This window comes from Rana temporaria, chromosome 8, assembly GCF_905171775.1.
Source record: "Rana temporaria chromosome 8, aRanTem1.1, whole genome shotgun sequence".
Lineage (NCBI taxonomy): Eukaryota > Metazoa > Chordata > Amphibia > Anura > Ranidae > Rana > Rana temporaria.
The window spans coordinates 83,409,240-83,697,597 of NC_053496.1; the positions used below are offsets into that span (position 1 = coordinate 83,409,240).

At 42.2% G+C, this 288,358-nt stretch overlaps 2 protein-coding genes across 2 annotated transcripts; one reads left to right on the forward strand and one right to left on the reverse strand.

Annotated features, from left to right (window-relative positions):
- The first annotated feature begins 785 nt into the window (after positions 1 to 785).
- On the forward strand, positions 786 to 161,023 carry KIF20B (kinesin family member 20B). The gene is made up of 34 exons (XM_040362115.1): positions 786 to 974; positions 9,551 to 9,721; positions 16,031 to 16,120; positions 17,554 to 17,673; positions 19,245 to 19,383; positions 23,000 to 23,184; positions 25,433 to 25,508; positions 26,674 to 26,907; positions 27,176 to 27,287; positions 27,870 to 27,941; positions 30,620 to 30,766; positions 42,520 to 42,682; positions 45,559 to 45,858; positions 49,021 to 49,160; positions 49,397 to 49,559; positions 50,692 to 50,899; positions 54,101 to 54,162; positions 55,226 to 55,345; positions 57,298 to 57,427; positions 71,815 to 72,937; positions 74,918 to 75,056; positions 80,782 to 80,904; positions 82,787 to 82,847; positions 87,265 to 87,390; positions 89,936 to 90,075; positions 91,716 to 91,871; positions 94,655 to 94,831; positions 105,093 to 105,218; positions 106,308 to 106,421; positions 107,968 to 108,171; positions 133,168 to 133,263; positions 149,917 to 150,037; positions 150,160 to 150,305; positions 160,618 to 161,023. Exons 2-34 carry the CDS (start codon positions 9,551 to 9,553, stop codon positions 160,693 to 160,695), a joined length of 5,562 nt encoding a protein of 1,853 aa, XP_040218049.1. The 5' UTR covers positions 786 to 974; the 3' UTR covers positions 160,696 to 161,023.
- An 86,942-nt stretch (positions 161,024 to 247,965) lies between these two features.
- Positions 247,966 to 250,652, reverse strand: LOC120910690 (protein ANTAGONIST OF LIKE HETEROCHROMATIN PROTEIN 1-like). Its single transcript, XM_040322442.1, has 2 exons — positions 250,293 to 250,652; positions 247,966 to 248,847 (listed from the first exon to the last, which is right to left on the reverse strand). The coding sequence occupies exons 1-2, from the start codon at positions 250,586 to 250,588 to the stop codon at positions 248,451 to 248,453; spliced, it is 693 nt and encodes a 230-aa protein (XP_040178376.1). The 5' UTR covers positions 250,589 to 250,652; the 3' UTR covers positions 247,966 to 248,450.
- Positions 250,653 to 288,358: the final 37,706 nt, after the last annotated feature.

Genomic DNA, 288,358 nt, shown 5'->3' on the forward strand with positions numbered 1-288,358 from the left:
CATTTTTTGACATTACACAAAGTCGCGCCATCCTACCGACACAATGCCGGTGTGTTTTTTTTTTTGTCAGCACATACCTCTTAATCCCGATTTTCACCTCACGGCGATCCCGCGGGAGTGGGCGTTCCCAAGCACTGCCTGTGATTGACAGGCTTCTGAACGGCGCATACTGCGCGTCACAGGTTGCCGACAGAACCCGAACGTCGGTGCGCAGGCGCCGTATAGAGCCGCACCGACGTTTGGGTTTTTCCGGCAACCTGTGACGCGCAGTATACGCCGTTCGGAAGCCTGTCAATCGGCATTGTTTCGGTAGGATGGCGCGACTTTGTGTAATGTCAAAAAATGTTTTAAAGGGTGAATCTCCACTTTAATGGATCCTCATTTAGTGTAGTGACAGGGTCTCTTTTTATATCTGACTTCCTGCACGTGTACAGAGCCCTGTAGCGGCAATGTAAGGGAATGACAGGCCAGCACAGCCTCTGGGATATGGAAGGGGTTGTGGCTCCCTTCCCCCTCAGGCGGAACATAGAGGCGCTCTACATCCCACCGTACGGGGAGAATATCTGACACACTGGAAAAGAAGCGGCTGACGGTGTTTATAACAGAGCGGAACAGCGCTTATTGGCGGACATCAATCCCAAAGTAGGCGGTGTTTTAGAGAAGTAGGCGGGATATAGAGAGCAGGAAAAGACGTCTGGCTAGGTAGAATGCTGGGAGGTGCCTAGGCGTGTCAGGAGAGATGAATGACAATTGTGGGGAGGACCTTTCCGATTGCCTTCGATGCCGTTTGAGTTGCTGCGCGTGCGCAATAACTCAAGCAACATTTCTGCTGAAAGCTGGGACGCCTCTTCCCATAATACAGTTCGGCCGGCGGCGACTCTGGATTGGAGGAATTTAAAAAGAGACGGTGGCGGCAACGGGCGAATGGTGGCCGCGGTCCCGGGGATTTATTGAAGAGAGCGCCTTTTAGTACGGTGAGCTGAGCTCCGTGTCTGGCGAGGGGGAGGGGGGCTAACAGGTCCCAGGAAGTCTGGCCTTCTAGTTTCCTTTCGGGGTGTATTCCGGGTGTTGTGTATGGAGGGTGTCCCCTGTGTGCAGTGCTCCGTACATCCATCCCCGGGGACACTCAGTACCGGTAGCAGTCTCTATACGAACTGAAGACACAACTCTGCTTTCCAGTTTGGATAGAACCCCTGACAGTTCTTATTGCTTTTTCTGCCCCCAATAGGGAGACTCCCCTTCTATGTGTCCTGTTTACTATTAAAATAAAATGAATTTCCAAATTTTGGGTTGACACCAGAACAGAAATAGAGGGGAAATCTTCCAATGGGGACACTCATTCTGGTGACACCCAGGGATTTCCTCTCACTTCCTGTTTTGTCTAGAAGACAGGAAGTAAAGGGAAAGCTAAATGATGTAAACAAACAAGCCTTACTAGGGTACTAATGCTCCCTTAGTGTATATGGAGGAAACATCCTGGTAAATATTTATGATGAAAGAATATCTGAGGTTCCTTTGACTGCTACACAGTATTCTGTGAGGCTGCATTCACACCTGAGCGTTTTGTCGCCTGAAGCGTGATGCTCAAAGACGCTAGAGGGGAAAAATAACATTATTCTCTATGGAGATGGTTCACATCTCCAACGCAAAACGCATGAATTTCAAACAAGTCCCGGACCCTTTTTTGACGTGCGAATCGGGCGGCTTGGGCGTTTTACATTGATGCCAATGACCTGTAAAAAACCGCGGGGAAAAACGCCGCAATTTGTCGCGGCAAATCTCTGTACAAAACGCCGCAAATCGCCTACGCCTAGGTGTGAATGCAGCCTAAATGGCAAGAGTTCTGCCTTTTCAAGTGCAACAGCCTGTCTGGCTCATTCACATGACACGGCATGCTGGGAGGGTGAGGACTGGTGTATGCTGGTGAGGGTGGTGTGATGCATTCTTAAAGGGGTTGTAAAGGCAGAAGGTTTTTTATCCTAATGCTTTCTTTGCATTAAAGGGGTTGGAAAGGTTCAATTAAAAAAATAAATAAATACCAAACATCCACTGTGCAGCTTGTTTTACACAGAGTGGCCCCGATTCTCTTCTTCTGAGGTCCCAAGGCAGCTGTCTCAGCTCCTCCTCACTTCTGATAACCCCCCTGGGAAGCGCTCTCCCAAGGGGGTTACCTTGCGAGCACGCTCCTGAGTCCTGTAGTTGGCGTCCATAGCCGCCCACTACAGGATTTGGCCCCGCCCCCTCGCGTCATTGGAGTTGATGGACAGCAACACGAGACAATGGCTGCGCTGCTATCAATCTATCCAATGATGAGCCGTGAAGACCGGGCCGAGATCAAGCACGTTCTCGAAGTGGGACTTTCGAGGACTCGGGTAAGTAAACAGGGGGGCGCTAATCGTCGGATGTTTTTTCACCTTAAAGTGGATGTAAACCCACTCTCATCCTTTCTAAACTACAGCCATAGTGCTGATCTATAAGGATATAGATGCCTCCTGCATGTATCCTTACCTGTCACATGTCTCCCCTCTGTCTGTCATAAGAACTGAAAAACTGCAGATTCTGTGGGTGGGTCTGTTGTCTGGAGCTCTGTGGGTGGAGTCATGATGTCAGTAGACTCTCCGCCCACCTATACACTCCCCTTGTCAACATGCATTTTCTCTTGTGTATGCCTTACACTAAATTCTGCTATGATCACTAACATCCAGTCAAAATCCAGAAAAGTAACCACATGACTTCAGAAAAGAGTGGGGTGCATGAGATATGTAAATAACCTGTCATTCACAGCAAGGGGGCGGAACAGACTTTTTTTTTTCTGTAAGTCTGTTTTATTTCACTGAACAATAAAAGAGGATTCCTCAGAGCTGGATTAACTCTGTGTGGCAAGACTGGGCACAGATGATAGGAAATCTTATACTGTACATTGTGACAAGAAAAAAATAAATACAAATTTTCGGGTTTACATCCACTTTAATGCATAGGATGAACCTTTACAACCCCTTTAAGATTAAAAACCTTCTGTGAGCAGCCCCCCTATTACTTGAGCATCCTTTCTGTCCAGCAATGCCCACGGGCCCCTCGGGCATCCAGGACTGTCCTGATTGGCTGAGACACAGCAGCAGCACCATTGGCTCCCGAGGCTGTCAATCAAAGTCATTTAGCAAGTCAGGGGGGAGAGGCCAAGAGGCAGTTCCATGTCTGAGTGGACACACAGAGCTGCAGCTTGGCTCGGGTGCCCCCACAGCAAGCTACTTGCTGTGGAGGGCACTCAACAGGAGGGGGGGGGGGGAGGCAGGAGCAGCGAAGAGGGACCCAAAAAGAGGAGGATTAGGGATGCTTTGTGCAATATCAACTTCACAGAACAGATAAGTATAACATGTTTATTTTTAAACAAGACTTTACATTCGCTTTAAGATTAAAAAAAAGCATTCTGTGTGTAGCAGCCCCCCCCCAATACTTGCCTGAGCCCCATTTCTATCCAATGATCTCCACGAGCCCCTCAGCTGTCTGGGACTCTCCCTCCTGATTGGCTGAGACACAGCAGTGATGTCATTGGCTCCAGCGGCTGTGAAAGTCACTTAGCCAATCATGAAAGAGTACGCAGGGTCAAATGACAGCTCCGTGTCTGAATGGACAAATGGAGCTGCAACTTGGCCCGGGTGCCATCATAGCAAGCTTCTTACTGGGGGGGGTGCCCAACAGGAGGGAGGGACCAGGAGCAGCGAAAAGGGACCCGAGTAGAGGAGGATCGGGGCTGCTCTGTGCAAAACCAACTGCACAGAGCAGATAAGTATAACATGTTTGTTATTAAAAAAACAAACGTGCAGCATCTGCATAGACACTGCTCCTAATCTGATATCCATGGGGTAGATTCAGGTACTGCTGCGCACTTCTTACGGAGGCGCAGCGTACCGGTTTTAGCCTGCGCCTACGCAAATTATCTGCGCTGCGCTTCATTCATGAAGCAGTAGCTACGCAATTTGCGCGGGCGCTCCTTAAAACTGCCCGGCGTAAGGGCGCCTAATTTAAATGATCCCGTAGGGGGCGTGGATCATTTAAATTGGGCGTGTTCCCATGTCGAACGTAGTGCGCATGCTCCGTCGGGAAACTTTCGTGAACGTAAATGGCGTCCAGCGCCATTCACGATTCACTTACGCAAACGACGTTAAATTTTAATTTTGCGACGCGGGAACGACGGGTATACGTAGCATTGGCTGCCCCTGCTAATAGCAGGAGCAGCCTTACGCGGAACCCCTGACGAACGGAAACAACGTAAACTGCGTACGCAGGGCTCGCGTAGGGTTGTGAATCGGCGTTGGTATGCAATTTGCATACTATACGCTGACCACTAAGGGGACGCCACCTAGCGGCCTGCGTAAGAATGCAGCCTACGATACGACGGCATAAGGAGCCTTATGCCAGTCATATCTTAGGCTGCAGTCGGCGTATCGAGGTTCCTGAATCAGGAGCATTCGAAACGCCGGCGCAAGTAAGCAATTGCGCTGCATAACTATGGACCCGTGCATCTCCCAGAAGAAAGCTGGGGGCGGATTAAGCGCCAGATGTGGTGTAGGTCACAACAGTCACTGCAGTGATCTATGCCCGGAAGAGGGAGAAAATACCTGGGATTCGGAAAAGCAGAAGTTCCATTATTGCTCTGCTAAGTAATACAGAAAATGTCTTGCGTTTAAACACAACAAGCCTATATGGTTTTTTTTTTTGGGTCAATATACTTCAATGGAGAAGCTGCAGAAAAGCATGTAATGTGTTTTTGCTGCATTTGTTTTTTGTAATCTGCCCAACAACAAATTGGCCCAAATTTTTTTTTTTTAAATGCTAATTTTTTTTTTTTAAGGCTATTATCCGATTAATCAAAACAATAATCGGCCAACTAATGGATTTATGAAAATAATCATTAGTTGCAGCCCTACTAATCTGTGTACAAACATTGGGCTAAATGGCCTCGCACAAAACAAATTGGAGTTGAGCAGCACTGCACTGGATACCCATATCAGCTTAAAGTGGATGTAAACCCAATTCATGAAATTTGAGCTGGGCACATATATCTGCAGTATTTTGTTATCTCTCTTCAAAGAGCCAAGTCCCATAGCTCTCTCCTGGACCATTATCAGCCTCCTGGCAAATTATTGGACACATCAGATAAAAGCAGCCTGAAATTTCTGTCTGGGGAGGTTGCTATTAATAGATTAGCAGGCAGCTGGCCCTGTTACAAAACACCCCTGAGAGTCTCTGCCTATGATGAGAGGGGGTGTGTGACTTTCCTCCAATCAGCAATATTGGCTATATTGACTGTATGCCCAGACATCACACTCTGGGGGTTATTTACGATCGGCAAATCCACTTTGCACTGAAAGTGCACTTGGAAGTGCAGTCGCTGTAGATCTGAGGGGGACATGCAAGGAAAATAAATAACAGCATTTTAGCTTGCACATGATTGGATGATAAAAATCAGCAGAGCTTCCCCTCGTTTCAGATCTTTCCCTCAGATCTACAGTGACTGCACTCCCAAGTGCACTTGAAGTGCGAAGTGGATTTGCCTTTTGTAAATAACCCCCTCTGTGTTAACCAGGAAGAGAAAATCTCCCAACAGGATCTGAACTTTCTATAACCGTATATAAATGTGAAGACAGCAGATATGCATGTAAAACCTATGTAGGGAGATTTGGTTTATCCCTGTGTATTATGTTGGGCCAGGGCTCGACAAAATCTGGTCGCAATTGTGACTAAAATTAGCAAACTGGCGCCCAGGGAAGCTTAGGCCTGCAGAAGGCTGCAAAGCCGCGGCCTCAATTACTGGCTGGCGCGATCGTGCGGTGGGGGGCGTACGGAGACACAGGATACTGTAATTGAGGCCGTGGCTTTGCGTCCTTCTGCCGGCCTAAGCGTCCTTCTGTGATCTGGCGCCATCTTGTGGTGGCCGTTGGCATGACAAGTAAACAAGCAATTCTAATGGAGCTTCCCCAGTGTTTTCACTGCCATCTCTTTTCCTTTAATTGGAGCCCCCAAACATTATATATATTTTTTATTCTAACACTCAGAGAATAAAATGGCGGTCGTTGAAATACTTTCTGTCACACCGTATTTGTGCAGCGGTCTTACAAGCGCACTTTTTTTGGGGGGAAAAATACACTTAACTACTTGGTAACCGCCCTATAGCCGAAATACGGCTACAAGGCGGTTACCTAACTCTAGGAGGGCGTCAATATACGTCCTCCCAGAGAGTCACAATTGCGCGCCCGAGCGGGCGCGCACACGCGATCACCGGCGCTCGGCGGGTCCACGGGACCCGCAGCAACACGGATCGCGGTAAGGAGCCAATGGAAGCGGCTCCTTACCACGTGATCGCGCCGTCCAATGACGGCGCGATCACTTGTAAACAAACCGGCGTCATGTAATGACGCCGGTTCCTCCCTCTCCTCTCTGTACCGTTCGGTACAGTGTGAGAGGAGAGGGAGGGGGGGGGGGATCGGGCGGCAGCAGCAGCCGCCGCACTGTGGGCTGGATCTGTGACAATTGCAGTCACAGATCCAGCCATCCCTGCGCAATACTCTGCAAAATAAAAATAATGATGAGTGCAATACTCTGCAATACCCCACCCCATACTCTGCAATACCCCACCCCATACTCTGCAATACCCACCCTGGGGGGGTGGGGTATTGCAGAGTATGGGGTGGGGTATTGCAGAGTATGGGGTGGGGTATTGCAGAGTATGGGGTGGGGTATTGCAGAGTATTGCACTCATCATTTTTTTTATTTTACTCTGCAATACCCACCCCCCCATACTCTGCAATACCCACCCCCCCATACTCTGCAATACCCACCCACCCATACTCTGCAATACCCACCCCCCCATACTCTGCAATACCCCCCCCCATACTCTGCAATACCCCCCCCCATACTCTGCAATACCCCCCCCCATACTCTGCAATACCCCCCCCCATACTCTGCAATACCCCCCCCATACTCTGCAATACCCCCCCCCATACTCTGCAATACCCCCCCCCATACTCTGCAATACCCCCCCCCATACTCTGCAATACCCCCCCCCATACTCTGCAATACCCCCCCCCATACTCTGCAATACCCCCCCCCATACTCTGCAATACCCCCCCCCATACTCTGCAATACCCCCCCCCATACTCTGCAATACCCCCCCCCATACTCTGCAATACCCCCCCCCATACTCTGCAATACCCCCCCCCATACTCTGCAATACCCCCCCATACTCCGCAATACCCTCAATACTCCAATACCTTGCAATACGTCGCCTATGGGGATTTTTAAGTAGCAACGTTTGGCACAATTTCACGAGCGTGTGCAATTTTGAAGGGTGACATGTTGGGTATCTATTTACTCGGCGTAACTTCATCTTTCATATTATGCAAAAACATTGGGCTAACTTTACTGTTTTTTTTTTTTTTTTTAAGCACAAAACTGTTTTTTTTTTAAAAACACGCGTTCAAAAAATTGCTGCGAAAATACCGTGCAAGATAAAAAGTTGCAACAACCGCCATTGTATTCTCTAGGGTCTTTGAAAAAAAAGCATATATAATGTTTTGGGTTTCTATGTAATTTTTTTAGCAAATAAATGATGATTTTTACATGTAGGAGAGAAATGTCAGAATTGGCCTGGGTGCTCCAGAACGCCTGATGGTGCTCCCTGCATGTTGGGCCTCTCTATGTGGCCACGCTGTGTAAAAGTCGCACACATGTGGTATCGCTATACTCGGGAGGAATAGCAGAATGTGTTTTGGGGTGTAATTTGTAGTATGCATATGCTGTGTGTGAGAAATAACCTGCTAATATGACAGAAACTAGATTTTTTTTTTTACAGAATTTTCAGTCTTTTTTCTTTTATAGCGCAAAAAATAAAAACCGCAGAGGTGATCAAATACCACCAAAAGAAAGCTCTATTTGTGGGAAAAAAAGGACAAAAATTTCAGATGGGTACAATGTTGTATGACTGAGTAATTGTCATTCAAATTGTGAGAGCACCGAAAGCTGAAAATTGGTCTGGTGATTAAGGGGGTTTTCGTGCCCAGTGGTCAAGTGGTTAAAAAAAAAAAAAAAAACCTTTTTTTTAAATTTATTTATTTATTTATTTATTTATTGTGAAAGATAATGTTATGCCGAGTAAATTGATACCCAACATGTCGTGCTTCAAAATTGCGTCTGCTCGTGGAATGGCGACAAACTTTTACCCTTTAAAATCTCGATAGGCGACGTTTAAAAATGTTTACAGGTTGCATGTTCAGAGGAGGTCTAGGGCTATCATCGTTGTGCTTGCTCTACCAATTGCGGCAATACCTCACATGTGTGGTTTGAATTAGGGTTGTCCCGATACCACTTTTTTAGGACCGAGTACAAGTACCGATACTTTTTTTCAAGTAGTCGCCGATACCGAATACCGATACTTTTTTTAAATGTGTCCCCAAATGCAGCCATGTGTCCCCCACATATGCAGCCATGTCCCTCTAGCCATGTCCCTCACATATGCAGCCATGTCCCTCACATATGCAGCCATGTCCCTCACATATGCAGCCATGTCCCTCTAGCCATGTCCCTCACATATGCAGCCATGTCCCTCTAGCCATGTCCCTCACATATGCAGCCATGTCCCTCTAGCCATGTCCCTCACATATGCAGCCATGTCCCTCTAGCCATGTCCCTCACATATGCAGCCATGTCCCTCTAGCCATGTCCCTCACATATGCAGCCATGTCCCTCTAGCCATGTCCCTCACATATGCAGCCATGTCCCTCTAGCCATGTCCCTCACATATGCAGCCATGTCCCACTAGCCATGTCCCTCACATATGCAGCAATGTCCCTCTAGCCATGTCCCTCGATGCGGCGGGGGGGGGGGAAGTATTCTATTTAGGTATCGGGGGTATTTGCGCGAGTACTCCCGCAAATACTCGGTATCGGTACCGATACCGATACTGGTATCGGTATCTGGACAACCCTAGTTTGAATACCGTTTTCATATGCGGGCGTTACTCACATATGCGTTCGCTTCTGCGCGTGAGCTCGGCGGGACGGGCGTGTTTTCTACCTCCTAACTTTTTTAGCTGGTTCCTAGATTCCAAGCAAATTTGTCAAACTTTGTGTTAGGCTGTTCACTTCACTGGGTATATGGAGGGTTTACATCCTCTTTAAGGCTGGCCATACATTATACAATTTTCTTGTACACTTTCAATTTTTATGCAATCGGGCAGGCCCTTGTACTACATAGTTGAAGGTATATTTAAAGGAATTTGAACGAGAAAACGATATAATGTATGGCCAGCTTATGTTTGCGCTGTCCTCTTGCCTGGTATGCTTATGCTATATGGAAGTCCATGCAGCACTGTCATCTGTTCATGAGAATTTGGACGTTGGTTGTAAAAATGATCTTGTTTTTTTGATGCTCTAAAATCAGCCTGTATGTGTGATAGTGGAGTGTAAAATATCAGGGTGCATATATGGTGCCCTTTGGTTTTTACTCTTTTATATATAAAAAAAAATTGAATGCTGTCTCTTTAATTCCTAAGATGTTTTTAGGAAATATGAATCCAAACCAAGATCATCGTCCTCATCCAAGACCATCCTATCTTGGGACAGCAATAACTTATCCAGAAAGGAGTGAACCACAAGAGGTATCCGATATCAGAACAAATCTCTCAGAGAAGTTTTCATTGATTGGAGATGCTGACACTTCCCAGGTGAGACAGAAACCAAAGTTTTCATTTAACCCTTTTGATGCCAGGCCATGTGCTCCATTTTTGCATTTTTTTCCATTTATGTCAATTGGGATGCAATGGCTACACAAGCATAGCTGGTTTTCCCAATCTGACATCTGTGTGGGTACATGACCCTGAGCTCACACTGTCTGCATTCGGGGACATGCATGTGGACCTACATGGATGTAAAATTGGGAGCAACGGCTCTGTTCGTGCAGTTGCTAAATTCCAAATGACATCATGTGTATGCCCTATGTGAAGATGGCCTAGGGCCCCTTTCAAACAAGCATACCGATCCGGTCTGCCTGATCGTTTTTTATGCAGGCCCAATCAGACTTAGAGCTGGGCGATATTTATTTATATTGAGATGGATAGTGCACTGGTCCTAAGGAGCTGCAGGCAGGAGTTTTAGGCGAGGCCACGGCCTTGGCTTAGTCAGGGGCGTCCGGCCTCGTGGCCTTTTCCCAGGATCGCTTTGGGTTGACTTCTCCCCTGCACACCCCATAGAGGCCACCAAGGCCACCAAGGCAGGAGGGTCAGTTGTGAGAGTCTGCACCTGGTAGGAGGAGGACTCTAGCGACGGTCCTGAGGAGCTGCGGGAATTTTTTTTTTTGGGGGGAAGCTTCGGCCTAGTCCGCAACGGGCCGGCCTTGCGGCCCTTTCCCGGGGATCGGGCAGACTTCTCCCCTGCACACCCCGGAGAGGCTATCAGGACAGGTGGGACACAGGAGGGTCGTTTGTGAGGGTCTGCACCTGGTAATAGGAGGATTCTCAGTGCCAGTCATGGGGGGGGGGGGGAGAGAATGCGGAGAGGAGAGGTGAAATCCTAAAATTATATATATATATAATAATTTTTACATCGAATACATTTTATTTATTTTCCCCCAGCCTGAATCAGACCACCCATTATTTTTTATTTTATTTTTCTCAATGGAGAGGCTGATGTAAATGGACATGTGTCACCTGCCTGCATCTGGTCCAGTCCGCTGAAAACCGACGGATGGGGATTCCATTCCCCATACATCTAGCAGATCGAATCGGATGGTATCCAATGGAAATGGACAGGCGGTCTGTTTCCTTCTGACCGCCCCATAGAGCACAGTGGGGCTGTGTCTGCTCTGCTTCAGCGGACAGGATGCAGACCTGTCATCCACCTGCTGAGCAGGTGGATCTTCTTGGCAGAGTCCGCTCCATGTGCAAAGGGGTCTTAACGGCCGGTCTATTTAGGGCACTGGTAGTGCTGCGCCCCCCAAGGGCGCGGGACTCGTACACCTGAGGCTCTAATTGGCTTGAAAAAGGTTGAGCTCTGGGCACAGAGCATTGCATCCCAAACCCACCCACTTGTGACAATAGCGAATTAATATTTTCTATCGTCTTCCGGCTTTTCCTTCCAGCCAATCGGGACAGGAGGCGCATCGGGGAAGCAGACTAATCCATGGAGGGTTGGAGGCTTAGTGCGGGTGAACCTTGGGGGGGGTTGGGTACGGGTTGACATCAACCAAAAAATATCCTTTTTTTTTTTTTTTTTTTTTTTTTTTTTTTTTGAGACCGAGAAAGGGACTGAAGATAGTCATTCCTCTGTACCGCTTTACATAAATGACATAAGGAGTCTGTATAGAGATTCTTCATTCAGTACTGAGAGTCTGATACATGGTAACACTTGTGGTTCACTAGGATCAGCTGTCGGTGGACATATAGGGAACGATCGCTGCCTGCGCCCACTGTACTACCGGGGGAGGTTGGTAAACGCATGTTTTAAACAAAGATTGGGACCCACCTCCCCTGGTTGTGGACAGAGCGCTGCTAACCCAAATATTGTATGTGGGAAAAAAATACTCCCATGGGCCTATACGCAGCTTGCAAGTAAATAACTACTTGTGTTTATAAAAATATATTGTTTGTTTTTGTAAAAAGTTTTCTTGTATCACATTGCATCAAAAACAATATAAGGTTGGAGAGGGGAAAATGCATACACAAAAAAAAGACAACAGCAAGAGCTCTGGTGTACAAAAATGTTTTCATAATAGATGGATTGCCATTAAAGGTAACCTGATGCGTTTTAATGTTGTGTTTGATCTTCAGGGGGAAAAAAATCCGACCATCTATAATTTAATAATACACAATATTAGTGTTCATTATAATACTCATTTAGAGACTCAACCTGTATATACAGGAATCCAGGATATTGGAATAAATCCTACCTTAGGTGGAAACAAAATATTTATAACCAGAGCAAATTACCAAAAACATCACACCAGGATATTCCCATGAGGGTCAATCAACCAAGGGGCAGGCAGGGAGTTCAGCTCCATCTGCAAGAGGTCATATGTAATTATTGGGTATGCGGGGGGGTCAGTTGAAGGCAACGGAACACATGCAGTGTACATGTATATAAGTTTGCCTACAATCAAATAACTAACTGCTATATATCAGTTGGGTTCAAAGTGAGGATTGTACAAAAAATTGTATAGCACAGGTATGGTATATCAGTCTATCAAACGGGTAGAGGCAGTGGTTGGATTATACATTCATCACAAAGATGGAGATGTTCACAGTGCCATTTTATTTATATAATCTATTAGTGGGTGAATTTTAAATGTCTAAACTATCCTGTCAGACTGATATCTATACATGGTTGTCAAAGGTAACTAACCTGTGATATACAATTTTTATTTTTTTGTGTGTAATCCTAACTGATATATAGCAGTAGGTTATTTGATTGTAGGCAAACTTGTATACCTCTTTATACATTAGTACATTGTGTGTTAGTGTGTGCGTGCGTGCGTGCGAGTGCCGCTGACACCCCCGCATGCCTAATGATCACGTGGGACCTCTTGCAGATAGATCTAAACTCTCTGCCTGTCCCTTGTTTGATTGTCATCGAAATATCCTGGAATGATGTTTTTTGCTCTGGTCATAAATATTCTGTTTTTACCTAAGGTAGGATTAATATTTGTGTAATGATACATTTATAGATGTTCACGTCGTCGTCGTCCCCCCCCTCGAAGATCAAATACAACATTAAGATTGTGAACTCTAAAGAACCTTGTGCTATAAAATGACTATAAATAAAAAAAAAATTATATATCTATATCTATTCCCTCTCATAGTATTGAACTGCAAACTTTGTGAGATGTGGGGGCACTAGATCAATAGACTAAATTGCATACATAGATGAATAAAGTACATTGGTGCTCAGTAAATATTATTAACCACTTGCTTACTGGGCACTTAAACCCCCTTCCTGCCCAGGCATTACCTGCAAGGTGCAGCCCGCAAGCCCTGTCTCCTCGCTGCACACCTCCTTCGTCCAGCTCTGACTTCCGTCCACACAGAGCACTGGATCCGGGCTCTCGCCCTGTACCATGTCTGCAGTCACTACTTCTGTCTGTTGCCTCCTTCCCTTTACCAGCTGTCACCTCTGCCCCCATGTCGCAAAGAAGTACCGGTACTCATACTCTGTGTTAAACTGGCATCGGTGCATCCCTAGCTTAGACCATTGCCAACAGCTAACGAAATGCCATACAGTGAATGAGGTAGAAATTCCTACTCACCAGACCACCATGACCCCTTTAACTAAAAAATAAAGGTCAGGTGGAGCGTTGTATGGTTATGGATCTGCTTCCGTTCACTGGTGCACACCAAGCGAAGAAGCCTGTGGTTGTTACCCCAACACAATGTTCAGGAAAAAAGCAGGGGCAAAGCCTAATTCTGTTTTTTATTTAAACAAATACTTAAAACGTATGCCAAATGGCCGCTTACTTTAAAATGCACCTTGCCTTGGCACTAAAGGAATACCGCATCTGATACCAAACTCGAGATGAGAAGCAGCTGTCCCCCTCGTGCTGTATTAAACCAGCGTGCATTCCACCGTTGTGGGATCCAGAAACTGAAAGAGGAAACGTGACTGGCATGTGCCTCCACGTACGTTTCATCGTAATGACATCGTCGGGAAGCGTCCCGGTCACTGAACAGTGTACGTTTTTATTTACCCAGGTCGAATATCATTGGTGGAATCTATTGCACATTGCAAATGGTGCCATCTAGTGAAATTTAAGGAGAACAAATGCAGCAACAGTTTGAGTAGGCTCGGCTGGTTTCTATAATCCCACACATAGAAGTGCGATATGACAACAATAATAAAAAAGTAAAATGCAATAATGTAATTAAATGCCGGTTAATTCATACAATGACATTATGTGGATTCTAAGTTAAACTAATAAGCTAAGCTTATTAAAATGATTTAATAAAAATATATTTATATATTATAGTGGTGGTGGGACTCTGTGCTACCTTAAAGATTGCTGGTTTACGCCAGATTTTGGAGAGAAAGACCCTTTGATTGCACAGCTGTGTGTTTTGCCTATTTAGTTCTGACCTGACTATGGCTCAGAGCCCCACCCAACAGACAGGAAGTCTGTTCCTGGGAGTCACGTGGACTCCCATCCCTCTGAGAGGAGTCAGAGGCTGCATGTCTGCAGGAGGCAGATGTCATTGGTGATAAAGCAGCCAGGCGCTGATCAGGAGTAAGCTAGGTGTGAGCTTAACTCTAGGAAACTGTTTGTTCTGAGGAGCAGACTTAAGGCCTGAAACAGCCGGATGGCAAGAATGAAAGCCAGGAGGCTAAAGTGTTGAGTATGCAAGATATAGTAAGCGTGGAACCCCCTATGAGGGCTTCTGATAAAAATCGCAGAGGCAATCGAATGCCATCAAAAGAAAACTCTATTTGTGGGGAAAAAAGGTGTGCAAATTTCGTTTGGGTACAACATTGCATGACCGCGCAATTACCAGTTAAAGCAGCGCAGTGCCAAATTGTAAAATGGTCTGGGGCTGAAGTGGTTAATCTGTGCTGATTTTTAAATGGGATTGATTTTTCAAAGCTCACTTGACCGCAGCAAGCCCATCTTTTTGTTTGATATTGGTATACAGGGATTCCACATTCACTGTAACTAATAAAGTATCGTCATTGATTTTTAGTCCAGAGAGAAGTTTGAGTTCTCTGCTATCTTTAAAATTGGATTCTCCCAACTAACCAAAGGCTGCAAGAATATATCCAAATATTCCCCAACTCTTGAGAAAAGGGAACCAATCTCACCCAGTATGGGCCGTCCTGGGGGAGTTATCTTTTGATTTATGGACTTTTGGGACAATATAGAGAACAGGGAGTATGGGGATGTGAGGAACAAGATATTTAGCCTCCTTTTTATCTAAAATCTTTACCATTTTTATTACATTTTTTTACCCATTCTATTCGGCTTTTAACTTTTGTGCGGGATCCCCTTTAAATTTTTTGTAAGTGGTTTTGTCGCCCAGTAATCTGAGTACTTCCTTATTGTAACTATCCTTAGTCAGTATTACTAGTTATTATTTTTATATCTTTTGGTTTTTAGTTGTTTTCACTTCCTCCTGAACCATGTTTTTAAATACTTCTATAAAATGATGAGTACCCTTTTTGGGATTAAATACCAAGTTATTTTTGAGCCCACTGTGTATATTCTCTGTATACAACTCATGGAATTGTATGCAATTTAGTCTATTGATCTAGCACCCCCAACCAATACACACCCCACAACATTAAGATTGAAACGCATCAGGGATTACCTTTAACGGCAATCCACTGTTGTGAATTGCATACTGTTTTTCCGCCCCCATGCAGCACCTAAAGTCGGTGGGAGCAGCAGAAGCATTCCGGCTTATGATGGTAGCTGTGGGGGATCCAGTTTGCGCGGGGGTCGCATTGGATTGGAGGGAGGGGGGTAATGTGTGCTGGAGGGGAGAAGTAGTTTTAGGTGGAAGGGAGGTGGTAAGGCAAGGGACAGGGAAGTGGCAAGGGACAGGAAAGTGGGGCGGTCATATTTGAGGTTAATAACTGTGATCAGCGGGTTGTAATCTGATGATCAGAGCTATAGAATTGTTCAGCAGAGTCTAATGAACATTTCTGATATAGGTTTATGGTCATTGAAGAGACCATAGACTTATAGGAGAGGGAGAAATGAGGTCCAAACACTGTACGGACCTTGCCACCTGCAGGCACTTCTGTAGGTCTGTATGGACCTGTCAGTGAAAGGGTAAATACCCTTTTATACTCATCACTTTTAAATGAGAATCAATCTTTCTTTGCTTCGCCCCCGAAGCAATCGGGCAGCGGCTATAACCTTAAAAACAGGTGTAACAGAAAGCAGACTGCCTTGAATAAGCCCACATGTACACTGATAACATGCAGAATTTCAATCAGCTGTTATAAAATGTGTTTAGACTGTTAAGGTTCATAAGGTTCTCTTTTCATTTCAGAAAGGCGCTGTCGAGTCTAAAGAACATATGCATGTATATCTTCGTGTGCGACCACTTGCTACGTCTGAAATTGAGCAAAATGAATCGCAGGTGAGTGATGCAAAGCACACTTGTTTCTCTATGTAAACAGTAGCTGAATATATACATGTTTAAATTGTAAATATTTGAAATGATTTCTGTACTTGTAGAAATACAGAGGCAGACATTATTGTCCACCTTATGAAAGATAGGTGTTTTTTTAATCATTATCCCAGAACATGTAGGAAGCTAATTTAGGCTTCATTCTCACTGGAACTTTCAAACATGGTGTGTGTGTGTGTGTGTGTGTGTGTGTGTGTGTGTGTGTGTGTGTGTGTGTGTGTGTGTGTGTCTCCAGGATCCGATTAGACACTCAAAACGTGGCTAAAAGCATGTAAACGTAGCTAAACGTGCTTTACCTACCTCCTGCATGCCCAAAGTACATTTACTGCCAGGCAGGTGGCACAGACAGGCTGGATGTAATGTCCTCCATGAGTGCGCCCCTTGCTAATCCATGCTGTCACTGGCTACATTGGAATTTTGTCAACAGGTCCCAGCCAATGTTTAAGCAGCTGACACCTGCTTATCGGCTGTAGCCAATCGCCTCACTAAGTCTTGTGTTTACATACACACAGGGCTCTGTACATAGATTAGTAACCTGACTGTTTCTTCTTCATGCAAAGCAGGGAGAAAAAAACCCAGCAAGATCTGTTAGTGAAAGAAGCACATATTACACATTACCCTCGATGGAAACTCCTTCCCAGCAAGTGTCCCAGCGAAGCCTCGGATTGCGAGTAATGCGGTTTACGAGCGTTTCGCAATAAAAGCTTTTTAAAAAAAAAATAATAATAATTTGACTCGCTTTGTGAGCGTTGTCTCGCAAGATGAGTAGGATTCAAGGCTCTGGGGTGTGCAGTACCGCATTTGGCCTGAGGTGCGGAGGCGCCGATGACGCTTGGCGACACTGTCTCCTCACGTGGGTGTGTGTGTTTTATTTTTGTACAAGCTTTATTTGAAGTATACAAAACATACACTTTCATTGCAATGTCAGGTGGCCTGACCTTGTCCTGCAATTTGGCCCATTGCACTGTGATAAAATGCACCATGTCTGCCTTTTTTTTTTTAATCGCAGCACTAGGCTGTATTGCAGTGTGAATGGGACACATAGGGACACACAAAAAAACAAAATAGTTTCCTAAGGTGACAGAAGTTTTTATCTTGTGGTAAACTGTTTTTCACTGCACATAGTGTGAATTGGCCCTCAACGCTAAATGCAGAAATGCTAGTGTGAATGGGGCCTGAGTGAAGTTGGATCTGCATACACATGCCAGACCACTGAATAAGAAGTTACTGTAACCATTTGATCAGTAAGACGGCCAGAAAAGCCATTGTTGAACTTTGCTAAAAAATGGTAACTCTTAATGGCTTATTCCTCAATACAAATGGTGCCCTTTATTCTGAACTTTATGTTCTGACATAATGTTTTTACATTTTTTCTCTTTCAGGATTGTGTCAGCATCCCAGATGCCTGCAGTGTCCTAGTGAAGGCACCACAACATTCACAGGCTAGTCGGCTAAGCGACAAAGCCGGTGGTTCAGTGGCTCAAAAATTCACCTTTACTCATGTAAGAATTAAATAAGTCTGCAGTACTAACTTCATATGTTCTGCTAAAAATAACAAGGAGTTTGATAAAGGCTGTGCCCCTTTTTGTAGCAATCCATAGCAACAATTCTAAAGAACCTCCCTGGACTTTCCTTAATATATAGTTGACTTAAATTTTGGATTGTATTCTCTGTGGCTTACTTCACCTCACAAAGCCATTGTCTTTATTTAGATGTTCCTGTCGCTTTGCCAAAAAATTGAAAATCTACTGACAGATGTAGACTACAAGCACCTAGAAGTGTCATTGTCCCCTCCTCCAATACATCCATATGCTGGGCCACCTCCCTTCAACTACAAGTCTACATCTGCAAAGGATGATGGTACTTGGTGTTGACTCATTCATGCAACTTTGTGAATGATTAACACGGCCATGTGGGTCGAGCCCCACACAATTGCTGTCGGCTAACAGAAAGTTTCCAGTCGCAAGAGTCTTTGTGACCTCTGTGACAGTCAATTGCGGCATTCACCTGATCATAAGCTCCCCGCCTCTAGGCATCTGAAATCTCTTAAAGGGCCGAGAGGCGCCGACGCAAAGCGGTTAAAGCAGGGGTTGACAAATTTGCTTGGAATCTAGGAGCCAGCTAAAAAAGTAAGGAGCCAGAAAAAGCGCCCCGTCCGGACGAGCTTGCGTGAGCAGCTCCCGCATATGTAAATGGTGTTCAAACCACACATGTGAGGTATTGCCGCGATTGGTAGAGCGAGAGCAATAATTCTAGCCCTAGACCTCCTCTGTAACTCAAAACATGCAACCTGTAGATTTTTTTAAACGTCGCCTATGAAGAATTTAAAGGGTAAAAGTTTGTCGGCATTCCACGAGCGGACGCAATTTTGAAGCGTGACATGTTGGGTATGAATTTACTCGGCGTAACATTATCTTTCATAATATTAAAAAAAAAATGGGGATAACTTTACTGTTGTCTTATTTTTTAATAAAAAAAAAGTGTAATTTTTTCCCCAAAAAAGTGCGCTTGCAAGACCGCTGCGCAAATACGGCGTGACAGAAAGTATTGCAACGATCGCCATTTTATTCTCTAGGGTGTTAGGATAAAAAAATATATATAATGTTTGGGGGTTCTAATTAGAGGGAAGAAGATGGCAGTGAAAAATTACATTAGAATTGCTGTTTAACTTGTAATACCAACTGGTGGTAATAACTTGTAATACCAACGGCTCACCACCAGATGGTGCCAGCTCACAAAAAAAAAACATTTTTTTTTTGCCCCCCTTCCAAGTCGCCAGGACCCTATTTCTAGTCGCCATGGCGACCTGGCGCCCGGGATTTGTCGAGCCCTGGGTTAAAGCATTTAGTTTGGAAACGAGAAATTCCCCTAGCCAATTGCATTTCGTTTCTCATATTTTAATAATGGGGTAGAAATAACCTACATCTATTTTTTGTTAATTGTCCCAGATGTGAAGGACTCTAGTCTGAAATCCTCCTAATATTTTAGCTGGATGCTGTACAATGTGCCTATGTGTGTCTTAACCAAATTCTTATGTCTTTCTGCATGTGTTTTTTATTTTTTTGTCTAACAGGTATTTGGCCCTGAGACCACACAGAGTCAGTTTTTTGAGGGTACTATTAGGAAACAAATGATTGATTTTATGAAAGGTCAGAATCGCTTGATTTTCACATATGGTGTTACCAATGCTGGAAAAACATTTACATTCCAAGGTAATCCACTTTCATCTGCTATATTTTGTGACTGCTATTGTTGAATTGTGTTGCTGTGTGAATAATGTGTGTGTTTGCGTGTGTTGTGTGCTTCTTCTTTTTTTTTTTTTTTATTATTTTTTACTTTTTTTTTTTTTTTTTTTTTTTTTAAATCAGGATTTTTCAACTGGGGTTCTGCAAAAGGACATATAACCCTTTCATTACCTAAATGTAAATGGCTAATGTCTGTACAGAGAGGAGGGTGAGAGCTCACCCTGCACCTCTCCATTAATTATTAATGGCACCCCCATGCATCCATCAATAGCATGTACATTTGCACACACTAAAACGCATGGTACTTCAGTACCATGCATTTCGGTAGGGTGCAATTTAAAAAGCATGCCAGCACCTTTTTTTTGCATGTTTCATGAGCATAGAGTAGCCTATTAAAAAAAAAAAAAAAATACACATGGGAACATGCAAAAAAGTGCTTTCAGTCAGATGCACCTGCTTGTGTGAGCAAACCCTCAGACTGGTGGACCACAGGATTATGCGCAATTCTAAAGGGTGCCTTGACCAAAAGGTTGAAAAACATTGCTTTACATAATAATGCCAGACATGATTTCTCTTTGCATTCATTGCCTAATAATTATTTTTTTCGTCTCTGTATGAACAGACTGTTGGACTGATTTTAATTTTAAGTGACTTTGTTTCACCACTAGATGCTGCTATAAAGCCACCAATTCATTTCATTTCATTCATCTTGTCTTCTCGGGACCAGAAACTGTTTAGTTTTAAGGCCTCATTCACACTGACACCCTGATTTTATTTATTTATATAGAGAGATATGGTCTCTGTTGCCACCCCTCTTGCTAATGTATCTTATATCTATCATCTCTATCCTTGTTCATTTTTTTTATTTTTTTTTGCTGTTCATGCTAATGTACCTAGTACCTGAAAAGAACTTCAACGGTTCCTCTATGCTAACAACGTTGAAATATGCTCTTCTTAAGCACAGAGCAATACTTAACTTTTATCTACAGTCCTTTGTTTTACTTCCTATCTGGTCTCTGTTGCCACCCCCTCTTGCTAATATCGCATACAGTGAAGGACCACTTGCCATGTCATCAGGATGGAATGTGGCCACTGGTCTGTGTGCCAGCCCACATTAAAGCTTGTCCTGCATTGTGTGTGTGTGTGAAGATGCAAAGACAAGAAGTGCAACTTTGGTCATTGGTCATCACATCTGGAACATATGGGAAAGAAGTCAGAACTGTGTATCACGGCAAACGCCAAGTTGACCTGTAGGAATAAAATAAATAAATGCAAAAATAACAGATTTTTTTGCAGGGAAAAAAAGCGCATTTTATGCTTTCCACCAGAGTCTGTTAATCATTGCACCTGCAATCGGTGGATTTGGGAGTGCAATGTTGTATTCTGGCACCATCTCCTTCCAGCTTTCTCTATGTATGGCCCTTCAGTTAGAAAGCGGGAGGAAGTGTGAATAGACTACCAGCATGCTGATCATTGCACTTGTAGTTTATTCTAAACTACCGTCCATCTGCTGTGGTGGCAGATGGGATATTTTGCTTTATTCACAGCTTTGAATGTATGATGCAGCTTGGGGGGGGGGGGGGAGGGCAACAGATTTTAAATGTGACGGACTATGAGGGGCAGCCCCCACCCACTGTCACAGGGGGCAAAGGAATGGGTGTTGGAAAATGTTATCCATTACACCCTAATATGGGTGGAACATGTGAGGCCTTGTACACACGACCGAACATGTCTGCTGAAACTGGTCCGCAGACCAGTTTCAGCAGACATGTTCAGTCGTGTGTACGGCCGAGCAGACAGGTTTCCAGCGGACATTTGTCCAGCCGACCGTTTTGCAGCGGACAAATGTTTCTTAGCATGCTAAGAAACATGTCCGCTGGAATCCTGTCCGTCGGACATGTTCGGTCGTCTGTACAGACTCACCGTACATGTCCGAGCGGCCGCCATCCCTCGCATGCGTCGAATCACTTCGACGCATGCGTGGAAAAAATTGAACTTCCAGGGCCGCGCACGTCGCTGCGTCATCGGCGCGACCACGTCCCCGCGTATCGTGTATGCGGGGATTTCTGTCTGATGGTGTGTACAACCATCAGACAGAAATCTCCGGGCGGACATGTCCGCTCAAAAGGTCCGGCGCACCGTTTTGAGCGGACAGTCCGTCCGTCTGTATGATCCCTAAGATATTCTAAAGGTCAAGGTGTTAATTTCTTTAACATCATGGGGTAGTTAAAGGGGAGTTCCAGCCATTTGTATGTTTATTTAAAGTCAGCAGCAACAAAAAGTGTAGCTGCTGGCTTTTAATAAACAGGCACTTACCTGCTCCAGCGACGCGCCGGCCGGGGCTCCGCTCCTCTCCCCCCCCCTCCCCGGCCGGCGTCTTCATTTTCAGTGTGGGCACCCGGCCGTGACAGCTTTCGGCTTCACGGCCGGGCACCCACTGCGCATGCGCGAGCGGCACTGCGCGAGCGGTGCGGCCCGGCGCCGCGCCGTGTAATTGGCCAGGAGATCGCCTAGGACCTGTGACGTGTCCTAGGCGATCGCCTACAGCAGCCACTTCCTGAAGGCGATTAAGCTTAGTCGCCTACAGGAAGGAGGAAGTGGGACAGGAAGTCCCACTCGTGCTGAAGCCCCCACTCCCCCCCCCCCCCCCCCCCCCAAAAAAAAATTACATGCCAAATGTGGCATGTAAGGGGGAGAGGAGTGGGTTAAGAGGAAGTTCCAAATTTGGGTGGAACTCCTCTTTAAGGTTTTCTATATGCTTGGAATTGGGCTTTAAAACACAACTGTACCTTTTTGTACGTTGTGTTTTTTAAATAAATAGTTTTTCTAATAATCCACCAAATGCGTAACTTCCTTCAAGATGCACGTCAGACTTGAGTCTTTTTCTCTCTCTCTCAGGAGAAGCTGATATCTTCAGTCTCAGGTTCACAACCTTTGGTCCAGTAGCTAGACAACTCTTCGCTTTTTAGGGGAGAGTCTTGGGTCTGATTTCAGATTTGTGCAGTTTCTCTCCAGAAACCTACAGCACAACTTCTTGTCGATGTGGTACAGGTCATCTGAACTAAACAGGCTAAATGGTCTTAACCCAAGGACCAGGTTGTTTGTTTTAGCTCTGACCTTGGGCAAGTCATTCCATAAAGGATAAGTTCACCTTTGGGAATGTGTTAAATGCTCCCCAGCTCCTAAAGCGTCTGCCTGATCTGCTTTTTTATTTAATTTTTTTTTTTTTTTTTTTTTTAACATGTCCTGGAAGATCTTGACCAAGGACACCACCCTCCTGTGGTTTCTGTTAGTGCAGGGCAATCGGGGGGGAATCCCAGCTTCTGAACAGTTTATGTGCAGTATTTCTGTAGAGACTTCATTGCTTCCCTGACAAATGCCCTCCTAAAACTTTTCACTGAGTTTTGGTACAGGCCTTTTCTAAGCAGAGTTGAATCTGAGTTTTTAACTGGTGGTTCTCTACCAATTGGGTACGCCTGTCCGTAGAGGAAAGTGGGCTGTGTTCGGATCTTTTTTTTTTTCAGGTCAAATTTTGTATGTTGCCTTGTAACACTTGTACTTTTTTTTTTTTTTTTTATTACAGGTACAAAATGTGATGTAGGCATCCTACCAAGATCAATGGAAATGCTTTTTAATACTATTGATGGAAAAGTCTATTCCAAGATGGACATTAAACCTCACAGATGCAGAGACTATATAAGGCTGACCAAAGAGCAGATAAAAACAGAAGTTGCCTTCAAAAATAGTGTACTCCGTCACACAAAAGAGGTATGTTGTGCGTTGGCTGACGTGGTAAATTCTCTTTAATACAGGGCTTGGTTATTTCTATTATGCGGTCATGATGTGTTTGCAGAAAGTCGGCCAGTTGACACAACAAGCTCTGTTAGCCTTCATGTGACCTTTTCACCTCTAACTCCTGGAACCTAAAAAAAAGTTGTCAATGTAGAACTCTTGTAAATGCTGTACATTTTGATAATTTAGAAAGACTTCACACTAAGGTGTGTGTGTGTGTGTGTGTGTGTGTTGTTTTTTTTTTTTTTTTAATTTTTATTCTGGTTGCATGGGAAAAAAAAACTGACTGATCCAATAGGAGTCGGTGTACTAGCACCCAAAAACCTGCAGTCATGGCCCAGTGCCAAAGTTCTGACTCTTCTAGGAGGTAATAGAGCTTTATGCTAACTCCACCCTCCAGGAAAACTAACAAAACTTTGTCCCTTACAAGTGAGGCGATGGGAGTCTTTGTCCCATTTTTTTAATGCAGTAAACAAATTTTAGTTATGTCCTTGTTTGTGTTGCTCATTGTTCTGTGCTGTACTTTTTTTATACAGGTGATGTAGCATAACTATCTAAAGCTACAAATGATGGTAGTTCAAGTCATCGTTTGATGCTATTTATGGTGTCCTTATTATGAAGCAGTGAAATCTATTCACTGCTTCGTTCTCCGGCATTCACGGAGGAGATTTTCCTCCTGTGTACCTGTTTATGAAGCGGAGTAGATCGCTTCACCCTTGGAGGAGTGAAGTGATCTACCAACTCTTCAAACACTGGAGAACGGCCCCTGATACAGGAATCTTGTGAGACTTTACGACAGGGCTCGACAAATCCCGGGCGCCATTTGTGAGCTGGCGCCATCTGGTGGTGAGCCGTTGGTATTTCAAGTTATTACCACCAGATGTGAGCTGGCGCCATCTGGTGGTGGCCGTAGGTATTACAAGTTAAGCATTACAAGTAGGGTTGAGCGAACCCGAACTGTAAAGTTCGGGTTCGGTACGGACTTTGGGGTTTTCCCGGACCCGAACCCGAATAATTGTGAAAAGTTCGGGTCCGGGATCGGAGTTCGGGGAAAAAAAATGCGCGGAGGTCCCCGCAAATTCAATCACCAGACCCTTTAGGTCTGGTATGGATATTAAGGGGAACCCCGCCGTTAATTTAAAACAAAAATGACGTGCGGTTCCCCCTAAATATCCATAACCAGACCCGTTATCCGAGCACGTTGACCTGGCCGGCCGCAGAAAAGAGGGGGGGACAGAGTGCGGCCCCCCCTCTCCTGAACCGCACCAGGCCACATGCCCTCAACATGGGGAGGATGTCCCCATGTTGATGGGGACAAGGGTCTCATCCCCACAACCCTTGCCCAGTGGTTGTGGGGGTATGCGGGCGGGAGGCTTATCAGAATCTGGAAGACCCCTTTAACAAAGGGGACCCCCAGATCCTGACCCCCCCCTTGTGTGAAATGGTAATGGGGTACACTGTGGGGTACAATGCTTCTACTTTTCAGAGGTCCGATATTGTTCTATGTACAATCCGTGTTTTATTGATTGCATGTAATAATCTAATTTTCTGAGATTGTGGATTTGGGGTTTTCATGAGCTGTACGCCATAATCACAAATCACGGCTTGAACTATCTCATATATTTCACCTTTTTAAGTTACTTTAGTGAAATAAATGAACTTTTGCACGATATTCAAATTTTTCGATTTTTACATGTACAGTAAACTTCTGCAAATCTTCACTATTCTGTGGTCCAATTCTCAAAAAGTCGTATTCCATGCTAGCCCCACGTGTCCATTCTGTCTGGGTACGGCTTTTCAGTCAAGGTGGGAATACTTCAATCCGGATAGCTTTGTAGAGAACAGCTCCAGCAGCGGTGTTGTAAGGAATCGTGATTTAAGTTGATGGGGCACTCAAAAAGATTTTCAAAAAAAAGTTGATCGGGGTGGGGAAATCAAAGAGAAATAAAGAAGCAAAATGTGGTTATAATTTTTCATATCTGACAAAAACATGTCTGTCTGTCCTCCTTGTACTCTAGCAAAAAAACTTTCTGAGCAGGAGGGTTGGGGATGGTTAACAATTTTACTGTTTATCAATCCTGTAGGTTGCAGTACATTTGACAATCTGAATTATGGTGTACTTCAATGGCTATGAAAGACTTTTGAGCATTTTGTATTCTGTCTGCTTTCTTTTGTATCTTATATTGATTGGTTACTTGCATCTAAACTATACTCCTTTTATTAGGTTGATCCTCATTGTAGCATTAGGAGCAACAATAGCGCTACCTCTGCAGACACTACAGACCTGCTCACTGATGATGGTAATGTATCTAGTTCTATATATTGGGAAAGTAAATTTGTTGGAAGTTTTTAGCTCATCTGTACAGTGCAGCACCACGTCTGACTTTTTATATAAGTTTTCTGCACATCTTGTATTGGGTGCATTTCTGAAATTTCTCTAATGGCAGGAACCCCTACTAGTCAATAATATATAATGGTAGCGCCAAAGCTCTTCAGATCACAGCTCCCCCACCCAACATTAAATCTCTTATCATATTTTTTTTTTTTTTTTTACATCCCTCTCAGGATAGAAAGCCAATTTCTCCAACAGGCACGCAGACCAAAATCTATTTTCAGAAGAGTGGTGCAGGGCTAGAACTTTGACAGTGTTTGACTGTTGTCTGTGCCTTCCTATGTCAGTGACAACTCTCCCTTTCATCCCCATAAGGAAGAACTGATGTTTTTTGCTTATAACCAGTCTGCTTCCTTTTTATTTTCGTTATCCATTTTTTTTTTTCTCGTAACATGCCCCAAGTCATGAGTAAAACGGCTTGATTTAAATCATAATTTTTAAAGAGCAACTGTCATTTCTGTCCTGCAGCGGCTCCTCTGACCCGTTGTCAACTCGCCGACAGTCCCATTCACTTTAATAGGATTGCTGGTGATGAGGCAGTGACACAACAAGGTGAGGGATGTGGTGGCAGCAGGTGAGTGGATCCCTGCTAACAGGCGCTGCCATGATGGTTCTGAAATGACAGGTGCTCTTTAAATGTAAGGACTTATTCTTGCTGGTAGTCTGAATCTTTAATATTTGCAAACAAAATGAAGGTTTCCTATTTAGAATAATAAGCTGTCAGGTTAGTAAACTTGCAATATCAAAACGGATTTGATCATACAGTTTGTAGTGTACATAGATTTGTAAAACAATGAGATTTTAACTAATAGAGATATATATATATATATATATATATATATATATATATATATATATATATATATATATATATATATATATATATATATATATATATATATATATATATATATATATATATAATCTATCTCTATATATCATAATTTTTTTTTTTTAATCGTTGAATTTTATATCCACCCTGGTTTTGGATTACTGTGGTCTATTTTAGTGGAATTGTTTTTGTTGACACTTTTGGCATCTTTAGAGTAATTTTGATTTACATTTCCCTACAGGCACTGGAGGACTCTCCTCCTGTAACATATCTGAGTTTGAAGAACGGTTAAGAGAATCGGAAGGGTTCAGTCTGGATGTGGATGAGGCAACAAAGTTTTCCGTTTGGGTTTCATTCTGTGAAATTTATAACGAGTGCATTTATGACCTGTTGGATCCGGTATCGGGTGACAAATTTTATAAAAGGAAAACTCTAAAGCTTGCTCAAGACCTTAAAGGATTCTCTTTTGTTAAAGGTAAGCAGGTCTCCTAGCATATGTAAACCCCAACCATGGACATTTGCAATATCTGTTGAAAATAGTGGGGGAGGTAACCTGTAGTTCTAACATACATTCTTGTCATATGTGACCAAATATAAAGACGTACTTGCAAAAATGTACTTGGAAAATTTCTTCTTTCTTTGAAGGAATCATTTGTTTAATACTTGTATGTAATACGTATACAAATACAGAAATGTTTTGTTACCATGTCCTGTTGGAATTTTAATTGGAACGTTTTCTGCAGATCTCCAGTGGATACAGGTTTCCAATGCAAAAGAGGCATGCCGAATTCTGGCATTGGGGAAAAAATTCCAAAGTATTGCTTTTACTAAGCTAAATAGTTCATCCAGTAGAAGGTAGGTGGCTTCTAAACATTTATATATCCTGTTTTTGGGCATACTGAAACTTGGGTTATCCTATTGAAATGTTATTGACCTTCAGGGTACCATTTGGATATGGTAGCCACAATATCTGAGTATTGGAGTTCTTGCTTTCAGCGTTTGAGTGTGGTGTTGTGTGTTTTTGTTTGGTTGTAAAAGGAAAGGTTTATAATCATTTTGTTATATATTTTTTTGCACTGTGTTCTAGTGGTGAGATTTACCTTCACTGTCTTTCTTGAGACGCAACAGGGTATTTCCCATCTTAGACAGTTGTCATTGTAAGATCTCCCTCAGCCTACCCCTTTTCTTATGGCAATGAAAATGCCCAAATTTTGCAGTTATCTGCCTTGCTGACCGTGGTCACCAAGACAAACTAAGAACAAATTGCAACTTCCTTTTACTGATCTGACACATTGGTAGTGGCTATTGGCTGACATTGCATTTTATTCTCTATTATCCACAGGTTTTTGTCATTGTCATCCTTGCAATGGTTTTGGAAGTAAAAGATGCCTTAATTATTTTTATTTTTTTATTTTTTTTTTCCTATTTTTTTTTCAGTCACAGTATATTTACTATTCGCCTAATAAAAATTGAAGATCTGGAAGTTCCACGAGTGGTCCGAGTCAGTGAGTAAGTATAGAAACAAAAGTAAAACTCACAGCACAAAATGAGTGAAAAAAGCACTAGCTAAATAACAGCAGCCTTATTAATATAGATAAATCCTCCAATTATCAGAAAAAAGCTAGAATACTAAAATGGTGCTGTAGATCAAGTGTTACTTGCTTTTCGTATAGACTAAAGATCAAAGGTGATGATTCTGTTAGTCATGCTGACACCACTAGCCCTTCTCACTTTGGGAAACATTATTACACAAAAATGGCAGCACAAAAGTACATCCAAGTGTTATTGATTGACAAATACAATTACAGCTGTGATGGCAACCTCCAGCTGTAATGATGGCTCCCAGCCTCTGTCCTCATCCACATATTAACCTGTTTTAAAGCAATCCCATCCTTTTCATGGAATGGATGGGATTTTTTTGAAACATGTTGGAAGTGAACCTTGGGTGAGCAGGTGTAATGTCAGAATCGTCTGCTTGAGTTTTCTTGGGCAGAGTTGCCAACAATACTGAAAAAAATCTGTCTTGTACAACCCCAGTTCCAAAAATGTTTGCTAAGCTGTGTAAAATCTACATAAAAACAGAATGTAATGTTTTTTTAAACTCGCTCATATTTCATTCACAATGGAAACCGTTTTAAACTGAGGATTTTCTATTTATATAAAAAAAAATAAAAAAAATAGATATAGATCGATGGCAGCAACACGTCTCAAAAAAAGACGGGGCCATGTTTACCACTGTAGCATCCCCTCTATTTATTTATATATTTTTAACACTCTGTAAACTGGTGACTGAGACCAGTTAGTGATATTTTGGGAACAGAAATGTTGTCCCATTCTTGCCTGCTACAGGATTCTAACTGCCCAACAGTCCTGGGGCGTCTTTGTTGTATTTTTTACAGTACGCTGTGTGTTTTTTATTTTTTCCCCGCTGTACATACCCTCGTATAGCTATTCCCCCCCCCCCCCCCAGCTTCCGGGTAGTGCCCGTGGGAGTGGGCGTTCCTTTTCAGAGACTAAGTGATTGACGTGATGACAAAAGCTTTCCCACGGCGCATAATGCGCGTCGCCAGTTTCCGGAAGGAGCCGAACTGCGAGTCGGCGCTATATGGCGCCTGCGCACCGACGTCCGGCTTCTTTCGGAAACTGGTGACGGGCATTATGCTCCAGGGGGAAGCTTTTGTCATCACGTCAATCACTTAGTCTCTGAATAGGAATGCCCACTCCCGCGGGAGCCACTACATGGAACCCGGGGGGAAAATAGCTATACAACGGTATGTACAGCGGAAAAAACCCCAGCATACTGTACATGTTAGCAGTATGCTGGATGGAATGGTATATACATGTTTTTTAGGATGAACCTCCGCTTTAAGCACCTAGACTCTCTCCCACTACAAAGCCATGCTGTTGTCATAGATGCAGTATGTTTAGCATCGTTCTGCTGAAAAAGACATCTGGATGGGAGCATAGGCTGCTCTAAAATCTGGATATATCCTTCAGCATTGATGGTACTTTTCCAGAAGTTCAAGCTGCCCATTCCATACCATCAGACGCAGGATTTTTAACTGAATGCTGATAGGAAGGTCCCCCTCTCCTTTATTCCGAAGGACACATGCCCATTGTTGCCAAAAAAGTCACATTTCTATTCGTACGACCACAGAAAATTTTAAATGCGCGTTGGCCCAGGAAAGGCAGAAGCATTTCTGTATCATGTTCAGATATGGCTTCTTTGTACGATGAAGATTAACTTGTATTCAGACAGATTTGTTTTTTTTTTTTTTTTTTGTTTTTTTTGTTTTGTTTTTTAAGTATTCCTGAGCCCATGCAGTTATGCCCATCACAGAATCATGCCTGTTTTTAATGCAACTCTGTCTGAGGGCCTGAAGATCACACGCATCCAATACTGAGTCTTAGCCTTGTCCCTCTGCCCATCTTTACGTCTCAGGCACACTCTGACTATCTAAGGTGCCTTCTTTATACCCAATCACGCGAATTAACCCAATTTGTTGCAAAATATTCTTCCAGCTCTTCCTTGTTGGTATCGCTTACTTTGCCAGCTCTTTTTTTTTTTTTTCCTGTCCCAACTTTTTGAAAGCATTTTGCTGCTATCATTTTCCAAATTGCCTTTTTTTTTTTTCTTTCATTTTTAAGAATTCAGTATGTTTACGATTATCTACTTATGAATACAATATGGGTTTATGAGACGTGAAAATCATTGCATTCCTTTTTTTGTTTTCTATTTTGGGCCAATTTTTCTTTTTTTTAGAATTCAACTAAATCGGGAGATATCCTTTTAATATTTACCAACAAATGAAAGCCCAATCTGATCTGAAAATACCGGGTATAATCCACCCGCATACACTAAATTGCAAAATTTGGGATTTGGGCATTGGCCCTGAAATGGTTCAACTAAAATAACTTTAACAAAAACTTAATTATTTCCTGACATTTTCTATTGGTTGTACCCAAACGCCTCTAATCAAGAGGATTGTGGAATCTTTTCTCAATTACTTTTGGCTTGCATATTTAAATATACATCTGCAATGTGGCAGATCATCCATTTGTAAATCTGAAAAAACAAATGTATATTAAATAAAGAAGTCTGACTTTTACAAAATTATAAACTTTCTTCTTTTTTATATTCTTTTTTTTTTTTTTAATTCATATATTTTTTTGTTATGCATTTATAGATTGGCATTGTGTGATCTGGCAGGTTCTGAACGATGCACAAAAACTCAAAATGAAGGTGAAAGGCTAAAGGAGAGTGGAAACATAAACACTTCATTACTGATTCTTGGCAAATGTATCAATGCACTGAAGAACAGCCAGCAGTCAAAGTAGGTTCACAATCCCTCCTTGGCATTTGATCACTCCTTGGTTGTAAATGTTGTTTCTTTGTTTTTCTGTTGAAAGTGGTTGAAAGATTATACATTTTTCTGGTAGGCCCTGTCCTTCATTTGATATCTGTGCCCTTACTTTGCCAAACCACATCTGGCTGGTCAAAATCCCTGCTTCCGAGTTTGATCTCCCACTTTCTAGAGCAGATGGCTGTAGTGTTATCGACTTTTAAGGTTAGCTGGAAGTTTACTGTCTCATTTCTCATGTCCTATTTCAGTTCATGTGACACTTTGGATAAAGTGCTAGACTTCAGAACCCTTATCTTAAAAAAAAAAAAAAACACCTTTTGATCTGAATAGCCTTCTGACCCACTCTTGACAACCTCAAACAATCAGCTGGTGGCTAGATCACTCTTCCTCAGAATAAGAGGCTTAAGGAAGACTGCAAATGGGAGGGGGGGGGGGTTATATAATTTGATTTTGATTTTTTTTCCTCAAGCAAAACCTTGCTTCTGCCTTTATTCCCAAGAGCCAGTTAAAGGGGTTGTAAAGGTTTGTTTATTATTTTCTAAATAGGTTACTATAAGCTAGTGCATTGTTGGTTCACTTACCTTTTCCTTCAATTTCCCTTCTAAATGTTTTTTGTTTTCTTTGTCTGAATTTCTCACTTCCTGTTCCTCCTCAGTAAGGTGTCCAGTAAGCCATTCTAAATGACTTTCCACCGCTCGGATGATGGTGGAAAGCTTACTGAGGATAAACAGGAAGTGAGAAATTCAAACAGACAAAAAACATTTAGAAGGGATATCAAAAGAAAAGGTAAGTGAACCAACAATGCATTCAGTGTCAAACGTCAGTGGGACGCATAAAGACAGCTGCAGCACAGGAGAAAAATATCACGGAACGCAGCCCTGAGCGGGCCCCCGAACAGCAAGGGAGAGCCTGCATTATACTGGATACTGTGGATACTGTTCAGCCCTGGTGCCTTTGTGTACCAATGCAGACTCTTCCCTTTCAGCCAGCCAGCTTCAGTCTCCCCCAGAAGCCATGGAGGTGGTGAGTACGATAAATAATGCAGAAAAAATGTAATGGCAACTGCCGGCATGAGAAAGGTGGAAATTAAGCAGTTGAGTAACAATTAAGACACTATTGAGAGACTGTTGGCAGTAGAGTTTATTATAAAGGTTATTATAAAGCGCTGAAAAGCATTTAAAATCCTATGGGTCACCTGTTAATACTCTCTGATATTGTGAGAAGAGGTGGTAATGTGCCGCCACTTAATATAATAAGAGTAAATAAACATCAAGATGATCTATCAGTAAACTGACTGTGACTACCTTGGAAAAAAAAGAGAGAAAAACGTGTATTAGTTGTTACCTAGGTCTGCGAGTGCAGGCGGGGGTGCAGCTGTGGAGTAGCATGAGGTACTATGATTGCATGATCGCATTGAAAACCTGCTGACAGTGTTACGTTGCCCTTCTGCCACTCAGGCCCCATCAGCTTCTACTGTGCCACCCCGTGTTTTTTTTTTTTTTGTCTTTTCGTTTTCCTGATTGAAAGGTGCTGCAGCAGAATCATGTCACAGGAGCATTGAGGACGTGACTCTGTCTGTTTGTTTGGATCTGTTACAACCTCACAGTGGTGCAGACAATATCGTAAAATAAGGAAAATTAACTGCGCCCCGCTGATCTGTATATGTTTGCCCCTCCTATGATGTGCTAAATGGAAAACCTAAAGGGTGAGCTTTTAGTATAAAGGTAGAAAAAAAAACAAAAAACGGAAAAATAAAGTTGTTATTGGATCGGTTACGCTTCTAACGGTAACTCTTTGCAATCATACACCTGAGTGTGGTGAGGCGAAGGATCGCTAGGCCAGTACGGAATACCATGATCGTACCATAAATAAAAAGAAGACGCTACGCCTATTGGGACTCCCTGATTGTCTACCCCCTCTTACTGTCTGTCTCAATTCAATGAACGCAAAAGCAGGAAGGTTATCATAGTTTCTACGTGGCCCTTGATAAGTTGGGACACAGACTGAGGGAACCGAGTGACACTATATAGTTTTATAGTACCCTCTGAGAAAGGAAGGAACTCCAAAAGAGAGTGAAGGCGTGGTAAACCGAGCTGGTATAAAATATGAGCACAAGAGGAAGGGGAGCAAGAGTCTCCAAAATCCCCCCGGTCTGAGTTTGACCCAGAGCCCGATGAGTAAATATGTAACCCAGGGGGGAAATGGAGACAAACAGGCGACAGAGAAACGGCAGGGAACCAAAAGTAATCAGACAGAAAGTAAAAAGAAGAAGGAAAAGAAAAAAGCAGAATTCGAACAGAGAATAGAGGATGAACAACAACATAAGGCATTATGGCCAACAAAAACAGAAATAGAAGGTATGTTTGCTGCTCTGGAAAAATCACTTAAATAGCAAATGGAAAAAATACAGAAAAACATGTGGCATATGTTGGAAAGAGTGGAAGTAGAAAAAAAACTGACTGTAACATAACCACCATTAAAAAAATTGGAAGAAGGAATAAGATCTATAAGAAAGGAACAAGCGTATAAATTGGAGGATCAAGAAAACGGAGAGAAAAGGAAAAACATTAGGATATGTGGAGTGCCAGACTCAACTGAGCCGGAAAACCTCTCAGAAAAAATAATGAAAATTTCTAATCCACTATTGGATAGAGAAATAACCTCCCCATTAAGAATAGAAAGAGCCCACAGGATAAGACCAAAAGAAATATCACAGGAAAATATGAGAGATATTATCGTGCAATTTGAATCCTGGGAGGAGAAAAATCACCTATGGAGAAATTCCAAGTCGCCAATAAAATTTGAAGAAATTACTATTCAAACACTGAAGAGAAAAATAAATTTTGAAATCACTATTAAAAGTCCTGCAGGAACATGAAATTCAGTACAACTGGGGTTTTCCCAGCATGCCTGATTGGCAGAAAAGACGGCAGTGCGGCAAGATTGCGGTTTATGGAAGAGATGCCAGAATTCTGCCAAAAATTGGACATTCCTATTCCAAATGGCTAATTAATCTTTCTGGCGTTGGGGGGGGGGGGGGCGGAGCAAGGGTGGAGGAGAACATTGCCCTTTTTTGGGGGGCTTTTTTTTTCCTTCTCACCCTCGGTCTGTCTCCCCCCTCCCCCTGGGCTCTGTACCTGGGGGGATGGGGGCGTGGGGGGTAGAGTGTGGGGGGTATATGGGGGGATTACCGAAGTAAACACACATAGTAATGGAGGGGGAAAGGGGATCTGGACTTGGGGATTGCTCTGGCACCACTGCCCTAGCAAAAGGGGAGAGGAGGCTGATTGTGCTAAACAGAACTCCACCTCTGTTATAGGAGATTAATCGTGCAACCAGCAATTAATAGATCCAAATAAAAAGGATTATACATATCACTTTTCAGTACATGACACGTACTCGAGACTTGACTACATTATGGTGGATCATGGGGTCTTGGAATTTGTAATAGAAATTTCAATTTTAACGAAATAAAGAAAAGGGACGTGGAATTTTAAATGAAGATCTTATAGATAATATAGAAGTAAGTAAGACCATAACAAAAACGAGATTGAACAATACTTTATGATAAATAATACACCAGAAGTGAGTTCGGCAACAATATGGGAAGCTAATAAGGCATTCATTAGGGGCAAATTAATCTCCATTGGGGCTGGGGAAAAAAAGGCAAGAGATCCAACAATGAAAAACACAATAAAGGAGCTACACGATCTGGAACAAAAACATATCAAGACAGGGAAACGTATAAAAAAAATAGTGATTAATGCCGCGTACAGACGGTCGTTTTTTGTGATAGAAAAAACAACGTTTTATGTGATGGGGAAAAAAAAACAACGTTTTTCAAACTTCATTTTCAAAAATGATGTAGCATACACACCATCGTTTTTTCCAAAAGCTCTAGCAACGCGTGGTTACGTTCAGCGGGTACGACGGCACTCTGTTCCATTCATACTTGCGTCCTAACTTGCTTCTGAGCATGCGCGGGTTTAAAAACGTTGTTTTAGCCTACACACGGTCATTTTAAATTACACAAAAAACGACGTTTTGAAAAACGACACACAAAATTGAAGCATGCTTCAATTTTTTTTTTTTGTCGTTTTTCACAAGACCTAAAACTACGTTTTCCCCCCACACGGTCATTTTAATTGACGTTTTTTAAAAACGTTGTTTTTTTTCATCACATAAAGTGATGGTGTGTACGCGGCATATGAGGGCCCAGCTTGGAGACTTGATGGAACAGGAAACTAGAAAAATATTTAAGAATGTAGTAAAAGAAAAATATATAGGTGGGGAAATACCTGGCCAGAATCTCTAAAGGAAAAAAAAAACTAAATTATATTAAAAAAATAAAGAACCAGATAGAGGAGATGAAATATAAAACTTCTGAAATTGCAAAGGTCGTCCAGACATATTGCAGTACATTATATGCTATCAGAACGAATGACTCGACAAGCAAGAGGAAAATAGAAGAATTTAAAATACAGGAATATCTGGGGGGAAGCTAACTTGCCAAAGATCTCCCAGGATAATGTGAAACTATTAGAGGAACCAATTACTCAGGAGGAAATATATAAAGCTTTTCAGGAAACAGCAGGTGGAAAAAGCCCAGGACTGGACGGATTATCGATTTTTTTTTTTTTTTTTTAATTTTAAAAATTTTTAAGAACTTCTGGTCCCAGAATTATGTAATTATCTAAACAAAATAGGAGAAAAAAGAAAATCTCTCCTTGACAATATTTCAATTATTCCAAAAACCAGAAAAGATGGAACTGTTTGCTCCAACTAACGGCCAATAGCGTTGTTAAACGCGGATATAAAAGTATATGCTAAAATATTGGCAACGAGGATAAATCAGCTGACGGCTAGGGTGAAGGTTAATGGGAGTGTGTCGTCGGTGTTCGAGATGACCAACGGAACTAGACAAGGGTGCCCACTCTCCCCCCTCCTATATGTAATATCACTGGAACTATTATTAGCTAAAATACGAAGTAACCCGGACATAGGAGTGAGCGTGGGGGGAGGAAGAACATAAGGTGGCTGCCTATGCAGACGACATACTCCTATACCTGACCAAACCAAGACTGTCATTACCCAATGTAATAAAAGAAATAAAAAAATATGGGGAACTTTCGAATTTCAAAATGAATCTCATAAAAACTGTACTCTTAAACCTGGGTCTAGATCAGGGATATGCAATTAGCGGACCTCCAGCTGTTGCAAGACTACAAGTCCCATCATGCCTCTGCCTCTGGGTGTCATGCTTGTGGCTGTCAGAATCTTGCTATGCCTCATGGGAGTTTAAGTTCTGCAACAGCTGGAGGTCCGCCAACTGCATATCCCTGGTCTAGATAAAAAGGAAGAAAAAGCATTACAGAAAGAATTCACATTTTCTTGGGAGATAAAAAGCCTTAACATACTTGGGAATCAAGATAACACCTACAGTAGATAAACTATATCTGGCCAATTTTATCCCCTTAATAAATGAAATAAAACAAGATTTGAAAAATTTAGCAAGGATAGGAAGGGTCAATGCGTTTTTAAAATGATGATTTTACCCAAAATAACTTAAAAGTTTCAAATGCTCCCCATAAGAATACCACAAAGTTTCTTTAAGACAATGAAAGCCATAATTTTGAAATACATTTGGCAGGGAAAGAAGGCCAGAGTAAATTATACACTTCTAAGTCGGGGGAAAAAAATGGGGGGCTGGTACTCCCAGAAATAAAGATATTACCATGCGGCAAGATTAGCAGAATGGGCAAAATCTATACTCTAAAAAGAAATGGGTACAAATGGAAGATACATTAAGACACAATTACACACAAATATTTGGATACCTCCTAAATATAGGACATTAGACACCCACATTATAACTAAAAATGTATTTAAAATTTGGGACACAATGCACAGGCGTGAAAAATGGCAATATAATTCTCCTCTAATTCTACTAGCTGGCACACATATTTTTTTTATACCAGGAGTTAGGACACGGATGGGAAAACAATTAGGAGCCATACAGCTTAGGGATATTACCACACAAGGTAAAATAAGACCAAGACCAGACTTAAGAATATTGGATGGGGATCGACAGTTTAGTGAATGGGAATATTTTCAGTTAAAGCACTTTTAGCACCTTACCACAGCCAATTAGGGATGGCAAAACATTAAATCCAATGGAAAGGCTTTGTAGTATAGAAAAACCACTGAAACATGGTATATCGCAAATATATGAAATATTAACAGACCTAGAAACACAGGGAACATTGACTTGTATAGAAAAATGGGGTCAGGATATGGGTAAAAAACTTGAAGAAGCGGATATAATAGGGGCAGTATTTAACTACAGTACCTGTTGCAGAGAATGTGTTTCCAGCACGACAGCATCGCACTGATTCTCGGCGACAGGGTGCCGACATCTCGCACTCGCTGGAATAGACAAAGCACATTCCAGCGAGCGCGTCATAGAAGCGACGGGAGATCCAACTTGGATTCACGCCAATTCCAGCTGCGGCGTTTGGTATGAATCCTGAGAGGGAGAACTCCACGCCAAATTTTAAATAAAAAAACCGACATGGGTCCCCCCCCCAGGAGCATACCAGGCCCTTAGGTCTGGTATGGGTTGTAAGGAAACCCCCCCCCCCCCCACTACGCCGAAAAACCGATGTGGGGGTCCCCCCACAATCCATACCAGACCCGTATCCAAAGCACGCTACCCGACCGGCCAGGAAAGGAGTGTGGACGAGCGAGCGCCCCCCCTCCTGAGCCGTACCAGGCCGCATGCCCTCAACATGGGGGAGTTGGGTGCTATGGGGCAAGGGGGCACACTGCGGGGCCCCCCCCACCCCAGAGCACCCTGTCCCCATGTTAAGGACAGGGCCTCTTCCCGACAACCCTAGCCGTTGGTTGTCGGGGTCTGCGGGCGGGGGCTTATCGGAATCTGGGAGACCCCTTTAATAAGGGGGGCCCCCAGATACCGGCCCCCCACCCTAGGTGAATGAATATGGGGTACATCGTACCCCTACCCATTCACCTGGAGGCAAAGTGTAAAAGAAAAAGAAAACACACAACACAGGGTTTTTATAAAGTAATTTATTAGCCAGCTCCGGGGGCCCCTTCTGTCTTCTTTTGCTCTTTTAGCAGGGGGGGCTTTCTTCCGCTCACCGGGGGTCCTCCGCTCACCAGGGGTCTTCTCCCGTCTTCTCTGCTGTCATCTCGGCCCCGGTTCTTCTCCCACTCGCTCTCCGGTGCCGCCTTCTTCAGGGCTGACCGCCGCTATCTTCGTGTGTTAGCTCGATTACTAGCAGCGGCCAGCCTGCTCTTCTTCTGTCTTCTTCTGCCTTCCTCTTTACTTTTTTTACTTTTTGCTATAATAAATATCCCCCAAAAACATATAGAATTTTTTTTGTTTTCCTCAGTTTAGGCCGATACGTATTCTTCTACCTAATTTTGGGAAAAAAACTGGCAATAAGCGTTTGATTGGTTTGCGTAAAATTTATAGCGTTTATAAAACAGGGGATAGTTTTATTGCATTTTTATAATTTTTTTTATTTTTTTTTACTACTAATGGCGGCGATCAGCGTTTTTTTTTTTTTTCGTGACTGCGACATAATGGCGGACACTTTGGACAATTTGACACATTTTTGGGACCATTGTCATTTTCACAGCAAAAAATGCATTTCAATTGCATTGTTTATTGTGAAAATGACAGTTGCAGTTTGGGAGTTAACCACAGGGGGTGCTGAAGGAGTTATGCTTCACCTAGTGTGTGTTTACAACTGTAGGGGTGTGGCTGTAGGTCTGACATCATCGATTGTGTCATCCCTTTTTATAGGGAGACACAATCGATGCAGCCGCCACAGTGAAGCACGGGGAAGCCGTGTTTACATACGGCTCTCCCCGTTCTTCAGCTCCGGGGAGCGATCGCGAGGGGGTGGCTAGAAATGAATAGCCGCGCCCTCGTCCCGGATCGCTCCTCGACGATTTCCCACCGCCTCATGTAGCGCGGGGGGGTACCGATCGGACCCCCGACCCGCGGAAAGGCAGGGACTTGCGGGTACGCCCATATGCCTGTATGTGCCGTTCTGTGGATGTACATATACATGCGGCGGTCGTTAAGCGGTTAATGCGGCAAAGGGATTAATTCCAAAAAAGTGGTTACAGCCAACAAGACCATCTATAAAAGAATGGATAAATCGAGTAGATCACATAGCAGAAATGGAATACCTTGGCCGCGCCAATGGGACGAAAGACATAGAGCAATATGGGATAAATGGAGCGCTTTCAAAACATCAGAAAAATTTGCGCAGGGTATGATCGAAATAGACAGATGAAAAAACATGAAGCTTGAAGTGAGGGATACAGATCAGAGGGGGGAAGGGTTAAGAAAACGTGGAAAAATAAGGCGAGTATAGATAGGAAATTAAGGTAAAATTGCCATACGTGAGGAATAGGAAATGCGAGGGGGGGAGGGGCGGGGCGGGATGCAGGGTCTTAACAGGAATTTCCTAAAATGTTTTTATAAGCATATGTATTTGGCTCTTCCTTTTTGGAAGTGAGACGGCCGATACGATTGGAATTTTGATAAAATAAAGGATAAAAGAAAACCACGAATGATGCGAAACCGTAGCAGAGACGATATAAGCTAAATAAAACCATGAGCGGGTCTCGTGTCCTGGTGGAGTCTGATGTGGTATAAGAATTTTTTTTTTTTTAAATAACAAACAAAATATAAGGTGTAATTAGCCAGCTGCTCCTCTCAAGTAGTATAATGATACTGTGACAAGTGAATAAAGGTAGCGGATAGAGGGCGCTCAATAGGAAATAAAACTACTATATACCACCATATGTAGTGATTATACCAAATTAAATACAAAAAAAACAACCACATAAATACTATTTTTTATATATGCAAAACATTCATATAAGTGATGTATTCCAAAGTTCCTTAGTGCTGCTTTGTTACAATAGTGGCTGATTGTTCAGAAGTCCCAAAATAAATAAATATCTACAGTACAGACCAAGTTTGGACACACCTTCTCATTCAAAGAGTTTTATTTTCATGACTATGAAAATTGTAGATTCACACTGAAGGCATCAAAACTATGAATTAACACATGTGGAATTCTACATAACAAAAAAGTGTGAAACAACTGAAAATATATTTCATATTCTAGGTTCTTCAAAGTAGACACCTTTTGCTTTGATTACTGCCTTGCACACTCTTGGCATTCTCTTGATTGAGCTTCAAGAGGTAGTCACCTGGCACAGCACCCCATCACTCTCCTTCTTGGTCAAATAGCCCTTACACAGCCTGGAGGTGTGTTTAGGGTCATTGTACTGTATTGAAAAATAAGTGATGGTCCAACTAAACGCAAACCGGATGGAATAGCATGCCGCTGCAAGATGATGTGGTAGCCATGCTGGTTCAGTATGCCTTCAATTTTGAATAAACCCCCAACAGTGTCACCAGCAAAGCACCCCCACACCACCTCCTCCATGCTTCACGGTGGGAACCCGGCATGTAGAGTCCATCCGTTCACCTTTTCTGCGTCGCACAAAGACACGGGGGTTGGAACCAAAGATCTCAAGTTTGGACTCATCAGACCAAAGCACAGATTTCCACTGGTCTAATGTCCATTCCTTGTGTTCTTTAGCCCAAACAAGTCTCTTCTGCTTGTTGCCTTTCCTTAGCAGTGGTTTCCTAGCAGATATTCTACCATGAAGGCCTGATTCACACAGTCTCCTCTTAACAGTTCTAGAGATGTGTCTGCTGCAAAAGGTGGCTACTTTGAAGAACCTAGAATATGAAATATATTTTCAGTTGTTTCAAAATATTTTGTTATGTATAATTCCACATGTGTTCATTCATAGTTTTGATGCCTTGAGTGTGAATCTACAATTTTCATAGTCATGAAAATAAAGAAAACTCTTTGAATGAGAAGGTGTGTCCAAACTTTTGGCCTGTACTGTGTGTGTGTGTGTGTGTGTGTGTGTGTGTGTGTGTGTAATATATATAAAAAATTAATGAGAAAAACCATGTGACAGATTTTCTTCAATAACTCTGTATATATTCGTGCTTAAGGTGATGATATGTTCCTTCACCAAACTTAATGATTCATCTTCACCCGAAGTGCTCAAAAATCATAATGCCCTTACCAGATATTTGACTTCTTTACTGAAAAAGATAGTCAAATATAGCGTTGACAGGATAGTGCCTGCTGGATTGACTGGATCTAGTTTGCCCAATTCCCGGAAGTAAGGTAGGGATAAAAGAACAAAAGATGCCCATAGCATAATACTGTTTTATTTAAAAATTAGAACATATAAAAAGAAAAGCCAAATGGCCTCCTACCTTTTAAAAGTTGCCTCCTGGCACTGGGGCTGCAGACCAAACAAAAGTTTTCTTTAGGGTCCCGCTCGTTCACACTCCCGTGTTAGCGTGCGCTCCACAGAGCTCTGTTTGCTCCACTAGCGCAGGGGATAGCGTAGGTAGACACGTGACCAGGTACCGCCGCCAAAGTACGTTTCGTGGGCTTACGTCATCAGGGGGCCTGATGACGTAAACCCACGAAACGTACGTCGGCGGTGGTACCTGGTCACGTGTCTACCTACGCTATCCCCGGCGCTAGTGGAGCAAACAGAGCTCTGTGGTTTTCTTGGCACTTGTTTGCTGTGTTGGCTATCCCACAATTGGATTGTTTTTTGTGCGTTCCAAAGGTTAAAAAAATTCCTGTGCATGACAATCAAATTTTCTGTTTTCTTGGAATCCATTGAGGGGCACAAGTCTCATTCCTCACATAATTATGCTTTTGCTACTGCTTTGGTACAAAACGGGCATCCTGGTAATGGAAGGGGTTTTCCTGGGCTGGCCAACATTTTGTTTGCCAGTGTTCAAATATCTCATGGCAGCAGTATAACCCAGAGGTTTAATAATAACACAGGATAACAATGAGCTGCTTCTGCTAGAAAGGCTTTGTGCTGGGTAATGCCTAATAGATTTTCTTTAAAGCCGCCAGCTCTGGGGCTGTCATCCTGATCCAGGCTTCACTTTTAGTGGGTCACTTACCTGGACCATGTATGTGGTCGAAAACTTTTAGCTTCTGTCTTTCATGCTTTTACGGCAGTAACCAACTTGTTAGTGCAGCCAAAATCAGGGTTCCAGCCCCGATGCTTTAAGCCCGTCCACACGAGCCAAATGTCGGGCGGCATCCTACCCTGTTATGGAGATGAGAGAGGGGTTTATCGTAGGGTGACAATGCTATTGCTTCATTGTTGTCCTCCTTGGACACAAAGTGCTACAGTCAATACTACCGGGTAAAAAAATTGCCTGAAAAGGAAACCAAAGCAGCCAGCATATTTGAAGTGATTATATAGGTTTGTTTTGTTATTTTAAAAAAAAAATGTTATACTTGCCTCCACTGTGCAGTTTGTTTTCCACAGAGTGGCCCCCGATCCTGCTGTTCTGGGGTCCCATGGCAGCTGTCTTGGCTCCTCCCTGCTAAAGCTAACGGGAAGGACGCCAAGTGTAAGAATATAGGATGCATTAAGGTGAAAAAAACACAAACCTTTACAACCCCTTTAAGGAATGGCTAGTTGCAATTTGTGTGTGTCTGTTTTTTTTTTTTTTTTTGGCTTGATTTTTATTTGTTCTCTGTACTGTTAATATGGTCAAATTGCTCGCCTGCGCTGAACTTTGTGTGTTGTCAAATTTTTTATTTCTTTAGAATCCATCAGCATGTGCCTTTCCGGGAAAGCAAGCTGACACACTACCTTCAGAGCTTTTTCAGTGGCAAAGGAAAAGTATGCATGATTGTCAACATCAGCCAGTCAGCCTCTGCTTATGATGAGACGCTTAATGTGCTCAAATTCTCAGCTGTTGCCCAAAAGGTATGTACAATGTAGAAATGTCTTGTATGCATCAATTAAAACAATTTAATAAAATTCTCTAGTGCATTATAATGGAAATTTAAAGAATAGGTACATGTGTTAATACTAAATTTGAGCTGTTTTCAGGCTGGTTACAGCTACAATAAAGAGCTTCTGCAGAGGAGATGAGTGGCCAAGTGATCTCCCCAGCTCCTCCCACAGAAGCCATCCATCGTAGCTGTAGAGCGGCCGCGAGTCATGACCGGCCTGTTGACGGTTCAGACTTGGTATTTAGAACGCGTGTAAAATAAATTGAGATTATATATATATATATAATCATTTTTTTATTTTTTTTAGAATATATATATATATATATATATATATATATATATATATATATATATATATATATATATATATATATATATATATATATATATATATATATATATATATATATATATATATATATATATATATACACACACAGTGGGGGCAAAAAAGTATTCAGTCAGCCACCAATTGTACAAATTCTCCCACTTAAAAAGTCTGTAATTGTCATCATAGGTATACCTCAACTATGAGAGACAAAATGTGGAAACAAATACAGACAATCACATTGTCTGATTTGGAAAGAATTTATTTGCAAATTATGGTGGAAAATAAGTATTTGGTTACCTACAAACAATAAAGATTTCTGGCTCTCCCAGACCTGTATCTTCTTCTTTAACCACTTGATCACTGGGCACTTAATGACCAGACCAATTTTCAGCTTTCGGTGCTCTCACATTTTGAATGACAATAACTCGGTCATACAACACTGTAACCAAATGAAAATGTTGTCCTTTTTTTTCGCTATAAATGGAAAAAAAGAAAATTTTGTAAAAAAAATAATTTTTCTTCATTTCTATTATAACATTTTGCAAAAAAGTAATTTTTCTTCATAAATTTGGCCTAAAATATTTAGTCTGGGTGAAAGTTATAGGGTCTACAAGCTTATGGTACCAATTACTGAAAATTGATCAATTTGATCACATCTGATGTACTGACAGCCTCTCATTTCTTGAGACCCTAACATGCCAGAAAAGTACAAATGCCCCCCAAATGACCCTTTTTTGAAAAGAAGACATTCCAAGGTATTTAGAAAGAGGCATTGTGAGTTTTTTGAAGTTGTCATTTTTTCCCACAATTCTTTGCAAAATCAAGGTTTTTTTTATTTTTATTTTTTTTTCCACAAAAGTTTCATATTAGCAGGTTATTTCTCACACACAGCATATGCATACCACAAATTACACCCCAAAACACATTCTGCTATTACTCCCGAGTACGGCGATACCACATGTGTGAGACTTTTACACAGCGTGGCCACATACAGAGGCCCGACATGCAGGGAGCACCTTCAGGCGTTCTGGAGCACCCAGACCAGTTCTGACATTCCTCTCCTACATGGAAAAATCATAATTTATTTGCTAGAAAATTACATAGAACCCCAAAACATTATATATGCTTTTTTAGCAAAGACCCTAGAGAATACAATGGCGGTCGTTGCAACTTTTTATCGCGCATGGTATTTGCACAGCAATTTTCCGAACGCATTTTTTTTGGAAATAAAACCGTTTTGTGCTTTAAAAAAAAGAAGAAAAAAAAACCCCATTAAAGTTAGCCCAATGTTTTTGCATAATATGAAAGATGAAGTTACACTGAGTAAATAGATACCCAACATGTCACCCTTCAATATTGCACACGCTTGTGGAATGGCGCCAAACTTCGCTACTTAAAAATCCCCATAGGTGACGCTTTAAATGTTTTTACTGGTTACATCTTTTTAGTTGGAGAAGAGGTCTAGGGCCAAAATTATTGCTCTCGCTCTAACGTTCGCAGCGGTACCTCACATGTGTGGTTTGAACACCGTTTTCATATGTGGGCGGGACTTGCGTGTACGTTGGCTTCTATATACGAGCACAGAATACAATACAAAATAATACAATACAAAAATAATTTTTTTTTATTTTTTTTTTTTTTTTTTTTTCCATTTTACTTTATTTTAGTTTGACACGTTTTTGCCCAAAAATAAATGTTTTGATTACATTTATTCCTATTACAAGGAATGTAAACATCCCTTATAATAGGAATATAGCATGACAGGTCCTCTTTACAGTGAGATATTGGGTCAAGAAGACCCCACATCTCACCTCTAGGCTGGGAAGCCTGGGAAAAAAAAACGATCCTGGCTTCGATCGCAGCGGTGAGTCGGAAGAAGCACCGGAGGGCGAAGGGAGTGGGGACGTCCCCTTTTGCCTCCCGTAAGAACGATCAAGAGGCGGAACAGCCACCATGATCATTCTTGTGGTGTAGAGAATCGCCGGCTGAAAAAAAATGATATCTGAATGATGTCTGTAGCTGCAGGCATCATTTAGATATGCCTGCACAAAGTCAAGGACGTCATATGACGTGGGCGGGAAGTGGCTAAAACGCATTTTTTCCCCCAGAGTATTTTCTGGGTATTGCAGAGTATTGTGCGGGGGGTATTGCAGAGTATTGTGCGGGGGGGGGGGGTATTGCAGAGTATTGTGCTGATTTTAACTAGTAAACAACACGTTTGAAAAATGGGCTTGGTCCTTAAGTGGTTATATCTGTTTCCCCCATATACTATTAAATTGTCATATTGGCTTATGCAGTAAATGAAAAACAAAGCTTCTGTTATGTACGGGGAAAAAGCAAGATTTATCTGCGTTTTTCAGATGGATCTGCTTTGAAATTTGAATTTTAACCATACTCTGCACTGTTTGATGATGTAAAGTCTTATTACATTCATTATAAGAGCAAGATGCTGGGTTTAGGTATTGCTTTTAGTCTGTTCCCTAGTTGTCCATTAAGAGTTTGGCTTTATTGAGCAGGTTCTTGTACTGGAAGCAAACCAAGCTTTGGAAATCGGTCAGGCAAAGAGTGCCAGAGAAGTATCCTTCATTATTAATAATGCTGACAACAAGATGTGGTTATCAAAAAGACGAGGAACAGTACAGTGGGAGTCCCAATTGGAAGACGTTTTTGAGGGTGAAGGTGATGATGATGATGATGATGATGATGATCATCTTGACTGTACTCACCTGGAGGAGGAGGAAGAAGAAGAAGAAGAGGAGGAGGATGATGATGATGATAAAGAGGAGGAAATTCTTCTTAAGAAAGAGATGTATGAGGTAGGTTTATCTAGTACTGCTGTCTGTTTTCCCAGTCTTTGGTTGTTACTTTTCCTTTTTGTTTCTCCGCCCCTTTATTTTTTTTAAATGGTTGTAGACCCTAGAAACAAAACAAACAAAAACAAATGTGCAAGACAAAGGCATAATGAGCTAGTATGCATAGCATACTAGCTCATTATGTATTCCGATCGAAGCCCCCGCAGTGGTCATCATTCACTGCTCCGGTCGGCAACATCGCTCCCGGTGTTACTTCTGGGTATCGCGGGTTCCGGCGCTGTGATTGGCCGGAGCATGCAATTACAGAACTCCCGCACACGCGCGCGGGAGCCTGCCGGTAACGAGACGGTCTAACTGAAGCAACGGCACAACGTGCCGTTGCTTCAGTGCGCATGTGCCGATGACTTTGGCACATTCAGATACAGGGGGATATCTCCTAAACCTATCCTGGGTAGCTATAGGTAAGCCTTATTAGAGTCTTACCTGTGGCAAAAAGTGGTTTGTAAGGGTTTACAACCTCTTTAAGCGTAAGATTGATTTCTGGTATCTTGCTACTGTTCAGATTGGCTCATTTAAGGGGGATAACTAAATACTGCAGATATAATGTGCCCAGCTTAAATTTCATGAATAGAGTTTACATCCACTTTAAAGTAACTAGCTGTGACGGCTTGCGGCTTCACAGCTGGGAGCGTATGCACGACCTGAAGGGCCAGGCAATCTTCTGGAACCTAGCTCTTAGGAAGGGGGTGCGCCCCCGAAACACGTTGGCTCTACCCCTTGTTCTGTGCATGTCAATGCATTAGGTGTGCGCGCCTTCCATTTCTGTTCTTCCTGTAATGTGTACCAGAAGATTGCAGGGAGGGAGTCCTTTAAAGTGGAAAGTTCCATATTTGGGTGGAACTTCACTTTTAATACTTACCTCTTGGAGTGTCTATCATTCCTGCATTGCAGAAAAACAGATTTTAGATGCATCTCCCGAAGCCAGCACTTCTGGTCCCCTCCTGCTTGCTGTGGTTCCTTACACTGTCTGCTACATCCATTCTGTATCCCCTAATGACATGGAGGCCAGGAGGAGGAGCCAGAGCTTTCAAGGGAGGACCAGCAATATGACGGTGGTCCTCTTTCTTATAAAGCTCAATTTCTGTGTAGTGCTGGAGCAATTGGAGTTCAGCAGTTAACAGTAGCAGGGGCCATTTTTTTCCATTTTATTGCCAATCTGTTTAAAGGCATAGTTCACCTTTACCTAAAAAAGCTGCCTAGGCACACAAGCGACATCTGTAGATAAAAACAAACTACATCTTTGACCCAAATTGAATTCCCTTACTATACAGTGCCTTTCAAAAGTATTCGGCCCCCTTGAACTTTGCAACCTTTTGCCATATTTCAGGCTTCAAACATAAAGATCTAAAACTGTAATTTTTTTTGAAGAATCAACAAGTGGGACACAATCATGAAGTGGAACGAAATTTATTGGATATTACAAACTTTAAAAAAAAATAAACTGAAAAATTGGCGTGCAAAATTATTCAGCCCCTTTACTTTCAGTGCAGCAAACTCTCTCCAGAAGTTCAGTGAGGAAAGTATTAACTTAAAGGGGCTGAATAATTTTGCACGCCCAATTTTTCAGTTTTTTATTTGTTAAAGTTTGAAATATCCAAAAAATTTCGTTCCACTTCATGATTGTGTCCCACTTGTTGTTGATTCTTCCAAATACAGTTTTATATCTTTATGTTTGAAGCCTGAAATGTGGCAAAAGGTCGCAAAGTTCAAGGGGGACGAATACTTTCGCAAGGCACTGTAGCTGTAGGCTGTTTATGTGCCTCATGAAGCCTGACTCAAACTTTCAGGATGATGTTAAGAGAGGCCTAGCTGTTGCTGTTCATTTTCATCATCACAGGAGTGAACACTTTCTCTGATTCAAACTCCCTTTCATTACTTTCTCTCCATTGGCACAGTAGCTCCGCTCAGTGTTTGGGAACCCACTTCTGTGATTGGTAAACCATAACAACTGGGCCTCTTGGCAACGTCCTGGGAGTTTTTTTACTCAGGCTTCATGAGGTGTATATAAATGGCCTACACCTATGGCAAGGGTATGATTCAACTTTACCAGTTTATCTACTGTGATATTTGGGGGTTGTTTAGCTCAAGTGTAGCACCCGCTAGCAAGAACAATCCATGCCAAAAGTTCAATTTCAGTGCTTGTTGGCACACTTTTATTGAGAAAATTCAAGAAAACAAAAATCACAGGTTTTCCCTTGCAGGGATTTTCACCGTCAGTACCAAATAATAACCTCCACCTCCTGGCTTATACATACAGCAGTTCTGCTCAGGCCTTCCACTTCAGGCTCTAGTCTGTCTCCTACAGACTACCCCCCTTTGCCAACACCGTCCATACAGATAGCAGCCCCCTCACTACTCTGACCCTCAGACTTGGGTCTTTGACTTTCACAGTGCAGCCTGCACTCTCTCTAGCTACTCCCAGTGCACACCTGCACGCCGGCTTCTCCCTTGTAAGCCTGGACTCCTCGGGAGGGTGGAGCCCAGAATGCTGGTCCTGACTCTATCAGGCCCACACACCTGAACACACCTGATCAGTGTTCCAGTGAGTCTCAAAACCCGGATCCAGGACTTCTCTAAGAAATCCCCAGGCTCCTGGTCCCAAAGTGGACTTCAGTAAATAATGAGAAAACTGAAAAGCCAGTTTCCGCCCTAACAAGCAAATACACTGGAGCCCCTCAACCTGCCTGGTTGAGAATCCTGTATTCATACACTGGTGGGGTACACACTACCGACACCCCCTTATCTGCATAGGCAGTTTTTTGGCAAAAGTGAACACACCCTTTAAAGCAGAGCTCTGCTTGTTTGAAAGTGCAGCACATGTGCAGTAGAAACAGGCCGTGAAGCCGCTTCACTTCCTGTTTTCCTTGGTAAATATCTTGGCACCTGCATCCAAAGCCAATTGACAAATCGGCTAGGGGAGCCAACATTGCGGGATACCTGGACATTTTAAGTAATTTGTAGCTGCTGTACTTGCAGCAGCATGTCTCCCACTTAGAACAATGTTTTTCAATCTATAAATCAAAAGCATTGATCTGTACCCTAATATGTTCAATACAGAACTTGTTACAACAATACTGACCTCTCACTTGTACAATTTGATTTCAGAAACTTTTGGAACTTGTCAAAGATCTGGAAACTCAGCTGAACAATGAGAAAAGGGATAAACTTTTAATGGAGCTTAAAATCCGTGAAGAAGTAGCTAAAGAATTCTCCCAGCACTTCGTTCAACGTGAAAATGATTTCAGGTAAATACTTTAGTTCATGAGATATGGTGATGTAGGTTTTCAGCGTGCTCCCTATTGGTATTCTTTTATATATTCAGGTGAAATAATTTGTCACTCAACAAGTGTATAAATTACATGTATATCATAAAGAAATATTTGTAATGAAATATTTTAGGATCCGTAGCCAGCAAAATGCTATTGGCTGTCAATTATTCTTACACTCCATTGCATTTTTCTGTGCTTTCTTTTTTCTAAAGTGAGCGTTTACAAAAGGAAAAAGAATTGATGGAAGAAAGATGTGATGAAAGAATAGAAATATTCCGGGATTTGGTGAGAAAATGTTCTGATGAAGATGAAGAAGATGATGAGGATGATGAGGAAGATGCTAAAGAGGAGGCCGTAACAGATGCAAGTATCCAGGTAGATTAAGATGTTAACAGTGTTGTCTAAATTCCTGTTGCACATATTCCTGGAACACTAAGGCTTATCTGTAGTGGGTGCTGTAGCAACTACCAGCTGAACACTAGATATCACATATCAATGCACATACTCTCACCATGGATCTTCAAATGCAGTCCAAGGCTTTTATTGCAAAGAGATTGCATAACAAAAGGTTGAGTGCAATGTTTCGGAGCTGCGCAGGACCCCTTTTGTCAGGCATGTAATCATTATCATTGTTGCATGCCCGACTAAGGGATCCCGTGTGGCTCCGAAATGTTCCACGAACAAAGCGGTTCCGTTCTTTTTCTCTGTGATCAGCCGGCGGTAGTGCTGGCTGGTTGTTCTTGTGTCCCGGGGGGGGGGGGGGAACAGGAAAGCCTGTTGATACCATGGAAGTGGGGACGTCCACTCCTAGTGCTTGTAAAAGCAATCCATTGGCTGCTAGGATTGCTTTTACAAGAGAGATGTTCCCATTTTTATCTTTTACCAGGTGTATGTTCAGCCCTGTTTCTGATGGCAGTTTTGGGCATGAGGTGATTCAAGTTGCATTTTAAGCTTTAGAGCAGTGTTTGCTTTTTGGTTTCATGGGCTTAAAAGTAGCTGATAATTTCAAGTGTTTGGACACTGGCAAACAAGGCTGTAAGGAATGCATAACTGCCTACAGATCATTGGAAAATAATGTGTGAAATCATAAGAACTGAGGGGAGGGACCTGTGTTCTGTAATGTACACTACAAAGCCACCCTGCTAATGGATGTAGGCTTCAACCATAAAACTACTAGGAACAGGTTTTTTGTTTTTTGAGGGCGTTTTATTTTATTTTTTTAATTCTGAGGTTGTGCCAACTATTGCAGTTTCACATACAAACCAGCCACATTCACCACTGATTGGGAGCCTTGGTTTAAACAGGTTAGAAGTAATGTGATAGGCTTCCTTCTAATTTATCCAATGTTGGGGAAACGTCAGTAAAATTTGTTGTAAATGTTAAACCATTTATATGGAGAAAAACATGCAGATGGATTGAGTGCAGAGTGAAAAAGAAGGACCTTTCATGGTAAAACATGTTTTTTAATAAACCTGTGGGAGACAAATTATTGCTTTCTCCTCACTAGGTTGATGAACCCAGCATGCCACTTCAAGGGCTCTACTCTTCTATGCAGAATGACTTGACAGCAATCAAAAAGCAAGCAGAAAAGGCTCATCAACATATTGCAGCTATCCATGATGATCCAATGACCATTACTCAGCTGGAAAACAAATTGCAGCAAGTGATATCCGAACTTGCTAAAACACAAGACGAGCTAAAAGGGAAATCTGCTGGTAAGTTAAAGCGAGTCTTTGGTCCCAAAAGGGAATTTTCCTCTCCACACCACTAAGTTTCCCTCTGATATTACCAGGAAGGGTTCAGAATCCGGGCTGCAGCACCTTGCCCGAATTGCAAGGCTACCAGCTGGTGTTCTGTTAAGGTGCTCTCCAAGTTTTACCCGGTGGATGTTTTGGCCTCATCTGTTGCAGCTTTTGGGTATACAGTCCTTCAGGCAGCTCCTTTACTACCCCAGTTTTCTGGGAGGTTGGTTGTGTTTTTTTTTTTTTTTTTATCCTGGACCTTCTTTGGTGTTTTCTTTCCTGTGTTGCCCACCCCAGGATGAACTGATTTTACAGGCCTCAAAAAGTGTGTGCCCCACGGTGAATCCTTTTCTTGGGTTCCTTTGAGGGATACAGGTCCCCACCTCTTGGTTCATGATCATGCCCTTTTATTATACTTTTCTGCACCATGCTGGTGGCAATCCTCCTGTTGGTGACAGTATAACAAGAAGTTTAGTGCAACTAACTAGAGGAGCACACACCACTAGAAAAAAAATCTAATAAAGTAGGGGAAGGCTAGAACCCAACAGCCTTTGTTTGCCTTTTTTGTCCCTGATTTTTCTTTTCTTTCCTGTCTAGGTGACTAGCTTTGTGATGTTGTGGCATATTTGCCAGTCATTTTTGTTTCATCAGCAAAACAATTGGTTTAACCACTTCAATACCATGCACTTTCACCCCTTCCTGCCCAGGACAGTTTTGAGCTTTCAGCGCTGTTTACATTTTGAATGACAATTGCGCGGTCATGCAACACAGTACTCAAACTACATTTTATCACTTTCCTCTCACAAATAGAGCTTTCTTTTGGTGGTATTTGATCACCTCTGCAGTTTTTATGTTGTTGCTAAACAAACTAAAAAAGACCAACATTTTTGAAAAATAAAGTTCTTTGTTTCTGTATAAAATTTGACTGAGTCGGTGGCACCGATATGTAGAATTGATGGGCATCGATAGGCGGCACTGCTGGGTGACATTGATGGGCAGGTACTGGACAGGTGTTAATGCTGGGCACTCATTGGCACTATGGTGGGCACTGATTTTCACTGGTGGGCACTGGGGCACTGAGAGGGGGTTATGATGGGGCACAGACTGGGCACTGATTGGCAGCTGATGGGTACAATTGATGGGGGCTGTGCTGATTATCAGCACAGACCCTCCCTCTGACAAGAAGAGCTGCTAATCGGCTCTCCCTGTCATCGCGAACTGAGGAGTACCGTTTACTGGCACTTCCTGGTTCACGCCCTGATCGGTCACAGCTGATCACGTGGTAAGAAGCCTGTCGGACCATGATCGGAGATGCGGTGTGTCGGACTGACATGCCTCACTCACGTCGCCATGTTCTGCTGGATTTCTTATGACGCTCAGTCAGGATAACGGAATCACTTCTCGGCCGTCATTCTGCATACAGCGGGCGGGAAGTGGTTGAACTCATTTAAGTTTAATACTTGAAATAAATGTATTGTGTATCCTATGCTTAAACCATATGAAGCTTTAAAAATTTTGTTTTCATGTGGCATTCCATAGCTGACTTCTGTTTTTCAGCTGCAAGAAGTAAGATGCCCATAAGCTAATAAATGCAGACTTTAGTTGAGTTTTTTTAATCCCTAACTCTTAAACCTAACCTGAATTTTAAGGTTATCTTTAAAGTAACTCCACTTTTGTTGAGAAAAAAAAAAAACATTCCCCTCTGGGTGATTTTATGTCTATTACAAGTATTTTAACAAACTTTGTTGCAGATTCCTGCCTTTTTGTTGTTCTGAAGAAATCCCTGTGTGTTTTTGTCTGTCTCCATATGGTAAGTTAATCTAATGTGGAGTGGCTTATAATTTATCAAACAGCCGCTGCACCTGCAGGGCTCTGAGGGAAAATTGCAGGGTCTGCATCCCTTAAGACATGGGGTGTTTTTTTTTTTTTTATTGGAAGTATCTCACTAAAAATGGCATGTTTGTTGCAGGGGATGCCTAATATCTGACTTGTATCTTGGTACTGACTTGTGGCAAAATCGGTCAGCCAAATCGCTCAAGAAAAAAATTATGGACTAGATTCAGATAGCCCGTTGTAACTTTGTGTGGGTGTAGCGTATCTCAGATACGCTACGCCGCCGTAACTTAGTGAGGCGGGTTCTGTATTCACAAAGAACCTACGCCCTAAGTTACGGCGGTGTAGCGTAAATCTGCCGGCGTAATCGCTCCTAATTCAAATTGTGAAGAGGTGGGCGTGTTTTATGTAAATAAAACATGACCCCACGTAAATGACGTTTCTAACGAACGGCGCATGCGCCATCCGTGAAAGTATCCCAGTGCGCATGCTCCAAATTAACACGCAAAAATTCAATGCTTTTGACGTGAACGTAAATTACGCACAGCCCTATTCGCGAACGACTTGCGCAAACGACGTAATCAACGTAAAATTCGACGCGGTCCCGACGTCCATACTTAACATTGGCTATGCCTCATATAGCAGGCATAACTTTACTCCGGAAAAAGCCTTACGCAAACGACGTTAAAAAATCCGCCGGGCGCACGTACGTTTCTGAATCGGCGTATCTAGCTCATTTGTATATTCTACACTGAAATCAACGAAAGCGCCACCTAGTGGCCAGCGTAAATATACACCCTAAGATACGACGGCGTAGGAGACTTACACCGGTCATATCTTAGCAACATTTAAGCATATCTCAATTTGAGCATACGCTTAAAGTTGCGACGGCGCGGATTCGGACTTACGCCGGCGTGTCTACTGATACGCCCGTCGTAAGTGTTACTGAATCTAGCCCTATGATTCTGCAAGGCGTTCTGCACACAGAATGTGTACAGAACACCTCCAGGTAGTCAATTGCATTTTACAGAAAATGACATAGCTGAAGATTGAAAAGGAAAGGTCATTTCTAATAACATTCAATTAAAACATGACTTGAGTCACAACTGTATATGCTATAATATTTTATTTATTTGCCATTTTCTTTCTCACAAAAGTGGAGTTACCCGTTAACCTAATTCCTATCAGCCACTTTATTAAAAGGGTATTGGAGTTCAGTCGTCGTGTGGTTTTTTTTTTTTTTGTAACTGGTCATATTGTGCATATTGTTCCTTGACATAAATAATGCAGTATATATCGATCTAGTACCTACCTTTTTTTTTTTTTTTTTTTTTTTTTAAGAGCTGGAAAATCACATTGAAAAGTCCACAAGAAGGGATCTTCAACTGGAAGAGACTGACAAAGTAAGCCCTTTTGCTTGTTTCCAGGTTTTTCCTGAATCCGGTCATCTTTAGGTCAAATGTATGCACCTGCTATTCCATGAGGGCAAGTGGAAGGACTTTCGTACTTTCCAGTCACAACTGAACATTCTTCATGCCAAAATTGCACCTTTGTTACCAATTGCGCCATGTGTTTTTTAGTCAAATGTAAATCCCTTGAGGTCCCACTTAAGCAAATGTCTCTGGAGAAACTGTTGTCATTTGACACCTATACATTGGTCTACAAATGCTGTTTGTTCTAAATAGCATGGTGGAGATAGATTGGGAGGATGTTGATGAATCTTTATAGGTCTTCTGCTATTTCAGCTAAAGATAACCTGATCTAGCTTAAAATATATAACCAAACCTATTGTACTCCTCATGCAGTTGTAAGCCCAAAAGTTTAATTTTCTCCACGCTGCTTTTGCAGTAGCACAGCACAGTTTTTATGTGTGCACTCTGCTCCTGTCCCAAGTACAATCCTTTTGGACAGAAATGTGTTTACTGAAATTTCATGAGGTGTTCCTAACATACAGTATCCTAAAGTGTGCCTTAAGGGGCTGATGCTAAAAAAAAAAAAAAAACTTTTAAGGGTATGGCATTTCTTTGCCCAAAACGTGTTCTAATTACAGTACGTGAAAAAAAAACCTCCTGCTTGGAGTGGAAAAAAATTATTAATTTTGCTTTTCTTTACTTGCTCACATTCACCAATCAAGGCTTTCCAAAACCATTTGATAAGATCTGGGGGTCATTGGGCTCACTCTCCTGTATCAGTATGATCCCTGAGTGGTTTGAGAGACCACATTTTCTGCTTACGTTCCTGTATTAAAAAAAATTGCATGCATTGTCACCAACATATATGCACTAGCTCATGAACACATGTAATGGGTGAGACTTGGTTCATGAATTCTATCCTATGTGTGTGTGTCCCCTTCACCTTTCCTTCCTTCCACTCTTTACTTGCATTTGTAATTGTACTTGTAAGTAAAAATGGCAAGTGGCATCTTAAATGTATTCAAAATAAGTTTTTTTTTTTTTTCTTCTGTAGAAAGTATCATCACAAAAGCAGCAAATTGACAAACTGATGGACATGATTCAAGAAAAGGATACAGCCGTTGAGAAGCTTAAAGACCTTTTAGCTCATTGGGAGGGCAAATGTGAAGATTACGTAAGTACAACTTTTACTAATATTTTGAAATTCTCCTTTTTAACCTCCTAAATGTTGAAATTGCATTTAAGAACATCGACTCAGATATGTCTTGCTTTGTAAGATGCTTTCTGCAGTAAGCGACACAAAATAAAGGGGACCAGGTTCTTATTAAATTAAATGTTAACGATTACCCTGGTTCAAAATGAGAAGCTGCTGTTTTTGGCATCATGTTTTTATTTTTTAACTGCCTCTAAACACTCTGGCATGTTATCCTTTGTGTTCATGCACCCATAGGCTTTTAACAGCGTTTTTTGGCAGGAGAGTTTAGTGGAGGGAGGGGGGGGGAGGAGACCTCTGCCAGCCCGTTACAGAGCAGCAGCGTTTTGACAGGAAAAAAAAGCTGACCTGCTAAACGTGTGTGTGTGTGTGTGTGTGTGTGTGTGTGTGTGTGTGTGTGTTTGTTTGTTTTTTATAACAGAGGTCGCTGGTGTCCTTTAAAGTTGAGGTCTGCCCACTGCTGTAAAAATTAAGTCGTTATCTACACATACTGCAGCTGCTGGCTTTTAATAATAGGACACTTGTCTGTCCTGGAGTCCAGCAATGTCGGCACCACCACTGATGTTTCCATCAGTTGTCGGGTGCTGCCGGCGCCGCCATTGCGGGTAAGGGAACCCGGCAGTGTAGCCTTGCGGCTTCACACCGGGAACCCTACTGCACATGTGTGAGGGTCCGCTCCTCTCTCCTAATGGGGAAGGAGGAGGGAGCTAAGTGGTGACGTCGGCGGCTATGGCTCCCGAAAGTGGGAACAGGATACACCCCTCCGCCAAATGTGGCACCGGAGGGGGGTGGAGACAATTGAGCGGAAGTTTCGGGCCAGTAAGAGTACAGCGTGCTTCATGCATGTGCAGTAGGGAACCGGCCGTGTCCTGGATTCCAGGAACGCTAAATGTCCTGTTGAAAGTCGGCTGCCGCTGACTTTTTTTTTATTTTTATGCAGGTGGGTGGAACTCCATTTTAAAGTGACAATAAAGCCTCAGTTTTTTTTTTTTTATTATTAAAATAACAAACATGTTATACTTGCCTGTTTTTTTTTGGTTTTTTTTTTGCACAGAGCAGCCTTGATCCTCCTCTTTTGGGGGTCCACTGCCGCTGCTCTAAGCCCCTCCTTTTCAGCAGGTGTCCCCACGAAAAGCCGCTTTCCATGGGGGCCCCTGTGCATGCTCATTTCTGATCCTAGCTGCTGCGTCCATTGACACAGACAGCGAGACTCAGCCCTGCTTCCGTTTCTCTGCTTTTGCCAATAGCTCCCGCTGCTATCGATCTGCCCAATGAGGAGAGAGACGGCGGCTGGCACTCGTTCTCATCGCTGGATTGGATCAAGCTTGGGTTAAAAAAAAAAGGAAGGGTCTGGGGGGAGCTGCAGCACAGGTTTTCCACCTTAATGCATAGGGGGGAAAAAAAACATTTTCCAAAAACTTTAATTGCAGCCTTTCACAGGGTTGCTGTTGGCAACTGAGACAGCTCTATGCCAGGTTACTGTTCCCCTATTGTGTGTTGTAACTTTTTCCTTTTGATAATGAATAAAATGTGTGAGTGGGGATATTTGCCTTTGCTCTCCGGGTTCATGTTTGGACATTTTTTTCTAGTTCTTTTTGCCACTGTGTTGTCAGAACAGAATGGGGAGGCTACATTATCTACTGCAACCTTGGAAAGAGTTGCATTGAGTGCAAAGCTTAATATTAGGCTGTTTATAGTGACCCCTATTGTCTGCCTTATCAGTGTCTTTTGCAATTTGTAAATGTTACATATAATTGATTTTTAATAGGTTTTATGTTCTTGCCAAGGCTCTGCTTTCAAATCATTCTCTCATTTTGGCACATAGAATCAAAAGTAAAAAAGGTAGTTTTTTTTTTTACATAACATAAACCTTTTTAGGCGACATATTTTTTAATAAGCACTTTGTAATACAGGAGAAAACTGTGAATGATCTTCAAGGCGAAATGGCAAAATTCAGCAGCAGCATAGAGGGCGGCTCTACAAGTCGAAAGAGGCCGCCTGAGGATCCCCACCCTCCCCAGGAACAGCCTCCAACAAAGAAAGGTATCTGTTCAGATGAGCAAACTGCCAGAAACCCATTTTCCTATGTCTCAATCCAAAGACAGAATGCTGCAAATCGCAGGCTTTATCGTCTAAAAAGAAGAAAGTCTGGCATTTCCAGTGAAACTGCAAAATGGAGATGATTTAAACTGATGGAACTTTAAGTACAAAAATAATGTTTACCAAAATCACTGCTAAAAGGTACATAATGTTATGAATGTAAATGCTTAATATAAATCCTTTGCATGTGTACTTCATCTGTCTACAAACATGGCTGCAACCATCTTCTGCATGGAATTCAATATGCAGTATACTGTGGAGAAATCAGCCATGGTAATGAATTCTCAATGCGTTTCATGAACCAGATCTCTATTACTAAAGAAGAATGCAGAGGACAACACTTTTGTTTGTGCGGGGCACTGCGGCCTGGTGGGTCCTTCATGTGGTACCTATTGGGAATATATAGAGAGATGGCTCCTTGCACTTTGTCATTTCTTGAGGAGCCATGCAGGAGACTATTATTTTCAAACTCGCACTTGTTACTGAGGCCTTGTCTTTAGTCATATTGGACTTTTGTAGTGTGATAACTTTGACTCCTGCTTTCTAAGTGCGATTCTAAAAACGAAAAGTGTTAATTTTCCTTAATTTGTATTATGGATTAAATTGGGAGTGAATAGAATTATCTCATAATGGGTGGTACAGATCTTTCCAAGACCTTGTGACAACCCCTATTTCAGAACATTTGAGACTCTTCACACATCCTGCAGAGATTTAGCAAGTACTTATTTTTGGATATTGCACACACGCCTTTTGTATTCGATTTAATGGATGTAATACCTTTTACAGATTTAGTGTGCTTGCATCATCTGTGGCCCCCTCTCTGTAGGCGATTGGAGTTTCACACCTATGAGTGGCACTTATGACTTTAATGTGGTAATAGTTTAATTAAAAAAACTGTATATATTTGGTCATATTTAAATATGGGTGCCTTGGTAATACATTAATGTTATTAAACTTCTAGGTGGCTGTCCTCTGCCTTCTCAAGAAATAAACCCTAGGTTCATGAAACGTGTTGACAATCAATCATTGATTTCTCGACAGTATTTTACATTTATTGTAGTTGATTGTACCGGCCATGTCGAATGAAGAATTTGTGTGTGTGTGTGTGTGTGTGTGTGTGTGTGTGTGTGTGTGTGTATGGAAGATATAATAAGCATTTATTTGCATAAGCACCTGCTTTGTTTTTGTTTTTTCCCTCCTAATTTTATTAATAAAATTATAGGCATTTTAGCTGTGACTTGGGTAATAACATTATTTTTGTACTAATAAAGTCTTACACTTTTTGTTAATGTACATATTGGGATATTGGTACACCACCTCGTGGGGATTCTATGTAGCGTCCCTGAATAAAGTAACTGTCTATAATGACCAACTGTACATTCAGGTTTCTTGACTTTAAGTTGATGCTTATGTCTATTAATTTTAAAATAAAACTTATTTGTACATTGCTGCTTCTCCTTAATTTTTCTGTGACTGAACTAACTGCATGCTCCTTCATAATAACATAACGAATTATCTCTTCATGCTGTAAGGACAACTAACACTAACCACTTTTGTAGCGTCTCTTGCAATTCTGTTTCTGTGCAGCAATGTTTGGACTTAAAATATGCCACTCAAAATTAATGTGTTTTTTTTAATTTTGGTATTTTTTGCCCAGAAAGTTTCAAACTAAAGCCAATTGCAGTCAAATCTTTCTTAATCGTACATCACAAGACAGAGGATATAATATTCATAACTACTTGGGTTATAATGCTACCTTCAGGATAAAGGAGACTGTCCAAAAAAAATCAGGAATCTCATGCAAAACGTCTCCCAGCTCAGCCTCAGTTTTAGCTAATGTGTCAACAGATTTTTTTTCTGCAGCTCTTCTTTCCTGTGTTTAGTCTCTTAATGCTGGTCTATTCTACATGCCTTTGATAGAGAAGGGCCTCAAGGATTGCTACAGTCAGCAGGCCAAGGGGATTGTACCAGGACTCTGCATGCAAGCATAGGAAAAGCCTGTACCACTACCAGCCAGTGCTGGACCCTGCGGGCAGTGATCTCCTAGCTACTTTGTACTGGCTGGCCTTGCTGGCAGGGTGCTCTACAGGTCCAGGTTAATGATGCCTCTGGAGGTTGGTTGAGTTTCTGAAGGCTCTGTGGGACATGCTCACCAGTGATGGGTGAAGGTTCGGCCTGCTAGCCGTGCAAAATGGACTGGTGAGTGTCTTTACATTGTGGAATTTGTAGTAATTTCCTCTTTAAAATGTTCCAGTGCATTGAGGCTGGTTTTTGGAGGATCTTATGAACTGAGTGATATAACGCTGTAGTTGTGCTTTTAGAAAAGGCGGGCCAGTGCTGCACATAGGCACCATTTTGCCAGTAACGTGCAATAATGTCTCCACAGCAGAAACCTTGCCATTAGAAGGCTACTATACCTCAGTACCTGCACAGCGGTCCATGACTCTGCTTTGACAAGGGCACATTAAGCATCCTTGACGCTTGTACTTGAAAGGGGGTAGTTTGGCTAGTGCTGCTCTACCTCTCAGCTGCCACTCCCTTTAGGTACAAAAGGCTTCATGTCTAGTGGTGAGGACACCCCTGCACAGTTATCCTTGTAATGGTTCCACTAAGGGTCAAATTAGCTTTGAACCAATGCCCTTTACTGATATTTTCACTGCCTCAATTGCACAATCTCCAGGTTCTTTCGTGTCAGGGTAAGAATGTTCTGTGTTATCAGAAATGTTCCTATCCTAAATGTGATTCCTCAGTGTTCAGTAGAGGGAGGTTGAAGCTCCTTCTACTGCAGCTATCCTTCTTTTTTTTTTTTTTTTACTTAAATACTGCAGCTGCTGACTTTTAATAATCAGACACCCACCTGTCCCAGGGTCCAGCAATGTGGGGGAATGAAGCCCCACTTGTCTCCCCCTCCTCTCCACGGCGCCGGCATTACTAATTTGGGTGTCCGGATGTGTCTTCAAAGCCAGGCACGTGCTGCGCACCGTGATCGGGCGAGCAATCATCTGGGACCTGTGACGTGTCCCATATGATTGCCGGGGGGGGGGGGGGGGTGTGACCTTCCTTCCGGCACCACCAGGGAGGAAGTGGGTCACCTTCCCTTAAAGCAGAAGTTAAAATTTTGGGTGGAACCTCTTTAATAATGTCTGTGTCCCCATTGAGCAAACATCGCTGTTATTCCCGGCGTAGCAACGTGAGACAAAATGTTAAAGCTGTCACTGGAACTGAATTAGATGGGATATGTTAATGTTTCCCTTCAGTTTGGGGAGATCTTCGCTTCATGTTGATGAAAAATCTTCTTAATCTGTACAATGACTAGATCTGCAGAAACACCCCATCCGGGTTGCTGCGTACTATCCGGTCACTGTGATTGGTCATCGCAGTGATCACCTGGTACTATTTACTTAAAGCAGGGGAATGGGAGAGAAATTGAGTGTTTAAGAATAAGCACACTTATTTCTTCGGACCATCATTCAATTTCTTTCTCCAACACATTTTCTTCTAAACCGACTAGATCTTTAATTTGGAGGCTTGACAACTCCTTGTTGAGTGATCCAAATAGGGTTAATTCTTTAACTTTCACAATTAATCATTATTTCAGAGAGAATGAATCAGAAGAGATTCTCCTGCTTACACTATGGTCTGCTCATAAATGTGTGGTTAGAGGTGAATTTATCTCTATGGCAGCAAAAAGAAATAAGGACAGGCAAGCGTCTATCAAACTTTCTGATCGGATTCATTCTCTTGAAAACAAACACAAACAAACCTTGGCCTTGGATACATTCAATGAACTCGCAAGAGTTGGAGATGAATTACTTGACATATTAGGAGAAAGAACTAGACGTAATTTCGCTTTTTCTCAAAAACTTTTTTATGAATTCGGCAATAAATCCGGAAAGTTATTGGCTAGAACTATTCAATCCAAAAAGGCTACCAATACCATTCACTCTATCACAGATCCCAATGGTAAAAAAAATGTGTATTTCCTCTGAAATCGCAAGTCGTTTTAAATATTTTTACTCTAAAATATATAATTTGCCAACCCCAACGTCCTACTGACCAAATTGTTGATAGGAAAAAATTAATTACTGATTTTTTTTTTTATCGCAATACAGTCCAAATCCAATCAGTTCTGACGAAGCAAACGCTTTAGATAGACCACTTGAATGGAACAAATCTGTTACTGCTCTTAACCACTTAAGGACCGCCTCCTGCACATTTACGTTGGCAGAATGGCACGGCTGGGCACAGCCGTGGGTCGGGTGCCCGCGACCCGGTCCGAAGCTTTAGGACCCGATCGCCACTGGAGTATCGCGATCGGTCCCAGGAGCTGAAGAACGGGGAGAGCTGTGTGTTCTTCACTGTGGCGGCGTCATCGATCGTGTGATCCCTTTTATAGGGATACACAATCGATGACGTCACACCTACAGCCACACACCCCTACAGTTAGAAACACATATTGGGTCATACGTAACCCCTTCAGTGCCCCCTTGTGGTTAACTCCCAAACTGCAATTGTCTTTTTCACAATAAACAATGCATTTTAAATGCATTTTTTGCTGTGAAAATGACAATGGTCCCAAAATGTGTCAAAATTGTCCAAAATGTCCGCCATAATGTCGCAGTCACGAAAAAAAACGCTGATCGCCGCCATTAGTAGTAAAAAAAATAATAAAAATGCAATACAACTATCCCCTATTTTGTAAACGCTATAAATTTTGCGCAAACCAACCGATAAGTGCTTATTGCAATTTTACCAAAAATAGGTAGAAGAATACGTATCGGCCTAAACTGAGGAAAAAAATAGTTTTTTTTTATATATTTTTTCGGGGATATTTATTATAGCAAAAAGTAAAAAATATAGAATTTTTTTCAAAAATGTCGCTCTATTTTTGTTTATAGCGCAAAAAATAAAAACAGCAGAGGTACTCAAATACCACCAAAAGAAAGCTCATTTGTGGGGGAAAAAAGGACGCCAATTTTGTTTGGGAGCCACGTCGCACGACCGCGCAATTGTCTGTTAAAGCGACGCAGTGCCGAATCGCAAAACCTGGCCGGGTCCTTCAGCTGCCTAAAGGTCCGGGTCTTCAGTGGTTAAACAACTGAAAATGCCCTGGTCCTGATGGCCTTTCCGTCAGCTATTAGAAATCTTTTTCTAATTCTATTATGCCATACTTTCTAAAATCCTTTAATTCAATCTCGAATTCCTCCTCCCTTAACAGAGATCTCCTTGAAGCTCATATCACCATGATCCCAATACCAAATAAGGACACCTCATTTGTCTCAAACTACAGACCCATATCACTTTTGAATGTTGATGTAAAACTTTACGCAAAAATTATCGCAAATCGAATACTTCCATTAATCCCAAATTTAATTTCCTTAGACCAAGTAGGTTTTGTACCCGATAGAGAGGCAAGGGACAATACTCTGAAAGCCATTAACATTCCTCATCAGACTCCTAATTTTTTCCTCTCTTGACACAGCGAAGGCGTTCGATAGAATAGCATGAGATTACATAACTGAAGCTTTAAGAGCTTTAGGATTCCAAGATCGAATACTCCAATTTATACTCGCACTATATTCCTCTCCTACTGCTAGAATTAAAATGAATGGTTGCTTGTCGGACACCTTCTCTGTGTCAAACGGGACACGACAGGGTTGCCCTTTATCACCTATTTTTATACTGATTTTAGAACCCTTTCTTTGTAGAACAACCCGGATATTAAAGGTATTGAAGTTAATAAACTACATTATAAACTAGCTGCATATGCAGACGATATTTTACTATTCCTTACAAACCCAATCATAACGATACCTAATTTGTTGAAGGATTTTTCACTTTTTAATTCACTTTCTAACTTTTGAAAATAAATTTTGATAAATCTAAAGCCTTGAACATATCCTTACCTATTGATACGGTTTCCCTTTGTAAAAAAAACTCCCATTTGGCTGGGAAGACGTATCCATTACATACCTTGGAATGCAATTGACGTCTAATTTACAAGATCTATATGTTAAAAACTTCCTCCCAATAATTAAGACTATCCAGACTGACTTGCAAAAATGGGACAATGGCTTTTTTTTCTTGGTTCGGAAGAGCCGATATAATAAAAATTTATGTACTTCCTAGACTCCTATACCTTTTACAGACTATCCCTATCAAAATACCTGCATCCTTCTTCAGCACGTTCAAAAAAACATGTTTTAAAATTAATTTGGAATTCTAAACAACCTTGAATCAATGGGAGAAATTGATTATTCCCAAACATTTAGGATGTATTGGTTTGCCTGACATCCAAAAATATTATTGGTCATGCCACTTAACACGCATTATTGATTGGCACTTGCATGGTAAAACAAAGACTTGGGTCAAATTAGAAGGAACAGTTTCTCCACTACCTATATGCCACCTACCTTGGATTAGTTCTCGCAAAATCCCACGCAAATCCCCTATATAAACCCCTCTTAACATAAGAAGCACTCCAGTTTTTTTTTTTGCCAGTGTCTGTAAGGTAGTGCTCACTGATGTGATCGATTTAGCTTTTGGAGCATACTTGGAAGTCTGGAACGATTCTACTGAGAATCAAGGACTTCAATCCGATCAGTTTGAAAAAGCTGTCAGCCAAAATGTATGGTACCCGAGCCTCATGGGAAGGAGAGAAGATTCCTCTAGGTTTGCCTAATTCAGGCATACTGAGCCCTGCGTAATGGAACCCTGTGCTGTGTTCTGACCAAGGTGATTTCCTCTAGGGTGCTATACAGGTCCTGGGGAGTGGATCCCACATTAAGAGGGACCCAGTCCCTAAAAGGCTTTTATGGCAAAGCCTGCCATGATGAGTGAAGATTGGACTCCTTTTATGGTTGGAGACCTGCAGCAGGAATGATAAGTCTGCATATTTTTGCAGTTTCTCTTGTCTTCTACCAGTAGCCCCTAGGGGGCAATGTGCTGTTTAAAACATACTCTGTACCTATTGGGAGTATGGGCTGCCGTTTTTCTCCAGCCACTAGGGGGTGCAGATTTTTTATATAGGCAGGAAGTAGAGTGGTGGCCATGTTTGCCACGTGGACGGCAGGTTCAACAGGGCCTCTTGAGACTTAAGAGCAGCCCATGGATACAAATGATGTGTGAATACTTATTATGGGAGAAATGTGTGGCCAGGCAAGTCATTATTTGCTGCATAATCCGGGGGGCCTGTACAACTGTGTCGATGCTCTGTGTCCTGTGATGTACTCAAAAGGATTTTACAGGCAAGTATGACCAAAAAATCTCAAACTTGCAAACATGGAAATCAATTTTGTTTGCCGTTTTTGCAGCAGTAGGAGTGTTTATATTTGTGTGTCTGTACACATTTGAGACCATTTCATTTAGTTTTTATATCGCAAATTTTCACCTTTTAAAAAAAAAAAAAAAAATGTTCATGTGCTGCAGAGCATGTTTTATATCTAACCCAAGCTTGTGTGTGCTAAGGCAACAGTTGCCATTTATTAAAGTGGATGTCACAATGTAGAGAATAAGATTTCCTATTATCTGTGCCCAGTCTTGCCACACATAGTCAATCCACTTGTATTGTTCAATGAAAATTAACAGACTTCAGATAAAAACATGTCTAAATAAAAAGTTATTTCTGTCCCCTTGCTTCGAGTGACAGGGTTTTTACATATCTCGTGCACTAGCTTGGACACATGCACATTCCTGGATGTTTATCATAATATGGGGGGTGATCCACAGTTCATTGTGAGAGGCAATGTATGTCACTCGAAGCAAGGGGACGGAAAGGACTTTTTATTTAGACAGGTTTTTATCTGGAAGTCTGTTAATTTTCACTGAACAATAAGAGGATTGCTCATCCACTTTAAGTTGAAAGGTTTATGGTCTTTTATCCAATGTTGTCTCCAGTGGCTTTGTGTGCATTATAAACATAATTTTTTTCTAAGGCAAGGTTGAAATGTCCTCTTTCAGTCAGATACATAGAGGACTTTACTCCTTTGCCCCCAGCTAGTTCATCCTATTAGTTTCCTGCAAGGCACAGCAGTATTTCAGGCCATATGTCTTTTCCAGGCTTGTTTAAATTGATCTTGTGACAGGTGAATGCTGGCTTTGAATGTTGGGGGGAGTCCTAGGACTGCATCATATCCTGTAATTAAAGTGTCACTGAATAGTTATCTGTCAAAAGGAAACATACTACTTACACTGACAGATCACACTGTCCAGACATAGCTGAACCAAAGATATTATGTGATCTGCATGAAGAAAGATGAAATCTTTTTCATATCTGAACCCCAAGCAAGCAGCTTACAATTCAAATTGTATCAAAATGTACTTGCATACAATTTGGATCTGGGTTGATACCTTTTATTAGCTAACTAGATAGATTTGTGATGCACACTTTCGAAGCATGCAGGTCTCCTCTTCAGGCAGTATAACATGCATGCTTTCGAAAACTTGCACGTTTAGTTAGCCAAAAAAAACACTATTTGCCAATAAATGGTATCACTGTAGATTCAAACATGGAGAATGGAAAATGCTTATGAAGCAGCACCCAATAGGCTTCTAGTGCTGCCATTCTCCAGGTCTGAGTGTTGTGTTTCAGGGAGTCCTGCCAGCAATAGAAATGTAATATACTTACAGCAGTGGTAGATTTTTTTATGATTTTTTTGTTTAGAAGTACATTAACTGGTGTACATGCCCTAAATGTAACATTAAAACGTTTGTTAACCCCCAAAAGATCCTGTTTCCTTAGAGGAAGGGATCTCAAACTGGTGGCCCTCAAGCTGTTGCAAAACTACAAGTCCCATGTGGCATTGTAGGGCCGAGATTTACAAGCATGACTCCCACAGGCAGAGGCATGATGGGAATTGTAGTTTTGCTACAGCTGGAGGACCACTAGTTGAGACCCCTGCCTTAGAGCATGTTATGCAGCACAGTGCTTGTGCTGTGTTATTTTGTCCCACCCCCCCCCCCCCCCCCCCCCATCACCTGAAATACCTGGCTGATCCTGCCTGGCTATCCCCTCCCCTCTCTGCTCTGACTCCCTTGTAGCGAGGCTTTAGAGTCTTGACACCGTAGTCTGTGCGTGTCTCGTTATATGCAGCCTGCTCTCCTGTGTGCTCTCCCCCCCCCCTCCCCTCTCTGCCTGACAGCTCTGTGTCCGTTCCGCCCCTCCTATCCTGCTCAAATTAATGTTTTTATGCTACAATCCTCTCGGTTTATTACTGTAATGGCCCCCTGTGACTGTGCTATATGAAAATAAAGTGGTTTATACCTTGTACATTGAGTGTTGATTGACCCGCCGTGATCGCCTCCCACGGCCCGACAGATGCAGTGGGCAGGGCCGCCTCTCTCCTCCTCCCCTCCTGACTGACGTCGGTGGTGAATCCCTGGCCCCGCCCACTGCTTGTGTGGGTTAACAACCACTTTAAGGTATATGCAAATGATGTCTATGAACACCAGATCTTCACGCCTGGGTTTGCATGTCTCAAAGAATTTACTATAAAGAGCTATAGAATATGTTGTACTATAAATTTGTGGACGATAATCACACTAGTGATTCTAGGTAATTGGTTCATAAAAGTTGTTTTAAATTTGTTACATTACTGTTTGAATTTTATTTGCTTCGCCTAAACCTAATACACTATTGCTCTAATTATAGAAAATCCAACCTTAACCACTGTTGCTGTATAACTAATCAAGCTAATTAATTGAAGTGTAACTAAAAGCAAAACTTTTTTTCCCATTTTGGATAGAGTAAAGCCTAGCACACACCACTAGAATTTTTTTTCTTTTTTTCGTTCAAACCAGAGGGGGATGAATGGAGATAAAAATCTGAGAGTTGAGGTCGGAGCTGCTGTACCGACAATCTGATGTTAGATATTGAACCGGCTGTCATTCGGCCCATGGGTGTTATAGGCTTAATTGTGGGGGTTATAACCCTGCCATTTTTTCGCCATCTGTGTCCAATAGGGGAGATTTCCTTTCACTTCCTGTACCATAGCCAAAACAGGAAGTGAGAGGAAATCACTCCAAAGTGAGGGAATTCCTGCATGTCACCACAATCCGTAGAACAAGTGTCCCCATTGAAAGATTTTGCTTCTATTACTGTTCTGCAGTCAACCCAAAATATGGAAATTTCTTTTAGTTTCACTTTCAATAATCATGGTAAACAGAGAGAGTGTACTCCCAGCCCCCACCCATCCCTAATCCATTCTACAGTACTAGACTACCCCCCCCCCCTTAACTTGTGAAGCCAGGTATACTCGCCCAAATTGTCCCTAGCTACGGCTGGTTCTTGGGTTTAAGGGACTATAAATCCAGTGGTGTACAGTGCATTAAAAAAAACTATTCATACCATTTGAAATTTTCCACATTTTGACATGTTACAACCAAAAACTTAAATGTATTTTATTTTATTGGGATTTTATGTGATAGACCAACACAAAGTGGCACAAAATTGTGAAGTGGAAAGAAAATGATAAATGGTTTTCAAAATTGTTTACAAATAAGTATCTGAAAAGTGTGGCATGCATTTGTATTCATCCACCTGAATCAATACTTTGTAGAACCACCTTTCCCTGCAATTAAAGCTGCAAGTCTTTTTGGGTATGTCTACCAGCTTTGCACAACTAGAGTGACATTTTTGCCCATTCTATTTTGTAAATAGTTTAAGCTCTGTCAGATTGGATGGGGAGCATCTGTGAACAGCAATTTTCAAGTCTTGCCACAGATTCTCAATTGGATTTAGGTCTGGACTGTGACTGGGCCATTCTAACACATGAATATGCTTTGATCTATATCATTCCATTGTAGCTCTGGCTGTATGTTTAGGGTCGTTATCCTGGTGGAAGGTGAACCTCCACCCCAGTCTTGAGTCTTTTTCAGACTGTAACAGATTTTCTTCTAAGATTTCCCTGTATTTGGCTCCATCCATCTTCCCATCAGCTCTGACCAGCTTCCCTGCCAAAGAAAAGCATCCCCACAACATGATGCTGCCACCACCATGTTTTGCGGTGGGGATGGTGTGTCCAGGGTAATGTGCAGTGTTAGTGTTCTGCCACACAGCAATTTGCTTTTAGGCCAACATGTTCAATAATTGTCTCATCTGGCCAGAGCAGCTTCTTCCACTTGTTTGCTGTGTCCCCCACATGGCTTATCGCAAACTGCATACAGGACTTCTTATGACTTTCTTTCAACAATAGCTTTTTTTCTTGCCACTCTTCCATAAATGCCAAATTGTCCTGTGGACAGATTCTCTCACCTGAGCTGTGGATCTCTGCAGCTCCTCCAGAGTTACCATGGGCCTCTTGGCTGCTTCTCTAACTAATGCTCTCCTTGCCCAGCCTGTCAGTTTAGGTGGATGGCCATGTCTTGGTAGGTTTGCTCTTGTGCGCTTTCCTTTTTTGGATGATGGATTGAGCATTGCTTCGTGAGATGTTCAAAGCTTGGTGGGTGTGTGTGTGTGTGTGTGTGTGTGTGTGTGTATATATGTGTGTGTGTGTGTATATGTGTAATATATATAATATATATAACCTAACCCTGCTTTAAACTTCTCCACAACTCTATCCCTGACCTGTCTGGTGTGTTCCTTGGCCTTCATGATGTTGTTCACTAAGGCTCTGTAACAAACCTCTTAGGGCTTCACAGAACCGCTGTAGCTATACGGAGATTAAATTACATACAGGCGGGACTCTATTTACTGATTAGGTGACTTCTGAAGGCAACTGGTTTCACTAAATTTTAGTTGGGGCATCAGAGTAAAGTGGGCCGAATACAAATGCACGCCACGCATTTCAGATATTTGTAAAAAAAAAAATGAAAATCATTTATAATTTTCCTTCCGATTCACAATTGTGTGCCACTTTGTGTTGGTCTACTGTATAACATAAAATCCCAATAAAATACATTTAGGTTTTTGGTTGTGACATGACAAAATGTGGAAAATTTCAAGGTATGAATACTTTTTCAAGGCACTGTATATGGAGTCTGAGATCACCAGTCCCCTACTGCGCCAATGTGATTACATTATTTTTCTTTTGCACTTGAGAGCCCCACCGTAGACATTAAATTGTGTCCATGTCCTGCAGGCACATGTGGCTATCTGAAGAAGGTATCAAGCAGAAAGTAAACAGAAAAGGGACAAGACTCTGGGCTGCAAAGTCTTGTGGCCTTAGTTGAAGGTTATTAAAAAAAAAAATCACAAAGGTAGTTGGGCATGGGGTGGAAATTGTCCTGTAGTGGCGCTTTAATCTAGTTCTCGCTACTCTTCAGAAACATTGGTTTGGTTCCATTAAAATGCGTGGTCTCTACTCATCTGCAAGGTTGTGTTTTTCGAGTGTCTGAACTGGTGGCCTTATCCTGAAAGGAACCCTTTCTAGTTTTGCATAAGAAGTGGTGTAGAGGCCCAGGACGACTTGTCCAATGTAATTTCTGCCTTTCGTAAACAAGGACATTGTTTGTTCTTTTCACTGTCGTCTCGCCAAAATAAAACTTCTCTCTGTTGGCTGGATGTGGTTTAGACTATGAGTGTGTATCTCTCAGCTACTACTTTAAGAAAGACTGATTCTCTTTTAAAATCCCAGTTGAATCCCCTAAGGTTGCACCATATTCTCCTTCCACCATCTTTAGATGGCTCAGACAGGCCATAATCCAAGCCTATAGTCTCAAGGATTGTGTTCCACCCTCTTCTGTCAAGAGTGCAATATTAGGACTGTGAGCGCTTTTTGCAATCAAGAAACAATTTCCCAGATTTGCACGTTTGCCAACTGGTCTTTTCTTCACACATTCGCCAAGTTTCACCAGGTGGACACTTTGGCCTCATCTGATGCCCACTTTGGGTGAATAGTCCTTTTAAGTGCCATTTTGGCTGCAGGCAGTTCCAAAATGTTTGAATTGAAAGTTATATACTGTGTTGCCCGCCTCACTGTTGAAATGCTTTTATTAAAAAAAAACGTATTCTTGCCTGCTCTGTGCAGTAGCTTGGCACAGAGCAGCCCAAATTCTTCTCTTCTCGGGTCCCACGCTGGTGCTCCTGTCCCCTCACTCCTGTCGGGTGCCCCCACAGCTAATGGCTTGGGGCACCAATTCACACAAAGGACTGAAGCTTAGCCCTGCCCCTCCATCTCCCGATTGGCTCACTAGCTGTGATTGATGAGTCTCCGCAGAGGCAAGGCTCTCTTGGAAATCGCTGGATTCAGAGGGGGCTCAGGTAAGTATTAGGAGGTGGGGCTGCTGCACACAGGTTTTTTACCTTCATGCAGAGAATGTATGAAGGTTAAAGACCTTGGCCCAGATCCACAAAGAACTTACGCCGGGTAAGTTCTAAGATGCCCGTCGTATCTTTGTTTTGTATCCACAAAACAAGATACGACTGAATGTGGGCTCGATCCGACTGACCTACGTCTTAGTACGCCGTCGGATCTTAGGTGCATATTTACGCTGGCCGCTAGGTGGCGTTGATTTCCACGTAGAGTATGCAAATTAGCTAATCCTTAAACGTACGTCCGCCCGGCGCATTTTTTTACGTTTACGTAAGGTTTTTTTTGGCGTAACGGTACCCCTGGGTCTATGAGGCGTACGCAATGTTAAGTATGGACGTGGGGACAGCGTTGAATTTTCCGTCGTTTGCGTAAAACGTTCGCTAATAGGGCTTTGCGTAAATTACATTCACGTCGAAAGCATTGGCTATTTGCGACGTGATTTCGAGCATGCGCACTGGGATACCCCCACGGACGGTGCCTGCGCCGTTAAAAAAAAAAAAAACGTAATTTACGTGGGGTCAAGTAGAATTTGACATAAAACACGCCCACATCTTATCCATTTGAATTGCGCGCCTATGCCGACAGTCACACTACGCCGCCGTAACTTACGGCGCAATTACTTTCAGGATACGGAAACTACGCTCTAAGTTACGGCGGCGTAGTGTATCTTAGATACACTACGCCTGCCTAAAGATAGGCAGATTTTTGTGGATCTGGCCCCTTGTGCCTTTACAGCCACTTTCAATGTAAGAGAAAGAAAATAGGATTTTTGTAATCCCTTTCTTGAGGTCCTTAGAGGGGTCAGACCTGAGTCTCTGTGTTTATGATTATGCATCAGTCCTGGTTTGCTACAAAACTGAGGCAATCTGGTAGTAGGAGGGTTTGGCTGGCCTATAGTTTGTTTTTCAGTGTACAATTTTCCTGTACTGTAGTTGGCAGTATTTATTGAAGGTTAAAGACTTTTGGTGTCCCTCACTAGACTCCAAGGAAAGTATTTTGCAGTGATTACACTGTAAAACAATTTTTGTTATTTACCGTCACTTGTGCTTTCTTAATCAAGCTTTAATTTGTATTTTTTAGAACTTCTGGAAAGTAATGCTGCTAGCATGGAAAGCAATTACAAGCGAAAAGACTCCCTAGGGAACATAGAGAACATGAACACACAGCAAAAATTAGAAGAGGTTAAGGCTGAAAATGAACACTACAAAGTTCAAGTACTCCACCTAAATCGGACTATTGATGAATTAAAAGAGAAACTAGCTAGCTGTAAAGAACAGATTACTGAGTTGGACTCAAAAAATAAAACCATTGCTTGTGAGCTGCAGGCGGAAAAACATTGTGCTTCCACTCTGGAAGGCACTGTTAAGATGTTAAAGCAGGAAATAGATCACAACAAAGAAAGTACTGCTAGTAAGGTTGCTCAAATTAAAACTATTCAGAGTAAGCTGGATGATTTTAATAAAAATGAGACCAAGCCAGACTCTGAGGCAGAATGTCTTAATCTAAGTGATTCAGTTCAGAACTCATTACGGAAATGCCTAACATTTGGAGGAAGTGACAGTCTAGCGGAGAAAATGGGATCAGGAAGAGAGAGTACATTTTACAACGCCATAGAAGGGTTATGGAGGAAGTGTCAAGAAGTTCTTCAGGAATCTGGCAAAAAGAATGAACAGATCCAACATCTCAAAAAAGAGCTTGAAGACCTGAAGAACAAAATGACTGAACTCCAGAAGGCAAAAGACACCTTACAAGTCCATCTCCAGGAGTCTCTTTCTCAAGGCTCTCTTCTAAGAGAGAATGACCAACTTATTAGTGAGCTGCAAAAGCAGTTGTTAGAAGCTTCCAAAGATTTGGAGAAACTTAAACAGCAAGAAATGGATTACAAAAATGAGGCAATGTTGACTAGCCAACAGATGAAAGATCTGAAGCTACTTGTGGAATCTTACAAAGAAAAATGTAAAAAGCTTAGCAGCTTGGAAGACCAGACCAAAGAAAAATCTGTTGCATTTCTGTCGATGGAAAAACAGTTGGCAGATATCCAAGCAGAACACGCGAATTGTGAAAATAACCACCAGAAATTAGGTGTTGAAAAGGGTGAATTAGAATTGAAGATTAAACAGATGGTGGAAGAGCTTTCAGGTGCTCAGAGTGCCAAAAATGATAAAGAAAAGCAAATGGCAGAAACAACAAAAGAAATTGAGCTGTAAGTTTAATACGCGCTAAACTGTGTCTGTGTATTTGGAATAGAGTCCAGATCTTCTGCTTAAGGGGAGGTATTTGAGTACGAAAAATTTACCTTTTAATTGTAAATCTTTTGGTTTTCTTAGCCTGATGTACTTTAGTCATTAAACTGATAAATAGCTTTTAGACCCCTTTCACACTGAGGCAGTTTTCAGGCGTTTTAGTGCTATAAATAGCACCTGTAAAGCTGTGAAGGATGCCTTCAATACGCCCACCTAACTAAAAGCACCGTTCAGGGCTCAGGAATGAAACAATACGGGTGTAAAAGTAATATATTTGCGATAATCACACACGAGCAGTCATATAAAAGACAATATGAAAAGTCTTCAGAAATAAGAGTCCATAAAAATATTGCAGCGGCGCTTTGCCAAAAACATATATTGTTCATATGAGGGAACTGGTATTAATGGTATTGATCTTAAGCCAAACACCTTCCACCAGAAAAGCTTCACCGCCTGAGGGGATTTCCCCTTTGGGGATGCACACGCCACAAATCAGGGTAAAAATCCCCTTTTAATCAAAAACCATTTTCAATTGAACCTTCACCATGTTTACCTTGCAGGGATCCAGCATACCATGTGAAAGGAATATAATGTCCAGATAGCGTAATACTGCTTAAAGATTTATTGTATCCCAAAATACCCCCCTTACAAGTTAAACGTACAATATGTAAACTAATTAGAAGCAAAATCAATGTGCAAAATGCACATTGATAATGCGGGATGTTAGAAAGTCATGCAAGCAGCATCTTTGGGGTGGTTTGGGAGCACTGTATACAGCTCTCCCAAAATACCCTGCCCATTGAAATTAATGGGCAACGCTTCCAAAGCACCTGAAAAGTGGTTTTGAAACACAGGTGCTTTTAACCCCTTCACCTGCTAGGGGGGGGGTTTAAAAGCGCCTCGCTAGCGGCCGGAAGTGACGCTTAAACAGCCGTAAAGCGCGGCTAAAATGAGCGGAGCTTTAGCACAAACGCACAGACGGCCCCATTGTGAAAGAGGTCTTGCAGTCCTCTACATACAAACGAGTTCTGTTCTGAGAGCACGTTCAATCAACTTGTAAGTCCAATAAAGTTAACCTGGGTACCCAACCAACACAACCGGTCCAATAAATTACTATATTAGGCTTATAACACGTTTCACACAAATAATACATGGCAAAAAAGGTTGAAATATAGATAAAGAACTGTATGCAGTAAAGTGCACAGAACCACCACTACCAGAAATGTGAACTAACTCGCATGATTGGATATGTAAAAGCATGTTCATATCTTCGAAAGTTAAAGCGGAGTTCCACCCAAAATTGGAACTTCCGCTTATCCCACTCCTCACCCCCTTACATGCCACATTTGGCATGTAATTTTTTTGGGGGGGGAGTGGGGGCTTCAGGAGGAGTGGGACTTTCTGTCCCACTTCCGCCAAGAGGCTGGTTAGGCGATTAAGCTTAATCGCCTACAGCAGCCCCTCCCTGTAGGCGAATCGCCTAGGACACGTCACAGGTCCTAGGCGATCTCCTGTCCAATCAGACGGCGCAGGGCCACGCGCATGCGCAGTGCCGCTCGCGCATGCACAGTGGATGCCCAGCCGTGAAGCCGAAAGCTGTCACGGCCGGGTGCCCACAGTTGAAATGAAGACGCCGGTGAGGGGGGGAGAGGAGCCGAGCCCCGGCCGGCGTGTCGCTGGAACGCTGGAGCAGGCAAGTGTATGTTTATTAAAAGCCAGCAGCTGCACTTTTTGTAGCTGCTGACTTTTAATAAACATAAAAATTGGCTGGAACACCCCTTTAAGATGTATTGAGATGCTAGTAAATGTTAGTTTTATGCAACAGTGAGGTGTTCGTTTTTTTTTGTTTTTTATTTAATTTTTGCTTCTGGGTTCCACTTGGTTTATGGCTTATGTGAAACTTCCTTTTCCCCTTTTTTCCCCACCATTATGTTATTAAGGTTAAAGAAAGACCTTTCACAACAAACCAGTCAACTAAAAACAACACAACTTGAGCTTCAGAGAAAGGAAGAGGACTATTCAGACCTAAAAGACAAATTAGCTGATGCTAAAAAGCAAATGCAACAAGTTGAAAAAGAGGTTAGTGCATTTATATCTTTTTTTTTTTTTTTTTTCCCCCTTTTATGTAAAAGGAGTTCTGCAAATCTCTCAATATCGGTTGTATGATAAAACACATGAATGTAGCGCTAATGAAAACAAATAATGAAAACACTGTGTTGAAAATAAATGAACATATGTCTGTGAATACATGTGACAAATAAATGTATAAAGAAAACAGTCTCTGTGTTGACAACAAATGATGGTGATAGTCCAATGAAAGTAAAGGGTGATAATGCTCCCTTAATCCAAACGTGACAATGGAAATAGAAAGAAAGAAAGAAGCTGCCAACATCTGGAGAGAGGCTTACTGGAAGTATTGAACCCTGAGGAACACAAGTTTGAAAGGGTCAATCAAACATGATAAAAATCCTGTAGGACCAATCCTCAGCTGCAGCTCTCATGCGACCTCCAATGCTTCAGGATGTGACGATCAAGGTGAATAGGTGATAGATGCTTTTGTAGAGTGATCCACCAGAGGTCAAATATCAAGGCCAAATGGAGAGTAACTGTTTTTTCGGTATACGAGGATCTGGAACTCTTCCAAAACTGCCGAAGCAATACCTCCGCCATATGTAAGATTGGGGTGATCTTACCTGATCCAGCGATGTCCACAAGAGCCCAAATCTTACATATGGTGGAAATATTGCTTCGGGCAGTTTTGGAAGAGTTCCAGATCCTTGCATCCCGAAAAAACAGTTACTCTCCATTTGACTTCTGGTGGGTCACTCTACACAAGCATCCATCACCTATTCACCTTGGTCATCACATCTTGAAGCATTGGAGGTCGCATGAGAGCTGCAGCTGATGATTGGTCCTACAGGATTTTTATCATGCCTGATTGACCCTTTCAAACCCACGTTCCTCAGGATGTAATACTTCTGGTAAGCCTCTCTCCAGATGGTGGCAGCTTCTTTCTTTATATATCCATTGTCACGTTTGGTTAAGGGAGCATTATCTCCTTTTACTTTCATTGGACTATCACCATCATTTGTTGTCAACACAGAGACTGTTTTCTTTATTTATTTGTCACATGTATTCACAGACCTATGTTCATTTATTTTCAACACAGTGTTTTCATTATTTGGTACACTTTAGCGCTACATTCATGTGTTTTGTTTGTTTTTCCACTTGTCGATTGGTTTTGTAGCTGCTCACCATTTATAGACAGTGCGGAATTATTCTGTTTTTGTTTCCAATCTGTAGTATGATCAATTATGTTTTACTACATTCTGAATTGTATACTGTGACGGGAGTCACTTTTGGTGGATGGCTCGTGGAACCCAGAATCCCTTGGAGAGGTTGGGAAACCCTTGTTTCAGATCCCCAAGCAACCTTCTATGTCTATTAGGGGCACAGGGTGACTGAAAAAATGTGGCTTGGATTACTTAAAATGGAACAGTAATAATTATTCACAGTATCACCCAGGATATTATATATATATATATATATATATATATATATATATATATATATATATATATATATATATATATATATATATATATATATACTATTCCTGGTTTGTTTGATTCTGAACTCGACAGAGCTGATCACATTGGCCTCTGTACAAAGTAGACAACATCTGTCTGCTACTGGAGCTCCTGCTTTTGTAAGGTGTCCTGTGTTTATACTTATGATAATGTACAGTTACTTGCAAAAGTATTCAACCCCTTGCCATTTTTTGTTGCCTCACAACCTGGAATTAACATGGATTGTTTGAGGATTTGCATCATTTAATTTACAGAACATGCCCACAACGTTGAAGATTTATTTTTATTGTGAAGCAAACAACAAATAGGACAAAATAACAGAAAAAGTCAATGTGCATAACTATCCCCCCCCCCCCCCCCTAAAGTCAATACTTTGTAGAGCCACATTTTGCGGCTATCACAGCTCCAAGTCACATTGGATAAGTCTGTGAGCTTGCCACATCTTACCACTGGGATTTTGCCCATTCCTCTTTGCAAAACTGCTCCAGCTCTTTCAAGTTGGATGGTTTACGCTTGTGAAGAGCAATCTTTAAGTCTGACCTCAGATTTTGGATTGAGGTCTGGGCTTTGACTAGGCCATTCCAACACATTTACATGTTTCCCCTTAAATTACTCAATTGTTGCTTTAGCAGTGTGTTTGGGGTCATTGTCCTGCTGGGAGGTGAACCTCCGTCCTAGCCTCAAATCACACACAGAGTGGTACAGGTTTTGCTCAAGAATCCCTGTATTTAGCACCATACATCTTTCCCTAAACTCTGACCAGTTTCCCAGTCCCGACTGCTGAAGAACATCCAAACAGCATGATGCTGCCACCACCATGTTTTACTGTGGGGATGGTGTTCTTTATGTAATGTTGGGTTTGCGCCAGACATAGCGTTTTCTCTGATGGACAAAAAATTCAGTTTTAGTCTAATCAGGCCAGAGTACCTTCCTCTATACATTTTGGGAGTTTGTGCTGCCTCTCTGATTAAGGGCCTCCTTGCCCGGTCCGTGAATTTTGGTGTGCGGCCGTCTCTTAGCAGGTTTGCTGTTGTGCCTTGTTCTTTCCATTTGGTTATGATAGATTTGATGGTGCTCCTAGGGATCATCAAAGATGTGGATATTTTTTTATAACCTAACCCTGACTTTTATTTCTCAACAACATTGTCCCTTACTTGTTTGGAGAGGTCCTTGGTCTTCATGGCAGTGTTTGGTTAGTGGTGCCTCTTGCTTAGGTGTTGCAGGCTCTGGAGCCTTTCAAAAAGGTGTGTATATGTAATGACAGATCATGTGACACTTGGGGTCCTTTCACACGTGCGGACCGTTCGTCCGTTTTTTCATACATCCGTTTAAGGACTGCAATGCTTTCCAATGGGATAGCGTACGTTAGCGGATGAGCATCCGCTAACGTCCGTTAACATCAGTCTCCGTTAAGCTCCGTTTTTTTTGACCGGAAGAAAACCCTATTTTTCTTCCGTCAAAAAAACGGAACGGACGAAAAACGGATGTTAGCGGACGATCCGTTTAACATCCGATCCGCTAACATCCGTTTTTCATCAAAATATGTAATAAAAATAAAGTTCTAACAAAAAAAAAAACGGATTGAAAAACGGATGAAAAAACGGATCAACTGATGATAAAACACTGATCTAAAAAACGGTCCGCACGTGTGAAAGGACCCTTAGATTGCACACAGGTGAACATTTCACTAATCATGTGACTTCTAAAGGTAATTGGTTGCACCAGAGCTTTTTATGGGCTTCATAACAAAGGGGGTGAAATACATACACACATGCCAATTATCAGTTTTGTATTTCTGAAAAATAGTCTTATGTATATATTTTTCTAATTTTACTTCATCAACTTAGACTTTTATGTTCTGATCCATCACATACAATTCACATTAAAAAAAACATTGAACTAAAGGTTGTAATGTAACAAAAGAGGTAAAAAGCCAAGGGGGTGAATACTTTTGCGAGGCACTGTATAATAATGTGTGAAGCTCGGTGACAACAAGTCTGACCTGTAGTAAAAGCCTGATTAATCACAACAATGGCCAGGTCGGCATGGAGTCGCCTCACCTTCTTTAAGATACTAGTTTAATTGACTATGTTAATTCTGTTTCTGGTTAAAGATTGTGTTGCTAGAGAGATGTCCTCCTGGTGTATATTTTTGGGTGAGTTTGTTCAAATAAAGCGTATCATGTTCCAGCTTTGTAACTGAGCTAGTTTTTTTTTATATCTATAATCAGACTGGAGGAAGCGATGTATGACAGAAGCACTCAAGCGGAGTGCGACAGGCTTCTGTGACATTTACCAGGGATCTGTTTCTGATGTTAACCTTCTTACAAACCCTTCTCAAGTCTTTCTGGCTTGTGATGTGATTGTCTGAACCTGTCCTGTATGAAAGCATTAAATGTTCTGGAGCTGTAAAATTCAGTCCCTGTCAGGACCTTGACTACATAGTATTGTCCATACCGATCAGCTTTCCTTGATAATCTAACATCTTAATTGTCAATGTACAGCCTTGCTACATAGTACATAATGAAATTTAATTGATCATATATTTGATCATATATTTGGCTATGTCATAAGTTTGGTTATTTGAGTGTCAGACAGTGCAGCCATTCCGAGAACAACAGGTGAAGCTGCACTGCAACCCCAACTGGATTCCAAGGCTGCGGGTTGGATGCTCAGGCTGAACAGGCCTTCCAGCCACCTCCAAAGCTCAATGCATGCAAGGAAAAGCCGGCACTCCAGTATAATAGCATAAATTAACTTCCTTTTAATGTAAGATTATAAATTACAAAATAAAATAGAAAAAGTGCAGCGCAAAACTCAAATATATAAATAATACTGGTATACTCAAACACCAATACCATAAGTGTAAATATGAATATGCAGAAAAAATGAAAAAAAAAAAAATATTAAAAATTAAATACAATTCAAACAAACAGTCCAAAAGTCCATAAGTGTCAGAAGATGAGTGAATTAAACGAAAATAAATCTCCACCACGTGACAATCCACCAAAATTTTGAAGTGATCCCTCCACCGTTGTAGATGGCTACTCTCACCTTCATATATGGACCACTGAGTTAACAGATGGTCAATAAAGCAAATCAAATAGGCAGGTCATGAACAGGAACCAGGCTGATGTATTAGATCCTCATAAGACAACCAAACCGCAAAGGACAGGTGCATGTAAAGAGATAATCACAGACTAAGTGCTCACTGTTGCAATGTGTGGATTTATTCTTTAAAAGAAGCAAAAGTCAGGCTACTCACATTTGGCCAGACAAAAAACGGCATGAAGTAACAATCTTTAGGAATGAACAGCAGATGAGCGACGTGATGTTTCAGGCTCCTAAACATCACGTCGCTCATCTGCTGTTCATTCCTAAAGATTGTTACTTCATGCCGTTTTTTGTCTGGCCAAATGTGAGTAGCCTGACTTTTGCTTCTTTTAAAGAATAAATCCACACATTGCAACAGTGAGCACTTAGTCTGTGATTATCTCTTTACATGCACCTGTCCTTTGCGGTTTGGTTGTCTTATGAGGATCTAATACATCAGCCTGGTTCCTGTTCATGACCTGCCTATTTGATTTGCTTTATTGACCATCTGTTAACTCAGTGGTCCATATATGAAGGTGAGAGTAGCCATCTACAACGGTGGAGGGATCACTTCAAAATTTTGGTGGATTGTCACGTGGTGGAGATTTATTTTCGTTTAATTCACTCATCTTCTGACACTTATGGACTGTTTGTTTGAATTGTATTTAATTTTTAATATTTTTTTTTTTTTCATTTTTTCTGCATATTCATATTCACACTTATGGTATTGGTGTTTGAGTATACCAGTATCATTTATATATTTGAGTTTTGCGCTGCACTTTTTCTATGTTATTTTTTACTTGCTTAGGATTTTTGCGAATTTCCCTTAGTGTTCAGCTGGCATTACCAGTGATCTGAACCCTGGGGGTCTGTATCACATAAATACACTTTTAATATCATAATTTTTTGATCTATATATTTGCGCTGATTGCACCCTGTTTTTTATAGATTATAAATTACAGCTGACGCATTGCAGCAACTAGGACCTCATTAGCGGCTGAAACGCGTTGGCTGTATTTTATTGTTTTAAATTAAAGGAAATACATTTAAGCTCTTATATGCAAATATGAGTGCAGCCATACCAGCTTTTTTTTTTTTGTCAACTTTGTTTACTTGTTTCAGATCTCTGCTATGCGTGAAGAGAAGAAGACCCTAAGCAATAAAATTAATGATTATGAGAAACAGAAAAAGCAGATGTCTAGTGAAATCGAAATGAAACAGAGGACTATTCAGCAACTTAGTAAGGTAATCGTATACTAAGGATCCTCAAAGCCTAGCTGCAGGGGAAGGTTCTTTAATTCTTACTTATATTTGCAAATATAGCATTATTAAGACAGATTCCCAACTCAAATATATTTTAACCAGTTCCCTACTGAGCCATAGTAATATGACGTTGGCATACTGTCTCTCCCCGGGTGGACGTCATATGACGTCCTTTGCTTCGCGGCACCCGCGATTGCCCGTGATCATGGCAGGAGTGTGGATCTGTGTGTGTAAACACGCAGATCCACCTCCTGTCAGAGGTGAGGAGACCGATGTGTGTTCCCAGTACAGAGGAACACACATCGGTCTCCTCCTCTTGTGAGTCCCCCTCCCCCTACAGTAAGAATCACTCCCAGGAAACATATTTAACCCCTTGAGCGCCCCCTAGTGTTAACCCCTTCCCTGCCAGTCACATTTACACAGTAATCAGTGCAGTTTTATAGCACTAATCGCTGTATAAATGTGAATGGTCCCAAAAATGTGTCTAAAGTGTCCGATATGTCGCGATGTCACGGTCACAATAAAAATCGCAGATAGCTGCCATTACTAGTATAAATCAAAATAAAAATGCAATAAAACTATCCCCTATTTTGTAGCCGCTATAACTTTTGCACAAACCAATTAATATATGCTTATTGCGATTTTTTTTTTTTTTTTTAACAAAAAATATGTTGAAGAAAAGGTATTGGCCTAAACTGAGGAAAATGTTTTTTTTTTTTTATTATTATTATTATTATTTATTAAGTAAAAAATATTGTGTTTTTTTTTCCAAAATTGTCGCTTTTCTTTTGTTTATAGCGCAAAAAATAAAAACCGCAGAGGTGATCAAATATCACCAAACGGAAGCTCTAGTTGTGGGGGGAAAAAAATTAAGATTTCATTTGGGTACAGTGTTGCATGACCGCGCAATTGTCACTCAAAGTGCGACAGCACTGAAAACTAAAAATTGGTCTGGGCAGGAAGGGAGTGAAAATGCCCCGTATTGAAGTGGTTGAATGAAGAACTTTACATGTCTAAATCCCTGATAAAGTACTGAAAGCAGTTAGAAACACATGAAAGCATGAATTTCTAACTGTCCTGAATTAATACATTTTTCCTGCATTCCAGTCAATCTCCATCTCTATTGTATATTTGTTGGTCCCTGATTATTGTCATGTTCCCTAGTCCAATGTTGTTTAGGGATGGGGTGGAACCTGTCATATCAGAGATTCTGATCTAGTGCTGTAGGTTGCCATTATCAAACAAAGGCATTGGTGCCATTTCTGGACCAATCGCATATGCTTCCATGGAGTTGTGATCTGCCATAAAACTTGGTACACTGTCCAGAATTCAGGCATAGGAAGCCTTGACTGTTGTAGGGACATCCACAAATGCAATAGGTAATGGCTTTTATTAATATTTATGTTAATGGTACTCTGATACAGTTTTGTTGTATACATGCCCATTATGTTATCTGAAGACAGGTTTAGCATCAGTTAAATCTGCTGGCAAGGTAAATAATTTAGACTAATCTACTGTTTTAAAAGTGATTTAAAAAAAATCCCTTCACCCTTACAAATGCATTTTTGTCTGCTATAATAATGGTGCGAAATATTATTGCAAAGTAACAATAGGAGTTTGGCGTTTTGGAAAGGTAGAGGTTTCCTAGTGTGGTGAAATAACAGAGCTTTATAATCACAAAGCTTGCCCGTTAAAAGGCTGTAGTAACATTTTCTCATTTCATTCTTGTTTACAGATTACACATGATAGCTTCATAACTAGGGCATCTGCCTAAATCAAACTGGTTAATCATTCTGACATGGAAGAACTAGTATGTAGTGATCAGTGTATGATTTATGTTCTCATAAAAGTTGCTTTTTTATAGGAACAGCGTGATAATGAGAAAAATGGGGACACGGTGCAGCTATACCAAAAAGCATGTCAAGGTAATGAGTTCCATCTATTATCTACACACCTAAAGACATGCATGTGATCTTTACATTAAGCAACATAAAATATTATACACTAAAAATGGACTGTGTCTGCATCAAGAATGGCATGAAAGAATGTATGTATATATATATATATATATATATTCATTTTGAAATAATTGAGTCACTCCTCATAGAGACTTATCCATTCCCCCCCCCCCCCCCCCCCCCCGGAGCCTGTGTTCACTATAAATTTCCCAAGCCAAACTGATTTATTTTATTTTTACCTAAAGGTATGCTTACAATAAAGCTTATATGTTGGTAAAATAAATACAGTATCTCCTAAGCGTGCACGGTTTAGGAGATATTCTAGAGAGCAGCAGCTGGTGACATTATCAGTGCAAGTGCTCTGAAAAAAAACGGCATAACCAGGCTGTTCCTTTAGAGCAGTGTTTCTCAACCTTTTTGCCTTTGGGGAACCCTTGGCAAAAAGTTTGAGATCTCGGGGAACCCCTGAAAAAAAAATTCCGATCTCTAAAGCGAAACGGATCATTGGATCTGATCAGCGAGCTGTAGCTATAACAGCAATAAACAGTATCAAATAATAGAATAGGTATTGTAAAAACAGGTGCTCAATTCTGGCTTGACCAGTGACAAATGCAGCTTTACCAGTGACAAATGCAGCTTTAACTTGGTATGTCTGCACACACACACTGCTCTGGCAGCTCTCACATCCCGATCCAGCCACCTGCTGCTGTATCCCTGCTGGCTCTGTGCCTCCTGCAGCTCCCATGTCCCTATGCTACCATGTGCCCCTGCCAGCTCGGTCCATCTACCCCCCCCCCCCCATCTCAAACTCAGCCACATGCCCCTGTTGAGAAACACTGCTGAAAAACAGCCACATGCCCCTGTCCAGCCACATGCCCCTGCCAGCTCTGTCCCCCACCATCACAAACATCCAGCCATGTGCTTCGATGGCTCTCTGTCCCTCCTGCACTCTGCATTACTGCAGCTATAGCTGTGGTAATACAGAGTGCAGGGGAAACAGAGAGCCATCGGAGCACAGTGCAGGGGGAGGCAGACAGAGAGCCGCTGTAAGAGCTCACCTTCCAATTTAGCCACGTGTTGTATCTTCCCAGTCAGCGTTGCCATAAGATCTCCTCCTTCTTCTTCGGCTCCCGTGCCCGCTCTCTGCACTGCTTCGCCCCTTGACCTTCTAGGAGCTGGAACTAGAACAATTATTGGCTATTAATGCGTACTGTGTGTAAGCAGCAGCGCGCATGAAGGATAATGAAATTCAGTGGTATACATCTGCCCATTCGCCGCCATTAAAGCGGAGTTCCGGCCACAATTTCACTTTTTAAATATAAATACCCCTGTAATACACAAGCTTAATGTATTCTAGTAAAGTTAGTCTGTAAACTAAGGTCCATTTTGTTAGGTTGTTACAGCATTTAGACACTTTATAAAATAGAAATTGACTGGGGCCATCTTAAGTGTGGGCATCATGAAGCCAGACTGTATGACTTCCTGGATTTCAGCCTTGCAGATCTCGCACATGCCCAGTGCTGCACAAGCAGTGTCAGATCAGGTTTCAGCACCTGTGCTGTCCAAGTCACATGATTCTTTGAGACTGGGGAGTGCACAGACTCCTGGAAAGTTACACCCACTACATTCCCAGGAGTCTGTGCGGTGTAGGTTAGGAAGCATTAAGCACCTAGGTGCAGGAAGTGGGAAGATTAACTATTCTGCCTAGCAACAACACTTTGAAGGCATCTAAAAAAAAAAAAAAATTTCGTAAAGGACTTGTGAATTTTTTTTAAAACTACTGATGTAATGTTATATTTATGGGTGGAACTCCACTTTAAGTAGATTTCCCCCGGTTGAGAAACACTGCTTTAGAGTGTGCTGTGTCTGAAATTTCCGCGTGGCTCTGCCAGTCAGAAAGCCGGAGTCCGCAAACCCGGAGGGAAGACTGGGTGAAGATGGAACCCTCTGCAGCAGTGATAGCGCCCTGCTCGAGGGCTTCGTTTTAAGGGAATTCATTCATAATGTGCTAGTATGCATTTTGACATTGCTTTGCAGTGTAAAACTTGTGATAACTTCTGATTGGCTATTAGTGATCAAAAGAAAAAGAGGTGATAGCTAGTGATTTAAACAGGTGATAGCTGCTGAACACTTATACCTAAAAATCTAGGTACATCAAATAAAACAAAAGTGCAGCACATATGTTATGCTAAATTCATAAAAAGATTGATATTTGTGCAACATTTTCAACAATAAAGTATCAATGTGAATAAAAGTGTAAAAAAATACACCATGTATTAATCAGTGCATCTCCAAAGTGTGTATAAGAAAAGAGTCCTGAACAATAACTTCTTGTCTGCTTGGAAAGGAATCCAGGAATAGCCAGGGTGACACCCAAAGAAAGATCCACAACAGAGGCTTACCGGAATGCCGGTGACCTAACACCCCCTCCCTATTGTAAGTGCTCAAAACTCGCTTTAGTAAAGCTGGATCTCATAGAAGGAATAAACAAAAACAGGAACCTCCTGGCAGCAATGGAGATATGTCCAGCAATCAGAAAAGCTAATACTCGCTCACAGTAGAATATGAGATCATGATTGCTGGACATTTGTAAAGTAAGGGCTCAATTTATTGTAAAGTACTGCACTTACATATATGTAAAACGGGGGTATTCCTGCGCTATTATGGTTAATAGAGTTGCTCAAGGGTGCCGCAAACACCATAAGGGTCAAACACTACTCACGAAAGAATCACAAAAAAATCAAATAGTGGTGTTGCGCTCCCTCATGAAATAACATATAAACCTAGATATAATATTACAGAGAGAATAAATTATATAAATACATATATAAAGTGCTGCAAACAAGTGACTACAGGTGCAATGATATAAAGTGCAATGATAATAAATATTCAAAAATGTATAATAATTAGAATAAAAAACAATGCGTGTAGAATAAGAAACAAATGGAAATAAAGTCCATTGTGAGTGTAGCAAAAGGTGCTGGCGAATCTCAGAAGGGGAAAATCCATTCCTCTGGATCCAGGGTGCAGAGTGTAGTGTTGCTGGTGCTCTGTAACAGTAACAGGAGGCACTGTGACTTCTGTGAGAGGTGGCTCTTCGGTGTAAGTAACACCCGTGGGTGTACTACCTTCTTACCTTACTGTTGTAAGGTAAGCAGCATTGAAAGATATGGTGGAATGCTATGTCATTCGAAGTGGGGGAGGGGATTCCTTCCTTCCCCAGCGTTTCCAGTAATGTGTTTATGCGGGATGGGGGGGCCACTCGGGGGCTCAAATATGGATGGAGAAATAAGAGAATACAGAGCCTCTTGGTGTAGTACGTTTGGCGTTTTAAAATTCACAATTTATTTAGATAAAAAAGGTACTCGCATTTCAAATGATGTAAAGTGCATTGCATAAAAAACGAGCAGCGAGCTCGGGACCTTGTTGCGTCACTTCCGGTGTCCGTATACCTGCGTCTTATTGCACTTACATAGTTAACACTTGCATGTAAAAAAACATCAATCAGAAACAAATACAGGTTCTTTCTCCAGTAACCAAAATGGCAGAGGTTTGGCCGCGCATGTGCAGTAGTGTGTGTTTGTGCCTCCTACTTATGTGTTTTGTCAGAGATGACGTCATCGGGGGCACCTGAAAGCGAGTTGGAGCTTATCTGATTGCTAGACACATCTCCAATGCTGCTGGGAGGTTACCGTGTTGGTGTTTTTTCCTTTCATTTCCATTATGATTAATGGCACCCCCATGCACTGGAAAACGCAGTGCAGCTTCCCGCACTGGGAACTGCACTGCATTTGCGGTTTCCATGTGAGCTGTGTTTTCGGATAAGGTGCACGGTCTGTTTCCCTGTTTTTCAAGTGGCACAACAGCCCATTCAAATGAACCTAGCCTTAATACATCTTAAAATGTTTGCGTGTATTTATTTATAACAGTATACATATACACATACATATACTGTACATATACATACATACACACACACGCGCATGCATGCATGTGTGTTTTGAGGTGCACACCATAATGCAATAGGCTCTGCACACCTATGGTGAGGACCCTAGTATATACATGTAGAAGGTATAACCTTATAGATTGTAAAGCAACTGATGTGACGTACTGTGTTCATACAGTATGTAATGCTGTATCTCACTACAGAATGTGGTGCATCCCTTGTATGAGCATCTGTTCTGTAATATGATAATGTATTTTTCTTATGTTGGTGTATATTACAAAAATCTGTACATTATAGATACTGTGATAGAATCTCAAATGATTTTACTGAAGTGCTTTAGCTGTAATAAGGTGTGCTGTACTACAAGAGTTGACATAATTGTTGCACGAAGATATGGGAAGGGTGAAAGTTAAAGCTTCTTCTGTCTGTCTGTCTCAGATGTGAAGGCAAAGGAAAAGCTAATTGAAGACATGAAGCTTACACTCCTAGAGCAGGAACAGACTCAGGAAGAACAAGAGCAGGCACTGGAGGCCAAAGTGGAAGAAATAGAAAAATTTGTTGCAGGTACGTTGTCTTGGAAAGTAATCATTTTGTTATGGAAGATTCTTTTTTTTTTACTTCTTTACAGTACACTGAATGTGGGTCATTCTAATCGACTGAAGCTTTTTATATACCATTTATTATATTACAATGTATCTACAATGAATAACTGAAAAGTCTATTCCTTTTGCAAAAGCTCTATAGCTGGTAAATTAGGGAAATGGGAGAAAATACTAAATCAAGGCATATAGTGCCCCTGGAGAGAAATTAACATAGTAGCCCGGTGATGTCAAGACCTCAGTGGCTGTTGTGCTAATGCAAATGTCAACTATATATATAAATATATATATACTGTATATTAGTGGTGCAACGGATCATTACCGATCCGTGATCCGAACAGGTCACCCTGTTCGGATCGGCACACCACGTGATCCGTGGAGCGCTCCGCAGCCTCGGCCATAGGAACGTCCCCGGCTTCGACCTAGCTCCGGAGCGGCGGCCATCTTGGTACACCCGGCGGCGGCTGTCTCGTCAGGAAGTGACATTTCGTCGCCATCATCTTGCTCCACCCCACACTCCTGCACAGTAATGATAGTGAGAAGGGGGCAGGCGGACATCTTGTTACACCCAACAGAGTTTTAGATTTCACAGTTATTTTCAACACAAAACGGAGCTTATATGCTTAAATACAGTATTTGGAAATCCAACGGACTGTTTACATGTTAAATTTTTAAAAGCAGCAGCAAACCTTACATGCTTGCTAATGTGACAGAACACCTCTGATTTTCACATTTAATTAAATGTGAAAATCAGAGGTGTTCTGTCACATTAGCAAGCATGTAAGGTCAGCAGGTTTGCTGCTGCTTTTAAAATTTAACATGTAAACCGTCCGTCTGATTTACATATTCTGTATTTAAGCACATAAGCTCCGTTTTGTGTTGAAAATAACGGTGAAATCTTAAACTTCGGTGGGTGTAACAAGATTAGTCTCTTTTTTTTTTTTTGCCGATGCGAAAAACAATCCGATCCGTGACTCTGATCTGAAGATCGATCCGATCCGTGAGTTTTTTTGATCCGTTGCACCCCTTCTGTATATCAGCCATTGTTCCCTCTGTATAATATGCTACTGCAGTTTGTACACAGCTCTGTTTACTATATGGGCATGCGTACTGAATTGGCACTATTGATAGAGGTTTCTCTACTGGAAGTCCACATGGTTCACAGTGGTTATAGTCATTCCTGATTGCAGCTTATTAGGGTATATCCTAAACATGAATGTGCAAGTGGTTTACAGACTGGGACCCAGTTACCTCCTGTGCATAAAGATTCTAAAGCCTAAACAATTTGTTACATTGTTTTCCCTGCATTAAGGTAAATAATGTTCCAGTACCTGTATTGCCCCTTGTACAGTACCTGTATTTTCCTCACTCGATCCAGCGCTGTGCCCATCCGTAGCGGCTCTTCCCGCTGTTATAGGCTTTGCTAAAGGCAGCTCCCGTTGCTGTTAGATCCTGTGATAAAGGAGCTTGGGGGGGGGGGAGGCCAGGCCAGGCCAGGCTGTGCTGTCTGAATCAATGGTTGCAGGCAGTGCGGCTCGGGATCAAGCCCACAGGTATAGGAAGTGGCCTCCTATGATGGCACACTGAGGAGGTGCCAAGAGTGCCACAGGGGGTCCCCATAAGAAGAGGATCTATTGCACAGAGCAGGTAAGTATACCAATATAACATATAAAAAATAATGTTAACCGCCCCCCCTTTCCACCATCCTGCCGCTAGAAAAGATGAGAAAAGCTTTGATTGCCTTTGGGGGCCGGTGCGACATTATGATATCACTTCCGGCCCAGTCTGGAAGTAAATCATTTTTTCATTTTTAATAAAAAAAGATCAAAAAAGTATTTATTTTTGATCTTTTGCTTTTAATGGAGAAGAAGAGATCTCTCCATAAAGAGGACCTGTCATCCTTATTTCTATCGCAAGGGATGTGTACATTGCTTGTAATAGGAATAAAAAAGAAAAAGTAAAATGAATTAGAAAAAAAAGAAAAGGGGAAGCGCTCCCATCCCTCCATGCTCGCGTGCAAACTTTATTTGCACCACACGTGTGAGGTATCGCCGTGAACGCTAGAGCAAGAGCAATAATTCTAGCACTAGACCTTCTCTGTGACACTAAACAGGTTAACATCTTACAAATTATACAAACAATTGGGGTAATTATTGTGTTTTTTTTTATGAAAGTGTAATTTTTCAACAAAATTGCATTTGCAACTACCGTGTGATGTGAAAAAAAATGCAACGGCTGCCATTTTATTCTCTAGCGTGTCTGCTAAAAAAAAAAATGTATAATGTTTGGGGTTAGAAGTAATTTTCTAGCAAAAAATACTGATTTAAACTTGTAAACAAAAAGACTGGTCGGCGAGTGGTTAATGTGCTCGCATACAATCCAAATGCACCATCTCCCATTTTTAGGTTTGTATATAGAGACTAGATAACACACATCCACACCTTTTATAACTGAGCATTTTATGCTAGCTGTTTATTCCAAATGTAATGCACGTTTTTTTTTTTTTACAGAATTGGAATTGTGGAAACAAAAGTTTAAAGAACTCGAAAAGATCCCTAGTAAAGAAATCTTAACAAAGATAAGCTGTGAGACTAATAATAACATAGAGACTGTCAGCACACAGGTCATCAAACTACAGAAACAGCTAAATGTAAGTTTGTAACTGTTGCGTCAGACACAATTCATTGATCATGTGCTGATCTAATTCTTCAATAAGGACCATGGATTCTGCATGTTACAGAACATTTTGAGGGTTATTTCCCCCATCCCTTTCATTCTGTGCTTTACCATTTATCTGTTCTAATTAAAGGAAAAGTATAGCCAAAGCTCCTTTGGCTGTACTTCTCCCGTGGATCACAGTTCGTTTTGCACTCCTGTGACCGGTTTTCAGCAGAGTGGGCTGAAGTCCGCTCTTTGCTGACGTCACGCATGTCAGTCCAGGCACCGCGTCCTCGCAACAATGGGATTGGCCAGGTGCCTGGACAGACACTTGTGTCAGCCTCTCAGCGAGTTGCTGAGAGCCTGAGCTGGCCGCCCCTCCGCAGCTCAGCGCTCCAATGAGCGAGCAGAGAGCTGTGACTGACAGTCTGCAGCTCTCTGCTCGGGGAGCTGTCAGAACCGAGTGATCGGCGGTGTTTGATCGATTGGTTCTCAGTGCAGAGGCGCCGGGGGACAGATGCAGAATCCAGGTAGGTAAGTGTGACTAAAAACAAAAGCCCAAACCCATACTTCTCTTTTAATACTTTGACATTTACAGGCAGAAAGCTTCTTGTGTAATGGTTCACGTCTCATTTTGGGTAGTTTTACACGGCTGTCTGTACTCAGGCAGTTCACTTCTTGATACAAAGTAGGACAACAATAGTACTACTCCTTCATGTTGCTTGTTTGGATAAAGAATGACTTGATGTCACCAAAGACAGATCTAATAGGGAATGACAAGTTCTGCCCTTTCTCAAAGCAGCCACTGTATGTGTTTTTATGACCATTACTGGTTCTGATTTATTGCAATATTGTCTTTGGGCTGTAAGCAGTGAAAAGATATATATTTTTTTTACCCATAGAACTAAGGACTGACTTTCTATTGTTTACAATACCTGGGAGCCTGCTGTGCCATATCCCATAGGCTACGCAGCTATAGCTTGCATACAGTGCTGCATATTGTTATAGCTGTCTTACAACATAGTGTGATAAGTTATACCTGCCTTGATGGGATCTTATGTGATGGCATCCCTGCTCCACTTATCTGTTGGAAGATCCATCATCAGTGACACGATCATAAACACATAAATAAATTACACTGTCCTGAACCCTAGTTTTGTAGGATACTTTCATTTATGCACTTGTCGCTATATAAATCCTTTATAATAATAATAATGTCTGAGAAGATGCCCAGATGTCACACGAATATGCATGTCCCTTTGGCAATGTGCATATGGACTTTAGGCAGATGGTGTATTTCTTTTTAAACTGGGAATCCTCTTGATACAACACTGCTGTTGGTGAATGAGATTGATGTCTGCAACAACAAGAAAAGATATAGAGAACAGAACCTTCTGTTCTGCTGTGATCTACTTGTTAGCCAAGCTGTTAACAGTGATGGGCCAATAGTGAACCAAAGGAGGTGATAGAGGTTGTTTTCATAACAAGTGCCCAATGTTTTACCGCTCGTGGGACACGTTATAGAAAGTCTGGAAGTGCCCGTTAAGCAATGTTAGTAATAGTTTATTAAGCCCAAAGGTAGGCTTTAACCTGAAAATGTTTAAATGTGTGTCGTGATTTACTTGCTTGTAGGAGTTTGAAGAAAAATACAACAGTGACAGAAAGAAATGGCTAGAAGAGAAAAAGACTCTGATTGCCCAGGCTAAAGAGTCAGAAAACCATAGAAACAAGGAAATGAGAAAATTTGCTGACGATCGAGAGCGTTATGTAAAGCAACAGAGTGAAATGGTGAGAACATGTAATGTACACAAAGTTTCTGTTGGCGCTACAAAGTTCCAGACTTGCACGTGTATATGTGCGACCTGGGATAATTCAAAAACAGCTAAAAACCAGAGCAGCTACCAACTACTGGAAAATGGACATCAGGAAACAAACACAAGGGCAGCGCTCAATGGAGTCAGCAATAAAAACTTTATAGTCTTGAAAATAAAAATACCATAATACAATATTGCGCTTTAAAAATAATAATGTTGGAGCTACATATCAATTGCAACTATACAGTTGATGTAGCTAATAGATAATGGGTAAAATGATTGGAACGATACCACTGCTGAGTCCAGAAGGTAAGGGGTTAACATCAGTCCTTCGATAGCAAGGATCCCTTAAATGGGGCTGCCACAGCTCTAAAATAGAGGATAAATTAGTCCCAGGTGGAAGGAGGGAAGTGCAGTATGAGAACTGGAAATGGGCTTGGTGCTGAGACCAGCCAATAACCGCAGATGTGGAGCCCCAGGAACGACTGCAGTAGGCGGCGTACGGCACAGTGTAATACAACCACACCACTTGGTTGTCTGGTCAGCGTGGAAGCTGCAGGATGTATCTGCACTATGTGGGGGCCTCCGTGATGGCAGCACAGCAAGGATAGAAACTAAGCTGGGCGCGCTTAGATGACGTCAGCGTTGCCTTGGTGATGGAACCAAACGGGAAGGAAACAAGACGGGTGGAGAGTGTAAGCTCAAAGGGAAGCCGTGACTGACATGTTTCACAACAATAAAGACTATAAGGTTTTTATTGCTGACTCTATTGAGCTCTGCCCTTGTGTTTGTAATGTAATGTTTGGTATTTGTAATCTGATGGCAATTTTCATTAACCATGCACCTCGTTAACACTAAGCAAAATGTTAATAAAGCAGTCTATTGAACCTACTGTTTAAAAAGTATGATTTTGTTTAGGTCTTTGCATCAAGGGTTTTCAAAGCTAAGATGTGGTAGTTGGATGCCAGTTGGGTAAATTGCCTTCTAACATGTTTTTTCTACTTTAGGAACATCTGTAATATTTCACCAATAAAACAGTACAGGTTAATAGTCCCTTTAACAGTACAGCATGGGGTTAAGATGGAGTCCATTGAGTATTAAACATTGAGCATGATGTGTGTTAGTGGTCAGTTTTATGCCTGGCAGTATGTGAAGGAAATATGCAGGGTATATAGTTTGAGATGGAGGTGGAATTTCAATTGTAGGGTCATTGGTTTTTAGTCAAGCATTTTGTTAATCGCTTTTCTCTACAGGGCAATTGCCACCCCGAGAAATTAGCCAGTTAGAAATTAGCTAATTTCTAGTTGCAGAATTTGCGGGCACCACAGAGTCTGAGTGGGTCGAGTGAGAGTCAGAGAGTGGGTGGTCAGCTGGTCGGCTCTGTGGGTGAGCGGGCTGGCCAATCAACAAGCCGGCAGCTGGGGGAGCAGAGAGATGACATCATCTCTCACCGCCCCGTGCCCGCCCTGCATCCCTGCAGTAACTTCCGCCTTCACTGTGCAATCAGCAGAGATTACATCATCTCTCTGCTGCCTGACTCTGACAAGCAAAACACCACCTTAGCAAGTGACAATCCGCAAGGTGTGGCAGGTGAGGTGGCAAGTGACAATCTGCATCTGGTGGCAGGCAAGTGGCATTCCGCAACTTGTGGCAAGTGACAATCCACAATGCGCTTCAATCATTCTGATACCATAGCAACCTTGGTGCTGTCATCATTGAAGCGCTAACACCAGTCATTTCCCTGATAAATTGCCCTAAAAAAAAAAATTATAATTCTGGTATTGCCCCTCCCGAGACTAGACTCTGGATCTGCCACTGGCTTCCTGTGATGGTGTGACGTTACTGCACTGCCCCTGAATTTAGACAAGTGGGATAAAAAAAATGTTCCTGGGACCACGGATGTCAACATTGTCACTATATTCAATAATAGTCCAACACATTAGAGACTTTGCCAGTACCGTACAAAAGAAACATATAAATAATTTTAAAAATCTTCACATTCGTTTTCTTGAATTACATGTTAAAATGCCCAATATTAGAATCCACTAAGAATTATACCTTAAAGAGAAGTGTTTGTTTAATATCTATTTTTTTAAATCGTACATACCTAGGTGTATGCAGCATCGGTCCCCTATGGCTCTAAGACTGAGAACTGAACGATCAAACACCGCTGATCACTCAGTGAGCAGAGAGCTGGTGACTGTTTATAGCAAAACACATTTTCTTTATCCCTTGCTTAACATATATGTACATTTTTACAGATTTGATCTAAAACCCAACATGTTTCATTTATGGGAACATAAATTGCTTCAGGAGTGTAGAGGTGGTGAATACCCAAATAGTGTAAACAACAATACATTAAAGTATCCAATGCCTCATTTAACAGTGTTTTAAAAAGACCCTATATTGCCTATAAAATGAAGTTTTGTGGCTGTGGGTGAGATAAACAGGAGGGTACAGGTGTGCCTGTGCATCACATATATTGTACTTGTTTAAATATTAATAAAAATGGCTTGTGGTTCTAACCCTTCACCATTCCATCCAAAACCAAGGAAAGCACCTAATAACTCCTCTCCTCACTTACAGAAAATAGGTAGTTGATGCCCCTGTTGATAAACAATCCATTTGAATTGAGTTGTACTCTGAATCAGAGACGGAAGATTTTTTATTTATTTTTTCTATTTTTTATTTTATTTTTGCAGCCTTCGTTTTATTCAGCTTATGCAATTTCATATTTTTCATTTTTTTTTCTTCCAGGAGCAACTCTCAACTCAGTTGGCAGAAAAGAATGGTATTCTTCAGAACTGGCGAAACGAGAGGGACACTCTTGTCTCCGCACTTGAAATCCAGCTGAAAAACTTGCTGTCCAGCAATGCTGAAAAAGAGAGAGAAATCGAAAACTTAAAGAAATCTAACAATGCCCAAAACAGTGAGGTGAGATACGTAAAGGCAGAAGTTCAGGATTTGTCTCCTCTTACGCTGCTTCATTCTATAAGATTTGGGGATTTTAGATATCAGGAAACACTCAAGTATAAATAATAGGGTTAATTTGGGGAGTTTTGGTTAATTGGAGAAGTTTAACTGGACCATCATCACATTTCATTCTAGAGATTATTTGACCTCTGGCTATGTGCATGATACTGTTAAAGAGCAAATAACTCAGAGCAGCTTCAGGGAGGGGTGCTTGCCGCACTGCCTTGAGGAAACTAGTTGAGGAGGTGGGCTGGATGGATCTGTGGAGGAGCAGAACCCAGGGGCTCGTCAGTTTTGCTGCTTCTCAAAGTCGCATATGTCTCTGTCTCGCATTGACCTGTGCCACTGCTCGTGTTCTGCGATCCGCTCGGTGTCTGACATAACTTATGCCTTGAGAGGGATTTCCGACCACTCACCCCTGATTATGGGCTTAGAGGTTTGACCCCCATCCACAATGCTCCGAGCTCCCTGGAAGCTCAATGCATTCTGGCTCAATTTACTGCCGTCACAGTCCCAACTACTGTTGGATATAGCTAAATATCCTGTGCTCAGCAGGCGTCGCCGTCCATCGTTGCCTTGCGGGCGGTAGATGGTAGGATCAATAATTCACCCGATGACATTATGAGGATAATTATCTCCTTTTACTCAAATTTATATTGTTCCCGGAAAAATTACACGGATGCTTCACTACAGGAGTATCTTGAGAAGATAAAATTGCCTACTCTGTCAGATGAGGCCTGACAACTACTTGACGCTCCTCTAAGTCTGGAGGAGCTTCAAACGGCGACCAGTCTGTTCCCCAACTCCAATGGTGGTTCCCTTAAAACAGTTTAGAATTATCAACTCCATTTTTCGATTACTTATCTGGCCAAATTCTACAGCAAGGGTGAGACTCGAGCAGTTGCAGCGTCCAAAGGAGGCGGGTGGGCTTGCCCTCCCGAATCCATGGCTGTACTATTTGGCCTCCCAACTCTAACACATAGCAAGAGTATTAAGCCATGCGGAAAACCCAGTGCTTAACTTGAGGGACCCGGTAGTGCAACTGCTTCAGGTGGCAACAGGGGGAGAGGTGGAGGAAGGCCTAGAGGCACTGAGATTTGCCAAATCCAACAAGTTGTTCCCGACGTACAACCTGATGCAGAAAGTGTGGAATAAGGTTAGGGTGTTGCAGCAGGTCAAGGGTTTTACTAGATATAGCCCAATCTGGGGAAACAGGCGCTATTTGGAGCTGGAAAAATTACAACATGGAGGAACTACGGTATTATACATATGGCACAAATATTTAGGGATGGTAAATTGCGCCCCTTTTCGGCGCTACAAAAGGAATTTAATTTGCCTGCTTCTATGCACTTTTACCATTTCCAGCTCCAACATGCGGTGAGACCCCAATCGGATGGAGATGCATGGATTCAGAACCCCACACCCATCTTCATCTACATGCGGGAAGTTACTACATACAAGGGATGTATCCTCAGCAGTACCCATAAGCTCCCTTAACGTGGCCCAAAGATTGTCCCAGTTGTACATTCTTTTACGCGTACACTACACGCTGGCTAGGCTGGTGAAAATGGGGGTGCGAGATGATCCTTCTTGTACTAGATGCAAGAGGGACCATGGAGACCTGATCCACATGTTGTGGCGGTGTCCCAAAGTGCTTCTGTACTGGAGGGAGGTGCTGGATACTATTAACAGAGTGTTTTAGGTTCAACTGAAGGCACACCCTAAACTTTGCTTACACAGTCTCGGAGGAGGAGCCTGACAGGATAGCTTTAACCAGGGCTCTCTTCCAGGCTAGAAAACTTATCTTGAGACATTGGAAGGCGGAAGAACCCCTTACGAGTAAAGAATGGATACGCCAAATGGGGGATACTTTCAGATTGGAAAAATATATCTATCAACATAGGGGGAGTGTGAAGAAATTTGAGAAAATCTGGGCGGGCTGGCTGAATGTCCTGGGGTTGGCCCCTGTCGATTTGATTATGGACCGACTGCTTGTCTACGGTGCGAGAGGAGGGAAAGGAGTGAATAGGGGCAAGGATGGCGTCAATACCCTGTGCTGGTTTGGCGGTGGAGAAGACAATGTAATATTTAATGCTGTGTGACAGTTTTCGCAGATGTGGTTTGCCCATGTGACCCTCCCTCATGGAGTATAATGTTGTGTGGTGCTGAGTGAAGTCTCTGCTCTGTATCAATAGTTTGAGGATGTAAGACTGTACTAATACAATGTCTGGTTGTACCGTGCTGCTGTCATTCAATGTACTGTTCTCTTATTTTTCGATTGTTCAAAAAAAAAAACTTTTTGATTTAAAAAAATAACTGGGAGCAAAAAGGATTACTGGTACTTGGAAATCCTTAACAATAAATTGTAATCTGCTTCTGATGGAACAATTTAAGGAAAATCATGGTGTGCTCTATATTGAAAAGGAAACATTTAATCTTTCCTGTCCACTGAGACACAGAGATATTCAAAAACTGTTGGTCATACTGCCATCTACAGGAGGATTATCGAACACTGACAAACAAAAATTGTGCGCCAGCCCAGTTTAAGGCCCCTTTCACACAGGGCGGATCAGTAATGATCCGCCTCCGTATGCTCTGTAAGCTCAGCGGGGATCGCTCCATTGATCCCTGCTGAGTCGGCGGATGACAGGGCGGTCCCCGCACACTGTGCAGGGACCGCCCTGTCTTTTCTCCGCTCTCCCATATGGGAGAATAGGATGAACACGGACTGTATGTACCGTGTTCATCCGATCCGCTCTGCAGACGAAAGAAAAAATAGGGTTTTCTTCCGTCTGCAAAATCAGATCTTTGTGGAGGCAGACGATTACGCAATCACATAGGGACCAATGTATGTCCCTTTTTCATCTGCAAACGGATGGATGAAAAAGCGGACATACGGTCCGCACGTGTGAAAAAGGCCTTACACTTTATTTATTTCTAGCTGTCTCAGTTTTTTGCTAGTGTGCTAGGATGGTTGTCTTTTCTATGCTCTGCTGACAATTTTCTACCCTTTTTGCTAGTTGATTTTTTTCTTTAATCAAGACTTCTGATAACATCCTGCTGAGCCGATCTCCTCCCAAGTTCTTTTTTTTTTCTGCCCGCCTACAATTACTTGGTTACCTTCAACCCCCCCTAACCACCTTCTGCTACCCAGCAGCTGGACTCATGTATTTTGAGACCTAGCCTTGTACTCTAAGCTACATTGTCCCCTGCTTGCAGTGCAACATAGAACTTTGATGTACTGGAGACCGTCCCACCTTATTGGGTGCCTCACTCTCCAGTAGCGTTCCCAGTGCTGCCTGCAGTGTGCTCCTGAGGTGCCTGACGCTGATGGCCTTGAATTTTTTCCTCTACTTGAGTCTATGCCACCTTTAGGGTCTTCACTTTGGTGTGGCCGCTCCTTGGGTCTATCCTGATATTTCATCTTGGTCAAGCAGGATTTCTTGTGTCAAATAGTAAATTTGGTTGCTGGCTCTGACCACAAAGCCCACAAGCAAGCTTCCATGTCATTCCCTATGGAATTCTTGTGTGATCCACCTGTGGCATTAACAACCTCTGACCCTTCAACCACCAAGGTAATGAATCTCAAGTCCTTAATGGACGATCGAACAACTGAGAAGTTGCAGAATTCTGCTATTACTCACAAATATAGAGGTGGTCTTGATTCCTATTGGTGCGGTATGTACCACCTTAAAGCTCGAGGATCCGCCTGTAGCTTCTACCAGTACTGTGCCCAGTCTTTGAGTAATTTTAGAGTTCCCAAGACTGCCATGACTTTTCTGATGCACCCTCTGTTAGAGATTATCCTTGGAGACTAATAAAACCAGCTGTTTTCCCCTCCCAAATGTCTATCAGCCCTGTTTCCATCTCAGGAGGAATTTATTAAAAGGTGGACTGCCACCCTCTGTGGATCTGCCAGTATTCTACCTTAACAGGAGTATGCACCTGTGTTTAAAGGGGTTGTAAAGGAAAATTGTTTTTTCATAATAATGCAGACATTCCTCTTTTCACTTCCTCATTGTTCGTTTTTGCTCAGAAGTTGCTCTATTTCTTCTCTGTTCTGTTCCCATTCTGCTTGTCTGATTGTTACTCACCACGTGAAGGGAGGCTTTACTGCGGTGGTCAGTGAAGTGCTCGCCCCCTCCTGGGAACTACATCTGTGCAGCAGGATGCTCTCTACTTGTTAGAGACTTCAAGGGAGTGTGAATTACTGGGCGTGCCGCAATGCATACTGGGAAATGTAGTTCTTACATGAACGAGCACCGCAAACCAGGAAGTGAATGAGAGAACAGAAACTAGACCGCCAGAGGTGATATAGATGAAGGAATTTAATAGGTAATTACTTGTTTTTTAACAGAATCATTACACTATTCTGTCCGTCTACCTTGCAGACATTAATTTTAGGCAAAAAAATGTTTTCCTTTACAACTCCTTTAAGGATGCCGTTGACAAGAAACTAGAGGCCTTTTGTAGATCTTTATTCTTTTGGCTAGGCTCTGCTCTACAAACTATGATTGTAGTCTAGCAAACGCTATGCTGATTAGGCTAAGGCCATCAGAAGGGATTAGATAACTATGGCAGTTGATCATATAGCGCACAGGTGTCAAACACAAGGCCCGTGGGCCGAATCCGACCTTCCAGACCATTTCATGTGGCCCTCGCACTTTTCCTGCAACTGCAGATGACCTCTGGTACTATTCCAGACCCTTACTTTCTGCTTTCAAGCAATGCATCTAGCTTATTCTCAGCAACAGCATAAGGTAAGGGAGGTGCACTGATGTAAGGGAGAGTGGGGGACTCAACTTCTGATGGTGGGGTGGCTCTTGACATCTAATGTAAGGGGAGGGGATGCGCTGGACATCAAATCTTATAGATACAACTGGCCCTTTTGAGGGCAATCGTAATGCTGATGCGGTCCACAATGAAATTTAGTTTGACACCCCTGATGTAGAGCATTTGAGACTTATATCCACAGCCTTGAAGTACAGTTTAGATGAGTTGTTGGTGGTCTGCCCTCTCATTTCCTGATGAATCCATGAACCTCTTATCAGTAAAAATGAGGAGGACTGTTTGGCTAAAGTGTTTCTTTTCATTCCAACATCTCTCAGTGGCTCTGATGGGTAGTCGGGCAAAGTTATAGTCTCAAGAATTGAGTTCACCCTTTCTTATGAAGATGCGCTATACTGGATCTGCAAGGGCTTCTTGAGCTTTTTGACATCAAGCAATGGTTTCCCAGATTTGCAAGACTGTCATTTGGTCTTCTGTTTACATGATTTTGAAGTTTTACCAGGTTGGATTCAGGCCTCTTCTGATACCGACTTTGGCCCAAAAGTCCTTTAGATGGGATTCTGTGAGCTGCAGGCATTCTCTAGTACTATTTTTTTTTCTTCTTTTGTTTAGTGTTCTGTTGCTCAATCCTGAGTCGGATTGCATTTGAACATCCTTACGCTCTCTGAATTCCTGTGCCACATAATGAACAAGAAAGAAAATAGGATTTTTTGTACTTGGCGCAAAATATACTTTTTCCAGAAGTCTATTAGGAGAGACAGGATCCTCCGCTCTGCGTATGTGAATTTGCTCTTGGTGTACTGCTTTGTTACAAATGCGAGGCATGCTTGGATTAGGAGGCCGTGTCCTGGGCTGGCCCACAATTATTTTGTTTGCCAGTGTTCAATCCTCCTGTAGGTGTCAGTATAACCCACCACTTTTTAAATTCCTGTGTTTCTCGATGGACTTCAAGAAATACATTTTACAGTAATTAAAAAAATCTAGAATTTTAATATTAGAATACTGAATGACTTGCATAGCAGTAGGATCTAGTATTGCATATGTATCAACTTTAATGGGGTATTAAACCCAAAAACAACATTTTTATATACTGTATGGCTGCAACTATTTCTCTCAAGATCTTTTCACATGGGATACATCAGTTCAGTCATGCTTTTTGCTAAGAAAAAAAGAATGCAGACTGATTCAGGTTATATCCGATTGCACATTAATTTTCAGTTCGGTTCAGTTTTTAACAGTTCTTTTTTATTTGTTGGATGAAAATAACTAAAGGTGACAAAAATATAAACAAAAAATGTTTCTTGGACGTAAATGGACTGCTTACATCAGTTCAGATTCATCTAAAAGGAATAGAGCACCGCCTGATTCAGTTAAAAAAAAAAATGCACATGAACAAGAGGTCATTGAGGCCAATTTGTATCCAAAAACAAACGTATCACCATTGAGAAAAGGCCCTATGGGCTTGTTCACACTGGGGTGACCTGCAGTTTTTTTTAAACTGGGTTGTGCCAGAGCAGGAGGTTGCGGTCCACGTCAGAGGGCTCCGTGGGCTACTAGTTGGGCACCCCTGTCTTACACATTGGGGCTAAATGCCCAGTGTGAATAGGGGTCATAATTGGAGATGCACCAAATGGATAATTTGGTACTGAATTGTATTATATTAGACTTTTCAATTAATATCATAAATTTAAATGAATATTCATTTATTGTCACCCATTATCGGCACCTTTAGTGCAAAAAAAGCTCTCAAGAAAAAATGCATCCCTTTTAAATTCTATGTATGTCCTCACACTGGTCTGTTGCACTTCACTTTGTGTTAAAAATGCTGCATTTTTGGTCAGTTAAAAAAAAGGCACCCCCATTGAAATGCATTGAAAACGCATCAGTAACACACCCATGTTACTTTTTTGATGCGATTTTTTGAGTCATATGACCTATGAACAATACACCATATGCACAGTAAATTTATGATAAAATCATGGCAAAATTGTGTGCGTTTTCAGGGGCCATTATCGGCACCCTTTTCTCTATCGGCAGAATGCTGAAAACCACATTTTCGGCTGATGTTTGATTGTATCTCTAGTCATAATGAAAACCTGTATAAGAACCGGCAGTGAAAGGAACCTTAGTTAGGCCTATTTCACACAGACTTCAGCTTACAGTAGGTGTTTGTGATATTGTGTTTTTAGCACGACAGCATCGCGCTGATTCTCGGCGACATGGTGCCGAGATCTCGCACTCACTGGAATAGTGACAGCACATCCCAGCAAGCGCGTCATAGAAGCGACGGGAGATCCGACTTGGATTCCCGCCAATTCTACACGTGTGCGGCGTTTGTTATGAATCCTGAGGGGGAAGTCCCCGCCGGATTTTAAATAAAAATCCGGAATGGGTTCCCCCTCAGGAGCATACCAGGCCCTTAGGTCTGTTATGGGTTGTAAGGAGAGCCCCCCTACGCCAAAAAAAAACGGCGTAGGAGGTCCCCCTACAATCCATACCAGACCCGTATCCAAAGCACGCTAACCGGCCGGCCAGGAAGGGAGTGGGGACGAGCGAGCGCCCCCCCCCCCTCCCTCCTGAGCCGTACCAGGCTGCATGCCCTCAACATGGGGGGGTTGGGTGCTCTGGGGCAGGGGGGCGCACTGCGCGGCCCCCCCACCTCAGAGCACCCTGTCCCCATGTTGATGAGGACAGGGCCCCTTCCCGACAACCCTGGCCGTTGGTTGTCGGGGTATGCGGGCGGGAGGCTTATCGGAATCTGGGAGCCCTCTTTAATAAGGGGGCCCCCAGATACCGGCCCCCACCCTAAGTGAATGGATATGGGGTACATCGTACCCCTAACCATTCACCTGTAGGAAAAATGTCAAAGTTAATAAACACACCACACAAGGGTTTTTAAAATAATTTATTTTTCTGCTCTGGAGGCTCCCCCTGTCTTCTTTATTAGCTCTTTTACCAGGGGGAGCTTCTTCTTTGACGTCTTCGGGTGGGTGGGGGCCGCCGTCTGGTTCTCTTCCACCGCCGGGGGGGGGGGCGGTCGCTTTTAAAAAAGCCCCCACCGCCCGGCGGGTTTCCTCCGGCGTCTTCGGCGGGGGGGCTTCTTCTTCCGCTATCCCGACGGGTCTTCTCCGCTATCCGGGGGTCTCCTTCTATGTTCGCACCCCGGTTCTTCCTCTCGCTGTCCGGTGCCTTCTTCTTCCGTGCTGTACGTCTTCTTCTCCTTCCGTGCTGTGAGTTCTTCTTCCGTGCTGTGACGTCATGTTCTTCACTTCTCTTCTTCTCCCGATGTTGACACGTCGCCTTTCCTCGCTGCAATGACGGGTGCGCGGCTTGCATCGGATTTATATAGACCTCACAATCCCATCATGCTCTGGTACCTACCCATGTGATACCTACCCACGTGGGTAGGTATCACATGGGTAGGTACAGAGCATGATGGGACTGTGAGGCCTATATAGGTCCGATGAAAGCAGCGCACCTGCCATTTCAGCGAGAAGAGGCGACGTGTCAATATCTGGAGAAGTGAAGAAGATGACGTCACAGCCCGGAAGAAGAAGAATACGTCACAGCACGGAAGAAGAAGATAGACGTTCAGCGCTGAAGGAGAAGGCACCGGACAGCTGGAGGAAGAACCGGGGTGCGCCGAGTCAACAGTGGAGAGCGGCGAACATAGAAGAAGACCCCCGGAGAGTGAAGAAGACCCCCCCGGATAGCAGAAGAAGAAGCACACCACCCCCCGCCGAAGACGTCGGAGGAAACCCGCCGAGGAGTGGGCGCTTTTATAAAAGCGACCCCCCCCGGCGGTGGAAGAGAACCGGACGGCGGCGAAGAGCGGCCCCCACCCGAAGACGTCAAAGAAGAAGCCCCCCCTGGTAAACAGAGCTAAAGAAGACAGGGGGCGGCCTCCGGAGCAGACTAATAAATTATTTTAAAAACTCTTGTGTTGTGTTTATTGACTTTAACATTTTTCCTCCAGGTGAATGGGTAGGGGTACGATGTACCCCATATCCATTCACTTGGGGTGGGGGGCCGGTATCTGGGGGCCCTCTTATTAAAGGGGGCTCCCAGATTCCGATAAGCCTCCCGCCCGCATACCCCGACAACCAACGGCCAGGGTTGTCGGGAAGGGGCCCTGTCCTCATCAACATGGGGACAGGGTGCTCTGGGGTGGGGGGGCCCCGCAGTGCGCCCCCTTGCCCCAGAGCACCCAACCCCCCCATGTTGAGGGCATGCAGCCTGGTACAACTCAGGAGGGGGGGGGGGCGCTCGCTCGTCCCCACTCCTTTCCTGGCTGGCCGGGTAGCGTGCTTTGGATACGGGTCTGGTATGGATTGTAGGGGGACCCCCTACGCCGTTTTTTCGGCGTAGGGGGGGGCTCTCCTTACAACCCATAACAGACCTAAGGGCCCGGTATGCTCCTGAGGGGGAACCCATGCCCTTCCCCCTCAGGATTCATAACAAACGCCGCACACGTGTAGAATTGGCGGGAATCCAAGTCGGATCTCCCGTCGCTTCTATGACGGCTTTGTCTCTATCGCGGCAAGCCAGCTCGGCGCTGGCTCCCGCGACGGGGCTCGTAGGTGCTCAATCTCGCCGAGAAAGGGAGCGAGATTGACACAATATCGCGTGCACCTACTGTATATAGAGTAGTGTGAACAGCAAGCTTTTATGAAATTTTGGGCAAGCTTTTACAATCCGCTTTCTCAAAGGATTTAAAGCGCCATTTAGCTTCTGTTGCATTGAGTGCCATGAGTTGCCCTATAACTCACTGCACTCCAGGGATGGGATGCAACATATTGGCTGGGGAACATTGCCTCAGCTAATTTCGTCTGTAATTGGACGTCTTCCTGAAGATGTTCAATTACAGACAAAACTAGTTGGGACTGTTCCCCAGCCGATACGTTACATCCCATCCCTGGAGCACAAGCCAACTTCTGGTTTCGGGGGGGGGGCGGCTGCAGCAACCCTAAGCGCTGTATATACCTGGTGCCGGTTCTCAGGTGATGTGAGTGCAGTGTAATTGTAAGGTTTTATATGGTTTACTAAAGTCAACTGCTTTGCATAATGAACCTTTTTTACTGCTACTGTTTTTGCCATTGGAAAGAATCGCATCCTGGTACATGTGAATGGTCAGTTTGGTGGCAAAATATGCAGTGGGTCCAACCAAAAAAAAGCGCAGTGAGGCCTATCTAGTAATAGAAGGTCCATCCATGTGGGGGGTTACCTGGAGCACATGGAAGTGGTAACGTGTTTATCCGCTACTAATGGCACCAGCAATTGTTAACTTATCTTTTGTTTAAGCAACTATCATTTGAATGGGACCCATTGATACATTGGATATTAGTTTCGTTTTTTTTTTTATATGTGGCAAATGTTTAGTAATCTTGATTCACATGGCAGTGCAGTCTTTTTACACATACAAATTTTACCATAGGATTATTTGCATCTGGAAGAAATGAAGAGGCAGCTAACTGCTAGTGAAAAGAGTTGCAAAGAGCTGCAGAAGAAACGCTCAGAAGCGGAACATAAGCCATCCTCATCTACCACTATAATGGAAACGGTAAGGGCTGAAAAAACTAGTCATTCACTGCAGAGAGATGATTTTACGTGAATGTGCAGGGGAAAAAAAATGTAATAAGGAAAAATAAAAACTGGTGAGATTCCAATGACTTCCAATGAGAAGAGGATGTGTAAAAAGTAACAGCAGCACCAAAAAGTAGCAGTGTGTCCCTATTTGTTATATAATAATAATTGTTACTGATCTGACCGGAGTAATTTGAAGTTTGTTGATTGCCATAGTTTACTGCTCTTTGAAAATCCTCTTTGAACTGCTTTTGTAAATGTTGTAGTGGATAGTTCTTCCTTTGTGTATAACACATGAAATACCCCCCATACACATTGGAAGCTAATGATGTACATGAATACCTTACTCTAGCCTTGATTTACAAACCACCAGTGCTGGCAAAAAAACATTGTAAGAGAAACACAGCATGCACATTTGTTGAAAAATGTATATTGATTTTATTCTAATCAGTCATTGAACTATTTGGTTTCATAATTCAGTAATTACATGGAATAGAAAACCACCTGGTCTGTTTGGTGACGCTCTTGATATAGTATAGAAACTGTTTGTATGGTGAATTTTTAAAGCAAGCTTTTGCCTATGCAAGGAATATTTACCAGGTTCACTTACACACCAGCACTGTACTATTTATACTTTCCTGCAGCTCCACATTGGAGTCAATACGAGAAGCCCTATATATAAACTATTGATCTAATCAGAGCTTTCGTATGGCTTAGGACGCTTTCCTCACACCTATGTACCAGATATGGCATCTGGCTCTGTATAAGGAGTGAAAGAGGAGTGGGGATATATGTGCTCTGATAAAAGGGTAGGAGAGGTCTGTCTCTTTCCAGCAGCTGAACAGAGCAGCAGGAGAGTTAAAAGAAGGAAAGTTGGATGGTGGCAATTGTCTTCCACACGATTCCTTGTTATATTTAGCTGGTGCAATCTGATAATGTGCTGTGAGCATTGTATTTGAATAGTTGCACAACAGTCCACCAAGTGGTGTAGACAACAGACATGCCACTTTCTGCATTACGTAAAATGAAGTTCAATCTACATCACTGATCTTTCTTTAACTTACAGGTGGAAAAGACGCAAATGCAAACAACGGAACAACCTGAATCAGACAATTTGTTGAGCAGAGATAACAGCAAGGGTGACTCTTTAAGAAGTAATATTTCCACAAGTGACAGTAAGGTTAGTAACTGACTAGGAAATATATGTGTAAAAAAAAGTACAGTGTACATACAGTATAATTACAATGATTTTTAAATTCACATTCAGAACATAGCTTAACCACCTCAATACCAGGCACTTTCACCCCCTTCCTGCCCAAGCCATTTTTCAGCTTTCAGCGCTGTCACAATTTAAAAGACAATTGCACGGCCATGATACACTTTACCCAATTGTGGTATTTGATCACCTCTGCGGTTTTTATTTTTTTCACTTTGAACAAAAGAAGAGCGTCAATTTAAAAAAATATATATATATTTTTTACTTTTTGCTATAATAAACAAGATCACAGAAGGAAGCTTAGGCCTGCAGAAGGCCGCAAAGCCGCAGCCTCAATTACCGGCCGGCGCGGGCCCGCCGCGATCGCACGGTGGGGGCGCACAGATACACAGGATCCTGTGTCTTCGTGGGCCCCCACCTCTCCCGCCGCACGATCGCGGCGGGCTTGAGCCGGCCGGTAATTGAGGCCGCGGATTTGCGGCCTTCTGCAGGCCTAAGCTTGCTTCTGTGATCTTGTGGTGGCCGTTGGCATTACAAGTAAAACAGCAATCCAGCAATTCTAATGTGTTTTTCACTGTGTTTTCACTGCCATCTCCTTCCCTCTAATTAGAGCCCCCAAACATTATATATATTTTTTATTCTAACACCCTAGAGAATAAAATGGCGGTCGTTGCAATACTTTCTGTCACACCGTATTTGCGCAGCAGCCTTACAAGCGCACTATTTTTGGGGGAAAAAAAACTTTTTTTAATTAAAAAATAAGATACATGTACAGTCAGTCCAATTTTTTGATACCTCACATGTGTGGTTTGAATACCATTTACATATGCAGGCGCTACTCACGAATGCGTTCGCTTCTGCGCGTGAGCTTGATTCCTGTATTATGAGGGTGCATTCTGTTTTAAGTATTTATTCCTAAAATAAATTGTACCTTTACAACCCCTTTAAGCTTGTACTTTAAGCATCCCATGTAAAATTAAGAGCAGTTAAAATAAATGTATATTCTTAAAGTGGTTCTAAAGCTCAAAGTTTTTTACCTTCATGCATTCTATGCATGAAGGTAAAAAAACGTTCTGTGTGCATCAGCCCCCCTAATACTTACCTGAGCCCCATTGCGACCCAGCGATGTGCAATAGAGCCTTGAATATCTCCCTCCTTGTTGGCTGAGACAGCAGTGGTAGCCGTTGGCTCCCGCTGCGGTCAGTCACAACCAGTGAGCCAATGAGAAGTGAAAGACGGTGGGGCTGAGCCGCAGCTGTGTTTTTATAGACCGTTTATAGACAAACTGTTTGCTCTGGGGGCACTTGACAGGATCGAGAAGCCAGAAGCACTGGTGTGGGACCCAAAAGGAGGAGGATCAGGTCTGCTGTGTGCAAAACTCTTGCACGGAGCAGGTAAGTATAACTTCCTGCCAGCACTACTATGAACAATGCTGTTACCCTAATCATTGGTGGTTAATTATGCAAGCCTTCAAAACACCATAATTTTCTGTTTTTTTTTCTTGTCGCAGGATAGTTCAGAAACAGTTTTGGACTCATCTATGATTTCAACTGAAAACGGGAAAACCAGCAGGTTCCCTAAGCCACAGATGGAGATTAGCTTTAGCCCAGTAAAGCCAAACAGAATGGAAGTTAAACATCATGGTTGTGACTCACCAATAACTGTCAGAATTACTAGAACATCAAGAAAGAGAAAGAGTGGTGAAATGGACCAGGTAATTTCATTTAGTCCTAATGCTGGTTACCAAAACTGTTCTACTATAATGCATAAGCAGCTACAAATGGTATTTTTTTTTTTAAATATCTAAACTGAATAGGCATGTCCTAGTTAAAGATGTACAGTATTGTGAGTTAGGCCCGGTTCACACTTGTGCGATGCCAGACATCGCATGCAATTCGGATGTAATCCGCAGCGCACTGCTACTGCTGTTCACATTACATGCGATGTCTGTGCGGTGCGATATCAGCCATACAGATAGTATGGCTGATATCGCACCTCATTCGGTCCAAAGACGCACAGGACCCTTTTTTCTGTTCGGACCAGAATCGGATCGCATGTGTGTTCACACATATGCAATCCGATTCGTGTCCGAACTGTTGTACCCTAACAAAATTTACATTTTCTTTTCCGTACATCACGGGACACAGAGCGGCATATTCATTACTATGTGGGTTATATGGAGTACCTTCAGGTGATGGACACTGGCAATCTTAAACAGGAAGTCCCCTCCCTATATAACCCCCTCCCATAGGAGGAGTACCTCAGTTTTTTCGCCAGTGTCTTAGGTGTTGGTCACAAAGAAGTTTGCCTCCAGGTCCTTGAGACTAGGCAGACTATACCGGATCTGTCCAAAGTTCCTCAGAGCCAAAGTGGACAGTACCCGGGCCCCAAGTCGTGGGGTTTCGCCTATAATGCCTCTTCTTAAGGGGCTGGATCCTGGGCCCAGAACTTTGAGCTTTCTAAAGTCCAAAAAGCACTGTTGCCAGGATGCTGTATAGGTCCAGGGCAGTGGTGTTCCACAGGACCCGGGTCCCTGAAGGTCTAGTACAGAACCCACGGAGATGGGGGAAGATTGGGCCTCTTGCTTTTTGCAATACCCTGCAGCGTGGAGCAGGTAAGAGGGGGGCCTGCGGAACTTGGTTCGTCGGCAGGTCCCTCAGGGGGAAGACTAGTTGGGTTAAGCCTAGGATGCTCTGCATGGGCAACTATTGCCACTATGTCTGCTAGACAGGATGGTTACCTCCCATTTGCTAGTATATCCCCCCCCACGGACTGTGTTTGCTATTGTTGGCTGTCCCGCATGGTTTTGGGGGGTAGAGGCTCTTTGCCTGGTTCTAGGACAAGCAGGGCAAGCCCACCCCCCGTTATCTCTCGGCTTAAGGCCAGGGACTTGCCTGTATTAGGTGTGCTTTTTTCCCCTGCAGCTCTGGGTCCTCTTGCGCCGCCGGCGTGCTGCTCCTCTCCTCAGGCTTCCCCTCTGGGACGTGCGCGCGCGCATGATATAGATGCGCGCGGAGGGGGCGGGGAGCGTAGCGACGTCGGCGGGGAGAGGGGCGTTCCCCCCTCACTGATATCTTGAGCAGCTCTGTCCTCCGGTCAGTGTAGGATTCGTCTGCTGACTGGAGGGACACAGAGCAGGACACAGAGCGGAGCAGGGTGACACCTAGTGGCGGTAAAAAAGACCTGTTTAGGTCTGGAGCTAAGCTCCTCACTGACTAAGGAGAGAAGATAGGAGATGTTCCCCTGATTTTCTCTATTAAGCCAAAGGTCTTTTGGCAGCAGTCTGGCACTCACACAGTCCCTTTAAAGTGCAAAAATTTTAATATTTAAAAAAAAAAAAAAAGTTTTTTTTCAGGGAAAAGGTGTGCACTATCTTTCCATTGGCTTATAAGGTTTTTCCTGCCTTAAGCTACTTATATATTATTATTTTTTGTTCTCCTTGCTACAACAGTCAGTTGTTATTAGCGGAGTGCCACGGTATTGTATCATGGGCCCTAATGGTTTGGGGACTAAAAGTGCTAAAAATGCAAAGAAACAGAAGGGTTCCCCCTCTAGCTCTGAGGATCTTAATCAGACTATGCCGGTTTTGTCCTCTCCTAAAAAGCTAGAAGATGCCGCCTTTGAGGAGCCATTAGGTGTGGTGGGTGCTGTGGCTGGCCCCATTCTGCCCGACCCAGTGTTTGTCACGCAGGATATGTTATCTGTCTCCCTGCAGGGGTTAGAACAGAGACTGACAACTTTTCTTACTAATTCTCTTGCAGGCAAAAAGCAGACTAGATCTCCGTCCCCTAAGTTGGTGTCCTCTGATGCTGAGATTCTCTCCCCAGAGGAGTTAGAATCCCAGGAGGACCAAACGGAGCAGATCCTAGAAGGTTCAGACATTGAGGAGTCCACTATTGAGGAACCTTTTTCGGTTTCTCAAGCAGAGAATCTGTGGGTACAGTCTTTAACGGACATGGTCCGCTCAGCTTTTAAGCTCCCCTCGCCAGGGCCTCAGATTCCTGCCGTGTCTTCTTTGGGCTCCTTAAAAGCACCATTAAGTAACGCAGTGTTTCCGGTTCACCCTTTGTTGGAAGACCTGATCTTTCAAGATTGGGCCCGGCCCGATAGAATTTTTGTGCCTCCTAAAAGGTTTTCTGTTCTGTACCCCATGGAGGAAAAATTTTCAAAGAAATGGGTGCTTCCCGCTGTGGATGCGGCGGTCTCCTGCGTAAACAAATCTTTAACTTGTCCAGTAGAGAACATACAGATGTTCAAGGATCCGGTTGATAAGCGGTTGGAAACCCTTTTGAAAGCATCCTTTTCTACAGCAGGGGCAGTTGTGCAACCGGCCGTGGCTGCAATTGGCGTTTGTCAGGCGTTAAAAGACCAGACTAAGCAGATGTTAAGGGAGCTCCCGGCTCAGCAAGCACAGGATCTGGCCGACCTCCCCAGGGCTCTGTGTTTCGCGGTGGATGCCATAAAGGACTCCATCCAACAAGCTTCCCGTCTGTCGCTATTCTTGGTACATATGCGAAGGCTCCTGTGGCTAAAGAATTGGTCGGCAGAGACTCCGTGTAAAAAGCTGTTGGCGGGTTTTCCCTTCCACGGAGGAAGGCTTTTTGGGGAAGATCTGGATAAGTACATACAGACAATATCAAGTGGCAAGAGTACTCTTTTACCGGTCAAAAAGAGATTTCGAGGTCCGGCGTTTAAGCGGCAGCAATCCCCAGCCCCAGGGCCCTCGGCCCCCAGGCAGTATCGACGGCCTCCCGCACGGTCAAACTTTGGTAATAAGTCGCAAGGACAGGCCGCGGGTGGCAAGCGACCATGGGCCCGCAAGCCAGTTAAACCTGCTCCAAAGTCAGCTTTATGAAGGGGCGCCCCCACTCAATCGGGTGGGGGGCAGGCTTCGATTCTTTGCAAAAGTTTGGGAAGCCAAGATCCCCGACAAATGGGTTCTTTCCTTGGTGGCGGCTGGCTACAAAATAGAATTTCGGGAGTTTCCCCCTCCGCATTTTCAGGAATCAAGAATTCCAAGCGATCCGGAAAGGAGGGCTGCCTTGCTAACAGCCTTGGATCGTCTTCTAAACCAAGGGGTAATCGTAGAGGTACCAGTTCAGGAGCACAAGCTAGGCTTTTACTCCAATCTGTTTATCGTGCCAAAGCCCAACGGCGATGTAAGGCCCATCCTGGATCTAAAGATTCTAAACTCTTACCTGAGGATTCGGTCCTTTCGGATGGAATCCATACGGTCTGCCGCCGCAGCCTTGCAGCAGAACGATTTTTTGGCCTCGATAGACATAAGGGACGCGTATCTTCATGTTCCAATTTTTCAGGGGCATGAAAAATTCCTACGCTTTGCAATCGCAGGGCGCCACTATCAATTTGTGGCTCTCCCTTTCGGGTTGGCTACAGCCCCCCGTGTGTTTACGAAGGTCCTGGCCCCCATCTTAGCCAATCTAAGGACCCAGGGAATCTTGATCCTGGCCTATTTGGACGACCTCCTGATCATAGATCACTCTGCTTCGGGCCTGGGTCGAGCGGTAGCCCTTGCAGTTCAGTACCTCGAGGTATTCGGTTGGGTTTTAAACCAAGAAAAGTCGGCTTTACAGCCCACAAAACGATTGGAATACCTCTGCATGCTGCTAGACACGGAGCAACAAAGAGTGTTTCTCCCTTTAGAGAAGTTCAAAGGGATCAAAGAATTGATCCAGTTGGTGCTAAGCAAAAGGGAGCCAACTATCCGATTGTGCATGAGATTACTGGGAAAAATGGTGGCCACCTTCGAGGCGGTGCCATATGCTCAGGCACACACTCGAATCCTGCAGACAACCATCCTGTCAGCCTGGAACAAAGATCCACAAGTCCTGGATCTTCCGTTGATCCTTCCATCAAGGGTCCGGCAAAGTCTCTACTGGTGGCTAAAGCCTCGGAACCTCAGTTCCCATTATCTGGAAGTTGGTAACTACAGATGCCAGCCTGAAGGGCTGGGGAGCGGTCTTGGATGGGCAAATCCAGCAGGGGGTTTGGGCAGAGTCTGAAAGAGGGCTGCCAATCAATGTCCTGGAGATCAGGGCGGCACGCTTAGCCTTAAAAGCCTGGACGTCCAAACTTCAAGGGTTTCCAGTGAGAGTGCAGTCCGACAATGCCACGACGGTGGCATATATAAACCACCAAGGGGGCACGAAAAGTCGAGCCGCCCAAAGGGAAGTAAGCTTAATTTTCCTGTGGGCAGAGACGCATGTACCATGCATCTCGGCGATTTTTATCCCAGGGGTGGACAATTTACAGGCGGACTTCTTAAGTCGCCAGCAGCTGGTTTCAGGGGAGTGGTCCCTCCATCCCCAAGTCTTTCAGGAGATCTGCCAGAAATGGGGATCTACGGATGTGGACATCATGGCGTCAAGGTTCAACAGGAAACTGAGCAAGTTCATGTCCCGATCAAGGGACCCTCTGGCCTGTGGAACCGATGCGTTGGTTTGCCCTTGGCATCCGTTCAATCTGCTGTACGCCTTCCCCCCGTTACAGATGCTGCCCCCGCCTGCTGCGCAGGATCAGGGTGGAGAACAGACCAGTCATTCTGATAGCCCCAGCATGGCCCCGGAGGTCGTGGTACTCACTGATCGTGAGAATGTCAGTGGGAGAACCATGGACCCTTCCACTTCGGCCAGACCTACTCTCTCAAGGCCCGATACTCCACCCTGCCTTACGGCATCTAAATTTGATGGCTTGGCGGCTGAATCCCTGATCCTCAGGTGTAGGGGCCTATCTAGCCAAGTTATTTCTACTCTGATTAAGGCTAGAAAACCAGTCTCCAGAGTAATTTATTACAGGGTCTGGAGGGCCTACGTAAGCTGGTGTGAGTCCCAGAGATAGCTTCCACGCAAATACACCGTTGACAGGGTATTGCGTTTCCTCCAGATAGGGGTAGATAAGGGTTTGGCCTTAAGTACTATTAAAGGACAGATTTCTGCCTTATCAGTATGGTTTCAGAGGCCGTTAGCCACACACTCTTTGGTTAAAACCTTTTTACAGGGGGTCTTACGCATTAATCCCCCCATCAAGTCTCCGGTTTGTCCGTGGGATTTGAATCTTGTGTTGTCAGCGCTGCAAAAGCAGCCATTTGAGCCTCTGGCAGAGGTTCCGTTGGTATTACTGACTCGGAAGTTGGTATTTTTGGTCGCTATGGCTTCCGGTTGAAGAGTATCAGAGCTGGCAGCATTGTCTTGTGAAGAACCATACCTTATTCTGCATAAAGACAGGGTGGTTCTCCGTCCACATCCATCTTTTCTGCCTAAGGTGGTGTCCAGTTTTCACTTGAACCAGGATTTGGTCCTACCATCCTTTTTTCCAAAGCCCACTTCTAGAAAGGAAGGGTTGCTGCACACCTTGGATATTGTCAGGGCCATGAAGGCCTATCTCAAGGCTACAGAAAAGATTCGAAGGACGGATACATTGTTCATTCTGCCGGAAGGGCCCAAGAGAGGTCAGGCGGCAGCTAAAGCTACCATCTCTAGATGGATTAAGCAGTTAATCGGTCAGGCCTACGGCTTGAAGGGGTTGCCCTCTCCTTTATCAGTTAAGGCCCATTCTACTAGGGCCATGAGCGCCTCCTGGGCAGCACACCACCAGATCTCTATGGCTCAGGTTTGCAAGGCGGCAACCTGGTCATCGGTCCACACGTTCACAAAATTTTACCAATTGGACGTAAGAAGAAGGGCCGATGCAGCCTTTGGACAGGCAGTGCTGCAGGCTGCAATTTGAGATCCTCAAGATTCGGGGCACCCTTGGTTAATTAATGAATTAATTAAATTAATCAGAATAATTATTTTTTGTTGGATTTAATTTGGATTTATTATGATTTAAAGAATACTTTCTGAATTAAATCTCCTGGCTGAGATGTCTCCCTCCCCTCATTGGAAGCATTGCTTTCGGACATCCCACATAGTAATGAATATGCCGCTCTGTGTCCCGTGATGTACGGAAAAGAAAAGGGGATTTTTAATACAGCTTACCTGTAAAATCCTTTTCTTGGAGTACATCACGGGACACAGAGCTCCCACCCCTCTTATGGGGAACATTTTGGGTGGCATACTGCTTGCTACAAAACTGAGGTACTCCTCCTATGGGAGGGGGGTTATATAGGGAGGGGACTTCCTGTTTGAGATTGCCAGTGTCCATCACCTGAAGGTACTCCATATAACCCACATAGTAATGAATATGCCGCTCTGTGTCCCGTGATGTACTCCAAGAAAAGGATTTTACAGGTAAGCTGTATTAAAAAATCCCCTTTTTCCTTCACAAACAGAGCTTTCTTTTGGTGGTATTTGCTCATCTCCGCAGTTTTTTTTTTTTTTTTTGCACTATAAACAAAAAAAGAGCAACAATTTTGAAAAATATTATTTGTTTTTGCTTTAATAAATACCCCCCCCCCCCCCCAAAAAAAAACATTTTAAAAAACAAATTTCTTCATCAGTTTAGGCCAATATGTATTCTACATATTTTTGGTAAAAAAACATCCCAATAAAGGTAAATTGCGATCAGTGCTTTAAAATGCCCTGATTACTGTGTAAATGGCAGGGAAGGAATTGACACTAAGGGGCGATCAAGGGGTTAAATGTGTTCCCTAGTTAGTGTTTCTAACTGTGAGGGGATGGGACTGACTGGGGGAGGAGACATATTGCTGTTCGCAATAACTGCAAACAGCAGATCTGTCTCTGTCAGAACGAGGATTTGTGTGTTAACTCATTCTGGCTCTCGTGCCTGCAATTGTGGGTGGCCAGTGGCGATCCCGCCCGCCGGCCACATGCATTGGGTCCTCCAGTGTGCAGCGCATGCACTCTCTATGGCTCATAAAGGAGCCGCCGTACATTTACAGCGATTTGCACAGGAGGGCCAACCTGCTGCCATATATGTACAGGAGCTGGCCGGTAAGTGGTTAATACCGTATTTTTCGCTCCGTAAGACACACCTGACCATAAGACACACCTACGCTTTAGGAAAACAAGAAAAAAAATATTCTGACCCATACAGAAGCCTAGCAAATAAAATGTACGTACTGCCAGTGGACATTACGTTAGTCAGTGGTATATATTCCTCTAATAAATAACGATACACCCGTGTTTGTGAGTATAATGGATCTTATAAGGCCATATAGTGTAGATCTATAGCAGGATGTCTCCCATGTTCCTATAGATCAGTGATGGTGAACCTTGGCACTCCAGATGTTTTGGAACTACATTTCACATGATGCTCATGCACTCTGCATAGTTTGTATTAACTATGGTGTTAACTTTTCAAATTTGGCACTAATATTCATCCACTCAGCTCTTAGTCTCAGGTAGAGATGCAATGAAATCGATTTCTGCATCTGATTCTAGCTCTATTTCATGTTCACAACCAGCAGCCTATTTGATAAAAGCACAATTTTCTGCATCTGTGGCACATTTCCTTGTACAAATATGGGCATCTTAGTCCATGGCTCACAAACGAGTTGCCCCTTCTGCTCCTGTTTCTCTACCTGAGTTTGATCCCAGTATGCCTGCCCTAGACAAGGCAGACCATGGAAAAAAGTACCGCTCCAAGCCCTGCTACCTATGCTGTGCTCCCGCCCTGTAGCACTAACAGGTGCAGACTCTGTGTTGATCCGTGTAAAAAAGAAATGATCCTGGACTGCCACACTCTGATAGGCGATTTATTGAAACAATATAAACAAAGGATAAAATCCAAAGCTGTACGACATCCAAAAATTCATGCAACAATGCAATCAATAGTAGGAAGTGGACACAGGGGACAAAAGGCTAACATGTTTCACATCATGGATAGATGCTTACTCGTAGCTGGTAAAGGCAGACACAGAAGGGAATAAAGAGGATATTGTGCCGCTTGATCTCTCTGTCTCGCCATGCTCTTTTAGATAAGAGACCTGCAAAATATTTTGGGAAACATTCCCTGTTCATGAACAGATAGAGTGTGCAGACTGTAATGACTGGATTACTCCAGACTACTCCCCTGAAATCTTTACTTAATGCTATACAGTGGAAAAATTATTCACATAGAAATGGTCCATCTCTGTGGTTGATCGTTCAGTCTCAGTCTTAAACAAAGAACTTACTGCACCTACTAAAGATGTTTCTTTTTTCAAAGATTTCACAGGTATAGTTTAAGATGCTCTTAAAAGGATCCCTTTACGCCTGCAGGTCCAGCCCTATAACCATCTCTTGCTGTGGAATGGGCCCTTAATTTGGACATCTTCAATCTGATTTGTCAAAAATGGGGGGCTCCAGAACCAAGAACATACTTCTTCTGTTTGTAGCTACAACCAAAGAGCCTCTAGCCATAGCCTTGGATGCAATGGTGATTCTGTTTGCACCTAAATGGCCCAGAAGATCCTGCTACTTGGACATCTAGCAGACAGTCCCTGACCATCAGGCAAGATCTGGTATCTCAAGGTCCTCTATTCCATTCTGCTTCTATGTTTCTGGCTTTAATAGCATGGCTGTTGAAGCCTGGGTCTTAAAGACTGAGGGATCTCTGAGTCTGTTATCCCCACCTTGCTGAAAGCCAGAAAAGACACTTCCAGGAAGATCTACTAATGTATCTGGAAATCTTTTTTGCCTGATGTGAACACAGGCATTTTAATCCCACAGATTACTGTGCCTTGTATTCTAATCTTCCTACAATCAGAACCAGAACTTGGCCTTAAACACTCAGGTAGGACAGGTTTCGGTCCATTTTTCTCAAAGACCTCTCCCTTAAAAAAAACGTCTTCAATGTGTATCTCGCATTATGCCCCTTTTGCAGCACCGTGTACTTCCGGGGGATCTCAAATTGGTTCTCTCTGCCCTACAGAAATCACTCTTGAAACCAGTTGGGGATATTCCTTTTAGAAGCTCTCTTGCCAAGTAGCCTTATTGCTCACTGTCATGTCTGAGTTGGTGGCCTTCTCCTGTTGGTTGGTTGGTTGTTCTGCTTTAGAATAAAAAAAATGCGCAAATTATTATTATTTTTTTTTCAATGCTATGCTTCACAGACTTTTGACGTTTTGTTGTGGTACAGCAACTTAGTTGCCTGTCACTGGGGTTTTCCTAATATGACACCGCCAATATGGCATCTAAAATGGTACTAATGGAATGTTAGAAACACTACAATGCATTACCTGAAATGCAAAGTACTGTTTGTGTCTCTGTGATCCTGTCACTTACATGTGCAGACATTTTACATTTGTGACAGGTGTTTTCCCTGTTCTGAGCTGAGCTGTGCCATCAGTCAGCTGGATGTAGTAGAAGGGATGTGCAACAGTCTTGCAGTATGTAAACTAAAGACTGAGTACTGTATATATACAGTATATTAGCTTCTTTCCTATAGCATATTAAATAGTGTTAAAGGAAACCACGATTGAGAGAAAAGCATGGACACCATTGTTGGCATCTCCTTCCAAAATGCTAGCAATCATGCCGATTCAGAGGATTCAGTATGAACTGCAAAGTATAGTGTTTAGGTGTTATGATGCTTACCCATACTACATTTTTTGCATACACTTTTTGAGTTCATTGAACTATTCACCTCCAACTGACCAATTTTCTACAAATATTTTATAGACTCAATCATCATATCTGGGTGTCTACATCACCTTTGTAAAATTCCAACTTATAGTAACATAAATTAAAAAATTTCAAGACACCAAAAAATGTATTAAATATAAAAAAATAAAAATGAAAAATGTGTTTCCATAAAATACAATGTTCACCAATTTCCCTAGAAACATACATCACACAATATAAAATATTTGGTAAACTTCCCTGCTCATATTTCATTCAACACCATGTTGTAACTTAATTACTGTTAGATTTTTACAAGTGTAGGTACCCACAGGGAGAATGTAAGACAATACTTATCTGTAAAGATGTAACAATAATTGATTGTAAATAATTCAACATGGAGTTGAATGAAATATGAGCAGGACATCCCATTTATTTTCAGAAGTAGGTCATTAATGGCATATTTTCTCAGTCTAGATTTCCTTAGATGCAAAATGTGATTTCAGTTGCACTTTTTAGGCATCTGTTAGATTTAAAGGGTTTATAAAGGCTTTTTTTTTTTTTTTTCTAATTAGGTTCCTTTAAGCTAGTGCATTGTTGGTTCACTAATCTTTTCCTTCCATTTCCCTTCTAAATGTTTTCTTTTCTTTGTCTGAATTTCTCACTTCCTGTTCCTCCTCAGTAAGCTGTTCTGGCTGACTAACCCCCAGCCAGATGATGGGGGCAAGCTTACTGAGGAGAAACGGGAAGTGAGAAATTCAGACAAAGAAAAAAAACATTTAGAAGGGAAATCGAAGGAAAAGGTAAGTGAACCAACAATGCACTAGCTTAAAGGAACCTATTTAGAAAATAAAAAACAAACCTTTACAACCCCTTTAAAGCTTGTTCTTCAGTCTGAAACAAAAAATTCAAATTCATCAGCTACAAATACTGTAGCTGCTGACTTTTAATAATGGAACATTTACCTGTCCAGGGACCCAACGTGGCAAGTTTACTTTGGGAAGCCAGCTATAACTGCTTGTGGCTTCACGCTGCACATGTGCGAGCTGTGCTTTGTGAATGGTCCCGCAGCCTTCTGGGACCTGTGACGTGTTCCAGAAGGCTGCAGGGGAAGAAGGGGGAATTTCCACTTGGATGGCCACAGCGATCCAACTGGAAGTGGCTTTGACAATTTCCCGCTACCCACTAGAGCTGCACGATTCTGGTCAAAATGAGAATCGCAATTCTTTTGCTTAGACTAAAGATCACAATTCTCAAATATTGATTGCCAGAAAACCCCCCCCCCCCCAATAAATAAACTTGTGATTTATTTGAAAATACGAATATATAAAAAACAGACCAGTTCAATGGTTCAATCAAACTTTGATTCTGCTTTTTTCATAGGAGTTATATGGTCTTTAACAATATAGACATATCACTGGTCTGTTTTTTATACATCAGAAGCAGTACCGCCGGCAACCACTGGGTGGCGCATTGGATACACACTAGAGTTGTATTGAACTGTGAGAGAAGCCCAGGCTGCTGACGTTTTCCGATATTGGCAGCATTTGCGTTCCACGCTGGTTACGTGGAATGGCGGTGACACATAAGAATTGCGGGTCGTCCCGCGGGGAGAATCGAGATCGCGATTCTCTCCGCGATTAATTGTGCAGCTCTACTACCCACATAAAAAGTTAAAGCAGAGGTCCGCCTAAAAAAAAATTATTAAAAGCCAGCAGCTACAAATACAGCAGCTGCTGACTTTTAATAAATGGAAACTTGCCTGTCCAGGGTGCCCATGATGTCGGCAACCGCTCAGCTCTCGGCTGCCCCCGCCGCCATCCTCGGTGAGGGAATCAGGAAGTGTAGCTTTGAAGCTTCACTTTCCAGTTCCCTACTGCTCATGCGTGAATCACGCTGCACGTCCTCACTGGTCCCCGCTGTCTTTTGGGACCAGTATGTTTCCCAGAAGACATCGGGGGGGGGGGGCAGGAAGGTGCCTGGAAGTGGGTGCAAATACCTTTATTATACAGGTACCTGCACCCCCCTCCCCCTGAAAGGTGCCAAAATGTGACATCGGAGGGGGGAGGGTTCCGAAAAGCGGAGGTTCACTTTTTGTGCGGACCTCCGCTTTAAGTGCCAAAATGTAATGGAGTGAAGGCAGGCAAGTGGAACTTCCCCTTTTGGGGGAAGTTCTGCTTTTACGTTTTTCTGTAGTGTAGTTTTAACCAGTCATGGCTGAAATGCTTTTGTGGTATTCAGAAGGAAAAAAATGACATAATAAAGTCAAATAATTTTGCACTAATAATTATCAGTTTCTCTAATTGATTTCCTTTTAAGCATACAATGCTCTCAAGCTGCTGGAAAATTAAATGTAAAGATTCAGAGTGCCCTAGAAACATTTGTCAGGTATTGAATTCCCTTTATAGTGTGGGTGAATTAATAACCAGGAAATCATCATTTCTGTAGACTCGCATTATATGTTTCTTGTGTCTAGTAAATAGTCTGTGGCATACTTCTAAAGCCAAATGCAAGCTTTTTTTCCTACATATTTTTCCTATAAATATGTGAAATGCATTGCAGATTACAGCAAAAGAGTCCAGTGGCACATTGGCTGCTGCCAATTTATGAATCGCAGGCATATGGGGAGATTTTCAGTGGTTGCTGCATTTTTTGGAGGATAAATGTCAGTTTGCTTTGAAGGGGCAACTCTACTTTAAGCCAAAAACCTATGGTTCTAGTAATACTTTGATACCAGGGGCCACAGGTGTAACCCTGGCACACAACCCTTAAAGGGAAAAATCAACCAGGTGCATTTGAGCCTTTTGTATGATCACTGTTCTCCATGTGTAAGAGCACTAGGACCTGTGTCCTATGTAACCATGCACAGTGTGAGTGTGCGCTTTCAGGACACAATTTCATCTTTGCTTTATCGGAAAGTAAAAATAGAACATTTCATGAAAATCTCAAATCTACCAAAACCCTTGCAGCATTGATGGCGATCTCCCATGGTGTGAAATAAGATTACTTAATCAGAATTGTTTGTTTTTTGCATCAGTCTTCTTTTTGTATACCTGTATCATGTGCTGTGACAGACTGGTGATTTTGCTGCCGAAATTGTTAGCATTTACTAATTTCCCATTATTTTTTATGTCTGTAGCTATCTGGTAACTACTGTTTTAGCTAGCTACTATTCATATCTAAAAATCTCTGGGAGGGGTTTATATTCTTGGACAGTGAGAGAAGCATAGCCAGCACATAATATTTGAACATTGAATGAAGCTGGCATTTTCATACTTCAACTATCAGCACTTAAAGTGGATGTAAACCCGCCATTTTTTTATTTATTTTTTGATGTCACAGTGTACAGTTTTAAAATTTCTTATCTGTGCCCAGTCTTGCCACACATTTAGGCCCCTTTCACACGGGGCGGATCAGTAATTATCCGCCCCGTGCACCTCAGCTTGCTCAGCGGGGAACGCTCCGTTGATCCCCGCTGAGCCGGCGGTTGACAGGGCGGTCCCCGCACACTGTGCAGGGACCGCCCTGTCTTTTCTCCGCTCTCCCCTATGGGGGGATCGGATGAACACGGACCGTCTGTCCGTGTTCATCCGATCCGCCAGACGGATGGAAAAGTAGGTTTTTCCTCTGTCACACTTTGGCGGAGCGGGTCGGATGTCAGCGGGCATGTCACCGCTGACATCCGCGGCTCCATAGAGGAGCACGGAACGCCCGTTCAGGTCCACCTAAAAAACTGGCAGGCGGGCCTGAACGGGCCTCCCGTGTGAAAGAGCCCTTAATCCAGCTCTGAGCAATCCTCTTTTATTGTTCAGTGAAATAAAACAGACTTACAGAGAAAAACCTTAGTCCGTTCCGCCCCCTTGCTGTGAGTGACAGGTTATTTACATATCTCATGCACTAGCCTGGAGGCGGCATTATTTTTTAATTCCCACCCCACTCCTTTTCTGAAGTTATGTGGTTACTTTTCTGGATTTTAACTGGATGTTAGTGATCATAGCAGAATTTAGTGTAAGGAATACACAGGAAAAAATGCATGTTGACAAGGGGTGTGTAAAGGTGGGCAGGGAGTCTACTGACATCACGACTCCACCCAGCGAGCTCCAAACAACAGATCCACCAACAGAATCTGCAGTTTTTCAGTTCTTATAACAGACAGAGGGGAGACAGTTGACGGGTAAGGATACATGCAAGAGGCATCTATATCCTTATAGCTCATCACTATGGCAGTAGTTTAGAAAGGATAAGAGCGAGTTTACATCCACTTTAATTCTGTTGTGACCAGGCAACAGAGTTATAATGGAATCATTCTATGGGCTGCAAATCTTTTTCTTCTTGGCAGAAAAACACTGTGCTAGAATAAAATAGTTCCAATTGTCAATGCAAATTGTGTTTGCACCTGATACACCCCTATAGAGTTTTAACATGACCAGTGTTTTAGACTGGCTGCCTACTCTTGAGTATATCTGAGAGTTGCACATTTTCCCCACATATGGCTAACCTATCCAAGGCAGGTGCCAGTCTCCAAAGCGAGACAATTGCTGAACTTTCAGTCTAAGAATCAGAAAAACAAACAAGAATTAAATTTAGACCTAGACAAACACATCCAACCCTTTGGCTGTCACTATCCAGCCCTCAATGTGTCCACTGTCTGCATTCCTCTCTGAGCTTGTCCGCTTCCTCAATGCTTTTTAGAGGGCATTTGACAGACCGCGAGGAGGTTTTGCATTGTCTCCTCACTGCTTGATTTAACCCTATAATGCCATACTACCAGGCTACAAACAGTCCTAGTTCCTCTTGTGGCTTATTGGGAAAATGTATTCCCTGCGCCCAGATTTAAGCCATCCATCCATCCATTTTATCCACTTCTCTAAACAGTCTATAATGGCACCAGTCAGGGCAGGAACATAGGAGCTGCCATTGTGGACCTTGGTTCTGTAATTCCCATTTGTGAGTCGCTGACCTGCAGCAGACATGAACCTACAGGTGTCCTGACATCTGATAACACACGTACTTGTTCTGGGTCAATGACTCCTGAAATTGTAATGAGAGGATAAGGATGACAGCATTGAGAATGATCATGATGGACCATGCACTTGTAATCCTGGACTATAACTTCTCCTTCAGCCCCCACATCCAATCACTGGCTAAATCCTGCCGCCTTAACCTCCGCAACTTCTCCAGAATTCGACCCTTCCTGACTAACGACACCACAAAGCAACTTATTCACTCCTTGATTATTTCCTGCCTTGACTACTGCAACTCTCTCCTTAATGGCGTACCCTTACACAGGCTATCCCCCCCCCCCCCTTCAGTCTATTATGAATGCTGCTAGACTAATACACCTCACTAACCAATTTGTGACTGCTGCTCCTCTGCCAGTCCCTTCTCAGGCTTCCCCTACCCCACCGTAAAAAATTCTAAATGCTAACCACAACATACAAGGCCATCCACAACATTGCCCCCAGCTACATCACCAACCTCATCTGCAGATATCACCCAAATCATCCCCTCTGCTCTCCCGGGACCTCCTGCTCTCTAGCTACATTACCTCCTCTCATGCTCGCCTTCAGGGCTTCTCCAGAGCCTCTCGCATCCTCTGGAACTCCCTGCCCTGGTACGTCCGATCAGCCCCTAACCTCTCCACCTTTAGAAGATCCCTGAAAACTCATTTATTCAGGAAAGCCTATCTTACAATATTTCCCCATATTCAGAGCTGGCTAATGGCCCATAGAAAAGGCTGAACTTTTCATTTAATTTGCACATTTTTAATGTACCGTATATACTTTTCATTTAATTTGCACATTTTTAATGTACCGTATATACTCAATAAGGATGAGCTCTGGCTTGTTCGCATAGAACACGTGCAGAGCCCGCCAGGAAGTGTGCACAGCGCTGTGCTAATCACAGCCAGGGAGACATTGTCCCAATGCTCGGCTGCAGGGATCGTGAAATGTCTCCCTGGCTGTTATTAGCGCAGCGCCGTGCACACTTCCTGGCGGGCTCTGCACGTGTTCTATGCAAACACGCCAGAGCTCATCCTTTATACTCGAGTATAAGCCGACCCAAATATAAGCCGAGGCACCTAATGTTACCACAAAGAAAATGGGAAAACTTATTGACTAGAGTATAAGCCTAGGGTGTCCACCTGCATGCCTCAATGTGTCCATGACTAGACTGACGTTTAACATGGGAGTCTATGGAAGGGGTGCCCGGCTTTGAAAAATCAGTGCTCCCCGGCCGTAGGTCCCCTGGACAACAAACTTTGCACACTTGTAGAGGAGCTCCGGACGGTACCGGGTCCCCAAAACCCAGGAGATCAGACGCAAAAAGGTTACTCGAGTATAACCCGAGGGGGGGCATTTTCAGCACAAAAAAATGTGCTGAAAAACTCGGCTTATACTCGAGTATATACGGTAAGTGTGTTAACAACAATATCAAAATGTAATGCACATGTTCTTTATGACCTTGGTCACAGTGCACTTTACCTTTCATCATTGTAGAGTAATGGATATATTGGACGAGGATGGTTTATTTGTGTAGAAAGCAATGTATCTTTTACACATTTTTTGCCATGATCAAGCTGCCCAGAAAAGATTAGCAGAAGTTGTCCATGGAATGATGTCACTCCCACCTCCAGATTAAAATGATCAGGACGTGCCTTACTGCTGTATTTCAGCAATCAGTGTTGGTAGACACCTAACTGTATACTGCTTGACATTTAACTGTATCTCAAGCTGTTTGATTTCAGAATAATCTGGTTATTCTGATTACATTTCTGCGTTAAACTTTTCCTTGCATGATAGTCTGCCTTTAATAAACATTGTCTATGTTCTTGTTGGGAAGGTTGCTCTTCATGAACTGTTGTAAAGTTTCACACTGTTACTAACTACATCACAAGCCACCTTTTCATCCATAAATCACACAATTGAAACTGATCTGTAAAAACAGCTGCTTGATTTCATCATTAATGATCACCATAAAAGGAAGTTTCTGTCTGTTATTAGACCCATGTGCTGTATTGAGGATGCATTTTTAAAGGATTGCCCATGGTTCTGTTTAATCATAAAGGTTATTTATGAGAAGTGCTTGCAGAGATTAATTATAACGGGTCCTTTTGTAGTGCTCTAAAATCCCCAATGGGTTACTGTGTTTTACTTCTGTCCAGAAGTAGGATCAATCAGAAAATTAAAACATGCTCTTCGTTCACTCTGTTTGTCTATTGAGGGCAATGTGAGCGCAATGGAAACTTTGTTTAATTTCTTATGGGTTGTCTACACTAAAGCCAAACTCCAGGAAAATTATAGAAGTGCTAGACGGTTTAAAATGCTATTGTCAGAGCCCAGTTAACCCCCTTTTAATGAATATGCATTTTCTAAAAAACTGTTCTAGAAGTATTCAGGTAAATTGGGTTTACAGCTGCTTTCAAGAGATTAGAACATTGCAAACAAAGCTGTAAGGGGCAGCCCAGTATAACACCTCCAACTTGCTTTTTGTTGGTGTCCTAGGAGACCGGACATCTCTCCTTTAAGAGAAGGAAAACTTTTTCTTAATTCTTATCAACATTCCTTTTTCTTTAGCAAGTTTCTTTATAGGCTGCAGAGATATATTGTGTGTGTGTGTGTGTGTGTGTGTGTGTGTGTGTGTATATATATATATATATATTTGTCAACCCTTCCTTCTCAGAGCTCTGTGCTCAGCTGATGGTTAATTGCTAAAGACTCTTGCTTCCACAGTTAGATGCTGGTTATATAAACTCCTTGTATCAGATCTTCCGTGCCTTTGCCTTGGTCAACATATCTTGGACTCTCTGTGTGTTTTCCTGTGAAAGGCTTTTGCTTGGCTGCCTTCCCTTCTGGTTCCTGATCCTGTTTGCTGTACCAGACTTCCCTGATCTCTGTTTTTCTAGCTTGTTCTGACTACCCATCCTGGTTACCGAACTCTTGCTATGTTTTAACTATGTTTGCTCTGTTTATACAATTTTACAGTTTTATTAAATAGTGTGATTTGTTTTACTGCACTTCTGTCTCAGTCTGATTCATGGTTCCTGACAGTAGACAAAGACAATGAATTCAGAGGTTGCAGGCAATCCACTTGTTGGTAATATTTTTTCCAGATTGGTTGAGCACGATCACGGCATGGTTCAGTTTACCATAGCATTACGCACGCTCCTGAATCGCACTGCTCATCTGGAACATCTTACTGTGGCTGCTCTGGTACAACCTGTGTTGCAGACCATCCCTGCTACTGCTTCGTTCTCGGTGCTGGCACCTGCCTCAAATATTACCTCTATAAGAGATTCCAGTGCAATCCAGTTCTATGCAGAGGGTTTCTCAACCAGGTTGAGATTTACTTTGAGATGCTGCCGCAGGCATTTTCCATGGACCGACGCAAAGTAGGCTTCATGATATCTTTTCTTTCTGAGAGAGACTTGGCCTGGACAAGCAAAAACCTGCTGTCCAGAGTTACCCAGAGTTTGTGGCTTCCTTTAAGAGGGTATTTGACTTTCCCACATGCTTCACCTCTGCTGCCAAATGCCTGATTTCTGCCAAGCAGGGTACGAGAACTATTGCCGATTACGCCATTAAGTTCCTTACTCTGGCAGCAGAGGTCGCTTGGAATAATGAGGCCCTTGTGGCTGCTTTTTCTCATGGTCTCTCGGATCACATAAAAAATGAGATAGCAACCCGAGACATACCCACTCAGCTGGAGTAGTTGATCATGTTTGCCATCCTCATTGATTCCAGACTCCGAGAGAGACCCTCTTTTAAGGAGCACTTGCGGAATCCTCCTGTACCTTTTGGCTCCAGGTTCTGCAGTTCCACCCTTGCCTCCCTAACCTCCCATACTTCCTGGTACAGGGTCTGCACTTGGGCATCACATGTCTCTCTGCGGATGAGAGGGCCTTTAGGAGGAGGAAGAGATTGTGCTTTTGTGGCCAGACAGGTCACTTTTCGAAGTCTTGACCGACCCGTTAGGGAAATGCCTGCCACCTAAGCGGACAGATCTTAGGTGGCATTGTTTCGTCCCCAGTTATGCAGAAGGATAGGCCCATGGTACCGGTTACCCTTTCTTGGTAGAGTCGTCCATCGAGATACTGGCTTTAATCGACTCTGGGGCTGCAGGCCTTTTCATAGATGGTGCCTTTGTGTCCAAGCACTAGATTCCACTGCAGCTCCGTGCCACTCCACTTGCCATTGAGGCTATTGATGGGAGACCTCTACAGCCTGCCCATGTGACTCTGGAGACTGTTCCATTGACCATGGCCATAGGGGCTCTTCACCATGAGATAATCCAATTCCAAGTCCTTTCCTCATCTCATTTTCTGGTGGAGAGTATACACCGCTCCAAAGATGCTGCTAGCAGGACTTTTTTTTTACTGTCCTGCTAGCGCACCGCTCCAGTGTGAAAGCCCCGAGGGAGACGCAGCAGCGGCTGTTTCAGGTCGGTTTGCAGGCGTTATTTTTAGCGCAATAGCACCTGCAAAACGACTGAAAGGAGTCTAAGTATGCAGAATCCAGGGCAGTGACTGTTCTTTAGGTCTACCGTGAACTCTGTTTAGTTAAAACATGGTCTTTTCAACATAGTCATAATGCTCACATGGACCTACTGTCACACTGACAATTCTGTACTATTTGTACAGAATTGGAGGTTTCTGTTCTGCTATAATTAGTTTTTGAACACATTTAAAGCAGTTTTAAACCAAAAATGTAATATATTACAGCTTACCAATCGCTAGATGTGGTGGCTACATTAGTTTTCTCTTTTAGACTTTTTTCCGTGTTATAATCTGGTGATCTGGCCAGTAGCACACTTCCTGTATTAGAACGCATCCGCTCTGGTTGAAGTAGGACAGGGGGCAGATTTGGAGAGCAGCATGGTCAGTCTGAGGGGAGTCTTGGATGTACTAGCAGATTTAAACAGTTTGTAAAGGCAGAAGGGTTTTTTATTTCTCCAACTTTCTGCATTCTATGGTGTAAGGTAAAAAAAACACCTGCATGCAGCTTACCATACCACCCTACCCCAAACAAATGCCTAAGCCCAATCTCGATCTAGCGATGTGCAGGATAGCCGAGGCTCTCCTGGGTCTCTCTCTCCTGATTGACACATTGGCTCCTGCTGCTGTGAATCGGAGCCACTGACCAGGGGAGGTGAGGGGTATGTGAGGGCTAAGCCCCATTTTGTGTTTTATTGACACTCAGGGCGGGGCTTTGGAGCGGTCACGCATGAGTGCCCCATACCAAGCAGCTCCAGCCTTTTTAGTGACTTTAGTGTCTCTGTGCAGCTGCTCCTGCTTTGGTTGCATGTCATTAGGCAGGGGACCTTGTCTGGACCATTAGTCCCCACAGGTACAGGGTGATAACCCAGGAGCATAAAAGCAGGACAGTTGTCGCTCCCCTAAAAGAGGAGGTGCTGTAGCAAAGACCTTCATGGATGAATTACATGTCATTCTTTTGATGAAAGCTGCAGATTAGAAACATTGACACCAACTTTTGATATTAAACATATTATAAAGCTAGAGATTTTAGTGATTGGTGATAAGCTTTACGTACCTCAACACTGGAATATGTGCTAGTTTACTGCCTTTTTCTTATATGTAGGGGTTAAGTAATTTCCACGTGTACATACGTTTTTTTTTTTTCCCCCTGTAGAACATACTTGTCTGCTGTGGTACTCAGGCATACTGCAATGAAGTGGTACTTCAAATGTATATAAATTACTTACTCCGGTTGATATTTGCCTGAATCTTACAGCATGAGAAAGAACTCCGTGTTCCATCATATATTTGACATCCATTACTGCCCATTATCTTCTTTATGCAGTGCATATTTCTGTTTATTTTTTTCTCGTTTTGCAATGACAGCACATAACTCTAAAATATTTTTTGGAACTGAAGTGCTTGTTGTCAACATTGTGAGGAGTATGAAGCTCCTTATTTTCAAGCGTATTTCTTGCAATCAACAAAGACAATTTCAGAAATGTCAGCCCTGTTTTTTTCATACAGTATATACTTTTATTGAATGTCATCCTAACAAGTATAACATTAAGAGCCGGTTCACACAGGGGCGACACGACTCTGGCGGCAACTCTGCAAGGCGACCTGAACACGACCTAAGCATGCACCACAGCGCGACTGGGGGCAACTTACACGACGACTTCAAGTTGCCTCCAGTACAGGAGGCTTTCCAGTGGACAATCAAACAACAATCAGCTCTGTGAGAGGGAGGGGTTTGCCTGAGAAAACAATTTTCTCTTCCTGTATTGTTGCTTCAGTTAAGACAGGGGATCCGACTTGGAGGTGACTTCCATTGAAATCAATGGGTACAAGTTGCCTACAAGTCGGATTGAAGTAGTACAGGAACCTTTTCTGAAGTCGGAGCGACTTCAGTAGTGTACATTAAGACGGCTCTCATTCACTTACATTGACTTGCTCAATTTCAAGTCGGATCCCAAGTCGCCCCTGTGTGAACTGGCTCTTAAAGTACTGCTTGCAAGTGTATTATTCATTCATTCGTGTGTGTTACTGCACTAAACCCAATCTGTATGTTTGGCATATACGTTAAAGAGGAACTACAGTCCCCTATATTCTCACTTCCAGCAATGTAATTTCTGCGAGCTACTGCACCAGTATCGCCTTTGTCCAGTCTGCTTTCATGTTCAGCATCTTCGGCCATCTTGATTTGCACAACTCCAATGCATATCAAGTTAATTTATCCCAGGACTAACTCATGCACATGTACAGCTTAGTGGACATTCTAAAGAGGTTTGCAAGCAGGAAGATTTTATTGCATAGTAGGTCTCTTTTGCAATAATAGGCTTGCCTGCTCACAAATTATAGGAGAATTGGATAATGGCAAACAAAAGATGTCAGCCAGGCAAGAGAACCCCTCCCACTGCCATCATGACCTTAGCTAGTGTGTTACACCAGTCATAGATGGTTCGAGTCTTAGCCAGTTCAGCAGGGGCTGTACAAGATTCGAACCATGTATGGGCAGGCTTATTGTACTCAAGTTGATCAATCAATCAACTTGGGTACCGGAATCCTGTCAGATTTTTCATGCTAGCCGTAATCACTGTGTGTTCTCCCAGCCGGGACAGCTCCCTGCACGGGGAGAACACAATGGCTCCAGGGGAGGAATTCCCCCATCATAACTGATTGTGTTAATGGGGGAATCAAGAGATTTTCTTTCCTAAAACCCATGGCTGCAGGAAAGAAAACTGCAAGGTCTATGGCCCAATTTAAGAGAATGGATGTTTTTCCCCCTCTTTTCCTGTGGAGCCAGAAGTGCTGTTCGATGCCGTTTCTGGATCAGCAGAGCCTCGGCACAGCCTTGGAAGTGATACCTGGACCCCGCTGTGAGAAAGACGAGGAATTGGACTGTAATGTGTCATTCAGGCACTGGACGGTGTTTCCAGGTCATGCTGTGTACTGCGTCGGCTAGCTGCACGACACGCTACAGGTTCAGGTTCTAATGTAACAGCACTCTGACCTTGGCTGTCAGTTGTGTTCTGCATTGTCAAACAGCCTTCTGATGGAGACTGTAGGGGTCCGTACATTATTTGTTTATACCAAGTATTGTTATACTGACAATTTCACACAGCTTTGTACATTGAATATTCACATCAGCCTGTGCCTTCAAGGAGCTTACAATCCTAAGGTCTCTACCTCACATGCATACATACTTGGGCCAATTACCTACCAGCATGTCTTTGGAGTGTGGGAGGAAACAAAAGTACCTGAAGGAAACCTATGTGCGCATATGGAGTACATGCAGATTCCATGCAGGTAGTTTCATAGTTGGCATACACATTTTACAGACATAGTCCAGTTTTGTCACCATTAGTATAATTGCCCAAAGACAATGCCTCCATCACTGGAAGGCATGCATAAGGACAGGAAATAAATGCAAATAGGCTGCTAGAGAAGCAGAAATACGGATATACTAAAAAATAAAAGAAGAAAAATATTTGACATTGCGCATCAGGATGCTGTTGCCATGCAAATTGCTGCTTTATTTCGATCATTTACATTGACCATTACGCTCTATGATCACGTTTGTTTGGAAAAGTGGGGATTTCTCCCTCTATGTCACAGGGTGTCAGTGCATGATGTTTTGGTTTGATGGGGTTATTGCCTAACTAACGAAAGTTGCTTTCGTCATCTTTTAGCATAATCCATTTTATCATGTATAATAACCAAACTGACACTTGGCGATCTATTTAAATAACATTTGTCGAAGACACAAATTTTAAAATATATTAATAGATTTATTACTGTGATCGTCTGCTTCTTCTAGTGCCCAAAATGTTTTTGTTTTTTTTGATTGTTGTATTTCGAAACCTATACCACATTTTGCCCACTAGATAGAGCTGACAACTATAGAAATTAATCTATTACAGCCAAAATGTATGCAGCCTGCACAAATGTGTGTGACATTCATCCCAACTAATGTTTTATGAATACATTTATTGTTGCCTTTGAGAGTTTCAGGCAAAGCACAACATTCTTACTCTACCAATCCAAATAGTGATATCTATGCTTCAGGCCCAGTTCACACCTGAGCGATTTTTTTGCTTGTAGCTCTAAAACGTTTCAACAAGCCAAATTCCATTAATTTCAAAAACACCAGAAGCTGTAAAACGCTTCTAATAAACTTCTAAAAGGCTTGTAAAAAGTTGCAAAAAAGCCTACGAAAAACGCCAGTAAGTCGATACGCTCAGGTGTGACTGGAGTCTAAGTATTTTTTGTTTTGAGTTCTGCTCCAGAAATCTTGAGGCTTGTAGCAGAGAGCAAAGCTTTCCCACAATACACTTCTATAGATTCAATTCACAAAGCTAACACACCAGTATAATAATTCTTATTTAAAAAAAAAAAAAAAATAGCAATGGTTATTTCAGAAGAATTATTTAAGATATGAAGGATTCTAGTCGTGCAAAAAAAAAAAAAGGTCCTTCTGCTTGTGTTAAAGTGGTTGTAAACCCACTGTTACAACTTGCACCTACAGGTAAGCCTAGATTAAGGCTTACCTGTAGGTGCAAGAAATATCTCCTTAACCTACACGGTTAAGGAGATATTTTCACACAAATGGGCACCGCTGTCTACGGCGCATGCACTCTGCGCGGTGCCGTTTTTGTGGATGCATTAGCGGGGTTAATGCTGTGTTTTCGCGCACTCGTGGGGATCTGCTGGTCCTGCGCGCATGCGTGGGAGTGACGTCATCGCCGCTCCGGCCAACCACAGCACCGGAGCGGCAAAAACAGGAAGAAGCTCCAGGGGACATGGTGGCGGTGGTGGATGGGACTGAGGCGGACTTCGGGGGCTTCGTTCTCAGGTAAGTGACACATAATGAGCTAGTATGCTGTGCATACTAGTTCATTATGCCTTTCTCTTTCAGGTGTATTTGTAAAAAAAATATTCTGAGGGTTTACTTCCTCTTTAAAGCTTTGTGAATTCAGCCTTGTGTGGATTGGACACAAATAAGTAATTTGGTCTCCCATGTGCCATCTGCATCCATATCTGTTGAAATAAAAAAAATAAAAAACACCCCTTCACAAAATGTATTGTAAACGTTGTACTTTTAATGGGGGTTCCAACTTTATCCTCAGATTTATACCATTCCCTTCAAACCTCTCATTCAAAAGAGTGCAGCTTTGCACAGAATGTTTAGGCTTTCTGTTGTAAATCCCAAAGCATGCATTTATTTAGCTGTTATTAAATAGTTTTTGCTACAGATCTTGTCTTGTCGAACCTAGAATTTTGTTATAAGAAGGTTAAGGCTGCATTCACACCTGAGCGTAGCGTTTTGCGGCGACAAAATGCTGCGTTTTTTACCGCGATTTTTTACAGGTCTAGGGTCACCAATGTAAAACGCCCAAATTCGAGCGACAAAAAATGGTCCAGAACTTGTTTGGGCTTCAGGCGTCAGGCGTTTTGTAGTGAAGATGTAAACCATCTCCATAGGGAATAATGTATTTTTTCCCCCTCTAGCGTTTTGGGGCGTCGCGCTTCAGGCGACAAAATGCTCAGGTGTGAATGCAGCCTAAGTGAGGCAGATCCAAGTTGCTGGTGTGCACTGCATGATCCTTACAGCTGGCAGTTTACATATAGGCAATGTTTCATTTTGCCTGGAGCTCTCTTTTGAGTTGTCACATATTCTGTATACCTGTAGTAATATGTGTCTTGCTTGTAGGATATTGTAAAGAATGAAAACCGGAAAAATACAAGAACAAATAAAATGACACCGTTCACTATGGCAAGCCCTGCTGTCAATAGCAGTCAATCAAAGGTCTGTATACTTCATATGTGGATGTTTATTATAAATCGTGTATTACATTTTTTTGTTTACTTTCTAAAACTTTGTGTAAGCCTCCTTTTTCAATTTTTTTCAATATTTTTACTGCTCTATATGCAAACTGCAATTGACATTGCCCTAGGTGCATGGAAGCATCAAATATATTGGCACTGATGATATGACTTGAAAAAGCAAGTTATGATTGTAAGATATTAACTTGTGGTTTGAAGTATGCTTTAATTAAACTGAGAGCTTGGTTTCAGTCTAAATACATGATTATTTAATCAGGATATGCAAATAGCAGTGATGTTCAGTAACTCTTGGCAGCTCATTACAATTTGGCTTCTTCATTGTGGGCTGCAAGCCACTTATTTAACACTGAGGTATTAATTTTTTTTTTTTTAATCCAGCTTTTCATGAATATACAAATTGAACTGTTCCTGGACAAGCTAATTCATGTAAACATAAGATTTCTTTCATCACTTCAGGAGGCTTGAGAACAGGGGTGGATTGACAACTCATGGGGCCCCCGGGCAATAGAAGATTATGGGGCCCCCAGGATTACAGATGGCCACCACGCCAGGAGGCAGTGCAGAGGCATGGCAGCTAAAATCTCAGGATTTTCACATCAAAAGCATGTTGGTTTCGGTCATATCAGGGACAAATGTAAAAAAAAACTCATTTTTACATACGGTCCCTGTTTTTTTTTAGCCTGGCAACCCTGATTGGGCCCCCTAGTGGCATGGGGCCCTCAGCAGTGCCCAAGAGTCCCAATGGTCAGTCCGCCCCTGCTTGAGAAGCAATAGTGCAACACTATTGAAGTTTTCTTATGCATATTCCTCCTGATTAAAAAAAACACACTATTGCTAACTTCGGTAGGCCTGTATCATACTAACATATGAGGGGTGTTCACGTCAAACCAGATTTTTTTTCATTTACAAGTATGAAACAGGATGCAAACGTGGCGGTACTACACGCAATAGTAAGTGGCAAGTGTGTCCTATTACTGATAGGCGACACAAATGTTGTGGGCCAGTCCAGAGACCGTTAGGATGTCAAAAAACGGTGTTCATGCGTGCATGGAACAGCGTGTGGTTATTACGTTTCTGGTGAACGAAGGTGTAAAACCCACGGATATCTACAGAAGGTATCAAGGCACAGTACAGTGATAAGACGCTTACTCACAGCAAGACATTTGAATGTTGTAAACATACAAAGATGGCTGTACGTCTGTTAGTGACGATCCCAACTGGTGGTTTCCAGCCCACAGCAGCCATTCCTGTGAATATTCAGCGCGTGGAACACCTGATCCTGGATAATCAACGCATAACCTGTCGTGAAACAAGAGATAAATCTTTCTGTGGCAAAGTGAAGCAGGCTGTCCTAGGATGGTACTGACAAATCTTTCTTTGCCAGATTATTTCAGGCATTAGTTAAATGCTGGGATATGTATATAAATGTACATGGGAGTATGACGAAACATAAATGCAGTTTCCACTTGTTTTATTATATAAATGCGAAAGTCTGGGTTTGACTTGAACGCCCCTCGTAGAATGGGGAAGTTTTTTAATGCTTTGCCCCTGTATTGTTCACTTGTGTGGCTGACCCCTTCAGCTAGGCATCAGAAAATGAGGAAACATAGCACTGGACAAAGGGAAGCAATGCTGCTCTTTTATTTTTTTGTTTACACACGTTTTTAATGATGGATAAGGTCATAGTATAAGCATTTACCAGTGGTAAAAAATGAACAAGTGAGAGAGTTATTTACATTATACATTGTATACAAGTAAAGATATATCACATGAGAAAATGCATACAATTGATTTATAGATCCATACAATATCCATGGGGAAAAAATTAGTGGATGTGCTAAAGTAGAATACCTGTAATGGATATTACGTCCGTAGCGAGGTTTCCCACAAAGACCATTTGGTATATATGCATAGTCTCATTGCGTGTGGTGTATTCTTTCCGATAATTTGATATTTTCCATACGGTTAAGAATTTGAGGCCATGGCACATTGGTTGAACGCCAGTTGAAAGCTATGGCCCAGTGGATGGCGCTAAGAAGAGTGTGGATTAATCTGGAACTTGCTATTGGTATGTCCTGTATGGGGGCAAATAAAAGGCACATTTGAGGTGTTATTGGGATCTTTCTACCTGAAATTCGATCAATCATAAGACTTGCATTGTGCCAGATGGGTTTAAGGTGGGAGCATTCCCAAAATATATGTAATAGAGTCCCATGTGTAGGACAACCCCTGAAACAGAGCGGAGAAGTTGATGGGTAAAATTAATTAAGTTTGGCGGGGTGAGATACTATCTGTAAAGCAGTTTAGTGGCAGATTCTCTAATGGTGGTAGTTTTGGTACATCTGTGTAGATTTTCAAATATGGCATCCCATTGTTCGGGGGAGAATGAAACGTTTAAGTCTGATTCCCATTGTAACATAGGGTGTGTTTTCTCAGGCATGTTGAACTAGTTTAGATTTTTATAGATTTTTGATATTAAACCCTTGTCACGAGGGGAGGAAATACAAATCCGTTCGAATAGTGAGAAAGGGATATTTAGAGTGAGTGGTATTTTTGGTAAAAGTGATTTATCTTTTCATAATTTTCATATTCTGTGTGTGCAAGGTCATATTTCGTTTGTAGTTCTGTGAAAGAGTAAAATGTATTGTTATGGGTGAGAGATTTTAGATTCGTTAGATTGTGTAGTTTCCATATTGCTAATGAGTTTTGGTAATTATCTAGGAGAGTGAAATGAGGGTCTCCTAGGAAGGATGCCAAGGGAGGGATGTCTGAAGACATGTTAAATTTGGTAACTTGTCTGTTCCACAGTTGTAGGGAATGTGTTACGATTGTATTTAACGGTCTTATTCTCTGTGGCAAAATGGATTTGGACCAGAGTAGTCCTTGTAGGTGGTAAGGGAGGACTGATTGCTCTTCGAACTGGAACCATGGTATTTGGGAGGCTGGGGCATACCACTGTGCAAGTTGAGTAAGTCTGGCTGACAGATAATACAGCCATAAGTTTGGGATATTTAGCCCTCCGTTCAATTGGGGCCTAAACATTAGGGAGTAGCTAAATCTTGTTTTTTTGTTTTGCCAGATGAATTTATTAATTTCCCTTTGGAGTGAATCGAACTTGTTTTTGGGCAATGTAAGAGGAAGGGCTCTAAAAAGGAACAAAAGTTTGGGTAGTAAGACCATTTTCATGGCCACTATTCTTCCCGAAAAAGATATTTGGTATGAAGACCATAGTTTTATTGTATTTTTGATGTTATTAAATAATGGTGGGTAATTTGCATGGTATAGTGCTTTGTATGAGGGGGTGATACGTATTCCCAAGTATCTAAATGAATCCGTACACCAAGTGAATGGAAAATTGTCTTTGAGTGTTGCAATTAAGGTTGGTGGGATGTTGATGGGTAAGGCTGAGCATTTGGATATGTTTACACCTAAGCCAGACAGATCATGAAAGGTGTCTAGAATCTTGGTCAGATTTGGTAAAGAGATGAGGGGATTTGTTAAAAAGAGAAGGACGTCATCTGCATAGAGGCTTAGTTTGAATTCTTTGGACCCTTTAGTTTAACCCTTGATATCTATATTGTTTCTAATCACGCAGGCAAGGGGTTCTATTGCCAGGGCAAAAAGGAGTGGGGAGAGTGGGCAACCCTGCCTGGTGCCCCTGCACAGAGGGAAAAAGTCAGAATTGTTCCCGGGAAGTTTAATGCGAGTTTGGGGGTCATGATAAAGGGCTTTAAATCCATGTACAAATTCGCTATTTATGCCATATCTAGGGAGTAATGTGTCCAAGTATGACCAGCTGACTCTGTCAAAGGCTTTGTGGATGTCGAGACTGAGTAAGAGTGTGGATTTAGAGTGTAAGTTTGCGTCTTGAATGATGTTTGTAGTCAGTCTTATGTGGTCTGTTATTTGTCTGTTCGGGATGAATCCTGTTTGATCTGGATTTTTTAAGGGGGAAATAACTGCAGCTAATCTATCCGCTAGTAATCTGCCAAATATTTTCAGGTCATTATCTATGACCGAAATTTAGCGATAATTTTGTGGGGTGAAATGATCTTTATTTGGTTTGGGAAGAAGGGACATTTTTGCTAGGAGCATTGTCATAGAAAAATTAATAACGCACGTACATAATCAATAATCAGAGAAATATTAATATCGCACGTGAATAATTAAGATAAGCTATAAAAATCTTTTTGTCTATATAAAAATTAAAACAAAGAATAGCGCTGCGAAAAAGAGAAAAGTATTACATTTATTGATACAGAGAAGAAACTTGTATTACTCTAATATTTACAACTATAACATAAAGGATATCACTTGTTAAAAACAGAGAGGATATTGCTGAATGCTGATACAACATACATTTATGGCTATAGAGAAGTCAACAATAAGTAATGCTAAGTGGTAGAGAGAGAGGGAGAGAGTGAGAGAGAGAGAGTGAGAGAGAAAGAGAGAGGGAGAGAGAGAGACAGAGGGAGACAGAGAGACAGAGAGAGAGAGAGAGAGACACAGAGAGAGAGAGAGAGAGACAGAGGGAGAGAGAGAGACAGAGGGAGACAGAGAGACAGACAGAGAGAGAGAGAGAGATTACATCACCAGTCTTTTAGGTCAGCTCCTTCATCATGCTTCAGTCTGCTTGATCAAGGCATCATACACTGAACCTGCATTTTATACCCCTGAGCCTGCATTTTCCTCCCTGCCAAAACTCAAGTTTCCCGCGGATACGATTGGATGACTTATGTTTCTTTTCAGAATGACACAAAAGGACCCCCCAGTGTGCATCCCCCTGTTATCACATCCTCTTGACATAGGGACTGTCTTGGAGTTTGCATATTTATCAATAACAAAACTTCTCGTGTGAGCACTATCTCATCCAGTTCCACACTTTGCATATCACAGGACCCCTGGCTTATGGAGACGCCTTGTCTGTAATCAGATAGGAGATGACAGAAAATTCTTTCAATACAATGAGGGGGCATTTCCTATCACATCCCCCCCCCCCATTGAGGTAACATCCATATGCTGACATATGGTCAAAAACACGCTCCTCAGCTCACAGAGTAATCTAAAGACAGACCCAAATCACATTAATAAAAAACCTTGTAAAAGAACGACATACAAATTTCCTACAAATCTTAGAAATATGGAGTTGAAAAATCTCTACCACAGTTCCCCCTGAAGTTCATCCTTGAACTTATGTCCTCCTTCAATGATTCGGTACCCACCCACAACGGCCCAGAAGCCCCGACCCTTCCCCCCACCACCACTGCGGCCTCTTCCTTTCTTGAACTCGCCGTAACTCATCAAGGTAGACTTGAGACAGTCCTGGTGCCTTTGAGACTTCCGATCCGAACCCTGAGTGTCTGTACTGCAATGTTTCATCGCCCCTCTGCATTGGAGGAGTGGAATTCCAACATTGATGGCGGGATCCTTGTATATTTAGTCCTGTATGAAAAGATGGTGTTCTGCTTGTCACCATTGGATCGGACCGCGAGGCAGCACTTTTTCAGCATGGTGAAGAAGGGTTTCGGAGTGTCTTATTCATGGCACGTTTGTCTTCCAAAAAAAAATGTCTTGGTTGTCGTTATTTCTTCAGGTGGTGGTTGGGTGGGCCTCCAGACAGTCATGTATGAATACAAAAGGAGAACGTCAGTGTACAGTTATTAGAGGAATGTCAGACAGGAGCCGTGGGGTGACTTTCACGACTATAAAGCCGTAGGTAGACTAGGGGAGGTAGAATTACTTTAAGACATGAAAACCTGGATGTCCAGGGATATTTTGGTCAAATGGGTGTACAATATGGCACTGGCGGGCAGGAATTCTCACACGCCTTAAAAAAACTGAAGTTCTAGTTACATTATCCTGAGAAGATGTATGATAGAAGCCAACAATAAACTAATATTAAAGGAGGAAAGGAAGAGAGGTGAGTAATGAAAAAGAATATGGAGAATAGAAAAAAAAACATAAAAAATAAAAACTACAGATTTAATGCTGCTCCAACCAAGCTCTCCAGTTTAGATTCCACTTTCGATTGTTAAAGAGCATTGAATCGGTATTCAAAAAACGTAATAAAAAATAGAACATTGTTCCGTTCAAAAAAACGACTCCTCTCTCCTACTAGTAATTGGTGGTATTTTTGCTGGTCAGGTACACAGATAATAACGAGAGAGAGATGATTTAAATTTGTAGAATTTGGGTAAACCTGACCGCACGTTATTACAAATTGAAGAGGCTTATTCCTAGATCAACAGGAAAAAATATAGTTCTAGGGTCCTCTATAAAAAAAAAATTGACTCTTCTGCCCTATTGGTGTTCAACAGGTGAACATGATCATGGTCACTTAACAATGTACAAGTCGGGTTAAAAACATAAAAATTAAAAATATTAAAAAGGAGCGACTAAACAATGGTTGCAAAGAAACTTTTTAGAATTTAGTCCAACCCGACTGTACTTCTTACTAAAAAAATTTTAGAGGCTCTTCCCCAAACCAAAGAAAAATAATAAAAAATTATATATAGTTCTCCAACAAGAGGGCAATGAAAAACACTGCATTATTTACTATTTTCCTCTTCCAGGTCTATGCACTACTCCCCCCTTCAGGTGGAAAAAGTTCAAACCTTTTGGAACTTTTCTCACCTGAATGAAATAAGAGGAAAAAAAATAACTAAATAAAAATAATAATGAAAAACTTTAAAAAAATTAAAAGTAAAAAATTATAACCATAACCCTTCAGGGAGAAAAATGAGAGAAAAAATATAAAAATTAAAACTGACAACAAAAAAACTGATAAAAATGAGAAATGAGAAAAATTTATTAAAAATTACTAAAAATTGAAATAAAACTGAGCGAGAAAAAAATGAATAAAAAAAATAACTTCAAAATTAAAAAAAAAAATGTATAAAAATTAAATGTAAAAAATTGTAATGGATAAAAAAATGAATACAAAATAAAAAATAGAAATAAAAATTACTAAAAAATTACATGAACATGATAAAAATTTAAACTAGGAGTATAAAAAAAACGGTACGTTTGTACTGGTCTGGATTTGGACAGGCTTCTTCGGAAATTTGTTTCTGAGTTAGTGACTTTTCTGTTCCTTGAGAGAAGATACCTCGTTGAGGTGCACATTCTCATAGTTTTGGCGTTCATTCTCCTGATAGTAATGCACATCATTACTTGCATCAGGGAAAGCAATAAAGCTACACAGATTAGGACAACAGGGTGGAGCAAAATGTTTAGGAACGCTGACGCGTTAGGACTATACCCAAATATACTTTCCCACCAGGAAATCTTAGCATCTTCCTCTAAAGCGTGGGATACTTGGATCAACTTATTTTGATCATGGGTGAGTCGTATAGTGGCTTGTTTCTCAGCATCTCTCAGCACATTTAATATTTCATCCTGTTGTCCAAAATCTACCAGCCAAGCCTTTAACTCAGCCCCAAATCCCAGAGGAAGTTTCTGTAGATGTATGGGGGTGTCAGGTTTGATATCAAGCTTTTTCTCTGGGGTAACAGGGGTACGTCCTTGTGTCCTGGCTATATCTATTCCCAGGACCGGGGGAGATGTACAGTAGACTCCCTGAGGTAATGTACCCCGTTGAGTATAGTTCAACCCATAGGCAGAATATAGAGCATCATTGGACATTTGATACCAGCACCAATACCCTTGCCCCAAGTATTTTACATAAGGTTGGGACAATTCCTCGGCATCTAGGAGACACGACCCTTCCTTGTGCCAGCATTGTTGTCTCATGATCCTATCCTGTTTCCCTTGACATAACACCACCCCTTCCTTCCTCCAGCACCCATCAATATCAATCATTTGAGGTTGTTCAGACTCATAAACCATCAGATCATGATGGACTCGGGGGTGTAACACAGTAGTTCCCGATAGGATAGTACCCAAATTAACTGTGGTATAAGCACGATGTTCAATCCCGGCGACCGGAATCAGGGATGAGACTGTGCAAATCAGGTTTTGACAGCCATGGAATTGAGTCATCCACCAATCCATATGACTCATAGCACACTTGGATACTACCCTACCTACTGCGCCAACCTACCTAGCTCGTTTCTGAGTACCTCTAAATCCCTTGTGTTTAGGCTACTCAGGACAACACCTCCTGTTCCTAAGGCAGTATCTATTAGGTCTTTTTTTTGCTCTAATGGGGGAATATTCTCCCCCCCCATATGTCCAGCCAGGCGCTACTCTTTCCACACCTAGGTGTCCAAAAAAAAAAAAAAAAATGTTTTATCCAGGAAGCCTACCCCACCTCCACCTAAAATGTTCTCTCAGCCAGCTCCATGTCCGATAATTCCCAGCAGTTATTATATTTGTTCCACCCCCTCCCCTTAGCTTATAAATCCCTTGAGCCGGGCCTTTTTATTCACGCCTTGCACAAACTGTTGGCACCATTTAAATCCTGTTGCCCAAAGTTTAACTACCTATCTTCTAATTCCTCCCCGAATCCCAACGGAAGTTTCAGTAAGTGTAAAGGGGATGTCAGGTTTGCTATAAAACCTTTCTTCAGGGCAACTCGGGGTGTAACCCGGGGTTCCTTCTATATCCATCCCAAGGACAAGTGAATAGGTACAATAGACTCCCCAAGGTGGTGTACCCTGCTGAGTACAATTCAACCTAATTCTGACAACAGTGCATCACTAGACCAGCACCCATACCCCAGCATTCGGTATTGAGTACAACAGCACATATACCATTGAAACAATGACAAAACCCACAAAAACTCCATCCCTGTGACTTGATTTCAGTGACCATGCCCCACTACCACCTGGTAGGTCCAAGGAACACCCTAGTTCCATGACTAACACCCCATCGGTATCCTCTAGGACAAAGAAACAAAACTCGCCTATGTCCTAAATTATACCTAGGTGTTTCCTCCCCCGTAATGATCTCCCCATCCAAAATCCACAGTGAAATACCTTCCCAACATTCCTCCTTCACCACCGTGTATTGACCTGGAATGCAAAAGACATCGTGGTCACACTTCTGACAGGGGGAAATATCAACCTGCTCTCAGCTTCTGTACCCTCTGATCACATGTGGGTCACTTAGCCCCAAATGCACCAAGATAGAATCCCCAGTCAGTAAGCTCATTGATGCCAACCTATCTACAGACCGAGTCTGCACTTCCGTATATGGGATCATACAGCACCTCATTTCTCACAATCCAAACCAGTACAGCCCATCCCGGCGTTTGACTATCATTTTGGATTAGTGTAAGTGACGAGTTTTGTCAAAGTCTTACTGAGTGGTGATGCTAACTCCTCAGGCTACCGCCCATCATACAGAGATTTGTACACTCAGCCTGATACTGGTCACTAACTCCGCCTGCCCCTGCATGTACGCCAGAGCCAATGACATGTTTTTGTCCTATACCCTATCACACTCTCTTCCAACCTCTTAACATGGTCGATAAAATTGTGAGCCATATTAAACTGGGTATTTATGTAACTTTGTTGCATGTTGTCACAATTGTCACCAATCTCTCAGAGCAACAAAGCTGTGCTTATTGTCTGAAGCCATGGCTGCGGGTCTGTTCCTCAGGAGACCGCTGTCCACTACATTACTAACACCCATCCCAGCTCCTATTCCCCCTATATAGTGCTGAATACACCCCTCCTCTGTTGGGTTACTCCTCAGAAATAAGCGTCCTGCGTGAACCTTATGCTGTGTATGCACATCTCTGGGAGAACGCCACTGGTCACTTGACAATCACTTGATTCAGTGTATACTCAGCACATACAGGGTAATAGTCTTATCAACCACTCTGTACCCTGTTAGCCCATGTGTATTCCCTTTATTTGACAGGGCATGTTCCTGTATGTAGTTACTGGCATTACTTGTGCAGGGATTCAACCTCTCAGGTGAGACATTAACTAGGTGTACCTCTCCCATGTCCAGTAACTGAAAGCTTCTTTATAGGACTGATAAGCATGAGACACTGCCTCTACGAGGAAGTTTTCACCCCATTGAGGTATCACCTGGCACCCTCTAGTTTGGCCAACAGACACCTTATTATGCATAGGTGTCAGTCTCCTGGGTACCTGCACCACATACCTTTATGTCATACTAGTCACCCATTCCAACATTTCTTTCAATTCCTGTCTGGACTCACAACCCTCGGAACAGGATGGACTCCAGGGTGTAACCCAGTAGAGTCTGATAGGATAGTACCTAACCTAACTGTGATATATGCCCAAAGTTCCGTCCATGCCCTTATGGATGAGAATAGAACGAGTTGGATTTTCCTAACCCTTCCCTGATATGTAGCCCAGGGCCTCCCAATGTGTTCCTGATTATCTCCAGCTCTATGGTGATTACGGTATCCAATGACCCATCTCTCACTCCCAAGACAGTCGCCATTGAGCCTCTCTTTACTATGGGAAATAGTCTGGATACCCGGATTGAAAACCACCTGCCACCAGGTACACCCGATCCCTCATAGAGGCTGCACCCTTTCTCCCTCCTCTATCAATTCAGTAATTAGACCATGTTATCCTTCACCCCTACAAAACAAACTGCCCTCACCCTTCAGACAGGACTCCCATGAAAGACAGGAGTCTAGTGCCACCCTGGGGCACTGATATTCTTGGCATGCCAGTCACAGACCACCAATCAAGGTACACACGTAATCTAGGATAGAAAGGACACATATGGATATTAACTGAGGAGAATAATGCATGCCCACATATATATTGGAAGTGAGGGCCTTTGGAACAGCCAAGAGCTGGTATCACCCCATGCGATCTTCCTGCACCCCTTTTCTCCCGACACAACCCTAAACTATACAATCCGAGGCCAGATCTATGCACTTTCAACACGTATGCCACCAGGCAGGCCCTCGTACTATATGTCTGCCGGTAAATCTAAAAGAAATTGGAAAACAAGGATTGCATATAGTGTATCCAGCTCAAGGGAACGGGTGTTACCAGACACAACTGACCAATAGACTAAGAAAAAAAAAAAAAAAATTCCTTGTAGCACTGAGGCAATGCAACCTTGTACAGCCAGGCTTAACAGCGGGGGGGGGGGGGGGGTTAAGAAGTCCTAAAAACACAAGTCTGGCCAAAGTAACATCAGGATTTTACCTATTAGATCTATGGAACTACACGTGTCAGCATGGCTGATCTTGGGTAAATAAGAAAACCATATGCCACGGATCTATGGCCGATCCATTTCAACCGCTGGAGAATACCCCAAAACCCTTGTAACACTAAGTGTGGTACCCCTGAATGCTACTTAGCCTAATATATGTGTTAGAGTGCCAATTATCCCTTGCAGTCTTACTCAATTTTTCATAAAAAACTAATACACGGACCTCAGTTAGTTGGTTCTGCTATTCAGTGGATCAGCACCACTAGGTGGTCCAAAAACATAGCCAAATGGACTGACCACTAGACGTTCCAACTAGATAATGGTCATGAAAACCTAAACCTTGTGAAACCCGACCGACTAACCAACCTAAAGATTTCCTCTTATTCTGAAATCCTGAAAAACACAGTTATCGATTCTGAGGGATAAAACACAAAATAAAAGTTTAGTAATAAACATTCAATTTTTTCTTAACCTGGAAACAAAAAACAATGGTTATATATCTGTAACAAGACATTATCATATAAAACACAAATATACATTACATTATATTACATAAACCGTGCACTTTCTTTTAAAATACCAAAAATTGTTGAGCTCAACGTTTCATTAATATGTATTACTATAATACATATTAATGCCATATGGATTTTTGTTCTATGGTATACCAATAATTCCCCCCTAAAAATGTATTCACCATGGTTAAAAATGAGCAGTTTTAAAACAAACACATTTTTTATAAGTTTCCCTTTTGTCTTGCACGACAATCATACTTACCTATTCTGAGTACATTGGAAAACTTCAAAAAGAAATTTCTATGGAAACAAAGATTACCGTTAATACAAAAAAAATACACACATATATACATATATATATATATATATATATATATATATATATATATATATATATATATATATACATACACATAAGGCATCTTACTTTCGCTTTACCATTCACTCGGCTCACTCAATTTGCATGACAATACAGCTGTTTCACACACCCTCACAAAATTTATCTAGGTCAAATATGACCTCAAGACCTTACATGTTCTATATCCTACTTACCCATCAACTCTGTTCATCATCACTTCTCTGGGGATGTGGATTCCCTATTAAAAATACTCACCTCATCAGTTCTGATATCCTACCATCCCTGCCCTCCAAGCATCTTTTTTTTTTTTTTCATTTGTTCGTATCATCTTCCCGTGGTGACTGCACCACAGGGCTTCCCAAGCGCTTGGCTTGAAAGTACCCTTTTTCGAATATTGCTTTCCTGTCCACTGATCCCAATCTTTTATATATTTCACAACCCAAGGTCCATATTCATCTATCATTTCTTCCTTCGGAGTCCAGTGGTACGGCTCCCCACAGTTCGACATCCATTTTGAAGCGATTTGATTTCCCATCCTTTTTGCGGACGAAGGACCTTGAGCTGATCCCGCAAACCCTTAAAGGTCGCTTTTTCCCAAAGTTAGCTACGCTTTGACTCCTGATTGAGTGGACCGGTACTGCCCCTCTGCTGATCTTTTTTCACTACTTGTCAGAACAATGACTGACTATAGTCCTTTAAAAAATTAGCCCGGGGATTTTCCCAACTAAATTAGTTGTCCTCCCGTGAACTTTTCTGCAACATTCTAAAAGAAATGCTTACTTATTAGATTGTTATGATTGCTTGCAGTGCAAGAGGCACCTAATTGCACTAATTTAACTGACGCTTACCTAATAATGATTTTTAGCAGTTACAATATAGTCAGTGTTTACAGATCTTATTACACCGCTTGCCATCCCCAGTTATTTGTTTAAACAGAGGAATAGATTCACATACATCCAGATAATTCAGTGTGATTTTAGTTTCCGTTTCCACTGATGTGATTTGCCATGCGACGTTGGACCCAAAGTCGCATTACAAATCGCAGCCCATTGATTTCAATAGCACCCATTCCAATCTATGTGGCTCAATGCTGCAGCGACCGATAAAGGTACCTGCACCATTTTGATGCGACTTCTGGATAAAAAACGCATTCAAAGCCACACCACAGTCGCACTAAAGCTGCATTTCCAAATCGCACCTTGAATCAGGCCACATTGGAGTTGCACCAGTGGAAACGCAGCCCAAAAGCATAGGTGCTGACAACAACTGAAAATTAACATTTGTGAGATGGATAGGGAAGCTTTGCTCAACAAGAAAAAGCTTCATTAAGCACCTACTATGGATCTGGCCTTTATCACAGTATACAGCAACCAATACCAACAATTGGAAAAGATCTTCAAAAAGTATTGGCCCATTTTCAGAGAGCACAGAACTTTAGTAGCGGTATTGCCATCACGACCCAGACTCACCCACCGCAGAGCACCAACACCACTAACACACCCCGTCCACAATGCACTCGATCCCCCCAGGGAAGCGAACACCTGTCCAGAACCTGAAGGACTCCACGGATGCCAGAGATGTCCACCGTGCAAAACAAATAAACCCCAGCCTCTGAGAAAAAACATTCAAGGCCCCTGTACATAATAGAGAGGTTTAATAACCACTACACCCACACCTTATTGAATATTAATCATTATAGCGGCGCCATCGCCCCACTGTTTATTTACCAAAGCATAGGTGTGTTTCACTCACAAAGATTGGCCTAATCTCATTCAAAGGGTCAACTGCATAGACGCACACAGGCCCAGATTCACAGTCAGCGGGGTAAATTTGTGCGGGTGTAACGTATCCGCTCTACGCTACGCCTCTGCAACCCAGACGGGCAAGCGCTGTATTCTCAAAGCACTAGCTCTGTAAGTTGCGGCGGCGTAGCGCAAATCAGCCGGCGCAAGCCCGCCTAATTCAAATTTGGATCAGGGGCGTGTTTTTTTTTTTTTTTTTTTTTTTTTTTTAAATCTACTGTGACTCGACGTGATAGGCGTTTTTGCCGAACGGCGCATGCGCCGTCCGTGGAATTTCCCAGTGTACATTGCTCCAAAGTATGCTGCAAGGACGTCATTGATTTTGACGTGAACGTAGATGACGTCCAGCCCCATTCACGGATGACTTACGCAAACTACGTAACTGTTTCAAATTTTGACGCGGGAACGACAGCCATACTTATGCTTCATATACCAGGGGCAACTATACGCCGGGAAAAGCCTAACGTAACTTTACTGCGTCGGCCGGGCGTACTTTCGGGAATTCGCGTATCTAGCTAATTTGCATACTCAACGCGGAATTCGACGGAAGCGCCACCTAGTGGTCAGGAAAAAAAATAAATAATAATAATATGCAGTTACGATCCGACGGTGTAAGAGACCTGCGCCTGTCGGATCTTATGGATATCTATGCGTGAGCGATTCTAAGAATCAGGCGCATAGATACGACGGCTCGGATTAGGACCCACGGCTGCGCACCTGGCGTTGCGCCGTTTTAAGTCCTTTCTGAACCTGGGCCACTGTCTCCAAGATTCCAAACAGAAATCCCTGCTACAATTTCATTCTATATATATATCTACATTATTCAAAATCAGTCTCATAAACACATTCGCATAGACAAAAAGAAAAGGTTAAGTTCTGAAGAGTAAGTTTGTTAGGTATTCAGACAGGTTAAAACAAAATAGACCTAAACCAGTTCTGTCTACCATACAATAAATCATATCTATCCAAACTTTAAACCCTCCTCACTACACGGGGCACCATCTTGTCATAGAAAAATTAATAACGCACGTACATAATCAATAATCAGAGAAATATTAATATCGCACGTGAATAATTAAGATAAGCTATAAAAATCTTTTTGTCTATATAAAAATTAAAACAAAGAATAGCGCTGCGAAAAAGAGAAAAGTATTACATTTATTGATACAGAGAAGAAACTTGTATTACTCTAATATTTACAACTATAACATAAAGGATATCACTTGTTAAAAACAGGATATTGCTGAATGCTGATACAACATACATTTATGGCTATAGAGAAGTCAACAATAAGTAATGCTAAGTGGTAGAGAGAGAGGGAGAGAGAGAGAGAGAGTGAGAGAGAGAGTGAGGGAGAGAGAGAGACAGAGGGAGACAGAGAGACAGAGAGAGAGAGACAGAGGGAGACAGAGAGACAGAGAGAGAGAGAGAGACACAGAGAGGGAGAGAGAGAGACAGAGGGAGAGAGAGAGACAGAGGGAGAGAGAGAGACAGAGGGAGACAGAGAGACAGACAGAGAGAGAGAGATTACATCACCAGTCTTTTAGGTCAGCTCCTTCATCATGCTTCAGTCTGCTTGATCAAGGCATCATACACTGAACCTGCATTTTATACCCCCGAGCCTGCATTTTCCTCCCTGCCAAAACTCAAGTTTCCCGCGGATACGATTGGATGACTTATGTTTCTTTTCAGAATGACACAAAAGGACCCCCCAGTGTGCATCCCCCTGTTATCACATCCTCTTGACATAGGGACTGTCTTGGAGTTTGCATATTTATCAATAACAAAACTTCTCGTGTGAGCACTATCTCATCCAGTTCCACACTTTGCATATCACAGGACCCCTGGCTTATGGAGACGCCTTGTCTGTAATCAGATAGGAGATGACAGAAAATTCTTTCAATACAATGAGGGGGCATTTCCTATCACATCCCCCCCCCCCATTGAGGTAACATCCATATGCTGACATATGGTCAAAAACACGCTCCTCAGCTCACAGAGTAATCTAAAGACAGACCCAAATCACATTAATAAAAAACCTTGTAAAAGAACGACATACAAATTTCCTACAAATCTTAGAAATATGGAGTTGAAAAATCTCTACCACAGCATTTCTGATGGGAATTGGTTTCCTTGCAGAATGTGGTTATATAATTTTGTAAGATGTGGGGTTAACGTGGAGGCAAATTTTTTATAATAGGATGTTGAGTATCCATCAGGGCCCGGAGCTGTAGAGGTCTTAAATCTAGCCTTAGACTATCTAATGGCCTTTTCTGTGTCTGATGTAAGTAGTGAGTCTAATGCTATGCGTTTATCTTGAATTTGTTTTAGAAGGTCGCTGGAGGGGTTTTGGTTATTCCTGTGATACAAAAGATCTAGATCCTTTGTGAGAGATCTTATATCCGCGAGATTAGATTTGTTTTTGTTTGAGGCAATACTTATCAAATGGCCTCTCATGATCGCCTTATGTGCCATCCATAGAGACGTAAGTGCCATGTCTGGTGCTCAATGCTGCTCTTTTAGTGCTTAATAAAATTGGATAGGAGTGTAAATGTTTCTTACAAAGTTATTTATATGAGTAACCATAATGCTTTAGGTTGATGAAAATGTGAGAAGTTTAAGCCCTATGTCTACATTAGTCCTTCTACTGTAGTGCAGTGCTAACGATTTGCTTGCACTTTAGCTTCTGGATACACTGTATTAGCTGACTGTATTTATTAGTAAATGTCATAATTTGCATTAAGAGGCTCTTTATTAAATATTTATAATCTTTAAAACCTTTTTGTGATGCCCACATAGACGTTACCAGTTATATATCCTTATTTCAGAAACCACCGTTGACAAAGCAGTTGTCTGCTTCCAGCACTGCCTCTAGTCGAAAGAAAGATGGGACCCTGCAAAGGCTTGGGGAATTCTTACAGAGCTCTCCTTCAATTTTCCAGCATAAAGGTATTCACTTATTTGATATGCTCAGCTTTATTCAGGAGATTGGAAAAATACTTATTCTCAGTAGTTTTAAATTCTGTTTTTAAGCATCTTGCTTTATTTGAACTGTGTGTTTATTTTCAAAGCCAAAAAATTGCTTGGATCAATTGCGGCTCCGAAGACAACCGATTTGATCTCTGGCAAAAAGGAAGAGGAGAATAAACCCAAGAAGTCCAGGAGAAGGTTGTACACTGCTGAAATCTCGGCTCCACTAGACATTCCTGCTTCTGCAGTAAGTATATGATCACAATGGTCCATTTGCAAATAAAGTACCACCTTCTTTTTTAAAAGTGAATTTGGAAAACAGTTACCAGGCATACATGTTGGATTGTATGACAGGTATTGTCAAGTATAATTTTTTTTTAGCAATCCTAAAGTGGTTGTAAAGTTTTGTAAAGTGGGATGATCGATACAAAACTCAGTTAAGTATTTGGGGGAGGGAGAGAAACGGGCACAGAAAAGTTTTATATCTTAATGCATTAAGGTTAAAAAAAAAAAAAAACACCTGATTACTTTAGAACCACTTTAACCTGATACACTTATGTCAAGCATCAGTCACCAGTATCATCAAAAGCATGCAATTCTACATTCCTCCCTACCACAGTAGTCAGCCAGGTTTTCTTGGGTTCATAGCCGGAAGCAACACATATTCACAAAAGTGGGCTTTATGTGTAGAGTATGGATTTCAGGAAAGTTATGTACACTATTTCTTTTGTTTTGTGAGTCTGTGATATAGATTATTAAATAAGGAGAATTTGGATTTGTGCAGCCAAGTCTTAGGATTTCCTCTTGTGAGTTGGTAGTGGCACTGCCTAACCTTCAACATTTACAGGTTTGGTGGTGGTATAGTCGTTCCCAGGTTTAATGGGAAGGGCTTCCTTAGAATAGATGTGAACTTGGAAGAGCAAAATCTTGCTGTTGATGCCTGCAGGAGTGATGTAGAGCAATGTACTTCATAGGAAGATTTCACATTTTAGATGCATGTCTCTTTACCCCGAGACAGTAAATGGAATTGGCTATTCGCTGTTGGACTGACTGACATGCAACCTTAAAACATAAAAAGGATGAAAAGGAACAAAATGGGCATCAGTATCCAAAAACCACATATGTAATTTATAAATATATCAAAGCTTTATTACAAAATATCAGATTTTAACCACTTCAGCCCTGGAAGGATTTACTCCCTTAATGACCAGGCCATTTTTGGCGATACAGCACTGCACAGATATGTTTCGCGCAGGCGGGCCACCTTGCCACAGTATATGTGCGGTGGGTGGTCCAGAAGTGGTTAAAATGTATACAAGTTGGAAAACAATTGATTTCCATTGAATGGTAGTATAAAATAGCAAGCAATCAGACAGTATAGACTCATAGAGTCTTTTTTTTTTTTTCATCAATAAATTTTTATTGGGTTTTAATTAAACATTTACAAAAATCACATGTATCGATGGAAGTAAGTAGAGATAATAAGCATGCATAGAATTATACAACATTTGGTTTGGACAACACAAATGAGCTTATGAAAGGTTTTGCAAACGAACAGTGAAGATAAATCTTTTAAGATAAAGAAATGTACAATATCACTTCAATTACAATAGGCCCTAGGTATATGTGATATTAATTTGGAAACATATACAATAAAAGAACATTAAACTATCACGGGTCTTACTCTATCTGAAAGAGAGATTTAGGGCCTCAAGATCCGTAAATGATAACACAAACAACAGCAGTATCAAGAAGAGGACAAGCACCGAAGTCTATATGTTGTTTTCGTACCATTTTTTCCAAGGTGCCCATGATAAAGTATGTGTAGGAAGAGTAAGCAAAGGTACTGCCATCATTTTCTCATATGTGTAATGTAAATTAGTCAAATCAATAACATCCAGTATACAAGGTGGAAACGGATCTTTCCACTTTCTCGTAATGGAAAGCCTGGCAGCCATAAGAATATGGACAATGGAATGTCTGAGGTTCAATACAAAGTTTTCAATGCCCAAAGAAAGCAAAGCTAAGGCGGGGTTAGGGGTAATCTGAGTGCCCGATAAAACAGAAATAATTGCAAATACTGCCTTCCAATACTTTGTAAGCAAAGGGCAGCCCCATAAAATATGTAGTAAGTCGCCCTTAAGTCCGCATAACCTCCAGCATTTGTTTGAGTGATCGTTACCAAATTTAGATACAATATCCGGGGTATAATACCACCGTAAAGTGATTTTGATTGCTAGTTCCCATAGGGAAGTACACTTAGTGGATGATTGGTTGAATCTGCAAGCTATACGCCATTGGTCATCTGAAAATGACTGGTCTAAATCTGATTCCCACTGTAAGTGAGAGGAGGTTTTTGAAAATTTCTGCTTTTCTTGTAACAAATTATAAAAAATGGTGATACCTCTCCTCCTAGGTTCAGGTGAAGAGAGATAAGACCACATTGAAGATTGTATGTGTATATCTTTTATGGTCAATTTTTGCAAGCATTTTGATATGAGAGAGAAGTGATCCATATAGGATAATGGCAGATTAAATTCAGATTGTATGGATTGGAATGATTTAATCACACCCTTATCATCATACAGGTCGCGAACGAACTCAATACCGTGATTTCCCCAAAGATCTAGTGGAACATATTTCAAAATCAGTCGTAGTACATTCAAGGGTATATTAGCTATGTGATTGGATACTGAAGAGTCTACCGATTTTAAGACTGTGAGCCATGTATTAATGGAAACTTTCATTGTGGGAGGAAGTTGTGTAGGGATTTTAATCCCTATGTATGCGCCAAACAGCCATAAATAGGTAGGACCATGACAGCTATAGGAGGACTCAATCTGACCCCAAGACGTAGTTGGAGAGTGACAAAACCATTCTTTCATTTGGGATAATATAGAGGAATGAAAATAATCTCGAAAATCAACATATCCCGCTCCTCCCCACATCTTGTGTTTGATTAATTTATAATGGGCACATCTTGACCTCTTTCCCTTCCAAATAAACTTAGAAAGGATAGATTGTAAAGATTTGAAGAAGTGGATGGGTATGGGTATGGGTAAACATCTAAATAGATACAGTACCTGAGGTAAGTGCATCATTTTGAAGGCAGATATCCTACCCCACCAGGAAAACTCATGTTTGCTCAAATTTGATAAGTCGATTTGCAATTTTTTTTTAAGGGGTATGTAATTGTGTGTAAATAGAGATTTAGTGTTCCTGGATAGGTGAATGCCAAGATATGGAATACTGTGTTCTGCCCAAGAGTAAGGGAATTGGTGCTGAAGCAGATTATTCGTCACAGCATCAATACCTATATCCATGGCGTGAGATTTCTTGTCATTGATTTTGTAGAATGAAACTATGCTAAACCAGTTTAAGATTTTTCGAACTTCCATAAGAGAAGAGAAAGGGGATGATAGTATTAGTATTATATCGTCAGCAAAAAGGCTGATCTTGTGAATACGATCGCCAATAGAAATACCTGATACTGCTAGACTAGATCTAATATGTTCCGCTAGGGGTTCGATCATTAGGTTAAATATTAGGGGGGATAACGGGCAGCCCTGTCTAGTTCCATTGGTGATACGGAAAGGTTTGGATAGCATATTAGAGTTGAAGACACGTGCTGTAGGGTTTGAGTAAAGGGCTAGAATTGCTTTAAGTATAAAGCCATTAAAGCCGAATTTCTGTAGAGTCAGCGATAGGTATGACCAATTGACCCTATCAAACGCCTTCTCCGCGTCCAATGATAGGAGCAGAGAAGGCGTTCTGGATATATTTACATGGTGGATGACGTCTATCAATCTTCTAGTCGCGTCAGATGTTTGACGACCTTTGGTGAAGCCTGTCTGGTCAATATTGATAAGGTTAGGGAGCAGGTCAACTATTCTATTAGCTAGTATTTTAGCATAGATTTTTAAATCGGTATTTAGGAGAGATATGGGGCGAAAGTTTTGAGGGCTAGTTGGTTCTTTACCTGGTTTGGGCAAGGTTACTACTATTGCAGATAGCATTTCCTCGGGGAACAAAGATTGGGAGGCCGATAGGTTAAACATTTCCTGCATGTGGGGCACAAGCAATCGTTTAAAAATCTTAAAATATTCATTGGAGTATCCATCTGGGCCTGGTGTCTTGGCTTTGGGTAAAGAGTCGATAGCTAAAAGGATTTCAGAGTTATTGAATGGACTATTTAATTTCATAAGTTGGTCATCTGTTAAACAAGGCAAATTAACGTGCGATAAAAAAGTTTGAATTTCATTGGTGGTTGGTTGGTGAGTAGTATCGTCGTCTGAGAGGTTGTATAGTCCTCCATAGTAAGAGCTGAATGAGTCTGCAATGAGTTGGGGATTAATAATTTTGTCTTGTGTAATAGGGTCAAATAAATGAGGTATTCTAGATTTCTGTCTATAGCCTTTAATACGGTTAGCTAATAGTTTACCAGCTTTATTGTTTGCGATATATGAGCGTGCTTTCAGTTTTTTAATTTTGATGTCGTAAGATTCCATTAGAATAGATCTCAGACTGTGTCTTAGTTTATACAGTTGGGATTTAAGATTGGAGGAGGGATTAATTTTGTTTTCTGAATCAACATCATTTAATTTTTTAGTTAATTCCTCTATCTTAGAGGTTTTTAATTTCTTTGCTTTAGAACCAAGCTGTATAAATAGTCCACGTATAAAAGCCTTATGGGCATTCCATAACACATTTGGATCAGTCACTGATCCTTTGTTATCTGAAAAGAAGTCGATCAATTTTTGAGAGATGTGTTTTATATTTTCAGGTAGCTGTAATAAAAAATTGTTAATACGCCACAGGTAAGATTTGTTGTTGGAATTCACATTTTTTAATCTGATACTGATAGGGGCATGGTCTGACCATGTAGCAGTATGAATGTGAGAATCTAATACATTCTGTAATAGCCACTTGTCCGAAACAAATAGATCAATACGGGTGTATGTGTTGTGGCGGGAGGAATGGAATGTGTAGTCTCTTTCAGACGCATGGTGACACCTCCAAATGTCATACAGTCCATTGTCTGACAGAAAGGAAGAGAGAGGAGATGCAAATCTTTTGGTACTGGACGATGAATCAATGTTAATATCAGGTATTAGGTTAAAATCTCCGCAAATTAAAAGATGACCCTTTTGTATGTCTTTGATTCTGTTCATTGTAGCTTTATGAAATTTCATTTGTCTAAAATTGGGCGCATATATATTCACCAGTGTGTATAAGACATTGTCTAGTGAGCACACTAAAATAATGTATCTACCTTCTGGGTCAATACACTTGTCTATTAGTACAAAATCTATAGTGTCGCGAATAGCTATCAACACACCTCTCTGTTTGCGGGAATAATCTGCTCTGAAAATATGAGGGTAAGATTTGTGGTGACATTGTGGAGCGTTATCGTAGGTGAAATGTGTTTCTTGTAAGCAAAGAACATCGCATTTAAAGGATAGAGCAGTTTTCCACATTGAGCATCTTTTGGCTGGGTGGTTTAAACCATTAACATTAATAGAGAGAATGTTGATAGACATTTTTATACAGTGTATGTGTGTGTCTTTGTTTAATACTCACAAATCTGTAGCACCTTCGGGCAATGTAGTATGGTACAAAAGAGTTGGACGTCCAGAGTATGCACTGTCAGGGAACACAGGGTCACCAAGCACACTGTGATGTCTGCAATTTAGAAACTAAAACAAAGAAACAAAACCAAAACAATAAACAAAACAAAGAAAAGAAAATCAAACAAAAACAGGTGAATCCAAAATAAAAGAAACTAAGTAACTGAAGTAGTTAGGATGATATCAAAGCTGTAAATAGTATCTTATAAGCATCAATACGCAAAAAAGAAAAAGAACTAAATACTATGTAGTTCGGTGAAAGATGAATTTAGCATCAACATTAAAATGTCATAATAGCCGGGAAAAATATTTATCCGACTGAGTAGGGGCAGTGTTCAACAGAGAAGTAAATAAAATTAATCAGAGTAAAATATCAGATACTAGGGGGATATATAGATAATTAAATATTTCTATAGCAATATATAAAAGGGAGAGAGGGATGGAGGAAAAACAGATGAGAGAACAGCGTAAGAGTAAATCATTTTCCCCTCTTTATGAGGTAATCTTCACGTTGTCGACCGTCGAAATGAGGTCCTGTTGTGTTTCTTCTGTCTTCAGGAGGGGCAGTAGGGACAATTCCCCATGAATGAAGTAGGCGAAGACCATCTCCAGGATTGAAAATAGTAGTGGTTGTACCGTTGTTTGTAATTACCAACGTAGCTGGGTGTTTCCATTTATATGGGATCTTGTGGTCACTCAGGGCTTTAGTTGTAGTCTTTAGCTGTCTCCTCAAGTTTAAAGTGTATTGAGACAGATCCGCATATAGATGAATGTCTGAGAAAGGACCAGGGAGGATTGATAGAATTCTAGCTTTGGCCAATATTTTTTCTTTTGTGGGATAAAAATGGATTTTCATGAGGACATCTCTGGGAATAGAAGCAGCCAAGTTTTTAGGTTTGGGAATACGATGGATCCTATCAATCATTCTTTCAATCTGTGATGTATTTGGCAACAATGCGACAATTAAGTCATCCGCGTATTTGAGTAAGCTGTCCGGGGGTATTGATTCAGGGACCCCTCTTAATTTAATGTTGTTCCTCCTTGAACGGTCTTCAAGGTCTGCGAGCTTGGCTTTTATTCTCAAATTATCATCAGACAGGTCTTTATATGCATCAACAAGATCAGTGACAGTCTCTGAATGATCGTCCATTTTATTTTCAATTGTAACCACTCTGTCGCCCAGACCTTTCAAGTCATTGGAAAAGGAATTCATCATCAATGAAAAATTTGACATGAGCGATGTATGAAGTGAAACCAGCATATTTTTCATAGTGGTGTCAAGTACTGGCTGACCCATTGTAGGGTAATTGTTAATAAGAGATGCGTCACAGGAGTTACTGAGGCCTTGCAGCACAGGCGACATGCCTGAGGTAAAAACGCTTACTGCGTCATCAACCCTCCTCTTGGATTTAGCGGGGCTCTGTGATGAAGGGCTGCGTGAGGGGGAATTTTCGGCGGTGATGGGAGGCTGATCATCGCTCCATATGACACAGTTATCGTCCGGTAAATCTGAATAAGATACCTGTTTTAATGTGTCGGTACTTGCGTCTTCTTTTGTTTGTGTCCCCACCGCAGCCGGCGTTTCCATAAGATCATTTAGTTTTTTGTTAGACATTTTATCTTTTTTCTTCCTCGGTAGCATCACTGAACATCCGCGGGTATATAACGCTAATTTCCGCCTCTCTATATTCGTTTAAAATGATCGGTAGTCGCTTTATCCCCGGTTTTCTGACGGAGCTCTGTGCTCAGGCGGCCATCCCGATCGCGTGCAAGCCACGCCCCTAGACTCATAGAGTCTTTTTCCTACACATTTCGCTGTCGCAGCCAATTTTTTAGGGTTTAAAGCGTTCTCCGTCTGATATAATTTCTAAATCTACAAATACAATATACTTTAGGTTGTAAGCTCCTTGAGGGTAGGGACTGATGTGAATGTACAATATATATGTAAAGAGCTTCGTAAATTGATGGCGCCATATAAGTACCTGAAATAAATAAATATACAGACAAGTATTAGATGCATCTTAGTTACATATAGTGCTTGCATTTCCTTTCCCATAAGGCATATAAAGGATCATGTGAGAGGGAAAGAAAAGAAAAACACCATTTAAATTTTCCTTAATTTTTTTCCTTCCCTTGATGTGAGGGTCCATTACTCTGGTGGATAGTTTGGTCATGGGACATTTCTCCTTTCTGCCTCCCAATGGCACAATCCGACATGAAAAACTGACCCTGTACATATTGGATTGGACAATTTAAATTTAAATGGTGTTATTTTCTTTCTTCCCTCTCACGTGATCCGTTATATGCCCTGTCGGAAAGGAGGTGCAAGCATTACAGTATATGTAACTGAGATGCATTGAATACTTGTCTGTATATTGTAACTTTAGATTGATGATACCAGACATTATATCAGACAGAGAACTCTTTAACCACTTCCTGCCCGGCCTATAGCAGAATGACAGCCGGGTGATGGTTCTGTTGTCCTGACTGGGCGTCATGTGACATCCAGCAGGATAACATACCTGTGCGCGCCCACGGGAGCATGCAGCTAGGCGATTGGAGGTGCTGTCAGTCTGACACACTGCATCGCTGATCGTGGTATGGAGCCTCTGACGGAGGCTCCTACATGATCAGCCTTGACCAATCACAGCTGATCATCGCGTGAACCAGGAAATGCCGGTAAACAGCATTCCTCAGTTTGCGCTGACAGGAAGAGCTGATCATGCTGGCACATTGATTATCAGCACAGCCCCATCAGATGTGCCACCACAGCTGCCAAAAAGGTGCCCCATCAGAAACGGTTGTAGGTGCCCACCACAGTGCCCAGCCGTAACACCTGGCAGTACCTCATCATCAGTGCCAACTCATCAGTGTCCCCGTCAGTGAAGGTAAAACAAAATGTTATAACTGAAACAAAGAAAAACTTTTTTTTTTTTAATGTCAAATTTTTTGTTTGTTTTGCAAACAATAAAAACCTCAGTGGTGATCAAATACCACCAAAAGAAAGCTCTATTTGTGGGAAGAACATTTTAAAAATGTAGTTTGGGTACAGTGTTGCATGACCACAATTATCATTCAAAGAACAACAGTGGTGAAATGTGAAAATTGTCCTGGGCAGGAAGGGGGAAAAAGTGCCCTGTATTGAAGTGGTTAAACCCTGAGGGAGCGGCTGCAACTGCAAAATGTGTAGAAAAAGACTTTATGGTAATAAAGCTTTGACATTTTCATATTATGTATGCGTTTTTTTTTTTTTTTTTGGTTATTGATGTACTGAAGGATCATCCTTGAATGCCCATTTTGTTACTTTTCTTCCTTTCTATACTATGCACTGGGTTAATGACCCTTCAGTACAAAGATTTATCAGATGATATTCATTAGATGCAGTGACCCCTCTGCACATAATTTTGCTTTTTAGACTACATTAAGGCATATATAAAGCCACAACTGTCGATCCCCCACTTTTATTTATTTATTGCTTTCTATGTCCTATTAACCACTTAACCCCCGGACCATATTGCTGCCCAAAGACCAGAGCACTTTTTGCGATTCGGCACTGCGTCGCTTTAACTGACAATTGCGTGGTCGTGCGACGTGGCTCCCAAACAAAATTGCCATCCTTTTTCCCCCACAAATAGAGCTTTCTTTTGGTGGTATTTGATCACCTCTGCGGTTTTTAGTTTTTGCGCTTTAAACAAAAATAGAGTGACAATTTTGAAAAAAATGAATATTTTTTACTTTTTGCTTTAATAAATATCCCCCAAAAATATATACAAAATCATTTTTTTCCTCAGTTTAGGCCGATACGTATTCTTCTACATATTTTTCGTAAAAAACAATCGCAATAAGCGTTTATTGATTGGTTTGCGCAAATGTTATAGCGTTTACAAAATAGGGGGTATTTTTATGGCATTTTTATTAATATTTTTTTTTACTAGTAATGGCGGCGATCAGCGGTTTTTATTTCGGTACTGCGACATTATGGCGGACACATCGGACACTTTTGACATTTTTGGGACCATTGGCATTTTTATAGCGATCAGTGCTATAAAAATGCATTGGATTACTATAAAAATGCCACTGGCAGTGAAGGGGTTAACACTAGGGGCGGGGAAGGGGTTAAGTGTGTCCCTGGGCGTGTTCTAACTGTAGGGGGGGTGGCTGTTCGCTGTTCATTGTATGAACAGAAGATCAGTCATTCCCCCCCCCCCCCTGACAGGAACGGGAGCTGTGTGTTTACACACACAGCTCCCGGTCCTCGCTTTGTAACGAGCAATCGCGGGTGCCCAGTAGCGATCGCGGGTGCCCAGTAGCGATCGCGCCCGCCGGACACGTGCACGGGAGCAGGGGGCACACGCGCGTGCCCCTAGTGGTCTGCACGAGAGCCGACGTAGAGCTACGGGCTCTCGCGCAGGAGAGCCGTCTTTGCCGCCGTAATATGACGGTGGGCAGTCGGCAAGCAGTTAAAGAGACTTCCCTTCACCTTTAGTTAGACACATAGCAGAAAGTTAGAGGAAATTTCTCTAAAGTGAGGCACACTCCCCTTTTTAGATAGGTGTCACAGATGTACTCGTTGGCTTTCCTTTCAACTTCTGGTGACAAATGTAAATAGTTCCCAGTTATTTTCTGTATTGCAATGATTGCCAGGACAAACAGAGAGTGCTACCGACCAGGGGAGACGCTGACAGCAGTAAAAATCGGACCTGTTTTAATGATTCCCTACTGTCTTTGACTTTATTATGTATCTGTAAAGCAAATGTGTTAAATGTTTAACAAATGTAAGCCAGTGCATAAACGCCTGTGGAATGCTTATGTTATATTGCCATACCAGTCTGCCTTCTTTTCCAGATATTTTGTGGTTTTGTGCTCTGCTTACTAAAATATAATTTGATAAATCACAAAGAATACAGATGTAGCTCTTCTCCTTTCCCACAGATCATTATGGACACTAATGTAAAGGAAAGTGATCACCTTATAATGAAGAGACGGCTTAGAACCAGAACAGCTAAATAAAACGAATATTTTCTTACACCTTATTCCTGTGGTATTCATACAGCACGTGTACATACTTTTATTTCTTATGTTTCTGTACAAAATTTTATTATCCACAGTTTATTATTGTAAGTAAGTGTATAGTTGGAATATAGTATATCCCTATTTTCTTTACATTGAAATAATAATGTATTCTGCTACATACTTTTGGTAATTTCTTTATACACCACAATGTACACTTTTGCCAATATTACTTTGTAGCAAACCTTTTGTTTACTGTTTTTCAGGAAATTTTTTGTAAAAACACATCTCACCACTATCATTGATTAAATCTTTTTGGTCTAATACATTTAAACGCACAGATTTTTTTTGTCATTAAAAATTGTCAATTGCCATTTGGATTTCTGTCTTTAGATTTATTTATTTTCTCTTAGGTCTGTACATTTTTGACCATACACACACGTATATTGCACGGCTTTTCTTTAAGCAGAATTAGGAAACATATGCTTGGAGTTTGTAGTTTTTTCCCCCCCCCGGAACTAAACAGATCATTTTTTTCACTTGAAGCGAAAAGTACTGTATTTATCGGCGTATAACACGCACCCTAACTTTAAGAAGGAAGTTTCAGGAAAAAAAAAGACTTTCCACAGCCCTCTGCGTATAACACGCAGCCACAGTTTACCCTCTATTTTCAGGGTAAAAAAGTGAGTGTTATACGCCAATAAATATAGTAACTTGCTACAGTGTACAACTTTCAAGGAGCATTGGTATGATTTTATAATTATAGGCAAACCTTATCAATTTTTTTTCATTTTGGAGGGTGAGTAATAAGTCCTGTCGGATTTTTTTGCACCATCAAAGTATACTCCACATTCCCTTGCTGTCTCCCTGCTGCAAAATTACATGCAGTGTAAGCTCCATGTAGGCGGATTATCTCATTACCCTCCCCCAGATGACAGTGCTCACAGGTGCTTAGGAGCATCAGATTTTATAAGAGTTAGGCCTCATGACTTTTATGGCACGCTTTACATGGCAACCACAGCTCCCAGGGCACTTGATTTTTACAACCAGTATTTGTTATGCCTCTAAATGACCGAAACAAAAATTATGTTCATTGCCTTCAATTCACACATGTTGCCATGCATTTTCATGCAGGTGGAAGTGCATTGACATGTTTTTATGCACGTTAAAGTGAAACATTACCCATAACAATGAATAAAAATAACATTCTTTAGCAAGGAACATGCATATTTCACATTAATAATTATGCAACCAAAACTGGTGTGTGCTGTTGCATGCCCCCAGCATTGCTCCTGTTTCTTCTTGCTGGAGGCTGCCATTTTGCTAAAGCCCAGTGCCCTTGAGCAACATTAAATCTTCAGGTTGTCAGCTGATCGGCCTCTATAAAGCAACTGAGCATGTGCAGAGCAAGGTGAGACAGTGACTTGCTGGATTTTAAACATTATATGTGTGTATTTTTAATGTTTTACATATTTAATACCTGCAAAGCCGGCCAGCCTGAAAAGTGATCTATCAGCACTTCATTTTCTGAATAAAGTTCCACAATTTCTATGTATGTTGCAGGTTATTTCCTCTGACATCATACTCTCTTCCTGTTTGTGGGTTGAGAGGAATGAGAGAGAGGGAGAAAAATAGAGACAAACAACATTTTTGTTCTTGGAGAGACATTGACAAATGGAATGTCTAGCATACTGTATCTAAAATCCCATCCAAATCCTGCCATTACGACAGCTCACTAGACAGCTTTCCACTACACACACTTTACTTCCCCTCTGGGATGGCTGCTGTATGAGTCATTGAAAAAAAAAAAAAATAATGAAAAGCATTGTCCCCCCCAGTAGACTTGCATTGCTTTGACGCGCTGTGTTAAAACATGACACCAGTATTGCAGTGTGAACAGAACACATAGAAAACAATTGTTTTCTAAGTGTCCATGCAGTGACTTGCATTCTTCCAGTGCAGTAGACCACAGATCAATGCAGTATGTGTCAACTCATATAAAAACAAATCCCATATTTGGGGGCCGGACTATAGTTTGAAAAAAAATATGAACGAATGCCTATGCACACTCCACACATCTTATTTGTAGTGCGAAAAAACAATACAATATTTAAAATAAAGAACAATTTTAATAGACATAAACCTATTAGTATTTCACAGAAACCCCTCATAACAGACCCCCTCCTCTCTCCATCAGACTCCCTCTTTTACAGATAATCCCTCCCATCACAGACTCACCCAATCACAAAGCCCCCATCACAGATCCCCACCATCACAGACTCCTCTCCATCACAGTGCCCTCCATCACAGATTCCCTTCATCAAGTATATATAGTACACAGGGTGATATATTTCAAGCATTTATTTATTTTAATTTTGACACAGCTGGTGAAAACTCAAAATTTGGTATCTCAAAAAAATTGAATATTAGATAAGACCAATTAAAAAAAAAGGATTTTTAATACAAAAATGTTGCTTTAATGAAAAGTATGTCCGTGTACAGTATAGTATGCACTCAATACTTGGTCGAGGCTCCTTTTGCATGAATTACTGAATGTGGCGTGGCATGTAGGCTATCGGCCCATCATTGGCTGTGAGCCTGCTGACAAACACATGCTCTGTCCAACCACATACAGGTACGTTGCAGGGAAACAACAGAGCTGCCGACTAGCAGTAACAGACAAGGTGTGGTTTGTATGCGGTCCTATTTTTAGATACATACACTTGGACTTTGATTACCACTCAAGTTTAGTTAAAAGTAATATTAAAATAACACATAGGGATTGATTACTACAAAATTAAAGAATGTTCACATAACCTTGGCCATACACTGTTCATATGTTGTCCACTTCCTGCATCTGAAATTCACACAATTCTTGGTGCTCGTGGCCCCCTCCTGTAGACACCCTTCAATTGAAAAATCAAAGAAGGTGGGCAGACAATTGGTGGCAGAGCAGCAGCTTCTTCCAGTCTGTGGCAGCCACTGTTTACGCTTTCTGAGAGCCGCCAGCAGCAGCAAAGAAACACATGACAAGGAAAATAAAATGGCATAGACTGTAATCGGTCAAGCAAGTGTGGCTACGGTTTCCTACTTTGAAAGAATAATTTCACAAGACACTGAGTCCATGCAAAATTAACAAGACTCCTTTATATATATATATATATATATATATATATATATATATATATATATATATATATATATATATATATATATATAGTACCAAAAGGTTTGTATTTGCAGCAGACTGCATATAGTCGGCATCCACCATCTGTGCTACAATTTGCAAACCATATGTAGTAATTCAATTCATTTTTATGAGCAAGCAAAACACAGGCAACTTCCCACCGCTAATGATTAAGCGCAGTATGGGGGTGAAATGTCAGAGGCGTGGCCTCAAGTGGGAGGTTGCTATGTGTGCTGTTTGTCCTGAATGCTTATTTATTTCATTGGATGTCTCTGGTGTTCACCTCTCTTCTTACCCAGTGGGGTTGATTTACTGAAACTGGAGAGGACACAATCTGGTGTAGCTGTGCATGGTAGACAATCAGCTTCTAACTTCTAGCTTTTTCAATCAAGCATTGACAACTAAAAAAAAACTGGAAGTTGACTGGTTTCTATGCAGAGCTGCACTAGATTTTGTACTCTCCAGTATTAGTAAATCAAACCCAGTGTGCAGTTTAGACGAGATGGGCTTCGGCACCCAGCTATACCACAGGATGGAGGAGCACAGCAGGATGATTTTGAGCAGTGGTGCAACTCCACTTGTCTAAACATATGTAGTATTGTCATTTTGATGGGTTTAACGATGTATAATATTATTATGGATTCAAGCTTTCCATCCAGAAGCAAGTGAGTGACCCACAAACAAAGCATACTATTCTCTCTTTGCCACAGAATAGATTGTTCATCTTTAGTCAGTTATTATTTATCAGGCTATATAGGGCTTTTTTTGGTTTGTTTACTAAAGAATACAGCTGCGCAAATCCCAGCAGTACTAGTCCAGAAATCTACAACTGACTCCAAAATAAATCATAAAGTTCTTACTTTGCCACGGAATATCATTTTCATTTTAGTCAGACAATTACTGTGATTATGTTAGTCTTTTCTGGTTCACTTTCTAAAGAATGTGGCTGCTCAAGCCCCTTGAATCCCAGCACCACCACCCCTGAAATGAGTGGTTGAACCCTAAACACCCAGGATATCGTTTTTAATTTTTAGTCAGTCAATTTTTATTTTTTGAGAATTTTAGTTCCAAGCTGGCTGTTACCTGATCAATGACTACATTGAAAACCTGATATTTAAATCCTTCTAGAGAGGGTTAGGAAGAGGTTCACGGTCTGGGCATTTTCTTTTCTTTATGCTTATGAGCCTTTTCTTGGGTAAATGTCTTTCTAATGCAGCATTAACAAAATCCCTTAGAAGTCCTGCTTCTGCAAATAATTTTAGCGATTGTAGTTAGATTTCAGTATTAATCTGCAAGTTCCAATATCTATCTTGTTTTCTTCAAACAGAGCTTTTCCTACTTCAAACAGTCTGTTTTTGCGGCGTACAATCTCTTTTGTGAAACAGTTTTACATATTTTCTGCAAATTATTTTTTTTATTATTTTGCACAATAAAAACAACAAAAGGTGAGACATAATCACGCCATACAGGGTGGGAAAATGAGAAAAAAAACTGAAAAAAACTCCAACACCCCCCCTCCCTCTTTTCCAGGTTAACCAACCCGTGAATAAATCCACTTCCCTGGATGCAGGTCCCCTACAACGTGAGGAGCAGGCATCCTCAACATCATGTTAAATACACACAATAATATAACGAGTGCATAGTTTACACTGCAGCAATAATAATAATAGTGCCTTCAATCAGTTTCAGAGAGGGCTTTCAAGGCAACAGTCAGTCCACAGAAAACCCAATGGTGTCACAAAATTGCAGTCAAATCATATCCCCCCCGTATGCAGCACCCCTCAGACAACCTTTTCTGCAGTAGCTTCAACCAAGTATTGATTAAGCTAAAGAAAGATCACTTTCCAACCAAATTTTCCAAACTTTGTCAAATTTCTTTGGACATCCTCTGCTCATGTATGTTGCTTTATAGAACGAAATCACTTTATTCACAAGCCCTTTCAAGTATGACAGTAAGGGTGTCATAGGTTTCTTCCAATAGAGGATCAGTGCCTTGCGCGTGTAAAACAGCAAGCTAAGCAAAGTACGTTGGGCCCTAGTCGTGCCAAACTCTCCACCAAGCCAAGCAGGAACCTTGTCAAGGGCACAGTCACAGATGTAATCTCCGTTATGCAGTGCCCAACAGCAGACCAGAATTTCTTAACTATCTGGCAATGCCAGAAAATGTGACTGCAATTGGCCGGGAAGCAACGTCGACACTCAGCCGACATTCCCGAGTAGATTTTAGATAACCGTGCTGGGGTGTAATATATTCTGTGCAGGAATTTTAATTGAATCAAGTGATTTCTAGCAGACACTAAGGCCCTGATTCACATACATCGGCGCATATTTATGCCGCCGTAGCGTATCTAATATATGCTACGCTGACGCAGCGCAGAGAGGCAAGCACAGAATTCACAAAGCACTTACCTCCCAAACTGCGCTGGGTTTCCTCGGCGTAAGCGGAAGTGGGCGTGAGCCATGCTAATGAGGCGTGACCCCATGCAAATGATGGGCCGAGTGCCAGACAAGTACTTAAAACGAACTTCGCATGCACCGTCCCATGGACGTATCCCACTGCGCATGCTCACAATCACGTCGAAACAACTGGCTAAGATACGTTGAATCACTGCCTAAAGGTGTTAACGTAACCTACGTCCAGCCCTATTCACGTACTATGTAAACGACGTAAAATACGACGGCTTGTGTTCCCTGGTCCATACCTTTGCATGGGTTGCGCCTCATAGATGGGGAATAACTTTATGCCGGACATACGACTTATGCAAACCGTGTACGTTTCTGAATCGTCGTATGTCCCTCATTTACATATTTGAATAGAAAATCAATGGGAGCGCCAAATGCGTCCAGCGTAAATATGCGCCCACGATACGACGGCGTAGGCAAGTTACGTCGGTCATAGGAAGCCTATTTTTAGGCGTATCTTAGTATGAAGGTCGACGCATAGATACAACGGCGCATATTTGTACTTACGTTGGCGTATCTTGAGATACGTCGGCGCAAGTGCTTTGTGAATTGGGGCCCATGTGTGTAAAGGGAATGTTACATACATCGTCCCACCCCTCCCCTCCCAAATCCGGAACTCTTTCCACCCACTGCGCCCTACACTTAGCCACCGAAGGGGGAAGAGACTAGAAACAGCTCTTTATAAAGTTCAGACAACGTTTTTTTCATGGAGTTATCCAACAGAATATTCTCCAAAATTGATTATTTGAGTTCCAGCTTAGTGGAGGTAGCAAAGGAAATAGGTATTTGGAAGCTCAAATTTTTGTTTCAAATCCGAGAACTGCAACAACTCGCCCCCTCTGGTGACATGACTTAATGTTTTTATCCCTTTGGTTACCCACAAAATTGGATCAGGTATATTAAGAAAATGCAAAAAGCGTGGATTCCTCCAGAGAGAAGACATGGCAGTAGAGGCAGGCGCTAGTGATTTCTTAACACAGTCCCAAGCCTTCACAGTGGCACGCACTGTGCCCGTCAGTGTAAACTGTGCCTCGGAGCCCCTGTACACCAGGAGACGCAGGCTCTCATAGGAACCCAACACTTCCGCCTCTAAAATTGTGGTGGCATCCCCATCATCCCTAAGAAACCTCCTCCGTGGAAAGACACACTGGCCAGCTAACAAGTATTTATAGAGATCAGGGAGCGCCAGTTGTTTCAAGGCCTATTTTGGGACGTGAGTTTCCCCATATAAAGGAACTAAAGATGATTATTTGTAATCCAAATAAGTGAGATGTGCAAAAAATACAGGAAAATCTGGAGTATCTTCATCTTTAAAAGGTGTATACTCCCCATTACAGATAGGGGGAGATTTTTTCATATCTCAATTCTCCTCTTTAGGAGTTCTAGCAGGGGCTGCAGATTTGAACTAAAGTAGTCCACAACCCTAGCAGATATACAAACCCCCAAATGGGTAAACTGACTGACCCACTGTAAAGGCAGCCCAGGATCCGCTGCAGCCCTAGTACCAGAATCCAGTGGAAGACTATTGGATTTGTCCCAATTAACTTTAAGCCTGAAAATTTTGCAAAATTATCCAAAATGTCAAGGACTGTACAAAGAGATGTACTTCAAAAACAACGTGTCATCTGCATACAGTGCCAAACATTCCCTAATAATTCCAATTTCCAAGGCCCCTACCTCAGGAGAAGAACGTAGCGCCACTGCCAGTGGTTCATTAATTAGAGAACAGGAAGGGGGATAGAGGGCAGCCCTGCCTGATTCCCATACCGACCTCAAAAAAGGGGGAGATGGAGGACCCAATCTTTAACACCATCCTAGGTTTGCTGTTTAATAGGGATACCCACCTACAAATCCCATACGTTCTAACACCAAGGTCATGTAGTCCCAGTCAACGGAGTCAAAGGCCTTGGCCAAATCTAATGAGACCACTGCCCTAGCCCTGTGGTGTTGTGGGAAATCTGAAGATAAGTAAACAGGCAACACAAATTGGTGTCCGTAGCTTTCCCTGGCATAAAACCAGTTTGATCCACGGCGCATGTTTCGTAGACATCGGTGCCGCCTTTCTTGCAAATATCTCCTTAACCGTGTAGGTTAAGGAGATAATTCTTGCACCTAGAGGTAAGCCTTAATCTAGGCTTACCTGTAGGTCAAAGTGGTCTGTAAGGGTTTACAACCACTTGAAAAGTAATATCTTGGTCCAACCATGCTCTGTCATTGTCCTCCAAATTAGGGATAAGATTGATACACCTCTTCACTTTTCAAACTTGAGAATGACCTGAGAATCACCTGTGCAAAAGAATGGAAACCCTGAAAAAAATGACCTGTTGGGGCGCCTTGAGGACTAGAGTTGAGAAACACTGGTCTATAGGAACAGTCTCCTTGAAAAATAGGGGTTATAAACGTGTTCCTCTGAATCATATTCAAATTACAGATGAATAGAATACTGTAGAATAAAACTTCTATCAAATTCCCCAAAACAAAACAGACTTCATACTGTTTGGCTTTTTAAAATGAGTATTACTTGTTCATAAGCATTGATTTCCAAAATGTATTACAGGGTGTGAAATGCTGCTTCCACTGCTTATACTGGAGGGTGTGTAATGAGAGACTAAAGATTTTTACCATATTATACTCATGGCATAATTGAATGAACCAAAAGCCTTTTCTTTGGATTCCAGCAGAGTGATTTTTTAAATCTGTAATAAAGAAAAAAAATCTAATTGATAAGTTAAACAGCATGAAAAAGTCAACCTTTTCAGAGTCTTGAAAGGGCATCTGTGCCTTTGCTTTTGTGAATAGCGTTAATGGATCTCTGCAAGCCACACACAGGCAGTATGTGCTGTTCTCATAGCCTCTTTCTTCTGAAATTAATTGTATAAGTGATGAAAATTACATTTGATACTTTTCTGCTTTTCTTGTACTTCTTATATGAAATACGTCATGTGGTGTAGCTGTAGATAGTCATCACTGGTTGAGCTGATGCTGAAGATTTAATTATAAATCCTATCAAGTGAGACATGAACTATCTCATTTTTTCAAACTGGCCACTGCTTATTAAAGATTCTTATACTATACAGATATGTTCAGTTTTTTTTTCCTTTACAAATTACTGTTATACCTTGTAATAGTCAACAGAAGTCTTATTTTTATATATAAGTCACATTGGAATAGGCAGGTGTATAATTGCTTGAGCAAAACTTCCAACAGCAGATACTTTGTTGAAGGAATAAAGCAGACTGTAGGGAACTTTGCAGAAGGCATTCAGCACCAGAAGGTTTTACCAGGCCATGCTGCGTTTCTTTAACTGACAATTGAGCGGTCGTGCAACACTGTACCCAAATACAATTGATGTCCTTTTTTCCCCACACATTTTTATTATTATTATACAGGTTTATTATTATTATACAGCTTTAAAACATGAGGGCAGACACTACAGTTACAATACAATTCAATGCAGGAGGAATCAGAGGGTCCTGCTCATTAAAGCTTACGATCTAGAAGGGGGGATCACGTGAAACACAAGGTACTAGCTGTGGGGGATGAACTGATGGAGAAAATGAAAATACAGTTTTTAGGTGAGGGTAGGATAAGCTTCTCTGAAGAGGAGGGTTTTCAGGGATTGTTTAAAAGCTAATAGAGTAGGAGATACTTGGATAGATTGGGGAAGGGAGTTCCATAGGATTGGAAAGGCTCTGGAGAAGTCCTGGAGGTGGGCAAAGGAGGAGGTGACGAGGGAGCTAGAGAGCAGGAGGTCTTGGGAGGAACGAAGAGAACAATTAAGTTGGTATTTTGAGATTAGGCTAGTGATGTAACTGGGGGATAAATTGTGGATGGCTTTGTAAGTTGTTGTCAGTATTTTGAATTTAATTGGTTGGGTCAGTGGAAGCCAATGGAGTGATTGGCAGAGAGGAGTAGCAGACACAGAGTGGTTGGTAAGGTGGATGAGTCTGGCAGCAGCATTCATGATGGACTGAAGGGGGGATAGACTATGTAGAGGTAAGTAAATGAGGAGGGAGTTGCAGTAGTGGAGGCGAGAGACGACTAGGGAGTGAATTAAGAGCTTTGTTGTGTCATTGATTAGAAAGCGGCACATTTTGGAGACGTTGTGGAGGTTGAGGCGGCGGCAAGATTTGGACAGTAATTGGACGTGAGGCTTAAAGGGGAGTTCAGAGTCCAGGACTACACCTAGGACCTTGGCATGCGGGGATGGGCTCATAGTTGTGCCATACATTTTGACAGAGATCAGGTGAAGAGACACGTGGTGGAGGAAAAATGATAAGTTCGGTTTTGGATAGATTAAATTTGAGGAAGTGGAGTGACATGCAGACTGATATACCTGTTAGTAAATTAGTGATATGGGAGGGGACTGAGGGAGTGAGCTGAGGTGTAGACAAATAGATTTGGGTGTCGCCAGCATAGAGACGGTATTTGAAGCCATGGGAAGCTATCATAACAAGTACAAGCCGGCAACTAGACAGCTTCTCCATAGAACATTTTATTGCAGCATTATAGCAGTAACATCATCCAAAAACTGACGCGTTTTGGCCTAAGCCTTTATCAAAAGCATAGATTGTTTAGTTATATACTGCTAGGGAATGGAGTGGGTGCTTTCCAATTACTAATTAAGGAGTTAATAAAAGATGGCTGGCTAAACAGAGCAAATTCTCACTTCAGAAACAGACTTACAAGTGGATAGCTAATAAAAATAAGAACAGGCCATTATTTAAGGTAAGGCTTAAGAGAGAAAATAAAGTATAGCAATGTGGACAGTCTACAGATGGTTAACCACTTGCCAACCGGCTAACATCGATATACGACGGCAGAATGGCACGGGCATGCAAAGTAACGTACCTGTACGTTGCTTTGAATCTGCCGCCTAGCGGGAATGCGCACACCGCCGGTGGCGCGCCCCCCCGCCGCGAGCTCTGGGACCTGCGGACTCAATGTTCGCCGGTGTCCCGCGATCGTGTCATGGAGCTGCAGAACAGGAAGATGCCTATGTAAACAAGGCATTTCCCTGTTCTGCCTTGTGACAGGACACTGATCTACTGCTCCCTGTCATCGGGAGCAGTGATTACTGTCGTGTCACTTGTAGCCCAGCCCCCTCACAGTTAGAATCACTCCCTAGGACACACTTAACCCGTTCATCGTCCCCTAGTGAGTAACCCCTTACCTGCCAGTGTAATTTACACAGTAATCAGTGCATTTTTATAGCACTGATCGCTGTATAAATGTCAAAAGTGTCCAATGTGTCTGCCGCAATATCGCAGTGACGATAAAAATCGCAGATCAACGCCGTTACTAGTAAAAAAAAAATATTAATAAAAATGCCATAAAACTACCCCCTATTTTGTAAACGCGATAACTTTTGCGTAAACCAATCAATAAACGCTTATTGCGTTTTTTTTTTTTACGAAAAATATGTAGAAGAATACGCATCGGCCTAAAATTAGGAAAAAAATAGTTTTTTTATATATTTTTGGGGAAATATATTATAGTAAAAAGTAATTTTTTTTATTTTTTTTCGAAATTGTCACTCTATTTTTGTTTATAGCGCAACAAAATACCACCAAAAGAAAGCTCTATTTGTGGGGAAAAAAAGGACGCCAATTTTGTTTGGGAACCACGTCGCACGACCGCGCAACTGTCAGTTAAAGCGACGCAGTGCCAAATCGCAAAAAGTGCTCTGGTCTTTGACCAGCAATATGGTCCGGTGGTTAAGTGGTTAAAGGGACACTAAAGGTACATGTTTTTTCACCTTAAAGCATCCCATGCATTATGGTGAAAAAACATCCGACAATACTGCCAAAAATAGCCAAACTGGGAGTCGGCGCTATACGGCGCCTGCGCACAGAGTAGGAGCCGTGTAGAGCTGACTGCGCAGGCGCCATATAGAGTCGACTCCCAGTTCGGCTATTTTCGGAACTCGTGACGCGCCTTATCCGCCGGGGGGAAGTTTTTATCAAGCACGTCAATCATGTGGGATAAGTCCCAGGTGACATTGCGCTATGCGTTCCTATGCGTGACATAGGAACGCCTACTCCCGCGGGAGTGAGAACCCGGAAGCCGGGTGGAAAAGAACAATAATACGGTATGTACAGCGAAAAACAAACAGCATACTGTACATGTCGGAAGTATGCTGAATGTAATGGTATATACATGTTTTTAGGGTGACCCTTGGCTTTAACCACTTAAGCCCCGGAGGATTTGGCTGCCAAATGACCGGGCCACTTTTTGCGATTCGGCACTGTGCCGCTTTAACTGACAACTGTGCGGTCGTGCGATGTGGCTCCCCAACAAAATTGATGTCCTTTTTTTCCCACAAATAGAGCTTTCTTTTGGTGGTATTTGATCACCTCTGTGGTTTTTATTTTTTGCGCTAAAAAACAAAAATAGAGCGACACTTTTGAAGAAAAAGCTATATTTTGTACTTTTTGCTATAATAAATATCCCTAAATATATTTTTTTTTTAAAAAGCAGATTTTTTTCTCAGTTTAGGCTGATATGTATTCTTCTACATATTTTTGGTTAAAAAAATCACAATAAGCGTATATAAAAAATAGGGGATCGTTTTATGGCATTTTTATTAGAAATGGTGGCGATTTGCGATTTTTATTGTGACTGTGACTTAATGACGGACACATCGGACACTTTTGACACATTTTTGGGACCATTGTCATTTATACAGCGATCAGTGCTATAAAAATGCACCGATTACTGTAAAAATTACCCTGGCAGTGAAGGGGTTAACCACTAGGGGGCACTGAAGGGGTTAAGTGTCTCCTAGGTAGTGATTCTAACTGTTAGGGGGAGGAGCTACCAGTGACACGTCAGCGATCACTGTTCCCGATCAGAGGGAACAGTAGATCCCTGACATGTCACTAGGCAGAACAGGGGAATGCCTTGTTTACAAAGGCATCCCCCTGTTCAGCCTTTGCCGACCGCAATCACGGCCCGACCTGGAACATCGAGTTCCCGTGACCCAGGGGGGGAGGGGCACTCACGAGGCACGTGGCGGTTTAATGGGACGTACAGCTACGCCCATTTGCCTGCCCGTGCCATTCTGCCGACGTATATCAGTGTGCATAGGTCGGCAAGTGGTTAAACTATGTCTGAGATGCTATATGTATATATTGGAATTATGCTTCATGTGATGAACTCTGTCCTCCCTCCCTCCCTCCTTTTCTTTGTGCAATATTCTTTGTCTTTAATTTGTATAAAGGTACGACCCTTACCATTAAAAGAAAGCATTCATTGAACGACTTTTTTGTGTGCATTGGATGCTTCCAGAGCTCTGACAGAATTCTCACTGATTGTCCAGGTCCAGACTTGCCATTTGGGCACTCGGGCACTGCCCCAGGGCCCCATGCCACTAGGGGGCCCATCAGGGTTGCCAGCCTCAGTAAAACCGGGGACAGTATGTAAAAATCTGTGTTTTTAAAAAAATCCCAAAATTATAGCTGCCCCGCCTCCAGTACCTTTTCAGTGTGTGTGTTATACTGTGTGTGTATATTGTGTGTCTGTGTGTGTGTATACTGTATATGTGTGTGTATACTGAGTGGCCCCATAATCTATTGCCTAAGGGCCCCATGAGTTGTCAGTCCACCCCCTGTCCAGGTCTAAGCAAATTTAACCCCTTACACCCATGAAGTCCGACAGAGCTTTATACAAAGCTATTTTGAAGATATGTGTCAATTTATTAAAAAAAAAAACCTTACTATGTTTTTTTTCCTAAAAGTCTGGGGTTGTTCGAAATGAACAAATAAACTGGCCCCATTTCAAGCTGTGTGTAACCCTCTCACTTCAACACAAGCCGATCGTTTCAGCATCTTCTGTCGAATGTTCCAGCTGCAAAAACAGCTTTTGATCAACACAAGACACCGAGATCTGCTGCACTTATCTGTGTATTATGACAGAGGGGCGAGTTCACACTGTACTGTAGTACAAATAGATTTCTTTGCCAGACTTTAAGAGATTTATTTGTGTATATACAGGCAGATACATCATTTGCTGCATATACCTCCCAATGACTCTACACATAATACAGTGCAATGGTCTAATCACTTGTTAGAACCATATGTAGTGGAAATACATACATTGTTCACAAATATCTTCAGAGATATCTTTGGCAAAAAATTTCACAAGACAGAAGCCTTATTTACGAAACCCTTAATTAAAAAAAAGACCACAGAAAACACACATGTTCTTCAGCCAGATTAGTAGGCCAAGCATTGTTAGACCTAAAATGTGCAGCTCAACTGTATTTACAGGTCTTGATCCATATACAAAAGGAACTTACATCACATCACAGTTTGACACACACTCCTATACATCTCCTCATCTTAACCACTTGCCGACTGCCCGCAATTGATTGACGGCGGCAGAATGGCACTCCTGCGCAAGTCGCCGTAGCTTTACGCTGGACCCAGATAGCAAGTAATTGAGCTGCAAGCTCTTGCTAGACTTGCCAAGTTTCACAAGTTTGTTGCACAATTGCAGGACATCCACATTGCATGACTCCAGATCAACTTTCTTTGCAAACATTCTGCAAGTCTGCTGCAAGTTCTGGTTCAGTTATGTTGTGCAATAGTCATCCCACCACAGGGGTCACTGTGGCTGAAATTTCATCATTGCGTAAGGTTTTTCTTTAATTGGTGCTGGGGCGTGGTGTGCAGAGAGGTGAGTGGTATCCATTAAATGTGATATGGAGTTCAGATGGTAAACAAAGCCGGGGTCAGTACATAGGTAGCCACACACAGTATGGACAAGATGTATGCAAACGGGAGCTCAGAGAACTAAGGGCCAGATTCACGTATGTAGGTGAGCGGCGGCGTAACGTATCATAGATACGTTACACCGCCGCAAGTTTTCATCGCAAGTGCCTGATTCACAAAGCACTTGCGATGAAAACTACGCTGGCAGCCTCCGGCGCAAGGCAAGCCAATTCAAATGGGCGTGTGCCATTTAAATTAGGCGCGCTCCCGTGCCGGACCTACTGCGCATGCTCAGTTTCGCAATTCCCGTCGTGCTTTGCGCGCCGTGACGTCATTTTTTCAAACGGCGACGCGCGTAGTGTACTTCCGTATTCCCGGACGTGTTACGCAAACGACGTTAAATTTTAAATTTCGACGCGGGAACGACGGCCATACTTTAAACAGCAATACGATTGCTGAGTAAAGTTAGGGCAGGTCAAACGACGACTAACTTTGCGACGGGAAACTAGACTAGCAGCGACGTAGCGAACGCGAAAATCCGGCGGGAATCGCTGTAACTCCTAATTTGCATACCCGACGCTGGTTTACGACGCAAACTCCCCCCAGCGGCGGCCGCGGTACTGCATCCTAAGATCCGACAGTGTAAAACAATTACACCTGTCGGATCTTATGGATATCTATGTGTAACTGATTCTATGAATCAGTCGCATAGATAGAAACAGAGATACGACGGCGTATCAGGAGATACGCTGTCATATCTCTTTGGTGAATCTGGCCCTAAGACTTTGCTCAGACAATGTGGATTACCAATCTCATTGCAGCTTTCATTACAATCTAAAAAATATTTTACAGGTATAGAATCTGAATGTATGTTCACATTAAACAAAACCAAAAACATATGTAATACATAAGCATGTACCTCTGCAGTGAAAACTCTGCATCAAAATGTGATGTTTTGAGCTAAAAAAAAAAAAATGTCATTGGTAAGAATAAATGTAGTTTTTGGTTAGTTTCCTGCTTCTGTACCATACAGTATATAACATCTGCACAGCAACCATGTTGATGCATGTTTCACAATTCCAAACAAATGAGGAAGAAGGGCTAAACATTTACAAAAGGGAATTTTGTACAAAGAAGCATGATCCATGTGTGCTATAAGCATAGAAGGACACTACACAACTGTAAAGATGAATGCAGGTGTGAACATACAGACACACTGCATTAACATGTGTTCTACAAGTAAGAAGAAACATGTGCCATAAGCATTGAAAGACAAATGAGGCTGTTAATATGAATAAATAACGCATTACCATTTGCTCAACAAGATCCAGGACATTTGGCTCTCCACCATTGCTAATTGTGCCGCCCCAATGTGACATAGAATTTATATGTATTGTTTCCCTGAACCATTTTTCTATGGACTTCTGTTTTTAGTTCACATGCTGCCATCTAGTGACCTTTTATGGTAATGCACTTGTCTTTTTCACGTCGTTTCCCTGATGCATGACACACTTACTTTGTATGTAATGCTCCGCCCCTTCTTCCTGTGATTGTAATTCCTGTGTCATGGATGCAACTAACAGGCCACATGTAGCAGGACACATGTATTCTGCATGGTAGAGTTTGTTGTTTGATGAAGAATTGGACTTTCTAGGCACTAATCGTTAACACAGAATACATTTTTATTGATGCAATCCCAATAGGTGGGTTATTGAATCAACATTACAGTAGACATTCATAAAATTACATTAAAAAGAGACAGTAATTATCACAGAATATTTGTGTAATAATTGGCAAAACAGAAAAATCAAAACCAATACTGGTCCAATGAAGACATCAACATTTGTTGATGGCTAGCGTACGTATTGGTGAATATTTCCGTATAAGCTCTACATGTTTCGCAGTTGAATGCTTCTTCAGGAGCTATAGACTTTCTAAAAGGAAAAACAGACTATTATTGGTTTGCAACAATAAGTTAATATATCGCTAAACATTTATAGATAACAATCAACCATATCAAGTGTGCACTAAAGAACCGTAGTGATAAAAATGCACCAATGACCATAGTTGCCGTAATGCAGTGTTTCTCAATTCCAGTCCTCAGGCCCCCCCGACAGGTCAGGTTTTCAGGATTTCCATTATTTTGCACGGGTGATTTGATCAGTTTCACTGCCTTAGTAATCACCACAGCCTTTTCATCTGAGGGAAATCCTGAAAACCTGACCTGTTGGGGGGGCCTGAGGACTGGAATTGAGAAACACTGCCGTAATGTCACCGACAGGACAGCACAGTGAGGGACCAAAGACAGGAGATGTAGGGACACACCAGGAAGGAGATTGTAAAATAAAAAGGGATAGGTTCATGCAGAAAACATGAGAGCACTAGTGTAAGTGTGCTCACAGGATGCAGAGGATACCAATAATAATCCGGGAAGAAGTGGTAGTAGTAGGGATAAGTGTAAAGATCAGAGGCAATCATATAGAAACCGAACCGGTGATAGGGACATATATGAGTGATGGCAAAGAGAACCCAGAGATAACGGTTATGCCTACCATCCACGGTAATGGATATGGTTAAATGTGGAGCCAAGTAGAAGGGACTGGTTATGGTAGTAAAGTATGCAGATTTTACAGGCAGTCCTGGTGGAAACACAGCTGATGGATAAATCTAATAGAACCATGAAGATAATAAGGGAAGCTAGGTAAGTAACCCGAGAGGAGTACCCCCTCTGGGGGAGGTCAGTAAAAGCTGATAACCAATAATGTTAAATAATATAATTAAATTAATATGAGTGTCACTAGATGCCAAAGATAGAGATACGTACCCAAACGCACGCACCACAAAGGATAGCAGGCTGGTCAGATTCGTAGGTAAATGAAATATTGCAGACAACAAGCTGCATGTGTAAATGTGAGGGAGATTAATCCCATAGGAGTTAGGAATAAGTTCCAAACAATGAAGGACCAGGAAGTACTCAGTGGGCTGCAGTGTATTATGGCATCTGGACGACAAAGCATAAAAAGAACCAGGGGTAAGGATAGCGCCCATTGGACAACATACATAAACTAACCAGGGATAACATATGCAGAAAAACAAACTACATAAAGCCAGAGAAGTTACCCACCAGCCGGACCGTTTCACCATCGACCACACCGTTCACATTGGGGAGATAGCCTCTGTCTTAATGGGCTGTATATCCCACTATATATCTGTGTATCTCCGGTCACGTGTGCGGACGGGACTTCCGCATCACGTGACCCGGCCAAGATCCCGACGATCCAATCACTGCATCCCAGCCCCTATGAGCGTCAAATGACGCTACAACAGGGAGGTGGGAGTGAGAGCAGAATCGTCGTGGAGGGGAGGAGTGTAGGAGCACGCCTCGCCAATAGAAAACAGGCGGGGCGTGTCCCCAGTCCACCACGCAAGTCAGATGGCTAAGCCATCAGTGCGACGAGGAACGAACACATGGATCGCCTTGCTCACAGCCCCTATACTAGCATAGCATACCGTGGTTACCCGGCCGTACATGTCCGGTAGTGGACCCCAATTACGCGCAAATCCCCAGAGACATCAGGGCAACGCATTGAGAACAAATATAAAATACTAGCATTGGTAACATACATATAAATGTAAATAATTCAAAGTGAAATACTTTAGTAAGGAAAATGGATATTGGGGTAGCAACAAATCAATGTTATAGGTAATGTCCTAAATCATTATAGTCAATAAGTGATTAGGAGTAAACAGACGTTATTTGAATATATCTTAAAGGATGTAAGCCGCTAAAGGGGAAGGAAAGGTAACAGCGGGGAAAGGGGAGCAGAGCCATGAACAAGTATTTCAACCTGTGTAATTAAATTCACCGTATAGCAAATGATGTTCCATCACGCAATATTGTTGGATTTTTGAAGGAGCACCCATTTACAGTTGTAACATTCCAGCCATAACACTATTAACCCCTGCATGTATAGTCAAAATGAACAGGGAAGGCCAGCCAAGGCTAGCATGATGGTATATTATAGAAACGATTTGTATGTCTGGAGCTCGTTAATTCCCGGTGGTTGGGTGGCATTGAGTCTTTCAAGTCTAGATGTCGACTTATAGGGGTTAAGATTTTGCCACTGGAGGAGTAGTATATATGGTCTCTAATACGATGACGAAGTGGGCGGATAGTTTTTCCGACATAGTAGACACCACATGAACAAGTCATCAAATAGACCACACCCATAGTATCACAGTCTGCTCTAAACTTAGGTTGGAAACGTTCACCATTAGGTAACCTGTACTTGCGTTTTCGGTGATTGATCATATGCCGGACACAATGGGTCTGCCTGGGGGCACTTGTAAGCAGGCCCGTCGGAACCCGAGAGGCAAACCAAGCAACTGCTTGGCGCCCCGAGCTGGCCAGGGGGCCCAGCAGGGCGGGCCCTTGCCGCACCGCTGCTTCCTCCTGCAGTCCGGTCGGCCGCGCGGAACAGAAGATTCAGTTTCCTGTTCCCGGCCGGACTGACAGGAAGTGCACACACTGAGTGCTCTGTGCTCACTTCCTGTCAGTCCGGCCGACCAGGAACAACAACAAACTGAATCTCCTGCCGGCTGCCGCGCGGTACGAGGTACTGTAGGGAGGGGGGGTTAAAAAGAACGGGGGGGGGGGGAGACAAAACAATTACCATAGATTTCTTTCCATTCTCTTTACCATCCCATTTCTATTTTATAGCTTCTTTTTTGAATCAGGTCATATTTATTAAAGCTTTTTGCAAAAATGTGCAAAGCAGAGAAAAGACTCTACAATAGACTCTACTGTAGAGTCTTTTCTCTGCGTTGTACATTTTTGCAAAAAGCTTTAATAAATATGACCTGATTCAAAAAAGAAGCTATAAAATGGAAATGGGATGGTAAAGAGAATGGAAAGAAATCTATGGTAATTGTTTTGTATATATTACCTGATTCAAAAAATAAGCAATGAGACCCCTTTCACACTGGAGCAAATTGCAGGCGCTATAATATTAAAAATAGCGCCTGCAAACCGCCCTTAAGAAGCTGCTCAATTATCTCCAGTGTGAAAGCCCTCGGGACAGGAAATCAATGGGACAGCGCAGCTACACTGCTGGCAATGCGCTGCTGTAGCAGCGCATTGCGGGCGGTTTTAGCCCTTCCTCGGGCGCTAGCAAATCCGCTCATAGCGTTTGCGGTAAAAATAGCAGAGTTTTACCACCGACGCTATGAGCGGCTCAGTGTGAAAGGACTCTTAGGCCCCGTACACACGACCAAACATGTATGCTGAAACTGGTCCGCGGGCCAGTTTCAGCATACATGTTCGGTCGTGTGTAGGCGCGAGCGGGCCGAATTCCAGCAAACATTTGCCCGCCGGGCCTTTTCCCAGCGGGCAAATATTCCTGGACGTGTTTTAAAACCGTCCGCTGGAATCCTGCCCGCTCGGACATGTACGGTCGTCAGTACAGACCTACCGTACATGTCCGAGCGCCCGCCGTCCCTCGCAAGGCGTCGAATGACTTCGACGCATGCGTGGAAGCCTTTAAATGGCAGGCCCGCCCACGTCGCCGCGTCATCGCCGCGTCATCGTCACGGCGACGGCGCGGACACGCCCCGCGTAGTGTTTACGCGCGGACTTCTGTACGATGGTTAGTACAACCATCATACAGAAGCCCTCTGGCAGGCATGTACGGTGAAAACGGTCCGACGGACCGGTTTCACCGTACATGTTTGCTCGTGAGTACCCGGCCTTAGATGTAAATGGGATGGTAAAGAAAGAAAGCTATGGTTATTGTTTCTATGGTAAATCTTTATTTTTTGCTCTCCTCATTAGATGTCATTAGATATACTGGGGCAGATCCACAAAGAAATTCTGCCGGCGTATCTATTGATACGCCGGCGTAATTTCAAAATTCCCGCGTCGTATCTTTGTTTTGAATCCTCAAAACAAGATACGACGGCATCTCGGATGGATCCGACAGGCGTACGTCTTACGCCGTCGGATCTAAGCTGCAATTTTTCGGCGGCCGCTAGGTGGCGTTTCCGTAGAATTCCGCGTCGAGTATGCAAATTAGCTATTTACGGCGATCCACAAACGTACGTCCGGCCGGCGCATTTTTTTACGTTGTTTGCATTCGGCTTTTTCCAGCATATAGTTAAAGCTGCTATTATGAGGCGTACTCAATGTTAAGTATGGCCGTCGTTCCCGTGTACAACTTTGAATTTTTTACGTCGTTTGCGTAACTCGTTTGCGAATAGGAATTTGCGTAGAATGACGTCACCGTCGCAAGCATTGGCTGGTTCCGGTTTAATTTTGATCATGCGCACTGGGATACCCCTACGGACGGCACATGCGCAGTACAAAAAAAACGTTGTTTACGTCGGGTCACAACGTATTTACATATAACACGCCCCCATTACATCCATTTGAATTCCGCGCCCTTACGCCGCGAGACATACACTACGCCGCCGTAACTTACGGCGCGGATTCTTTGTGGATTATCTTAGATACGCTGTGCCCGGCGCAAAGGTACGAGGATCTGCCCCACTGTGTCCACTGTACAAGATGTTTATCCTAGTATCCATAATTTATATGCCAAGCCATATGGGTGCTTTAAGACCTTATTGTTTACTGCCACAATGCTTTCATGTTGGTGTGTACGTAACCCTCCAGAGTGAAACAGAGTGGAACAACCAAAATAGGAGGGTTACTTAAACTGTGGTACACACCAACATGAAAGCATCATGTGGCAGTAAACAATGAGATCTTAAAGCACCCATATGGCTGGGCATATAAGTGATAAACATCTTGTACAGTGGACACAGTATATCTACCAGTGGCGGTGCATCCATAGAGGGCGCAGGAACGCCGCCCCCGCCACTGATCAACAATACATAGATTCATGCATTGCATGAATCCATGTATTGTCGCTGCCGCCCACTATTCAGATGGCCACCCCCCTGGTGAGCGCCGGCCATCTGAATAATGGCAGCTGGTTGGCTTTGAAGTGCCTATCAGAGCCAGCAGCTCATGGGCACAGTGGCGACAATTGATGGGCACAGTGGCGACAATTGATGGGCACAGTGGTGACAATTGATGGCATGGCATAGTGGCTGCGTTTGATGGCACAGTGGCTGTGTTTGGCATGGCACAGTGGTGACAATTGATGGGCACAGTGGTGACAACTGATGGCATGACATAGTGGCTGCGTTTGATGGCACAGTGGCGCTGTTTGGCATGGCACAGTGGTGACAATTGATGGCACAGTGACTGCGTTTGATGGCATGACACAGTGGTGACAATTAATGGGCACAGTGAGTGGTGGCAATTGATGGCACAGTGGCTGCATTTGATGGCATGGCACAGTGTGGGTGAACTTACACTGTATCGCTATGCTGTGTTTCTTGTAGGCTTTGCGTGCGTGCATGGGGGGGGGGCTCTATGTCCATTTTGCTTGGGGCCCCCAAATTCCTTCAAACGGCCCTGGTCGTATCACAGGTAGCCCAGCCCCCCCACAGTTAGAATCACTCCCTAGGACACACTTAACCCCTTCTTTGCCCCCTAGTGTTTAACCCCTTCCCTGCCAGTGTCATTTACACAGTAATCAGTGCATTTTTATAGCACTGATCGCTGTATAAATTACAATGGTCGCAATAGGGCTGGGGAAAAAATCGATTTTGAATCCTGAATCGAGTTGCAAGGTCAAAAAAAAAAAAAAAATGTTCCCCACCAGGACCGGCGCAGACACTGCACCTGAGGAGCTTTTAGTTAAGGTCGTGGCTTCGGCATAGTCCACGAGGCCGGATGCTGCGGACTAGGCCGAAGCCACGGCCTCACCTAAAAACTCCTGCCCGCAGCTCCTCAGGACCGGTGCAGTGTCCATAAATTTTTTTTTTATTTAACCCTTTCATCATCCCTGATGTTAACCCCTCTAACTTAGTACAGTTTCAAATTTCACTGACATCAACTAAAAATAAATAGTTACAACTTTTTTTTTCAGTTGGCCAAAATTAACGGGGACACTTTGGAAAAAAAAATATTTTAGGCTTTATAAATATAAATATATATATATATATATATATATATATATATAAATAAAAATGATTTTATTTATGTTACACACATATATAGGGGTCCCTGAGGGTTCTGGAAACGTCTATTCTAGTTTTCAAGGCTCCCCAAACAGGCAGTTACAAGGTTCCCCCAAACAGGCAGTTACAAGGTTCCCCCCAAAAGGCAGTTACAAGGTTCCCCCCAAACAGGCAGTTACAAGGTTCCCCCAAACAGACAGTTACAAGGCTCCAAACAGGCAGTTACAAGGTTCCCCCAAACAGACAGTTACAAGGCTCCAAACAGGCAGTTACAAGGTTCCCCCAAACAGACAGTTACAAGGCTCCAAACAGGCAGTTACAAGGTTCCCCCCAAACAGACAGTTACAAGGCTCCAAACAGGCAGTTACAAGGTTCCCCCAAACAAGCAGTTACAAGGCTCCAAACAAGCAGTTTTAAGGTTCCCCCCAAACAGGCAGTTACAAGGCTCCAAACAGGCAGTTACAAGGTTCCCCCCAAACAGGCAGTTACAAGGCTCCAAACAAGCAGTTACAAGGTTCCCCCCAAAAAGACAGTTACAAGGCTCCAAACAGGCAGTTACAAGGTTCCCCCAAACAAGCAGTTACAAGGCTCCAAACAAGCAGTTTTAAGGTTCCCCCCAAACAGGCAGTTACAAGGCTCCAAACAGGCAGTTACAAGGTTCCCCCCAAACAGGCAGTTACAAGGCTCCAAACAGGCAGTTACAAGGTTCCCCCAAACAGGCAGTTACAAGGCTCCAAACAGGCAGTTACAAGGTTCCCCCCAAACAGGCAGTTACAAGGCTCCAAACAGGCAGTTACAAGGTTCCCCCCAAACAGGCAGTTACAAGGTTCCCCCCAAAGCATGAGCCCCTCTGCCCTGTAAGGGACTCTTGAAACTTCCCTGCTGCCGTTATCCCATGAGGAAAAGGGGGGCCTAGAAACCCTTCTTTTCCCACACCAACTGCCACTGTGACATCATCACTTGTTGAAATAAATAGCTCTTGGGAGGGGCAGAGTGTCAGTCTGAGCTCAGCCTTTGAAGAGAACGCATCTCTGTTTTGTTCTGCTCTGAGATTTCTCATTCGATTTACTAAGCGATCTTTCTGATTAGCTAAGAAAACAAATTCTGTTTTTTTGATAGTTTCCTCGTCACATTTCTATCTTTTTAGTGACAAATTTGGAAAATGAGCCTTTTTAAAGCTCTTGTGATTTGCTGCTGCCTTCTGGCAGTTAGTGTAGAATATTCTTACGCCCGGCCATTGTACACCCGTATGGATGTTACAGCCGGCTCTAAACTGGTGATCCCGTGTGTGGTCACCGCCGATCATCTCTCTGGTGCAAGCAGTGTTGGGATTGAGTGGGGAATGACTCCGGAAGAAGGAGACGCTCCCTACACACCTATCCTACACCATAATCAGGACAACCTGCCGAAGCATCAAAGTGAAAGGGTTCACCTGGGTCTGACCAGCTCAGATAAAGTGGATTGCTCCTTGGTCATCAGCCCCGTCCTGCAAAGAGACAGCGGAACCTACGAGGTCCGCTTCACCTGGGACAACGTCCAACATCCGCCATTCTTAAAGGTCATCATTCACGTGACTGGTAAGTGTTATGGTTTATTGATCATTCTATGGGGGGGGGTCTTCGTCTGCTGTGAGGGGGAGGGGGGGGTCTACTGAGGACCAGGACTAGGCTGGGCAGGTCCAGCTCAGAGGACTTTGTGGGCTGCTGGGTAATTTTTTTTAACCCTTTCCCTGCCAGTTTTCTCCCCCCACACAATGCAAAACACAAATCTTATACCCAGAAATCATCAACACAGGAGACGGCTGTTCATTACAATGTAATGTATTGTATCACTTCTCACACTCTACACCTATAGGGACCACCACACTACATTACACTATACACCTATAGGGACCATCACACTACATTACACTATACACCTATAGGGACCATCACACTACATTACACTATACACCTATAGGGACCATTACACTACATCTATAGGGACCATCACACTACATCTATAGGGACCACCACACTACATTACACTATACACCTATAGGGACCATCACACTACATTACACTATACACCTATAGGGACCATCACACTACATTTCACTATACACCTATAGGGACCATTACACTACATCTATAGGGACCATCACACTACATCTATAGGGACCATCACACTACATTACACTATACACCCATAGGGACCATCACACTACATTACACTATACACCTATAGGGACCATTACACTACATCTATAGGGACCATCACACTACATCTATAGGGACCATCACACTCTACACCTATAGGGACCATCACACTACATTACACTATACACCTATAGAGACCATCACACTACATTACACTATACACCTATAGGGACCATCACACTACATCTATAGGGACCATCACACGACATCTATAGGGACCATCACACTATACACCTATAGGGACCATCACACTATACACCTATAGGGACCATCACACTATACACCTATATGGATCATCACACTATACACCTATAGGGACCATCACACTATACACCTATATGGATCATCACACTATACACCTATAGGAATCATCACACTATACACCTATAGGGACCATCACACTACAGCTATAGGGATCATTACACTATACACCTATAGGGATCATCACACTAGACACCTATAGGGATCATCACACTACATCTATAGGGATCATCACACTATACACCTATATGGATCATCACACTATACACCTATAGGGATCATCACACTATACACCTATAGGGATCATCACACTACATCTATAGGGATCATCACACTATACACCTATAGGGATCATCACACTATACACCTATAGGGATCATCACACTATACACCTATAGGGACCATCACACTACATCTATAGGGATCATTACACTATACACCTATAGGGATCATCACACTATACACCTATAGGGACATCACACTACATCTATAGGGACCATTACACTATACACCTATAGGGACCATCACACTACAGCTATAGGGACCATTACACTATACACCTATAGGGACCATCATACTACAGCTATAGGGACCATTACACTATACACCTATAGGGACCATCACACTACAGCTATAGGGACCATTACACTAAATGGTGACAGTTAATAGTTATAATTTGCAGAATATTTGTACAACTGTTTATCAAATCTAAATTTTCAATATAAAAAAAAAAAATAGATTTAATAAACTCCAACACAATGACATTTCCCCGTCTGATATAAAAGTCAATGGATACCAAATCTGTCATGGCTCACATAATGATCCATAGATACTCTAAACACTTTATAAAACCTCCTCAGATTTGGAGTTCACCATAAATAATTGGCGCCAGAATCGCAGGGCAATACCCCACATGTGTTGTGCAATTGTTAAATACATACACATGTGCGCCTTACATGTAAGTCTGTGTGTACGAGGGGGGAGTCTTAAAAATTTTCCTTAAAAATTGTATTTATTTTTTAAGAACTTTTTAATTTTTTTTTTTACTTAACTTTATTACTATAACAAAGACAATACATGAACACCCTGTAGAAGTGGTTGGGCAGCTGTACAGCCGGGAGGCGGCACTGACAGTGTAAACAAACTCTTGGCTGCTGTAGCGGCGGTGAGTTTGTTTTCATCCTATTAACAAAGCAGGGGCAGGCAAAAAGATTTACAAAGAACACTATATCCTAGCACCCAACTCCGGGAAAAGTAAAATTCCTCCCTTGCTGCTTCCTCACTGAGGTGTTAATTGGATATTTGTGTCTAGAGGGACAAGAAAAACAATTTTCCTTACTCGATCCTTCGATCCCCCATATTCCTATGGTGGACGGTTCCTCGGCAGAGGAAGGGAGGGGAAATTTATTCAGTTGGGACACAGAGAGCTAAAGGCATACCCCGCTTTAAGTACACTCACTTTACATACACTCATGAGTAAGGACATACCTGTGAGTGTATGTAAAGTAGCTCTAAAGCTAAAGCTGCAGCTGAGTAATCTGTGCACGGATAGTTCAGATTCCCTGCTACTTGGAAAAACACTCCCTGACTCCCCCCCCACTACAGTCCCTGAGACCCCCACTATAGTCCTTGACACCCCTCTACAGCCACTGACACCCCCACTACAGCCCCTGATGCCCCAGAAGTGAAGAAAAGGCATTGCTTCACTTTAAGTACATTTTCGTGCTACATACATGCTCTGGTCCCATTGTGTACTTAAAAGTGGGGTATGTCTGTAATTTTCTTTCAGTACAGTGGGGAAGAGTCTGATATTTTGTTAGGTTTTTATTGGTGGGCCCCCAATGGGGAGGTTTCTCACCGCTTCCTGTTTCTGTGGTCCTGGTCCCCAGTTGAGGAAGTAAGAGGAAATGTATGGCTCTAACCCCACCCTGCTCTATCCAAAAATGTAAAAGACCTGAATTTTGATTCATGACACATTGGACCCGGGTCATTTGGAGTAGAATTATAGTCATGAATACTCAGCTCTACTGTTCATTATTTAAACATTTAAGTTAATTTCTTTTGTTTTTGTTTCATCAGATTCTACTTTGGAGGCTGCTGATACCGAGACGGTCAACAAGCAACATGAAGACCTACAAAAACCAAGGGAGACCCCATCAGTCACCGACAATGGAGGTTCCAGGATGTCTCCACCAACAATACCTAAGACCAGTGACTATGCTTACTACGATTCGGGAAGCCTAGATACAGATAGTGCGACCCATTCGGTCACTGGCACTGAGACCGCTGGGATGTCTCCACCAACAATACCTAAGACCAGTGACTATGTTTACTACGATTCGGGAAGCCTAGATACAGATAGTGTGACCCATTCAGTCACTGGCACTGAGACCGCTGGGATGTCTCCACCAACAATGACTAAGACCAGTGACTATGTTTACTACGATTCGGGAAGCCTAGATACAGATAGTGTGACCCATTCAGTCACTGGCACTGAGACCGCTGGGATGTCTCCACCAACAATGACTAAGACCAGTGACTATGTTTACTACGATTCGGGAAGCCTAGATACAGATAGTGCGACCCATTCAGTCACTGGCACTGAGACCGCTGGGATGTCTCCACCAACAATGACTAAGACCAGTGACTATGTTTACTACAATTCGGGAAGCCTAGATACAGATAGTGCGACCCATTCAGTCACTGGCGCTGAGACCGCTGGGATGTCTCCACCAACAATGACTAAGACCGGTGACTATGTTTACTACGATTCGGGAAGCCTAGATACAGATAGTGTGATCCCTTCAGTCATTGGCACTGAGACCGCTGGGATGTCTCCACCAACAATACCTAAGACCAGTGACCATGTTTACTATGATTCGGGAAGCCTAGATACAGATAGTGCGACCCATTCAGTCACTGGCACTGAGACCGCTGGGATGTCTCCACCAACAATAACTAAGACCAGTGACTATGTTTACTACGATTCGGGAAGCCTAGATACAGATAGTGCGATCCCTTCAGTCACTGGCACTGAGACCGCTGGGATGTCTCCACCAACAATACCTAAGACCAGTGACCATGTTTACTACGATTCGGGAAGCCTAGATACAGATAGTGCGACCCATTCAGTCACTGGCACTGAGACCGCTGGGATGTCTCCACCAACAATGACTAAGACCAGTGACTATGTTTACTACAATTCGGGAAGCCTAGATACAGATAGTGCAATCCCTTCAGTCATTGGCACTGAGACCGCTGGGATGTCTCCACCAACAATAACTAAGACCAGTGACTATGTTTACTACGATTCGGGAAGCCTAGATACAGATAGTGCGATCCTCTCAGTCATTGGCACTGAGACCGCTGGGATGTCTCCACCAACAATACCTAAGACCAGTGACCATGTTTACTACGATTCGGGAAGCCTAGATACAGATAGTGCGACCCATTCAGTCACTGGCACTGAGACCGCTGGGATGTCTCCACCAACAATAACTAAGACCAGTGACTATGTTTACTACGATTCGGGAAGCCTAGATACAGATAGTGCGATCCCTTCAGTCACTGGCACTGAGACCGCTGGGATGTCTCCACCAACAATACCTAAGACCAGTGACCATGTTTACTACGATTCGGGAAGCCTAGATACAGATAGTGCGACCCATTCAGTCACTGGCACTGAGACCGCTGGGATGTCTCCACCAACAATGACTAAGACCAGTGACTATGTTTACTACAATTCGGGAAGCCTAGATACAGATAGTGCGACCCATTCAGTCACTGGCACTGAGACCGCTGGGATGTCTCCACCAACAATGACTAAGACCGGTGACTATGTTTACTACGATTCGGGAAGCCTAGATACAGATAGTGCGATCCCTTCAGTCATTGGCACTGAGACCGCTGGGATGTCTCCACCAACAATACCTAAGACCAGTGACCATGTTTACTATGATTCGGGAAGCCTAGATATAGATAGTGCGACCCATTCAGTCACTGGCACTGAGACCGCTGGGATGTCTCCACCAACAATAACTAAGACCAGTGACTATGTTTACTACGATTCGGGAAGCCTAGATACAGATAGTGCGATCCCTTCAGTCACTGGCACTGAGACCGCTGGGATGTCTCCACCAACAATACCTAAGACCAGTGACCATGTTTACTACGATTCGGGAAGCCTAGATACAGATAGTGCGACCCATTCAGTCAATGGCACTGAGACCGCTGGGATGTCTCCACCAACAATGACTAAGACCAGTGACTATGTTTACTACAATTCGGGAAGCCTAGATACAGATAGTGCGACCGATTCAGTAACTGGCACTGAGACCGCTGGGATGTCTCCACCAACAATAACTAAGACCAGTGACTATGTTTACTACGATTCGGGAAGCCTAGATACAGATAGTGCGATCCCTTCAGTCATTGGCACTGAGACCGCTGGGATGTCTCCACCAACAATACCTAAGACCAGTGACCATGTTTACTACGATTCGGGAAGCCTAGATACAGATAGTGGGACCCATTCAGTCACTGGCACCGAGGGCTTCAGGATGTCTTCACCAACGACAACTAAGACCAGAACCTATATTTTAGTATCCTCACTCATCCGTTTCGGTGTGGAATTAATCAAGTTCTTCTCTGAAATGAAGATAGATGGCCACATTCTATTAGTAGTTGGACTCTTTCTTCTAATATTGATCATCAGTACAACAGGATGCATCGTTGGGTAAGTAATTTTACATTCTTCATATGTTTTCTCTATTTTCTACATTACACGTTTTCATGTTATCACCCACTGTCACTGAGGTCCCACCTCCTAATATTTACCTTTTCCCTGCCTGCAGACAGGCAGTGGATCAGACCGAGGCAGTGGGTTTTCTGTGTTCATTGCCCGGGGTTTAGCAGCACAAGCCCCCATAATGAGATTAACGCACCTCTAACATTTGTTCTATGGGGGAGGGGTGAAAAAACCAAGGCTGCTGGTAACAGTAACAAATGGGGTGATGGCATGTGACTATTTGTTTTCTATCAAACACAGATTTAGGCTGCTTGAGATATGAATTCTGCAAATTTCTGCTGGTTTATGGACTCATTCTTATAACATTTCTTTCTTTATCTCCACAGAATTTGGTTCTGCAGGGGCAGGCCAGGAAAGAGGGACAGGCTAAAGGGGATGGAAGGTCCACTCTTAGGGATAACAGAAGGACTCACAGAGAAGAAAACACAAGAAGAGGAGGAAGTACTTTTGGAAGTAGTTGTGATAAAACCCTCCTCCGGGTCTGTTATCACCACCAAAAGAATGGACAACTGTGAAGCAACCACGGGCGGTTACAGAGCGGATAGCACAACCCCTTCAGTCACTGGCACTGAGGGCCCCAGGATGTCTCCATCAGCAATGACTGAGACCAGTGACTACAATACAGTTAGCCTAGATATAGATAGTACAACCCCTTCAGTCACTGGCACTGAGGGCCCCAGGATGTCTCCACCAACAATGACTGAGACCAGTGACTACAATACAGGAAGCCTAGATATAGATAGCAGAAATCCTTCAGTCCCTGGCACTGAGGGCCCCGGGGTGTCTCCACCAACAATGAATGAGACCAGTGACTCTAAATTCAAAAAGCCTAAAAAAAGAAGATGGCGCAAACTATTCTGTCGCCGACACTGAGGGCTCCAGGATGCTTCCTCTGGGCCCTTTATTAATAATAATAATAATAATAATAATAATAATAATAATAAAAAAAAAACCTCTGGGCCCTTTAATAAAAAAATAAATAAATATATATATATATATATATATATATATATATATATATATATATATATATATATATATATATATATATATATATATATATATATATATATAAAAATAAACATTTATAAAAACAAAGGAGGGGGTTGCCATCCAGGGCCCTGGGGACCTCTAGGCCCTTTAATAAAAACATAAAAAATAAATATATATATATACAAAAATAAAAAAAAATAAACATTTATAACAAATACAAAAAGGGGGTTTGCCACATGGGGCCCTGGGGACCTCTGAGCCCTTTAATAAAAAAAAGGAAAAAAAATAAATAAAATAATATAAAAAAATTATTATTTTTTTTTATAAAAAAAAGGGGGGTTGCCATCCAGGGCCCTGGGGTACTCTGGGCCCTTTATTAATAATAATAATAATAATAATAATAATAATAATAATAAAAATAAATATATATACATATATATATATATGTATATATATATATATATATATATATATATATAAAATAAATACAAAAATATGTAAAAAAAATATACTTTTTTATAAAAAAGGGGGGGGGGGTTGTCATCTGGGGCCCTGGGGGATCTCCGGGCCCCCCGTACCCCTAAAAAAAATTGGCCCTTTAATAAAAAATAAAATAAAAATATATTAGAATTTTTTTTTTATAAAAAATAAATTAAAAAAAGGGGCATTTCCATACAGGGCCCTGGGGGCCTTCGGGCCCCTGGGGACCTCCGGACCTCTAAAAAAAAATTGTCCCTTTAATAAAAAATAAAATAAAAATATATTAAAAAATATATTTTTTTTTTTTAATAAAAAACAAATAAAAAAAAGGGGAGTTGCCATATGGGGCCCTATGGGCCTCCGGGCCCCTGGGGACCTCTGGACCCCACAAATTTTTTTTTTTTTTTTAAAGGGGGTTGCCATCCGGGCCCCTGGGGACCTCCGGGCCCCTTACAGGTGTACTGCCTGTACCCCCCTGATGGCGGCCCTGGCTGTAGGAGGTGATTTCACCACAACAGTTAAAAAAAAGAGCATATATGCCGAAGCAGAGGGGCAGGGTTGGACATTAGGGGTGGATTGCCTCAATGCTTCAGCATATATTTTTATTTACTTTTCTTTAGGGTTGTCCCGATACCGATACCAGTATCGGTATCGGGACCAATACCGAGTATTTGCGGGAGTACTTGTATTCCCGCAAATACCCCTGACTGATGCCTGAATAGAATACTTGCTGGCTGCATTTGTGGGGGGACATGGCTGCATTTGGGGACACATTTAAAAAAAAGTATCGTTATTCGGTATCGGCGAGTACATAAAAAAAAGTATCGGTACTTGTACTCGGTCCTAAAAAAGTGCTATCGGGACAACCCTACTTTTCTTGGCAGAGGTAAAATCGTCAACATTGATCAATGCGAATGGAGAAATCCGTTTGATCCTTTTTTTTTTTTTTTTGTTCAGCCCATGTGTTGAACAAAAAAAAAAAAGAATGGTGCATGTATGGCCATCATTAGAAGTGGGTGGATGCAGGGCGGTATTCTAATGGTGGGCATACCACAAATTGATCAATATGAATGGAGGAATCTGTTTGGTTATCTTTTTCATGTAACACACAGGCTGCATTAAAAAAAAAAAAAAAAGAGCTCTTACAATATGTAAATCCGTGACTCCAGCGCTGTAGGAGGCGATTTCACCACCACAGTTCAAAAAAAGAGCATATATGCTCAGAGGGGCAGGGGTGGACATTAGGGGTGGATTGCCCCTATGCTTCGGTATATATTTTTATTTACTTTCCTTGGCAGAGATAAAATCGTCCACATTGATCAATATGAATGGAGGAATCTGTTTGGTTATCCTTTTTCATGTAACACACAGGCTGCATTAAAAAAAAAAAAATACAAAAAAAAAAAGAGCATACAGTATATGCCGAAGCATGGGGGCAGGGGTGGACATTAGGGGCGGATTGCCCCAATGCTTTAGCATATATTTTTATTTTATTTTTCTTGGCAGAGATAAAATCGTCCACATTGATCAATGTGAATGGAGGAATCCGTGATTCTTTTGAAAAGCAGGGGGGGGGGGGGGGGCCCTTTACAAAAAAAATAAAGAATAAAGAAAAATATATATAAAAAAGGGGGGTAGCCATCCGGGGCCCTGGGTACCTCTGGGCCCTTTAATAAAAAATAAATAAATATATATATATATATATATATATATATATATATATATATATATATATACACATTTTTTTTTTTTAATAAAAATTAATTACAAAAAAGGGGGATTGCCATCCAGGACCTCTGGGCCCTTTAATAATAACAATAATAATAATAATAATAATAATAATAATAATAAAAAAAAGAAACCTCTGGGCCCTTTAATAAAAAAAAATAAAAAAATAAACATTTATAAAAAAAAAGGGGGGGGGGGTTGCCATCCAGGTCCCTGGGGACCTCTTCGCCCTTTAATAATAATAATAAAAAAGAAACCTCTGGGCCCTTTAATAAAAAAAATAAATAAATAAATATATAAAAAAAAACATTTATAAAAAAAAAAGGGGGGGTTGCCATCCAGGGAGGGCCCTGGGGACCTCTGGGCCCTTTAATAAAAAAAAAAAATATATATAAACAAAAATAAAAAATAAACATTTATAACAAAAAAAAGGGGGTTTGCCACCTGGGGACCTCTGAGCCTTTTAATAAAAAAAATAATATATATAATATATATATATATATATATATATATATATATAACAAGAAATAAATGATAAAATAATAATATTTTTTTATAAAAAAAGGGGGGGGTTGCCATCTGGGGACCTCTGGGCCCTTTAAAAATAATAATAATATTAATAATAATAAATATATGTACATATATGTATATATATATATATATATATATATATATATATATATATATATATATATATATATAATGTATGTATGAAATAAATAAAAAAATAGATATTTTTTTATAAAAAAGGGGGGTTGTGATCCGGGGCCCTGGGGATCTCCAGGCCCCCCGTACCCCTAAAAAAAAATTGGCTCTTTCATAAAAAATAAAATAAAAATATATTAGAATTTTTTTTTTTTTTTTTTTTATAAAAAAAAGGTGGGATTGCCATCCGGAGCTCTGGGGGCATTCGGGCCCCTGGGGACCTCCGGACCTCTAAAAAAAAAAAATATTTGGCCCTTTAATAAAAAATAAAATAAAAATATATTAAAAAATAATATATTTTTTTTTTATAAAAAATAACTAAAAAAAAGGGGAGTTGACATATGCGGCCCTGTGGGCCTGGGGACCTCCGGACCCCTTTTTTTTTAAAGGGAGTTGCCATCCAGGCCCCTGGGGACCTCCGGACCCCTTACATGTGTACTGGCTGTACCCCCCTGATGGCGGCCCTGCGTCCAGATGTACATAAAATGACCGCTCCATGCTTTAGATCAGTGATGGCGAACCTTGGCACTCCAGATGTTTTGGAACTACATTTCCCATGATGCTCATGCACTCTGCAGTGTAGTGGAGAATCATGGGAAATGTAGTTCCAAAACATCTGGGGTGCCGAGGTTCGCCATCACTGCTTTAGATAGATGTACACACACACCCAAATTAGGAGAGAGTAGACGGCACACACAGATTATAGGATGATGCCTACTACAAACGTACACCCAACATTAGAAGAAGGGTGACTAGCATCCAGTAGGGTAGATTAGTGTAGTCAATGTTGGTCCTGCCCTAGAAGAGTCTACCTTGCCGTGGTGGGCAGGCTTGGAATCTCTTGGTCAAAAGTGTTGTCAGTGAATGGGCGCGACGATCGATAGATCTTCACTTCTGGCCAATTGATTTTACCAAAGGACTCTTGGTTTAATCCGAGTATATAGAGTTGGAAAAGGAAAATAAATGTGTATAGGGCCATAATTCTACTTTCATAAACATACAATACAAATTTGGTAAATTTACATTTTAATGTCTTTTTTTTTTTTCAACCAGGGGGCCCCCGGGGTGTCTTCAGGTGTGCCTAGGCAAAAACCTCACAATTGTCCCAAATTTGTACACAAGCAAGTGGGTGGATCAAGCCTGCCTTTTAGTCACACAAAGCCACAGGTTTGATTTTCACACCCTGCCGCGTGCTCCGTGACCGTGCCCGCGGGACCCACAGACTCGATGTCTGCCAGTGTCCCGCGATCAGGTCACAGAGCTGCAGAACGGGGAGATTTCTATGTAAACAAGGCATCTCCCCGTTCTGCCTTGTGACAGGACTCTTCTGCTCCCTGTCATCAGGAGCAGTGATCGGTGTCGTATCCAGGCCCGTCGGAACCCGAGAGGCAAACCAAGCAACTGCTTGGGGCCCCGAGCTGGCCAGGGGCCCCAGCAGGGCGGGCCCTTGCCGCACCGCTGCTTCCTCCTGCAGTCCAGTCGGCCGCGCGGAACAGAAGATTCAGTTTCCTGTTCCCGGCCGGACTGACAGGAAGTGCACACACAGTGCTCTGTGCTCACTTCCTGTCAGTCCGGCCGACCAGGAACAACAACAAACTGAATCTCCTGCCGGCTGCCGCGCGGTACGAGGTACTGTAGGGAGGGGGGTTAAAAAGAACGGGGGGGGGGGGGAGACAAAACAATTACCATAGATTTCTTTCCATTCTCTTTACCATCCCATTTCCATTTTATAGCTTCTTTTTTGAATCAGGTCATATTTATTAAAGCTTTTTGCAAAAATGTGCAAAGCAGAGAAAAGACTACAATAGACTCTACTAGGGTTGTCCCGATACCACTTTTTTAGGACCGAGTACAAGTACCGATACTTTTTTTCAAGTAGTCGCCGATACCGAATACCGATACTTTTTTTAAATGTGTCCCCAAATGCAGCCATGTGCCCCCCCCATATGCAGCCATGTCCCCCACATATGCAGCCATGTCCCTCTAGCCATGTCCCTCACATATGCAGCCATGTCCCTCTAGCCATGTCCCTCACATATGCAGCCATGTCCCTCACATATGCAGCCATGTCCCTCTAGCCATGTCCCTCACATATGCAGCCATGTCCCTCTAGCCATGTCCCTCACATATGCAGCCATGTCCCTCTAGCCATGTCCCTCACATATGCAGCCATGTCCCTCACATATGCAGCCATGTCCCTCTAGCCATGTCCCTCACATATGCAGCAATGTCCCTCTAGCCATGTCCCTCACATATGCAGCAATGTCCCTCTAGCCATGTCCCTCACATATGCAGCCATGTCCCTCTAGCCATGTCCCTCACATATGCAGCCATGTCCCTCACATATGCAGCAATGTCCCTCTAGCCATGTCCCTCACATATGCAGCAATGTCCCTCTAGCCATGTCCCTCGATGCGGCGGCGCGATGCGGCGGCGGGGGGGGAAAGGGGGGGCAAGTATTCTATTTAGGTATCGGGGGTATTTGCGCGAGTACGAGTACTCCCGCAAATACTCGGTATCGGTCCCGATACCGATACTGGTATCGGTATCTGGACAACCCTAGACTCTACTGTAGAGTCTTCTCTGCGTTGTACATTTTTGCAAAAAGCTTTAATAAATTTGACCTGATTCAAAAAAGAAGCTATAAAATGGAAATGGGATGGTAAAGAGAATGGAAAGAAATCTATGGTAATTGTTTTGTATATATTACCTGATTCAAAAAAGAAGCAATAAGACCCCTTTCACACTGGAGCGTATTGCAGGCGCTATAATATTAGAAATAGCGCCTGCAAACCGCCCTTAAGAAGCTGCTCAATTATCTCCAGTGTGAAAGCCCTCGGGACAGGAAATCAATGGGACAGCGCAGCTACACCGCTGGCAATGCGCTGCTGTAGCAGTGCATTGCGGGCGGTTTTAGCCCTTCCTCGGGCGCTAGCAAATCCGCTCATACCGTTGGCGGTAAAAATAGCGGAGTTTTACTACAAACGCTATGAGCGGCTCAGTGTGAAAGGACTCTTAGATGGAAATGGGATGGTAAAGAAAGAATGCTATGGTTATTGTTTCTATGGTAAATCTTTATTTTTTGCTCTCCTCATTAGATGTCATTAGATATACTGGGGCAGATCCACAAAGAAATTATGCCGGCGTATCTATTGATACGGCGGCGTAATTTCAAAATTCCCGCGTCGCATCTTTGTTTTGAATCCTCAAAACAAGATACAACGGCATCTCGGATGGATCCGACAGGCCTACGTCTTAGTACGCCGTCGGACCTAAGCTGCAATTTTTCGGCAGCCGCTAGGTGGCGTTTCCGTCGAATTCCGCGTCGAGTATGAAAATTAGCTATTTACGGCGATCCATGAACGTACGTCCGGCCGGCGCATTTTTTTACGTTGTTTGCATTCGGCTTTTTCCGGTGTATAGTTAAAGCTGCTATTATGAGGCGTACTCAATGTTAAGTATGGCCGTCGTTCCCGCGTACAACTTTTTACGTCGTTTGCGTAAGTCGTTCGCGAATAGGAATTTGCGTAGAATGACGTCACCGTCGCAAGCATTGGCTGGTTCCGGTTTAATTTTGATCATGTGCACTGGGATACCCCTACGGACGGCACATGCGCAGTACAAAAAAAACGTTGTTTACGTCGGATCACGACGTATTTACATATAACACGCCCCCATTACATCCATTTGAATTCCGCGCCCTTACGCCGCGAGACATACACTACGCCACCGTAACTTACGGCGCGGATTCTTTGTGGATTAAAAAAAAAAAGATAAGTTACGACGGCGTAGCGTATCTTAGATACGCTGCGCCCGGCGCAAAGGTACGAGGATCTGCCCCACTGTGTCCACTGTACAAGATGTTTATCCTAGTATCCATAATTTATATGCCCAGCCATATGGGTGCTTTAAGACCTTATTGTTTACTGCCACAATGCTTTCATGTTGGTGTGTACGTAACCCTCCAGAGTGGAACAACCAAAATAGGAGGGTTACTTACACTGTGGTACACACCAACATGAAAGCATCATGTGGCAGTAAACAATGAGATCTTAAAGCACCCATATGGCTGGGCATATAAGGGATAAACATCTTGTACAGTGGACACAGTATATATACCAGTGGCGGTGCATCCATAGAGGGTGCAGGAACGCCGCCCCCTCTCTCTCCTGCACCGCCACTGATCAACAATACATAGATTCATGCATTGCATGAATCCATGTTGTCGCTGCCGCCCACTATTCAGATGGCTGGCCCCCTGGTGAGCGCCGGCCATCTGAATAATGGCAGCTGGTTGGCTTTGGAAGTGCCTATCAGAGCCAGCAGCTCATGGGCACAGTGGCGACAATTGATGGGCACAGTGGCGACAATTGATGGGCACAGTGGTGACAATTGATGGCATGGTATAGTGGCTGCGTTTGATGGCACAGTGGCTGTGTTTGGCATGGCACAGTGGTGACAATTGATGGGCACAGTGGTGACAACTGATGGCATGACATAGTGGCTGCGTTTGATGGCACAGTGGCATTGTTTGGCATGGCACAGTGGTGACAATTGATGGCACAGTGACTGCGTTTGATGGCATGACACAGTGGTGACAATTAATGGGCACAGTGAGTGGTGGCAATTGATGGCACAGTGGCTGCATTTCATGGCATGGCACAGTGTGGGTGAACTTACACTGTATCGCTATGCTGTGTTTCTTGTAGGCTTTGCGTGCATGGGGGGGGGGGCTCTATGTCCATTTTGCTTGGGGCCCCCAAATTCCTTCAAACGGCCCTGCTTGTAAGTTCTTATGTACCTTGGGTAGAGTGTAAAATGTAGGTGCCCGTGGAAATTTGGTGTTTAGGTAATCATAGGTTTCCTGATCTATCGTGCCCTTAAAAAAGGCCTCACCTATTAACGCCTTGTATTCATCTGCATAATGTGAAACCGAGATGACAGCAATCCTACGGTACCAAGATAGATTAGATAGAATATCCAGGGCCGATCCTCCCTATAGGCTCACTATGCAAGCCGCTTAGGGCCCCACAAAGCTTCAAAGGGCCCCCCAAATTACTAGAGGCCCCGCCTGGTGAGAAGTCATTTTCGCCCCCTCACCCCGCTTCTAAACTCGCTGGCTAAGTCAATTCCGACAGCAGAACACCCCCTCCCCCCACTTCTCAACTTTCTTTAATGTGACATGTCTCTGTCGCCAGCGCCCCCTGCTTCTCATTTTTAATGTGCCATGTCATTTTGCTTAGGGCCCCAGGGAGGTCAGGATTGGCACTGAGAATATCCATACACATTTTAATATATTGTATGTTAGTAAGCAATACAATATTACCTCCTTTATCGGAAGGTTTAATTATTAAATCCGAATGGTTCCTCAATTTACCAATTGAATAGATTTGTTGTTTGGTAAGATTACATTGTGTAGGATTCATATCAAGTAATTTAATTTCACTAACGGTAGCCAGTAGGAATGTCCAAATGAAGGGGTTGATAGTCAAGTCTGGAAATTTAGTCGACTTCGGTTTGAATTTATGGCTGGGTATCGCAAGAGTTGGGGGTATTGGCAAATCATAATTGGATAAGTTAGGAGATGTACGTCCTGATTCATTCTCTTCTAATAATAACACAAGGTCTCTGAAGGCTCGAAACTCAGCCATCGTAAAATGTTTGATACTCTCTGCTAATTCTTTGTCTTTCTTTGACCGCAACCGGTCCTGATCAAACAGGTATTTATACGTTAATTTTCTAGCAAAGAGGTAGAGATCCTTGATTGTGTCATATTTATCAAGCTGGGATGTAGGGCAAAAACTAAGTCCAAATTGTAACACCTCCAACTCTTCTTCAGAGAATTCATAGGGAGTCAAATTTATGATTTTGGAACCTACGTTTGAGGGGTTTGAGTCATGGCCAGAGGAAAATTAGACTGTGAGGGTCCTGGAAGTGCTAAGTGAGAATCTAGAGTACTCTGTTTGGTGGCGGTGGTACCTGCATTTACCAGACTTGGTGACAGGAGTGAGATGCTAGGCATCACACGTCCTGAATGGTGTCCCATATTTGTTTGATTTAATCTGGAAGCCTGTAGAGTAGTATCTCCAGATTCGGTAGGGTGCAGTAATTGCAATGCTTGAGATGCTATTGGTCCTAGTAGTATATTAGGCTGTTCTCCAGGGCCTACATTGGTTCCTGGAAAACTCATGTGGAGTGTAGCTTGTTGTGAGTGATCCACACGTGTTGTGTGATTCGTGTTTGTCTCTGGACGTTTTTTAGGCTGTGGTGTGGCTAAATGAGTACCATTGTGTCCTCTCTTGCGAGTGCCTGTATTTGTGTAGGGGCGTGTTCCAGGGAGCGGAAAAGATGTGGGAGGATGGGGCAGTGCAGGGGGTAATGAGGAGTCAGATTCAGAATCCTCTTCCCTAGAACTATATGCCATGTTGGTATTGGGTCTACGACCCGGTTTGCCTCTCCTTGAGAGATCAACTTACTTGCAGCCATTATGCCCCTGATAGGCTATGCCCCCTACCGGGTAAAGGCATGTTTAGATGTGGACATTGTGGATTCTGTCGGTATATAGCCACAGGTGCTGATTTTACATTACCTAATGGTGAACGTTTCCAACCTAAGTTTAGAGCAGACTGTGATACTATGGGTGTGGTCTATTTGATGACTTGTTCATGTGGTGTCTACTATGTCGGAAAAACTATCCGCCCACTTCGTCATCGTATTAGAGACCATATATACTACTCCTCCAGTGGCAAAATCTTAACCCCTATAAGTCGACATCTAGACTTGAAAGACTCAATGCCACCCAACCACCGGGAATTAATGAGCTCCAGACATACAAATCGTTTCTATAATATACCATCATGCTAGCCTTGTGGACAAAGGAGCGCAGCGCTCTGATACAATCAAAATAAATGTGACAATGAAGTCAGAAAAATTGTTTTTGCATAAACAAAATAAATGAAAAATGCACATGAAAAGGAAAAAATACGTCAAACAATATACATATAAAGTCCAAATGGTGAAAGGTAAAGTGACGAGCGCAATAAATGTGACTAAGTAATCAAAGTGTTAATCAGTGTACACTGATAATGAACTAAAATTGAAACAAAGTGCTAGAAATAACATTTAAAACATCCATAATGAAAAAATCGTTCAGCCAGCAAGTGGCCAGTGAAAAAAAGATATGCACAAGAATAGCTGCAAAAGGCGTAACATGTAAGGGACGGACTGCTCTTTAAGCAATACATCAGTAAGCTGTCATCAGCTGTTTTTTTTTTTTCAGTTTCGTTTTTTCTGATCTTTTTAAAATGCACTTGTTAGCGTTTTTATTAATAAAATAGCCTTGGTTTACTACACTATGGGAAGCAACCTTTTTATTTCCCCATGCTGAGCACCACCGCTGCCAAATAGAAGTCTGGAGCCTACAAACATAGGATTACACAGGACGCCTTGGACATCCAGAGCCAGTTGCAGATTCAACAACACCTCTTGTGGATATCCATTTAATCAAGGCTTGATTACTACCTTGGGAAGGTAAGCGCATTGTGAGCTCACATTATTTGAAGATCTACATGAGAAGATCCTAAACACACTAGTCTATCACTATTGGAGAAGTTTTTTTCTTTTGGAACTTCCTACACTTTTATGCACATAATATCATAAAGACTGCACTGCTAGCCTATTATTCCAGGACTTATTCAGGCTTCATATTTATGTTTGCCTGCTGACTTTTGCAGCTATTCTTGTGCATATCTTTTTTTCACTGGCCACTTGCTGGCTGAACGATTTTTTCATTATGGATGTTTTAAATGTTATTTCTAGCACTTTGTTTCAATTTTAGTTCATTATCAGTGTACACTGATTAACACTTTGATTACTTAGTCACATTTATTGCGCTCGTCACTTTACCTTTCACAATTTTATTGTATTTTTATTCGATATTTATACATTATTAGATTGAGCAGCATCATCACTTTAGTTCATTATTATTATTTTACTTTACATCTCAAGGTTTACTAGGTAGGCGCAAGAGCACCCTCACTTTATCAAAGTCCAAATGGTGCCACGTGATGAGTGAATATCATATAGTCCAAAGACCAATCAACTCAAACCGGAATTGAGTGATTTAAAACAATAACTTTCAGTGATGAAGCGAATGTGAATGGAGTTAGAATTCCAAATAAAGAAAGAAATCCCACCACCGATTTCTTTCTTTATTTGGAATTCTAACTCCATTCACATTCGCTTCATCACTGAAAGTTATTGTTTTAAATCACTCAATTCCGGTTTGAGTTGATTGGTCTTTGGACTATATGATATTCACTCATCACGTGGCACCATTTGGACTTTATATGTATATTGTTTGACGTATTTTTTCCTTTTCATGTGCATTTTTCATTTATTTTGTTTATGCAAAAACAATTTTTCTGACTTCATTGTCACATTTATTTTGATTGTATCAGAGCGCTGCACTCCTTTGTCCACATTGTTTGTTTGCTTCTCACTTTTCAGTTGCCGTGTCCAGCAGTTTGATACTTATATGTTTTGGCAGCGCAGTAATTCATACCACACATCATGCTAGCCTTGGCTGGCCTTCCCTGTTCATTTTGACTATACATGCAGGGGTTAATAGTGTTATGGCTGGAATGTTACAACTGTAAATGGGTGCTCCTTCAAAAATCCAACAATATTCCGTGATGGAACATCCTTTGCTATACGGTGAATTTAATTACACAGGTTAAAATACTTGTTCATGGCTCTGCTCCCCCCTCCCCGCTGTTACCTTTCCTTCCCCTTTAGCGGCTTACATCCTTTAAGATATATTAAAATAACGTCTGTTTACTCCTAATCACTTATTGACTATAATGATTTAGGACATTACCTATAACATTGATTTGTTGCTACCCCAATATCCATTTTCCTTACTAAAGTATTTCACTTTGAATTATTTACATTTATATGTATGTTACCAATGCTAGTATTTTATATTTGTTCTCTATGCACATGACCTATGGTTGCCCTGATGTCTCTGGGGATTTGCGCGTAATTGGGGTCCACGGCGGGACATGTACGGCCGGGTAACCACGATATGCTATGCATGCCGTGAGTATAGGGGCTGTGAGCAAGGCGATCCCTGTGTTCGTCCCTCATCGCACTGATGGCTTAGCCATCTGACTTGCGTGGTGGACTGGGGACACGCCCCGCCTGTTTTCTATTGGCGAGGCGTGCTCCTACACTCCTCCCCTCCACGACGATTCTGCTCTCACTCCCACCTCCCTGTTGTAGCGTCATTTGATGCTCATAGGGGCTGGGATGCAGTGATTGGATCGTCGGGATCCCGGCCGGGTCACGTGATGCGGAAGTCCCGTCCGCACACGTGACCAGAGACACGCAGATATATAGTGGGATATGCAGCCCTTTAAGACAGAGGCTATCTCCCCAATGTGAACGGTGTGGTCGACGGGGCAACGGTCCGGCTGGTGGGTAACTTCTCTGGCTTTATGTAGTTTGTTTTTCTGCATATGTTATCCCTGGTTAGTTTATGTATGTTGTCCAATGGGCGCTATCTTTACCCCTGGTTCTTTTTATGCTTTGTCGTCCAGATGCCATAATACACTGCAGCCCACTGAGTACTTCCTGGTCCTTCATTGTTTGGAACTTATTCCTAACTCCTATGGGATTAATCTCCCTCACATTTACACATGCAGCTTGTTGTCTGCAATATTTCATTTACCTACGAATCTGACCAGCCTGCTATCCTTTGTGGTGCGTGCGTTTGGGTACGTATCTCTATCTTTGGCATCTAGTGACACTCATATTAATTTAATTATATTATTTAACATTATTGGTTATCAGCTTTTACTGACCTCCCCCAGAGGGGGTACTCCTCTCGGGTTACTTACCTAGCTTCCCTTATTATCTTTATGGTTCTATTAGATTTATCCATCAGCTGTGTTTCCACCAGGACCGCCTGTAAAATCTGCATACTTTACTACCATAACCAGTCCCTTCTACCGGGCTCCACATTTAACCTTATCCATTACCGTGGATGGTAGGCATAACCGTTATCTCTGGGTTCTCTTTGCCATCACTCATATATGTCCCTATCACCGGTTCGTTTTCTATGTGATTGCCTCTGATCTTTACACTTATCCCTACTACTACCACTTCTTCCCGGATTATTATTGGTATCCTCTGCATCCTGTGAGCACACTTACACTAGTGCTCTCATGTTTTCTGCATGAACCTATCCCTTTTTATTTTACAATCTCCTTCCTGGTGTGTCCCTACATCTCCTGTCTTTGGTCCCTCACTGTGCTGTCCTGTCGGTGACATTACGGCAACTATGGTCATTGGTGCATTTTTATCACTACGGTGCTTTAGTGCACACTTGATATGGTAGATTGTTATCTATAAATGTTTAGCGATATATTAACTTATTGTTGCAAACCAATAATAGTCTGTTTTTCCTTTTAGAAAGTCTATAGCTCCTGAAGAAGCATTCAATTGCGAAACATGTAGAGCTTATACGGAAATATTCACCAATACTTACGCTAGCCATCAACAAATGTTGATGTCTTCATTGGACCAGTATTGTTTTTGATTTTTCTGTTTTGCCAATTATTACACATTCTGTGATAATTACTGTCTCTTTTTAATGTAATTTTATGAATGTCTACTGTAATGTTGATTCAATAACCCACCTATTGGGATTGCATCAATAAAAATGTATTCTGTGTTAACGATTAGTGCCTAGAAAGTCCAATTCTTCCTAAAACAACAAACTCTCCTATCATATTTTAGGACGTGGCACTGCACTATTTTAGGACACCCATAGCCCATCCTATGGTCTGTGTACTTTTATCTTCTTGTATTCTGCATAGTAAGCTACAGACAATATCATCACCACAATCTATTCATCTGTTGTATCCTGTCATCTGCTGTAACCTGATGTTCAGAATAAATGTGGATGGAAATGGTATTGGTGAGTTCAAGCTATCTGATAAGGATTGTTCTCAGTGATTATATCTGCTTATACAGGCCAGGCATAGAGGTCTCACAAGGGATAGATCGCTTCACAACAATCAGAGTCAGAATACTAATTCTTCTGCAAGATCCCTCAGAAGTGTCCATCGGAAAATAAATAACACCCACTGGATATGATGACATGCGATAAAATACTGATTGGTTTCATGAGATAAATGCTGCAAAGTTCGAAGGAATAGCGTATGCCTTATTTTATGAGTGTTTTTTTTTTTAAGAATTACAAAAACATTTAGTGAATTTAGCACACTGGCTTCTTCTTCATTATGCTGTAGCCCATAACCTAAGTTTGATCCAAATGATCTTGCAATTCTGAGTTTGCAGAGAACTCGGCTACCTACATTTGTGGTCCCAGTATCACATGAGCTGTAGTAAACCCATGTATACTCCATTTATTAATTATGTATTCATTCTTCTTTTATTTCTGAACATGCTTCGCTGTGCTGAAAATGTCAGATGACACACTGAGTTAAAATAAAAGAGAAAATCATATTATTGATAGCCAGCCCTGAATGTGGTGCTGGAGGAAAAGTTATCAATTGAGAAAATTTGTTCACATAGCGATTGCACTGGTAGAAGATGCCATTTTAAAAACCATATGATTTTATAAACGTCAGCAGGATTACCAAGAGTTTATGATAATTTCAAGCTCAGCATGGAATACATTGCTAAGGGCCTTGAATATTTTTTGTAAGAATATAAAGTAGTTTTTAAGTAGTAGAAATGTACATTGTTAAATGCACTAAGGCATGGGTGCTCAACCTGTGGCTCTCCAGCTGTTGCAAAACTACAATTCCCATAATGCCTCAGCCTTTGGGAGACATGCTTGTACCTGTCAGCGGCTTGCAATGCCTCATGGGAATTGTAGTTCCGCAACAGCTGGAGAGCCACAGGTTGAGCACCCATGCACTAAGGTTACACCATAATAATTCCTGTATCGCAAAATCCACTGTTCATTATCCAAGCACTTCTTTAGAGGATTCAACAAAAGCTGGTGGTCTCCTTCGTTCTCTAGTGGATTTCTCATAGGAATTCTGTATGTTGTGAATGCACTCCAAAAGGCAAACAGAACATTCAGCTCATAACATCCTCTTGAGTTTGAATGACTGGACACATCTTTTGGGGCTGAGGAGTTCTCTAACTAGAGAGGTCAGAACCTCGTATGGTGCACCCGAGCTGGTGTTTGGTTGCTGGAGTCCATGTTGCTGCATGTGTTTCTGTGCCTTTTTGGTTTTCCTCCCTTGCCTCTACCTTTATTAGGTTTCGTAATTTTCCCTTTGTGGGAGCGTTTTCTTTTTTTGTCACCAGTTTTTTTCTTTTCATCTGTGCCTTTTTCTGTGACCGATGTGCGTGCTTGATTCAGTCCTGGCTTTGTGGCCCTAGGGCCGGCTATGGCATTCACGCATGCACTGTGCTGAAGGCCTTGTGTGGCAGCCATGTTTGTTATGGAATGTTCAGGCTCACACATGCGTTAGGTGGGTTTTGCACTAGATCCATCTTCTGTTTTCCCTTGCTTATGCTGCAGTTGAATGAGAGGGAGAGGAATGTGATTTTGGCACATTTCTATAATCTGTTTGCTTCCTTCTCTGAGTCTTCTTTATTTTACTTTCTGCAAAGTACTGACATTCTTGCTCCAAAAGGTACTTTCTGCCACATAACAAAGACCTCCACTGATGGTAGGGACAATCAGTGTGGTAAATAATTAAATGGAAAAAGAGTGCCTTTCCATGAGCGTGACCTTTGTCTTCTGGTGCAACGGAGCCTGCTCTTGCTTTTGCTTAAGGCTAAAAGAGTATCGCCATGACATGACAAGTCCAGTGTGGAAAGCAGGTCTCGGCCAGGAGGTGCAGAAAGTTACCAGTTAGTGTCGGCATTCCTCCTTCTCTGACAGCGACAAAAGGGTAAGAAGTGCTGGGCCTGCAGTGTGAACTATTACCAGATTAACTATCTGTGGATATTGACGTTGATACCTCTCTAAGGGCAAAAGACGCTGTGAGCCAGTAAGTCATGGCTCCTAATGGGAAAATAGTTAGTGAGTCTCTGAGTTCTCCAGCCACTTATGCCAGCAGACTGCAGGTACAATGTCAAGGATGTGGCCCTGCAGATGAGTTCAGGGCATCACAGTTAGTACTCTTAATCAAGTATTACCCAAGCCCATCACAGCCATGTTTATTTTTGTCTCTGAGGGCACCTTTATCCAAGCCATTCACCCCTACCTTACACCTTGCTTCACCAGAGGTAGAAAAAGGTTGATTGTCCTTCTTGAAGAGGCTAAGCAGGTTTGGATTGTCTCTTGGGTCCAGTCATTCATTAGGGCAGTTAAGCAGGCCCTAAGCAGACTGCCTTCAAAGTCAGTACATACTTCACGTTTTCTAGGCATGGCCTTTCATACTCCCCAACAAATGGAAAGGTTGTTTCAAGAGCAGTGGCAGTAGTGATGCATTTTGTCAGGTGTGTTATTCTTTCTCAATTTCCTCAATGACAAATAGATGGATATTTGAGAGATTCATGTCGAGAGGCAGGGGGTGCTTTAAGCCAGTGATCGCTGGACTACGGGGCAAGTGCAGTACAGTTTGGACCCAGAATCTCGAGGTCACCATCACCCACAAATTGCTGGAAGAGCAGGTTATTAGTGCTCTTGGTGAGCATAAATGTTCGGGGGATTTTGTGGATGAAGTCGCATTTGTTGTTATCAATGTTCCCCTAAGGCAATGCTGCATTGACTGACAATGAAGAGGGCTATACAACCCAGTCCTTGGTCAATAAACCATACCTCATGCAGAGTGGTAAGTGCCTGTATGATGACGAGCTTTTCCTTTCTGACCAGAAGTTGTGAGGATTCCAGGAGACTTACCGCTGCTCAACCCTAGATGTCCTCAGTTTTCTGTGCAGATGGATGGCACTTGCAGTCGGCTCTTGATTGCCATATAACAGGGTTTCATGGAGTGGCACGTATCCTTGAAATGTTGAACACTCTTTATTAGTCCTGATTAGAAGTTACATGTACATCCAGACGCTAAGCACTATTTTAGGAGCAATTGGTGGTTAGTCTGGCCTTCCTCATAGAGGTTTGAGGCTCTGGTGAGTTGAAAAACGCATGGCCACGGTCTATTTTAATCCCTTCATCCCCTACAGCAGTCTTGTTGATGAGAGACCCCCCCCAGGCTTGTGTGGTGGGGGCCAGGTTGCCAGATTGTCACACATATCCAAGTCCATTTTTTGGGATCCGTGGCTGCCTTCTACAGTAAAACTTGGTTATTTTGGTGGTTCAGACATCACCCACAAGAACTGTTTTTCATCCTGACCAGAATAGCACATTCCACTCAGGAGGTGGATGTCCTCTCTTTAGTACCTCAATATTATATAACTGCAATAGGGAATGATTGATTATGCCCTGTACATACGACCGGTTTCCCGTCGGAATAAATTCCGATGATTTTTCCGACAGAATTCCGCTCCAGCTGTCTTGCATACACACGGTCATACTAAATTCCGACCGTCAAGAACGTGGGTACGTACAACACTACGACGATCCGAGAAAAATTAAGTTCAGTGGTTCCAAGCATGCGTCAACTTGATTCTGAGCATGCATGGTTTTTAGTTTGTCGGAATTGCATCCAGACGAACATGTTCTCTATCTAATTCCGTCGGAATGACCGACGGAAAAAGTTCGATGGGGCATACACATGGACGGAATATCCGATGAAAAGCTTCCATCTGACTTTTTCCGTCGGAAATTCTGCTCGTTTGTGTACAAGGCATAAGTCCTCCCCTTTAGAGACATTTACAGGCTTTTGTTCTCCTCTGTGTCTTGTACAAATAAGACTGGTAAAGAAACTGAGTCTCGTGGGAGGTGGACATTTCCAGTTCATGTGTCCTCCGTTCAGGGCTCTTCACCTCATCAAAGACCTTTATGGAGGTCCTATTCTCTGTGTAACCCCTCTGACGAAACAAGGGTGCTTCGAATTCATCGTTACTTGCATGGTATTCTACTGCCTGCCTCAGAGTCCAGATGACCTACTAGTCCAAAAAGGAATTCTTCTGGCCAGCCTGGGAAATATTGGCTGGATAGGAGGTGTCAAGACAGCTGGAACAGACCTGACTAGTCATCGATATGGAGGCCCAGTTCAATGCTTAAACGAGTTGGTGGAAGAAGTGGACTCTCTCACTCACCCAAGAAATAGTCACCTAGAAGATGCCTTTCCTCTACTTCCTTTGGTCATGAAGTTCCAGGGGAGACTGTTTTCTGAGGATCTCACTTTTATAGGAAGCATGCAGATTGTCCCTCAGGCCTTGAATTTACCCTAGCCATGGAACCTATCAGGACCAAGCTACCAATGTTTCCACAACACCTGTCCCAGGATGGACTGGGAATAGAGAGGGAAGGATTGGAGGACTTGGGCTGTTCTCTGGAAGTGGTTTAATCATGGCAACATTTCCAGAAAGGACACCAACAAACACTATTTACTTTGAAGTCTGGAACACGTTTAAAATATCACATGTATGCTGCCATGGATTGGCATCAGGAAAGGAAAATTACGGTAAGTATCTGATACAACTTTCCATTTATTGCTGACAAATATAATTCAAATAACCATTTAGCTGTATCAAGGCACTGCTAGACATCTGAATGCTGCTTTGCATTATGTATTTTACAGTAGCCACTAGACTATCAGCCATAACTTTATGGCCACCCTCCTGATATTTAGTAGGTCCACCTTTTGCTGCCAAAACAGCTCTGACCTGTAGAGGCATGGACTCCACTTTCACCATGAAGTGGTGTACATGATCACCAACAATGTTTAGGTATGTGGTACACATCAAGGATATGAATGGCAGGACCCAAGGTTTCCTAGCAGAACATTGCCCAAAGCATCACACTGCCTCTGCCGGCTTGCTTTCTTCCGATAGTCTATCCTAGTGCCATCTATTCCCCAAGTAAGCGATGTACACACACCCAGCCATCCACATGATGTAAAAAAAACTTGATTCATTAAACCAGCCCACCTTCTTCCTATACTCCGTCAATGCTCACATGCCCATTGTAGCACCCTGTAGGCAACCTGACCAGTCTGTGACTGCGCAGCCTCATACATAACAAACTGTGATGCCTATTACCTATTACTTGCTGCCTAATATTTCCCCACCAAATTTCAGATGCCATCGTAATGAGATAATCAATGTTATTCACTTAACCTGTCAGTGGTCATAAAGGTATGGCTGGTTGATGTATTAACCCAAAGCCACCAATCAGATTATGTCTTTTAGGAAAGAATGATCTAGTGAACTTGGTAATTTTCAAGGTATGATAGCCCAGAACAATTAATATCTTTCATGGTGGTCCTGCCACCACTTGTACTGGCTACCCACTGCTAGGGATGGGCGAACGGTTCGGTCTGAGCATGAGTACGTGCTGAACACTTGCCTGTTCAATCGTTCGCCGAACACCCTAATTTGCAGGGTGTTCGCATCGATGAACACCCTGCAATGCACCGAGTGCTGCACAGTGCATTCTGCGCCCTGATTGGGAAAAAGGTTTGCCCAATTAGGGAGCAGTGTAAGCTAGTTATTAAAGAGCGGAGCCAGGAAGCTGGCCGTGGCATCCTTATGAACCGATGAGTCAACAGCTGTCAATGTTTTTTTCCCGCTGAAAGCTGAATAAAAAAGTGCTGGTTAAAAAGTAAAGAAAAAAAACGGCATGGGGTCCCCCTTCGTTCATACCAGGCCCTTTGAGTCTGGTACAAATTTGGAGTGAAACCCCATGCCAACAAAACAGCGTGACCGTCCCCCCAGAACCCATACCAGACCCTTTTCTGGGCATGCAGCCTGGCAGCTCAGGTTAGGAGATGATTGAGCAAGCGCTTTCTTGAACCATACCAGGCCACATATCCTCAACATGGGGGTGTGGGTGCGTGTGAGCACCTTGTCCTCATGTTGATGGCCTCATCTCCGTGGCTGGTGGTTGGGGTGGGGACAAGGTGCTTTAGGGTAGGTGAGACAGAATCCCCCTGCCCCAAAGCACCCACTCCCCCTATGTTGAGGGCATGTGGCCTGGAATGGTTCAGGAGCGGGGTCGTTTGCTCGGTCCCCCCTTTCCTGACCTGCCAGGCTGCATGCCCGGATAAGGGTCTGGTATGGATTTTGGGGGGTCCCACACAATTTATTTATAACATTTTGGTGTGGGGTTTTTAAAAAAGATTGAGCCTACCATTGTTGATCTCCATTTGAAAATATACATTTATGATGGACACAGAAAAGTATTTTTTTAAATGCATGAAAGTGCATAGAGATCACAGTTGGCAGCTGACAGGGAAGGGCAAAATCTATTACATGAAAGATGTGGTACATGGTTGCTAGCTGCCAGACCAGCTGTTGCTGACAGCTTTAGTCCTCAATAATAAATCAGTCCGCATAGTTCCCAACCACATAATCATAGTACAGACTGGTGACTTCTCTATAAAATAAGCCTGCAGAAGTTGCTACAACCTGAAGATAGCAATGCGACTATGTTTAATACTGTAATTATCAGATAAAATTGCAGTGTTAAAAAAAAATCTAAAACATTTAGAATTATTTTTCTAAATTTTTGTCAGAAGATAGAAACATGCAAAATTTAACCCCAGACTACCTGATCCACTTACTTAAAACTAGCTCCCCTTGATGTGACACCACAAAGTAGCAAATTAATGTTCATTATTCACTCCAGCTTATAAATGCAGTAGTGGACATAGATTTTTTTTTTTTCACTTTCATTTACATTATCACAGCAAGATAAAAACTATAGAATGCTTTGATCACACAGTAGGTTACCTCTCTAAAGTGTTCGCTAATCTCTGGAAAACACTTATCTCCTCAAAACGTGTCAAGTACAGGATGATGTCACGAGAACAGATAGGCAGGTATGCATGTTTGATAGCAGAGTAATTGCTTTGTTATAAAGAGAGGGAATGCACAAGTAATGTTTTGATAATACATATCACATACTCTCAGCAGTCTCAGATTCTATTTTGTTGTCATTTTATTGTTGATAATAATTCTCAGTTGCATCCTTAAAGCTCATCTCCAAGAAATTCTACATTTTTGCTAAGGAACATAGGGCCAGATTCACATAGGAGAACGGCGGCGTAACGTATCATAGATACGTTACACCGCCGCAATTTTTCATCGCAAGTGCCTGATTCACCAAGCACTTGCGATGAAAACCTACGCCGGCGGCCTCCGGCGCAAGGCGGGCCAATTTAAATGGGCGTGTGCCATTTAAATTAGGCGCGCTCCCGTGCCGGACCTACCGCGCATGCTCCGTTTCCGAACTCCCGTTGTGCATTGCGCGCCATGACGTCATTTTTTCGAACGGTGACGCGCGTAGCGTAATTCCGTATTCCCAGACGGCTTACGCAAACGACGTTGATTTTTAAATTTCGACGCGGGAACGACGGCCATACTTTAGACAGCAATACGCTTGCTGACTAAAGTTAGGGCACCTAAAACGACGACTAACTTTGCGACGGGAAACTAGACTAGCGGCGACGTAGCGAACGCGAAAATCCGTTGTGAATCGCCGTAACTCCTAATTTGCATACCCGACGCTGGTTTACGACGCAAACTCCCCCCAGCGGCGGCCGCGGTATTGCATCCTAAGATCCGACAGTGTAAAACAATTACACTTGTCGGATATTCTGGCTATCTATGCGTAACTGATTCTATGAATCAGTCGCATTGATAGAAACAGAGATACGACGGCGTATCAGCAGATACGCCGTCGTATCTCCACTGTGAATCTGGCCCTAACTACATTAGTGTGCACTGCACCCATGCAATTTGAGTTTTTCTTTACTCCAATCTCTTTTCTGTTTGTAGAAATTCCTCACTGAATTTCAGGTAACACAGAAGGGTAATGGCAGACAAAGTTAGATTTTATTTCCATTATTTACACTTTCAAAATTACAGAAAACAAAAAAATGGCGTCTGCAAAAGTTTGGGCACCCTGCAGAATTTATAGCATGCACTGCCCCCTTTGCAAAGCTGAGACCTGCCAGTGTCATCGATTGTTCTCAATCATCGTCTGGGAAGACCAGGTGATGTCAATGTCAAAGGTTTTAAATGCTCAGACTCATCTGACCTTGCCCCAACAATCAGCACCATGGGTTCTTCTAAGCAGTTGTCTAGAAAACTGAAACTTGAAATAGTTGACGCTCACAAAGCTGGAGAAGGCTATAAGAAGATAGCAAAGCGTTTTCAGATGTCAATATCATCTGTTCGGAATGTAATTAAGAAATGGCAGTCATCAGAAACAGTGGAAGTTAAAGCAAGATCTGGAAGACCAAGAAAAATATCAGACAGAACAGCTCGCAGGATTGTGAGAAAAGCAATTTAAAACCCACGTTTGACTGCACGATCCCTCCAGAAAGATCTGGCAGACACTGGAGTTGTGGTACACTATTACACTATAAAGAGATACTTGTACAAATATGGTCTTCATGGAAGAGTCATTAGAAGAAAACCTCTTCTACGTCCTCACCACAAAAATCAGCGTTTGAACTTTGCAAATGAACATATAAACTAGCCTGATGCATTTTGGAAACAAGTTCTGTGGACCGATGAAGTTAAAATAGAACTTTTTGGCCGGAATGAGCAAAGGTACGTTTGGAGAAGAAAGGGCACAGAATTTAATGAAAAGAACCTCTGTCCAACTGTTAAGCATGGGGGTGGATCAATCATGCTTTTGGGTTGTATTGCAGCCAGTGGCACAGGGAACATTTCACGAGTAGAAGGAAAAATGGATTCAATAAAATTTCAGCAAATTTTGGATTGTAACTCTGTGAAAAAGCTGAAGTTAAAGAGAGGATGGCTTCTACAAATGAATAATGATCCTAAACACACCTCAAAATCCACGGGGGATTACATCAAGAGGCGTAAACTGAAGGTTTTGCCATGGCCTTCACAATCTCCTGACCTCGCATGACAGACAGCCCAGAAATCTCAAAGAACTGGAAGACTTTTATAAGGAAGAATGGGCAAAGATACCTCAAACAAGAATTGAAAAACTCTTGACTGGCTATAAAAAGCGTTTACAAGCTGTGATACTTGCCAAAGGGAGCAGTACAAGATATTAACTCTGCAGAGTTCCCAAACTTTTGCAGACGCCATTTTTTTTGTTTTCTGTAATTTTGAAAGTGTAAATGATGGAAATAAAATCAATTTTTTTTTGACATATTATAAGAATGTCTAATCTGTAATTTGATGCCTTTTGGAGATTTTTCCATCTTTCCTTGGCTTCGTTATGCACATTAATACAATTTTTTACCTGGGGTGCCCAAACTTTCGATCCCCACTGTAAGTTTAACCCAAGCATGTGTAAATTCTTACTGTAGATGCTATCCACTGCTTTTTCAGTAATATAATACTTTCTAAGGTTAAGCCGGCCAGAAATGGTTTGAATCCTGGCCGGTTCAGCCGGGACAAGTTAATAGATCGATCAAATTTGTCTGCAACCAGCCTGACGGATTTTGCATGTGATAATTGCTAGCGGCTGCTAAATCACTGTGTTCTCCTGGTGGGGACGGCTCCTTCCCCTCCAGGAGAACACACTGGCTCTGTGAGAGGGATTCCCCTGTCAGCACAGTCGGTGTTGATGGGGGAATCAAGCAAATTTCTTTCCTGCAACCCGTGGTTGCAGGAAAGAGATTTGCTCCATCTATGGCCAGCCTTGGGTCTATAGTTATATAGTTTTCAGCTCTCCTCCGGAGGTTATGTCCCTGAGCTCTTGCCCTTGGCATCCTATGTCATCACTTGGTGCCCAGAGCCCCGGCTTTCAGCAGTGCAGGAGAGAAAGTCTGCAGCACACACTGTGGGGGTTATTTACGAAAGGCAAACCCACTTTGCACTACAAGTCCAAAGTGCACTTGAAATTGCACTGAAAGTGCACTTGAAAGTGCAGTCACTGTAGATCCGAGGGGGGGCATGCAAGGAAAATAAATAACAGCATTTTAGCTTGCACATGATTGGATGATAAAATCAGCAGAGTTCCCCTCATTTCAGATCTACCCCTCAGATTTACAGCGACTGCAATTCCAAGTGCACTTGTAATGCAAAGTGGATTTGCCTTTCGTAAATAACCCCCATAGTTATTCAGGTGCATCCAGCAGAGCAGGGGTCTTCAAACTATGGCCCTAAAATTCCCACCATGCCTAGTCATGTCTGTGAATGTTAGAGTTTTACAAAGCCTCATGGGATGTGCAGGGGCGCTTTGGCAGCGGCGATACACAGTCGCATTTAACCCTTTCTTCAAACGCTAGCGGGGATTAAACGTGCCCCACTAGCGGCCGAATAGCGCAGCTAAAACGATGGTAAAGCGTCACTTTTTAGCGGCGCTTTACCGATAACGCGGCCAGCTGACAGTTTGAAATAGCTCTTGAGATAATTCATCTTCACTCCATGCCCATATAAATATAGCCTAGAGAATGTACAGACCCCCCTTCAGCACAGATAGACCTCCCCTTCAACACAGACCCCCCTTCAGCACAGATGGACCCCCCATTCAGCACAAACCCCCCTTCAGCACAGACGGACCCCCCTCCCCCCACCCCATTCAGTACCTCAGATCAGCCATCACCGCGGCACAGGCACAGCAGGTTTCCTCCCCCTGTGTACACATAAACACTGGAGGGGGGGTGGCTTCACTCTGCTCGCTGTGCCTGTGTGACATCCGGCCCGGGACCGCTCAGACAGCCCGCAGCCGCAAAACTCTTCAACACCTTCTCAATTTTTCAGGGGGTGTCAATTGCCCCCCCTTGCCCTATGGAGCGGACGCCCATGGGGATGTGTAGTTCTGCAACAACTGGAGGGCCGCAGTTTGAAGATCCCTGTAGTAAAGCTACTGGTGGTGTTGAGAAGACTGATTGGCTAGCAGACAGGTAGTTGGCACAGATGACTGGTCTCCTCAACAGGAAATGCTGCTGCTATAAAAGTCAGTAGCATTTCCTAATGAATTATAACAAAAAGGAGCCTGTGACTTCAGTAAGTAGGGACACAACTATAAAGTTGCTTCTTTTTCTTTTGTTAATACCCAGGCAGCAGCTTCAACAATAAAAGTTCTGATAGCTAATTCGCTCCCACATTTAGTTTAAAGAAATGTGCTGAGTACGTAGGAAGACTGTTATTGCTGATATAACCTTCTAAAAATACTAGTATAAGTTTTCACATATACAAGTACACAAGAGCACCTGTGAGAAGGTGCAGAGTGATGCAGCAGCAGAAAACACAGGGAGGGAGTCCAGGTGTTTGCGACCTCAATAATATATTATAACAGAAGTCCAGCAATAACAAACAGGCCCGGTAAGAAAGCAACCCAAGCGGGAGCACTCCCAAGTTGCAACAGCAGATTGGTGGACCAAAGGTGCTGGTCTGCACCAAACAGAGAGGCTTCCAGGAAGGGTGGCGTGTTCTTGTGGTTTCCCTACTCCCTACTCCTCTGGAACTTTTCCCTGAAACTAAGCACTGTCTCTGACAAATGAGTGACCTGTTCCTACTCTTGCCACTGGCAAAATGTGAGCCAAATCCGGGAGACAAGTTTTTAAAGTGACACTAAAGGTTACATTTTTATGTTTTTTAAATACCAAACATGTAATTTTTACCTCCACTGTGCAGTTCGTTTTGCACAGTGTGAACCCGATCATCCTCTTTTGGGGTCCCCCGGTGGCTCTCGTGGCTCCTCCCCACATTAGATAACCCCCTAGGAGAAGCACTCTCCCAAGGGGGTTACCTTGCCGGTGCACTCCCGAGTCCAGCATTCGTCGTCCATAGCCGCCGATTGCAGGACTCGGTTCCGCTCCCCGGCGTCCACGTTATTGGATTTGATGGACAGCAGCTGGAGGCAATGGCTGCGCAATGGCTGCGCTGGTATCAATCTATCCAATGAAGAGAGACTGCGTGTCCTCAGCGTGGGACATTGCAGGGCTCAGGTGAGTAAAACGCGGGGGGAGGGGGGCGGTAATAAATAATAAGGAAATGGATAAATGACCATAAATGAAATAAACATGCATAAAAAACATCAATTGAACGGTGGATCGGGGATAATCCTAGAAAGTTCACTAGTTGTATATGAAAAGTTATATACTGTGAGGGAACAGTCCTATATGTTGGATGGCTATCTGAATGATCCAATACCCTTCAGGGTGTTCCCTTGGGGGTCTTCCACAGTGGGGGTAGTAAATCAGATAAAATATCCTCAGACTAGTCTCCCAGAACTCTCACCTCTAGTCTAGTAGTGATTCACATAGATAGGTGATTATGTGTTCCAGCCTCGAGTACTGTTTTCTCTCATTCCTCTCCTCTATTTTCTCCAGTTATGTATCTGATATGGCCGTTAACTCTTGCCTCTCCCGTGGGTCACCCGGTATCTTCATTAACCTATCCTCAGACGTTCCAAATTGAGGGGCATACAGATGGGAGAAAAGAGGTGAAGAGGCCTCCAATAGTGTATAACTGTAAAAGTAAAATTACTTTATTGAAAGCTAAAAAGATGGGGGCAGATCCACGTAGCGGATCGTATTTTTATTCCAGGGTAACGTATCATAATAACGCTACGCCGCCGCAACTTTGAGAGGCAAATGCTGTATTCACAAAGCACTTGCCTCTAAAGTTACGGCGGCGTAGCGTAATTCTGCCGACGTAAGGGCGCGGAATTCAAATGTTAAAGATGTGGGCGTGTTTTATGTTAATTTTACTTGACCTGACATAAATGACGTTTTTTCTGAACGGCGCATGCGCCGTCCGTGGGGGTATCCCAGTGCGCATGCTCGAAATTAACCCGCAACAAGCCAATGCTTACGACATGAACATCATTCTACGCAAAGCCCTATTTGCGAACGACTTACGCAAACTACGTAAAAAATTCAAAATTCGACGCGGGAACGACAGCCATACTTAACATAGGATACGCCTCATATAGCAGGGGTAACTATATGCCGAAAAAAGCCTTACGGAAACTACGTATAAAAAATGCGGAACATAATAGCAGGGGTAACTATATGCCGAAAAAAGCCTTACGGAAACTACGTATAAAAAATGCGCCGGCCGGACGTACGTTCGTGGATCGCCGTATCTAGCTAATTTGCATACTCGACGCGGAAATTGACAGAAACGCCACCTAGCGGCCAGCGTAAATATGCACCTTAGATCCGACGGCGTACTAAGACGTACGCCAGTCGGATCTAGCCCAGCTTCAGGCGTATCTTGTTTTGTGGATACAAAACAAAGATACGCCGAAGCAAACTAGAAGTTACACGGCGTATCAATAGATACGCCAGCGTAACTTCTTTGTGGATCTGCCCCATGGACTCTTACCTGGGAGAACTATGCAAACAAATGAGAAATAAATCACTGGTTACTTTGCGTGCCCTATGTCGTTACGTCACGTACCTAGTGACTTCTTCAGTGGAGAAAGCAGGCTGTATTTGCCTACACACCTATTTTTGCCATTTATATATGCAAGCTCTGATCCCTGCTTAGTAGAGCTGCATATTGTTGTGTGGTAATAATAATTTTATATTTCTGAAAGTCCATCAGACAGGGTCTGTGTAAGTGAAAGCATTTGCCTCTGCAGTCTCTAATGATGTGAACCACCCATCATGTTTCTTCTGGTAACCAGAGACCACGTGACCTAAGCAATCTAATCTCTAAATCATATGAAAAGCCTAAAAAGTAGCTGTTTTCAAATCTTGGCAAGATAGAGGCACTTATACTCAGAAATGTGGAAATGCACATACACGCTCTACTGATTGGTGTAAAGAGATGAATTTAATGATAGGTCCCCTGTAAAGCTTTTGGTGAAGTCCTCACTTTCCAAAAGGATGACATTTTTCCATTCACTTATGTAGGGTAGGGCGTCACTCAAAGAAGCACGCAAGTAACATCACAACTATTATGTTCCAAAGGAAAGGAAAAGAGCAGCAGATCATTACAGCTCAAGGTCAGGTTTAAGGAGGCAAATGTATGAGAGGTTGATTTCTCTTCATTACATGCACTGCTGGATGTTGAAAAGTCATTTTCCTGAAAGCTATTTTTTTTTAACATTTTCTCAGCCGCCTATCAAAGCAGCTGCTTTTTGAGTCACATAGAAATATGGTGAATTCTTTTTTTTTTTACTGACAAGTTGAGAAAATAATTTCTGAAAATAATGAATGCCCAGCTGCTTCACCGCTTTCTGAAAACCCACTGTGTAAAAATGTCTATTAAACAATGTAACCTCGTGTCATTTAAATTGGAAGCTTTATTACTGGCAGGCTTTAATATTGGATAATTTGGCTCTTACCGAAAAAGTAAAAAACCTTTAGATGCCTCTGCACAACAGTTCCCGACTGACGTGGTCTCTTTGGGGACTATGAAGCATTAAATATAAAACTGACAACAGACAAAGCAGTTTACAAGCCAATTTCTGCAAGTGTAGCAAGGGTCACTTCACACAGGTAGACACCAAAGGCAATCTGTCCAAAGAGCAATCTCTACAGCATGCATCTGTAAAGCATTCCCAAGCTTTTCGAACGACCTCTTGAAAGCTACTAAAGTGCAACTGCACCTTTTAAAGCAATATTAAACCCCAAACCAATAATTAGATGTAGTGGCTGCATCAATTTTCTTTTCTTTGGATTTTTTCCCCCCTCTGTTTTCACCTGGTGATTTTGCCAGTAACACACCTCCAGTATTAGTAAGACACAACTCTGGAGAAATGAGCAGTGGAGGCACAGCAGACAGCAGCATTGTCAGTCTGGGGGGTGGTGAGAGGAGGAGGGAGGGTAGTGTTAAATGTATTAGCATATTTAGATACACTAACAAACAGATGCTTTGGGGTAGATTTACTAATATTGGAGAATGCAAAAATCTGGTGCAGCTCTGCAAAGAAACCAATCAGCATCCAGATTTATTTGTCAAAGTTTATTTGAACAAAAGCAGAGAGCTGGTGACTGTCAGTAACTGCTCTCTGCACTATCCCCTCTGCGCTTACTGGAGCACTGGGCTGTGGAGAGGGGAGGAGTGGCCGGCTCAGGTTCTCAGCGGCTTGCAGGGTCACAGCAACGCTGTATCCTGGCCTAGGCCAACAAGGCCCAGGCCTAGGGTAGCACTTTGCAGGGGGGGCAGCACAAAAAGAGTACCCGCCGGCTTGCACTACACTGTTAGGCAAATTAGTCTAGCGCTCCCATAAAGCGAACACTCCTCCCGCCCGGAATTCCCCAACTGTGTGTGTGTGTGTGTGGGGGGGGGGGGGTAGAACTATAATCAACACTTTTTTGTTTCATTTTTGATAGAGTAAGCCCCTATCAGTATATTTTTTACCATCCCTGTCCAATTGCGGAGATTTCCCTTCACTTCCTGCCCCATAGCCAAACAGGAAGTGAGAGAAAAACTATGCAAATTAAGGGAATCCATTGCCCACCCCAGGGCCCTCAGAACTAGTGCCCCCCTGAAAACAGGGTGTGGCCTTACCAGGAAGGGGCGGGTCATATTTAAATTAGGAGTTGCAGAAGTTTAGTCAGGCCTAGTGCAGCACAAAACCTAAATATACTACTGGGTCACAGGATTGCAGTTTGAACTGCTTTTTTATGAACCACAGGAGAAGTACAGCCAAATTTGCTTTGGCTGTGCATCTCCTTTAATCACATTATGTGTTATGTCAATGTTTATCTTATATCCCCTATGCAAGATATACCCCTTTCTTGTTATATTGTACCCCCTCAAAGCCAGACAACTCGAGATGGATCCATGAGTCTTCACAAAGGGGTCAGCACCAACTTTGACTAGAAGAAAAGATAGCTTAAAACGTTTGTTATCCCAACACTTCATATTCCTGATATGTGGCTGCTGTACCATGTACTTGTATGAGAAAGTATCATGTTCTCTTTGTATTGCTTCCTTTATGTTAAATCCCTGGTGTTCCTGCCAGTGCCTCTGCTTTCCTATTGAAAACAGACCACACTAAGCAAGAGAACACACTGTGGTCAGTTCTCTAGCTATGCTGGAAACTCAGCCTTCTCTCCTCCAAAGATCAGACTCGTCCTGACACGTCCCCACTGCACAGCCATTCACTGTGTGCAGCTGCTTCTATTCCTCCCCCCAGCTCTTATGCAACTGAGAACAGAGGGAGTATGATCACTAATACATTTATTTATAATGTTTTTTTATATCTAACATTTTATGCCTTTCATTTAAGTTTTAAACTGAATGGGTTGTTTCACAAGGTGATTGTTTTCAATCACTTTAACCGCTTACAGACCGGAAGATTTGGCTGCTTAATGAACAAGCCATTTTTTGCGATACGGCACTGGGTCACTTTAACCGACAATTGCGCGGTCGTGCGACATTGTACCCGAACAAAATTGATGTCCTTTTTTTCCACAAATAGAGCTTTCTTTTGGTGGTATTTGTTCACCTCTGCGTTTTTTTTTTTTGCACTATAAACAAAAAAAGAGCAACAATTTTGAAAAAAAACCCTATATTTTTTTACTTTTTGCTATAATAAATATCCCCAAAAACATTTTTAAAAAACAAATTTCTTCCTCATTTTAGGCTGATATATATTCTTCTAAATATTTTTTGTAAAGAAATCGCAATAAGCGTATATTTATTGGCTTGCGCAAAAGTTGTAGCATCTACAAACTATGGGAAATATTTATGGCATTTTTATTATTATTTTACTAGTAATGGCGGTGTTCTGTGATAATTAGCAGTACTGCAATATTGCGGCGGACAGATCGTACACTTTTGACACATTTTTGGGACCATTGACATTTATAGAGCTATCAGAGCTAAAAAAATAAAAATGCACTGATTACTGTGTAAATGTCACTGGCAAGGAAGGGGTTAACACTAGGAGGCGATTAAGGAGTTAAATGTTTGTTCCCTTTATGTGTTCTTACTGGATGGTGATAGGACTTACTGGGGGAGGAGACATATTGTTGTTCCTACTTAGTAGGAACAAATGATATGTCTCCTCTACCCTGACAGAACAGGGATTTGTGTGTTTATACACTGAAACCCCTGTTCTAGCTCTTGTTCCCGAAATCATGGGTGGCCAGCGACAATCGTGTCCGCCGGCCATGCGCATCGAGTTCTCCGCCGTGCCATGGGCGTGCGTGCCCTCAGCGGCTCTTAAAGGGGAAGATGTCCCCGTACAGGGTTTCGTGACACTTTGCCACCGTATACTGTCTTGAGCCGGTCAGCAAGTGGTTAAAGTGTTTGTAAAGCCTTACCTTATAAAACAACCTATTCAGTGTAAAAAATGTATAAATACCCCTTTCCCCCTTTTTTTTGTAAGTGATTAAATACTCTCTGTTCTTAGCTGCATAAGGAGCATAGAGAGCTGGGGGAGAAGAAACAGCAGGACACTGATCTCCCCCCTGAATGGCTGTGCAAGGGGGGGTGTCAGCACAAGTCTGATCATCGTGGGAGAACATTTAAGTTTTTGGTTTAGCGCAGTGTTTTTTCCAAAGTCTTTTGGAAATCTTTTCTTTCTAAGAATAAAACAGCTCAGTCTCTGTACTATAAAAATACACAAAACAGCGCTAAAAAATCATTAATGATAGACTCGTGGTAAAAACCACTGAATAAAGAAAGTCTTAGATGTAGTCAAGGTGATGTAAACAATCAAAAGTGCTGAACTGTGTCTCAGTAGTGGTAATCCTAGCGTGCACCTTCCACCAGGGAAAACAATGATCTCAATCCACCACGTGATGCACTCTACCCAAGGGGGTTAAACTCACCAGAAGACTGAAAAATCAGAGCCCTTAGTAAGCAAATACACCAGCCACTTTGTCACAGACCATCACCAGCAGGCGGGCACAGCAGGCACAGGAGCTCCACACAAGGTCATAAAAACAAGGAACAGCAATATAGTGTAATCCTGTTTATTAATCCAAAGTAGCCCATACACTGAAAGCCCCCTTAAACCTATCTACTTACATCAAATCACAATAAAATGAGCATAAAAGTGACCCGAGAGGGCGCTTTCACCAGATCCAGACATCCATGGAGAGCGGGGGAATCCTTGCAGACACCGTAGCAGCTTCCTAGTTTGGAGAGCTCTGTTGAAGTCATTAGACGAAACGCCGCGTCAGAGCGTGACCCACGACATCCCCGCTAACCCGGAAGTGACGTGTGCGCGTTCACCCACTCGGCTCTCCAAACTAGGAAGCTACTAATACATTTCTACCGTTATATCTTCACATTGTTTTCAGTTTTGCTCACACATTGTTTAGACTGAGCACTATCATTCATGGACTTTATCCATTTATTTTATTTATGAACTTTTTAGAGCACTTTGTGTTCTGTCCACCAGACTTCTATTCAGATTATCTGTATCTGTGTTGATTAAAATGACACGTAAGGTTGTGTAATTTACATAGGTTACTCATATTTGGAGTACAGGTGCCTTTTTTTTAGTATTGCTTCAGTTCTGTTATTTAATTACTGTATGTGTTTAGTTAGGAAGTTGTTAGTAAGCAGGGAATTCTGGGTAGAATCTTCACAGGATGTAAACAGCCACCATGCTTTGAGAAGACACTGCAGGGAGCAGGACATTTCTTGCTCAATCTATCTCCATCACCCCTTAGAGAACTTAAAAAGTAAGGGCCAGATTCACAGAAGAAATACGCCCATCTACTGATACTCCGGCGTATTTTCAAATTTGCCGCGTCGTATCTTAATTTGTGATTCACAAACAAGATACAACGGCATTTGGCTAAGATCCGACAGGCTTACGGCTTTGTACGCCTTTGGATCTTAGGCTGCAATACTTTGGCCGCCGCTGGGTGGAGTTTGCGTCGTTTTCCAGCGTCGGGTATGCAAATTAGCTTTTACGGCGATCCACGAAGGTACTCGCGTGCGTTACGTCGTCGCAAGACGTTTTTTTCCCATCGCAAAGTTAAGCCAGCTTTTTCATGGCTTAACTTTACACCAGCCATGTTAAAGTATGGCCGTCGTTCCTGCGTCGAATTTACACGCCCCATTTGAATTAGGCGGGCTTGCGCGGGACGGCTTTACGCTACGCCGCCGAAAGTTTACACGCAAGTGCTTGGTGAATTAGGCACTTGCGCTGAAAACTTGCGGCGGTGTAACGTAAAGACGATACGTTACGCCGCATTTGTACCTGAATCTGGCCCTACGTTTTTACTATCTCATCTTGTATTGTATATCGTTGTTTCTGCAATGTATGCTGTATTGTATGCAATAGTGTACTCATTGAGGTCTATTTATGTTATTTTGTAGTTTCACCTGGCTTGTTTTAATAAATTTGGGATCAAAGAAATATGGTATCTGAAGTTTATGGGACAAGAAGGTTTACGCTATATGTCTCTGAGACAGAACACTTTGCACTTTAATGTTTTGCATATACTGTATACTAATTGATTACTATAGTTGTGCGATATAATGGTGTTGATGAATTTCTATTTATGATCATCTGGTATAGTAGGTTTGATCAGCTCTTCTTTTCACAATTTTTGATCTCAGTTTTTTGGTCCTGCCATTAATTAGAGCAGCCGTGATCCACAGTTTTTTGATCATCATAATTTTTAGATCATCCCATTTTTAAGCAATCCCTGGTACTGTATTGCACGTTTCCTTTCATTACATCTAGATTCGCCAGATTTATTGAACACAGTAAAGAAAAAATTCCAAGGTCCATAAAAACTGATGACAATATACAAGATATACAGGGCAACATAGAGGATTGGTCTTAAAAGAGATTTAGCATTATGTACTGAGGTGATCACCTGATATTGCCTCATAAACCAGAAGGTATGAGTGGACGAAAGCAAGCCCTGTATTTAATTGCTGGTGTGTAAGTGAATCCATATTAGGAACAAAAAGGTAGTGGAGTATTTGTTAAAAATGTTCATTAACCACTTGCCGACCAGCCACCGCAGTTTCACTGAGGCAGAATGGCACGGCTGGGCGAAATAACGTTACCTTACTTCGGTTCGTCTTTTGGCCACTAGGGGCGCGCACGCACCCGCAGCATGTATCCGGAGCTGATGCGAGTGCTCGGCGGTGACAGAGCAAGAACCGGGATCTGTGTGTGTAAACACACAAATCTCAGTCCTCTCAGGGGAGAGGAGAGAGAGTGTGTGTTCATACCAAGTATGAATACCGATCTCTCTGTTCTCCTAGTCAGTCCCATCCCCCCTACAGTTAGAACACACCTAGGGAACACATTTAACCCCTTGATCGCCCCCTAGTGTTAACCCCTTTCCTGCCAGTGACATTTATACAGTAATCAGTGCATTTTTATAGCACTGATTGCTGTATAATTGTCACTGGTCCCAGAAATGTGTCAAAAGTGTTCCCATGTGTCCGCCATAATGTCGCAGTTACGAAAAAAATCACTGATCGCCGCCATTACTAGTAAAAACAGAAAAACCATGCCATAAAACTATCCCCTGTTTTGTAAACGCTATAACGTTTGCGCAAACCAATCAATAAACGCTTATTGCGATTTTTTTTTTTTTACTAAAAATATGTAGAAGAATATGTTTTGGCCTAAACTGAGTAAAAAAAATTTTTTTATATATTTTTTGGGGATATTTATTATAGCAAAAAGTAAAAAATATTGCATTTTTCTCAAAATTGTCGCTCTATTTTTGTTTATAGCGCAGAAAATAGAAACTGCAGAGGTGATCAAATACCACCAAAAGAAAGCTCTATTTGTGGGGAAAAAAGGACGTCAATTTTGTTTGGGAGCCACGTCACACGATGCAATTGTCAGTTAAAGCGACGCAGTGCCGAATCGCAAAAAGTGGCCTGGTCTTTGACCACCCAAATGGTCCTGGGCTGAAGTGGTTAATGTATAGAGGCAATGTCTAGGTGTTTAAATATACATGTTTTACATTTTGCTGTATATTTGCCATTTATTTATTGTATGTCATGAATACAATACATGGAAACATCCTGTATATTACTAAAGGTAGTAAGCGATAAGGGCCAGACCCACAGAGCGAGTATGCCGGTGTATCTACTGATACGCCGGCGTACTTTCAAATTTCCAGCGTCGTATCATTGTTTTGAATCCTCAAAAGAAGATACGACGGCTTCTGGGTTAGATCCGACAGGTGTACGTCTTCGTACGCCTTCGGATCTAAGATGCAATACTTTGGCGTCCGCTGGGTGGCGTTCACGTCCTTTTCTGCATCGGGTATGCAAATTAGCTATTTTCGACGATCCACGAACGTACGCGCGGCCGTCGCATTCTATTACGTCGTCTCTAGTCGGCTTTTTCCGGCGTATAGTTAAAGCTGCTTTTTTTGCGGCGTATAGTTAGATTTGCCATGTTAATTATGGCCGTCGTTCCCGCGTCTTTTTTTGCGTAAGTTGTCCGTGAATCGGGATGGACGTAAGTCATGTCTAAGGTTAAAAAATTACGTCCTTGCGACGTCATTTCGCGCAATGCACGGCGGGAAATTTAGGGACGGCGCATGCGCAGTTCATTCGGCGCAGGGACGTGCTTCATTTGAATGAAACACGCCCCCTAATCGCCGATTTGAATTCCGCGCCGTTACACGAATTCTTTGGGGATTCGAACCGGCCTAATCTAAGTTACAGCGGCGTAGCGTATCTCACATACGCTGCGCCGATCTATTTGTATGTGAATCTACCCCATTATGATTAAATGCTTAATGATGTGCATACAGTACATTTTCATGTAGTAATACACCCTGGAATGATCTTTGGATATAATAATTATATTCTGCAATATAAAGTGTTGCTATAGGGTGAAGCATCCCTGTACCGCTTAGGGTACACATGCCAATGTGCCTGGTCTACATGACATCTTTGCAGGGTATAAAGTGGAGAGCACGCATAATGATATCCATAATTCACACCTTTGATCTTCCCATGAAAACACAGAAAATAAAAAGAACACATTTCTGCGTGCTGCTGCATTTATTTACTGAAGTGCTGAAAGTTACTTATATGCTTGTAAAAGGCTTCTGCACTCAACGGTGGCACATCAAAGAGAGCTTGTTTTAAAATATATGGATTTATAAACCCTGCATGATACACTTCACCCTGGGGATTGCTAATCTGAGAAAGCTGAAATCAAATAAATAAATTGCATTTTAAATCATCTCTGCAATGGGATTTACTGCTCATTTATTGCTGATAGTTTAATCAATTTTGTTTCCTTTAGTAAAGACTTTCAAAAAGGATATCAATAATTTATTTTGGTTAACAGCTTGACAAGCATAATTATTGAGAATTCAATGCATAAATATTAATGCCATTATTAGAGAAATGTTGACTTGCGCATAATACAGGACACAAGACAGCAAACAGAGGTTTGTAAAATCAACTGCAATGGCATACTAATCAAACTGGATAATATTATATCTTCATTTAAATGGGCATTATTGAAAAATAATAACAAGATAAAGTAAATGATAACTTTTAAATAGTGTTATTGAGCCTTTCCCTGAGGTCCTGGGATAAATAAAGATCCAAAATCTTAAGAGAATGCGAGTCCAGGGTCATTATCTTTTACTTTTAATTTTTTATTTCTGTAGGTTTAGCTAAGGCTAGGTTCACATCACGATTTTAACATCCGATAAACGGACCGTTAAATCGTATGTAATCGTATCAGACAAAATCGTATGTAATCGTATGACTAAAAAATCGGATCCTGATTTTAAATAATGTCTGACAATGGCCATAAAGTTTTGGCTATTTGAATTTTTTTTTTTTTTTGTACAATAAAGCTTGTTTCAATGAACAAAAGGGGTGTGGTTTCGAGTGTGGAGAAAGAGAGACGAGCTTCTGATTCAGTGATCAAGCATTTCTGTGTTTTATAGCATGATTACCTCATTACTTTTGCGATTGAGGATGCTGCAATGGAGGAAGAGGCAAAGGAGACTGCATAAGCGACGTTATTGGGTACATCCAGTGAACTTTGTTCGTGCGAAGCATGGGGTCTATCACAGCCTGTATTCCCAGCTTTGCAGTTATCCGCAGAAGTTTCTAGACTATTTCCGAATGTCTGTGGAAACTTTTGATAAACTTCTGCAGCTAGTTGGACCTGCCATCCGTCGTCTGGATACGAGATTTCGATCATGTTTGTCTGCAAGGGAAAGACTAGCTGTAACCCTAAGGTAAGATAGAAAACTGTTGCTTTGAAGTAAAGCCATGCCCATGTTTTATTCCTAAATTTCAGGCATTTGCACTTGAGCGGATTATTCCACCATCACAAATACCCTATTTCAGTGTTTCCCAAACAGGGTGCCTCCAGCTGTTGTAAAAATCCTAGCATGTATTGCCATTCAATGGCTGTCTTTATTTATTTTTTTTAACCACCTCAGCTTTTTACCAAATCCTAGAGACCAGCTCATGATTTGATGCTTCTTACGTCTCGATTTGTGGTTTGCATCATATGTGGTATATGAACTATGCTCCTTAAGTTTTTTTTTTTTTTTTTTTTTTTTAAATATAGGCCAACACTAGTACAAATGCGAGAATAGCTTATTACTATAGCTTGCCGTTGTGGCTCTAAATTTTTTAACGCCCCCCCCCCTCTTGGCTCCCAGGAATCTCCTAACTTTTCCCTCTCAAACTAAAACCGTCTCAAACGTTCATCGATCATGAATAGTATGTACCTCGCCCTAGGAAATGACCATATCCAGGTAAGCTATAATTTCCATGTTGCTGACATATGGCTTGTTAATAGCGTACCCTAACTCTTTCTGCATAACTCCATGTTTTTTTGTAGTCCCTCCATTTTTCCCATTTCTCCCTATGTCCACCGATCGTCTCTAGATGACTAACCTTTAACTCTTCCAACCTGTACGTTTCCTCCACTTCATCTATCCAGTTCCAAACGTGTGGGCTTTCCGTCTCCTGCCACTTTTTGGGTATAAGTTTCTTAGCGGCATTTAGAAGATGAGGAAGTAATGACTGCTTATATATTTTTTTTCCCTTTTGGCTGCAATGAAAGAGCACGACCCAGGGGTCTTTCTTTAAATCTTCTCCCGTAATTACTTTAATTTGACTCAGAATTATGTCCCAGTAAGTTTGTATTTTTGGGCATGACCACCAAAGGTGGGCCATCGTGCCTCTTTCTGAGCAGCCCCGCCAACACTCTGCAGTCTGATCCGCTTTATATTTGTTTGCTTTATCCGGGGTAATATACCACCCTGAGATACACTTATAATTTGTTTCGGCCGTTCGTACATCGATTGCGGATGAATGGGTAAGGTGCATAATCCTCTTGAAACTGTTTGTCCCTCTTGTGGTTCCTAACTCTCTTTCCCATTTACCTATAAAGGGAGCTTCGCTCCGTGAACCTATCTTTACCAATAACCCATATAATTTAGTGATAGTGCCCTTTGTATTCTTAGATTTGCAAATCTTCTCGAGTGGGGTTAGCTCCGCCTCCGTCCGTAATGGGCGGGGGAGGTGCCGCACAAAGTGATGCAACTGGGAGTAATGCCACCTATCCAGATTCCAAAAATCCGTTTTGGATCTCAAATCTTCATAGGTCATTATCTCTCCCTCTTTAATAATATCCCCTAAGTGAACAGTGTCTGCCTTGATCCAATTCCCTCCAATTTTATTTTCCCCTGGTGCAAAATAAGGATTTTCTTTTAGGTTCATTAATGGGGAATTAAATTTCCCCTCTAATTGTGTCAGGGTCCTGTCCCACATTCTTAAAGTGTCCCGTGTTAAATCCTGTGTATTGTGGTCTAGTACTCTGTGTTGTGCAGGGATCCAAATAATATTATTCAAATATTTACTTGTTAGTGCTTTCTCAATTTGCACCCACCTTTTGTCCGTCCTATCCCGTGCCCATTCTACCGCACGTGCTAAGACCGCCGCCTTGTAATAACTTTTGATATCCGGAACTGCCAGACCGCCGAGTGACTTTCCCTGTTTTAGGGTGGAGAGGGATATTCTATGCTTCTTATTTTTCCAGACATAGTTTAGTAACAAGGAATTAAGAATTCTCAAAAATTGTTGAGGGAGGGATATGGGGAGTAGTAAAAATTTATAAAGTATTTTTGGGACTACAACCATCTTCAGCATATTAATGCGTCCGATCCATGATATGGGTTTATTAACCGTTCTTTTTAATTCGCTCTTGATCTCATTTAGTAAGGGAACATAATTAATTTTATACATCTTCTGGGCTGTGTTGGCCAGTTTGACTCCTAAATACTTTAATTCTTTGGTCCAGGGGAACACACAGATCTCCTTGACCCGACCCACCTCCTTTTTGTTTAAATTAATATTCAGAATTTCCGATTTAGTTTCGTTAATTTTAAAGTTTGAAATGGCACCGTATTGCTGCATCACTTTGGAAAGCTTTGGGATAGATTTGGCCGGGTTGGTTAGGTAAAACAAAATATCATCGGCAAAAGCCGATAATTTATGTTCCTCCCCTTCTACTCTAACTCCATTAATGTCGGGGTCATTACGTATGGTAGGCAGCAGAGGCTCTAACGAAAGAATGAAAAGAAGGGGAGACAGGGGACATCCCTGCCTTGTCCCATTTTTCATCTCGAAGGGGTCCGATAGTGTTCCATTAATTTTTATTTTTGCTGTAGGGTGGTGGTAGAGTGTTTTAATCCAGCGGGACATCCTATTTCCTACTCCCATGGCATTAAGAGTCTCCATCATGAGCCCCCAGTCTACCCTGTCAAAAGCTTTTTCAGCATCAACTGACAGGAAAAGACCTGGGGGCTCGTTCTGCCTTATGGTCTGTAACAGGAGAATTGCCCTTAGACTATTATCTTTGCCCTCTCTGTTGGGCACAAAGCCTACCTGGTCGGGGTGAATCAAGACGTGCATAACCCCTTTGAGTCTCCCCGCAAGAATTTTGGCAAAAAGCTTAGTATCTGTATTTAACAGAGAAATAGGTCTGTATGCCAAACAGAGAGAACTATCTTTCCCTTCCTTCAGAATTATTGCGACCGCAGCCGCAGTAGCTTCCCTGCTGATTTCAAATTCAGACCCTAGCCCATTGAAATATTTGCACATCCTCGGAATCAAAATGTTGCTAAATCTCTTATAATACAGGGAGGAAAACCCATCCGGCCCCGGACTTTTACCGCCCGTGGTGGTATTTAAAGCTACTTTTATTTCTTCTTCAGTTATGGGGCGGTCCATATTTAAACTTTCCATCTCCCCTAAACTAGGAAGTCCTGCCCTGTCTAGGAAATCTCGGATCTTCCCCTCCTTTTCCGCTGCCTGCCACCCTGGATTTTTTAATGTATAGAGATCCTCGTAATAATTTTTAAATGTATCCGCGATTTCTCTATTTGCATAAACCATGTTCCCGTCTTTCCTTTTAATTTTTTCTATGTAGTTTCTAGCTTTCTTTTTTTGAGCCATTTTAGCTAGTAGCTTACTTGGTTTGTTGCCCCATAAGTATCTCTCTTTGGAGATACAGTTAAGTTTATTCCTCACTTCCTGTTCCATGATCTCCTTGAGTGCGTCTCTCTTTATAGTTAAATTCAGGTATGTTTCTTTTAATCCCTGCGCTTTATGTTCGTGTTCTAGGGTCTCAATCTCTTTAGTCAGGGTGTTTGCTTTACTTTTCATCTCTTTTTTTTTTTTAACGCCCTCCGCAATTAGAATTCCTCTGATATAGGCTTTGTGTGTCTCCCATAGGGTTGCGCTAGTTATCCCTTCTGTATCGTTGATGTGGAAAAATTGTTTTAATTCCTCCTCCACCCTACTTGCCCCTCCTTCATCGCGTATCAGGCTATCATCCAGGCGCCACACCGGCCTCTGTCTCTTTTGTGTAGACAGTTTAATTTTCATAGAAATTGGTGCGTGGTCTGACATCGTCATAATTCCTATGTCCGTTTCCGTTATAGAGTCCAGAAGCCTGTGGTCCGCCAAGATGTAGTCGATTCTGGAGTATGTTCCGTGGGGGGGGAGTAAAACGTGTAGTCATGTTCCTTGGGATGGAAAATCCGCCAGGCATCGACTAGTTGGTGGTCATGAATCTTTTGTTTAATTCTTTGTAAAAGCCCATTTTTTGTCTCCCTCCCACGGAACGTACTATCTTCTTTCGGATCCAGGACGAAATTTAAGTCACCCATCAGGATTGTATATCCCTCGGCAAAATCATTTAACTTTCCCAGGATTTTCCCCAAATATTGGGTTTGATGAACATTTGGGGCGTAGATGTTTGCTAAGGTGTAGACAATGTTGTCAATCCTTATCCTAAGGAATATAAATCTCCCTTCTGGGTCTGTCATCCTTGCCTCTAGGGTGAAACCAAACCCCCTTGTGAACCCAATTGCCACGCCCCCAGCTCGTTTCGAGATAGAATCCCCATAATACCAAGTAGGATATGCTGGGGAAAAAAGCTTGATGTTCGCATCTATGGTTAAGTGGGATTCCTGAATAAACACGACATCCGCTCTAAGTTGTTCAATCTCAGCTAGGACCTTGAGTCTTTTAACAGCTGAATTCAAACCCTTCACATTGTAAGATAACAATTTTACTTCAGTCATTGTTCTATAACTAGATCATTTCATAATGGACTGTCCATGAGATTCCTTGGGAGCCAAGTTCCCTTTTCCCTTCCCCTTCCACACCCCCCCCACCCTCCTCCCCTTTTCCCTCCCTATTTTGGAGGGGGAAAGTGTTCTCTCCCCCTCCAAACCCACCCCTCCATCTCCCCCTTCCCCCCCCTTGCCTAGGCCAGTACATCGCCTCTGAACCGTGGGGATCCTCGGTAGCCCCTACCCGTTGGTTCTTTTGGATGAGGTGTGGCCCCCTGCGCCCCTCTCACACGTTGTATTTTTAGGGGGCCTTCCATCCCGTTGTTTAAGAGGGGGAGGAACAAGTCGTTAAGGATTTTCCTCAGATCTTCGCCCTTCTCCTCCTTAACCGATCTTAGCCTTAGATTTTGCCTTCTGTTACAGTTCTCATAATCCTCCAGTCGGTATTGCAGCAACCTCTGATTTTGTTTCATATTTAGATGTTGGATATTTAATTCCTTTATTTCGAGATCCTGCTTTTCTATCTTTTTCTCGGCTTCCTCAACCCGTTCTAGCGTGTGAAATAGGTCCGTTCTTAGTGTGCTAATTTCCTGTCTTATTACATTCTCCAATCTCCTAAGCATAGTATCCATTTCCCCCTTAGTGGGAATATGCGAGTCCGAGCTGAGATCTTCCGTTTGACCGATCTCATGTTCGAGTTCCGCTGACGTATCCGCACTTGGGGTTGCCGCCCCCCCTATTCCCTTTTTATTTGTTCCAATTTTTTCTGCTTTTTTTACCAAGCCTGTGCTCTTGGCGCTGCCTTCAGGAGTCATGTAGTGTCTAATCGTACTAGTGGTGGCCGTATCTTTGGGGATTTTAGGGGCTGCCCCCCTTGTTGATCTGTTCATGTTGTGTTTCTTTATCGCTCTAATGCGTTTACCCAGTTTGAACGGGGGATGGAGAGCTACACTCCCCCCCTCCTTTTTTTAAGGGAGGATTTTAAACCTCCCTAGGGGACACTTTGATGAAGTTTCGGGGGTATTAATTAATTCTTGCGAAACACCTGATATGATCCGAAGTTGGGGAAGGGTCTATGGATTAATCCGTCTGTACAATAATTGATTTTAACCCGATGGGTTGCTCGCCCACTGGTAAGAGGGTGAGAACTGCCCCTGAGTGGGTTTAGAGGCTTTTCTAAGGATTTTGCCGTTGTAGAGAACCTTGCGTCTTTCGGGAGGCAGCGATCCTATGGGGCGGGCCGTAATTGAGCCCCCTACTTGTTTTTTTTTTTTTTTTTTTTTGTAAATTAGTCTATACTTTGAGTATAGTGGTAGTATAGTAGGGCTTGTTTAAAGACTTGCTACTAGAGCTGAGCTCCCAGCCTCCCCACTATTTGCTGAGATTTACTGCGTTCGCTGAGGGTTTTTTTTTTTTTTTTAAATGCCGGATCTAGATTCTTTCAAATCGCAGGCTCCGCCCCTCCTAAGTTTGCAGAATGTGTAGGCTGAGGACTTGGAGTCTTGATGAAATTGGGTCGTTGTTTAGGAAATTATGATATTATCCTATTTTGGGTTCGTATCCCGCCTTACTTAATAATATGGGGTGTGTTGCCTGACGTCCCCTCTGATAACCCCCGGGGGTTCGGGGCTTGTCCCTTCTTGGGTTTAGCTATGATTTATAGAGTCAGGAGCAAAATCTAATGCTTTTCTGCTTAGCTGCCAAGGTAAGTGTCCGCAGTATGTAAGACAGTCAACTCATGGATGCATTAATTCCCATACAGATAAGTGTACATAAAGTTAGATGCAGCGTGTGCGGACTGGTATGTAGAGTCAGGGACAGAATCTAATGCTTTTCTACTAGTCCGCCAAGGTAAGTGTCCGCAGTGTATAAGGCAGTCAACTCATGGATGCATTAATTCCCATACAGATAAGTGAACATAAAGTTTGATAAAGCATGTGCGGACTGGTTTGTAGAGTCAGGAGCAGAATCTACTGCTTTTTTACTAGTCCGCCAAGGTAAATGTCCGCAGTGTGTAACACAGTCAACTCATGGATGCATTAATTCCACTGCAGATAGTGTACATACAATTTCATAAAGCGTGTGCGAACAGCATTAACAATAGGTGACCCTCTGATGTTTCATGGGATTACCAGGTTGCACATAGTTTCCTTTTAAATAGTTCCCTCCATGCACTTATTTTAACCATCCAAAGGGGCTCTGAGTATGCATCCCATGCAACAGTTCTCCTACCCTGTCTCCACTGATGGAAGGCGGGTCACAGGTTACTCTCCTTGCTACAATGCAGTTCATATGTCAGGGATCCAAATAAGCGAGAGAGAGAGACAACAAAGGCAAATAAAGGAAGGCTAGATATTACCGGTTTGCCGTGTGCTGCAGATTTACTCCTTCATTTCCTGAGCCGGTCAGCTGTGGTCGCTGTGTGCAGAGGGGAGAGGGGGGCTGCCCCCCGCCACGCCACGAGGGGGGGGCTTCCCTGTTCTTCCTCCGTGCCTTACCTTGCCTGCTGTCTCATGGGGAAATGCGGGGTGCGACGGAAGGCGGGATACTACCGGAGAGCGGCGATCGTAGGTGAACTCCGCGGGGTGGGTGGACTATCCGACCGGTGGGCTCCCACAATGCGGCGCATCGGCTGCCGCTGGGAGACCTCCGGGTCTCTGTCCTCCCATCTCCCGTTACTCTGTCGGATCCGTGGCGCGGGCGGCTCCTCCCTCAGACGTCCAATGGCTGTCTTTAAAAGAAGAGGTTTTTTTTATACAGGTGTATCATCCTCATCTTCTTTCCTGGCACCAGTTATGGTCAGGGTGCAGTCTCCTGTATCCGTATTTCCCATCAGATGGAACTTTGATTTTTACACAATACTGGATTTTTCATTACTTTAGTGGCCGCAATATAATCAGAAGTGTAATTTTCAAGCATGGAGTTTGAGCCTTAAGTATAGTGGTGTAATTGCCCATAGCAACCCCACAGCTTGCCAAAAAAAGGTGTTTAAGAACAAGCAATCTATGTTGTATATATATATATATATATATATATATATATATATATATATATATATATATATATAATTATAGTTTATTTTATTTTATTTATTTTTTTTTAGTCGTCTTCTAGAAGCCAGAAAACTAGAAATAATTCGCAAAAACATGGGTCTTGTACAATTGCTGTAGCGGTATGTATACCAAACTATATTTGCATCAAACCATACTTGTATTGTATAATGAGCTTTGTCAGGTCAAAGTATATACCTATTTCTTTATAATTTTTTTAAAGACCAAGAAAAACAAAAAAAGAAAGTCATCGGCAGCTGAAAAAGTTCCAGATTTCCCAACTGAGGAATTAATATTGCTTGTTCAGGACAGACCCGCCCTTTGGGATCATACTAATGAGAAGCATTCAGATAGTTTTTATACAAAGAAGATGTGGGAGGAAGTAGGAGACTGTCTGATACCCAATTATGAAGATTTGTCTCCAGATATCAAAATACAATTTGGTTAGTATTAGATTACAATGTTATTTATTAAAATGATACTATTTCATAAATACATTAATAATTTTTTGATATTTCAGATAAAAAAATGATGCAAAAATGGCGCTCAGTACGAGATGCGTTTAAAAGATTTTGCAGCAAGGAGGAGAATGCAGCCACCAGTGGGTCTGGTGCTAAAAAACTTAAAACTTACAAATATGCTCATCATCTTCAATTTTTAAAAAAAAGTTTTGCAATTCGGAAGTAAGTGCATACCCATATCTATCTATCTATCTATCTATCTATCTATCTATCTATCTATCTATCTATCTATCTATCTATCTATCTATCTATCTATCTATCTATATGTCTATCTATATATCTATCTATATGTCTATCTATCTATATGTCTATCTATCTATATGTCTATATGTCTATCTATCTATATGTCTATCTATCTATATAAGTGGATTGACAGAGCATAAACATTGATTAAATAAGGATTGACTGTCAGCTTTCAAGTCCCTCTATGAAAGAGGATATATGGGGGTTTCCTTATACAGGAAAAATATGGGGACTCTTGTTAAAGCATCGACAGTAAAATTCTGTAGAAATATGTGGGCCTGGTCAAACCTCAATCATGAGAGCCACAACACCGATATGAATATCAAAAATATTTATTTTGTAAAAAGGTTTTCTTTATAAAAAGACATAGAAAAAGAAAAAAAGAAAAAAAGCAAAAATATTGTACATTGAATACTATAGAATGCATACTAGACAAATTCCAGACTATCAAGTAAAATGATACTTCAAGTGCATATAGATGCAGGTGATCTTCATTTCATCCCACATGTAACGGTTCTACTAGTTTCGCCCAAGGGGGCTTCGTCAGGAACCAATGGGGGGCAGTAGTCTGAGCAAACAAAGAGTATATCAATGAACAGGAACATATAAATCATAATATATACAAATAGTCACATAAATTGATTATATCGGTACATACAAACGTGTCTGGTTGACCATAGAGTTTAACACAATCATCGTTTACCATAGAACATAAAGATAATGTATTTGATTTAAATAAACGAAGGTCGAGTTAATGGAGTATCTGTGGTAGCTGTGGACTTTAACGAAAAAAATTATAAAAATAATAATTATAAAGAATATATTTACCTGTAAAAGTGGACTAAAAAAAACCTGAATGATTGGCCGTGATTGGCTCAAAGTCCCAGATGGAAAATCCCAGATAGATGGAAGGAGGGATGGGAAAAAGAGGAAATGATCCTCTTAAGCATGCGGGTAGGATCGCCGTGCAATGCACAGAGCCTGGATGCAAGCCTATAGAGGAAGAGGAGCCGGAGGCAAGCAGGTACTGTAGGTACAGAATAAAAATATTAGGAATATTGGAAATTTAACAAGTAAAAAAGGAAAAAGAAAAAAGGTAACCAAAAAGGAAGAAAAATTGCGATGGACAGACAACTGTAGAGAAATATGTGTAAAAGAATTAATGATTATTACCTGATTAAAATGATGATAGAAAGAATGGGAAGATTGATGATGAGGTAGTCTCAGAAGAGATGGATATAATTCATCCCAAGAGGTTTCTGTCAATACTATACTGCACAAAATAGGAAGTCATTCACTACATCATCAGATTGTATAATGACAGATTAGTTTGAAAATTAATTATTAAAACTGCAAACGACAGCAGTAATAAAGATAATATTAATATAAATATTAATATAAATATAAACGCCTATATAGGCTGCAAAGTATCAAACGAATCTAAATTAATTAGAAGAATGTAGCATTTTTTGTGTAATAATTCAACTTTATAGTTGTTATACCTATCATAGTAATAGGGGTATAGCATAAAAAGAAAATGCAAATACTAATCTAATTAAAAGGAATAATGGTAATGGTTTTACCTGATTCTAGTTGCAATAATAACTGCCGAGAATAGGGCAGATAAATTGCCCAGGAGAACTGTATAGTCCAGATACTGAATAGTGAAAAATAAAAGAAAGAAAGTCAATCCAGGAAAAAATATATTTCCTCATTGTTGACAGATAAGTGAGTAAAAAGTATATTTTCACAAAGTCTGCAAGTGGCAACAAAGTATCACATCCAGATTGTTGTGAATAATGAATTAAACTTGGAAGGAAAGAAAATAATGAAATAATGATGAGACAATGGTAGATGCAAGCATACCTATGACCTGCTGTTGCCTCTGTATACCAAGGAATGATTCCTCTGGCAGAGCTCACGCTGACACATCAGCTGTGCGGCTCACTAATAAGCTGCCCTCAATCAGAGTGAGATGATACACAGCTGAGTAAGGGGCAGCTCCTCACTCTAAGATGGGCGTGGTAATCACGGCAGATGTCATGGGGATTGCCCATAGGAACCACAGGGACCGCGTCTGCGCAGAAGAAAAGCATCCCTCTAGGAGATGCTGAATCTAACGCGCCGGCGCGGGGAAGGGGAACTCCTGGGAAAGTGCACCAGCGTCACAAATGACGCATCAGTGCCTACCATATGGGTGCCGTGAAGAAGCGGACGCGCACTAACACTCAAGCCTCCGCTTGAGTTCAGATCAGTGACGCTGAGCTGGTGCGTGCCCCCTAGCGCCCAAAATGGCTTGCAGCAATACTAATAGATGTCTGATGATAACGGCAGTGTGCTAAAGTGCAGGAGATCAATGCTGGTGATAGGAGAGCATGCAAAACAAGTTTGAATCCGTGTCAGGCAAATAAGTGAAAATAGATGTGGGGAAAGGGGGAAGAAGAGAAAAGGGGAAAAAAAAAAAAAAAAAAGAGAAAAAGAAAAAGAGGGAAAGCAAAAGTAAATGTAAGTATAATAATTGGGAAATAAGAATTGGTGAAAAAAAAAAAAAAAAAGGGAAAAAAATATTGTTTAATTAATTATAAAGAATATTAAAGGAATATAATATTATTTATAAAATCAAAATTAAGAAAAATAATAAAAAAAAAAAAAAAAAAAAAAAGGGGATGGAAAAAATAATAATAATAAGAAGAAAAAAAAAAAAAAAAAAAAAAAAGAAAGGGAAAAAATAAATAAAAAAGTGTAAAAATATATAATGATAATAAGGAATATGAAATAAATATGTAAAAGAAGGGCCCCCAGTGGACCCAGAAAAAACAAAAGAAAGAAAAACCGTAGATAAAGTCCACAGGTCACAGCATAAAACCACTCGAAATCCATTACAGTAATATTTGACATTAATGTTGTCACATCAAAGTATGTTCTTCTGTATAACCGAAAAAAATGGTATTCAAAAAACAAATCAAGTTAATTATAAAGTGTTGTTGCATACCTACAGTCATATAAGCTGCACAATAAAGTTCTATACTCCCAAGTGTCGGGTGGTGGGGTATCGCAATAATGGGGCTCGTATAAGTGTGGAAACACAGTACACGGCGCCAATTGCACCACCTCCTTCTATCAACAGGAAGTATTAGTGCTCAAGGGACTCGGACAAGATTGCTTGATAGGCCTTGATGGATTAAGGCTGATAGCCATTTGGTAAAGCCTGACCATGAAAGATGGAAGAACAGCTCAGATAGAAGAGCTTCAAATTAACAATGTAGTCACCCCGGTATGTCCAGCTTGTGGTCACTGGATTAAATTAAAGAAAGGGTTTATAGCTAATATTTTCATTTAACCCTGGATGCTGAGTGGCATTAAGTGTATATATCCAGCGTGCTTCCGCTTGTAGCAGTCGTTTGTCAGCATCACCTCCTCTCTCATTGAGAGGAATATGTGCCAAGGCAAAGAAGCCTAACATTGCCTGGTTGTGGTTATGGAACAAGCCCATGTGGCGGCTAATGGGTGTTTCCATAAGTTTTTTCTTTACAGCTAAGACATGGTCTCTCATTCTACAAAAGAAATTGCGTTTAGTTTTACCTACATAGTAGGCACCGCAATTGCATTTCATTATATAGATAATGCCAATTGTTTGGCAGGTTGCACGGAACTTGGGTGAATATGTTTCGCCATTAGGTAGAGAAACACTTTCACCTGGCAGAATATATCGACAAAAATTGCATTTACCGCACGGGAAAGTTCCTGTCTTAGTTGGTTTGGGCACCATTTGTGTCGCATAGTGGCTGGTAACGGCTCTATCCCGAATTGAGGGAGAGCGTTTGAATGTTATCTCCGGTTTTAAATGGATGAATTTTTTAATTTTATCATCGGAGGTAAGGAGGTACCAGTATTTGCTGTAAATATTACGAATAGTTTGGTGCTGACGATTGAAGCGTGTAATCACCCTAGTAGTGTTGGCTTTAGAGACATTTTTAGATTTATAGATAAGATCGTTTCTGTCTAATCGGCTGGCTTTATTGTAGGCACGGCGTAAGCAAGTCTTACTGTAGCCTCTCTCTTTGAGGCGGGCGTAAAGCTGTGCTGCTTCTTTTTTGTAATCTTCATCGCGGGAGCAATTGCGCCTCAGTCTTAAATATTGACTGTATGGAATACTGTTGATTAGCGGACTGGGGTGCGAGCTGGAAGCATGCAGTAGGCTGTTGCCTGCTGTAGGTTTCCTGTAGAGTGTAGAACACAGGCTACCTTTATTATCGATAAAGAGTTCAACATCCAAAAAAGTTATATTTTTTTGGCTATAATTGTATGTAAATTTTAAATTGTAGTTGTTAATTTGTAGCCCCTCCAAAAACATCAGAAGCTCATCACGAGAGCCCCCCCAAACCATGAAAACATCGTCTATATAGCGATGCCATGTTAGCACGCTATCAGACGACGTGTTCCTGGATTCCTCATTGAAGAGGTCACGTTCCCACCCCCCCAGGTACAGGTTGGCGTAGGAGGGGGCACAGCCTGCCCCCATAGCTACGCCCTGTACCTGGAGGTAGTGGGAACGTTTGAACAGAAAGATGTTGTTCGTCAAAATAAATTCAAGCATTTCTATAATGAAATTGTTATATTTAGAGGTATTTTTGTCACGTTCATTAAGGAAGCTCCTAATGACTTGTGTCCCCAGCCCATGTGGGATAGAATTATATAATGCCTCTATGTCAATGGCAACTAGCCAGGCATCAGGTGGAATAGTAAGGCCATCAACAATCTTTAATAGTTCGATGGTATCTTTTACGTGAGAAAACAGGCTCTGAACATGAGGGTATAGGTATTCGTCGATGATCCTACTGATGTTTTCAGTAAGGGAACCACAACCAGATACGATTGGACGTCCTGGAGGGGGTAAAACCCCCTTATGTATTTTAGGCAGGGCATAGAATGTCGGGGTGGTGGGGCTCTCGATGTTAAGGAATTGCAGAGTGGTCTCATCTATGGTGCCCAAGCGGCGTGCGCGGTTCAAAATCTGGCGATATCTCTCAATACTTTGTGTGATCATCGAGGCTGGTACAGGTCTGTACCAGTCTCTGTTTTTCAAAATTTTAAGGCACATCTCCTCATAACTGTGTCGATCCATTAGTACAATGTTTCCCCCTTTGTCGGAGGCTTTAACTACAAGATCGTCGTTATTACGGATAGTATTCAAGGCTGTTCTTAAATTTTTATTAAGGTTCGATGTGGTAGGTGACTTCCAGTTCGCTGCCTCTATGGCTTTGGTGACCTGCAGGACAAAAGCCCAAATATTGGGATTGCCCTGCAGGACAGGAAATGATCTGGATTTGGGCCTATAAGTTTTAGGGGTGACATAGACTGGTTTATTATGTCTTGACTGTATTAAGCCGCCGGGCACCACGCCCGGAAGTTGATACGTCCAGCCTTCCTCCTCAGGATTACTCTCATCCCACAGTTCCATTAGGTCCTGTAGGGCCTGTAACTCCTGCAGGGAAACATTGTCTAAGGCAGTGTTGTCAATGATAGAGGGGTTAGAGGGATTAGCCGCGTTATCGTAAAGTACCTTGTACATTAATCGTCTAGCGAAAAGGTGCAAGTCTTTTACCAGTTCAAATTTGTCCGCCTCGCCATCTGGGCAGAATGAGAGACCAAGTTGAAGAACCTTTTCTTGATCTGTGGTTAAAGGATAGGGAGAAAGGTTAATAATATTTTTTACTTTTGTTGTGTCCCGGTCTACATCATTGTGGGGACCGGGACCTGATCTTTTACTGTCTGCTGGGTACTCTGTGTGCCTGCACTGTGTTTCCTATCGACAGTAAATATGGGTGCAGTGCGTAGTTCTGATGAAACATTAGATGTTACATGATTGGAACTATGTGGCATGGGGGTCATAGGTGGAGCCAGGGTAGATGTTGCAACTAACCCTGTAGTAGAGATAGGCAGCGTAAGAGAAGTATTACTGAAAATGCTCGTGTTGTTACTGGAATTACTAGTACGCGATCTTTGAGCACGGGATCGTTTATCCTTTAGAGGAAACTGAGATCGAGTGACCTCCTGCAGGCTCCTGTCTAGATCGTTTTTTCTCTTTTTGTTATCTGTGTCAGTGCGTCTCTCAACTGGAAAGTAAGATGCAGATGACAGAGAAGATGTATCAGACTGACGTCTAGGACTATTTTTAGGGGAGCTTTTCTTATCAAAGGATTTCTTTACATTAACATTTTTACGCTGAGGGTTACTCGGCCATCTATATGCCTGAGCATTGTCATATGCCCTTTTATCTCTTTGGTATTTATTTTCCTTAGTTTTAATCAGGTTAGTGGCATACTTGGTCAAATGGACTTTAAGTTGATCATCATATGCTGAATAGTCAACATATGAACGTACATTGTGATTAATGTCTTGCCAGTCTTTGATCTCACAATCAATATTGCTCATATCACGGCTATATTGTTCACACAAAATATTCATCATATTAAACGAACAGTTCTGTAAATTAAGCTCCCACGCTGCCTTGACATTTGCTTCTACTTTGTTAATATTTGGAAATATTTGTATCCTTAAACCCCAAGGCACAATTTTGGTACTGATGTATTGTTGAAAGAATTCCTTGTGCCAGAATAGGCGCGTTTTCTTTTCAACTAATTTTTGTAAACCCAGGAAAAAGGAATTAGCATCATCTTCCGAAGCCTCATCCTTGATCCTAGATTTCTTCACCTCAGCTATAAATCCCTCCCACTCCTTACCACAATATTCCACCATCTTGACAGAGAGGTAATTACTTTCTCGTTGATTGGCTAGCCGAACGATATCAAACAAGCAAGATGGTAAAGAAGAGGCCTGTCCCTTAAAACAATAGGAACGATAATGTGCAGTAATAATGAACAGCTGGTATGACACGGCAAAAGAAATAAACAAATTAATATATTAGTGTTTCAGTAGTTAGAGAAAGCACATAGAAAGATCAAATTGTCACAATAAATGTGGCACATGAGTGAGGTTAACAGGAAGATCAACTAGAGTATGTTAGAGCTCTGTCTTAAATGGGGGGAGCACGGGTGTTTAAATCCACCCTATAATAAGATATAAGTGGATTTTTTTTTTTTTTTTTTTTTTTTTCTTATTATTATTATTATTTTTTCCATCCCCTTTTTTTTTTTTTTTTATTATTTTTCTTAATTTTGATTTTATAAATAATATTATATTCCTTTAATATTCTTTATAATTAATTAAACAATATTTTTTTCCCTTTTTTTTTTTTTTTTCACCAATTCTTATTTCCCAATTATTATACTTACATTTACTTTTGCTTTCCCTCTTTTTCTTTTTCTCTTTTTTTTTTTTTTTTTTTCCCCTTTTCTCTTCTTCCCCCTTTCCCCACATCTATTTTCACTTATTTGCCTGACACGGATTCAAACTTGTTTTGCATGCTCTCCTATCACCAGCATTGATCTCCTGCACTTTAGCACACTGCCGTTATCATCAGACATCTATTAGTATTGCTGCAAGCCATTTTGGGCGCTAGGGGGCACGCACCAGCTCAGCGTCACTGATCTGAACTCAAGCGGAGGCTTGAGTGTTAGTGCGCGTCCGCTTCTTCACGGCACCCATATGGTAGGCACTGATGCGTCATTTGTGACGCTGGTGCACTTTCCCAGGAGTTCCCCTTCCCCGCGCCGGCGCGTTAGATTCAGCATCTCCTAGAGGGATGCTTTTCTTCTGCGCAGACGCGGTCCCTGTGGTTCCTATGGGCAATCCCCATGACATCTGCCGTGATTACCACGCCCATCTTAGAGTGAGGAGCTGCCCCTTACTCAGCTGTGTATCATCTCACTCTGATTGAGGGCAGCTTATTAGTGAGCCGCACAGCTGATGTGTCAGCGTGAGCTCTGCCAGAGGAATCATTCCTTGGTATACAGAGGCAACAGCAGGTCATAGGTATGCTTGCATCTACCATTGTCTCATCATTATTTCATTATTTTCTTTCCTTCCAAGTTTAATTCATTATTCACAACAATCTGGATGTGATACTTTGTTGCCACTTGCAGACTTTGTGAAAATATACTTTTTACTCACTTATCTGTCAACAATGAGGAAATATATTTTTTCCTGGATTGACTTTCTTTCTTTTATTTTTCACTATTCAGTATCTGGACTATACAGTTCTCCTGGGCAATTTATCTGCCCTATTCTCGGCAGTTATTATTGCAACTAGAATCAGGTAAAACCATTACCATTATTCCTTTTAATTAGATTAGTATTTGCATTTTCTTTTTATGCTATACCCCTATTACTATGATAGGTATAACAACTATAAAGTTGAATTATTACACAAAAAATGCTACATTCTTCTAATTAATTTAGATTCGTTTGATACTTTGCAGCCTATATAGGCGTTTATATTTATATTAATATTTATATTAATATTATCTTTATTACTGCTGTCGTTTGCAGTTTTAATAATTAATTTTCAAACTAATCTGTCATTATACAATCTGATGATGTAGTGAATGACTTCCTATTTTGTGCAGTATAGTATTGACAGAAACCTCTTGGGATGAATTATATCCATCTCTTCTGAGACTACCTCATCATCAATCTTCCCATTCTTTCTATCATCATTTTAATCAGGTAATAATCATTAATTCTTTTACACATATTTCTCTACAGTTGTCTGTCCATCGCAATTTTTCTTCCTTTTTGGTTACCTTTTTTCTTTTTCCTTTTTTACTTGTTAAATTTCCAATATTCCTAATATTTTTATTCTGTACCTACAGTACCTGCTTGCCTCCGGCTCCTCTTCCTCTATAGGCTTGCATCCAGGCTCTGTGCATTGCACGGCGATCCTACCCGCATGCTTAAGAGGATCATTTCCTCTTTTTCCCATCCCTCCTTCCATCTATCTGGGATTTTCCATCTGGGACTTTGAGCCAATCACGGCCAATCATTCAGGTTTTTTTTAGTCCACTTTTACAGGTAAATATATTCTTTATAATTATTATTTTTATAATTTTTTTCGTTAAAGTCCACAGCTACCACAGATACTCCATTAACTCGACCTTCGTTTATTTAAATCAAATACATTATCTTTATGTTCTATGGTAAACGATGATTGTGTTAAACTCTATGGTCAACCAGACACGTTTGTATGTACCGATATAATCAATTTATGTGACTATTTGTATATATTATGATTTATATGTTCCTGTTCATTGATATACTCTTTGTTTGCTCAGACTACTGCCCCCCATTGGTTCCTGACGAAGCCCCCTTGGGCGAAACTAGTAGAACCGTTACATGTGGGATGAAATGAAGATCACCTGCATCTATATGCACTTGAAGTATCATTTTACTTGATAGTCTGGAATTTGTCTAGTATGCATTCTATAGTATTCAATGTACAATATTTTTGCTTTTTTTCTTTTTTTCTTTTTCTATGTCTTTTTATAAAGAAAACCTTTTTACAAAATAAATATTTTTGATATTCATATCGGTGTTGTGGCTCTCATGATTGAGGTTTGACCAGGCCCACATATTTCTACAGAATTTTACTGTCGATGCTTTAACAAGAGTCCCCATATTTTTCCTGTATAAGGAAACCCCCATATATCTATCTATATGTCTATCTATCTATATGTCTATATGTCTATCTATCTATATGTCTATCTATCTATCTATCTATCTATCTATCTATCTATCTATCTATCTATCTATCTATCTATCTATCTATCTATCTATCTGTCTATCTATATGTCTATCTCTATATCTATCTATTTATCTATATGTATATGTATTTATTATATTTGTACATTATAAATTAAAAATATATTATTATATATTTTTGAACCTTGACAGTTTGGTTATAGGGGGACCTAAGTCCAGCACTACAGTTGTACTACAGTTTTGGTATATGGTATTAATTTTTTTTTTTTTGTTACACATAGGACTACATGCAGTGTTTCTGCTTTGGAAATGGACAGGAACCGACCTCATGCTGAGTATTCCACCCAACCAGAGAGCCCACAAGCTCAACAAGAAGATGCAGCCAATACTTCGGTGTCACATCGAATTCAAATGCAAAGGCAACATTCTGGAAGACGTTTTCGCAAAGATGCAGAATATTGTGAAAGTTTAATTTTGGAGGGGATGCAAAAAATTGAAGACAATTTTGAAAATAAACATATGACACATGATATTAGAATTTTGCGTTTAGAGGGAGGGTGGTGTGGAGATATAGAAAATGGTGACCGATATTTTCTGTTATCACTACTTCCTGGAATGTCAAAAATGACATACTCCGAGAAGCTACATTTTAGGAGCAAAATTACTGCTTTAATGTGTGAAATAAATAGAAACCAAAGCAGAACATCCAGGGTTCTAGAAACTTCGGCAATTCACCACATTGATCCACAGTCAAGCATGTCTCCTAGTACACCACAACTTTATGGTCAATATAGTCAACCGCAATATCCTCAAACACATCATGTCCGTAGCTATCAGCCTCAGTATTCTACTGAAAGCCAAGGTGCTAGGCCTGAAATTCGTGAATATCAAAATCTTTAAGGTTATATACCTTTAAACCTTTTATGTTTTTGTCACATTTGTTGTGACGTTTTATATGTTAAAGCCTTTTTGGCTTAATTTTATATCTTTGGATACTCCACCTTTAGGTGATGTTTTTACCTTGTTGAAAAGGTTGTTGCACTGACTTGGTTGACACTACGGTATTTCACGGCAGAATTTCTGGCAGAGAACGAGCCGGCGGCACTAGGACCGTGCTGACTGCATTGCCATCCAAATAGACGGCAATGCATTTCTGGGTGGATCTTTTGGGAGATATGCTCAGAAATGCATTGACATCTATGGGGACGGCAATGCAGGCAGCACGTTCCTAGTGCCGCCGGGTCGACCTCTGGCAGAAATTCTGCACAGAAATTCCGTAGTGTGAACCCAGCCAAAAATTTTAAGGGCTGCTTTTACATAATTGTGAAAACACGTGAAAAACCCTTGAAACACTTTAAAACTTGAAATTTAAAATTGTCAACATGTAATGTTAACCTTATGGTAATGTTTTTGCACTTTAGTAAAAAATACTATTTCATATTTGTGTCTGTCTTTCTTGGTTTAAAATATACACAAATTCAAATATATCATTTAAATAATTTATTTTATTCAGGGCTGTAGATTTTCTGCCATGTTGCTGGTCAGCCAGATGTAATCTGAAAAAAAAAAAGATTATTAATATATGTATTTACTTTTTAATTTCACATCAGTCAATAATTAGTTTAAAATAATGTACATACCTATAGGTTGTCCTGCCATGGAACTTTGCCTTGTGGGGTTAAAAAGTACTCCGCATACTGGTCTCTTATATTTAAAACCTCTCTGGTTGATCTTGCAGAAACCTGGTCCAAACTGGGCAGCTGGGAGTCTATTTCATTTTGTTCTGGGTTATTAAAGGCTTCAAATTTGGACACAAAATTGTGCAAAACAACACATGCTTTTACAACTTTGTCTATGTTTTCTGGAGCCAGTTGGATACTTGTGGTGAGAACGCGCCATTTAGCAGTCATTATCCCAAATGCACACTCCACAAAACGTCGTGCCCTGGTCAGCCTGTAATTGAAGATTTTCCTGGTTCGGTTGAGTCTTTTAGAGCCATAGGGTTTAAGGAGATTTTGGCACATCAGGAAGGCTTCATCTCCCACTAACACATAGGGCAGCAGCGGACCCTCTGTTCCAGGTAGTTCTCGAGGATCAGGTATATTGAATCTGCCCTGGTATATCACTTAACCCATACTGGACTCTTTGAAGACCTTTGAGTCATTTGTGCGCCCATATGCCCCAATGTCAACTGCCACAAACTGATACTGTGCATCAGCTATTGCCATTAATATGACAGAGAAGTATTTTTTGTAATTATAGAAACTGGATCCACTGTGGGCAGGCTTCTTGATCCGAATATGTTTGCCATCCACTGCTCCGATGCAATTTGGGAAGTTTGCCACATCCTTGAACTTTTCTGCTATTGACAACCACTGGTCACAGGTGGGATGTGGTAAATAAAGTGGTTGCAGCTTCTCCCATAATATCTGACATGTCTCCCGTACAATGCAGCAAATAGTCGACTTGCCAAGACGAAACTGGTAATGCAGGGAGCTAAAACTTTCCCCAGTGGCAAGGTACCTGTGTAGACAAAATGGGTACATATATTTTAACATTATGTTTCCATTCCAAAACACTCAATATACATAACTTCACTTTTATAAGGATAGCCATAGTGAGTGCTGGAGTTGCCCATAACAACTACAACATAGATTGCTTGTTCTTAAACACCTTTTTTTGGCAAGCTGTGGGGTTGCTATGGGCAATTACACCACTATACTTAAGGCTCAAACTCCATGCTTGAAAATTACACTTCTGATTATATTGCGGCCACTAAAGTAATGAAAAATCCAGTATTGTGTAAAAATCAAAGTTCCATCTGATGGGAAATACGGATACAGGAGACTGCACCCTGACCATAACTGGTGCCAGGAAAGAAGATGAGGATGATACACCTGTATAAAAAAACCTCTTCTTTTAACCTCCCTGGCGGTATGATTATTTCAGAAAAAAGGTACTGAAAGCGGTACCATTATTTGCAAGGAAATTTGGCGTTTTATACTGTAGGCCTGTAATTCTTAGGAATAACTCACTTAAATCTGTCCAAACAAGAGTCTAGTAGGCATCCTGGGTATGTTTTTAAAAAACAAAATTATAAATTATAATATAATAAATAATTATAAATAATTCTAACAAGTAATAATATAATTATAATAAAAATTATTCAATAATGTAATCAACTCAAAATCACTGAAATTTGCTCAGTTGCAGAATTGTCGCTGTCATTACTTTTATTTTTTTATGACGAATTTCCCCACAAATCGCTATCGCACAATTCTGCAAGTGATTATAATTTATTATCGCTGTTTTCTAGCTGCTCTAAAACCATTTTTGACATAAAGGGACACTTTTGGTTGCTATGGACAATCTACAGTTTGCAGTCAGAAAGAACAGTTTTTATTATATAAAAGTACATGTAGGACACTGGGGAGACCACTAGGGACAAGGGGGGTGTGTATTTTTTACATACAGTACTGTAATCTATAAGATTACAGTATACTGTATGTAAGGTGTTTGTTTACCTTTTTGAATTTGGCGCCGTTCTCCGCCCCCGTGCGTCGTAACGTCGCAGGGAACGGAGATCGGCGGCACACAGAGGCACTGTGTGAATCGAGCGAGGTCCCGCTCGCTCACACAGCGCGGTGGCATCGCTGGATCCAGGGACAAGGTAAGTAAAACTCCCTGTACATCCAGCGAGGCGAGCCCGAGTCAGACTCTGGGTTACCGATCGTAGCTGAAAAATGTAACCCCGAGTCAGACTCGGGAATACCGCCAGGGGGGTTAAAGACAGCCATTGAATGGCAATACATGCTAGGATTTTTACAACAGCTGGAGGCACCCTGTTTGGGAAACACTGAAATAGGGTATTTGTGATGGTGGAATAATCCGCTCAAGTGCAAATGCCTGAAATTTAGGAATAAAACATGGGCATGGCTTTACTTCAAAGCAACAGTTTTCTATCTTACCTTAGGGTTACAGCTAGTCTTTCCCTTGCAGACAAACATGATCGAAATCTCGTATCCAGACGACGGATGGCAGGTCCAACTAGCTGCAGAAGTTTATCAAAAGTTTCCACAGACATTCGGAAATAGTCTAGAAACTTCTGCGGATAACTGCAAAGCTGGGAATACAGGCTGTGATAGACCCCATGCTTCGCACGAACAAAGTTCACTGGATGTACCCAATAACGTCGCTTATGCAGTCTCCTTTGCCTCTTCCTCCATTGCAGCATCCTCAATCGCAAAAGTAATGAGGTAATCATGCTATAAAACACAGAAATGCTTGATCACTGAATCAGAAGCTCGTCTCTCTTTCTCCACACTCGAAACCACACCCCTTTTGTTCATTGAAACAAGCTTTATTGTACAAAAAAAAAAAAAAAATTCAAATAGCCAAAACTTTATGGCCACTGTCAGACATTATTTAAAATCAGGATCCGATTTTTTAGCCGATTTTACGATTACATACGATTTTGTCTGATACGATTCCATCCGATTTAACGGTCCGTTTATCGGATGTTAAAATCGTGATGTGAACCTAGCCTAAGAAAAAGTGCCACTTTTTAATGTAGGATCCAATTTAACCACTTGCTGACTGCTATATAGCAGTTTTACTGCTACAGGGTGGCAGCTGTGCACCAGATCACACACACACACATATATATATATATATATATATATATATATATATATATATATACATACATACATGATCTGAAACTTCTGCCTGCAGGTGGTGCGCACGTGTGCGCCGCTTCTGAAGCCAATCTGCTGGTGCTGGGTACTGGAAGTCCGCCAGCCCCCACCAATCGTTGGACAGAGACACAGAACAGAGCTCTGCCTATGTACACAAGGCAGAGTTTGGTTCTGACAGGGGGGAGAAATGGATTCTGTGTTTCTGCAAAGAGACTCAAATCCATCCCTTTCCCTAGTAAAAGCAGCACATACAGTACACAAAAACACTGGCTAGGCACACAGTTAATCCTTTGATTGCCCTAGATGTTTAACCTCTTTCCAGCCAGTGTCATTAGTACAGAGACAGTGCATATTTATAGGACTTTTTTTTTAATATTCTACAATGCAATTACGTTCTATAACATCTTTAATATCAAAGATGTTTATATTAACTGATTGAAGAATAAAAACACTATATACTGTATTTTAGAACATTTGGTATTTATACTTAAGCTGACAACTGCGCGGTGGTTCGTTTTTTTTTTTTAAACAAAAGACCAATTTTGACAAAAAATTATAATTTTATTTGTTGCTATATAACATCCATTTTTATTTTTTTTACGTTTTTTTATAAACTCAGTGCCAGGCTCACATCTGGTGCCCGCCCACCTCATTGGATTACAGGTGAGGGGGAGGAGGGATGACACCTGTCAGCCTGCTAGATAAGGTGGAGAGGACGGGCGGCCTTACCGTTACTTTTCTTCAGCTCGTGTACGGCGGCAGTTTGTCAGTCCCGTCCTGGTCCCGCTGTTAGAATTTGAAGCTGCATGCATTACGCATGCACGCTTTACGCAACGGCGCTACCCAGGACAGTACCACCTGACCTGAGACAAGAAGCGGAGGAGAGGAGGAGGAGGGAGGAAGGGAGGGGACTGACACACAAGGGGACCAGTGTGTGTCAGACACTTCGGGCGCGAAGCGCCCCCCCTCTGCAAGCAATTACTCTGCTGCCATCTAGTGGCGGTAGATGTAATTGCTGTAACGACGCCCAAGTAATAGGAACGACGTTACCATGAGGGGAAGAGTAATCAGTTAGATTACTCATTACCCTTAAAAGTAATTGCGTTAAGTAACGGTGTTTACTTTAACGCAGTTACTGACAACACTGCTAATCACTGAATTAGTGTCGCTGGTTCCTGCAAAGTGTCAAAAGTGCCCGTTAGTGTCTCTGATTGTCCGTTGCAATATCGCAGACCTAGTATAAAAAAATAACATACATCCAAATTCCAGTATATTTTCCATAGTTTGTAGATACTATAACGTTTCCGTAAACCGATCAATATACGCTTATTAGGATTTTTTTTTACCAAAAACGTGTAGCAGAATACATATTGGCCTAAATTTATGAAGAAATTCGATTTTTTATATTTTTTTTATTAGGTTTGTTTTATAACAGAAAGTAAAAAATATTTTTATTTTTCAAAAATTTTTTTTTGTTTTTAGCCCAAAAAAATTCAAAATTACAGTGGTGATCAAATACCACCAAAATAAAGCTCTGTTCATGGGGAAAAAATTACAAACTTTATTTGGGTACAGTGTTGCATGACTGCGCAATTGTCAGTTACATTGCCGCAGTGCTGTATCGCAAAAAAAGTGGCCTGGTCATGAACGGGGGTAAATGTGGTTAAATTGGTAAATGGAATGGGATTAATGATTGCTTTATTTTTCATACATTTTAACTTTTCATTGTAACACTCTCAGGATAATAATTAAATTTTTTTATTTTTTTTTTCAATTCCTAGGGGGTAACGTAAAGCTTAGAGTGGCAGAGGAATGGAGATTTCTAGGAACAGTGGAGTCACCAGCACCCAAGGCACTCTTCAATCATGTAACTCCCACCTGTGGAGCTGATGAAAAAAGAAAATAGATCACTAAACTTCAGCTTTATTCCCTCTTGTACTAAAAATCTGTCTCCAAGGCCATTGATAGGAATCCAACTTCCCTTCATTACTAGGCTAGTACTTTGGATAGTAGCACCAACATTTTTTTTGAGGCGCCCTCTTAGTGCTGCAAGGCATATTGAAATGCCGTATTTTTCGGACCATGGGGAAAATGTCTCTGTGTCTTATGGTCTGAATATACATCAGGCACCATCCCTGCCGCCGCTGTCATCGCCCCTGCCACTGCCCCTGCCACTGCCGGTTAAAATACCGCCCTGACCGCACAAAAGCCCCCCCCCCCGACCTGTACTTCCGAATCCTGGTTCCCGATCCTCCAGCACAGATAAAATATCCCAATCAGTGCACACTCACGGCCGGGGTCTGGAACCCGGGACGTGTCTTGAGAGAAGGGGAAATCATGCCCACTGCCCCACTATGCAGCGCGACATGCCGCCCAGACTGAGGTAGGACACTATTGTAAGGGGAGAGTGGGGAGGAGTGTATGGCAGCCAAGGATTGAGTGGATGGAAGGCTGTGCAGTCTCCTAATGCTGTTTGGAGGACAGGTGACAGCCCGCTCTGCTGGGACTTGTAGTGCCTCTGTGGGGGGGCTGAAATATGGCAACCTGCTCTGCTGGGACTTGTAGTGCCTCTGTGGGGGGGCTGAAATATGGCAACCTGCGCTGCTAGGACTTGTAGTGCCTCTGTGGGGGGCTGAAATATGGCAACCTGCTCTACTGGGACTTGTAGTGCCTCTGTGGGGGGGCTGAAATATGGCAACCTGCTCTGCTGGGACTTGTAGTGCCTGTTGTGGAAATTTCAAGATGTATTTAATATGTATTGTCCTAATGGCACCCAGTCTTAGTACTTCCGCAACCCGCTCTAAATAGAGCTGACTGGGGCAGTCTGAAACTGGTTGACATACACTTCCTGATTTGGAGAAGGGTGTTTGTGGAGTGGGGTATCGGCCGGCGAAAGGGCCCCTGTGTCATGCACAGATATTCGCCTGTGCGATGCGTCCACTCTGCAGGCACACTATCGTTTTAGCGGATGTGTGCTTTTGTTGTCTCTGTGTCTGATCAACATAAATGTGGTGGCGTGAGCATACAGCTGTTATATAGGCTCCCCTCATCAGGAACTGTGTTCATTGGTTATAGTATTATTACTGTATCGTATTGTGTTGTAATTGTATTGTATTGTGGTGTTGTTGTAGTATTTTGTTATTGTTATATTACTGTATTGAATCCCTGTTGGAAGGGTTTATCTGTGTTGTCAAATCCATATATGGGCATCTGCTGGGTGGAGCTCACACCCTGTGAGCTCACTTCCTATGGAGTAGGTCACATGTTGTGACATCACTTCTTGCTGGGTTTTTAATAAAACTGCCTGTGAGGGCGTCGGCAGACCAGTGATGACTGGGAGCTAGAATGAGAACAATTGGTGAGGTCTCTTGACTTGAATGGATGGGCAGGGAATGTATAGTGAGTGAACTTATTTAGCTTAAATATAGCTTATTTCACTAAGATGAAACAGGGCAAAATGGCGGTGTGCTCTGCATACAGCCAATTTTGCCACAACATGCCTCTGGGGGGGACTGAAATATGCCCACCTGCTCTGCTGGGACTTGCAGTGCCTCTGTAGGAGACTGAAATATGCCAACCTACTCTGCTGGGACTTGTAGTGCCACAGGTCAGGCCGCAATAATGGCACAGGTCGGGCTGTATTATTGGCAATGGTTAGGTTTCTTTGGCACAGGTCAGGCTGCATTTCATGGGCACTGGTAAATGTTTTAGTACACCATTTGGTTCAGAATATTTTTTTTTCCTATTTTCCTCCTCTAAAACCTAGGTGCGTCTTATGGTCAGGTGCGTCTTATAGAGAGAAAAATGCACTCCTCCAAGAAGCAGCTAGCATCATCTTGTGTGCAAGTGGCAGGGAAGGCTACGCGTCCAGGGTTCCTGCCAAGATTGTGCTTCTGCATTGTCACCCTTGGTGGGGACTAAGGGCCAGATCCACAGCCCCGCAGCGCAACGTAACTTAACAGATTTAAGTTACACTGCCGCAAATTTCCTAAGTTAGGTATCGATCCACAACACACTTACCTGGAAATTTGCGGCGGTGTAACTCAAATCCGTCCGGGGCAAGGCGTTCGAATCTAATGGGGCGAGTCCCATTTAAATTAGGCGCGCTCCCGTGCCGGACGTACTGCGCATGCTTGTGACGCAAATTTCCCGACGTGCTTTGCGCGACGTGACGTAATTTTTTGATCGGCGCGTAGCGTATTTCCGTATTCCCGTACGGCTTACGCAATCGACGTAAAATTTAAAAATTTGACGCGGGAAGGACGGCCATACTTTACACAGCAGTACATGTGCTGCTTTACAAAAGTGTAACTAAGCGACGGGAAACTAACGTAGCGGCGACGTAGCGAACGCGAAAAAGCTTTGAGGATCGACGTAACTCCTCATTAGCATACCCGACGCGTAATTTCGACGATGAATGCCCCCAGCGGCGGTCGCGGTACTGCATCTTAAGATCCGGCAGTGTAAAACTATTACACCTGCCGGATCTTCTGTCTATCTCTTGGAAACTGATTCTGTGGATCAGTTCCAAAGATAGAAACAGGGATACGCAGGCGGAACAGCAGATCCGTCTGCGTATCTCTTTTGAGGATCTGGCCCTAAAGGTAGATTTACTAAAAGCAGATAGACTGTTCACTTTTTAAGGGAATTTTAACTTAACCTAGTAAATGATAGGAAGCACTGCTGACTTCTATTATCCAATCATGTCCGAACAAAAATACTGTTTAAAAAAAAATAATTACTTGCACATGATTGGGTAATCTTTACAATGTGTACTTTAACTGAGACCTGTTTGATTGCTTTTGGCAACTCCCAAAGAAGAGGTGAAAGCATATTTCTGTGTCCCAGAACATGGGATGCAGGCTTCTCTTAATACCAATTTAGTGGTATAGTAAATATAAAGAAGAACGGATTACTGCTACTTCCTACCAGTCAGAATAAATTATAAATGAGCGTGGAGGAGCAGAGGGGAAAGCTGCTGATTGACAGTCAGCAGCTCCCCGCTCTGGGACCTGTCAGAGCCGAGCCATCTTGGATGATCGATTGCTCGGTTCTCAGTGCAGAGGTGGCGGGGGACAGATGCAGCATAGGACTGATGCTGCATCCACCTAGGTAAGTATAAGTGGGCAAAAAAAAAACCCTTACTTCTCTTTTAAGGTATCTTGGCTGTCATTTAACAACTTGAAGTTTCAGCTCCCTCCATTAATTTTCTAATAGGATTAAGGTCTGGGGACTGGCTAGGCCACTCCATGGCCTTAATATGCTACTTCTTGAGCTACTTCTTTATTGCCTTGGCTATGTGTTTTGGGTCATTGTCATGCTTGAAGACCCATCCACAACCCATCTTCAGTGTTCTGGCTGAGGGAAAAAGGTTCTCATCCAAGATTTTACAATACATGGCCCCATCCATTGGCCTCTCAATGCGGCAAAGTCTGTTCCTTTAGCAGAGAAACAGCCCCAAAGTATAATGTTTCCACCCCCGTGCTTGACTGTAGGGATGGTGTTCTTAGGGTCATAGTCAGCATTTTTCTTCCTCCAAACACGGTAATGTTGTACAGCTGATGCTGGAGCACATGCATGTAGAAATCATATGGTTTTAAGAGGCATGATGAGATCAATAGCATTAGATATGAAAAAGTGAAAACATAATTTTATTTACCAAATTACAATTGTTTAAGATACACAGTGCTTTAGCAGACTAAATGTCATCAAGTTGGGGTTTACCCCCAACTTTAAATACCTTTGTATAAAAAAAATACACGTTAACTAGTCTAATCTGGATCAAAACTCAATATGCAGACTGATTTGCTCTTCCCTATCAATTTTTGACACAGCCGCATCGGAAGGACACAGCAAAAAGGGTTTGTGAATAGAAAGAAAGAAAGATAAGTCTGTGTGACAGAAGATAGAAAACAGCATTACTATCTATCATATCTTTTTTTGGAATTTGCCAAGTGCAACAAAATCAAATGACTTGGAACTAAATTGGCTACAAAACTGTCTTCAAGTAGATATTACTTTGTCAAAGAAAAAAGTAGGCTTTTGATAGGGGATTGCTGACAAAGTTCATTCTTTGAACAGATGAGTCATGATGAAAATTGTGCGTAGGAGTTTGGCAGTTTTAATACAATTTCAGTGCACACGTTACTGGAACTAATTTCGATATGGCACCTTAAATACCAGCAAAAGTGCAATATCAAAGTGCTAAAATGAGTGATAATCTAAAAGAGATACAGCCAACAGGTTCCATTCACGTAAATGTTGGTCATTCAAAGAAAAGTACTTTTCATCCGCTACTGTGATAATGGGACTAATTCTAAAAAGTTGAGAAAAGAAAAATATGTGTTGGCCATAGCAGCCTCTCAAATTTATAACTCAGGTAAGAGCTTCATGAAAATGTTATGACTGCTGTTGGCAAAATAGATATTTTTTTTGCCTCCAATTTTTATATTTAAGCCTGGTTTATCAGATTATTTACATTTTGCATTTAGATCCAGATCCTGTACTTAGAAAAAGAAAAATGCAAACATGTGCTTTTTTAATTTTTGAAAAAATACAGCATGAACAAGAGAAGCACAAATCTTAAATGAAACTATAAATAAATTCTTTAATATAAAAGTGGATAATCTCAATACTCACATTTTAAAAAGAGTAAGACAATGGGGGCACACACTGCTTTTTACTTCCTTTATTGTTGTTTAAAACCTAGGCTAAAAACGATTTACTAGATTGTTTTTAGCCTTGGTTTGAACCAATAGCTCATAAGGTCCATTCACACATACAGTATGTGTCATGATAACATACCATACATGCACTACAGTACAACTATTTTAAACTGCCCTCTCCGCTCCTTCTAAGACCGCCAAGCTACCTTGTCTCCTACTTCCATGCTTGTCTGCAGGACCTTTCCCGAGCTTCACCCATCTTCTGGAAATCTCAATGTTGGATAACTGTACAGATCAGGGAGAAACATACAGGCATACATAATATGCACATGTGCATGTAAATGCTGATGCAAAAAAGCATTGACATTTACCTAAGTTTGGCAGCGTATACAGCCATTCACTTCTATGGCCAGCTGTGGCTTCCTGGCTGCAGAAAACCTTTTACCATCTGTGTGCATGAGCCTCTAGACCTTTATAAATAGGACATCGACTTGGAGCTCCTTAAAAGGGGGGCACAATTAGGAACCCATCGGCTTGAGACTGCGGCCATCCCACATTGTGCTTGGCTAAGAAAAAAATCTTATATATAATATACAGTTTAAGTAGATAAGGGTTACTGTCACTTTAAGAACTGGGAATGCAGATTCCAGGATCCAATGGGAATCATTGGAATTCTCTGGAATCCAGGATAAGCTATTTAAGGGCTGCTGCTGTGGGGCTTATTCCTTTTCCCCAGGACCAGACTAGCAGCACAAGAGCTCCCTCCATCCCTCCCCAGTCGCAGGCAGTATTTATGTGGTCGGGTTACCCTGGATATCTAGAGGGGATGTGTTTTGTATATGGTACAATGTTGAGGCCTTGCTGCTCTGGTTCTGATAACTGGGCAGTATAATAATGTTTGTTTTCATTAAAATAATGCAGAAAGTTATTATTTACAATAAAGTTGTAGTATCGAAATATGTAAATCAATAAAGGTGCTGCAGCCCAAATTTTTGCCAAAATGTAATCTTGTTTTTTTATTTAGTTGGTGGTATCTGGGGAAAAGGTTTATTTGACGTGAGTGTGGCCTTCAGTCTCATTGCCACCTAATGGGCAAAGAGGGATGACATCAGATGTGGAACAAGTGCAGCAGAAGATTGTGTAGTGGTGGTATTTGAGCAACGGTGAGCTATCAGATCTGGTAGGTCTGCCATATTGCGCAAGAATGATGTTTATAATTGAACACCATATGGCGAGTGCTCCTGTGGTTCCACCAGCCTCAAGTTATCTTTTTGGGCAGAATGTGACCTTGCAATTGTCTGGAAAACGTGAATGCATACAAATGTAAATATAAATATGACAAATACAAATGTACAACCAAAGTGAATACACTTACCTCACAGGTGGGTAATCATTTAACCAGGCCGTTGCACACATTTACCCTGAGTTATTTCAGAATCCTACTAATTAGATACCTTCATATGTCACTTTGACTGAAAACTTTAAATTCCCAAAATGAAAAAGTATGCACATGCTTCGAAGTGTGCTGGAGACTAAAATAAAATTAAAACAGAAAGGGTTGAATGTTTTTCACCCAATGGTAGGTTAACAGAAAATGTTGCTGTTTATATAATGCAAGATTTTAAATATTTGATCAAAGCTACATTTAACTGCCTATGTGGAAATCAAAGTTGTTTAGTAAATCTGCTTGTTTTTTTATTGCTATAGTCTAATTATATGTGACAGGTTATAATGTGATAACTGAGCAAAGATTGTGTTTGCATAGTTATGTGAAATTGTGCTTTCTGCGTTGCCTCCCCAGTGTCTACTGTAATCAGCATGTTTACTTACAGTTTTCTTACCGAAATTAGATTTTATCAGTGTGCATAATAGTTATGTGTTTTATGACAGTATCTCATTTGTATGGGGACTATAAGGCACTCCAAATATGAACCTTTCTTTCTATGCATTCTACAGACTTATCATTTGCTTATTATGGCACCCAGAGTTGTAAGTGGCTATGTAGGTCTGGAACCCACTTGTGGGACAAAGCACAGACACACAAGTGGCACAATTCCCAAAGCTTTACACAATAGGTCTTTATTTCAGCCATCTGATGCTAATTTTCAAATCTCATGGAGCTGAAAATAACTGACTTTTTTAAATGAAGATTCTTATTTTGAAGCTTTCGCTTTGTGAGTTCAGCTTAAGTTATTCTATCTTATCAACAACCTTGCTTAATGGCTGCCATTATATTGTTAAGACATAAGAAAACACAGACAATAAATGATGAGAAGACAGTAAGTAAAAAGATATTAAAATGTCTCACAGTAAATAAAGCAGCAAGAATTAGTTAGAATACAAGAAAGGGGGAAATGTATAACCAATACACCGGACTTTAAATGAGGTGCATAAGGGCAGATGCACACCCATTCCTAATCTGGATAAGAAATATACCCCACTTTTGCACATCACATTTGTTTGCCATTATTCCCTGTGATCTGCGTGCTTGGGTTGCCCCTTTGTATATCTTCGGGGAGCTGCGATGCACACCAGGCACTACCCCCCATCCCTCCGGCGTCCATTCTGTGGGTGTGGGGGATTGGACGGGCAGATAGCCTCCTACGTATTAAAGCCACGCCCTTGCCGCACATGTGATGTCCTCATTGGGCGCCGCTCAGTTGTTGTGGCTTTTTCATCTTGGCTGATGTTTGTGGCGGGGGGCATTTTGGCGCCAGCATTGGCGGCAGACGCCTCTCGTTCCCCATCATGCCAGCGTGATGTTGGTGGGGATCTGTTGGTATATTAGCGGGCCCATCCGAGCATCCCCATTTAAAACACCTAGGCAATCAGGTCACACTGCTTGGTCACACTGCACCCTACCCTTGGATCTGCTATCACAAGGTAACCTTGAGATATGGTTGCACACCCACCCTGTTTTCCACTTTCTCGTTTCTATTCCAATTTATTTAGGTTCTCACTGTCATCATCTTGCATGTCTTCAATGCATGTTCCACTCTTTACTTCCCCATACCATATTCACTATATTCTATTATGTCTAATCACCCTACTCTCTGGGTTTTTTTATACCCCCATTGGATATTGGTTTGCCTACACCTCTATTAGCAGTGTCACCTGATTGACCACATATAATTATTTTTCTACTTAGTTCACAGACCTTGTTGTAGCCAATTATTGGCACAATTTTTACTATATCCCAATGACCCTTACTGTTTGTTGAGGAAGCTCATGTGTGTGGCCCGATGTTCCTGCAGATCCCAACACCTCAGCTCCCGAGAGATGCACATATGGCGACCCTCCCACACCAGTACCGTTCAAGTTGAACCTCTAATGGGATGTAAGTCATTTGAATTAGAATATACATTTTCCTATAATATATATATATATATATATATATATATATATATATATATATATATATATATATATATATATATATTTTCTAACATGTTTTTCCATCTGGACCATTACAGATACCTTTTTTACCTTTATATATTTATTTATTTTTTCTTCATAGATTATGCAGCATCTGCTCCTGATGAGTCGGATTTATCGACAAAACGCCTCATGATTTACAGGATGCTGCCTTCACCCCATATATGGCACTATCGTATTTAATTTACATCTGCCATGGGTACCCTACTATACCTACCTATATTGCGTATGTGGTTTCTGACATGGTATATACTGTCCTATATGGTCCTATTTTATATGCATTTACCGGTATATTTCATCTTGCTAATTTGCTGTGTTCTGCATATACATGATTTTATCCTCCATGTAACTACTTGTTGTTATGGGTCTTCATTGCCCATGTTAATAAACGTGTCAATTACTTTTCCTCTAACTTAACTATACCCAAACTAACCTCAATAGAAAGTGAATCCCTGGACACTCCTATAACTCTGGCGGAGCTGGAAGAAGCAGTGGGACAAATTCAAAATAACTAAGCACCAGGGACAAATTTACTTCCTGTGGGAGATATATAAATGATATGGTCAGATACTGATCCCCGAACCTCTCGAAGTACTGAACAAATCATATATCTCACAGGAACTCCCTAAATCAGTGATGGAAACAATAATAATTGTAATTTTAAAACCGGATAACTCCCTCCTTACATCTGATGTCAAGATATTAGCTAAATGTTTTCGCAAACAGGTTATCCAGACACATTGACATCTTGATCCATAGGGACCAAACAGGTTTAATTGCCAATAGATCAGCAGCAACAAATATTCGCAGGCTCTTTGTGAATCTGCAAGTGCCAATGGATAACGGGGGAGCTGGTGCCATCTTGTCATTAGATGTCCAGAAGGCATTTGACATGGTAGAATGGGAGTATTTATGGATAGGGCCTGGCTTTATAACCTGGCTAAAATTATTATATAAAGATCCAAGGGGCGCGACTGAGGATCAACGACACAATGTCGCCAGCTTTCCCGTTAGCCCGGGGAACTAGACAGGGTTGCTCTCTGACCCCGCTGCTGTTTGCATTGGCAGTGGAACCATTGGCCGCTGCAGTCAGACAGTCCCCGGGGATAGAGGGATTCCGATGTGCAGCAAGAGAGGACAAAATAGTCTTATATGCAAACGACACACTAATCTTCTTGAGCGACCCCACAAAATCTCTAGAGGAACTCATGATATTTGTCTCTGCATTTTGCACATGAGATATGTGGGGCAACTGTTTTGGAATGATGATATAAAATCATTTGTGCAAATCTGAGGAATACGGAATTCCAAGACAGAGGTTCTTTCAGTATTTCCAGCTCAGACATGCCCTGCAAGTCCAGGCCCGTACATCTGTATTCAAGCTTAAAGCGGGAGTTCACCCATTTATTTAATTGTTCCTCTTTTCCCCTTAGATTCCTGCTCGTTTGGTCTAGGGGAATCGGCTATTTGTTTTAAAATATGATCCGTACTTACCCATTTTCGAGATGCATCTTCTTCCGTCGCTTCCGGGTATGGGTCTTCGGGAGCGGGCGTTCCTTCTTGATTGACAGTCTTCCGAGAGGCTTCCGACGGTCGCATCCATCGCGTCACTCGTAGCCGAAAGAAGCCGAACGTCGGTGCGGCTCTATACTGCGCCTGCGCACCGACGTTCGGCTTCTTTCGGAAAATCGTGACGCGATGGATGCGACCGTCGGAAGCCTCTCGGAAGACTGTCAATCAAGAAGGAACGCCCATTCCCGCAGCCCATACCCGGAAGCGACGGAGAGGATGCATCTCGTAAACGGTAAGTACGGATCATATTTTAAAACAACTAGCCGATTCCCCTAGGAAAAACGAGCATTAATCTAAGGGGAAAATGTGCTCTCAAAGGGTGAACCTCCGCTTTAACAGCTCTAAAATAATAGTATTGTTGAAGAAAGGAGAACATAAGAAGGGACTTATCTCCAAATTATATGAGATACTGTAGAGTAAATTTAAGGATTCGGTAGCTGTGCCGGCTAGGGCGCAGTGGGAACGAGACCTGGGAGCACTGACTGATGTTCAGTGGTCGGAGGTCTTATCCGCGATTCCGAAGATGTCACTGTCCTCCTACCCAAAAATGAACACAACTTTTTATTACACATAGATCGTAATACACCCTGAAAAAACGATTTAAGTGGAAAAGCAGGGAATCTCCTTTATGTCCCCGTTGTAGAGGCTCTCCAGGCCAATCTGGTGCACATGTTATGGAGATGCCCCAAATTCCATCGATACTGGCAGGACATGATTAAAAATATAAATACTGCGCTAGGTAGAGAAATGCCATTAGACCCAAAACTATGCTTGTTAAATATATTGGAGGAATCAAATATATCAAAAAATATTCACACTGAAATGACGAGAGGCCTGTTTCAGGCACGGAAATTGATTGCCCAGAAATGGATATCTATTTACCCTCCTACGATTGAAGAATGGAGAACACAAATTAAAGAAACCATAATAAAAGAGACATTTATTTATATACATAGAAGGAGTTGAGACAAATGATGCTATCTGGAAAGGGTGGGTAGAGGCCTGGGATCATGAAATTTAAGATATGCCAATAGGGGAGATGGTTAATACTGTGAGAGGATGGAGGGGGAGTGCTTTTGGGGAGGGAAGAGCTATAGTAAGGGAAGGGAATCCCCCTTTTTTTTTGTTGTTGTAATTTTCTATTTTTGGAGGGTGAAGTGTAATTAGAAGACAGTGTATCTGGACAAAATGTATGTGTAAAAGTATAATGCCCTGTACACACGATCAGTCAATCCGATGAGAACGGTCTGATGGATTTTTCCATCAGTTAACCGATGAAGCTGAATGATGGTCAGTCGTGCCTACACACCATCAGTTAAAAAAACGATCGTGTCAGAACGCGGTGACGTATGCTTCCAAGCATACTATCAATGCTTCCAAGCATGCGTCGACTTGATTCTAAGCATTCGTGGATTTTTAACTGATGGACGTGCCTACAAACAATCGTATCCATCGGTTAATTTTAAAACAAGTTTCAAATTTTTTACCGATGGATAAATAACCAATGGGGCCCACACACGATCGGTTTGGTCTGATGAAAACTACGATACGTTACGCCCATTTAAAGTTACGCCTATCTACGTGGATCTGGCCCTATATTGTCAAAAGCATTTGCACGCACATAAACTTTAATGACATCACAGTCTTAGTTCAAAGGGTTAAAAAATTAGTTGGCCCACCCTGTGCAGCTATATTTTAGCTTCAACTCTTCTGGGAAGGCTGTCCAGAAGGTTTTGGAGTCTGTCTATGGGAATGTTTGACCATTCTTCCAGAACACATTAGTGAGGTCAGGCACTGATGTGGGCAAGAAAATGGAAAATTGAATACCTACCTTTCTGTAATTTTCCTTTCCTGGTGCCTACCCATGGCAGCATACCAATGGTCATGGCTCCGCCCCCGATTGACCCACAGGACCACATAACTCTCTCAATAAAAAGAGCTCCCCCCCTCGGTTAGGCATTCTTAGTTACTATAAAAAGGGAAAAAAGTGCGCTTACTAATGCAAACAAATCGTGAACAAGCTGCTGACTCAAAAATGTTATACTAACATAAAATCTGATACAAAAAAATGGAGTAGCGCTGAAAAAAATGAAATGAAGGCCTTCAAAGGACAGAAGGCTGTATAAACACAATGTCTATCAAGGTGGTGTGATATACAAAAGTGAGGAAAATCATTAATGAAAGTCCATGTGAAGAACAAATTCGGAGCGTGACACCCCAATGTGATTCAGGTTACGTGGAGTCTGATTCCAATAAAAAGATACGACTTGCTGACCCTTACCACAAAGAAAGATCCTAACGGACCAAGTCAAGCTGGATTCACTGGGTATGCTGGAGAGGATCCTCTCTATAAGTACAATCCCTCCAGGGGTCACCAATCGATCAGTGAAACGACCAAATAAAAAGGAAAAAAAAAAAAACTCTTATAGTGTAAATCCGTGTATGATGATCATAAACATGTATCCCCAGTGACTGGTAATAGACAGTGTGAACATAAACAAACCACCACCAGTACACACACTGACCCTTACCAGAGCCACTGATCCAACAGGATCAGTCAGAGCATAGGGGATAAAACACAGTAGGCAGCGATGGGACGTCTCAGCCAATGTTGGAACAGGAGATGCAGCAGGTAGAATATGTGAGAGGAGGAAGAAAGACTCACATAGCGTAATACCGTAGCGATATTTAATAAAATAAAGTAGTAACACTTACAATTGGGTAAAAAAATAACAGCAGGGTATGAGAAAAGCCGGCCGGCGTGTCAGAACGGATCCTCAGATTGCGGTGACGTCAGCACGTCGCCTCCCAACGTTTCGTCTGCTTCCCGTGACCACGTCTAGAGCAGACGAAACGTTGGGAGGCGACGTGCTGACGTCACCGCAATCTGAGGATCCGTTCTGACACGCCGGCCGGCTTTTCTCATACCCTGCTGTTATTTTTTTACCCAATTGTAAGTGTTACTACTTTATTTTATTAAATATCGCTACGGTATTACGCTATGTGAGTCTTTCTTCCTCCTCTCACATATTCTACCTGCTGCATCTCCTGTTCCAACATTGGCTGAGACGTCCCATCGCTGCCTACTGTGTTTTATCCCCTATGCTCTGACTGATCCTGTTGGATCAGTGGCTCTGGTAAGGGTCAGTGTGTGTACTGGTGGTGGTTTGTTTATGTTCACACTGTCTATTACCAGTCACTGGGGATACATGTTTATGATCATCATACACGGATTTACACTATAAGAGTTTTTTTTTTTTTCCTTTTTATTTGGTCGTTTCACTGATCGATTGGTGACCCCTGGAGGGATTGTACTTATAGAGAGGATCCTCTCCAGCATACCCAGTGAATCCAGCTTGACTTGGTCCGTTAGGATCTTTCTTTGTGGTAAGGGTCAGCAAGTCGTATCTTTTTATTGGAATCAGACTCCACGTAACCTGAATCACATTGGGGTGTCACGCTCCGAATTTGTTCTTCACATGGACTTTCATTAATGATTTTCCTCACTTTTGTATATCACACCACCTTGATAGACATTGTGTTTATACAGCCTTCTGTCCTTTGAAGGCCTTCATTTCATTTTTTTCAGCGCTACTCCATTTTTTTGTATTCTTAGTTACTAGCCCTCAGACCGCAGAGCAGTCCATAAGGGAGGGTGTATGCTGCCATGGGTAGGCACCAGGAAAGGAAAATTACAGAAAGGTAGGTATTCAATTTTCAATTTTCCTGGTGCCTCCATGGCAGCATACCAATGGTCAAATAACTCGCTTACAGGGAGGGTACTGCTCAAAAAATATATTTAATAACTACAGAGTAGAGCGTTTTATCAATTTTCTCCCAAAGTCTCTAGAGGTGAGAGCCGCCGGGTCCAGGCTATAGTGGGACATAAAGGTGCTGAAGGAAGACCAGCTTGCTGCCCTACAGATAGTTTCCGGGGAGACCCGTGCCAAAGCTGCCCAGGACGAGGCGACTCCTCTCGTTGAATGCGCGTTTACCGCTTTGGGAATAGGAAGACCACTAGCCCGATAGGTTTTCTGAATGAGTCCCACAATCCATCTTGCCACTGTTGACTTGGCAGCTGCTTTCCCTTTCCTTGCCCCTTTTGGGATGATGAAAAGGCGCTGGTCCTTTCTGAATTCCTGAGTTAATTTCAGATAATGCTTTAAGGATCTGGCTACATCTAGCTCGTGCAAGTTTGAGGATGCTTGCTCTCCTTCAAACGTTGGAAGTACCCATTCTTGATTGAAATGAAAGACCGAAGGTACCTTGGGAATGAACTGATGTATCGGCTGTAGTACTACCCTGTCGGGAAAAAATGTGATATAAGGCTCTTGGGCTCCCAGGGCTTGGATTTCCGATACCCTGGGCCCCGATGTGATTGCAATCAGAAAGGCTGTTTTCCAGGTAATGTCCTCCAGTGAGCAACCTTCTGTAGGAGCGAAGGGGGAACGTGTTAGGGCTTCTAGCACGATTGTCAGATCCCACTTGGGGTATAGCGATTTCCTAGGCGGGCGAAGTCTCAGAACCGCCTTCAAAAATCTGTCCACCAACGGATTAAGCGCCCATCTGACATCTGTTAAAGCTGAGATGGCAGACACCTGGACCTTCAGAGTGCTGTGTCCCAAACCTAGGTCTAGGCCTGACTGTAAAAATAACAAAACATTATGAACTTCAGGAAACAGTGGATTGAAATGGTTGGATTCCGCCAGGGCCACAAATTTCTTCCATATTCTGTAGTAAGTGGTGTTCGTGGAGGACTTTCTTGCGAGCAAAAGGGTTCGAATGACCTCTTGTGAACACCCTATATCCCCCAGCCTCCTCCTTTCAATATCCAGACCCTCAAGTCCAGTATCTCTGGATTCGGGTGGATGAAGCTGCCCTGCGTCAGCAGGTTGTTCTTGAGAGGTAGAGACGTCGGACTGCCCTGAGACAGACTGACCAATAGTGGGAACCACGGCCTCCTTGGCCAATATGGAATGATCGCCAGGATGGTTACTTCTTCCTTTGTCAGACGCTGGAGGAATCTCAGAATTAAGGGAGTTGGGGGAAAGGCATATCCCAACTGGAATGTCCAAGGCTGGATCAAAGCATCTGTACCTGTTGCTGTCGGACATGGTGCTCTTGAGAAGAACAGAGGGGTTTTCGCATTGAGAGGTGAGGCAAAGAGATCTATTTGGGGAGTCCCCCACTGTTGGCAGACCCTGTTGAAGACCCCTTGGTCTAGAGACCATTCGTTGTTGTTGTAGAACGATCTTGACAGGTGATCGGCTAACTGGTTCTCTGGTCCCGGAATATAGGATGCCCGAATGTCGCATAGATTATTGGAGCTACTTCGCTGAATAGTGCCCTGCTGTGCGTGCCCCCTTGGTTCTGGACATAAGCCATCGCTGCTCGGTTGTCCATTTGAAGAAGGACCGGTTTGTCCCTGAGGAGAGGTGCTAGATGCAGGAAACCCATCCATGCTGCCCTCCAGGATATTGGATATCACTCCCTCCGCACTGAATGGCCACCTCCCTTGAACTAATTTGTCTTGGGTGTGGGCTCCCCAACCTAGCTGGCTGGCGTCTGAAGTAAGGATGGTCCAGGTAACTGGTCCCAGGGGCCGTGGAACTAATAGATTTGAGGGTCTTGTCCACCACCATAGGCTGGATTTCATCGAAGAAGTCACAATTATTTTCTGCTTGAGATGTTCTTTCCCCCATTGGGCTAGGAAACCTAGCTGAAATTCCCGTAGGTGCCATCTGGCCCATTTTACCATTGGGATGCATGAAGCGAAGGAGCCTATGAGGCTCAGACAATCTGACGCTAACATGAAGCGGGAACCCATTGCTCGTTTTACTTTTTGAACTAAAATTGGAACCTTTTCTGGTGGCAGAGAAACCGATTTCTCCGGGGTGCTGAATAGGGCCCCCAAGTAAGCCATCTTCTGTGTTGGCCTTAGCTGGCTCTTTGCCATGTTGATCAACCAACCGAACCGGGACAAGGTGCTTAGTACTGTTTGGGTGTGCTCCTCTAAAATGCTTTTGTGCTGAGACAAGATTAGAATATCGTCCAAGTAATACAGTACTCGTATTCCCTTTTCCCGAAGAGGCACTAGAATGGCCCCTAGCACCTTTGTAAACGTTCTGGGAGCTGATGAGATTCCAAACGGGAGGCATTGGAACTGTAGACGTAGGCTGCCCACCTTGAACCGTAAGAAATGCTGGAACTGGCTGTTTATCGGAATGTTCAGATACGCATCTTGGAGGTCTATGGAGACCATCCAGTCCCCGGGTTGGACTGATAAGATTACTGTGTTCAGAGACTCCATCTTGAAGCGTTCCAATCTGATATACTTGTTTAATTTTTTCAAATCCAGTACGGGTCTCCATCCTCCCGTCTTCTTGGGAATTAAGAAGACGGGAGAGTAGAATCCCGAGTTTCTCTCCGAAGCTGGGACTGGTAACACTGCCTTCTGCTGTAAAAGTATTTGGATGTACTGAAATAATACTGCCCTTTTCTCTCTTGAAGCCGGGATCTTGGTATCTTGGAAAGAGTATGGAGGGGGCGGGATTTGAACCTCCAGAAATGTCCCCGGAGGATGGTGGACACTACCCATGGATCGGTGCACCCTTCCACCCAAACCTGCGCATAGGACTTGAGCCTTGCTCCCACTAGGCTGGTCTGGGTGGCAGGGGAGTCAAAAAGACTTCTGGGAATCTCCAACGGAAGTCGTGGGTTTTGGTTTCCCCAGTTTAAGGAAAGAAGCTTGAGACCCTTTCCATCCTCTTCTATAACCTGGGCGATAGGATCTTGAGTCCCTTCCTCTCTGCTGAGCTCCAGGCCTGGGAGCGAATCTCTTCCTTCTGTTTCTATCTTGAGGGATCAAACCACTCTTTCCTCCTGTGACCCTTGAAATTGCGGAATCCATCTTCTCCCCAAAAAGTGCTTTCCCGTCATACGGAATGCGGCACCACGATTGCTTAGAAGATGGGTCTGCTGCCCATGGCTTTAACCATAGGGCTCTACTGGCCGTGATTGAATACAGCATGGCCCTGGAGGAACTTCTTAAGACATCTATCGCTGCTTCTGCCATGAAATCTGATGCCAGCTTTAGCTCATCTAATGCCTTAATGACTTCTTCGGTGTCTATGCCTGCTCGGAGAGCTGCCTCAATGTTGTCAGTCCACACCCTGGTGGCTCTGGAAACAGAAGATAATGCCACCGCCGGCTTGCAAGCCCCGCCAGTTGCTTGGTACATCTTTTTAAGATCTGCGTCGATCCTCCGGTCTAAGGCATCTTTGAAGGAGACCGAGTCCTCTAGTGGTAGGGTTGTATTTTTTGCCAGTCTCATGACTGAGGCATCCACAGCTGGAATGGATTCAAAAATGTTAGCATCCACTTCGGCCAACGGATACAACTTCTGTAGGCGGTTAAAGGCGATAGGCCTCTTATCGACTTTCTGCCATTCTCCTAGAATGATCCCTTTAATTTCCTCCATAAGTGGGAAATTAGACACTCTTTTTGTTAAATGCGGAAAGTATCTTTTTGTTTTGGACGGAGGTTCAAGGCACTCTTCTTCCCATTGAATGGCGTCCTTGACTGCCATTACAAACGGCTCCACCAGACTAAAGTCAAAGACTGAAATTTCTTCCTCATTTGATACTAAGTCCTCCTCCAAGCCCTCTTCCACCGGGTACGGGGTGGATGGGCCAGCGATCTCCTGCTCAGCAGAGGGAGAAGAAGGAGAGGACGTACTTTGTGCTGCAGCCAATTCCCTGATAGATTCTTTGATAAGATCTTTTATAGAGCTTGAAGACACCTGTTTTTCTGCAGTAGCTTCCAAAAAGCATTGGCTGCAGGCTAACTTCCCTGGCAGGGCTTTTTTCCCACAGACCCAACAGTCATCCCCTCTGGGTTTGGATGAGGAATGGTGGGAAGAGCTTCGATGGCTGCTTGAGTTGCGGCCTGAAGTGTGGGGGTGGCCTGAACTTTTATGGCCCCCTGAGCTTCTGTCGCGGGAGGATCTGTGAGATGCGTCTCGTTGCGGGCTGCGGAGACAAAATCCCAGAAAAAAAGGGCTGTGTTGTATGCTATAGTGCTCTTTTACGAATACCTTACCTGCTGTAGCAGCCCTTACCTAGTGGAATGTTGAGGATCTTTTTGTATTGGTATGATTATGTCCAGGACAGCTAAGGGCAAATTTTAAATTTAATTTGATTACTATAGGGCTTAGACAAGAATTATAAAAAAAAACAGTCCAAGCCCCCCCCAACATAAAGTATTTATATATATATATATATATATATATATATATATATATATATATATATATATATGTGTAGAAGAGCGTCACACCAAAATCCAACAAACTTTTCTGATATTATTATCATTTTTTGCATATACTGAAAAAACTCATGAGGATGTACCTTGGCAAGGATCCATGGCGCTTCAGCAGAGGAATCCAGCAAGAGAAGAGTGCTGGCGATGCTACCCCACTGACAGTCTGCTCCCAAATGAGAGAGACAGGCTGTTTTAAAGTTTTGGGAGTACCAAGATGGCCGCCGAACGCAAAGTGCGCATGCGCGGCCGCGTCGACGCGGCTCCGCCCCCCGAGATGACGAATCTAAGTTATGTGACTCGCGCGAAGCGCTCGCCGCTCGTGGGGGGAACTGATGCTCCAGCGTCCAGCCGAGGAGTGGAACACACTGCGGTGAGTGGGGGCTACTTCTAACTGGTGACATAACTAAATAGTGAAGAGCCCTGCTCCCGGGGAGGAACCTCACGGGATGCCCTGGAATAGTCAGCCTATGTACCTAAAGAGGAGAAGCCATAAGCTCCTGGAGGTAAAGTAAGTGCCCCAAAAAAGATCCCCCAAAAAAATGGGCTCCCATACTTATCTGGTGCCTTTAGCAGCCTAAGCCATAGGACTCCGTCCTGCAGGAGAGCATGAACCTGCAACTGTCACACCATGAGATGGTGAGGTAGAGCTGAAATATGATCCTGCGGGATGAGGACAGAAAAAAGAATGCCTAACCAAGGGGGGAGCTCTTTTTATTGAGAGAGTTATGTGGTCCTGTGGGTCAATCGGGGGCGGAGCCATGACCATTGGTATGCTGCCATGGAGGCACCAGGAAAGTCTGGTTCGCAGTCTCCACTCTTATTCATCCCAAAGGTGTTCTATCGGGTTGAGGTCAGGCCAGTCAAGTTCCTCCACCCCAAACTCACTTATCCATGTCTTTATGAACCTTGCTTTGTGCACTGGTACGCAGTCATGTTGGAACAGGAAGGGACAATCCCCAAAGTGTTACCCCAAAGTTAGGAGCACAAAATAGTCTAATATGCTGATGCCTTAAGAGTTCCCTTCACTGGAACTAAGAGGCCAAGCTCAACCCCTTAAAAACAACCCCACACCACAATCCCCCTCCACCAAATGATTTGGATCAGTGCACAAAGCAAGTTCCATAAAGACATGGATGAGTGAATTTGGGGTGGAGGAACTTGACTGGCCTGACCTCAACTCGATAGAACACCTTTGGGATGAATTAGAGTGGCGACTGCAAGCCAGGCAAGTGCTTTATTCACAAAGCACTTGCGTGTAAAGTTGCGACGGCGTAACGTAAATCACCCAGCGGAATTCAAATTCGGCGGGTAGGGGGCGTGTTTCATTTAAATTAAGCGCGTCACCGCACCGAACGAACTGTGCATGCGCCGTCCCGAAAATATCCCGATGTGCATTGCTCTAAATGATGTCGCAAGGACGTCATTGGTTTTGACGTGGACGTAAATTACATCCAGGACCATTCACGGACGTCTTACGCAAACAACGTAAATTTATAAATTTTGACGCGGGAACGACAGCCATACTTAACATTGGTTGCGCCTCATATAGCAGGCGCAACTTTACGCCGGGAAAAGCCTAACGTAAACGTCGTAACTTTACTGCGTCGGCCGCGCGTACGTTTGGGAATTCGCGTATCTAGATAATTTGCATACTCGACGGGGAAATCGAAGGAAGCGCCACCTAGCAGGCAAAAAAATAATTGCAGTTAAGATCCGACGGCGTAAGAGACTTACGCCTGTCGGATCGAATGGATATCTATGCGTAACTGATTCTAAGAATCAGTCGCATAGATACGACGGCCCAGATTAGGACTTATGACGGCGTACATGGCGCTGCGCCGTCGTAAGCCCTTTGAGAATCTGGGCCCAAGTACGTGTAAAGGCAGGTGTCCCAATACTTTTGACAATATAGTGTATATATGTATATATTTACCTCTCTGATGGCCCATGTCTCCTACCTTTCCTTGATTTTATTGCAGCCTTCTCTTCAATATTTAAACCTTATGGGGAGTATTGCATGCCTGTGCACCCAGCCACATGCCATGGTCTCCTATTTTGACCCCTAGGTCACTGCTATGTCTTGTATTGACTTCTGAAATGTCAAATGCTAAAGAGACTGACAAAGGAAGGGGTGTCAAAATGGACCTCCCTTTATAATTTGGTTTACATTAAGGCCTCGTACACACACATACACTTTTCTCGGCAAGAAACAGCAAGAAAACAGCTGGCAGAGCTTTTTGCAGAGAAAACCGTGTATGGATTTTTGTCGAGAAACCTGCCGGGAATCTCGACGAGAAAAATGGAGAACCTGCTCTCTATTTTCTCGTTGGGATTCTCGGCAGTGTTTTCCTGCCGAGAAACCCGAGCGTGTGTATGCTTACCTGCCTCCATGGAAACCCGCGCATGCTTGATGAGACTTCGGCGCATGCGCGGTAGCTTCCAAGGCATAGGTAGGGTGAAGCAAGATGGCGACGACGGCATCGAATGTGACGAGCGCATGCTCGTCGTAGTCGATGACGTCACTGCGTTCTTGCCATTCAAAAGAACGGCCGTTCTTTTGAATGGTGTGTGTGTGTGTGTGTACACTCGGCGAGCAAGAAAGCTTGCCAGGAATCTCGTCAGGAAAACCAACGTTTTTTTCCTGACGAGATTCCCAGCAGTGTGTACAGGGCTTCAGGGTCTATATAGAAAAAAATGTATTTCAACCTAAAGATTACATACTATCGAATGCATAGACCTAATTTTTTTGCTGCATGTTGGCAACTGGTGTGAAAGTGATATACCTTAATGTAATTAGCAGTGCTAATGATACTCTATTTTGGCCTAATAGGGTTAACATTTTCTTAGCACTTGTAATCTAATGTAGCATTGATAATTACTAATAAGTATTCTTTCATTACTTTTGGCCTTGATTCTCCACCATTAAAATAGCCAATGAGCAGATTAGAGTAAAATGTTCTGAAACATTCTGCTTACTGCTCTGAGATTTATTGTAATGTTTTGCCATAATTCATGTCCATTCCTCCTAATATAAGTGGATGAAATTAAATGCTCGTAAATGACCAGATTTAAGTAAATTAAACCTGCCTAATGGATAATAAAATAAAAATTAAACCGTTTACCAAAGGCATGGCGTGTTAAATAGATTCTGTATGCATTTACATAATCTCATTGTGTAAGCAATATGACAGCTAAACTCATAAATGCATCTTAAAGTGACCCTGGCACCTAACAAAAAATAAATGGAAAACAAACTGATGACTGGCTCCGGATCGCTGACTGAAGTGTTCTGGCAGGTGGACGTCCCCCTATCAGGACACAATTTTTATATACATAACTAATTTTTATATATTTTTTTGCTCTCCTCTGCTACGTGTTCTATCCTAGCCACTCTAATTGTACCCTTACATTTCTTGTTGCATTCTTTGTAAAATCTGAATGCTGATGATGATCTCTCAGCCTTTTATTTTTTGAAGGCCGTCTCCTTTGCTTTTATATCCATTTTTACATTGGAGTTAAAGGGTTAGTAAAGGAACATTTTTTTTCCTTTAAAATAACAAACATGTTGTACTTACCTCCACTGTGCAGTTCGTTTTGCACAGAGTGGCCCCGATTTACGTCTTCTGGGGTCCCTTGGCGGCTGTCTCTGGTCCTCCCCGCAAGTACTGATCACAGTCATGCGAGAGAGCTTGCATGGTGGTGAGTAATTGTGGGCGCGCTCCCGTGATACAGCGAGCGGCCATATCCTCTCACTGTATCACTCGGCCCCGCCCCTCGGCGCTCCATCGTCACTGGATGTGATTGACAGCAGCGCCAGCCAATGGCTGCGCCAGTGGCGTCACTAGGGTTGGTGTCACCTGGTGCGATAAAATCACCCCCCCCCCCCCAATAACCGTTTCCAAATATTTTTTACCCTACTGTTTGCTCTCTGTTCTCCTTTCTTCCCCTTTTCTCTCTCTCCCTATCCATCTTTCTTGTTCGTTTCTATCCCTTCTTCTTTCTCTCCATTTTTCTTTGTCCCCTGCCCCACCTCTCTTTCTCCAGGACCGGAATTCACATCTCAGGAGCCTATAGGCCAGGGGCGTACCTAGAGCATTTTTGCCATGTGAAAAACAGGCAACCCACAAAACGCTAACATGTCCTATAAGCCACATATAGCACAGCCCATTTAAATTAACAGGCTTCCCTATGCGTGTCACAGGAAAAACGAGACACAAAACATTCACTCCCACTATGCTAGATGTGAATGGGGCCTAAAAGTGAAATTGGTGCGCTAGTATTTCCTTGCATTTCAAAAATGCACTGCACTAAAAATTGCAGTTAAAAACACACCAAGCTCCGCTCTAAAATAAAGTTCTGAAGCTTCTTTGGGGAGATTGCTGCGTGTAGGGCAGCACTTTCAGGTGGATGGGCTGCCCTATGTGTGATGATGAGTGAAAATGCTCCAAAATACCTCCCTACCTCGCTAAAAAGAGATGTGAACGGGCTTGACAGCTGAGAGTTTCTGTCCACTCCCTTCTATGTTCTTGTATAAAGATGGCCATACACTATGCGATCTGATTGTGTATTTAGTGAGAAGGGTGATCACTGATTGATTGCTTTTCATTTAAAAAATGTGCAGCTGGGAATAGGAGGGTGGATGATGCAGGATGTGTGCTAATGAGGTCAGCTGGTCAACTCCTTCCTGTGTCATGACCTACAGTCTGTAAGGAAGTAAGAAGCAATGGCTATGTTTGGAATCATGGATGGAGCACAGTAAGGTACGTGTCTGTAGATTTTATGGAAAGCTGTCATATTTTTGTAAAAAAAAGTACATGAATGCTATTTTGGTGCATAGAGGAACTGGAATTTAGAAAAAAAAAGGTGAACTTAGCCTTTGAAAAAAAAAATCTACAATAGTTGCTTTCATTCATAAATGAATGCAGAGCAAGACCCACATATTAAATAAAATAATTGCATAAAAACGTAATTAAATATTTGTTATCAAGATGTTGTGCCACTCCTGGCATCTTGTTTCAGTCTTATTAAACTGAAAAGGAAAAGAATAAGGTTTTCCATGAACAGGTTACTGCAGAGTAAAGGGAGTTATTTAGGACAATGGTAAACATACACAACTAATCATTCAGTTTGTCTCTTAGCTTCAGGGGTTTGGGAAGATGAAAAGTAAAGGTTTATTGTTATTTTCTAGCAGAATTCTTAACAGAAACAAGAAGCTTTGTTTTCCTAACTGCTGTGATGGTATTCGAGGCCCCCATGATGTGATTCATAAAGGGTTGGCCAGGATGCTTGGTAGTGTGAAGATGAAGAAAGTGACATCTCTTTCTAAATAAGTAGACGGCAGTTCAAACTGGAGGATAACCTTAATCTGTGGAAATCAGATCAATACAATCCATAGACAGTCGGGTTCATGCTTCCTTCCTAATTGAAATGGAGTCAGAGGACCCGATGCAAGGGTCCGAAAGGCTCTACGTTAAAAGTATGACATCAGTTGACAAACAAACCTAAACATCTAAAGATTAGTCATTAGATTGTTTGAGAAAGAAATTAAATTGACAGGTATACCTAGGATCTCTACAGTCTTACAGAGCTTAATGCAGGGCTTTGGCATTAGTATTCAATGGAATAAGTCTTATCGTGCTTTATTCAGAGCTATGGGATGAGTATTCAATGGAATAAAGAATACATGGAAAGGATGAAAGGATGACCACATTGGCCATGTTTTGGTCTATATTTAACTGCTGATATATTTGAGAGAATAATGGGCAAAAAAGAATGTCCTCTTTGGGGGAATCATTATAAACTAAAAAATACCCATCCTGTAGCTTTCAGAATTTTTGAACCTGGTCTGTAGGCAATAGAATAAATTAATTGACATGTGCATTTGTTTTCGTCCGAATGCATTTTCGTCCGAATTTCAGGTATTTTCGTTATCATTTTAACAAACGAAAACAAAAGCGCAGAATACGAAAAACGAAAGATCGGACATAAATAAATGCTTTATTTTCGTTTTCATTGCAACAACAGTTCGATATAGATAGGAGATTCGACATGATGCTGACAATAACAATCTGTGTCTATCAAACCTGTGGTCGAATGTGCCTAACCTTAACTCTATTAGTCCAAGATTATTCTACATAGAGAGAAAAGATTTGACATTATAGAGAGAAAAGATTCGACATTATAGAGAGAAAAGATTGCTGCTGGAATTGGGTGGGGGAAGTAAAATAAAAATAATGATGATGATGAATGTTATTGGCTGATTGTAACCAAAGAGGAGGGGCAGTAAAATAGCTAGAACTAACTTGATAATTCAACATGAACGACGAAGATTCAAAAAAACATCGAAAAACATACAAATGTTGAATCTGTCATTGAAGGCTTATGGTGTCTGTCGAAGGTTCTAAGAAGATTCGACGGAGCAGCTAAACTGTACGAAGCTGCAATCGTACATTTCCGTTCAAATGCTCGGCCCATAGGCTATAGAAAAATTCTAATGTTGGTTGACGAGTAATAATAATTCAAAATAGTTAATATGCAAATACAGTGATACCTATTATAAATAAGGTGCCAACTGTGATATTAAACAGCGCTCAAAAAAATATGTGAAAATGTAAATATCAACAAATATAATATTGGTACAGTGACATAGTGAAAAATAAATAAATAATCCACCCTCTAAGTGAGTCAATATATAAGTGTCCAAAAATCCGTGCAAAAATCGCATCAAAAAATACCAGGTTGGCAAATAAAGTCCATGAACTGTCTAAGTGAACAAAAAAATATATATAAATAGTTCATAAATGGAGAGCAAAGGAAAAGAAAAAATCCTTCCCGATCTTCAATAAGTGCTTTCACCACACCACAGTGACTGCGTGCTTCCACCACCCATCAGAAATGCAAACTCACCGCAACAAATGGCCTGACACTTTCGTGTTTAGGCACACAGGCTTGTTAACTGACCCCCTCAGTTTAGTTGATAGAACTCCTTCTTTTCATATAGGGTGGAGCATTCAGTTAAACAGATGGAGATCCGAAGCAAAAAGAAAACTCCAAGATAACAGCCATATGCAAATAAGAAAAAGAGAGCACAATAGTGTGATACTGTAACACAACTTTTAATAACACACTACAAATCTCCCAAAGAATGCACTCACAAAGGTAACTCTTGTTACAAGCAGTGTATAAATCCAAAAACTGACACGGTGTAAAACAAAAAATAAAGATATCCTCCAGGTGAACTAGTGGTCACAGCGGACCAACGAATAGCCCAAGTGTTACTCACAGCCCTTGTGCAGGTGTACTGGAGCTGCTGCTTAGGTAATTGAGCTGGTGGCAGATTAGACCATTCCACGTTCAAGCTTAGAAAGTTAGGTGTGCGGTTGTGACTTCAGTAATCACTCCCCGACATGTTTCATCGAAATGATTTCTTCATGGGGTTACTTACCAGCTGTCTAGTGCCGCTTTATATAGTTGCCAGGGTCCTCCCTCCCCCCTTGTGTTAATCAGTAGGCACGCATCATAACAAGCTGCAGCTGAGTGGACTTACGTTCCTCCCAGCCATGCTAACATGCAGCTGATCCGCTCATCCAATCAGAGCAGCATCATCGTCATGACGCTGTAGCTGGCATTCTTCCAACGTGGTGGAGGCCCTCAGTGGCGACGTTGGTGTATTACACCACATCCCACTGCCTAGTATCGAATGTAATGTCTAACCCCGATGGTTAAACTGGGGTATGACACTCAACCTGCCTGCAGTGTATTCCATAATGGAGGGATGAAAACCAAATATTGCTGACTGTCAGCTTTTCGGATGTCCCTATGACCACAAGTTACCTCTAGGGTCTATGCATACAGAGTATAGCAATATAAATTCAGAAACACAGAGTACATTGGCTCTCATTATTTAAGCACAAGAGCCAGCCAATTAGTGGTGTGTATAGTTATGAATGACATGTATACATATATAAAATATATATTATATAGCACTCTAAAATCTACAAACACATCTCTAGACAATAAGTGTATATACAAAATATAAATGATATTTTAAAAATTGTATATAAAAGAGTTGCAGATATTGTTATCCATATTAAAAATGCATAAAAATATTAGTTAAAAGATATTAATAGGAATAAACAATATATATAAAATAATACATATATTTTTAAAAATGTTAAAATTATTTAAAAACATTATATTAAAATGAATACTGGAAAAAGATAATAAACTGGGCCATGAGCTGTAAATGACATGTGTATAAATATACGTTAGTAAAACAAATAAATGCTCTGGTTTAGACGTAAGTGGGTGTACTACATCATCCCCATATGCATGCACTCATCAAAACTCTGATCATGACGGGTAGCCCAGTTGTTTGGCCCCCTTATATAAACATAGCTCATGATCATCCTATATATGTAAAAACGCATGTCTCAAATCTATTGCTCATAATTTAGGCATTGCTAATGAAGCAATTCACATCCAGTTCTATGTTTAGTCCCCTCGGAAAATGGCTTTTTAACAGGAAGATCCATTGAGTTTCGCGCTGCGACAGGTCTCTCACCCTATTTGAGCCTCTCCACGAAGGGTACACACAGTCAATGCCGCAGAACTGAGCTAACGAGGGGTCTTGGTTATGTTTTTCTTTAAAGTGGACTGACACACTATGATACTCGAAGCCTTTCTTAATATTCGCAAGGTGTTCAGCCACTCGAATCCGCAATAACCGCTTGGTTCTCCCTACATAAAGTAGCCCACAGGGGCACCAGATCAGGTATACTACGTAAGAAGAGTTACACGTAATAAATTCTTTAATAGAAAAACTCTTCCCATCACTACTCATGACCTGTTGTTTACCCCTGTTACTTGTTCGTACAGTTCTACAGCAGATGCATTTCCTACAGGAGAAAAATCCTTTAAGATCTATTCTAAGGGCCTGTTGGTCTGGGGGATCTAAAATCTTACGAACCACCTTATCACCGAAATTAGGAGCCCTCCTGTAGATGAATCGTGGTTGACTCGGAAGAATTTCGGCAAGGTGTCTGTCCTTGCCCAAGATGTGCCAATGATTTTTAAAAATGGCCTCTACCTCCCTATATTGGGCATGAAACCCAGACAGGAATCCGCATTGGTGTTGATTATTGTTTGGCTCTTCTGCCTTCTTCTCCAAGCATTTATCTCTAGGGATAACAGCAATGTCTTCAATCATAGTATTCAAAGCTGGCTCATCATATCCCTTTTGAACAAATTTATTCTTGAGTATTTGTGCTTGTGAGAGATAGTCAGTGACATCTGAGCAGTTGCGTCGAACTCTTAAAAATTGCCCCTTAGGGATATTTTTAATCCACGCTGGATGGTGTCCACTATTAATGGACAGGTAACTGTTCCGATCAGTGGTTTTAAAATACACTTTAGTCTTTAATTTATTTCCTTCTCTTTGAATAGTCACATCCAAGAAATTGACAGTATTTCCACTGATCGTGTATTCCAGTTTAATATTATTGGAATTATTATTGAGTTCTCCCAGGAACTGGAGTGCTTCTTGTTGTGATCCTTCCCATATAAATAAAATATCGTCTATAAACCTCCGATAAAATAATAATTGGGGTCTCTGGTTATAAAAAACGTGCCTGTCCTCCCACTCAGCCATAAACAGGTTGGCGAGGCTGGGGGCAAACTTAGCCCCCATAGCCACGCCAACCTGCTGGGAAAAGAAAGAGCCATCGAACCAGAAGTAGTTATGGGACATGCAGAATTCTAATACATGTCCCATAAATCTCTTCTGAATGTGCGATAAATCATCCCTCCTGCTAAGAGCCCAGTTCAATGCCAGTGCGGCATCATCATGCTGAATGATAGTATAAAGTGACGCCACGTCGGCTGTCACCAAAAAGATGTCTATATCAGGCTTGATGCTCACTTTGTCCAGGGACTGTAGCAGGTCAGTGGTATCTTTCAGATATGCCTTGGTGGTCCGCACACTCAATTGAAGAAACCTATCGAGATATTCTCCCAGTCTGGCTGTAACTGATCCAATCCCGTTGACTATTGGACGAGCAGGTGGAATGGTTTCATTCTTATGGATCTTCGGCAAAGTATAGATCACCGGTATCCTGCACGCTGAAGGAGCTAAGTATTTTTTCTCTTTAAGACTTAAAGCTCCAATGTGATATCCCCAATCTACCAACGCATCAAGTTGTACCTTAAAAGGTTCAGTAGGATCTGATGGTAGTTTTTTATATGTGGAGGTATCGCTCAACATATGGGATAATTGGGTACAGTAGAACTCCTTGTCCAGGACTACCACCCCTCCCCCTTTGTCCGCTGGTCGGATCACAATATCCTTCTTATCCTCCAAAGATTCAATACCCTCTTTGATGTAACGGGGGTTAACCCCTTTTTTTAGAGGTAATTCCTCAATATCTTTGAGTACCAACTGTTTGAAGACCTCAATAAAATGATTATTGGAAATCTGGGGATTGAATAATGATTTATTCTTAAGTCCACTATCTACTTTCGTTGTCACAATGGTACTATTCATAGAAGAAGTTACAGGGTGGCTCAAGAAATATTTCTTTAAATTAAGAGTCCTGATGAATTTCTGTGTGTCCATGTACACATCGAATTTGTTCATCGTTTTTCTAGGGGCACATTTTAAACCCGTATTGAGGACATTGAGCTCTTTCGGGCTCAACGCTACCTTACTCAGGTTAAATATTCCTATGCTTCCACTTCCCTCATTCGTTTTCTGGGATTGTTTCCTTCGCCCTGCCCTGCATCCCCGTCTTCTCTTTGATAGATTTCTGGTCCTCTTTGCGGAAATTTCGGAGTAGCATGCTTGTCTCCTCCCTTGTTGTTCCTGGTCTGTGGGTACCTCTTCGGTGTCCCGCCTCTCCCTCCCCTCCCCCGATGCCCTAAAAAAGGCTGTTGAGAGTAATAACCATTATGGTAATCCTCTGCCAAGGGTTGGAATCTGTTACCCATATGTCCATATTCAGGTCCTGGATAATATCCCAAAGGGGGCGGGTGATGGGGCCACTGTTGGTAATTCTGATGTGGGGGATAGTCCCACTGATCCTTCCTCCCATAAAATTGTGGAGTCCGAGGGGACTGATATTGGTGACCATATTGTTGGCCATTTCTCTCCTGCCTTGAAGGTCCAGGTGATGCCTGTTGAGAGGCATAATGATCTTTTTTACCAATGTTCGTACCAATACCTCGAGCTTGATTGGATGAGCTCTGATCAAGCTTTGGTTTTTTACTATTGGTACTTTGTTTAATAGTATCCTTCTTTGCTATGACTTCCAAGGTTCTTGATGATTGTTGTGAATCCACAATGGCTTCCTCATCCATATTATTATTGGTGATTCCTGTGCTCTGCCAAGCATAAATTTTATTATTTTTAAAATCCTCAGAATCCCTGTTAAATTTTTTAACTTTCCTTTTCTGTGTTTCTCTATCAACTTTTTCCAGTTTCTTTTTCATATTAACATTAAAATCCTTCATTAAACTGGTTTCCTTAATTGGTTCCAATTTATTCTGTAAAACCTGAATTTTTTCATTCAGTAAAGAAAATTTAATTTCTTTCCTTTTAAGTACTAAATTCTGCAACTCTTTACCTACCCTATTGAAAAAATTTAACCATTCGGTCATGTACTTAGTGTCGGTTAAACCATCTTGAGGTGTCACCTCCCACCTCAAGCTTCTGAAAATAAGTCCCTCCTTGTTATAGTGCTCAAAGGTGAACACGTCCCACCAGGCTTTGACCTGTTTTTCTAACAGGTTCTCTAAGATTTTCAGAGTTCCTGGATAATCTTCCTCACACTCAGCCATTTCCTGGTTGGTGGAGAAAACTGATTCTGCATTAATCTGTCTATTCGACAGAAAATTAATGGCTTCCATAGCAGCAATGAATAAAGTTATAAATGTAGAAAAAAAGGGGTGGAGATAAGGGCCGTCTAATGTGAGCCACCCTCACTGCGCGTAGCTGGAGAATAAATGTGAACACTAGTGATATTTATAAAATAAATGAATAAATTAATAAATATGCAAGAGCTGCTGCTTTAAAAATTATAGAATCCAAAATAGTTAATATGCAAATACAGTGATACCTATTATAAATAAGGTGCCAAATGTGATATTAAACAGCGCTCAAAAAAATATGTGAAAATGTAAATATCAACAAATATAATATTGGTACAGTGACATAGTGAAAAATAAATAAATAATCCACCCTCTAAGTGAGTCAATATATAAGTGTCCAAAAATCCGTGCAAAAATCGCATCAAAAAATACCAGGTTGGCAAATAAAGTCCATGAACTGTCTAAGTGAACAAAAAAATATATATAAATAGTTCATAAATGGAGAGCAAAGGAAAAGAAAAAATCCTTCCCGATCTTCAATAAGTGCTTTCACCACACCACAGTGACTGCGTGCTTCCACCACCCATCAGAAATGCAAACTCACCGCAACAAATGGCCTGACACTTTCGTGTTTAGGCACACAGGCTTGTTAACTGACCCCCTCAGTTTAGTTGATAGAACTCCTTCTTTTCATATAGGGTGGAGCATTCAGTTAAACAGATGGAGATCCGAAGCAAAAAGAAAACTCCAAGATAACAGCCATATGCAAATAAGAAAAAGAGAGCACAATAGTGTGATACTGTAACACAACTTTTAATAACACACTACAAATCTCCCAAAGAATGCACTCACAAAGGTAACTCTTGTTACAAGCAGTGTATAAATCCAAAAACTGACACGGTGTAAAACAAAAAATAAAGATATCCTCCAGGTGAACTAGTGGTCACAGCGGACCAACGAATAGCCCAAGTGTTACTCACAGCCCTTGTGCAGGTGTACTGGAGCTGCTGCTTAGGTAATTGAGCTGGTGGCAGATTAGACCATTCCACGTTCAAGCTTAGAAAGTTAGGTGTGCGTGGATTAAAAATATCCCTAAGGGGCAATTTTTAAGAGTTCGACGCAACTGCTCAGATGTCACTGACTATCTCTCACAAGCACAAATACTCAAGAATAAATTTGTTCAAAAGGGATATGATGAGCCAGCTTTGAATACTATGATTGAAGACATTGCTGTTATCCCTAGAGATAAATGCTTGGAGAAGAAGGCAGAAGAGCCAAACAATAATCAACACCAATGCGGATTCCTGTCTGGGTTTCATGCCCAATATAGGGAGGTAGAGGCCATTTTTAAAAATCATTGGCACATCTTGGGCAAGGACAGACACCTTGCCGAAATTCTTCCGAGTCAACCACGATTCATCTACAGGAGGGCTCCTAATTTCGGTGATAAGGTGGTTCGTAAGATTTTAGATCCCCCAGACCAACAGGCCCTTAGAATAGATCTTAAAGGATTTTTCTCCTGTAGGAAATGCATCTGCTGTAGAACTGTACGAACAAGTAACAGGGGTAAACAACAGGTCATGAGTAGTGATGGGAAGAGTTTTTCTATTAAAGAATTTATTACGTGTAACTCTTCTTACGTAGTATACCTGATCTGGTGCCCCTGTGGGCTACTTTATGTAGGGAGAACCAAGCGGTTATTGCGGATTCGAGTGGCTGAACACCTTGCGAATATTAAGAAAGGCTTCGAGTATCATAGTGTGTCAGTCCACTTTAAAGAAAAACATAACCAAGACCCCTGCGTGGATTAAAAATATCCCTAAGGGGCAATTTTTAAGAGTTCGACGCAACTGCTCAGATGTCACTGACTATCTCTCACAAGCACAAATACTCAAGAATAAATTTGTTCAAAAGGGATATGATGAGCCAGCTTTGAATACTATGATTGAAGACATTGCTGTTATCCCTAGAGATAAATGCTTGGAGAAGAAGGCAGAAGAGCCAAACAATAATCAACACCAATGCGGATTCCTGTCTGGGTTTCATGCCCAATATAGGGAGGTAGAGGCCATTTTTAAAAATCATTGGCACATCTTGGGCAAGGACAGACACCTTGCCGAAATTCTTCCGAGTCAACCACGATTCATCTACAGGAGGGCTCCTAATTTCGGTGATAAGGTGGTTCGTAAGATTTTAGATCCCCCAGACCAACAGGCCCTTAGAATAGATCTTAAAGGATTTTTCTCCTGTAGGAAATGCATCTGCTGTAGAACTGTACGAACAAGTAACAGGGGTAAACAACAGGTCATGAGTAGTGATGGGAAGAGTTTTTCTATTAAAGAATTTATTACGTGTAACTCTTCTTACGTAGTATACCTGATCTGGTGCCCCTGTGGGCTACTTTATGTAGGGAGAACCAAGCGGTTATTGCGGATTCGAGTGGCTGAACACCTTGCGAATATTAAGAAAGGCTTCGAGTATCATAGTGTGTCAGTCCACTTTAAAGAAAAACATAACCAAGACCCCTCGTTAGCTCAGTTCTGCGGCATTGACTGTGTGTACCCTTCGTGGAGAGGCTCAAATAGGGTGAGAGACCTGTCGCAGCGCGAAACTCAATGGATCTTCCTGTTAAAAAGCCATTTTCCGAGGGGACTAAACATAGAACTGGATGTGAATTGCTTCATTAGCAATGCCTAAATTATGAGCAATAGATTTGAGACATGCGTTTTTACATATATAGGATGATCATGAGCTATGTTTATATAAGGGGGCCAAACAACTGGGCTACCCGTCATGATCAGAGTTTTGATGAGTGCATGCATATGGGGATGATGTAGTACACCCACTTACGTCTAAACCAGAGCATTTATTTGTTTTACTAACGTATATTTATACACATGTCATTTACAGCTCATGGCCCAGTTTATTATCTTTTTCCAGTATTCATTTTAATATAATGTTTTTAAATAATTTTAACATTTTTAAAAATATATGTATTATTTTATATATATTGTTTATTCCTATTAATATCTTTTAACTAATATTTTTATGCATTTTTAATATGGATAACAATATCTGCAACTCTTTTATATACAATTTTTAAAATATCATTTATATTTTGTATATACACTTATTGTCTAGAGATGTGTTTGTAGATTTTAGAGTGCTATATAATATATATTTTATATATGTATACATGTCATTCATAACTATACACACCACTAATTGGCTGGCTCTTGTGCTTAAATAATGAGAGCCAATGTACTCTGTGTTTCTGAATTTATATTGCTATACTCTGTATGCATAGACCCTAGAGGTAACTTGTGGTCATAGGGACATCCGAAAAGCTGACAGTCAGCAATATTTGGTTTTCATCCCTCCATTATGGAATACACTGCAGGCAGGTTGAGTGTCATACCCCAGTTTAACCATCGGGGTTAGACATTACATTCGATACTAGGCAGTGGGATGTGGTGTAATACACCAACGTCGCCACTGAGGGCCTCCACCACGTTGGAAGAATGCCAGCTACAGCGTCATGACGATGATGCTGCTCTGATTGGATGAGCGGATCAGCTGCATGTTAGCATGGCTGGGAGGAACGTAAGTCCACTCAGCTGCAGCTTGTTATGATGCGTGCCTACTGATTAACACAAGGGGGGAGGGAGGACCCTGGCAACTATATAAAGCGGCACTAGACAGCTGGTAAGTAACCCCATGAAGAAATCATTTCGATGAAACATGTCGGGGAGTGATTACTGAAGTCACAACCGCACACCTAACTTTCTAAGCTTGAACGTGGAATGGTCTAATCTGCCACCAGCTCAATTACCTAAGCAGCAGCTCCAGTACACCTGCACAAGGGCTGTGAGTAACACTTGGGCTATTCGTTGGTCCGCTGTGACCACTAGTTCACCTGGAGGATATCTTTATTTTTTGTTTTACACCGTGTCAGTTTTTGGATTTATACACTGCTTGTAACAAGAGTTACCTTTGTGAGTGCATTCTTTGGGAGATTTGTAGTGTGTTATTAAAAGTTGTGTTACAGTATCACACTATTGTGCTCTCTTTTTCTTATTTGCATATGGCTGTTATCTTGGAGTTTTCTTTTTGCTTCGGATCTCCATCTGTTTAACTGAATGCTCCACCCTATATGAAAAGAAGGAGTTCTATCAACTAAACTGAGGGGGTCAGTTAACAAGCCTGTGTGCCTAAACACGAAAGTGTCAGGCCATTTGTTGCGGTGAGTTTGCATTTCTGATGGGTGGTGGAAGCACGCAGTCACTGTGGTGTGGTGAAAGCACTTATTGAAGATCGGGAAGGATTTTTTCTTTTCCTTTGCTCTCCATTTATGAACTATTTATATATATTTTTTTGTTCACTTAGACAGTTCATGGACTTTATTTGCCAACCTGGTATTTTTTGATGCGATTTTTGCACGGATTTTTGGACACTTATATATTGACTCACTTAGAGGGTGGATTATTTATTTATTTTTCACTATGTCACTGTACCAATATTATATTTGTTGATATTTACATTTTCACATATTTTTTTGAGCGCTGTTTAATATCACATTTGGCACCTTATTTATAATAGGTATCACTGTATTTGCATATTAACTATTTTGGATTCTATAATTTTTAAAGCAGCAGCTCTTGCATATTTATTAATTTATTCATTTATTTTATAAATATCACTAGTGTTCACATTTATTCTCCAGCTACGCGCAGTGAGGGTGGCTCACATTAGACGGCCCTTATCTCCACCCCTTTTTTTCTAGAGTAATAATAATTAATAAATATAATTATTACTAGTTATACAACATTAGAATTCTACTATAGCTAGCTTGTAGGCAGAACATTAGATGGGAAATGTGTCGTACAGTTTCGCTGCTCCATCGAATCTTCTTTGAACATTCGACAGACACCTTAAGCCTTCAATGACTGATTCAACCTTAATTAATTCAGATTTTCGAACAAATGCAATATCTAAAGAAAAACAAAATAAATAAAAACGATTTTTGGGAATAACTAAATAAATGTATTTTTCAGACGAAAACGAAATTCCGAAACAAAATATTTCATAGTGCACATGTCTAGAAATTATTAAGATTATTTTTTGGAGAGGTTTGTAAAGCACTGAAGCACTGCATATATATTAGATCCTGGGGGTTCTAATATGTTGCTCGTAAATACATTTGTCATATTTTTTTCCTTGTTTTTATAAATATTCCCATACGGTTTAAGCAATTCCTGGTCAGGTAGACTTGAACAAAGAAAGCCTTTGTTGTAACAAGGAATAAATGGATTAATCAGGACTGAATTTACCATAAACATGAAAAATTAGATTGTCCGTTTCCTAGAAGGCTGACAGGTAATTAAAGTCCAAATTACATGACTAGGTATTCGTAGTGCTGTATTCTGGCACTAAAAGCATGCTCTCTTTTGTTCTCTTGTGTCATCTAAATTAGAATATATA

What these genes read in the sequence shown, in the direction of transcription:
- LOC120910690 (XM_040322442.1), bottom strand. Translation starts at nt 250,588, where the DNA reads ATGATTACCTCATTACTTTTGCGATTGAGGATGCTGCAATGGAGGAAG. An exon ending in AGACTAGCTGTAACCCTAAG is followed by an intron (nt 248,848 to 250,292) that starts GTAAGATAGAAA and finishes TTGTCTACACAG; the next exon opens with GTACCTTGCCACTGGGGAAA.
- KIF20B (XM_040362115.1), top strand. Translation starts at nt 9,551, where the DNA reads ATGTTTTTAGGAAATATGAATCCAAACCAAGATCATCGTCCTCATCCA. An exon ending in ATACCAAAAAGCATGTCAAG is followed by an intron (nt 82,848 to 87,264) that starts GTAATGAGTTCC and finishes TGTCTGTCTCAG; the next exon opens with ATGTGAAGGCAAAGGAAAAG. An exon ending in AACTACAGAAACAGCTAAAT is followed by an intron (nt 90,076 to 91,715) that starts GTAAGTTTGTAA and finishes ACTTGCTTGTAG; the next exon opens with GAGTTTGAAGAAAAATACAA.